Here is a 267,770-nt window from a genome sequence, read left to right on the forward strand (position 1 = left end):
CGAGGACATTTTTCCATTTTTTGTTCAGATAGAGTAGGAGGGAGAGAGAGGAAGAGAGAGAGAGAAACATTGACGTGAAAGGAACACATCGAGTGGCTGCCACCCGCACGACCAACCGGGGCCGGGGACAAACTGCAACCGAGTTACGTGCCCTTAGCGGAAACCGAACCCGGGTCTCTCTGGGCCGCAGGCTGATGCTCTAACCGCTGAGCCAAACCGGCCAGGGCTGATGCATTGTCTTTTAACCCTTTGAAAGCAAGCCCCTCCGAAAGGACTTGAGCCACCACCTCCGGCTCTGGTCAATGGTGACACCACATCGGCCCCGACACAAGTCAAGCTGAAGATAACGCACCCAGAGCCCCCTGCGGACGGGACCATGTCCCTCCTGCTCACCCGTGTCCAGGCCTGTGGCCGCCCAAAGGTGCTCCGTGAGTTTGCAGGTCCAGTGGCAACTTGCTCACGGAAGTGGGGCAGAGCGGACTGCCCTTCTGTCGGGCCTTAGGTGAGGCCACCCCTCGCGGAAGGCTGGTGGACGGTGGTGGACACCGTCAGAGATTTGTTCTCTTCTGACCGTTTGAATCCACCAACACAGGCTCTGCTTTCAACAAACGGTGTCTCAGCGACCGGCCCGGGGACTTCCCAGCAGCCTGGAGCCGAGCTGCCCAGCAGGTGCGGCCAGGACAGCCCTGCCGCGTGGGAGTGGGCAGCCAGGTGTGGGTCAGAGGGCAGCGTGCGGCAGAGGTGGCCCTGAGGCCTTCGAGCTTCATGTGAGGATGAGGTTGACCTTGCTCCTGAGCGAGTACTTTTATTTATTTATTTATTTATTTATTTATCCTCACTCAAGGACATTTTTTCCCCCTATTTATCTTCAGATAGAGTAGGAGGGAGGGGAAGAGAGAGAGAGGTAGAAACATCGATGTGAGTGAGACACATCGACTGGCTGCCCCCTGCACGACCCCAACCATGGCCGGGGACGAACTGCAACTGGGGTACATGCCCTTGACCGGAATCGAACCTGCAACTCATTGGTCTGTGGGCCAACACGCTAACCACTGAGCAAAACTGGCCAGGATGCAGCTGGAATATTTTAAAACATAGCATTGAAAGCAGGCCTATAAGAAAAATTTAAAAAAAAATTTTTTTTTTTAATTCTCACCCAAGCGTATTTTCTTTTCCATTTATCTTCCGGGGGGGGGGGGTGTGAGGCGGGGGGTGAGGCGGCGTAGAGAGAGAGAGAGAAACATAGATGTGAGAGGGACACATCGACTGGCCGCCTTCCGGAAGACCCTGACCAGGGCCAGGGATGGAACCTCAACCGAGGTACATGCCCTTGACTGGAATCGAACCCAAGACTCTGGTCCACGGGCCGATGCTCCAACCGCTGAGCCAAACCAGCCAGGGCGACGAATAAAACTTTACAGCTGGCTACAGTTTTTAAGAAAATCTTCTTTTAAGTGTGGTCTGCAAATGACATTTCTGCAGTGGTTTGGGCTGGTCTACTTCTAAAGCTGATCTGTGGCCTGACCTATCGACCTGTCCCCGCCTTTGTCCCTGTCAGGGCAGGCGCCCTAGTGAGTCACCCTGTCATCCACCCTCGGTTGTGGCTCTCGGGGCCCGTGGGCCTGGCTGTTGTTAACCAGCACCTGGGACCCCCTCAGCAGAGACAATGAGCTCAGCCCCCACAGACGCCAGGACACAACAGGAAGCGGGCGGTGCCCCCGGCGCTGGTGCTTTGCACCATGTGCGTTTTATTGCCTCCGCCAAGGAGGCCCAAAGTGCTGTCTGATAAGAACAATCTGAAGTCCTCTGACTCTCAGCGTCTTCGCTTCTCGGAGGAGCGGTGTCGTGTGGTTTCGGTTCAAATTCCAAAGAGCTGACTAGGGCTGGGCGGCGTCAGAAGCCAGCAGACTTTCCCGGCAGCCGGGCAGAGAGTGCTCTGGCCCCTCACCTGCCTGCACCTGTCCCCCGGGGCACTCAGTCACTCGGGGTCCCTCGTCCGCCTCTCTCTGACAGGGCCGCCAGGGCAGCGGTCGCTGAGACCCAGGCCCACAGGGCCAGGCAGGCGTCCAGGCCCTTCCGAATCTCCTCCGCCTCTCTGTTCTCCCCACGGCATGTGTTAAAATGCGACGATCACCCTGACTTGTGCTCGCATTGCTGTCTCCCTCCACAGCACGGGGCACGGCCTGGCACAGGGTCACCGCTCCACAAGCACTGGGGGGACCGGCTCGCAGTGAGTGACACAGAAGCCCAGGGAGGCCAACGCCCTCTGCATTCTTCCGCAGATCAGCACATTTCTCCCCGTGCGGAGGGAGTGCACCTGTTCTGCCGGGCTCGGTCCACGCCTCTGCAGGTACCCGCCATGCAGCCTCTTCAGAAACCTGTCCTGCAGGTGCAGAAACGCCCACGGTAACCTAGAAAACACCTGTGCATGGGTGAGGCCAGACCTCACCCCTGGCACACCGGGAGGCAGCCCACGTGGACACTTGACAGCCAAGCCACCCTGTGAGAGGGGAAGGGCCGGGACACCAGTTCCCCGTGGCTGGGGTCCCTCAGATCAGGGGTCCATCATATCACTTTTGTATGTCCTACCACACTCGGCAAACTGCGACTGTAGGGCTGGACAGGTGGACAACGGTCATTGCTGCGCACAGGGTTAAGGATTCCCAGCTTGAGTTAGGTAGGAAGCGGATGGATGGAGAGAGAGGGAGTCACATCGATAAATACAGAGAAATGACAGACATGACCGTAGAGAGACAGGGTGGTTTCTGGCTGCGGAGACACTTGTGATCATTGACGCGCGGCAGAGCCCCCAGCACCGGCAGGCTTGGGTGGTGGGGCTCACATCCACGCACTCGTGTCTCCGACGGGACGGAGAGGAAGCAGCGGGAGGGAGGAACGACGAGAGCCCGCGGGACAAAGACGCGGAGCGCGTTCGCCATTTCGGTGAACAGACGGGAAGGGGCAGCTGCAGCTGGACGTGTCCACGGCTTCTCCGCATCCAGGACGAAGTCTCCAGGCCCGGATTCAGAAATCGTTGTATCAGACGTTCCGAGGTCGAAAAGAAGAACCAGGATGGCGACCCCCCAGGGGTCTGCGGCAGGTGCGCAGACAGACCGCAGCTGCTCCCACGGTCAGTGGCCTCCTGCAGGGTCCCCCCGGGCAGGTGGGCCATCTCTTCGCCCACTGGGTCCCCGCCTGGAAGAGGGCTGTGGGTCTCCCCACGGCCTGCAGGTCTCCTGTGAGTGCCAGGCGGCAGTGTGCCCTTGGTTCTGCTAATGGGCCCAATGTGGGGGTCATTCAGACCAGGCCTCGGCACCAGGGCCCCGTGTGTCCGGCACTCCGGCTGCCATCTGGGGGCTCCCGTCTGCCAGGCCCATCTGGTCCAGGTCTGAGGCTGAGCCTGGATGGCTGGGCTGGCGGACGGAGCGGTCAGCTGGGCGCCCTCGGCAGCACAAACGACGCGTCCATCTCCACACACTGAGGGCCGAGGTGGGAGCCCAGCCACAGGGCACCGTGCAGTAGCTGGGCAGGTCCAGACCGGGGCAGGAGGGACATCAGGAGCCCAGACAGCAGGAGTCACACTCGGACGTCTGCTGTGTCCCCGCTCGGGACACAGACAGATGAGAGATCAGTGTGACGACCGGCCGGTGCTCCCAGGAAATGTCCGAGGGCCCGTAGGACTCTGCAGTCCTCGCCCACAGTCCCCACGGGTCAGAGACCATTTTTATCCACAAAGTGGAGGCTCAACTCCGGAAAACACGGGAGGTTCCCTTCCTTCCTGCCATCCCCTTCTTGGCTGGCTGTCTCCTCGACCCTCCCCCCTGCCTACGTCACCTGCCGCCACTTCCCCACTGGACAGGGCCTGGCAGAGCAGCCCGGCTCAGCTCTGGCCTGGCTCCCATCTCCGCACGGGCTTCGACTCCAAATGCTCTTTCCAGCTGTTTCAGAAGTAAACCGCGACGTCTGCAGTCACAGCGGCCACTGTCCTGCGGCGAGAGGGGCAGGAAGACGGAAACCCATGTGGGAAGCCCCGGTTCTGGGAAAACGGGGGGCAGGCGTGTGCCAGGCACCTCCTGCTCACCAGCTTCCTCGAGAATGCGGTGCCACTCAGTGCCCCATTACCAGAGCAGTGGTCCCCTGTCACACAGGGGTCACAGAAGTTGCCAGGGGCGGAGCTACTGAAGTCGGCCAGTGCGCAGCCTGGGCAGGCAGGAGCTGCCGTGCAGGGGGCTCTCCCAAAGCTGGTTCCCGTGGTGTGTTTCCCCGGGGCCTCAGGACAGGCCTTGCCATCCCCAGTGTCTCCGGCTGTGCGCTCAGGGCCCAGGACGCTCTGCTGGGGACACCAGCGTCCACAGCGCCCGCGCCTTGGGAGTCCTGAGCCGAGGGCAGGACTCTGCAGGCCCCAGCAGGAGCCGAGTGGAGACCCAGGGTCTAGACCAGCGGTTGTCATCTCCTAACACACACAAGCTAATCACTAAAATCCTGCGGCACTCCAAAATAATATTTTGTTGTTGACCTGATAAAAAAAAAAATAGGTATAATTTTGATTCATTCACACTGGATGGTGGTCATTTTTTTATTTGACAATCTAAGGGAAAGAAGTCAGTGTCCCTGGCCAAAGAGTCAGGTGTAGCTTGTTTTAAAAGTGCTTGCGGCTCACGGGCTGAAAATCGTGGTCTCGACGAGCCACGGCGGGAGGTCATGGCCGTGGGCAGTCCCAAGGCCTTCAGCCCAGAGAGAGGCCATTCCTCACAGACACCCCGAGTCCACGCACGCTTCCGTGACCCCGGGCAGCGTGAAATATGTCCTGTGAGAGAGAGCGGCGCTGTGTTATGTGGCACGAGAAAGAGCGATTTTTTTTTTTAAAGCAACAACCACAAATGTGAAGATTTGTCATTGATCCATTCCGGAAAATCCCAGAAATCACTGAGGAAGTGGACCTTGGCTAGGACGGTAGAAGCACCTGTTCACTTTCCAGGCGATGTCGCTATGGTGACGATACAGTCACGTGGGATGGTGTTAGGTGTCGGTTGACACGAGAAGAAGCCCCCTGGACCCCCACAAAGGGCGCCGGCTCTCAGAAGGGATGGGACACTGCGGTCCTCGGAAAACGCTGCCTCCCTGACGGAACTGCGTCCGCGTCACCGCTGAGTGGGCAGCAGGAGCGGGGGGGTGGGGGGGGGGCGGCTGGAAGGGGCCTGGGCTCTTCCTTGCTGCGTCGTCCTGTGACATTAAACTCGGTCACGTTCCCGAATGACAAGCCAGAGATGCCCGCATCTCACAAAGCAGAAAACACTTGGCCTGTGTGGTCAGAGATCGACGTCGCCGTCTTGTATTCTGACGTTCCCTGGGTGGGGCCCCGGCTGCAGGTGGTCTGGGTCCGGCTCCAAGGTGCTTGCTGAGCTCTGTGGCCTGGGCTCCCTGTGTCAGTACGCTGGGCCGGGGTCCCCCTTTCTAAGATGGAACCGGGCACAGCCGTCCCTGAGGGCACCCAGGGGGCCTGCAGCAGCACAGGGAATGCAAGGTGCTTTGTGAAGTACCAAGTGCCAACGCTGGGACCTCCCCGCGCTACAGAAAGCACGAAGGACCAACAAATAAAACGATCCTATTGCTTGATGAAGAGGGACAACTTTCTGCGATTCAACGACATTTCGAAAAGTAAGTGAATTTTAACATCGAAGTGAACGGAATTCAAAACCAGCATGTGTGGTTCCAGCAGTCACCTTCTGAGACATGGAGCTGTTGGTGTACGTCCAGCTCTGAGTGTGCATGCCGTCCCGTGGCCCCTCACCGGTCCCGGTGGCCGTGGTGTGCGTTGGCGTTGAGGAGGAGACTCGAGTTGACAGCAATGTCTCTTTTTCACCTTTGGAGTGTGCTGCGGCGAGTAGGCGCGCTTTCTGGTGGTTCCGATTCCACCGGTAACCTTCCGCCTTGGAAATGTCCTTGGAGGTGGGCGTGAGGGTCTCTGGGCCCCACGCAAGGAACAGGAGCGGCCTGAGTCAGACCTGCAATGCCAGCGCCACAGCCCGCTGTCTCCTGGCATGTCCCTCCCTGCGTGGCTGGTGCTCCTGATTTTGACGCCACAGATTGTGCGCAATCCGCTCCACCGGGGGCTCCAGTGAGGAGGGGTGACCGCCACTAGCTCTTAGGGTGGCTGGCCACGCAGCTGCCCCCACCTCGTCTCCTTCTCAGCACCACGCGAAGCCTTCCTCTGCTCCACGTGAGAATTCGTGCTCATCCAGTTGCAAGTGAAACGGGAGAAATAAGCCGCGTGCAGACCATCACAGAAACAGGACATGAGTGGATAGAAATGAACCGGTGTTCCTGGTTCTCAGGCCAGCATCCTACAGGTCGAGCGCCTCACATGTTCGAGCACTAACTAGACACCCTCAGCCCGCTCAGTGTCACCGGGGCGGGGGGGCATGAGGACCGAGGAGACGGGTAATGGGCATGGGCCTTGAAACAGATACATTGTAGACCAGGAAGTAAGCCCACCAGGAACGATTGTCAGCAAGTTCAGGGCAAGGAGAGAGAGACCCCTGGAGAAGGCAGGCTTCCGGCGGGTCGTCCTCACAGCTGCTGCACAGGGCATCGGGGGGCCCCAAGCTTCCGTCACTGCTCCACGTACGGCGGTCCCCCTTATCCTCAGGATGTGTTCCAAGACCCCCAGTGCAGCCTGAGACCGCGCAGAGTGGCGGGCTTCGTGTATCCTGCACGCACACCTTTTCACTTAAAGGAAAAACTTCACAGCTCCCCTGGGAAGGTTGGACTCTGGCTTCTCTGCGGCCACAGTTTCAGCCCCCCGACCCCCAACATCTGCTGGCTCCTCCCACTGGCTGCGACTGCACCTTCTCTGAACACCTATCACTTTAACAGCACAGTGGCTCTTCATTTGGTTGGCATAAATCTAAACAGGCATAGGGCTGATGGTTTAGATGGGGGACATTTGTCACACTAAAGGGAAACTCTGATCTCCTCCAACGAAATGAAGAGTATATCCAAGGACGTGTCTCCTGGGAGTGGGGTGGAAAGGAAAAATCTCCAGAAACACTTTCGTGAAGACATTTCTCAGTGAAACAAAGCATCAAGGAGAGGTTGGGGGCTTGGATGCTTTCCTTAAGCAGAAGTTACAATAAACTGTTTGGACAAAGAGGTGCTATTTTGTGTGGTTTAATATTTCATGGTTCCTCTGTGTCAATTTTACAAGAAGCTCCGGGTAAGGCTTTTTAAACACTGTAAACTGTGGCAGAGCCGTGCTGTTACCATGAATGACCAACCTCCAGTATCGACAGACGTCTAGCCGGCCAGGTGGAGAACATGACAGTCGGGAGGATTCTGCCTTTCCTTCAAATAGAAACCAGAAACGGGAGAATAAATGGTGCAGAGCCGGGGAGTCTCCAAACAGCTTTTACTACTGAAGAGCACACGTGAGCAGTAATACTGTAATACTGGGCATTGTTCTGTAACTTGGCAACCCGGGAAGCCAACTTCTCAGTGAGAATGAGTTTTCATTTTTCTCACCATTATCTATTCGGTGTCCTGTAAGTACAATGAGTCAGAATTAATGAGCAACGGACTTCTTTGGTAGTATCACTTTTCTCATAAAGGTGCCGTTCTGTACAATGTGTGCTTTTAATGAATAATGTGTGTTTTTTTTTTTGGTACGTGCCCCTAGCGGGAACTGAACCTGGGACTCTCTGGTCCGCAGGCCGACGCTCCAACCGCTGAGCCAAACCGGCCAGGGCTAATGAAGAACATTTTAAACATGCCAGATACGCTACCCACCGGAAGGTGAAGGTGTTAGTCTATCACGTGGGCCCGTCTGACGTGAGCTGAGAGAAAAATGCAAGAAGATGCATTAACTCTTTATCAGGTGGTTTGATTGTCTCGGAGATACAATTAGAATGTGGCTTTTGAATATAATTACAAGTGCCAACTGAAACCTGAAAAAAAAAGTAATGACTGGTTGACAGATATTTGCCATTTAAAAACATTCTTGGTGTTAGGAAGGAAGGGGGCGTATTTTGGAGGGCGTAGCAGTTGGCAAGGTGACCCCCGCTCCTCTGAGCCTCGGAAGAACACGAGGCTTCACCTAGCTGGGCACAGCCTCGTGCGTGCTGGCCGAAGACATGGGTTCCCTGGGTCAGAGTCTGAGCTCACTGCCCCCAGCCCTGCAGGCACCCACCTCTGTCCCCTGCTCTGCAAGTCCCATGGGGTGTTGCGGGATGTCCCCGGGTTTGTGTCATAGCTGAGAGCTCAAAACCTAGGAACCCCGATCTTGTGTACTGGGCTGCAAACAAGCCCTCTGCCCCAGGGAAAGACAATGCCCTGGTTATTGGGGAGCAAATCTGCCCCTTTGGGATTAGACAGAGGAAGGCACTCTGCCTTCTGTCCGCTCCGCCACCATCCTGGGAAGCAAGAGGCCCCCACGGAGACCCACTGTCCGCCAGCAATGGGCAGTGCTGCCCAGTTATTACATATTCGTAAACCAAACCCTTGAAACCAACATGCTCCTGCTGAAGCGGAAGCATCAGGCTTCAAATCTAGCAGGTCCGATTCCTGAGCTCAGCTCTCTCGGTCGCACCGCGGAAGGGCCGCCTTCCACAGAAGACACAAGTCATCAGTCGTGAAAGGGTGTCATCAGCACCAAGCACCTGGGACGTGGAGCATTTCAACGGCCGCCCTACCATCATCAGCCGTGGAACCATGCCTCCCAGTCCTGTGTTCTTCACACGTAGACAAGGCCACAAAAAATAAGCCAGCAGAGACTCAGAGTCCGAGAACCTGAAGGCGACATCCTCACTGTTGGTCTCAACTTCGGAAAACAAGGCAGCACAGGGATCCCTGTGTCCCCCGGTCCACCGCCTCTGCAGACCAGGCGACTTCTGACGCCACGGAGTGAGGCTCCTGAGTTTGGGCACACGGTGCAATTGTTTGTCTCGTAAAAGCCAACAATGTGCGGTATATTCATCCATTCTGAGAATTTGATAATATATTTTAAAGTTTGTTTCTGAAGAAATTCTCTAAGCCCCTGTTATGTATTTCTGCAGGGATTTCTTAGTGGGAAACACTTCTTTAAAAAAAAAATTATATTAAACTTAAAGATTACAGTTTATTTCCGGACACAGAGAAAGACCTTTTACCCACAAAATGTATGACTTTACTCCCAATGTTGATTACTGACTTACTGCGAAGATGTTTATGCTACATGTGCCCAGTAAGAAACCAAAGAAGCAAAATTGCTAAAATTAAATGTCTACAAAAGGATCAGAAAGAAAAGAAGAGTTGCCCAATTCTTGCCTAAGTTTAACCACCGCAGGAACTGAAAACCACAACAGGAAACCACCCGACCAAATGCACGACACTGAGCATATAGAACATGATCTGAGCTGCAGATAGGGTGTCATCTCTTCTCCGGCTCTTCTGAGGTATAATTAACATACAGTAAACTACACATGCTGAAAGGCTACTTAGTCAAAAGCTAACACACGCACACACCCATGCAAACGTCACCACAGTCAAGGTTTCTCCTCGGGGCCCACTCCATCACGCCTTCCCCCCCTCCTCAGACACGTGGTTTGCAAATAGTTCCTTCCAGACTTGAGCGGAATCTTGACATCTCATACAAACTCAAACATACGTATTTTCAAATGAAAGCTTCTGAGATTCGCTGTCCATATTTACATGTTTAATTTATATAAAATATCAAGATATGCTATACTCTACTTTTAACTAAAGCTTTTACACTGAATAATTATATCCTACAAGATACAGTGTCTGGTTTGTTAAACTACGTTTAATAGTTTAGAAACAATGTTTTCACTGGTTAAGAGTGTAATTAGAAATTATTAATTGTACAACCTGATCCTGCAACTCGATTTTTCCCCTTCAGCAAAATGAACAAACATTAGGATGTTCTAATCTATAAAATTCATTATAAATATTGACACCTTATGAAGCACACTGGGCAGGGACAACTAAGTCTAATATTGTCCTGTGTTGTGTAACAGCAGTGGTGTTGCTGTGACCACAATGTAGAATTTGTGTGCTAATATTGTTCATTTGAAAACATGGATGAGCCCCGAAAACGTTAAGTGAAAGAAACAGTCACAAAAGACCACGTATGGTATGATTCCTTTTATACAGAATGTCCAAAATGACATAAAAGTAGAATCCGGAAGATCATTGGTTAACCAGGGTGGTGAAGACTGGGCAGAATAGAACGTGTACTCGGTAGCAGTTCTCCTTGGGGTCAAGAGAATGTTCTTAAATTAGTGGTGGCGGCTGCACAATTGTGAACATACTAAAAACCACTGAACGGCGCACCTTCAAAGGTGGATTTTATGGCATGTGAATTATATCTCAATAAAGCTATTACTTTAAAAAGAAACTGTTGAATTTCCTTAAGAAATTCCATAAAGTCCACTTTCCGCTCTAGTAATTTGAGTCTCTTAATATTCTCAGCCAGATGCCCCATTTCCCGTGACTTCGTGGCCCCTTGGATGAACGATGCTAATAAGTAAAAGCAAGACTTGGCTCTTTTAAAAGATTAATGAAATGGATACATCTCAAGGCACAAATAATATCAAGAATGAAAAGAGATATCATTACAGATCCCACACACATCGTGACAACTTTAAGAAGATAGTATAAACAACTTCATGCAAATAAATTTGCAAATTTAGATGAACTGAACATAATTTTAGAAAAATTAAACTTAAAAAATGTTGACACAAGAAGAAATATAAACTTTGAATAATTCTATTAACTATCAAAGGAATTGTATCTATACTTAACACTACCCCCACCACTGCCCCATCCCCACCCCCAAAACAAAACAAAATTCCAGGCCCAAGTAAATAAAATGTTAGAGGAGTGGAGAAGGTCAGAGATAAGAAAAAGAGAGAAACTTTCCAATAACTTTTATGAGACCAGCCTAACTTTGGCATCTAACAAAAATGATAGGTTCATCATGTCATGCATATGGATGGAAAATTTATAAATAAAATATTAGCCAATCAATATAACACCGTATAGAACAGATAACATACGACAACATTACGGGCCTATTCCAGGGAGTTGTATATGAACATAAGAAAAAAGGAAAATTATATCATCATGCAATTGATAAAGAAAAGCGCATTTGAAAGAATGTAAATTCAATTATTATTTAAAAAGAAAAGCTCTCAGGAGAGAGGAGCAGAGTGGTACTTGATTATCATGAAGGATATTATTATTATTATTATTATTATTATTATTATTATTATTATTTTAATCCTCCCCTGAGAATATTTTTCTATTTATCTTCAGATAGAGTAGGAGAAGGGGGTGGGGAGAAACATCTATGCAAGAGGGACACACTGACTGGTTGCCTCCCACATGACCCTGACCAGGGCTGAGGACGAACTGCAACTGAGGTACAAGCCCTTGACCGAAATCAAACCTGTGACTCATTGGTCCACGGGCTGATGCTCTAACCGCTGAGCCAAACCGGCCAGGGCATGAAGGATATTATTTCAAAGCAAGGAATCGAGTGGAACATCACTAGTGTGGTAAAAGGACACTGAAAAGCGTATCTGACAGTGAAATGTTGAAACCTTCCCGTCGGGCTGCAAACCCGCAGGTTTGCTCCCACCACGTCTCCTGGGCACTGCCCTGCCGGTCCTGGACGGTGCAACGAAGACGATGAAGACAGAGGGTCAGAAAAGGGGTGACAAGGCTGCCATTATTTGCAGATAAAATGATCATGTCTGTAGAAAACAAAAACTATTTGAATGAACGCGTGAGTTTAGTCAAGTGATTGGCGCCGTGGAGAAGAGAGATGGTGGGGTTTCCGGAGCGTTGAGAATATTCCACGTGCTGATGTTTCTTCTGGGCCGTTGGTGTTGTGTTACCTGAGCTGTACCCTGACGTGTGTTAACGAGAGAAGTTTAACACAATCTGTGATCAGGGTCCCATGTCAGGGGTCAGGCTGGCATCGGCCACAGTGGTGGCCCGGCTTTGGGAAGGAAGAGATTCGGGAAACAGACGCAGGATCCCGTGCGGTTCTGCCTTCTCCCACGACGGCAGACGCCACCAGCACACGGAGGCTTCCGCCTCTTCAGCACTTCGCCGTGCTTTTCCCCAAAACACACTGAACTCAGTTCATAGTGATCGTCTATTTCAATCCGAGGAAATGCAGTTGTGGACGAAGAAATAATCATTCAGCTTTTGTCCCAAGAGCAGCTTCCTCGGCAACCTAATTAGGGCGAGTCCTTTGACCCCAATATAACCCCCGCCCCAAATGACTTCCGGGAACTTTCATGTAGTTGACAGTTGCTGGATCTGCGGAACGAGTTATCATCACAAACATCCATGATGTCGCATCTCTGGTTTGCCTGGAGAAAGCCTTGAGAACCCCGCTTTGGACTAAAACATGTTCCTTGGGGCTGATTATTACTGCCCTCCCGGACAAGCTGGGAAATGGATGTTTGGGGGCTTCCACGAGTTCAACCAAGTCTTGACTGATGAGAACGGGGTACTCCTCTTTGACTTCTGTAACTTCGTGGCTGTTACATTAGCTGATACCTTGTAGCTCGGCTTTAAAATCAGTATTTTCCCCTGTGTCACCTCTCAGTTTATTTTTTCCAACCATTCAGTAACGTAGAAAGCATTCTTCGTGGGCCATCCAAAAACAGGAGGCAGGCTGGAATAGGCCCACAGGAAGTAGATTACTGAGCCTGGCTTAAAATAGCAACGTCTGTTCAGTGGTCCGTAGTCTAAGTGCTGTCGGGACGGGGCTGCCGGTTAGAATGAAGACTTATGACGCAGACACTCCACAGGAGTGAACACATACAGAACACCCCTTTCAAAAGGTGGGATGTCCCCTGCTTTGCCTCTCCTTATAATGGCCTTGTAACAAATAAACCCCATTATCAAACTAGAAAATAATATTTTGGCCTTCGTCTTTGAACAAGCATTTCTTCGTGAATTGGCTGTATTTAAACAAAGAGTTTTTAGCTACCACATAATTCTTTTACTCATAATTGGGTATATATCTGTTGGATATTTTGTTGTATATACTCTTGGCTATAGCCTTTACTAAAATTTTACTTTTTAATCTATTACCAGTTTACGGTACTTCTCAACTGAAATTCGAACTATAATCTTGTCTTCTTTATTTAATAACTGTGTGAGAAATTAATTAGTTAAAAAACGCTCCTTGAAAAAAATTCTTAATATTGAACCAAAGGGTCAATTTCTGGAAGCCCGAATGGAAGTGTAGAATCATATAAAATTCTTTCATAACTAGCTGCTGAGATTAATGTTTGAAATGATGCTAATAAGGTCTTCAGTTTCTCATGGGATCACAACCACAAATTACTGAAACTACACAGTACCTAATACTGTTAGTTAATGATGTATTTCTGAGCACACTGCAGCTTTATGGTAGCCTACTGAAAAACCATGGGCTTAGTATTTTTAAAAATTTAGTATCTAATAACAAATTTCTTTCATCTAGTCTAAAATGTGACTTAATAATGAAGTTATGCACATTCATTGTGTCCTTAATACTTGGGTAAATCTGCATTAAACAAACAAACACTGAAATAAAAAATGTCATATATACCATAATAGATACTCAGGTTAAAGGTAACTGGAGACTTACTTGAATAATATTTTTCATTTTATGATTTTCAACTTTTCTGGTAATTGGTTGTTTTAAAATTGTTTTCTCTTGTGAAAATTCAATCTAAGTTTTATTTTTAAAAGACAAGAATGGTCGTGGCAGGTTTGGCTCCGCAGTTGGAGCGTCAGCCTGCGGACCAGAGAGTCCCGGGTTCGGTTCCCGCTAGGGACAAGTACCAAAATATATATATATATATTCCTATAGTTATGTTTTGTCTTGTTAACTGCCTTAAAATGAACATGTATCTGTGCCCGGCTTTAAAGAGATTGTACTTTGGTGAAAATATTAGGCAGAGAAATGTGTGTGTGGTAGTGGGATTTACCCCAAATCATAAAAACAAAATTTTACTCTTTGAAGCTGCTCTAAGGCCACTGCGCTTTCTAAGCCCAAGGGAAAGGCTGCGGGTAGCAGGGGCTCACCGTCTGGGGCGGGCGGGCGGCACGCATGCGTCATCGTCCTACTGCAGCTCATTCACGTCGCACGGCACTGGGGCGTCGTGGTCGTTATCTGGATAAGGAAACTGGGTTCCCGAAAGTCACTCGGCCATTAGTGGCCACTGGCAGTGGACGGTGGGACTCAGGCCTGTGTGCTCTAAGCCTGCAGTCGGTCGTCCACCACACGGGGGGTGACCGCAAACAGGCACAGCGCCCGGGGTCCCGCAGCAGGAGTGCCCTCCGTCTGGTCAGCAGGGTACGCCCTAAGGGGGAGGAGACCTGGGCCCGGAGGGTGACGTACTGAAGACAGGTCAAGTGGCTCCATGGCAACAGGCAACACCAGATCTCAGGGCTTAGCAGCCATGCTGTGACCCCTTGACCCTGCGGCCAGCTGTGGCCGAGACCCGCCGCCTGCACTCCGAGGTGCACCGCCCCAGTCACCCCGCCAGGGAAACGAGGCTCGGTCCAAAACGTGAACTGGGCTGAGCTGACTTTGGTGGGGTTCAGGAGGGTGGAGGCAGACATGACGTGCGCGGAACAGGTGCTAGGAAGAGGGGGCAGTCTGAATTGGGGAGAGGGGCAGCCAGAGCACAGCAGGGGAGCGTTGAGACAGCTACTAGGAGACCAAGGGGACATGGGCAGTGGAGAAGGACTTTCAGGGGAGGGTGGGCTGGAGAAAGAGGGGAAGGGAGGGGTTCGCAGCAAGGCACCCACGGATCCTGCAGGTGGGAAACCCGAGAGGACAGATTAGCACAGAGAGTACGGAGTCTAAACATTTACCACAGATAATAGACCACACTCATTACAGACGCTGTGTTGTAGTGGAAACAACTACAGTAACACAGCCCGACCAACAGCGTGGTGAGACACAAAGACGAACCCCAGCATGCGGCCTGAGGCTTATAACACCCAATGGTTAGAGACTCACTGTGATGCCGAACAGAGCGTCTCTCAGTAATTAAAAGTGTGCGTGAAATGTTAAAATGTACGATTTTTCTTTGTTCCTGCATATGTAACTCTGCATACGTTCTGCTGTGTCACTCATGCTCACGTCTATTAAAAACAACTTATCTGGACTTTCGTTCTCTGGCGCATTCGTAAGCCCTGCACTGCCGACGTCCAGATCTGGTGTGGAGACACTTCTGTAGCCACGGACACCTGGAGAGTGCCTTCCTGTGCCTTAAACCTGCACCTGGCACAGCTCCGTGAGACGGGCAGTCAGGTGACTGTCATCAAGATGCTTCCTTTTCACTTAAGGAAACTGAGTCTCAGAGCTGCAGGGTCCTGTCCTTGCTGTACAACGAGTAGGAGACGGACCTCGAACTGGGCACTGGACTCTGCTCCGTGCTGTTTTTATCCCAGCCCCTCCGCCACATGCACACAACAATTTCTGTGCTAGTTTGATATAACCACAGCAGCTTCACGTAGGAGAGGTGTGACGTTGGAAAAGGCATAGTCTCAAGGTCAAAGAGGATCTAGCAGGTGATCTGAGCCAGTGATGATCAGACTGTAAGGATCGCTAGCAGACGCGACCTACATTCTGACCCTCGGTCTGGGACTGGGTGGAGGGGGCAAGGAGGTTTAAAAAGTCCCCTGAAACTCAAACACTGACTTGTCAATGATTTTAAGGCATTATTGTTCATTTTCAAGATATGATAATGCTATTGGGGAAAGATAATTTTTTTTTTTAATCCTCACCTGAGGATACTTTCCCATTTACCTTCAGATAGAGTGGGAGGAGGGAGAGAGAAACATCGATATGAGAGAGACACATGGACTGGTCGCCTCCTGCACGACCCCGACCAGGGCCGGGGCCGAACCACCCTTGACCAGAATCGAACCCGAGATTCACTGGTTCACAGGTGGAAATTCTAACCACTGGGCCAAACCAGCCAGGGATTTTTTTAATTAAAAAAAAAAAAAAGCAAAATATATACAGTCGTCCCTCGCCACTTCACACTTCGACTTTCATGGCTTCACTGAATCGGGGTGTTTTCAAATATATTTATTAAAAAGTTGATGGAGACAGTGAAAATGATACAGCACGTGCTCGGTTGTCTGAGTCAATTATACACCCCTGTGTTACAATTATAATTAAAATTACTGCACGTATGGACTGTGGGCCTGTGGATTCGAGCACCCAGGGATCCTTCAACGCCAGGGGCAACCACTCGAGTCTGGAACGGATTCACCGTGATCAACAAGGACGACTGTACGTTTTAAGAGTCCTTAACTCCTGAAGATACATCTGAATGGCAGGAAGCGGCATTAAAGCAGTAAAAGCTTTAATTAATAATGAGATAATATAACATCTGATTTTTCTTTTAAAATAATCCAGGGATGCGGGAAGAGGTGCTTATTCTATTATTTTGCCTATGTATATCACTGAACATTTTCTATTATGAGAAAGTTACAAGACCAAAGCTCTCCCTTCCCCCAGGAAGTTCTGATGGCCAGCAGCGTTTGGAACCTCGGCTGGAACCCCAGCACACGGCCATCACCACAGAGGTTCCCTGCACGGCCCCCTCGGCACTCACTGCCTGGCCAAGGTGAGGCTGAAGAACACGCACCTGCCCGGCCGAGGTGAGGCCGAGGAACACGCACCTGCCCGGCCGAGGTGAGGCCGAGGAACACGCACCTGCCCGGCCGAGGTGAGGCCGAGGAACACGCACCTGCCCGGCCGAGGTGAGGCCGAGGAACACGCACCTGCCCGGCCGAGGTGAGGCCGAGGAACACGCACCTGCCCGGCCGAGGTGAGGCCGAGGAACACGCACCTGCCCGGCCGAGGTGAGGCCGAGGAACACGCACCTGCCCGGCCGAGGTGAGGCCGAGGAACACGCACCTGCCTGGCCGAGGTGAGGCCGAGGAACACGCACCTGCCTGGCCGAGGTGAGGCCGAGGAACACGCACCTGCCTGGCCGAGGTGAGGCCGAGGAACACGCACCTGCCTGGCCGAGGTGAGGCCGAGGAACACGCACCTGCCTGGCCGAGGTGAGGCCGAGGAACACGCACCTGCCTGGCCGAGGTGAGGCTGAGGAACACGCACCTGCCTGGCCGAGGTGAGGCTGAAGAACACTCACCTGCTCCGCTGGCTGCCCAAATCAGGACATGGTTTTACTGAAACAGGGCGTTCAGACTATGGTACTGGAAGGTGAGCTTCTCATCCATGGTTTGCCCCAAAGCTAGGGACATGTTTCCAGGTGCTCCTCTTCTCTCCTTTGCAAGTTCAGTCTCAGGAGACCTGTAAGGCTTCCTCCTGGACCTTCACCCTGGAGTGTCGCTGCTCCCATCCAGGTGTGCGGGGCCCTTCACTCGCCCTGCTTGCTGTTTGAAAGCACTTCTAATGTGAAGACTCATGTGTTTCTTACATTCCAGAAAATTCCCAGGTTTTACTGCTGTAATTACACTTCCTGCCATCCCTACGCCTCTGGAATTCTGATTAGATTAGATCAAGCTCTCACACTATTGTTCTTGTCTCTAAGGAATCTTGTTTTTAAAAATCTTTCTTTCCTACTTTCCAGATGTGTTCAGCACTTTCCTCTTTTTCTGTTGTGTTTTTATTTCAATTACTAAATTGATCATTTCCAGAATTTCTAGAGGGTTCTTTTTAAATATGGTCTTGTTTGGCCCGGCCAGTATGGCTCAGGGGTTGAGCGTCAACCGTGCACCCAGGGGTCGCCGATTCGATTCCCGGTCGGGGCACATGCCCAGGTTGTGGGCCTGATTCCCAGTGGGGGGCATGCAGGAGGCGGCCAGGGGATGTTCTCTCTTATCGATGTTTCTCTCTCTCCCTCTCCCTTCCTCTCTCTCTAAAATCAATAAAGAAAAAAAATAAAATAAAAATGGTCGTTTGATTTCAGTTTTTCATTTCATAACTTCTTACCCCTTTTTACGGATGCTAGTCCATCTATTTCTTTGTTTCCTAAACATTTACTTAAAGCTCTCTTCAGAATGCTCTTTCGTTTCTATGTTGTCTGGAGTGGATTCATCTTCAGGTTGCTGCTTTGGATGGCCCTTAGCACTTCGTTGATGCATGGGGATCGGAATCTGTGGCGAGGTGGGGACTCTCTCTCTGTGTTGGGTCGCTCTCCCCTCTGGCTGAGGCCTTGACCTGCAGCAGATCATGCTGCCTTGGCTGGAGGCACCCCAGATCCCGCTACTGCGCGCCCAGCCCAGCGCAGCTCCGTCAGAAGGCTGTTTCAGTATTTCCCCGGCTCTTTGGTCCCCACCATGCATGGGGGCCCAGCTCCTTGCAGGATCCACCTGCTCTGGGCCCCGAGTCCGGCAGGGCAGCTGCTGCGGCCCCTTCTCTCCACTGCACACCCCTGTGTAGATGTGGATCCCAGTGCTGTTCCTATTGCAAGTGTCCTCGCGTTTCACCTTTTCTCCTTCGATTCTTCACCTCTCCCCGGAGTATATGGCATTTGTGCGGTGCTGTGGCTCCGCGGACAGATCTCTCTGTCGCCATTCCAGCAGAAACCTATGCCGTGTCTCCCGCATCTCGGAAGGACTGTACGTGTCAACAGTACTTGTAACGACGTTCAAGTTCACTGCATTTCCTAAGGTGGACATCTGTACTGGGGCCTTTCTGATTTCCAGAGGTGTTAGCTGGTGAAGACAACGTTTGGCATGGGGGAGGTCCTGGGATATTTCACGCTGGATTTCCCAGGAGCAACGCGTTTCTCAACACTCACCCCTCTTGGTTTCTAGCTTTACTGCTGGTAAAACAGTAATAGTGCACGTTCCCTTCATTTGGTGTTCCATTTGTTTAAATAACGTTGAATGGGAGTTTGAATGAAAAATTATCAATTTTCCAGCAAAATTATATATATCCTGTATATCGCCATATTACGTATTATACAATTATATAATTTATGTTTTTCTGTAAGTAACATAATTACATGCATTCTATATTTGTAAATTACCTACATTATAAGATAGGTTTTTATATACATATATAATACATACTTCCTAGCAGAAAACGTCGTGAGATAGGGGAATAATAGTCGCTACACTTGTATCATGTGTCCTTCTTGAGTCTATTAAGTTCCTAATCTTTTTCCTGGTGCTTTGTTTTCCAGAGCCTGTGAAAACTGTGGCAGGAGTCAGGTTTATTACACTGAGTTCAGCTTAGAACCAGGTTTTCATGCCTCCTCTACCTTCTTTTGGCTTGTGTGTCAATGACAGCAGGTGACAGAGTTCTCTAAAGACAGCTGGGCAGATGGAGACCTGCGGGAACGAGGTGCGCCCATTGTTTGGGACTACACCTCTCTTATCAAGAGAAAAGGATGGAACTCGTCCAAGGCCTCCAGCTTTCGGAATCGCTGGCCTTGTGAAGGTCTCTCTGGAGTGATGGCTGCGGGAGGGGGCTAGCGGCTATGACCCCGGTGCTGCCCCCCGCTGCTGTCCTCACCGAGTCAGCGAAGATCAGACACCCGTCTTGTGCAAGGCACTGTGCTCGGTCCTGGGAATGGGAGACGGAAGCAGAAATCAGTCAGCTAGGTCCTGCACACCAAGGGGCCTTAGATAAAAACAAGGTAACAGAAAGCAATTCCCCAACTCAGTGAAAGGTGACTAATGTTCACAAGGTATAATTCTCCCCGTAACACATTACACACACACGTGCCCACACACACACACACACACACAGACTTTCACAGTCTATTTTCATGGCATTTGGTGTAAATATCTATTTAAGATTTGGATTTTTTTTCTTTTGCAGCATTAGTTGAGGTTATAAAATGCCAGAGAACACATTTAACCACAGATGTCTTTTCTAAGTGGGTAAGATTAAGTTTTTTTTTAAGTGTGTAAGTTTAAATTCTTACTTAAGGGCTTTTTATATCTCTGCTTCTTCTGTGAAAATCTGTTTCCTGAAAATTCCATTAGGTAACCTAACATTTAACTAAATATCGTGAACATGGGACTATACTGAAGAAAGAAGGGTTTGGAGACACATTTCTCCAAATTTCAAGTGAAGCAGCACAAACCCAACCTACTTTGGGAGACTTAATCCTTTGGAATTCTCTCTCTTTTTAAAAACGAAATGAACAACACTGACATTTCTAGCCATGGGTTAGGCCAAGGAAGAGTTTAGCTATTTAACTTTCTGGATTGACTCGATAACTTTCACGTGTATAGGCTACTGCGGCAGGTAGTCTCATGATGCGGCTACTTGTACCTTTATTATAGCCCTGTACTTTTTGTTTAAAGACCATCCTTTGAATTGATATGTCTAGTAATAGGGCTTATAAGATGCTCTGTACAATTATCAGATTGAACTACTTCAAAATTTGACTAATGTACTGAAATATGCAAGTTATTGGTGGTTAGAAAATGAAATGACCTATCCCTCATTAAACATAGTTGATTATAATTGTATCCTTTGTTCCTCCAAAGTGGGTTAAGCTCCTAATATTTTCCTTGGCATTTTCTGTTTTCTAGAGCCTGTGAAATCTGGGGCAGGAATAGGTTTATTACATTTGGTTGGCCTTAGAATCTGGTTTTCAAAATATTTCCCAAAACATTTTTTAATATTCAAAGCTTAACCAAAATTTTAAAAAGATCATGTATATATAAATATATGTATTCCCATGTCATGATACTTTAAGATTTTAAATAGATTTAAGTTTTAAAGATATTTAGAAATATTTGTAGATCAGTGCTGAATTCAGTGGAATGCTTACTTTTAAAAAATAGCATGTAACTAAAAATAAAGTTCTTTGAACAATAAAACTAAAAGTTAATTATAAAGTGGAAAATGAAAATTTAAAACAGACTCATATTTTAAAAATAATAATCTTTTTCAACCTCACCCAATGCAGTTTGTGGTCTTCTCATCCCCCACCTCAGCACCGCTGTCTGTACGGTGGGGTTGACAACAGATCCCCTGTGATTTTATTTTTATGCAGCATTTCTTGAGCACCTAAATACGATTTCTTAAATGTATCAGAACTCAGCAGTACACCGAGAATAGAAGGTGGATACTCATTATTCTTAAAATGTGGTATCAAAATTAACATACAGCTCCGCATGTCTTCTTGGGGTCCTGAACAATAACAACTAGTGGAAGAATTCATCAGCCTGTAATTTTTCATGGCCTAATATATGCCAAATGTTAGGGATCTTCACGACTTAAGAATCATAGGTATTTTATGGATTTCAGGCTGCATTTAAACCTTTATCAATAGACCATAGTTGGTTGGATTATAGTTTGAATTATATTTTGGATATGAATACACAACTCACACATAATATAAATGGTTTTTTTTTTTTGTTTCTTTTTAACCTTACTTGAGGAGGTTTTCTTTCCTTTTTTTTTTTTTTTTTGTTTTGTTCAGATAGAGTGGGAGAGAGGAAGAGAAAGAGAGGGAGAATCATCTACATGAAAGGGACACATTGAGTGGCTGCCTCCCACATGACCCAACCAGGGCTGGGGACAAACTGCAGCCGAGGTACGTGCCCTTAGCGGGAACCGAACCCAGGTCTCTCTGGACCGCGGGCCGAGGCTCTAACAGCTGAGCCAAACCGGCCAGGGCTTAATGAGTCAGAAAAACAATAATCATTAACACTGACTTATAGCCTTCTCTGTGTGGCGCCATTCACGTACACCATGTACCTTTTATTATAAAAACCCTCCGGGGAGCCCACACTTATTTTCTCCCAACACTGAATTTTCTCTTTAGCAACACTACATGCACTTACTTTCGACACCAACAATGTGACCACCAGCTTTACAAACTAATTCCTCGCTCTAAGAGCCAAGTCATTCCTGGTGATAGCATCACTGGGAATAAAGCTCTTCCTGTTAAAATTCAGCTGACACTGGTCTGCTGACCGGCGGCGTGGCATGGGTGAACCCTAGCTTACACGGTTCCAGCCGTATTGACATCGGGATGCTCACCACAGAACAAAACAACACAACCACTCCAGTCCATCACGAAGCAGGGAGGGAGATGCCAATGCCACACAACCGCTTTTGTGCAAGTCACCGGGCTTCGGTTCTGAGAAAGACTAGATAGAGGTCTATTGAAGAATTCGTCCCCATGGCTCTGGTTCAGCACCTCGGGCGTCCTGCTGAACAGCCTTCTTAGCAGCTGCTCTGCCCTGGGCAGTAGCAAAGCAGGCTGGGGACAAAGCCCAGCAGGACCACAGCATCCCAACTGCTGGAGAGGAAAATCATCCCCACACTGGAACAAAGTGACGACCAGAATAAAGAGGCTTTGGCACACGCAGCTCACTGTTGTCATGACTGAGCTTTGGCATTTCGAAGATGCAGGCTTTTTGCGACAACACGTCGTGGACAGTGTGAAGGGCCCACTTGACCTGGATGAGTGCTGCACGGGAATATCCTGTGGGAATGTGCTCTGTGGCCTATTTTCTGGGGGCTGGGGGGAGGGGACAAGTAAAAAACAGCCAAAGGCACAAACATCTCTAAGATGTGCAAAGCTTGCCATGAAAACGAATTGTGGGTGTGCACATGCCCTGGGACGCTGCGGGCGGTCATACTGTCACGCAGCATAATGACCCCCCCACCCCGTTATTTGTTCTTCTGGCTTTGCGGCCCGTGGGGTGTCGTGCAGCTCCGTGCAGCCGCTTCAGGGAGCTGTGTTTGGAGCAGACCCCGCACCGGGCACCGGAGGCCTGGAGAGACCTGGAGGATTGCCAACCGGGACCGCTGACCCCGAGCGCGGCGATCTGCCGTCCTCGGAGGAGGCCGCCGGGGAGGGCGGCTGCGGTCTGACCCCACCGCGAGGGAGCCGCCCCGGAGGGAGGGCCGCACAGACCATCTGGGGGCTCGGCGCGGCCGGACGGGGGCGGGGAGCGCGGGCCCCCCGCGGCGGTCGGCGCGGCCGGGCTCCCGACTCCGCACGCGCGGGCGCGGGTCTCGGCACCGCGTCCGCCGCGCCCGCCTGCGGAGCCCAGCCCGGGGCACGCCGGCACCTCGGGACCCAGCCCCGCGGGCCGAGCGTGCGGCGTGGGAACCCAGCAGCGCCCGCACCGGGCCGGGGCGGCCGCGGCTGCGCGGGCGGGAGGCCGGCGGTGCGACGCGGCGCGCGCAGCAGCACCTAGCGGAGGCCGCCCGAGGTGCGGCGCGGTGCGCGTGCGCGGGGCGGGCACGCGGCGCGGGGGCGCGCACGGCGGGCGGGGCGGGACGGCGCGGCGCGTGCGGGCGCTCGGGGCGCACACCGGCCGGCGGGGCTGGAGCGGGCGGCCGGCTGAGGCGGCGGAGTCGGCGGCGGCGGCTGGTCGGCGGAGGCGGCGCGGAGCGGGGAGCGGGCAGCGCGCGGCTGCCGGGGCGCCTGCGGAGACCCCGGAGCGCGGGGCGGCGGCGCGGAGGCGGCCGAGCGCGCGGGGCGCCGGGCCCGCGGAGCTGTGGGCGCGCGGTCCGGCCGGGCCCCACCCGCGTCCGCGGCGCCGGCCCGACCCCCGCGGCGCCCGGGCGGAGGAGCGCGGCCGCGAGGATGTCGGCGGGCGGCCGCGACGAGGAGCGGCGGAAGCTGGCCGACATCATCCACCACTGGAACGCCAACCGGCTGGACCTGTTCGAGATCAGCCAGCCCACCGAGGTGCGCGCGGGCCGGCGGCCTCCCCGCCCCGCGCCGCCCCCGCCGCGCCCCCCCGGGCCGCCCGCGCCCCCCGCGCCCCCCGCCCGGCCGGCTGGCGGGCGCCGCTGGCGCGCGGTCACCTGTGCCCGGCCGGCCGGGCGTGGGGGCCGGGGGCGGGGTCTCGGGCCCGGCGGGGATCTGGTCCGGAGGTGCGGTTGGGGCCGGGTGGGGGTCCCGGGCCCCGGGGGCTGGGGGCCGGGGACGCGGCTTGGCTCGGTGGGGATCTGCGTGCGGAGGGGGGGCCTGGGTCCGGAGGGGGGGTCTCGGCCGGTACGGGGCCGGGGCCGGGGGTCGCGGGCCGGTCAGCGCCGAGGCCGTCCGGGTCCGGGTCCGGGTCCGGGTCCGGGTCCGGGTCCGGCGGAGGGCGTGGTTGGACGTTATTCCGTCCCGCTGTGCGCGGACCGCAGCCCGGGCTTCGCGGGCCCCTGACGGCGGCCGCTCGGACCTTTGTCACCGGAGAGAGCATGTGACCGGCGCTGCTCTGCTTCAGTGGGCTTGGAAGTTGGGGGTTGCCGGCCGGGAGAGCCCAGCACATATCAGGAAAGTTGCTCTCATTGTGCGGCTTTGCTGATAGCGCGGCCGGGAAGTGAACCCCGGGCGAGGAGAGGGCCCCGGCCATTCGCTCCGGCGGCTCAGGTGGACGGGCGCCCCCCCCGCGGCGGGCGCGGGCCGGGGCGGGCGGGGCCGGGGACCGCGCGGGGCGCTCGGCCGGCCGGCGCTGCCTGGCGGCCAATCCCGGGCGGCCTGCGGCGGGAGGAAGTCGCACTTCTCTGGGTCGGGGACAATGGTCGTTGTTGGCCGCAGAGCTGCAGAGAGCGGTCCGCACAGTGTGTGGGGAGCTGCGTTGAGCCCAGTCTGTTGGGACAGAAAGACCCTGTCGCGCTGGCTGTGACCGTGAACGTGCGTGGTGTCTCCTCCTTACGCTGTGGTTGTCGCGTAAACTCGAGCAGCGTGAAGCCCCTCGCACGGGGTTTGTGCCCCCTTAGGGGGTCGCTTCTAACGGCTGCGTTCTTCATTCGTTTTCACGAGTCCTTCAAAGTTAGTCTTATTGGTGAAGATGCCAGCTCGTGGGCACCAGTCATAGTTGCGAATTTGAACATTCTCATGAAACTTAATTCCTTTTCTGTCATTAAACCCCAGTTTATATATGTTTTAAAAAAATGTTTTTTCTTTATTGATTTTAGAGAGGAAGGCCGAGGGAGAGATAGAAACATGGAACATTGATTGGCCAACACACATCGATTGGCCGCCTCCCGCACGCCTCCCACTGGGGATCTGGCCCACAACCTGGGCATGTGCCCTGGCCTGGAATCCAACCGGTGACCTCTTGGTGCAGGGTCGACGCTCAACCACGGAGCCACACCGGCAGGGCCCCAGTTCATACTTTTGAGTAAAGATGACTTTTACCTTTTTAAACTAATTGGCGTTTTCTGCAGTGGGGAGGATTCTGTTCCTCTGTCTTCCTGGGCAGAGCCGTTCACCCTAATCCTTAGTTGAATGCTAATAGAGTCTGGGTTAAGGAAGGTTCCACTTTCCACTCTTTGACTCGCGCTTTTTAGACATGATGGTGATGCTAAAGTGATATGAACTCAGTAGAAACTGTACTTCAAGTGTTGAACTTTTCCCCTGGTAGTGTGTGGGGTACTACACCCTCTGGTGATGCTGGCCAGCAGGCAGGCACTGCCCAGGGCAGCCTCACCAGGGCAAGGTCAGTGCCCGGGCTCTGCAGGTGCACTGTGATACCAGCATTGTTGTTGTTGTTTTTATTATTTTGTTCTGAGACCGTTTAAGGTAGGCTAGGCAAAGCTGTGGTGTTTGATAGGTTAGGCGTAGAAAATGTATTTTTTGACATTTTCACATAGGCTGGGCTTATCAGGCAGTAACCCCATTGTAAGGTGAGCATCTGTACATTTTTAGGTTCAGGTTGCCGATTTGAACGCTGATGTGTTGAGTTACTCTGGCTTGACAGCTCATCCTCTCTAATGACTTGATGAGTTAGATGCTAGTAAGCAAATTAACATGTAGTTAAGTGTTTACTCCTAGACTTACTAGCATATCTTTAAGAAGGCGACATGCAGTAATTTAGCTTTCAGGATTGTGTTGTCTTTTGGAATAATGAGTTCATTTTCCTTATCTCCGGTTAAAAAACATTTGTATGTAAAATATTATCTTGGTACATAGTTTTTCTGTTTGAATGGGTCTATTTATAATTGTTTGAGAGATTTCCCAAGTCAGGTTGAGAAAAGGAATCTTTTTTCAGTTTAGTAATAGATAATTCAGTTTACTCTTTGGGGTTTTAAATTGAATTGGTTTTTAAGAAATCCTAAATCACAAACAGATGACAGTTGATTGATCTCATTAAGTTCTGTTTTAAAGCACCCAACTGGGACTTGGTCTCTGTTTCCTTAGACATGGGTGGTGGGCACGTAGGGCTGGCCCGTCAGTTGGAGAGCCACTTCTTGCAGAGCTCCTGTGCAGGGAGAAGCTGCTGGTCCTCTGTCAGAGCAAGACAGACGCTGGGGAACTTTTTCATTTTCTAGTTTTTCTTCCCCACTTACACCTGAACATTTCTGTTTGTAGAGGTGATCTCCAGAATCCTACTAGAAAGCTTTTCTCATAATGAGGAATTGTTGTTTTTAAATGTCCATATGTTGTTTTTCTTAGCTTTTTCGTTATCTGTTATCTAGGTCACACTTTCTATTATGTTTTCTAGAGAACCTTCTCATACTATGAAGTTTATTCTGGTCTTGGAAGTTAAGCTTTGCATTTAATGTGTTGTTGCTCTCATTATGATGTAGGTAAGCTTACGTCAATTCTCTAAACCAATATTTCAAGGCCAACAGTGTCAAATTGCTTTATCTAAACTTGTTTGAAATTTTTTACCATCTTGGTGAATTTTTTTTTAATTCTATTGGGCCATCGCAAATTATATTTCTTAGTTTTCTACAAGAATGCTAGCGCTCTACTGGCCTTTCTGATGTTCAACAAAGGTTGAGCAAATTATTGCAGAATTCGATTTGTAGGAATAAGCTGTAAGCCTTATATTTATATATTTAGGTAATCTTTTCATGTATGTGTGTGATAATATAGTTGTGATTTGTTTTCTTTTGCTAGCTTTTTTTGGGAGGTACAATGATGAGTATCTATAATCACATTTTACCACTCCATTGATCACCTGTGATTGGTGGTTTCTGGTAGCCTTGATAACTGCTGATAATTCTGTGGTTCTGTTTAGGAAGATGATAAGTTTGGCTTTTGGATTATATTCACTTAAAAAAAAATTCAGATTATGTTTTAAAATCAACCTGGTTATGTTTGCTTTTTCCTTCATATTTACATGTGTGTGTAGAAGGAGGGCTTCCAAAGAAAGAGCAGGTAATAGATTTATCATTGCACATTTTACAGCCCTTCCTCACGTGGGTCCTGGTGTGTTTTTAGAATTTTCTAATGAGAGTTGATGCTCAAACTCAACGTTGACATTTTATCACCAGGAGATTGATTTTAAGCTGAATTAATGTCTTATTGTGGAAAATTAGAGCTCATAATACTAGCTTCCGAAAGCTATTTAGTCCTGTCCTTTTCTCTTTTTTTATGTTAAGGCATTATTTCTGTCAGGGTTTCTAATTACTCATTGTGGGACCTGCTTGCCAGCCTCCACTCCCTGCATCTGTGTGTTCTGTTGCCTGGCTTACCTGTCTCCGGCCCTGGTCGGCTGTTAGAGTCCTGCTTTTAAAAATATTGTCTGTCGTACGCTAGGTGCTCAATAAACATTTTGTGGAAAGTATATCGCTGTCTGTACTGACAGGAGGTTGGGCATGTGCTTTCATAAAACGTGAAGTTGTGTGTTAGGCCATTAAATATGAAAGACTTAGGTTTTCAGATCTCATTTTTTTGTATAAAAGTTACAACTAAATTCAAAAACTGTGCTAGGTAGTTGACTACTTTGCTTCATGAGATATATATATATTTTTTATCCTCACCTGAGGACATTTTTCCATTTTTTGTTCAGATAGAGTGGGAGGGAGAGAGAGGAAGAGACAGAGAGAGAGAAACATCGACGTGAAAGGGACACATCGAGTGGCTGCCACCCGCATGACCGACCAGGGCCGGGGACAAACTGCAACCGAGGTACGTGCCCTTAGCGGGAACCGAACCTGGGTCTCTCTGGACCACAGGCTGATGCTCTAACCGCTGAGCCAAACCGGCCAGGGCCATGAGATATTTCTTAAAGTCATTCTATTTATTGTTTCTTGAGTTTATTGCCTTCTTTTTGCACAGATGAAAAAAATAACCCACAATTTGTGTAGGTGGATAACCACAAACGCTTTATCAAAGGTGGCTATTTTCATAGTTTTTATTAATACTTTAAAAATATTTATTTTAATACTCTGATTGATCTTGAGAAGTAATGTGATGATTTCTGCCACCAGAGGAGTGTGCAAAGGTAGCTCCGGTGTGCCAGCAGCGGCGGAGTAGGAGGCCTGCAGGTGAAGTAGTAGTGATTCCGTACTTACAGCCGAGCCCGTGCTCTAGACTGCTGCTTAGGTCACAGCTCTTTGATCCTACAACCTATGTTTGAACCCATTTTAAAAACAACAGTTGCATTATTATACATTAGTACCTTGGAACGTCTTTTTTTCAGGTGACTAATGTATAATGAGAGAGTTGCCAGTGGTGTGTTTTCAGTATTTATAGGCCTATCTGTTCCCTTGTTTTGTTTTTACAACTTGAACCTCGGTGGTGGTTGTGAAGTTCATTTCCTGGAGTAATTGGCTAAGGGTTATATTTGTATGGGCGTGTGCTTGTGAGTCTGAGGTACAGGCCTGTTCTGCCATGGTTTAGTTATCGTAAATGGAAACTGTAGCTAGATGAGCTTTAATTTGCTATCTTCCTGCCAGTGAAGAATAATTTTACTTGATGCAATTTATAGACTTAATGGAATGTAAATGTTGTAAGTATAGGCTTTTCTAGAACCATTCAGTTTTGAACGTGGCAGGAGAAGTGGTTCTTCCTTGTTCTTTGAAAAACATGAATCATGGAGGCTCAGGCTGTGGTGTCAGATTGGTGGGAACCTTTAGGAAAAAGGATGTAAGGTTTTGTCCTTGAGGCTTTAATTGAGCAGTTGCAGTGTGTAGAACATTATTGCTCCGTGTTGGTTGTTGATTCTGGTGGCATAGGTTAATTTGTTTGTGAATGGTTTGACCAGACTTGAACTCTGGCATAATGTCAGAAAATGCTAATAAATAATATAGCAATTATGTTGATATAAACCTGTTTACTTTTATTATAAACAAAATGGGTGTGTGAGTAGTGTGTATGGAACATAAAACCAAACTGACCTTTTAATTGAAAGTTATTTTCAGGTTAGGTAGAGTGTTGGGTTTTGTTCAAAAGTTTGCTATTTCTATTAATGTCTTGATTGATAGGCTGTAGGCATTCATCTTGAAGAGACCCAGGACAGGGGTAGGAATTTGTTTGACCTACATTTACACTTGTAAGTTAGATAATAAGCAGTATGCCAAACCTGCAGACCCATTAACCAGTTCTGGGCTTGCCCCAGTCTGTGGGCTAATATTGACAGTCTGGCAAGGTCTGAAAATCCATGGGTGGCTTCTAGTCAGTGTCCCCACGGGTGTGAGGTGACAGCAGACAAGGGCATGTTGTCCAAGCTGGACCATCTTGATGCACGAGCAGAAGCTTTTTCTTAGCATTTCTAGTCATATACGGCGATTCAATAGAACAGGCTTGAGAGCTGGTGAGGGATGTTTGTTCACTAGATCAAGTCATCTGGTTGAGGCTTTGTTCTAGCATCAATAAAAGTAAAACTGTATTCGTGTTTTGGCATATGTGATTGACTAAGCCATCATACTGTAATTGAGAAGCTGGCACGTGCTATCAGGTGAAAGTAAGCACACGCAGAAGTAGGTTGTTTGTAAAGCGGGAGAGTGTCTTCCCAGGAAGGGAGAGTCCCACGGATGGGGCAGGCTGGGGTTTCATGCCCGCACGCTGCGTGTGTGTCGTGAATGAAAGTGTTTGGAGGAACTGAGGCTGAAGAGTAGCCAAGATTCCCCTACTTTTACTCAAAAGACATTTATGTTACGTGGAGTTAAAGAAAGTTAGAGTGTGTCGCTTACAGAAAATAAGATGAGCTTTTGTCGCACTCATTTGCAGGGTCACATGTGTGGGTTCAATACACACAGCATGCTGGGCTTTCTAAATGTTGTCATGATGTTAGGGTGACCCTATGGGACGTTTTTGTGAGGAGTACGTCTGCCAGGACAGTAGGCACACACTGGGATGGTCCCCGTTAGTTCTAGGTGCGGCCAGGGTGTCCTTGCTCCCACTGTTGTTTTCAGCCTCTGAAGCTCTGCACGCCCCCAGCGCAGCAGTGCCCCGTGCCCAGGGGTGTGTCAGACCCTCTCCTCTGGCAGGGCAGCAGCGGCTGGGAGAGGGCGTGTCGCCTCTGAAGCTCTGCACGCCCCCAGCGCAGCAGTGCCCCGTGCCCAGGGGTGTGTCAGACCCTCTCCTCTGGCAGGGCAGCAGCGGCTGGGAGAGGGCGTGTCGCCTCTGAAGCCCTGCAAGTCCCCGAGCGCAGCAGTGCCCCGTGCCCAGGGGTGTGTCAGACCCTCTCCTCTGGCAGGGCAGCAGCGCCTGGGAGAGGGCGTGTCGCCGTTGAGTCTCGCTCTGCCGCCATCTGTAGTGAAAACTGTGGCAGGTTGTTTCTGAGTGAGGTTTTGTCTTACTGCCCAAACACCTGAAGGTTTCATTGTTTTTCATGGTAAAAGAGAGTGTGACCCCAGAATTAGGGCCCATGATAAAAGGCTGTCTGTTACTGTTGTTTGGGTATTTTTATTGGCTAAGAGCAGTCTGGTTGGCTGGTTTTATTCAGAGTCATAACTTACAGCTTTCTGCTGCTTGCATTCATACATGTTCTGTTAAAGGAAAATCAGACTTTTGCTCTTTGCACATTTAAACCAGCTGTTCCTTCTCAAAATGTACTTTCTCTTCACCTTCTTTGCTAATAGTGGTACTCTCCATGGTGACCTACTTAATATTCTGTTTCCTGGTTTTGTGTAGGAGAACCAATAAAATTTCTGTTTATGCCACTGTTACCAGCTTTTGGTAATGAGACTTGAGATCGCAGGTTTCCCCTCTTGCTCTGAATCTGTTCCCTGTGTTTAGTGGAGAAAAGGAAGCGGAAGCAACACCATGACACACTCGGATATTAAAGCCATTGTCCTCTCAAAGTGTGTAAATGCCCTGGCCACTTTGGCTCAGCAGTGAGAACATTGGCCTGCGGACCAGAGAGACCCGGGTTTGGTTCTTGCTAAGGGCATGTACCTCGGTTGCAGTTTGTCCCCGGCCCTGGTTGGGGTTGTGTGGGTGGCAACCAGTCGATGTGTCTGTCTCACATCGATGTTTCTCTGTCCCTCTCCCTCCCTATCTCCCTCCCGCTCTATCTGAAGATTAATGCAAAAATTTCCTCAGGAGTGGATAAAAAAAAAAGCATAAATTCTGTATGCATGCTTCATGTAAGATTCATACATTGGGAAGTTGTCTGTAAAATATGTTATTTTTTAGCTGGATATTGATGTTATCTGAATAAATTTTTCAGTGCTGCAGACTTCTAGAAAGTTGCTTGTAAAATATACTATGATTTCACATGACCTCTTTAAATGGGTTCTTAGGTTACATTACATTACATTTTTCACAATAACGAGTTTTTGTGTTGGCAAAAACTTGAGGTGATTATTTTTAAGAAATATTGGTAATAAAATTAAGAATCAGCTTTATGAAGGTTTCCTGTTTGAGCCCAAGTACTTTATTTTCATTTCTGGTACTAATTCTATTTTAGAAGATTCTTTTAACTATTTCCATATTGTTATATTAAAATCTGTTTGTCTGTTTTGTGTGTTGAGTGGATCTCTTACCCATGCATGGTTTTGTGCCATCATGCATTGGCCATTTGGAAAATATTCGTTCACTGATTTATATGGATTTTCAAATGTTGATGATGTCTTTAAACAATATCAAAATTTCACATTTGTTAATATTCCCACTGAAAAATCTTAAATATTGGGAAGCTCTCAGTGGTGGATACAAGTTTTCAAAAATTTAATTTCCTATGAAAGCTCAGATTTTATTATTGGCAGCACTTCAAGGGACAGGCTTTCTTCATTCATTTTGAGGAAGTGCCCAGCAGGTATCCCAGCCTGGACGATGGCAGTTTGTCCTGTTCTTGGATAAACGTGGTGCCCGTGAAAGGAGAGCTCATTGGTCCACCGCTTGGGGCTGGTCGCACGACGGCTTTTCTCCAGGTTCATAGAACTGTGTGTGCAGCTCAGATAGAAGTTCTGTGTGCATAGTTCCACTCTGGCACTGAGCCGACGGACTCGAGTGATAGGTGAGAAATAGTCATTTATTTGTTTCACCCAAGATATTTGTGACTGAAGTGTGAGTGCACAGCACATCCCAGGACCGTCTGCTGCTGCGGCCTGATCTGTGCTGATGGACGTGCCGTCCGCTTTGCCCGTCATTCCCAGCTCGGACGCCCACACAGCCAAAGGCCCAGTGCTTCTGAATGTCAGTGTGACAGGTTCTGACTTCATGGTTAACCTGAAGGGATCCAGTGGAGCCCAAGGATTCATGGGCCACAGTTTGCGAGCTACTGCCCAGAATATTTAGCGATGGGTTCTAAGAATTTTGGTCTGGGCAGGTTGAAAAAAAAATTCTAGTGTAGATATTAAGGTCTGTACTTTATGTTATTTTCCATCTAGGGCTATAAAACTAACATGTAACACATGTAACATTATGAGGAAAGGTAGATTTCAATATATATTAATTTGTCACTTCACATATATATTTTATTATTTTCAATATGTATAAGTACCTATTTTAATTTTTACTGATCAATAATAAGATGCAAGCATTTGGCTTTTATTATTGAAGAATACCAGGCACAACCTACGTAAAGTGGTGACTGAAATTTTATTACTCTGATTGACTCTGGGTGTAACCTAAGCCATTCCTACTTGTGGGTCAATTTCTAGTTCGGAGAACAGTGGTGTCTGATGTACTCCAAGTAGGGTGGGGGGGGCAGCTGTCGGATGTGGGCTGTGTCTTTCAGCGCTTGTCTATCCTCAGTCTCCCCTCCGGACGGAGCGCTGGGCCAGGCCAGCTGAGGCTGCGCAAGGCTGTCTCTCACTGTTGGTGCTGGTGGTATTTTCCTGTAGCTTTATTGCACTTCCCGCGAGGAGGGCAGCCAGACAAGCACAGGCGCTCGCTGTGTTTTAGAGCCCGTCATACACAAGGCAGAATTTTAATACTTCAGAATGATACATGAATGTATTTTTAAAATGGGTGTAGTAAAAACAAAATAGAATACTGAGTTTAAGATCAGCAAATTTTAAGATTAATTTAGCTATTCAGTTGCAATTTGTTTTGCAAAATGTGTTTGTTAATTCATGGCTAGGTGTTTAAGTTCATTTCGAATTTTTGATGACCAGTTTTTATTTTATTTTTATAAATAGCATTACTAAATAATTTTGGTGATTTCAATCACTTAGTGAAATGTGTTTATTGATAAATACATTGTTTTAATTTATCAAGATAGTGAAATGCAGATAAGAAGTCTTAATTGCTGAATAAGTGAGTTTGTAAAGGATTTCTCTGTAGGTCAGCTAAGCTTTTGCTTCTTGGAGAGGAGAAGCCTGCCGGGGTACCATGGACAGTGTTTTCCCCACATTTAGTGTTCAGGACTGGACTATTTCACAGTATGTTTTTAATTCAAGTTTGGCAAAGGTGACCTTGTTGATCCTGTTACTGTTAATATGTTTTATGCCAGACTTGCTGATTTCAGTTTTTAAAAATTGTTTTCAGTGTTACCTTTATGAAATGTTACTTTGGGAGTGTCAAGGACAGTAGGACTAAGACTGTAAATTTGGGAAAGCGTGAACAACATATAATGTTACATTTGCTTCATTGTAGTAAGATTATATGTTTACAGTTTTATTTTCTTCCATTATGAAAATATTAGGCTTATTCTAGAATACTTGGAAAATGCTCCAAGTGTACGTGTATGTTTAGTTGTATCTGGTTATTAATTATCTGTGCTTTTAGCCACACGTCTGTCGGGATAGTTGCTAAAGGCTGCTTGGGGTCTGCTGACACCTGCCGCATTCAGCGCCCTGTGCGTGGGCACTGCCTGTGCCGGCGCCGCATGGACGCCTCGTGTGCTCCTCAGCTCTCGCAGGCCTGCGCGGGCCGCTGCTCGTGCGTCTCGTGTGGGAAGGAGGATCCGAGGCACCGGGGTAACCGGCGGACTGGGCGGTAGACCCCGGGGTCTGGCCACAGCTGTCCCCAAGCATGGTGTTTGCAGGAATTGAAAACTTAATCACTGCAACGAAAGCAGTTCTGGAAGTTTTATGGGAAAGTAATTTATAGAGTAACGCAGAGCTTGGTTTCCAGGAGGAAACAAGCGTGAGAAGAGCAGTGAAGCCTGTTCAGTTATATTTATATGGTGTGTTACGTGCACACGTGCAGATATTGTACATACATGTGTACATGAATGTATTGATTTTCATCTTGACTTTTGAAAGCCCTGCTATTATAACTTTATCTTTTATGTTTGAGAAGATGATTCTGTGTTTTGTATGAGCGCAGTGCATGTCATATTTTATTTTCCAACCAAGCAGACTGTGGCAACCAGAAGTTGGATTCGAGTGAAGGGTCTGTGGGCGCTAGGCGGCTGCACTGACAGCTTCCTGGTGCCCAAGGGAAGGCAGGTGGGCAGGGCCTGCCCACGGCTCTGCACTGCGGGGTCAGACCCTTCTGATGCACAGGTGCAATTTTTTTAATCCTCACCTGAGGATACTTTTTTCCATTTATTTTCAGATAGAGTGGGAGGGGGAGAGAGAGAGAGAGACATCGATGTGAGAGAGGCACTTTGACTGGTTGCCTCCTGCAGGACCCCTACCAGGGCTGGGGACCAAACCTCAACCGAAGTACGTGGCCTTGGCCGGAATTGAACCCAAGACTCTTTGGTCTGCGGGCCAGCGCTCTCACTGCTGAGCCAAACCAGCCAGGGCTAGTTGTGATTTTGAGTTTCCTAGTGCAAGTCTTAAGTCCACCCACATGCTGTGTCCCTCCTCCTTGATATGCGTCCTCTCGGCACCGCCCTCCATGATGCTGGGTGCTACCTCAGCTCCTCGAAATTCAGCAACTGAACTGGTTTGTTCTCATCGCTCTTAGAGCTCAATTTAATTTCATAAAGTTTTGTTTATGATTTCCCCCCAGGTAATGTTTGAATTTCAACAGATAATCCCTCGATTGGTACTAATAGTTCCTTACATCTGTTGAACAAACATTTGCTGTTCCCGAACTGAAAGGGAGATTTTCAGACAGAATGGCAGTTTTAGGGAACAGCCTAGTAGACCTTAGATCATACTCACACAGACTCACTTCTCTGGCTATGAGTTTCTGTTTTCTCCTGTAAGAAACAGTGAAGCAGAGAAGAGGTTTCTAGGTGGGAAGTTACGAGTAGGAACCCTGACTGTTTGGTGCCAGAGCCGCATGTCAGCAAAGCCATGTCTGTGACGCCGGGCCCTGAGCGTGCTCAGTAGGCAGACAGGGTGAAGGAGGCACGGCCTGCAGTCTCCCGTGCCCCCTTCACATGCAGCGGGCTGCAGCGTTGCTGTGTGTCCTCATGGCTCAGAGTCTGGGTAAACTGATTTCTCCTGAAAAGTTGTTATTGTTGCTTTTTCCAGGTTGCATCCAAACCACCTAATGTTAGTGTTTATGGCGGGCACAGCTGAGCATGTTTCTGATGCTTCCGGGTGCATTTTATTAGTGCAGCGACAGTTCTACACATTTATCTTGAGTATGTGATTGCAGATGCATGTGATTGGTATCTCCAGCTTGATTCTTGGGAAACATTGTTGATTTTATATTAAACACAATTTAATTATTGCTTGCTTCTAGGAACTTCTTTCTGTGAGCAAAAATTTCAAAAATAGTTTTGCACCTATATCATGGGCTCAGTATGAGAAATTGCTTCTGTTGCATATTTGGTTTTGTCTGTCTTTTAGTGGCTTAGCCCTGTTGAAACCATAGACATTTAAACATTTCTCGTGCCTTTATCTTAGGCTAATGCACTGTTCATTCATTCACTAATGTTGACTGAGTGTGCAGTGTGTGTTAGCTTTGTTAGGGACTGGTCCTGCAGAAGTGGGGGTGCAGTGGTCTGGGATCCCAAGGAAGGAAGTAAAACAGATTCACACTGTAATGGATCCATTGTGCCCTGAGAGAGAGCCTAGGAGGTGGTTGAGAGCACTGACTTCCTACAGGGGTGGGGGAGCGGAGGTGGCCTCCCGCCCTCCCTCTCTGTCTCCATTTGCGAGGTCACTCTTTGAGTGGTCACCTCCTGAGTGCCCTCCCTGTACGAGTGCTGAGCCTGCAAGACAATGCACACACGGTCCTTTTCTCAGACAGCTCCTGTTCTAGTACGTAAAATAGAATGAAGAATGGCGATACCGTCGAAAGTGCTGTGTGGATGCAGGGATCAGTATGTATTTTTGTAGACTGTTGAGATAACTCTGAAATCCAACGATAAGGAATTTTCATGAGGATACGAGGGAGGGCGTTCCTGGCAGAGAGCATTGCTTACTGAGCACATGCCCGTTGTCCTGGTACCTGCTGTGCGCACCTCTGCCGTGGGATGGTGCCGGGTGCTGGGAGAGGGAAGTGGGCAGCTTGCGCAGGATCCCTCCCCACAGCCAGGGCAGCAGTCTAACCGAGCCCATGAAAGGAAGTTGACTCTGAACTCTGAGGAGCTTGTGGGAAATAGCCGGAGAAGGGGTGGAGAACTTGGACACATCCCGTCGGCTGGGTCTGTGCGTGTGGCTGTGAACACGAGGGCACGTTTGTGACCGACAGGTGGTATTGTCTCGTTATTCCCTGCCCCTCCCTGTACCAGGAGCGTAGGGCCTGGCCTGTGGCCGCAGGCTTGCCCAGTGACATGCGCCTCTCTGAGCGGCAGCTTGAAGCCCTACGCCATGGGTCTTCTCTCTCCAGGCTGGGGCTAGTGTTCTCAACTTGGGCGCCAGAATTAAGAATGGAACGGAGCCCCAGCTACCCACAGAGTGCTGTGTCATCACGGGAAAGAAGTGAAGCTTTGTTGTTGTAAGCTGCTGAGGCCTCGGTTCATCTGCTCTGCAGTCTGACCTGGTGGCTAAAGCACTGTGTGTCTGTGCACGCAAGTGTGCGCGCTCAGCTGGCTGCGGCTGAGGGCCTGAGGCTGCCCTCGACCCTGGAGGTGTTGACCAGGGCCCATTTTGGGGGGCCTTGGAAGCCCAGTGTAGAATGTTCCAGGTGAGGAATCATGATGGGATTTGTCGTTCGGCAAGGCCTCCCTGGTGGCAGTCAGTGGAGCAGGGAGAGCAAGGTTGGAGGTAGGAGACTTGTGAGTGATGTGGCCACTGTCTCATCAAGATAAAGCCTGAACTAAGGGTGAAAGCTAAGGAGGTCAAGCTGGCACTTGGAGAGTGATGAAGAGTAGTCCAGGGTAGGCCCAGAATTTAAGGGAAAAGATATATATATGTGATAGACTGGATTTGAGTGGGGAAAATAAAAAGTTACCTTTCAGATATCTTGAACTTGAGGTGCTTGTGAGTTTCCAGGTAGACGTTTTCAGTAGAGATCGCCAAGAGGAGTGAGCTCAGGATGAGAGGGAGTGGGGGGAGGCCGCCAGGGCACAGAGCGGACTGCTGTCCAGGCTGGGCAGCAGGAGGACGGGGCTCGCATGCTGGCGAGAGCAGCACAGCTGTCCGAGTGCAGAGCATTGCTGCCGTCCACATCTGCAGGAAGGCGGAAGGGAGCGCACCCGCTGAACTCTGCTCTAACACCTTCTGACTCGGTTCAGCTTTGCCTTTCTTGCGTCCAGCCCTACTACCCCAGTACACCGTCTCCCGAGATAGCCTTGTTTCCATTGCCATGATCTTTGCCTCCCTCAGTTTCTTTGGAGCAGTAAACCTATTCTGGTCTTTCCTCGTGCCCCTTGGCTGACTCCAGTTTGCCCACCTGTCTTGGCGGTGTAAGAAAGTGTGCATTTCAACATTTGGTCGGTCCTCTACTTACATTTTTCAATACAAAAGGCCTTGTAATTGAGTATGGGACAGTCGTCCTGAGACCAAGGAGGCAGATTGCAGCGACTAGCTGACATACTTACTCAGCAGTTCCCGACTCTAAGCTCTGCGTGTCCCTCAGACGCTGAGGACACTGCTGCTCTTTCTGGCACCAGGCACGCTGCCAAAGGGGTAGTGAGGGCCGGGCTCCTGGAGCTCCTGGCTGTCCTCTTCTGTCCTCCCCTCTGTCGGGACGTCCACCCTGGGTTCACCTCCCTGTCTCCACAGGGCCACACCGTGTGTCTTCTAGCCCAGGTAACTTGGGTGATTTGCTGACACCAGGGCTCGTATTGCCTTTCCGGCTAGGCTGGCAGTCAGCTGATAAATACTCATCAGAAAACGCTGCTTTTCCTGGCTTTCAGTCCTCGCCTTGACATCCTCGGCCATCTCCGCGGAGTTTTCACACGCAGGGACACGTAGTCACCTTCCATGGTCTACAGATAAAGGCCTAGAAAGCAAAGCAAAAACCGCGTTTGACTTTGGGGGCCAATCTTGGAGGAGAGGAATTCAGGAAATGGAACGTACAGGGAGCGGTAGCAAAGGAGAGGCAGGAAGATAAAACGGGATCCGGTGGGGGCTCAGTGCACTCGGGTAGCGGGTCAGAGGTGAGGTTTGTCTGGAGCTCCGACATTCTCTCTCAGGTTCGCCTGTGGGAAGAGACTTGATTGCTCTCTGTTTCCAGTCTGTTCTGTGCTCAAAGGCCCTGTTAATTTTCCTCAGGCTTTGCTACCTCTAGGGCTCCCTACTGCCAAAATGTTGTTTTAGCAATTCCTGACCTCCCCTTCCGAAAGATGAAAAATAAGATACTCAATTTCTAAACAAATGTACACAAGCCAGCAGGGTAGGGCCAGACTTTGGAAACCTTAAACAAGAGGCTTGGGAATGTACATCTAGTTTGGGAACATACATCTGCATAAAGCCAAGGGCACAATGATGTTACTCTGGGAAATGCTTACTAAGTATTAGAGAACCGTTTTATTCCCCAGATGAAAAGAGTCACTAATTACCCAAGGATACTGTCAAACACTTGGGCTTGTGCGTGAAACTTGAACTCACTGAGGACAAGGAAGGGAGGGGATGGGGGGAGAGAGTGGGAGACCGGGGCCAGGGATTGAACCTGCAACCCAAGTACATGCCTTTGACCAGGAATTGAACCCAAGACCCTTCGGTGAGTGTGCTGATGCTCTAACCATTGAGCACACTGGCCAGGGCTATGTGTTATCTTTTTGCATTTTGAGTCCTCCAGAAGAGTATATAATGTGCACAGTAGATACTGGATGAATGTGTATATTAATAAACTAATAAATATTGATCAGTGAGTTCACGGCTATGCCCAGTGGGGTCCATTTGAGGTCTCTTGTTTAAGGCTTCCCAAGTCTGGCCCTACCCTGCTAGCTTGTGTACATTTGTTTAGAAATTGGATGTCTTTAAAAAAAATATATGTTTTTATTGATTTTAGAGAGAGGGGAGGGGAGAGGGAGATAGAGATAGAAATATCGATGAGAGAGAAACATTGATTGGTTGTCTCCTGCATGGCCCCCACTAGGGATCAAGCCTGCCACCTGGGCATGTGCCCTGACCACTAATCAACCGGGACCTCTTGGTGCAGGGATGATGCTCAACAACTGAGCCACACTGGCCGGGCTCAGTGTCTTTCGAAGCAAATTTTATTAAATATGTATAGCTCATTGCAGATAGAAATGACTCGATAATACATGGTAAAAGATACAGATTTGTTCTCAGTATGCTGCTGCTCTTCACCTGGTCCTTCGATCTGCTCCTGTGATTAGAGCCTTTGTATTGACATTTCGGTGTCTGACCAACTTCACTTCAGTGTCCGCCACTTGGGATAGTGGCTGCTCGATTGCACAGGAAAGTAACCTTTTTCAGATGCGCAGTAACTGACCTGTTTTTACTCAGAAGGAAACTAAAGATAAGTTTTAGAACAGGTGATATGGAGAAATCAGTATTTCACTAAGATTTATGTGGACTAAAACTTACTTAGTTCGTGTTTTCTGAATGGAGCCCACAGAGCGAATTTGAAGGTCTTCTCACCTTCCCCATTCCAGATACCAGAGGTAGCGACTGTTAAGAATTTTTAGAAAAGAGATTTTCCAATTTTATTTTGTACTCTTAGAAATAAATATGTGTATGTATTTGGATTTTATTTTACAAAAATGGGATCATATATGATGTATACTTTTTAAAATTTTTATCCTTACCCAAGGACATTTTTGCATTTATCTTCAGATAGAGCGGGAGGGAGAGAGGGAGGAAGAGAGAGAGAGAGAAACATCGATGTGAGAGAGACACATCAAGTGGTTGCCACCCACATGACCCCAACACGGCTGGGGGCAAACTGCTACCGAGGTACATGCCCTTAGCGGGAACCAAACCCAGGCCTCTCTGGTCCATAGGCCGACACTCTAACCGCTGCGCCAAACTGGCTAGGGGTGATGTATGCTTTTTGCAACATGTTTTCAAGAAATTTTTTCATATGTGTTTGTGCATATGTGTGTGTGTGTGTATATAAAATCCTGTCATATTTTTAATAGCTGTATGATATTCCATGTGCTAGTCATTTTCTTCACCATGATTCAGGAACACTTAAAAGTCATTGGTTTCGAAATTCACATTTCCTTGTTCATCCCTGAGGTGTGGAGCATCTTTCATGACTTTACTGACCATTCTTCGCATTTCCTTTTATGTGAAGTCTCTGCTTTTCTGTTGGAATGTTCGCTTTAATTTTATCGATACGTGTTTTATAAGACATTTTATCCTGTGTTTATAAATGTTTTTCCCTGGTTAGTCTTTGGTCTTCTAATTTTATGGTGTTTTTGTTATAAGCGGATATGTTTTATTGATTCATTTGTTTCTTTATTTTGGGGGCACTTGAAAAGTAATTAGAAGTCCGAGGGAGCTCTTCTAAACCCGAAATGTCTTGACTGCGCCACAGCTGCCAGCTGCGCCCTCCTGTGCCTTCCTGCGCCCTCCCGGTGCCCCCCTGTGCCCTCCGAGTCTGGGCAGTCTTTCCTTATGCCAGGCTCCGCCTACTCCGCTCGGCCATGCGACACGGGGTGCCGGAGAGGGGCTCGCTTCCAGGGCCTCCCACTGCTGCCTAGCCTGAATATGTTCTTTCACGTTCCTAATTTTCAATGTGACTATAAACATACTAAGTTTTACTTAAATGATTTTATTGAGAAGATTCTCAAAATGAACTATAGAAATGTGTTTGTGTGTGTACACATATAGCTATAAATGAACTTAAGAACTTCCCCCCAAAAAACTGAGCATGAACTTTTTAAAAAAACTCAAAATAAGCTGTGAGGTTGGTAGAAATTAGCCTGTTGATAGTTATAAACAGTTAAGGTTATCTGACCATTAAAACTTCCTTCCTAATTTATTTGATAGTTGTTGTAGTGATAGGATGTATATTTTCTTCAATTTGTTATTTCTATAAATATCATAGTAAAAATAAATTAGGTTAAAAAAGATGCTTAGTCTTAAAACAAAAACAAGACCTGGCTGGTGTGGCTCAGTGGTCGAGCATCAGCCTATGCACTGAGAGGTCACTGGTTCCATCCCCAGTCAGGGCACATGCCTGGGTTGCGGGCTTGATCCCTGGTGGGAGGTGTGCAGGAAGCGACCAGTCGATGTTGATACTTCTCTCTCTCATCAATGTTTCTCTCTCCCTGTCCCTTCCTCTCTCTCTAAAAAAAATCAATGAAAACATTTAAAAAACAAAAACAAGTTTTCTGGTGTATGTTATAGAATCTCCTTGTGATTTGGGGAAAGGCGGAGCATTGGAAGCCTAGTAAATGGCGTTTCAGGGGAGTTACTGATTGTAAACGTCGTAATTAGAATGGAGGTGTGCAGTGCAGACTACATACTGTTGAACACGCTCTGCCCACCGTGATTCTGCATTGTTAAGACAGTCAGCAATCACACGATTATTTTGTCTGTTATTTGGTTGATGTGAGCCTGTCACTTACAAAAGAAAGAACCAGCTATACTCTGCTCTTAGTTTAAGTTGTTTAATTTTAAAGACAAAGTTAAATGTTAGAACTTTTGCATTGCTTTTCCCTAAGGGGCCTAACCTTGCCGTCACCAGAAGCCCTCTTGTCCCTGTGGGCGGGGGGGGGGGGGGGGGGGGGGGGGGGGAGGTCTCCTGCTGCGGATCCAGCCGCCCCGCCTTCGCCTTCCCTCACACTCACGTGGCAGCACGTGGTCGCTGGCACCTCCAGCCCCTCCCCCCGGGCTGGCCTGTTCTCCTGTCCTCTCCACTCTCACTCCCCAGTGGACTCTCTCTCTCTGTGGGTTTAAGTGCTGATGTGTTCCAAATTTCTGCCTCTTGGCGTGATAATTGCCCTGAATTAACATGTCCAGACCTGGTTCCCTGTGGTCTTCTCTGCCTCAGTAAACACCCGGCAGGTCAGGTTGAGCTGCTTGTGCCCACAGCCTTGTGGTCAGCCATCCGTGGCTCATTTCTTTCTCTCAGGCCTCATATCTAATCTGTCAGCAGTCCCTGGCAGCTCTGCCTTCAGAATGTTCTCATAGTCTCAGCACTTGGTCCTGCCAGGCACTCACCTGGGCTTCCAGCGACCTCGTATCAGTCCCTTCCCCATCGCCCACCTTTGCCCTCCCGCAGAGAGACGCCGTCTAAACCTTCGCTGAAGCAATGCGATGCTCCTGCTCAAGCTCACATGCTTTGGCTTCTGCTTACTCAGCGCCCCTTGGCCTGCAGAGCCCAGTGTGACACCCTTTCCAGATGCCCGATGCCATTCCCTCTGCCCCAGCCATGGTGCTCTTGCTGCTGCTCACACAGCCAACCAGGCTCTACCTTGGGGTATCCACACTTGTTCCCCCTGCTTGGAGGGCTTTTTGTTCAAGTGTCCCTCCCACTTACATCCCTCAGGGACTTTTGGGACCTCCACAGTTCAGTTCCCCCTGTGTGTCACCTGTCATTGCTGGGATCCCCTCCTGCTAGAGCATACGTTCCATGAGAACAGATACTATTTTGTTCATTATTTTTCCCCATTGCCTGGAGTTAGGAGGAGGAGGAGGGATGATGGTGATGGTGGTGGTGATTTAATTGGGAATAAAAATGTTCTACCCCTGAGGCTTAATGTCTACTCTCAATCTTCTTTGGCTAATAAATTACAGTTTTAATTTCTCCTTAAAACATTTATTATAGATTGTTATTTCCATATTCCTAAATGTTTAAATTTTTTATGCAGTTCGAAAACATCATTATGAAGTGAACTTTATCTTTGAACTGATTTGTGTCCCAGCTTTGGAAATCTCATCTGTGGTGTTGGCTTTTTTGTTTGTTTGGTTTTTTTTTTAGTCCCTTAAAAATTCTCTCCCTTTCCTTCCTTTCCATTTCTTGAGAATTATCACTGGAATAATGTGAGGAACCTTTGTCCTAAAGAACTCCAAGTAGCTCCTAGCAGACTTGTGTCCTTTCACTGTGGGAGGATCACCTTTGGAGACGCGAGCTCTTCCCTGGCAGCAGGTCCACAGGGGCCTCCTTGAGTTTATGGGTAGCTCTCTTGGTCACATTTCTCTGCGACTCAAGTGCTACAACCAGTCTTATTTCACGTAGTTTCCAAGTCAGCAAGGGCTCGCTACTATCTATGTTTCCTTCAGTTGAATGAGGCCAGAAAGTTTAAGGAATTCATAGTTGCAGACATAGCCAAAGGGCTTCTCTGCCTTACTTTTCTTCTCCCTTTCTTTCTGCCGAGAAATAAACACTAACTTGAAGTTGGTAAATGATAGTTGATTTATTTTAACGGTTCTGTAGTATTCCATCATGCAAATGAACCAGAGCGTATTTATCTCGACTCTTATCTAGGGACGATCTGGTCGTTTATGTGTTCACAGTATTCCAGTGTGGATTCAATGGACACCTTTGTCCGAGGTTCCTTCTGCACTAGTGAAAAGTTTCAGGTGGATGCTCAGTGCAGTTTCTTGGTCCTGGGCCGTGCACAGATTCTGATTTACCAGCATCTGCCACGTTGGTCTTTGAGATGTTACACCAACATACATTCCCGGTTTCAGAGTTTGCCACACCCTCTCTGTATTCAGATTGTTTTATGAACTGGAAGATACGGAATAATAATCATTTGTATTACCCTGGTTTCAGTGAGTGAATACATTTTCTTATGATTATGGTCATTCTGATTTTTTCTCTTTGAATCGCCTGTTTATATATTTTGTCTGTCTTTTTTCCAGTGATAATGTTTGGAAAAATCATTGTCTTTTTCTAGTTCATTTGTAGGAATTATTATAAATACTGATTACTAATTTTTTATACATCATGTGTTTTGCGAATGTTTTTGTTTATGGATGTTCACTTTTTACAGTGTATTTTGAAATGTGGTTGGTTCATCAGGTTTTACTTTTTTTGATGAATATGTTCCATGTTTTATTTTAAAAGTTTAACACTTTGACTTTTTGCATTCAGTCCGCGTCCCCCGTGCAACCCGATGCCCAGTGCCAGGCCCTGAGAAGTCTGTCCTGGACGCTTGTTTTTCTGGTTTCCTCTTGGATTTTCCCTTTCCCACTTAAACTCAGCAGTGTATTTCAGCGAATGTTTGTTTCGTATTATCTGTTGTAGTAGAATGGTTTAGTCCACCATATTGCTGGCCCTGGCTGTGTTACGGCCTCATGTTCATGCACCAGGGTGAGAGGAGGGGTCGCTTAGTGGGTAAAAGACTGGCCTCTTGTTTCAAATGCCTGAGCAGGAATTCTAGCCCCAGGGTTAGCTGTGGGATCATGGTGCTGTGATCTTCCTCAGGCACTTCATCACCTGAAGGCCGGAAAGGAATAGTAGCTGCCTTACAGGGTCGGCAGAGTTGAAGCCCACGGTGCAGAAAAGCACTGAGCACAAGGGACGGGTTTGGGGGCACGTTAGGGGATGTTGCTGTTGTGTTGTGTTATCATCATCGTCTGTTTTTTCTCTCTTCCCCTTGTTCTGTTTGCTGTAGCAGAACACCTTACTTGTTCATCTCAGGACAGATTTATAACCATCTGCTTAACCTTGCACCAGTTGATGTCATTTGTGAGGGAGGGGCAGTTTCCAACAGGAGGAGGGGTCAGTGTTGTGTGTTTTAGGTTGATGGTGCCTTCCATGCCTTACACTGAAAAAATCTGACTGTGCTGTTTCTTATTTTGCGTGCAGTTATATCTATAAACGCTAATATCTTCAAAAGTATATTTAAATGAAATTTTATGAATAATAATAACTTAATATAAAAACAGAATCAATGACTTTGAGGTACATTTCCTGGAACCTAATACTTACCATATTTCTGTATCTTTGTCTTTACAAAGGTTCTTGCCTATGATGCATTTCATTAATTATCTAAAGAATCTATTCCAGAATGTACTTTTCTTTAGTTTATATATGTATGTGTTAGCTTGGGGCACTTATTTAATAGTTTGGAAGATTCTCGAATAGGGGTTGGAAGTGTTGGCTAGTGAATAGAATGTGTGAGTGACATTAGGTGACAGTGTCCTGCAGGGCTGCCTCTTTATGACAATTCTCCTGTGCAGTTATGTGAGAAAACTTCCCACTGCACAGCGAGCCTGTCTGGTCTGTGCCATTGGCTCTTGTCCCTTTTCTAAATCTGTGCCATTGAAAAGCCTCTGAGCAACAGGGCTCTGGTCCAAAGTCCCTGTGTTGATTTATGCAGCTTACCTTTTTGTTTTCCTCTTGCCTGGTACCAAGGGACATTCCAGGCTGCTCTGGTCATTTGATAATGCAGAAAGCGAAACAGGAAGTGTGGTCAGGAGGTACTGGTTGGCATCAAGTGTGCAGTTCAGGATCACTTGTGATGCTCAGGGGAGAATGTCGTCACCTGCACCACAACAATGTTTCTTAATTTTATAAATCCTCACCGAGGTATGTTCTTACTGATTTTTAGAGAGAGAGGAAGGGGGGAGAGAGAGAGAGAAAAACATTGGTATGAGAAACATGGATTGATTGCCTCCTGTACTCCCGACTGGGGATCAAATCCACAGCCTAGGTGCATGCCCTGACCAGCAGTCAAACCTGCAGCTTTTTGGTGTGCGGGACGACACTCCAACCAGTTGAACCCCCTGGCCAGGGCTGAACCATGTTTTGTTCAGTTTGTGAAATCCCAGTGAGGAGGCAGTGCTGCTTGTACCGCTGCTGTTGTGCCCTCTGTCCAAATCTTTGCTTCCGTTTCTTCTGTCCATCCTGTCCCAGCCCCCTCAAGTGTCTTGTGTAAGACATGAAAAGCCTTAGGATATAAGAGGACTGGAAAAACTGCTCGTCTTAAATCCACTTCTATTTGTTTGCTAATGTAGGCCTGTAGTAGAGATTTGAAGATATTTTTAATTTAGACAAGTTCCTAGAATCTTATTTTTTAAATCAAAATAGGTTTGAGTACTGTGAATTAAATTTTTGGTATGCTCAAAAATATAAATGAAAGCATTTTGAATGTAGGAAGCTTCTTTTAATCAGCTGACATGGTTTGAGTGTTTACTTTGACGGGAAAGTCTCTGTGAGCACAGTCACTAGGTAGCTATTAGTTTGTGCACACAGGGTGTGGTACATTATCCTTGTTCAACCTTAGAGACTTGTTCTGTTTTAGAAACTTCTTTTTAATATTTTATATATTTAAAGGAGAATCTCAGTGCAGATTTAAGAAGCAGGTTATAAAAGCGAGTTTTTCATTTTATTCCTTGGATTTGCTTTTGATTATTCTAAGATTGGGGCTAAATTCAGGAACATGGTTATTTCCTTTGAACAAGAAGGCATTTAGCATTTTTATATATCTTGATTTGGTCAGTCAGATCATTGGAATGCTTTGAACTTTTGGACATGGTTATATTTCAAAAATAAAGTTATAAATGTGCAGTGTCATTTTTTCTACAAAGCTTGATATTTTGCATTTTTCACATACATAAGTACCTGTACTTTTAGTATATGCTTGGTTGTTTTTTGCTTTTGTATTTTCTTTGCTAGAGATAGGGTTGTACCTTTCAAACAAGCCCTTCTGAAGTGTGAGCACTTGAGAACTTGCAGGCGGGAAGTGACCTTTGTCATCAAGTGCCTTAGTTGTGGTGAGGCTTTTATATAACAGGAACAACGTAGTAACCACAGACCCCGGGAAATAAATAGTAGCCTCTCGTTTTATAGACAGGAAATGAGAGAACTCTGATGTCTTGCTCACAGCCGCAGGAGATTGTAACGAATTGTGGCCATTTCCAAGGTCCCGCCTCCCTGTCTCTGCCCCTCACACCCTTGCTGCTTGCTCGTGCGAGCCAGAGCCTGGGCTTCTGTGCTCACTCCTTATCTGTCCACGGGCCAAGTTTCTGGAATTTTTTTCTGGAGCATCGGAATTATTATGAAAATAGGTTTATTTTATATTGAATAATACTTAGTTTGTAATTGTAATGTGATTATTTTCACTTCAAACATTTTTAATAAGAAAATTTTCAAACATAGATGAAACTCACTTATATAAACCATCCCCAGAAATAATTTTCAAAGTTTTTTATTCTTAATTTATTATTTTTTGTTGTTTTATTTATTTACTTATTATTTTTTTTTATCCTCACCTGAGGACATTTTTCCATTTTTTGTTCAGCTAGAGTGGGAGGGCGAGAGAGAGAGAAACATCGACGTGAAAGGGACACATCGAGTGGTTGCTACCTGCACAACCCAATGAGGGCCGGGGACAAACTGCAACCGAGGTACATGCCTTAGTGGGAACCGAACCCGGGTCTCTCTGGACTGCAGGCTGATCTAACCGCTGAGCCAAACCGGCCAGGGCTGTTTTTTGTTGTTTTAGCTAAACTGTTTTAAAGCAAAAGCTGAAAACTAACATGTTATTTCTCCTCTACCTTACTATGCATCTCAAAAAATCTAACAAGAATGCAGTAATTCTACAACAAATTAACCATAGTCCTGTTATTATGTAATATGTAGCCCTTACTCATATTTCCCTCTTTCTTTCAAAAATGTATTTTTACAGTTAATGTATTTGAATCAGGATCCAAACAAGGTTCACACGTTGTATTTTGTTCTCTTGTGTCATTTTTAATCTTGCCCCTCGCTCACCCTTTTTATTTCCTGTCATAGACTTGCCGGGAAAACCTGACTCGCTTTTCTTGTGCAGCGTCCCCGTTCTGGGCGCGCCTTCCCCCCAGAGGTGGTGGTGGTGATGTTTGACTTGTTTCGGTGGCTTCAAAGCCTTGTTTGGACTCAGGTCCAGCTGTTTGACCAGGATGCTTGCTAAGTGGTGCAGCGTGTGCCCTGTGGCGTGGGTAGGAGCCCAGTGGGAGGCGGAGCTGTGGCAGCCTGCACCGTTCGTGCGGCCTTCACTGCTTTAGCAGCAGGGCAGCCTGTCTGTGCTGACACTGCTGGCCGGTGAGCTTCGGGTTTCAAGGCAGGTTCTCGCTCTCTTTGCGGTGAGACTGGAAAGGGAACTGTTTTGGGGTGGATGCTGTGCAATTCCATTCATAGCACCGGCACAGCTCAGTGGATAGCAGTGACGTCATTGTGTGTGTTGGAAGGTTTCCAGGTTTGTAGATCAAGCAAGTGGATTAGCTATAACGTATGTGGACTTTATCAAGGAATTCAGCAATGTCTTGCATCATATTCTGTGTTTAAAGGCTGGATTGAAGCACAATTAGAATGATTAGGAAGCAGTCGATCAGTTAGTTGTACTCAGAGGCTGTTGTTTAAAGGGTAGTGCCCCGCTGACAAGTGGTGTTATTTGGTGGACTGATGTGCAAATAGCTCAAGAATTTCAATTTTACTGGAACCTAGTTTGAATCAACAATATTAAGTGGTCACCAAAAAGCGAATATAATTTTAAATTGCATTAATTACAGGTATAGTATTGGAATTAGCAGTAGACTCGAAGCTGGTCACTGGATTTTGTGATTAATTCTGAAAACTGTCTCAGGCTGGGAGGATAGAACAGGCATGTGTGCACGAGAGAAGAGAACAAAAAGCAGGCGGGTTTCGAATCATGTTGAAAGAACTAGCTAGAGTTAGGATGGTATTCTGAAGAGGTGCTAGACCTGGTTTGGACCCCTGGCCCTCCCCCAGGACAGTTGCGTCCAGAGGCACTTTTGGTTGTCACAACTGGGTGGATGCTACTGGCATCCAGTGTACAGAGGCAGGGGATGTTCCGGGCATCCCTCAGCTCTCACAACAAAGAATTCTCCAGTCCAGTTGTCCGAGTGCTGAGGATGAGAGATTGTACCAAGTCTGACCTGGTTTAACTGAGATCCACAGTAAGGAAAGAATCACCTTTTACCTTGTAGCCCAGGGTGTATACAGAAGTAACTTCCATGTGTACATGAAATTAAATTCCATGAGCCAGTTCTTGTCCTGTTTCCTTACCCAGGGTGTCCTGTACCTAGCAGAAATCCATATCTCTCTACTCCACTTCATTAATAACTTGGAATAAAATGATCATAAGCCACAGTTTGAATATAGGTCTAAATGATACCAATGAGTAAAATTAAGCCCAGTTGGTAAAGCTGTATGAAATGAATTTTGTTTTTGTGGGAGGCAGTACTTTCTAACTGCCGAGCTGCCTGGAGAAAGGATACATTGTTTGTTCAGTGGGATGGTGGGTTCAGCATCCCTGGAGGTTGTACGGGGTGGGGGTGGGGGGGCTTAACTCCAGGTCTGGTAACAGATTTTGTGGGGTCTTTGCACATGGATGAGAAAATTATTACACCTTTATTTTCAGTAAATAAACTTTTATTAACTTCTAGCTGAAATTTAGCATTTTTACCACTTACGAGTTCATACTCATATCTATTTCATTGTTAGAGTTGTGTGAACCAATTCTAGATCTTGTTTAATATGTTGATAAGAGCACTTATATTACTATATCAAGTTTTAATATTGTAATAATTATGCTTTAGTGGAATTGTTCCTTTTGTAATGCTTTGTATTTTTTTTTTAATATGTTTTTATTGATTTTTTTTAAGAGAGAGAGGAAGGGAAACAGAGATAGAAACTCCCAGGTGAGAAACATCCATTGGCTGCCTCCTGCACGCCCCCTACTGGGGATTGAGCCCACAACCTGGGCATGTGCCCTGGCTGGGAATCGAACTGGGACCTCTCAGTCCATGGGATGCTGCTCAGTCCACTGAGCCACACTGGCCGGGCGGAGCTCTGAATCTCTACACTAGTTATCTGATAAAGTATTCCATACAAAGCAAATTCACTTATTTTATTTTTTACAGAAAACTCTTTCATAGTTTGGAAATCAGATGTTTATAAGGTAATGTAATTAGTGCTGTTAGAACACGGTATATATAAATGTTGAGTCACTGTTGTACACTTAACTGAAACAATATTGTATGTCAACTATAAATTAAAATAAATAAATTTTAAGAAAAATAGTTTATAGGAACTCTCAACCTATAGAAATGGGGAGTAGGGGAAAGAGTTGGGAAAAGTCCCTTGGGAATGAACATTATGGGAAAAGTAAGCCTTAGCCTGGTGAAGATATTTGACAGTTGTTATTTTTTTTAAGCTTTCAGAAATACTATTTTTTTCTGTACACGTTTTAGATAATAAATTACATATAATTTTAAAGAGTATTCTTAAAGTACTTACTAGTGTTTAAAAAATAGTGTTTATACAAAGATTCCAAACACCCATATTTAGGTATTTCTTCTGCTACTCTATTAACACTCAGAAGTTATTTCTTTCTTTCTTTTTTTTTTTTTTTAAAGAGAGTCAAATGGCTGTTGTCTGGTCGGTGGTTTATGTACTAGTAACCTGTGTGTGCGCGTGTGCGTGTATGTGTGCGTGAGCGCACGTGTGTAAAGAAGAGGTCCGCCCTGTTGACAGCTGTCCTTTGGTGGAGTGGGAATGGCGGTTACCTGTCTGAAGTTCGCATCGGTGTGCTCCAGGCTAGGGAGTGGATTTCCAGGAAGTGCTGACCACGGTGAGAAGAACAGTGAATTGGACTCGGTGGCCTCTTTAGGCTCAGAACAGATGTTCCTGACCCGCTCGAGCTCAGGAGACGGATTGCCTTAGAGAGTTTCTCCTCGAGTGGGTGTGAAGGCCCATGGTGACCAGTTTCATTACTTCATGAGATACTGATGAAGCACAAAGAAAATCTCCATTTTTAATTTTTTGCTTCTTGCATTGGCTTTCTAGTAATTTCGTAATAGAGTCTTCTGTCCTGTGGGTTTTTTTCCTTTGGCCTGTTGTATTCTTTATGATAAACATTGAAAGTTGTCATTAAATCAACCCCAAGAAGTGTTCCATTTCTGTTGTAATAATCACTGGTGACTGTGTTTCTCAGGGAAAAGCTTATGCAAAGGTAAATATATAAGTTTAGGGAAAAAAGAAACTTGTTGTCCCGTGAGGAAAATAGACGGTAAAGAAAGGAAGCAGGTGATGTGGTATTGCCTGCTCCCTCCTTTGGTTGAGTCCCTGCTGTGAGCACCCGGAGCCCTGTTCTGATGGAGGGCAGGCAGCCGCCCTCCACCTGCCCCGCGGGCCTTCCTCAGGCTGTGCCGCAGCTGCGCTTCCTGGAGGTCTGCAGGGCCTGCGCCACGCTCCACCGCCACGCTCCACCGCGCACTGTCTGTGGGCAGTTTGTTACCGCACTGAGGAGGGACTGCTTGTTTTTAAGGAAACATTTGTCTTTGTGAAATTATAACTGTTGGCTACAACACTATCAAATATTAGCCCTGTCATCGAGACCTCATGGCTGTTTCTAGAAAAGTATAGCTTTGTTTTTAGAGTTCTTACCAGTTGCAATCAGACAGCCGGTTCTGGGAGACTCGGATTCTGTTCTGGACTGCTTTCTCTGCGCAGCCTGGCAGTGGGGACCGATGGGGAGACTCGGATTCTGTTCTGGACTGCTTTCTCTGCGCAGCCTGGCGGTGGGGACCGATGGGGAGACTCGGATTCTGTTCTGGACCGCTTTCTCTGCGCAGCCTGGCGGTGGGGACCGATGGGGAGACTCGGATTCTGTTCTGGACTGCTTTCTCTGCGCAGCCTGGCGGTGGGGACCGATGGGGAGACTCGGATTCTGTTCTGGACTGCTTTCTCTGCGCAGCCTCGTGGTGGGGACCGATGGGGAGACTCGGATTCTGTTCTGGACTGCTTTCTCTGCGTGCAGCCTCGCGGTGGGGACCGATGGGGAGACTCGGATTCTGTTCTGGACCGCTTTCTCTGCGCAGCCTGGCGGTGGGGACCGATGGGGAGACTCGGATTCTGTTCTGGACTGCTTTCTCTGCGCAGCCTCGTGGTGGGGAACGATGGGGAGACTCGGATTCTGTTCTGGACTGCTTTCTCTGCGCAGCCTCGCGGTGGGGACCGATGGGGAGACTCGGATTCTGTTCTGGACCGCTTTCTCTGCGCAGCCTGGCGGTGGGGACCGATGGGGAGACTCGGATTCTGTTCTGGACCGCTTTCTCTGCGCAGCCTCGTGGTGGGGACCGATGGGGAGACTCGGATTCTGTTCTGGACTGCTTTCTCTGCGCAGCCTGGCGGTGGGGACCGATGGGGAGACTCGGATTCTGTTCTGGACTGCTTTCTCTGCGCAGCCTCGTGGTGGGGAACGATGGGGAGACTCGGATTCTGTTCTGGACCGCTTTCTCTGCGCAGCCTCGTGGTGGGGACCGATGGGGAGACTCGGATTCTGTTCTGGACTGCTTTCTCTGCGCAGCCTCGTGGTGGGGAACGATGGGGAGACTCGGATTCTGTTCTGGACTGCTTTCTCTGCGCAGCCTCGTGGTGGGGACCGATGGGGAGACTCGGATTCTGTTCTGGACTGCTTTCTCTGCGTGCAGCCTCGCGGTGGGGACCGATGGGGAGACTCGGATTCTGTTCTGGACTGCTTTCTCTGCGCAGCCTCGTGGTGGGGAACGATGGGGAGACTCGGATTCTGTTCTGGACTGCTTTCTCTGCGCAGCCTCGTGGTGGGGAACGATGGGGAGACTCGGATTCTGTTCTGGACTGCTTTCTCTGCGCATCCTCGTGGTGGGGAACGATGGGGAGACTCGGATTCTGTTCTGGACTGCTTTCTCTGCGCAGCCTCGCGGTGGGGACCGATGGGGAGACTCGGATTCTGTTCTGGACTGCTTTCTCTGCGCATCCTCGTGGTGGGGAACGATGGGGAGACTCGGATTCTGTTCTGGACTGCTTTCTCTGCGCAGCCTCGCGGTGGGGACCGATGGGGAGACTCGGATTCTGTTCTGGACTGCTTTCTCTGCGTGCAGCCTCATGGTGGGGACCGATGGGGGAGACTCGGATTCTGTTCTGGACTGCTTTCTCTGCGCAGCCTCGTGGTGGGGACCGATGGGGAGACTCGGATTCTGTTCTGGACTGCTTTCTCTGCGTGCAGCCTCATGGTGGGGCCGATGGGGGAGACTCGGATTCTGTTCTGGACTGCTTTCTCTGCGCAGCCTCGTGGTGGGGACCAATGGGAGCGCACACCGTCGTGAGGAGCCCGGGGAGAGGCCTCTGCGTGTGAGCACCTGCTGGGTGCCAGGTGGTGGCTGGATGCTCTAATACAGGGTGTCTCGAAAATGTACACACAAAAGACGTGTAACTATAAAGCCAGTGTTTATTAATATATGTTCTATTTTCAAAATGTGATGGGATCTACGACACCCTGTGTACATGTTCTGAGGACACCCTGTATGTTTACTCTTCCAGACATGCTTATTGTTCGAGGACATTCCAGCTCCATCATGTTAAACTCAGGGACGAAGCTGTTAATTGAAATGCCAGCTTATTTTTGTCCTGCTGCCAACCCCAGGGAGTCCACTATGGTGTGGAGTGGACAAGCTCAGAGATGACCAGGCGCTGTGTGGAGTAGGGCCGAGCTCCCAACTCCAGCTTGAGCTTCCAGAACGCAGTATCTGAAGCCAGTTCTGGCCAAGTGGGCGGGCGTGACAGGTCATGGCTTCTCTGAATTTCAGACTTCTTTTTCTTACTCATCCTTCCACTTATTTCTTCTGGAACTCCTCTTGTCCCTATTCTAAAAAGAGAAAAACATTGTATCCAACGCCCTTCACACGATGAGTGGCTGTTGAGGAGGAGGCAGCAGAGTGTGGAGGTTGAACATCTGCGGTTCCGGGGCAGTGAAGGCGGTGCGTGTGCCCGTGTGTGCCTGCAGCGAGGACACCTACTGCTTGGACCTCTCTTCCTCCTTGCTCGGTAGGGATGCACTAGTGCCCGCCGCGTGTGGGAGTCGGAGGCCGACCTCAGTGTCTGGCGCCGGAAGGCTTCACTACGTTAGCTGCACTTACTGTGTCTGGGTTTGGCCACCGCACCCCCAGTGTTTAGGGTGAGGAACTTGATTTTATCAGTCTCCTCGGATTTGATCAAAGCACACCAGCCAAACTTACGATTGGCTGAATATTTGAACAGAATACTAATTTGTCAATATATTAAGGGAATAGTCTAGGGACAACTATATTCAGCTATTCCTGAGAGATGTTACAGTAATCAGGCAAACTAAACTGATAATTATTTATAAAAATAAACACTTATGTAGTCAAGTGAAATCGTACCAAAGATAGCTTTTATGGGCTGTCTTTAGGTTTACTGGAGGGGAGTAGAAATGTTCTCTGTTGACAAGAGAGCGGTTGCTTGTTGGACGCTATCCTTGGGTTACTCTTTTTCAGTTTGTCTCAGCTTGTATGTGAGCTGAAGCCCGTGAGCGGTGGCGACGCTGTTCGCGGGCTCCTTTTACCTGTGAAGGGAGTGTCCACACCTGGGGCCCCCTGAGGGCAGTGTCCACACCCGGGGGCCCCCTGAGGGCAGTGTCCACACCCGGGGGCCCCTGAGGGCAGTGTCCACACCCGGGGGCCCCCTGAGGGCAGTGTCCACACCCGGGGGCCCCCTGGGGGCAGTGTCCACACCCGGGGCCCCCTGAGGGCAGTGTCCACACCTGGGGGCTCCCTGAGGGCAGTGTCCGCACCCGGGGCCCCCTGAGGGCAGTGTCCACACCCGGGGGCCCCCTGAGGGCAGTGTCCACACCCGGGGCCCCCTGAGGGCAGTGTCCACACCCGGGGCTCCCTGAGGGCAGTGTCCACACCCGGGGGCCCCCTGGGGGCAGTGTCCACACCCGGGGGCCCCCTGGGGGCAGTGTCCACACCTGGGGGCCCCCCTGGGCAGTGTCCGTACCCGGGGGCCCTTTGAGGGCAGTGTCCACACCTGGGGGCCCCCCTGAGGGCAGTGTTCGTACCCGGGGGGCCCCCTGAGGGCAGTGTCCACACCCGGGGGCCCCCTGGGGGCAGTGTCCACACCCGGGGCCCCCTGAGGGCAGTGTCCACACCTGGGGGCTCCCTGAGGGCAGTGTCCGCACCCGGGGCCCCCTGAGGGCAGTGTCCACACCCGGGGGCCCCCTGAGGGCAGTGTCCACACCCGGGGCTCCCTGAGGGCAGTGTCCACACCCGGGGGCTCCCTGAGGGCAGTGTCCACACCCGGGGGCCCCCTGGGGGCAGTGTCCACACCCAGGGGCCCCCTGGGGGCAGTGTCCACACCTGGGGGCCCCCCTGAGGGCAGTGTCCGTACCCGGGGGCCCTTTGAGGGCAGTGTCCACACCCGGGGGCCCCCTGGGGGCAGTGTCCACACCCGGGGGCCCCTGAGGGCAGTGTCCACACCCGGGGGCCCCCTGGGGGCAGTGTCCACACCTGGGGGCCCCCCTGAGGGCAGTGTCCGTACCCGGGGGCCCTTTGAGGGCAGTGTCCACACCCGGGGGCCCCCTGAGGGCAGTGTCCACACCCGGGGGCCCCCTGGGGGCAGTGTCCACACCCGGGGGCCCCCTGAGGGCAGTGTCCGGGGAGTGTCCGCACCCGGGGGCCCCCTGAGGGCAGTGTCCGGGGAGTGTCCGCACCCGGGGGCCCCCTGAGGGCAGTGTCCGCACCCGGGGCCCCCCTGAGGGCAGTGTTTGTACCCGGGGCCCCCCTGAGGGCAGTGTTTGTACCCGGGGCCCCCCTGAGGGCAGTGTTCGTACCCGGGGGCCCTTTGAGGGCAGTGTCCGTACCCGGGGGCCCCCTGAGGGCAGTGTCCACACCCGGGGGCCCCCTGGGGGCAGTGTCCACACCCGGGGGCCCCCTGAGGGCAGTGTCCACACCTGGGGGCCCCCCTGAGGGCAGTGTCCGTACCCGGGGGCCCTTTGAGGGCAGTGTCCACACCCGGGGGCCCCCTGAGGGCAGTGTCCACACCTGGGGGCCCCCTGAGGGCAGTGTCCGGGGAGTGTCCGCACCCGGGGGCCCCCTGAGGGCAGTGTCCGCACCCGGGGCCCCCCTGAGGGCAGTGTTCGTACCCGGGGGGCCCCCTGAGGGCAGTGTTCGTACCCGGGGGGCCCCCTGAGGGCAGTGTTTGTACCCGGGGGGCCCCCTGAGGGCAGTGTTTGTACCCGGGGGCCCCCTGAGGGCAGTGTTTGTACCCGGGGCCCCCTGAGGGCAGTGTTCGTACCCGGGGGCCCCCTGAGGGCAGTGTTCGTACCCGGGGGCCCCCTGAGGGCAGTGTTCGTACCCGGGGGGCCCCCTGAGGGCAGTGTTTGTACCCGGGGGGCCCCCTGAGGGCAGTGTCCGCACCTGGGAACTCCGAGGGTGGTTGAGGACGTGGCCTCCGCTGCCCTGCCTGCCTCTGTCGATGCCTTATCACGTTGGGGTTCTCGCCGATCCTGCCATTGCCTCCCAGACACACGACGTGTCTATTGCTTTCAGATTGGGTAGTTTGGAATTGTCTTTTGATAATTCTCAGAGAAACTGGTGCTTTCGTGTCTTTGGGGACATGTCGATATATATAGCTATTTCATTCTCAACACAAATGATGTAAAACTAGTCTTTTGGCAAAACGATTGAGTTCCCTGGAGGCTAATTTGCCGTTTGGTTTAACTTACTCTATAAGGCTGAGCCTTGGGAGGAGCCAGGGTAGTTTTCCCAATTAACATTTGAGACTGTTACGTGTAATAAAAAGATGATTTCAGGGTGGTAGTGGTGAGAGTCTCAGAGTCTTGGGATACAAATATGACTCCCACAATAAAACGTAAATGTACATGAGTAAATTTGTGAGTAATTTTTGTTTTTGAAAGTGCTATTTCAGGGGCCTCTGGAGGAGGCAGTGAGTGGTGAGTAAAGCAGAAATGAGGACTTGACCGGCTGCAGGAGGTGGGCAGTGGCGGGGAGCATGGGGTGGAGAAGCGCTGGGCAGCGGTGCCAGAGCGGGCTCCGCAGGGCCTGGCACAGCGCACGGCTGTCCCTGCTGCTAGCTGGGGCTCGCACACCTCGCAGTGGAGGAGCCTCTTGCGGTGCTGCTGCGTGCAGGGTTTAGGCTGCCAGGGGACTCAGGTAGGAACACTGAACAGGGATCAGCTTCACTTTCCTTGCAGCTGACCCAGGCTGCACAGAGGCAGGTATATTACTGGGAGAGACCAGAGAAGGACTCCTGCTAATGGAGTTTCCGTTTTGCTGACTCATTAAGCTTTCTCTGATCTCACCCTGTGACCAGGGCCCTGTTTCAACCCAGAGTCTGGGATTCATGGCATTTTTCTAACACACATGCTCACTTTCCTTGTGTTTTTCCTGGGCCTGTGGGAAACGGGAGGGTTACCTGCCTAATGGTCGGACAGGGACTAGGCAAGCAGAACAAGCTCCGGACTGCAGTGTGCCTCTGTCTCATTTCTCATGTGATGTCCATGTTGTGTATGTAGTTAGCCCCGTTCTTATATCCCATTTTTCATATTTTTCTTCAAACAAACACTTGTTAGGTCATAATTATCAGCAGAGAACAAGCTAGTGGATGGGGGAAGCAGAGAAAAGCTTAACTGATAGGCTTGGGGCCCTGTGGGTGGACTGACATCCGAGAGCAGGGGCCACAGGAGAGAGTGAGGAGGGGCGGCTGTGCTGGGGAGAGTGGGGGGCTGGCTGCGTGGAAGGGATGGGGGAGGAGAGCAGCGAGTCTGTGCCCATGCTAGAGGCAGGGAGAGTGGGGGGCTGGCTGCGTGGAAGGGACCTCGTGGTGGACCGGTGTGATGGGGGAGGAGAGCAGCGAGTCTGTGCCCGTGCTAGAGGCAGGGAGAGTGGGGGGCTGGCTGCGTGGAAGGGGTGGGGGAGGAGAGCAGCGAGTCTGTGCCCATGCTAGAGGCAGGGAGAGTGGGGGGCTGGCTGCGTGGAAGGGGTGGGGGAGGAGAGCAGCGAGTCTGTGCCCATGCTAGAGGCAGGGAGAGTGGGGGGCTGGCTGCGTGGAAGGGACCTCGTGGTGGACCGGTGTGATGGGGGAGGAGAGCAGCGAGTCTGTGCCCGTGCTAGAGGCAGGGAGAGTGGGGGGCTGGCTGCGTGGAAGGGACCTCGTGGTGGACTGGTGTGATGGGGGAGGAGAGCAGCGAGTCTGTGCCCGTGCTAGAGGCAGGGAGAGTGGGGGGCTGGCTGCGTGGAAGGGACCTCGTGGTGGACTGGTGTGATGGGGGAGGAGAGCAGCGAGTCTGTGCCCGTGCTAGAGTGGCTCAGGAGTTAGAAATGGCCCTGCTAGAACTCGGGGCCCTTCCCTCTCATCCCCAGATGAGGGGTGACCCAGCAAACGAGAACAGATGCCCAGCCCGTGGGATACAGGCTCTTAGGGTCCTTGGTCATATAGCAAAGAACCTGAAACTCACGAGCTCCACCTAAATAAACTGCATTTTAATTGATTAAAAAGGAAAACAATCACAATGGGAAGAACATTGCATAATACATGGGCTGTAGCCTGCCTTAGAGTATATCCTTTTGACTGGAGTTCCATTGTTACTTTCTCTAGAAGTAAGGTATTGAGAATAGTCTAGATTGCGTTTGGTGATTTTGGAGCAAATCATTTATATTGAAAATTAGTTACAGTTATATTCTGCAAAAGTTGAGTTTCCATTTATTCACACACATGGCAGGAATGAGGCTGACATTCCCCCTCGCTGTCAGCTGGACATGTCAGCTGGATGGAGCTCAGGGCAGACAGCTGGGCTGAGTTCACGGGTCTGGGGCTTACAGCTGGGCTTGGCACAGACCTGCTTGAGCAGGACGCTGAGACTGAGTTTTAATGACACATCTTGGAAGCAGGGTTCACGGTAGAGCCTGCTCAGCTGGGCTGTTGTGAGGATGTGCTGAGACAGTGCACCTGCAGCGAACCTGGCACTTGCTGAGCAGTCAGTAAGGTTGGCTGTCACCAATGCCAGCTGCGCTGCCGCCACCTTCCCCGAGACGAGGGAGGTCGAGGGACCCACAGAACTTGTCCCATGTCACAGGACTCAGTTTGAAGACGAAAATCCCATGTCTCTTAGTTTCTGTCTCAGATGTTTCAGATAATGAAACATTTTTAATAAGTGGTGCATTGCCCTGGCCAGGTGGCTCAGTTGGTTGGGGCATCGTCTTGTACACCAGAGGTGGCGGGTTCGGTTCCCAGTCAGGGCACATTCCCAGGTCGAAGGTTTGATCCCCCATCGGGGCGCTTATGAGAGGAAACCAACCGATGTTTATCTCTCTCTCTAAAATCAAGAAAACATGTCCTCTGATAAGGATTTAAAAAAATGGTGAATTGCCTTTTTCATTTATTGGTGTTACAGAAAACGGAACTTTTCATAATGTTGTTTTTCCAAAAACGTATCATTTTGTTTTCTTTTAGGATTTGGAGTTCCATGGAGTGATGAGGTTTTATTTTCAAGATAAAGCTGCTGGAAACTTTGCAACAAAGTGTATCCGGGTGTCGAGCACTGCCACCACTCAGGACGTCATCGAGACACTGGCCGAGAAGTTCCGGCCCGACATGCGCATGCTGTCTGCTCCCAAGTACTCGCTGTACGAGGTGCACGTCAGTGGAGGTCGGTGAGCTCGGCTTCCTGCCCGTGGGCCCGCTTCTCCGGGAGGCCGAGGGCAGGGAGGGCGGCGGAGCCTCTGCGTGTCTGGGCCGGGCCTCTGCCCTGCCCATGTGCTATTGGAGGTGGGATGAGAGCACTTGTCCGTGTGCTGTTTCCCCAAAGGGAAGGTACATGGCCTTGCCCAAGTAAGGTCACCCCTCACCTCTGGGGCTGCAGATACTGAAGACCAGCGCCATTGCTTTCGGAGAAACAGTTTCTGTGGCTCGTGTGTGTAGAATATGATAACACAGCTAATTATAACCAGTTCAGTGTGCGCTGAGTCATCGGCCTCCCTGTCATGTCCTGTGACGTGGACAGCATATTTCCATCGCTGTTTGGGGAGACGGCGTCTTGAGGAAGCTCTCGCGTAGTGATTTCTCCTGTTTAGATATCCGAAGTATCTGAGAATGTTCTGTACATCTACCCAGTGACTGATTAGACACTTACAAATTTATGAGACTTAAGAATTTGTGTTTAATCACCTGTAAAAAAAAACTAATGAATGCAGCAAAGAAAGGATTACATGTAACACAAACCTAATTTGAATACTTGCTAAATTCTATCCACAAATCCTTCTGAATATATACACATACATATATATTTTTTTACTTCAAAAGTATAGCTTTCTTTGTAAATTTGAAATTGGGCAAACTTTTTTTGTAATTGTGGAATGCAAGTATGACCAAGCACTTTTCCCCAGTAGCATGCAATTTAGGACCTAATTGTTCATTACTTTCCTGCGATCATGTGGTATCACCTGCATAAAAACACCAGCACTGCACTTGGCAGGCCAGGGGAGCCTCCGTGCGGTCGGTGTCCGAGGCTGGGCGGAAGGCAGCCTCCCTGCCAGCCTGTCCTATTGGACGGGCTGTCATTTGAAGACACCCAGTGAAGTCTTTGCAAAAGTGATGCAAAATTGGGGTTTGAAATCTAAAAGCAGAATGATTTTGATTTTTTAAAATTAACTGTTTTTCTTTAGATTTTCTTTATTGCATTTGCTTTTAATAAAAAGGTAACATATGCTACTTGCATGGAGGTGAAAACCCTAGAGGTTAATAAAGAGAAAGGAAATGGTCTGTCCCCAGTGAGCGGCTAGGACAGCCTGGCCCTGTCTTGCCACACCTCGGCGCTCACAGCTGAGGGTCTCACCTGTGCTCAGACGTGAGGGCACACGTGTGGGTGACTCTTCGACCAGGAGCCCTTAGCGATCAGGGAGGTTTTTTGAATCCTCGCCTGAGGATATTTACTCCAATATCTTCAGATAGAGTGGCGGAGGGACATCGAAGTGAAAGGGACACATCAATTGGTTGCCTCCCACACGACCCTAATGACCAGGGCCGGGGATGAACCGCAACTGAGGTACGTGCCCTTGGCTGGAATCAAACCCACAATTCTTTGGTCTGCAGGCCAATGCTCTAACCTCTGAGCCAAATCGGCCAGGACCGGGTCTGGGAGTTTTTAATAGCACCCCTAGGCCAAAGGTATTCATATTTTTTTGGTCAATCCTCATTCGAAGATGTTTTCCATTGATTTTTACATAGAGTGGAAGAGAGAGAGAGAAACATTGATATGAAAGAGACACATCACTGATTACCTCCTGCATCACCCTGACCAGGGCTGAGGATCAAACCTGTAACCTAGGTATGGGCCCTTGACCAGTAATCGAACCTACAACCCTTCAGGCTCTATCAGCTGAGTCAAGCCAGCCAGGGCCCTAACACCTCATTTTGTTGAGGAGCTAGATTTGGACAAATTAGTATTTATGCTCCAGCAACTTTGTGGCTGTTTGGAAAAATAACGTGCATGAAATGGAGGGAAAACTGAACTCATTCCATTGTGAACCACAGTGACCCCCTTGGGGGCGCATGTGTCCATGGGTCCTGCCTTGCTCCTGGGCCCGGGCCATGCCCATTGCTGTGCGGCACCTCGGGAAGCCCACCGACACCCAGGGCACCCGCACAGGGGGGGCGCCTGGCAGACGGGGCTTTCCCTTGGGACTAGAGCTGCTCCTCAGTGAGCTCCAGGGGGCTGAGCTCCAGGGGGCTGAGCTCCTGGCACCCGCCTGTGCCTGGGCCCCGGAGACTCCACTGTGACCCTTTAGGGTGCCTTTGTGAAGGACTGCGATTTTTTTAAAAGTATGAAAACCACTAAGGCAGGAGATGCGGCCATGTGCACAGGTGTGTGGGACCCTGATGCATGGCACGTGGTGGCAGGGCATGTGTGTGTCTAAAAATGCAGTGTGAGGGTTTTTATCATACACATTTCATAACGAGAACATCTTGGTAATTTTGGTTTGTAGCAGGAATTTCAAACTTTTTGATTTATTGATCTATTTCTCTGATTTTCATTTCTTATGCTTTCAGTTGATAGAATAACTTAGAAATTGTTATGCTTGTAGGCTGATAATTAACATGACTGTTTGCATATGTTATTTACCAAATGCCTGTATCGGTCTGTCTTTTTTTTTTTATCCTCACCCGAGGACATTTTTTCGATATTTTGTTCAGATAGCGTGGGAGGGAGAGAGAGAGAGAGAGAAAAACATCGACGTGAAAGGGACACATCGAGTGGTCGCCACCCACACGACCCAACCAGGGCCAGGGACAAACTGCAACCAAGGTACGTGCCCTTAGCGGGAACCGAACCCGGGTCTCTCCAGACCGCAGACCAACGCTCTAACCGCTGAGCCAAACCGGCCAGGGCTCGGTCTGTCTTTTAAATGTCCCGTTAAGTCTTGCGTCCTCTGCCATGGAAATTCTGCCTCCTGTCTTTTCCGTCCTCACGTAGCACAGCCCACGCGTAGTCACCGCTGGTCTTTGCCATTGTGGGCTTCTCATGGCTGGTCAGGCTGTGTAGAAGTCTCCAGGCCCCTCTGGGCATCGTTGCCCCGATCAGTGATCAGTGTGCCCGGAGGCTTGTTAGGTTTCTAATGAGGGAGGAAGGAGTGCAGGAGACTGAGCAGTTGATCGTAACAGAGAAAAGGGGTGTAGCTTGGTGGTTGAAGCAGATGTGAAGGTTGAGGGCGGTGAGTTTGGAGACAGGGTCAGGTGTGCAGTTAGAAGAGCACTCACTGTTAATACTAGAGGTGCCACCTGGGCCGTCGCCACTTCTGGACAGCACATCACATAGCGCGAGAGGGAGGGTCTCATGGTGCGGACAGCACGTCACATAGCACGAGAGGGAGGGTCTCATGGTGCGGACAGCACGTCACATAGCACGAGAGGGAGGGTCTCATGGTGCGGACAGCACGTCACATAGCACGAGAGGGAGGGTCTCATGGTGCGGACAGCACGTCACATAGCACGAGAGGGAGGGTCTCATGGTGCGGACAGCACGTCACATAGCACGAGAGGGAGGGTCTCATGGTGCGGACAGCACGTCACATAGCACGAGAGGGAGGGTCTCATGGTGCGGACAGCACGTCACATAGCACGAGAGGGAGGGTCTCATGGTGCGGACAGCACGTCACATAGCACGAGAGGGAGAGTCTCATGGTGCGGACAGCACGTCACATAGCACGAGAGGGAGGGTCTCATGGTGCGGACAGCACGTCACAGCGCGAGAGGGAGGGTCTCATGGTGCGGACAGCACATCACATAGCACGAGAGGGAGGGTCCCATGGTGCGGACAGCACGTCACATAGCACAAGAGGGAGGGTCTCATGGTGCGGACAGCACGTCACATAGCACAAGAGGGAGGGTCTCATGGTGCGGACAGCACGTCACAGCGCGAGAGGGAGGGTCTCATGGTGCAGACAGCACATCACAGCGCGAGAGGGAGGGTCTCATGGTGCGGACAGCACGTCACATAGCATGAGAGGGAGGGTCCCATGGTGCGGACAGCACGTCACAGCGCGAGAGGGAGGGTCTCATGGTGCGGACAGCACATCACATAGCGCGACAGGGAGGGTCTCATGGTGCGGACAGCACGTCACAGCGCGAGAGGGAGGGTCTCATGGTGCGGACAGCACATCACATAGCGCGACAGGGAGGGTCTCATGGTGCGGACAGCACGCAACATAGCACGAGAGGGAGGGTCTCATGGTGCAGACAGCACGTCACAGCGCGAGAGGGAGGGTCTCATGGTGTGGACAGCACGCAACATAGCACGAGAGGGAGGGTCTCATGGTGCGGACAGCACACAACATAGCACGAGAGGGAGGGTCTCATGGCGCCTTGGGGCTTCTGAGATGTGTGAGCATTATTCCCTTATTTTCTGTTGCACGTGAGATCATTTTATTTACAGAAACAGGCTTCTGCCAAGGTGCTGTATGTAGACTGTGTTTTTCTCCCTGTTCGCATGTATGTCTCGTTTTCCCGGTTATATTAATGCTCTGAGGAAGTTGTCCCTGGTCCGTGTCAGCACGAGATACAGGAAGTGTACATACAGTGGCAACAAAATGCTGAATCAGTTTTTAAAACTCTCACTTAACATTTTTAACATATTTAAGTCTGAGCAAGTACTTGAGGTGGCAAGGTATTTTATGTCTATCAGTGAAATGCATATCGGGATGTTGTAGTAACGAGAGCCACTGAATAACCATAGCATACTTTTGTCCTTTTCATGTTTTGAAGAAGAAAGAAGATTGGATATAGACGAGAAGCCCCTAGTTGTGCAGCTGAATTGGAACAAAGACGACCGTGAGGGCAGATTTGTTCTGAAGAATGAGAACGACGCCATCCCTGCTAAGGTAGGGCCTGCCGTTCTGGGCTGGAGCCCTCGAGGTCCACAGGCAACTGTGGTCCGGTTACAGGGCTCCTCCTCTTTGTGGCTTCTCTTCCTAAAGTGCTCTTCTACCCCTTTTCCAGGAAACAGTTTAAAAGTAGCCCAGCTTCTCCCTGTTTCATCCTCTGATTCACAGAATAATCCCAAACACTGCTTGTAACTTTCCCAAAGAAACGCTGTGCAGACTTCAGATGCTGAGAGGTTCATGCTCAAGTGATAGCTCCAGTTTCTCCCCCATTATAAAGTCCTAATGTCTTCATGATCAGAAGGGAAAGTAACTTTGATAACCTGTTTATGTGTGAACTTTCAGATGCAACCCTTTTTCTATTCTGTGGTCAGGGCAGGACTGAGTGAACTTCCTGGGTTTCTGTGGCCAGTGCCAGACGTGACAGATGTAGCAGTGGCTCTGAAGTGCGCTCGGGCGGTAGGCAGGCTGCGCAGGGCTCCTGGGCTGCTGCTCCCGCACGGCCTCCTCTGGGGTGGGGGCTGCGGACACTGCGGCTCTCTGCTGGCAGGGTCACCTCACGTGGGGGTCAGCATTGGCGGGTGGCAGCAAGTGCCGAGGAGGAGATCTGCTCAGTGTCTCCCAGCAGGTTGGGGGACTGCTGTCACCGCGTGTGGCCACAGGAGTTCCCCGTGCGGGCTGCCAGCGCCGCAGGCCTCACCTGTTAGCTGCTCCAGCGACTGTTGGGAGTGTTACCAGAAGTAGGACTGGAGACTGCGTGTGTCTCCCCACCCATGTCTTATTTCATCTCTGCACCTCGGTCAGCCGGCGTGCCGTTCTGTGGCCACAGTGTCCTGGTGCGGTCAGGACGGCGCCGCAGCAGCTGGCGGTGGGGGCGGCAGGTCCAGCAGCAGAGCCGGGTTTCTCCCCAGTGTCGTGACCATTGCTTTTCATTTTTTTTGATGATCTACCAGCCAACCAATTAAATTATATTTAAAATAATTGTTTCTGTCATCTGCTGGTAGGCCATGTTATATATAAATTAAGAACAAACAAGCAAACAAACAAGATCTGAAAAAGAAATTAGACGTTTCTGTACAAGCTGTGCTTTCCTTTATTAAAAGCCAATTTATTACAGCTACTTTTAACATTTCTTTTGAAGTTAAAAAATCTATAAAGTAGATAATGATTTAAATGCTTAGTTACTTCCATATTTTCATTAGGTTTCTTTTATGCAAATTACTTTATGTAGCCCAGGCAGTGTGGCTCAGTGGATGGAGCGTGTCCCATGGACTGAGAGGTCCCAGTTCGATTCCCAGCCAGGGCACATGCCCGGGTTGCAGGCTCGATCCCCAGTAGGGGGCGTGCAGGAGGCAGCCGAGCAATGTTTCTCTCTCAGATCAATGTTTCTGTCTCTCTCTCCCTCTCTCTCCAAAAAAAATCAATTAAAATATATTTTAAAAAATTACTTTATGTAAATTATTTGGATTTTTATTTATTGAAAATCAGATTATATGATTCTCACCCTAGTTTTCTCACTAGGTTTGGGTTTTGTTTGCCTGCTTGCTTGTGTACAGTTTTGGATTGAGGTAAAATTCACACACAGTGGAATGCAGACAGTGAGTGTGTAATTCATTAAGACTGGATGACTGCACTCTTGTGACTGTCAGCCCAGCCAAGACAGAGCACCACCGCCCCCCTCCTGGCGGGAGCTCCGCTGGGCTGCAGCCTGAGACGGGCCGGCTCGCTGCAGATGAGCTTGATGTGATTCTGCGTAGTGACAGCGTGTGACTGTGTTCCTTTTATCAGAAGGCTCAAAGCAATGGACCTGAAAAGCAGGAGAGAGAAGGGGTTATCCAGAACTTCAAGAGAACTCTCTCGAAGAAAGAAAAGAAGGAGAAGAAAAAGAGAGAAAAAGAGGCAATGAGACAGGCACCGGACAAAGACGACAGACCTTTCCAAGGGGATGACGTGTAAGTTCATGTTGGCAATACTCATGTTTCTTGTGTGCTGAGCCAGATGTTCGAAGGCAGTCGCTCGGTCACGAGGCTGGTGTGGGCCAGTTCTGGCTCTGTGGAGATCGGCTCTGACAGCGCATGTCGTCTCGCTGTGCTCGCTAACCCAGGCAAGCGGAGTGGTTAACAGTGCTGTGTTTTCTGAGTGGGCCCTGGAGGCCCACGTTCTTCTCTTCGTCTTCCCCTGGCCTTCCTTTTCATTTCTGCTTGGCGCTGCTTGAGGCAGTGGCAGTTTCTTGCGCACCTCAGATACGCTTGCCACGTGGCCGGAGGTGGTCACGAGCAGCGAGAAGAGCACCTTTTCCCTTTATCGAACGCACACCTCCCATCCCTTACTCTGCCACGCCAGCCCGTCCCGATGTCCTTGCCTGCGCAGGACTCGGGGCTTCTGGCCCCAGAGCCGAGGGAATAGGGAACCGTTGTGTTTTCACTGTGGCAGAAAGAGACATTGGAAGGCACTGACCCCTCTGTGGGGTCTCCAGGTCTGAGTGCAGCCTCATCAGCACAGTTCAGTTGGCTCATTCCATCCCGCTCGGGCTCGGGCTCGGGCTCGGGCTCGCCGTGGCACTGACTGTGCGGGAGTCTGTACTGCGTTTCGGTGGCCGAGGTCAGAGGCGTTTGCTCTGAAAGTCGGAGGATGGAGACCTGCCAGAAGGGGAGAGGAGCACCTGTCACCGCCTGAGCCAGGAGACCCGTGTGTTCCTGCCACACTGGCCGGATGCAGACTCTTGTGTCCATGTGGAGAGTTTTAGGGATATAGTTGCAGTTTTTTATTTTTTTCTTTATTGATTTTTTTAGAGAGGAAGGGAGAGGGAGAGAGAGAAACATTGATGAGAGAGAACATGGATTGGCCGCCTCCTACATGTCCCCCACTGGGGATTTGGCCCACAACCTGGGCATGTGCCTGACCTGGAATCGAACCAGTGACCTCTTGGTGCAGGGTCAACTGACGCTCAACCACGGAGCCACACCGGCCGGGTTGTCACAGTTTTTTAAAACTGGAACATCCCACGAGACATTTTCCTGCTAATGTACGTCATTTATATTTTACATCAAAGTGCATTCACAAATCTCTACATATATATCCACAAAAATATATATTAAGTAACTTAAGTGATTGTACAGTATTCCCTCAGAATTTTTACAAAATTTATGAAACCAGCCTCTTTTGTGTACTTGTAGGTGTTCACAGTTTTTTTAGTATCATTAACAATACTTTAGTGACTAACCTTCTTCCAGAACTTTGGTGACTCATCTCATCATTTCCTTAGGGGTGCTTATCTGGCCAAATCTGCCCCCACTCTCCCAGTCTCTCATTTCCTCATGTCCTAGAACTATGGGTGTCACAGAACAGCGCCCTCTACAGCGTCTTCAGGAAACAACCCACGTTAACAAGGTGGATAGCTTTCTACATCTTCACTGACTACTTATATTCATTCTTCCCTTGCCATGACTTCTTCAGGTCTTTTTAAAAAGTGTTACTGATTCTGAGTGTTCTGTGTGTATTGAGGATAGTAACCACTTGTCAGGGGTGGTATTTACTTTGGAGTGCAATTTGAGCCCATTTCACACGGTGCCACAGTGGATTTAGACGTCCGTCTGTTAGGCAGACGCCGATAAGGCCCAGGAACTCTCGGGTATAATGTTGCAGAGTTAGGCTGTTTAGTGTAGTTATACAAGAGGAAGAACGTGTAACTATGTCGCTCCTGTGTGGACAGTACCAAAGAAAACAGTTTAAAACCCAGGCGATGGTTTGTTCATCAGTTTAGCTTATATGAGCTGATACATGATTTGTGTGAAGAGAATAGCTACTGAAAATGACTTAAGTCACCCGACTTGCTTGAATCCAAGCTTGGCTGGTTTTAATTAAACTATCTTCATGACTGAGGATGTCATCCTGGATGTAGTTATCAAGCTTTAGTGAAGTGTATTAGCGTTGCCTTGATGTCTAGTTCTCAGCGCGTCCTGTGCAGCGACTGCCCGTCGTCGGACCTCGTAGCAACTTCCTGTAGAAAGTTCAGCTTCGGGAAAGTGGATGTCGGCAACCCTTTCCGTCATCAAAGACCGAGAGTGTGGTCAGTCTCCCTTCCTGTGGTCGGGGCACTGTGTCGCTCACTCATTTGGTCTGTTTAGGATGACGACAGGCGGAGACTGCTGAACGCGTGACACATTTTTTTTGGAGTTTTGTTAGTGCACAATAATTAAGTTGTCGAACTCACTCTAAGATTTTAGTTGTAGGTTTCTGCTTAGCTCAGTGTGTTAGTTTGTACTGAGACACCGTGCTCTTTAGCCACAGTACTTGGGACTGTGTGGTGAGCAGTGCACGCCAGTCTGGCAGGCTGCGAACACGGGGCGACTTCCTCACACAGAATTTCAGAGGTGGGCTGGGGTCTCTGTTTTCTGGCAGTGAGAACTCTCGCCTGGCTGCAGAGGTCTACAAGGACATGCCTGAGACCAGCTTCACCCGCACGATTTCCAACCCTGAGGTGGTCATGAAGCGGCGGAGGCAGCAGAAGCTGGAGAGGCGCATGCAGGAGTTCCGGAGCTCAGACGGGCGGCCCGATTCAGGTGCGCGGTTCGGGTTGCTTCTCCGTTTGTTTGTTGCAAAGGGTTTGGTTTAATTGTACTTTTATAGATGTGTGAGGCCTTGCTGAAGCCGAGTGAGTGTGCCGTGGCCGGCTCACGTGTGTGTCACATGGCTGCGGGAATCAGCGTGGGCTGGAGCGGGAGTGTTCTGCTCACAGACGGCGTGGCTCGCACACAGCACTGCTTTCCTCGTCCTGAAACTCTGGCACATCTCACTGTGTGCAGAGAGGGGGACACCGAGCACCCCGTGCACACATCACCCGGCTTCCAGCATCAACAGCTCATATTTCATCTCTACCCCATGTGTATGGCTCCCTTTCCTGACCTCTACTATTTTGAAGCAAACCCCCAATTCCTCCATATTTCGTCTGTAAAGATGTCATTATATTTTTCTGTAAGGTATGGATTCCTCAAAACCAAAACCACAGTATCATTTTCACATACACAAGAATCAGCAGTAGTTCCTCATGTCACCAGACACCTGTTCGTTGTTCAGATTTCTTCATTGCTGGAGATAGTTCTTTTACTTGAGCCAGGAATCAAGTAAAACCTATATACCTCAGTTGGTTAATATTTCTTTCATTCTAAAATTCTTTTTTTAAAAATTTTTCTCTCAGTTTGCTTATTCATTAGTTTAAAAAAACACACGCAAACCTAGGTTGTTCTGTAGGTATTGCCGACTACATCCTGTGGCGCTTTTACTTTTTTTTTCTTCTCTTTCTCTATTTCCTCATTTAGATACAGGTACAGGGTTAGGTCTTTTGGGAGGAGAAGGAGGAGGAGGAGGTGGGACAGAAACACTTACCTTGGTACATCCACAGGTGAGCAGTGGTTTGGAAAAAATTTTAAAGAGTCATGGATTTAAAACTTCTTAGTGTTTGCCGTCTGTTACAGTTGCTGTCCTTGCTGCTGCTGGATTGTCCCTGTGAGCCACTGGGGCTGCTTCTGGCTGGCACCCCAGTGCTGGACATGGCCTGTGGTCATGAGAGCTTTCCTGGGGTGGGCGTCTGGTTCAGCTTGTGCATTTCCTGCTCCCGGCTAGGAGTCCCTGTCCCTTTGGTGGCATAAGTGTCTGGTTGCTAGGAGTGCTCCTTGTAACTGGTCAGCCTTCGCTTCTAGACCCATTGAACGGACAGCGGTACAGAGTACTTGTTTCTTTTTTACTTCTTTGGTTTTAGAGAATCTGGGCATCTTTTCTCCCAGGATAAGTTTCTTTTTCTTCTTAACATAATGATGTGTTATTGCCTTTAATATATAGTAATGACATCAAAAGAAACATAATGCTGTTATAGTGTTTAATAGTAGGATACTGAAAATATTTTAATGTTTGTTTGTTTGTGAATATGCCCTATAAAGATAAACTGTTAAATTTTATAGTTGATTTCTGTCTCTGTAGTTACATATCCACATTGATTTCTAGTCATGTTTGGTTTTTTTGCCTTTGATGTTAAGGTCTACTCCTTTAAAATTCAGTGCTGTTTAATAGTTTCTAGGTCAAATCTCCAAGACAAGGTATATTTAGAGAAGTGCAGCTCTTCCCCGGTCACCCCCTTACTTAAACGGCAGCTTACTGTGCAGGCTCCCCACCTGGCTTTTCTCACTCTGCAGCATGTCCTGGAGCCTCCGAGCTCCTGAGGGAAGAGGAGGTATGAAGGCCCTTGGGCACCTAGCTTCACTGTTGGAGCTATGAAATGGTTTTGTCTTGTTGTTTTAGCTATTTGACGTGAAGCTTTTATTTGCAATTAACCTATAATTGTGTTCAGCAAAGAAAAGACTTGTTATAAAGTTACTAGTTATAGAGTAGTTTTACTTGTTCAAAAATAGCATAGTCATTTGAGTTTCAAAAAAACCATTGTATAGAGGGTCCATGTCATTGATCCAGCCTTTCCTAAGGATGTCTGACCAGTGTGCCATCCACCCGATGGTGCTTGTGCATCGTCACATCCAGGGGCAAAGCCTTGGGCACCTCCGCTTGCTCTCTGTTCTAGGCTGAATGTTGGGATAGGCAGTGCGTCCCTAAGGCCTCATTTATCATGTTTCGGCTGGGAAGGATTGCGTAATTGTGGACCCATCTCCTGAGTCCAGCCCCGAGTTGCAGGGCTCAGCCCGTCGAGACCGAGGTGGATACATAACCCAGTGCACACACGTGGCAGCAGGTCCAGCTGCCAGAGGGAAGCTGCGTCCATACCCGTGTTGCGTCCCTGGGAGTGATGCTCTTCGGAAGTTTCTTAGCAGTCCCTTTTACCTGGTCTCCAGTGGTGAGGCGGCCTGTACACCTGGTTCTAAAGTGCATGGTCACGATTCGCCGCCGCGACAGAAGTTGCCAACGATTCCATGTCTTCGGAGTCTGCAGTGCGGTGCTGTGGACAGCCGGGCAGGATGGGAGCTGGCCCTGGGACTGCCTCCGCCCGCAGCCCCAGGCTGTTCTGCCCACTGCTCTACAGCTCAGTCTTGGTTATCTGTTTCTGGGAGTTGAGTATCAGCGACTCACAAACACTGGAGAGTGGGAGCCTTACTAGTCCCATAAACAATCCAATCGATTACGTCAGAGACTCGAGTCACCAGTTTCTGTATTTTCTACCTTGTTTAATCAAGCATTTGAATTGACTTCTAAATATATGCGCTAGAAAGATAATAAGGAGGAGGGTGAGAAGATACAAAGATAAAGAAAAAGAGCCCTGGCCGGTTTGGCTCAGCGGTTGGAGTGTCGGCCTGCGGTCCGGAGAGACCCGGGTTCGGTTCCCGCTAAGGGCATGTACCTCGGTTGCAGTTTGTCCCCGGCCCTGGTTGGTCGTGCGGGTGGCAGCCACTCGATGTGTCCCTTTCATGTCGATGTTTCTCTCTCTCTCTCTGTTCCTTTCTCTCCCTCCCACTCTATCTGAACAAAAAATGGAAAAATGTCCTCGGGTGAGGATAAAAAAAAAAAAGAAAAAAGAAAAAGAGAGGTAGTAAACACTTTTAAAAGGACAAAAGGAATGCTCATTGATACCTACCATGTGCTGCCGTGTACCAGGCTGAAGGGACTCCGCAGGTCGTAGGGACAACGGTAAGCTGCCGAAGAGTTAGACTGAGGTTCAGAAAGCGTTTAGTTCAGCCTGAGCTTCAGACCTGGAGCAGTCAGTGTGGACGCAGGGGACGAGGACATGTGGAAGCAGCCGTGGAGGGGTCTCTGCTGCAAGGCCTGACGTGGACAAGCCCGGCGTGGACATGGGCCATTGTCAGAGAACACTAGAGGGCTGGCTGAGGTGGCTTTACCAGGAACTGGTCACAAACTGGGATTTTCTGAGGAGGGGGCCATTCAGAATGATGCCCATCTTTGGTTGGGTAGATGTGGGCTGGGAAACGAAAGAACTTTTGGCAGAGGGGGAGGTAGGTTTCATTTGTGTGTCATGTGAGGTGTGCCTGTGGCGGGGTGTCCTCTGGTCTCGAGTGCTGGTCGGCAGTGTCAGATGGAGGTAGAGGTTTGAGGGCGATGTGTGGTTGGGAGGCATTGTCCTGGACGTGGCTGAGCTTTGAAGGGTAGAAAGTACACAGATAATACAAAAATCTAAGGGAGGGTGTCCTTGAGGACTAGGCAAAGAAAACGGGGAGAAAACCTCCCAAGAATTTGGTTGGAGAAACGGGGAGAAAACCTTCCAAGAATTTGGTTGGAGAAACAGCAGAACATCTGAGAAGTAGGTCTTATCTGGTAGGGGTGCCGGGCAGAAGGAAACCCCAGGAGATGAGGTTTTGTTAACAAAACATCTATTTATGGTTAATATTAAGGAGGTCAAATATACATATGTATATATTAAGTTCAAGTGTTTCGTTTGTCTTTAATAAATAACTTAGAAAATACATCTTTTTAACCTACTGTAGCTGTCAAACTAGCTTCTGGGTGGTCATGTGTGGGTCAGGCTCCTCTGAGAGGGACGGCTGGGTCTGTTATTTTTCTGTCTCATTAGCCCCAAGGTTGGATTCCCAAGTTCCAATAACATAACTTACATGCACCTGTCTTAACTCACTTCACAGCTGGTCAGACATCATAGCTTGTAACAGCTTTGGCCATGAACTTTGTACAGTTTTTTTTTTTTTTAATCCTCACCTGAGGACATTTTTCCATTTTTTGTTCAGATAGAGCAGGAGGGAGAGAGAGGAAGAGAGAGAGAGAGAGAAACATCGACATGAAAGGGACACATCGAGCGGCTACCACCCACACGACCAACCAGGGCCGGGGACAAACCGCAATCGAGGTACGTGCCCTTAGCGGGAACCGAACCCGGGTCTCTCCGGACCGCAGGTCGAAGCTCTAACCGCTGAGCCAGACCGGCCAGAGCCAGTTTTTTTTTAATACCCAGGGGACTTCCGGTCAAGATGGCAGTGTAGGTAATCGCGATGTTGCATCCTCCCACAACCACATCAGAATTACAACTAAACTACAGAGCAACCATCATTTAAAACTGCCTGACATCAAGCTGAATGGAAGTCCTACAACTACAGAATTAAAGAAGCAGCCACATTGAGACTGGTAGGAGGTGGGGAGGCAGATCATCTATTTGGAATATAAGGAAGCAAAAAAACACCCAATCAGAACAGCAAAAAGAAAAAAGAATCCAAAAAAATGAGGATAGTGTAAGGAGCCTCTGGGACAACTTCAAGTGTGCCAACATTCGCATCTTGGGGGTGCCAAAAGGAGAAGAGGGAGAACAAGAAATCAAAAACCTATTTGAAACAATAATGGCAATAATGACAGAAAATTTTCCTAACTTGGTGAAGGAAACAGACATGTAAGTCCAGGAAGCACAAAGAGTCTCAACCAAGATGAACCCCAAGAGGCCCACACCAAGACACATCATCATCAAAATGCAAAAGGTTCAAGACAAAGAGAGAATCTTAAAAGCAGCAAGAGAAAAGCAGTTAGTTACCTACAAGGGAGTTCCCATAAGACTGTCAGCTGATTTCTCAAAAGAAGCTTTGCAGGTCAGAAGGGAGTGGCAAGAAATATTCAGAGTGATGAAAAGCAAGAACCTACAACAAGATTACTCTATCCTGCAAAGCTGTCATTTGGAATCGATGGCCATATAGTTTCCCAGACAAGGAAAAACTAAAGGAGTTCATCACCACCAAACGATTATTATATGAAATGTTGAAGAGTCTTCTTGAAGAAAAAGATAAAGAATATAAACAAACAAAATGGCAATGAATATACATAGCTGTCAACAATTGAATCTACAAACAAAATGAACAAGCAGAACAGAAACATTCTTATAGATATAAAGAATATTTTGTTGGTTGCCAGATGGGAGGGGGTTTGGAGAATGGGTGAAAAAGGTGAAGGGCTTAAGAAGTACAAATTGGTTGCTAGACTGACAAACCTCAAAGAGAAGGGGGGTTAGGGGATGGGAAGAAATAAACCAAAGAACTTATATGTATATATGCATAACCAATGGACACAGACAAGAGTCTTATCTGGTAGGGGTGTCAGATGGAGGTGGGTGGGAGTGGGGAAGAGGGGGTCAGTGGGGGAAAAATGGGGAACATCTGTAATACATTGAACAATAAAGATATAATTTTTTAAAAAACTCACCCAAGGATATTTTCCATTGATTTTTTAATAGAGTGGAAGGTGGGGGGGAGAGCTAGGAACATCGATGTGAGAGAAACACATCAATTGATTGCCTCCTGCACGACCCCCACCAAGGTCGGGGATCAAACCTGTAACCCAGGTACGTGCCCTTGACTAGGAATCGAACTCACCACCCTTCAGTCCTTGGGCCAACACTCCCAACTGCTGAGCCGAACTGGCCAGGGCTGTACGGTATTTTTAATATTCAGGTATATTATATTCACTCTGTGATGTCTTTAAACTGTGATTGATCCAGAAATGTCCTAAACATCTCAGTTAATTGATTTGTGGCACAGATATTCTACCACCAACAATGGCCATGTATTTTTTTACCGAGTCTTTGGCTAACAGAATTTTGAGGCAGGCTCCTGCTTCTGCTGGAGTAAATCTGAACTTGGGATCCTGGTCTGCGAAGTCCTGCATGATCTGGTCCCTGCCTGTTTTCACCTCAGTCTGTCCCCATTGGCCGGCAGCCCAGCTGGGCTTGTCCCAGTCGTGGGCCTGAGCGCTTGCTGGCCCCTCTGCCCAGAGAGCGTTCTAGGGGCCACGCAGCTGCCGCTCGTCATCCGGGCCAGGACCAGCGGCCATCCCTGTAGCAGCCGACGGGCTTGGGCAGTCTCTCTCACTCTGTCTCACAGCCATGCCTGTGCTTCTCACAGCGCGGACCCTCTGCTAGTGCCCCCCCCCCCCCGCCCCGATAGCTGAACTGCTCTGCTTAGCTGGTCTCCTCCTCCCAGAGGACTTCACAGCTGAAGTGATCCCTGGTTTGCGTCCCTGGAAGTAAATGGAGCTTCCGTGGCAGGTGCCTCCTGAAACACCTGACATCTCCTGGTGTCTAGCTCAGTCTTTTACAATTGGTTTATTCAGTGGGGTTGATACTTAACTTTACCTGGGTTTTGATGTAGGTTTCAGACGGAGGGTTAGGAAGTGGGGAGCGTGGGGATGGGTGTGTGACGAGGTGTAGGTGAGGGCATGGGAGCGCTTGAAGAGCAGAATTGTCAGGCTCCATTTCTTCCTTTGCCCTCATGATCTTAGCGGAAATCAGTCCATCGATGTAGAACTCAGCTGGGCTTAAGGAGCTGTCAGACCGGAGGGCCTTTGTCTCACAGCGTGTTTGCTGCACAGCTGTGCTAGGTCAGCGCGTGCTGTCCGAGAGGAGGTGAGAGCGGAGCTGTGCCTCCCGTCTCCACTTCCGTTGCACCCAGAGCTCAGGTGCCGGCTGCAGTGACTGAGCGTCAGCCAGTGCACCTATTGGGGGCAAGTTGTGCTCAAAGACGTCTGATGTTTTCCAGGTGGGACGCTGAGAATTTATGCAGACAGTTTAAAACCAAATATCCCCTACAAGACAATCCTGCTGTCCACCACCGACCCTGCAGACTTTGCTGTAGCTGAAGCTCTAGAGAAGTACGGTCTGGAGAAGGAGAACCCCAAGGACTACTGCATCGCCCGGGTGAGTGGCCGTCCGGGGCAGAGCGCAGTGTCCACTGCGGAGCATCGGCTCGCGTGCAGTGGGTCTGGGCTCGTTTTCTTCCCATGGCGGCCTTTAGAGTCTGAGAACCGAGACCGTGTGTTAAATGCGTAGAAAACATTCTCTCCCATTATAAAGTAATACATGCTCCTGTTAGGAAGTAAGAGAAAGCGTAAAAAGGCCAGTTGGAAAGTAAAATCACCCACAGTTCTAATACCAGTGGATAATAGCTGTTAATATATATATATATATATATATATATATATATATATCCTTCCAATTGGTATTTTTTATAGGTAACTTTATTTTAGCAAAGTATGCTTTAATGATTTTTCTTGAGGCTTTTACTGTGAAGATTCAACTTGAAGTAAATTTCAGTTTGCTTTTCATAATTAACCAGCATATGGTTGATATGATTAGAGCCACTCATAGTATCTTAGCGATAAAGAATATATTTTGAGCCCTGGCCGGTTTGGCTCAGCGGTTAGAGCATCAGCCCACGGACCAGAGAGTCCCAGGTTCGGTTCCCACTAAGGGCACGTACCTCGGTTGCAGTTTGTCCCCGGCCCCAGTTGGGGTCGTGTGGGTGGCAACCTGTTAATGTGTCTCACTCATGTCTATATTTCTCTCTCTCTCTTTCCCCCCCTCTCACCCTCCCACTCTATCTGAAGATAAATGCAAAAATATCCTCAGGTGAGGATTAAAAAAAAAAAAAAAGAATATATTTTGAGCCCGGCCGATGTAGCTGAGTGGTTGAGCATCGACCCTGCACCAAGAGGTTGCTGGTTCAACTCCTGATCAGAGCACATGCCCAGGTTGTGGGCCCGATCCCCAGTGAGGGGCGTGCAGGAGGCAGCCATTCGATGTTCTCTCTCATCCATGTTTCTATCTCTCTCCCTTCCTCTCTAACATCAATAAAGAAAAAAAATCTATTTTAACCCTACTAGTGTGTGTAAATCTGTTAAATAATAGTTTCATAAAGTTGAATTTGAGATGATGTGTGACAGTGAACTTCATAACGTATTTTCCTCTTAATAATTTCTGCCTAAATTTTACATGTGGAAATCAGAAAGTTAATTGGAGTCATGAAGTCATAAAAGCCTACTTTTGATCATTTCTTTTGAGGCTCTCCCTTGTTTTGGTTTCCTGTTCTGTTATGTTCTTGCATACTTTCTTTTTCAAGCTTCTTAGGCAGTATAAATCAAGGGCTGATTATTATTTTAACTTCGCATTAGATTTCTTTGTTTTCTTAGCTTCATGACTTGGTGATGTGCATCTCTTCCATGCTCACTTCTTCGTGTGGTGTCTCACCTGTCTTAGTGAGTGCTGAGTTTCTCTCTCGTGTTAGGTTCTATGCTGGGACAGCAGAGTAAGAGCTGCCTTCAGAAGGCCTGTGATGTGGGAGACAGAGAGGCCAAGAACGAGAAATACAAACAAGGTGCTTTAAATCAGAATGAGGCAGAGACATTTTCCTGGAGGCCCTGATGTTAGCTGGAAGGTTGGCGAACGGCAGCATGCCAGTTGTGGCCTGGGCGGAGAGCTCTGCGGGGTCCCCGTGGCTGGATCTCCAGGACACCTGCCAGGCCGGGCCGAGGGAAGGCTGGTGCCAGAGCAGGGTGCCCGCTGAGCCCGGATAGCGCATTCAGTGGGGAGCACCGGGAGAGACGGTCGCTGCCCGTGGGTGCGCTGTGGTGAGCAGCTGGACACAACCTGAAGCGGTGTAGAGAGGCACGGAGCAGTGGAGGGAGGTGGCAGGGCTCTGCAGGAGAGTGTGGCCCTGTGGGCGTGCGCAGGATGCCCTCTGCGTGGGGAGGTCGCTCCAGGCAGCTCTGCCACATTGCCTGCAGGCTGTGAAGAGGCTCGGAGGCAGTGGCTTGGCTTCCTCGCAGGTTCTGCAACTGTGTTTGGTTCGGGTTAGTGCTGAGTGAGGATGAGCAAAAGCCCAGCAGGTGTGAGGTTAGTGGGCAGTCACCCAGCTGCCTTTGTCTAGACCACCGGGGCTTTCTCAGATGATGGAGAAAATTGTTTGGCTACTATTTTTTTTAAAAAGGTAGAGGAGTACAGTGTTATGAATATTTAAGAGTATAGTAAGTATCTTAAAAAGATGATGAAAAACATTTGTTGAATGAATAGCCCTATAACATATCTAAATAATCTGATTAAAATGAAATCATGAAGACGGTTACCTGCAAGAAAAACAAAGCTATTCTGTTGTGTTCTGTGATGGTTATCCTCAGAGATCTCACATTAGATGAAACCACCTTACAAAAACAATTGTTTGATTATGAAGGGTGGGTTAGGGACCAGAGAGATTTACAATAATGAAGTTATCTTAAGAAATTTCAACTTAACCATTAAACTATTCTTCCATATAAAAGTTTGTTATACAGAAAAAGCTCAGGGGCCAGAGAGGGGCAGGTGAATAGAAATGGCCCTGCCAAGCTGCGAGCTCGTTATTGAAACTGTTTTTCTTCACTTTGGTTGGTGGTTTAGTGAGAACGGTGTATAGTGTTTGATCAATTTGATTTCACAGTGATTTTTTATTTACTCCAAAGCAATGAATTCTTTTCTTTAAATATCGTCAGTTTACTTTTTAGGTACAGTCGCAGGTGATGATTTTTTTGTTTCAGGTCATGCTTCCTCCCGGAGCCCAGCATTCCGATGAAAAAGGTGCTAAAGAAATCGTCCTTGATGATGACGAATGTCCCTTACAGATCTTCAGGGAGTGGCCAGGTGACAGAGGTAAGGGAGAGCAGTTTTGTTTGTTAAAGAATCCTTCTGCAATGTGCACCTGACATCTCAGGTGCCTGGTTCTCAGAGGGCGCAGAGGCGAGTGCGGGCAGGACTTTCGACGGCTGTTTGCTGTGCGGTTTCTAGTCCTTCCTGGCCTCGCTCGATGGTTCCCGGGTGGTCCCCTTGTTCCGAGGTCCAGGTTCCTCGGGCTCTCGTGTGCACATCTGGGACAAACTGTCCCGCTGCAGCAGGTGCCATGCCTTGAGGAAGCTGGACTGGAGCACTGCTCAGCAAGTGGGAGGTCGTCATGAGGCCAGCAGGGGGGCCCTTACTGTGCTGACCAGGTGGCCTGAGTGGGTTGGTCAGATTTGCTGTAATAGGGAAAATAACCCTGCCACCCTGAAGACCGACCGTCCAGTAATTTTAGTTATTTCAGAAAATGAGTCCAGACTTTTCACTATTCAGACAGTTCCCTCTAATTATTTCAAAGCAGTGGAGGAGTGCACCTGTGTTCTGACGGAGCAGTTCCCTCCCTGATTCCCGGGGTGCTGGCTGCTGCTGTGTGGGCGCCGTGCTATGAGCACACACGGCTTGGCTGCAGGTGACTCCATCGCTGCTGAGTGTCGATTGGTAGTTTTAAAAGTACACTTGCTTAATACTTTTTCTAGACAGTAGAAAGTTAAACTTCATTAAAGTGAAATTCCTCTGAATTCTGAATTAATTTAAGTCAATTAAATGAAATAAAAATCAGATCAACTAAACATAAATTTGTGTATATGTATTTGTGTTATATATATGTTTATATTGACCACTCTTAGGTTGTTTACCAATATAAACATTCATTTATTCTTTAACATGTTATTTTTCAAGCATGTAATGTGCTTGGGTAGTTCATGTGAAATAACTTCTGCAAGTTGCCTTCACACATTCTTCCTTGGAAGATGTTACTGAATTACATTTTCTTGAGAAGTTCTTGCGTGGTTGCCTGCTTGCTCAGCGGGCTGCCTCCGCTCACTCCGTCTGGGTCATGACTGACAATGCACTGTTCCAGGGGTTTTAGTCTTTCAGTTGAAGAGGAGACCCCCGGACTACATCCCCAAGAAAACCAAGAAGCACATGGACGGAAGGCCAGCAAAGGGCAAGGAGAGAGCTGACGGGGCCGGCTACGGCTCCGCACTGCCGCCCGACAAGCTGCCCTACCTGGTGGAGTTGAGCCCAGGTGAGTAGCAGTGTAAATGCTCATCTTTGAAAGGGGTCTTTCTGTTGGCCGACAACCTGTTCTAGGCCATTTATTTTTTTTAAAAGTAACCCTCATAAGATGACATTTGCTTTTTTAAAATACCAAAACTTTAAGGTCATAAGATAGGTACTTTCATGTATAAAAATAAGGTCACGTAGACAGAAATTGATACTGGAAAGCAAAAGTTAAAATAGTGACTATAGAGAATGAAAGAGGGGTTCAATTGATCTACTCCTTTAAAAAAAAATTAATAACCTTGTGAAATACTTAACCCACTAACAGTGGCGAACTGAGATGCGCTCCCCTTGGGCAGGCCCAGTGGAGGCGGGCGTGAGTGCGTCCGTCTGTGTGGCTCCACGTGTGAGCAGTCTGAAAAGAATGTCTTCACGTGGAACAGTGTGGTTGAGAAATTTGTCTGTGAGCGAGGAGGGGTATTTGGTTTTACAGTGATAGCAGACTGAGTTACTGTCATGTTAGTCCTCAGATGTTTTGTCTGTAGGGCTCTCTTAAGCCAAAGCGTTGCTGTAGGTGAGCCATCAGGTGGAGAGATGCATCGACGTTCATCAAGGACTGTCATGTGCACACCCCAGTAGTGGATGTATTCGCGTACCTGCGATGCGCATAACGGGTTCAATCTTGAGATAAACAACCGGGTTCAATCTTGATAAACGACGGGGTTCAATCTTGAGATAAATGATGCCATTCCATATTTCTTTGGTTAAAATACTAATGTGACCACTATTATAATGAACGTGCTATGAGAAGGACTATTGCAGAACCGCTTTTAAATAAAGCTCTATTTGTGCTTACAGAAAAAGCTGGCTGAAAACCAAACCAGTTATGTAGGTAATCTACGGTTCTTTGGCAGGAATTACGTTATTCTCTCTTTTGGTTCTTGAGTGTGTGTGTTTACTTACAGGGTCATAACTGACGGTTCGATACGGTGCTGTGGTCCGTAGGCTCCCGGCACAGCTGGGCTGTCGCTACAGGAGAAGCGGTGTTGCTCTGTCGGCACGAGTGGCTCACACTCAGTGCCCTGTGCTGCAGGTGTGGTTTCACACTCCTCCTGTGTGAGGGTCTCTGCCTTGCCCAGCTGCTTGTGCAGAGTGTCAGTGTCGCCTTGTCCTCAGTCCTCTGGCAGAAAAGTTCCTTTAAACCTGGTTCCTTGCTGTGGTTTGGAGACAAGTCCCGATGTTCCCCAGTGTCTGGAGAGTGTGTGGCAGCCGTGCCTGCTTGTCTGAGGCGTGGTTACACCTGCGAGGTCACAGTTTGTTTTTGAACTTAAAATGTTTTAAGATCTTTGGGCATTGGGTCTGTTCTTTAAGATTTTGCAGTACATGCTAGAAATGAATGATTGTTTTCTGAGGATTTAGGAGTGTTACTAGTTCAGAGAGAATTGGTAAATAGCAGCCGACAGTAATTTTCAGATGAGTAATGGAGAGTTGACTTGGGTGGCAGCAGAGACAGGATGAGAATCTGTCTGTTCACCTGTTGGACTAGCAGTTACCGAATACGTGCTGTGTGTGAGACGGTTCCGGGCCGTGGGGATAGAGCACCGACGCGGGTGGCACCTGGTCCGGGAACTCGTGTCCCAGGGAGAGCTGCTGTGTGCCTGCTCGTTTCCTGCTCAGCTCCCGGGGGTGCAAACATATGAAGCTCTCTGTAGGTGTGGGAAGAGAATACAGGGCAGATAAATGTTGGTTCTACACTACTTTTCACCAGATACGGCTACAGCATACATCACATGCTCGTCGATAAATCCCCTCCGTCACGGCGTCCTGCATTGTCACCTCTCACCGAGCTTCTGCTTCAGGCTAAGCAGCGGTGTCTCAGGTGACCCAGGCTGCTCCTGCCTTCGTCGCAGAGTGATGAGTCCAGTGGCTGCGTGGAGGCCGACATCACCCCAGAGCACGCTCAGGGTGCAGCCACTGGGTCAGGGCGGGCAGGCGGCAGTGGCCTGAGTGCTGGGCCCAGGGCCTCCGCCAGAGGCGCGTCCTTTCCGGCAGTTCTGCTGGCTCCGAGTTTCCACCATGACAGTCAGCATGCTGGATGGAATGGGCTGAGTTCCATTTGCAAGCAAATGATCTGTCCATGTTGATTTATGAGTGGTTAAGGACTGTGTTTCCACCGGACATGTCATCAGGCAAGCGTCTGTCCTCAAGGAAGGTTAGGTTGAGGTCCTGTGGTTGTGGGTTGTAGGTTTTTTATTGTTCATCTCAGCCAAGGATATTTTCCCATTGATTTTTAGATAGAGTGGAGGGTAGGGAAGGAAAGAGAGAAAAACATTGATATGAGGGAGACACATTGACTGGTTGCCACCTGCACGACCCATCTGGGGCTAGCAACCCAGGCACATGCCCCCAACTAGGAATCAAACCTGCGACCCTTCAGTCCAAGACCGACACCCTACCATTGAGCCCAACTGGCCAGGGCTGGGCTGGGGGTTTTGAGATGGGGGTGTATGCTTGCACTGTCTTTTGGAGAAATGAGGCTAGAACAGTCATTTTAGCCCTGCTTTGGATCTGACTGTTCTTCCAACAGAAGAGTGAGCCAAGCGGGGCTAGTCTCCTGCAGGGTCACTGACTGCTGCTGTCCTGCCCCACGGCTCCCCTGGTGTCCTGTCCTCAGCTCTGAAGGGGGGCGGGGTGCACTTTCTCCTGCGCACGCGTCTCGCTGCAGCTCACCTCTCCTGTCTCTCCTCCCTCCCTCCCACATGCCTGCATGGCCTCTGTCCCGCCGACGCTGCCTTCACCTGGGTGCTCTGCATGTGCTCCTAACCCAGGGAGAAGGAGCCACTCTGCCTACTGCGGCTACTACACTCACGAAGGTAACGCTGTGCTTCCTGCCCGTTCGCCGCAGCGCTGTCAGCCTCACGGCACCGCAGCGCTGACTGGCCATGTGCGTCTGTGTTGGTTTGGAATTGGTATAAATGACTTATTTTAAGAAATTTAATGTGCTGTCATTTTATTCATATATGCTGAGTATTCCCTATCGAGGATTCATTTCATATAATGGAAGCTTATTTTGCAAAAATGTTCGATTCCTTTATTCAGGCTGTCTTACGTAAACCTTGGACTAAAGAAGGGAGAGAGCTGTTTTCCTATTCTCCTCCCACCCAACCCCGAGAGTAAGGGGAGGAGGTGGGGCCGGGAGGGGAGAATGAGAACGTGGAGGGCGAGCGGAAGAGAGACAGAGACGGAGAGGCAGGAGGAGGAGCCGTTCTGTCCACCACTGTGCGTGGCCCAGGGGTGACAGTTGGTGGGAGCACGTCCTACACCAGCGTCCACGTGCCCGAGACTCCCTGGGAGGCGGGAGGACAGAGCCAGCCGTGTGGCGCTTAGTCCCTTTGTGGGGACTAGCCCACACCACACCGGGTCTTAGGGGGTTCCTCAGGTTCCCCTTGTTCTCCTGGGTGAAATGCATTTCTTCTCGTTAGCAAAGCTGTACTTTCTTACTTGGAAAATGTTCCTGAAATTTTGTGTATCTCAGACTGTGTCATCCACATGGTGCAGCTTGGTTTTATGGAATACTTTTTTGTCTGTTTTTATATTTTAAATATTATTTTTTTACATGTTGAAGGTAATAATCAGATTCTTTCCTATGCTGTATTAAGTTTATTTACCTTTTAACATCTTATTTTAGTTGAATTTTCTCCAAACTGATCATACAGATTTTTATTGGATATTAACCAATATCCAATGGGTTAATACTTGGAGTTTGGATTTTTTTTCTTCTTTTGAAAAATATAAATAAGTGAGATTTTTTACCTATTGTGCTATTCATATATACATAAAGAAGAGTCTAAGGTATGTCTTTGTTATTTTATTCTTGAAGAGGACTCTTGAATGTTTCCATGTGCTTGTTAGTTTTGTAGTCGGAAGCAACGAGGGGCCGTGGGGAGCACAGTGCCTCTCCTTTCCACCTGGTGTGTCGCGGAGGGCATGCGCCAGTGCCACTGACTGGCCAGTCCTCTTGGTTTCTGTGCCAGCTCTGTTTGAGGAGAGGGAGTGAGATACGCCGCGAGGCTTGTTCGGTGAGCTTCAGATTCTCGTCGATGGCTCCTCGGCTGTGGCAGGGCTTACCGAAACGTGAGCCCTGGGAGCAGGGGCCTCTGCTCACGTCCTCACGGCCGGCGCCCCCCTAGTAGGCAACACAGTGCCTGGCACACCGGGGGCTCTCCGTGCTCCGTCAGTGCGCCAACCGCCCCTCTGCTTCCCAGCGCTCACTCTGGGGCCTTGGAGCAGAACCGAGCCGAGTGTGGGCTGCGTGGAGTCGAAGCTCATACCCAGGCAAATGTGCTCCACCTGCTCACGATGGGCTCCCCCTTCCTGACGAGAACATCACACAAGGTGCCGAGCAGTGTGGGAAGGAGCGTAGGGATGTCAGGTGGGCGAAGAAAACCCTGGACACCCAGATGCATTGGAATTTCAGATAAAACAGTTATTTAAAGTTGATCCCAAACGCTGCCCATGTGACTGGGTGTCATGTATTTTACCTGACAACCCTGAATAGTGCTCTGATGTCTGTGTGTCCTCCCAGAAAGGAGGGGGAGGGACCTTGTCTCCAGCTGTTTAATGGTGGGTGACGCGGGGGACAGACGAGAGCGGCTGGGCGGAGCGGGAGGACACTCACCATGGGCTCTCTTTGCCTGTGCGTCTAACCTCATGATCATGGGACTTATTTTTAAGACAAAATGATAGAAGTAAAGAACTTGTGAGCGTTCTGATAGAAGTGCTGCCGCTGTGGCAGGGTCTGCAGAGAGGGCGGCCTGCTTGAAGGGCTCCAGGTTTGCTGTGGACGGGGGGGGGCCTGGGCCAGAGTGGGCTAGTTGTGGGACAGCTGGGGAGGGCCGGGAGCACAGGGAGACCGGTGTTGGGGGCAGTTCTGTGTCTGGCTGCCTGCGCGGTGGGCGCACCCTTGGGCAAGGGTGCGGCAGTGGACTGGCACAGCTCGGAAGGGACCACTTGTTACAGCATCACTCGCCTTCATCTCCTCTTCTTCTCTCCTTTCCGAACTCAAACCAAACACCCTTCTATTCACTCCTCCGGGGCCACCCTTTAGGTTCCTTGGAGTCTGTCCAAGGTGTTGTTTGTGTCCTGTCCTGACTGTGCAGCAGTCAGAGAGGATGTCCATTCTCTCCCTTCCCTTCCTAGTTTCGAATCTGCCGCCGTTGGTGTGGATGTAGAGAAGCATGTGATGCGTATTTATTAGCCATGAGAGGCCTTTCAGGAGCAGGCAGAATGCAGAAGCACCTGAAGTGAATGTTCCTTTCACCTCTAAACAGACATCTTTTTCATGTTTTTGTATTGTTGAACTTTGTATTGAAATAGTTATTTTTGATCAGTTATTTGCTTCTTTTGTGTAATTTATAAATTCGTTTGTGTAAATTCTGTGTGACCATATTGCATTGTTCTGTTTTCTTCATTTTTATTAATAATTTCTGTTAACACATTAAATCTGTATTGAAATGGACCAGACCGTGCCAGGATAAAGAGATTTTTTTTCCAAAAAGCCACCAAGGAGATCTGAGCTGGGGAGGCAAGTACATAGGAAGCATGGTGAGGTGTGGTCAGCGGTGTGGACAGGAAGGGTGAGCAGGACCCCGCACTTCTCACCTAGGGGCCCCGGGCCCGCGTGGCATTCACAGGGAGCAGAGCTGTCAGTGCACTGAGGTCTGGGAGGGCGTGGCCGGGTCCAGGGAAAGCCCGGCAGCTGTGCCTTCTTTGACCCGGGCTTGGAGCTGGAGCTGCCAGCACACCCGATGGGCTAGCCCGGCGTGCTGGGACGCAGCGCCGACGGCCGTCCTTTTATCAGGGTGTGAGGCCTCAGGCTCCCAGATGCTGCTCGTGTCTCCTGCCTTCCCCAGGTTCAGACTCCTGATCCGTTTCAGAAGTAGGAAGTGTTGCTGGATTGTTACTTTGTATTCTCACAGCGCTTCTCACAGAGCTGACATGTCTACGGTCTGCGAGTTCAGACCACACTGCAGCCTAAACCCGTGACACTCGAGGTGCTGAGCTCCGTAGCCTCCTGGCGGCACCGGGAGCCCAGCTCAGCGAGTGGCTCCGCAGGCCCTCGGGCGGCAGTGCAGTAGGGACGCTGCAGAGCGGTGTGCGCAGACTGTGCTGACTGCACGGCTGAGACCGCTCGGGCCTCACAGACGGGGGCGTGCTTCCTTGTGTGCTAGCAGCTCCGAAGTCAGAGCAGGCCTGTGACGTCACTGCAGAGTGGACCGGCCATCGTGGGTGCAGAGTGCGTGAATGCTGGGTGCGCATGACAGTGTGGCTGGCACTGCTCTTGCCGAGCCGCCTGCATCTCAGGTGCGTGCACGGCCCGTGCGGAACCCAGCACTCCAGGGAGGGTGACGCGGCACAGGAGCCAGACAGCGCCTCCTCCTGTCCTCACGCAGCCCTGCTCCACAGAGCTGAGACTGCGCTCGATGTCCGTGGTGGGCATCAGAGCCCCTTGGGGACAGTATTCAAAAGACAGATTTGGACCTCATCCTCAAGGATTTGGGTGCAGGAGGTCTGGGTGAGCCCTGAGGCTGTACATTTGAAACCTCCGTCAGTGACCCACTGCGCCCACCAGCCCTGGGGCCCCATGTGCTGTGTGGACGGCAGGTTTGCTGCAGCAAGGATCTGGCCTGAAGGGAAGGTCCGTGTGTCTTCGGTGAATTTCATGGGCTAATAGGATCACTCCTCAGACTCATTCACAAAAATCCAGGGCTGTGTGGTAGAGAAATGTTTTTTTATGTGATGAGAAAATGTTGATATGAATGACAGTATTTAGCACCTTAAATTATATTAAACAGAAGCTGATGTGTTCATATATCTTCATTTGAACTTTCTGTATGCAGTTAGTTAAATTGCACATATAAACATGGAGAACTGTGGTGTCACTTCTGAGATAACCTCTTATTTGCTGCTCGCAGATGGTTCCGACTCCAGAGATAAGCCGAAGCTTTACCGCCTTCAGCTCAGTGTTACTGAGGTTGGGACAGAGAAGTTCGATGACAGCTCCATCCAGGTACGCAGCAGCCCTGCAGCTCTGAGCTTCCTCTGTAACTCACACCCCAGGAGGCCATGGCACATGGCTGCAGATGAATGGATAGCAATGAAAGACTCTGTCTTTTAATGTAAATAACTGGTTCACTCTGGGTCACTTTTCTTTGCTTCAGCGTGAAAAGAACGGAGTGCGAGCTTATGTCCCCCTCCCCCTCCAGAAGCGTGGAGTGCGGGCTTATGTCCCCCTCCCCCTCCAGAAGCGTGGAGTGCGGGCTTATGTCCCCCTCCCCCTCCAGAAGCGTGGAGTGCCGTGACACTCCTCTGAGATGGTGCTTTCCTCCAGAAGACGGCGATGCTTTCATAGGTCTGGTTCAGGGTTCAGGAGATGACCTCTGGGCACACCTGCTCCTGGGGCCACACATGGAGCGTGGGCTGTCAGTGCAAGTGTCAGCTGGGTGCAGTTCTCAAGTAGTTAACAAGACAGAGCTCAGCACGCTGGGGGTGAGGAGGGTCGTGTGGGACTGGTGGCGCCCCCTCCTGTGCTCTCATTTCTCGGTCAGAAATGACGGGTCAGGTTGTTAAGGTCACATTCAGTTCTGACATCCTTTCCTTCTCAGCACGTCAGTAATGCAGGCAAATAGGAATCCGAAATCATAACGATCTGTGTAGGTTTACCCATTGCTGGCCGGTGTGACTCATTGGTTGACGTTGACCCTGCACCAAGAGTTCAATTCCCGGTCGGGGCACATGCCCAGGTTGTGGGCCAAATACCCAGTGAGGGGCATGCAGGAGGCGGCCAGCCGATGTTCCTTCTCATCTATGTTTCTCTCTCTCCCTCTCCCTTCCTCTCTCTCTAAAATCAATAAAGAAAAAAAAATGTTTTTAAAGATTTACCCATTAAATTATCTTAATGTTTGAAATGACTATATGCTTTTTAATGTCGTTAACAATATGCCTTAAAGCACTGGATGCTAAGAATAAAATGTTTGACTTTGACAGTGTTTCATTATTTCTATACTGTTGGAAAATCTATTTTTAAAAGCACCAACAATTGAGAGTGTGTTAGATTATATTGAGAGTATCATAAAAGGGTTATTCATGCCCTGGCTGGTTTTACTTAGTGGTTAGAGCATTGGCCTGCGGACCATTGAGTCTCAGGTTTGATTCTGGTCCAGGGCAGGTACCTCCAATGCGGTTCATCCTGGCCCTGGTCGAGGTCGTGTGGGAGGCAACCAGTCAATGTGTCCCTCTCACGTCGATGGTTCTCTCTCCCTCCTTCCCACTCTATCTAAAGATAAATGGAAAAATATCCCTGGGTGAGAATTAAAAAAGGGGGTGAGAGGTATTCACAGTTTTAAGATTCTGTTTTAAATCCTCTGTACTTTAGGATAGCAGTTTCTCTGATTGTCTTTATTTTCAGTTGTTTGGCGCAGGAATTCAGCCCCATCACTGCGACCTCACGAACATGGATGGAGTTGTCACTGTCACACCGAGAAGCATGGATGCGGAGACTTACGTGGAGGGGCAGCGCATCTCAGAGACAACCATGCTGCAGAGTGGGATGAGCGTGCAGTTCGGGGCCTCACACGTGTTCAAGTTTGTGGACCCCAGCCAGGACCACGCCCTGGCGAAGAGGACCGTGGACGGGGGCCTGCCCACCAAGGGTCACAGACACAAAGCTGGGTAATGAACTATTGCAGATTACCTCTGGGAAGTGTACGTTGTTCTTTCGTTACGCTTAAAGCATTCCAAATCAGGCATAGGTCACGTTTCTCAATTTTTAGTTTTGTCTTAATTTTTAAAATTCAGAGTGTGTGGTTCCGGTTCTTGCTGATTTAGTTGATTTCAGAGGGAAGAAGATAGAAAGGTGTTGACTTCATCGTCACACTGGGAGTTGTGGCTGGTTTTTAAATTATTTTTAAATACTTTGTTTTTTGATTCTTTAAAACAATACTTGATTTGCTCTTTTGTGAAGAATTATGGTGTTCCATATAATGATCCCATATAATCAGATTTTTGTTGAGGTGTTCATTTTTCATTTGTATTTTTTAGTCCTCACCCAAGGATATTTTTCCATTTTACTTCAGAGCGGAAGGGACAGAAAGAGAGAGGGAGAGAGAGAGAATCTTCGATGTGAGAGAGAGACATCGATTGGCTGCCACCCACACGGTTGGGGTTGGGACAAAACGCAACCAAGGTACATGTTCTTGTCCGGAATTGAATCCAGGACTTTTTGGTCTGTAGACTGACGCTCTGACCGCTGAGCCAAACCGGCCAGGGTGTGTGCATTTTTTAATACCTGAGGAGGAAACGCATTAAGAGCTTGGAGTGCCATGTACTTTATACTTGAGCGCCACCTAGTGCCTTCCTGAGGACTTGCAGTGCTGGTCTGTTACTAGAAAACCCAAGTCCCGCCTGAGAGAGGCTCACTGTTCGGTGGTGTTTAGCCACGTGAGTGTCCATTTCACAGGCTGATACGATAGGGCATGGATCTCGTGCTGTTCAAAGCCACCGGAATGTCCCCTGAAGTGGAGTCTGTGCCGAGGAGCAGCCGTGGCTGTTTTTCTGCGCTGCCCTTGAATTTTGTCCCGCAACCTCCCTTTGCTTAACCACCCGGGCGTAGACTTCGGGCCAGCTGTGAACTTTCTGAGTTTCTTTGTGTTGGTCTTTGGACAGTTCATCGACATTATCCGCTCTACTCTGGTTGTGCCTGGAGGCATCGGTGAGCTCTGTGCCCCTTGTCCATTCTGTGTCCACATGGAGTCCTGGCAAAGGAAAGGAGTCAGGGCAGCAGGACAGTCAGGCTCCCTCTCTCCCTCCAGGAGGGACACTTCGTGGATCACCACACGTGCTCACGTAGGCATATTGGGCATTTCCCGGGCTGCTTGGGGTATGTTTCTGGACTCTCCCTTTGAGCTCCAGGCTTCAGCAAATGACCAGACCTCTTAGTTCCCAAGGACAACCAGCCCATGCCATTCCTGTCTCCTCGAGAAGTCTGACTTTGCTACAACTTTAAAATGAACGTATATCTAAACTCATCCCTCCATTCTGTGCCTGGGAGGACCAGGGTTTTCTCTTCCTTTCTTAATCTCTGTTTATTTCCACCCACTTCCCCCCTTTCCTGTGTCTTGTCTTGACCTTTACATGGCTCCTTATTTCAGCACATAGTCTGCTCAGGTGTCTTCCTTTTGTATTTCCACCGTCAGCTTCCCTTCAGCCTGCTTCCTGCTCCAGGACCGGACATCCTGGCAGGTAGCTCACCTGCTTGATACCCTTCCTTCCCACCTGTTCCCCGGACGTTTCACAGAGGAAGTGATCGCCTGCAAAGGTGTCTTCTGTGTGCCGCGTCCTGCCCTTCCAGGACCTGCGGTGTCGCCTCTCACAGTGAGTGAGCTTCTTTTCTGAGGGAAGTAATTTCTTTGAATGGCATCGAGCATGTCACTGTCTGTTTCTCTTTGCTACGTGCAAGCGCGATTCTGCACTGTCTGCCCCTTGTTATTCCTTCCGATTCGCCAGCAAACCTGAGCCAGCTTTTACTTACTGACGGCTCCTCTCAGACCACACACATTTCAAGAGCATGCTAGTTAATGTTTGTTTCTAAGGGTTTTAGAATGCCCGATCCTTACACGCACTTGCTTTATATTTATTTTCGCAATACCATCCAGAGGTAGAAAGTTCTCTCATGTTTGCACCGTGTGTCCATAGACGTACAGGCAGCAGACGGCACAGGCGGGTTCTGCTGTCTGGAGACTGCACAGCGGTGTCTGTCCCTGACCAAATTCATGTGCCTTCCCCTTTAAAGTAGGGACAGCGTTTGTAACAGCTCAGAGAACTGGGTTGACATCTGCATGGCATCGCAGCTTAGTCAGTCTCAGTCCTCTTTGAATCTTCTAAAGACCAATGAAATGTGTTCTATTCCTTCTGCCTAATTTTATAGCAGGCTTTTTCTAATGTGTGTGCAAAAATTAATTTAGAGGTGTTAAAGGACCATCCTCATCCCAGCCATCTTCAGATTAATGGAAGGCTGACTGTCATAGGGTTGCTGGCCTGGGAGGCACCGTTTCCATATGAATTTTGAGATCTGTAGAGTCGGAGCAAACTTGCAGGGAAGACCAGCCTTTGTGAGCAAGATTGCGAATGCTGAGCGTGCTCTCTGCTGCTCTCACGGTGGCCGTGCCCGTTCACGCTCCCCCCAGCACACACGCCCTTCTCCACTTCTCTCCAGCGGTCCCAGCTCTTCTGATGGTGGCCATCCTGACAGCTGCACGGTCAGAGCTCATCTGGCTTTGATTAGCACTTGCCTGATGCGTGATGCTGAGCACCTTCTCATGTTCCTGTCTGACCATCCACATGTCTATGTAGATCCTCTGCCCACTTTTAACTTGGATTGTTTGGTTTTTTGCTGTTGAGTTGTGTAAGTTCTTTATGAACAGAGTGGGGCAAAATAGGTTTATGATTGTTTGTATGGAAAATAACACAATAGCCCTGGCCGGTTTGGCTCAGTGGTTAGAGCGTCGGCCTGCGGTCCTGAGACCCGGATTCGGTTCCCGCTAAGGGCGCGTACCTCGGTTGCAGTTTGTCCCCGGCCCTGGTCGGTTGTGCGGGTGGCAGCCACTCGATGTGTCCCTTTCACGTCGATGTTTCTCTCTCTCTCTCTCTCTGTTCCTCTCTCTCTCCCTCCCACTCTACCTGAACAAAAAATGGAAAAGTGTCCTCGGGTGAGGATAAAAAAAAAAAAAAGAAAAAGAAAATAACACAATAATTAATAAATCATAACACAGAAGTAAATTCTGTGTTCCATGTACTCACAACTGTAAACCTAGTTTTGCCACACCCTGTAGTTTGGATACTACCCGTGCCAGGTGTTCTCTCCCACTCCGTAGTCATCTTTCCAGGTGGCTGATCTCCTCGGCGGCACTGAAGCTTTTCAGCGGGTGTGTCCCACTTGTTTATTTTGCTTTCATTGCCTTTGCTTTTGGTGTCAGACCCAAGGAGTCACCGTTAACACCAGTGTTGAGGAGCTTCCCCTAGGTGTTCTTCCAGGGATCATATGCTCTCGGATCTTACGTTCAAGACTTTAATCCACTTTGAGTTAATTTTCATGTATGGTGTCAATTAGTCCAGTTTTATTTATTTTTTTAATCTTCGCCTGAGGATATATTTTTATTGATTTTGTTTTTTTAAAGCGAGGAAGGGAGAGGGAGAGAGAGAAAAAAACAGATCATTTACCTCTCATATGTGCCCTTTGGGTTTGACTGACACTCAAACCTACAACCATGTGGTGTACAGGACGATGTTCCAACCAACTGAGCCACCTGGCCGGGACCAGTTTTATTTTTTTTGCACGTATCAGCTTAGTTTTCCCAGCACCTTTATTGAAGAGACTGTCCCTTCCCATCACGTATTCTTAAATTAATTGACCACATATGAATAGGTATTTTTCTGGGCTCTCTGTCTCCTGTTCCATTGATCTATGTGTGTGTTTTATGCTGGTACCATGTTGTTTTGATTATTATAGTCTTGTAGTATAATTTGACATCAGGAAGGGTGATACCTTCAGCTTTACTTCTAAGATTGCTTTTGTTATTTGGGGTCTTTTGTGGTTACTTACAAATTTTAGAATTGTTTGTTCTGTTTCTGTGAAAAATGTCATTGGAATTTTAATACAGATTGAATCTGTAACTTGCTTTGGGTAGTATGGAATTTTTAACAGTATTTTTCTAATTCATGAGCATGGACTATCTTTCCCCTTTTTGTATCTTCTATTTCTTTTATAAACGTCTTAACTTTTCACTGTACAGGTTTTTTATTTCCTTGGTTAAGTCTCTTCCTAGGTGTTTTATTCATTTCTGATTTTATTTGAGTCCTCTTTTTTTTTGGTCAATTTAGCTAAAGGTTTATTAGTTTTGTTTATGTTTTCAAATACAGGCTCTTAGTTTGTGGATCTTTTCTATTGTCTTTATAGTGTCTATTTTATTTCTGCTCTGTATTTGTTATTTCCTTCCATCTAGTAATGTTGGGCTGTGTTGTTTTTCTAGTTCCTGGAGGGATGTCGGCGGGCAGTGTAGGAGCGTTAGGGATTTCTGAATCCGTCCTGTCTGAGCCTGTGTCCTGTGACTTGCACTTTGAGTGCTGACATGGCCAAGACAAGGCTCTGGCACCGAGAGCCTGTGACAGTGTCGTCGGGGTCATGGAGGGTCAGCTTTGCATGGATGGTGTAAGTTTGTTATTCTAGGGTGATAATTGCAAGTGGAATCAGAACGGCTTTGGTTGTATTTCCGTCCACCCACAGAGGGAGTCGGGACGGGTAAGGTTGTGTTGCTTTGCTAGGTCGTGAGAGGGAGGTCAGCTTGCACACCAGCAGGGCGTTTCTGCTTTGTCAATGTCTTGGTGACAGAGGGAAGTATTTCATTCACAAAACTAATGTTGTGTAAAGTCATTTTCAGAAGTTGATATTTATCTTTCAGTAAAAAATTTTACTTTCTTGCTCGGCCGGTGTGGCTCAGTTCTTGAGCACCGACCCTGCACCAAGAATTCGCCAGTTTGATTCCCGGTCAGGGCACATGCCCAGGTTGTGGGTCCGATCCCCAGTGGGGGGCGTGCAGGAGGCGACCAGTTGGTGTTCTCTCTCATCGATGTTTCTCTCTCTCTCCCTCCCTCTCCCTTCCCCTCTCTCTAAAATCAATAAAGAAAAAAATTTTTGTTTTAATTTTCCTTTCTCAAAAGTTACTATTTTAAAGCATGATATTATTTTGCATTACAAGGTGATTTTATTTTTATAGTGAGGAGGTAGAGGAAGAATTTGTATCTGCTTTTCTTTCTTTTTTTAAATCCTCTCCCAAGGATATTTTTCTATTTATCTTCAGATAGAGGGGGGTGGAGGGGGGAGACATTGATGAATGAGATACACATCGACTGGTTGCCTCCCGTATGATCCTGACCAGGGCCAGGGACAGAACAGCAAGTGAGGTACATGCCCTTGGCCAGAATCAAACCCGTGACTCTCTGGTCCACGGGCCGATGATCTAACCCCTGAGCCAAACCAGCCAGGGCTGTACCTGCTTTTCTAATTTGAAAATTACTTTGAAGTTCTTCACCACTTTTTAGTTTTATTCTATAGATTGGGCTTAAGTAAAAGTTTCAAGTTAGCATAGTGCTTTGAAATTAGACCATATATTTTAAAAATATTATAAAGAGGGGAAATTTTGATTTTTGACTGTTGAGAAGCCCAGGAACGGAAGTGCTGGCTCGCGCTGGCGGTGTCCAGGCGCGGCCATGGCCCCGGGCGGCCTCCATCACAGCCGGGGACGCTCACCCTGCCCAGGTTATTCCTGTTGGGAATGAGTGTCCATATTCTGAATTCGTTTTCACAAGGGTGGTGTAAAAGTTTTGGTGTTTTGGACTAGTCTAAAAAATTGATTAAATGGGAATAACTCTTGATCTGATTATTAGTATCATCAAAAATTTCTCCATTTCTTTATTTGTAGCTTAAGTAGTGGGATCCATAAAAATCATCAGACTGACTTTCAGACAGGTGGCCAGCTCAGCCCCTGTGCCTTGTCCTGCCTGTGGGCACTGTCGCCTTCCCGTGGCCGCCGGTGGGCTCCTGGCACCTGAGACGTGCACACGTTATCTCTGTGCCCTTTGCAGCCTACAGAGGCTTCCGGGGTGAAACAGCTCGCTCTTGTCTTCATGGTTCCTTTCGGTTTACTGTTTCTGAATGTAATTTAAAGAAAACGATCCTGAGAACGTTTAGTTGTATTGGTAAGAGAAGTTCATAAAGTTACAGTCGTGGTTTGTTACAGTCGTGGTTTGTTCTGTAACTTTGTATGCTGACGAGAACATGATCTGCTGAAGATCTGTGGGCTGGGACATGGAGCGAGCTGCTCCTTTTGTGTCACCAGCGCCAGACTGCCTCATCACTCGAGAGTTCATTTTGTTTGTTTATCTTTTATTCCGACAGAATTGTTCAGGAGACAACTTTTGACGTAGGAGGAGACATTCACAGTGGAACAGCATTGCCAACAAGCAAGGTAGGGGTCGCGTGTTACCGGCAGTACCTGTCTGTCTGACGTGGCGACAGCAGGTGGCTCACTGCAGTGGACTCGTAAACCTGCTGTGGAGCTGCTCTGCTGCGGTCTTCACCGGGGCTGTGCGCTCGGGGCTCGTGGGACAGGGCAGGCCGTGCTTTCCCTGAGGAGAGGGCCGTGCTCTCTTCTGAGCCATGTGGGACCAGCCCTTCTCGGGCAGGTGATCCCTGAAGATAATGGACTCTTGTCTCCTTCCCCCTCAGCTTAGTCCCAGCTCCCACCTGTCAGTACCTCCCTGGGCATTTGCCTCCCCAGTTCTCCTTGTCTCTTATGTAATTAGTTATTTCTCTCGCGTTTTGGTTATCTGTTTCTCTTGCTGGGAAACAGACACCCCAGAACCCAGTGGATTGAAACAGCAGCAGCCTGTGTGTTTACAGCTGTGAGGGAGTTTGGACTCACTGGGCGGTGTGTTTGCTGGACTTGCTGATGGTCGTGTGTGTGGCCGTGTCCAGCTAGTGGGTTAACTGGAGGCCAGGCTGTGCTGGGACCCAGGGCCTGCTGGCCTCTCGCCCCATTGTGTCTCCATGGGGCAGCCCCATGGAGATGCCTCCCGGGAGCCACAGGACTTGCAGGTCTCCTTAAGGCTGAGGCTGGGAACGGTCAGAGCATTGCCGCCCCCTCCCCACCATGTTCCTGTGCGAAGGGAAGCACAGGATCTGCCCAGGCTAGAGCTCTGTGGAGGCCGGGGTGCAGCCAGCTCCTCGGGCCTGGAGCATTCTCACCAGCCTCCGAACAAGCCTGGTCATCCTGCTCCCGGCCCAGCTTTCTGCTCCTGTTCACAGCACGGTTTCTTGAAGAAGTCATTCTTAGTGGCTGTGTCCACTTCCTGTAACCCCATCTTTTGTCCTCGGCTCTCGTTTGGCTCCTGCTCCTTCATGGGGACTGTGTCATGGGCACTGATGTCCCCGTACTGACAAGTCTGAGGCTTGTTTTCCATTTGTCTGTCTGCACAGGGCCCACCTGGTGCACTTGCCTTCCAGCGTCCAGTGTGTCCCCTCTGTTCCCTCCCACCTGGTGCACTTTCCTTCCAGCCTCCAGGGTGTCCCCTCTGTGCACTCCCACCTGGTGCACTTTCTTCCAGCCTCCAGGGTGTCCCCTCTGTGCACTCCCACCTGGTGCACTTTCCTTCCTGCCTCCGGGTGTCCCCTCTGTGCACTCCACCTGGTGCACTTTCCTTCCAGCCTCCAGGGTGTCCCCTCTGTGCACTCCCACCTGGTGCACTTTCCTTCCAGCCTCCAGGGTGTCCCCTCTGTGCACTCCCACCTGGTGCACTTTCCTTCCAGCCTCCAGGGTGTCCCCTCTGTGCACTCCACCTGGTGCACTTTCCTTCCACCCTCCAGGGTGTCCCCTCTGTGCACTCCCACCTGGTGCACTTTCCTTCCAGCCTCCGGGTGTCCCCTCTGTGCACTCCACCTGGTGCACTTTCCTTCCAGCCTCCAGGGTGTCCCCTCTGTGCACGCCCACCTGGTGCACTTTCCTTCCACCTCCAGGGTGTCCCCTCTGTGCACGCCCACCTGGTGCACTTTCCTTCCACCTCCAGGGTGTCCCCTCTGTGCACGCCCACCTGGTGCACTTTCCTTCCAGCCTCCAGGGTGTCCCCTCTGTGCACGCCCACCTGGTGCACTTTCCTTCCACCTCCAGGGTGTCCCCTCTGTGCACTCCCACCTGGTGCACTTTCCTTCCACCTCCAGGGTGTCCCCTCTGTGCACTCCCACCTGGTGCACTTTCCTTCCACCTCCAGGGTGTCCCCTCTGTGCACGCCCACCTGGTGCACTTTCCTTCCACCTCCAGGGTGTCCCCTCTGTGCACGCCCACCTGGTGCACTTTCCTTCCACCTCCAGGGTGTCCCCTCTGTGCACGCCCACCTGGTGCACTTTCCTTCCACCTCCAGGGTGTCCCCTCTGTGCACTCCCACCTGGTGCACTTTCCTTCCACCTCCGGGGTGTCCCCTCTGTTCACTCCCACCTGGTGCACTTTCCTTCCAGCCTCCAGGGTGTCCCCTCTGTGCACTCCACCTGGTGCACTTTCCTTCCAGCCTCCAGGGTGTCCCCTCTGTGCACTCCACCTGGTGCACTTTCCTTCCACCTCCAGGGTGTCCCCTCTGTGCACTCCACCTGGTGCACTTTCCTTCCACCTCCAGGGTGTCCCCTCTGTGCACTCCACCTGGTGCACTTTCCTTCCAGCCTCCAGGGTGTCCCCTCTGTGCACTCCACCTGGTGCACTTTCCTTCCACCTCCAGGGTGTCCCCTCTGTGCACTCCCACCTGGTGCATTTTCCTTCCAGCCTCCAGGGTGTCCCCTCTGTGCACTCCACCTGGTGCACTTTCCTTCCACCTCCAGGGTGTCCCCTCTGTGCACTCCCACCTGGTGCACTTTCCTTCCTGCCTCCAGGGTGTCCCCTCTGTTCCCTCCCACCTGGTGCACTTTCCTTCCACCTCCAGGGTGTCCCCTCTGTTCCCTCCCACCTGGTGCACTTTCCTTCCTGCCTCCAGGGTGTCCCCTCTGTGCACTCCCACCTGGTGCACTTTCCTTCCAGCCTCCAGGGTGTCCCCTCTGTGCACTCCCACCTGGTGCACTTTCCTTCCAGCCTCCAGGGTGTCCCCTCTGTTCACTCCCACCTGGTGCACTTTCCTTCCAGCCTCCGGGGTGTCCCCTCTGTTCACTCCCACCTGGTGCACTTTCCTTCCACCTCCAGGGTGTCCCCTCTGTGCACTCCCACCTGGTGCACTTTCCTTCCACCTCCAGGGTGTCCCCTCTGTGCACTCCCACCTGGTGCACTTTCCTTCCAGCCTCCAGGGTGTCCCCTCTGTTCCCTCCCACCTGGTGCACTTTCCTTCCTGCCTCCAGGGTGTCCCCTCTGTGCACTCCCACCTGGTGCACTTTCCTTCCTGCCTCCAGGGTGTCCCCTCTGTGCACTCCCACCTGGTGCACTTTCCTTTCAGCCTCCGGGGTGTCCCCTCTGTTCCCTCCCACCTGGTGCACTTTCCTTCCACCTCCAGGGTGTCCCCTCTGTGCAGTCCCACCTGGTGCACTTTCCTTCCAGCCTCCAGGGTGTCCCCTCTGTGCACTCCCACCTGGTGCTTGTTCCTCCTACTCTGATTTGTTGGTTCCTCCTCTGCTTCACTTCTCAAATTGGAGGTCCAAGGCATCAGACCGGAACCCCGCCCTCCGTTGCTCTGTGTCCGTGAGGCGGTCTGCAGTTGCGGGAGTTAGTGCTGTCTGTGCCGATGACTCCTGCCTCCGTCTTCGGCCCTGATCTCCCTGCTCCAAAGCCTTGCTTGACATGCCCATGGGCATGGCTAACACCCGTCTCAGGTTTAACAGCTAAAACAGCTGGATGTTCTCTGTCCACATCGTTCTTTCCCTGACCCTTCCCCGTCTCAGCACCCGACACCCTGCATCCAGGGAAATAAGTCCCAGCTTCTCCTCGGTGCCTTTCCTTCTCTTGGCCTCTGCATCCAGCCATGGCAGGTCCTCTTCGCTCCACCCTGAAGCAGCCCGCAGTGTCCACTTCCTGCATCATCACTGGGCTCTCGCAGGGTCGGAGCCCTGCAGGCTCCTGTGGAAGCAGCCCCTCCTCTGTGCGGCGTGGTCCTCCCACTGCCGGACCGATGCCTCCCAGGTGTGATTAGCTTCTGTGACTGCCCACCTTCAGAGGCCTGGGATGCTGCGGAGTCCTCACCCGGGTGTACACAGCGCCCCCTAGGACCTGCCCACTTTCCTCCCCGCTGAGCATGTGCTGGCCACGGCCCTTACTGCACCCAGGCCTCCTGGCCGCTGCTCCCTGGTGCCCGCGGCCTTCCCAGCCGCTGTTTGCTCTGGCTGCCCTTCTGCCCTCAGGCCTCAGGGGGTCCCTCCCTGGAGTCGTGCCCTCAGGCCCCCAGGCACCGCAGCAGCTTAGCAGTGCAGTCAGCACCGGGAGCTGTGAGCTGCAAACAGTCAACAACACGAAAATCGTTCACTCACCGTTTATAGTTGACTATTGATGACATTTTGACGGATCCCTTTCTGAATTCTCAACGCTGCTTGTGCATTTATACATTTTAACGTGATTAAATCTCCACACACACATACTGCTTTCTGTCCTTCCTTTGGCTGTTACTTTGTGAGCATTTCCTTTGAAAATCATTTAAAAACAAACTCAATTGTATTGTAATATGGTAGCATATGAACAGACCATAATTTATCTATTTCCTGATTATTCATTTAAAATAATTTTTGCAGTCTTAAGTGTTGCCATCCAGTGACCAAGCAGTTTTATTTCTATAAATGTATTTTATGGAAGTAGTTACCGTGTATGAACATAGTATTTACGAGCTCAGTTGTCATGACTCCCTGTATATGCCAATCAGCATCTCAACATAAATGATTGGTTTGATGGGTTTTGATGGCTGGACAACAAAACGCTATATAGCCACACGACTTTGTGACCAAAATGGTTTTGCAGATGTTTACGACATATGAAAGAGTAAATTTTTGCAAAGTAGTATTATCTCATTTATGGAGAATGTGAAAAATTGCAAAGTACATATAGCACCATGTTACTCTAGTTGGTAAGACAGGGTGATTTTTAGTTATATAGGTTCAATTTCTGCAGTAAACAGATGTAATGAGAACTCTTACATGACACATTGCTACAGTGGGTTTCTTTCTGTACATCTTGAATCTGTTCTGATTGTTTTTCTTAACGTAGGAAGCTGTCCTGCCTGTGTGTTGTCGGCTGGGTGGGAGTGTGCCGTGTGGGGCACATGCACTGCGTCCCTGTACGTGTGTCTTTCCCTGTGTGTTGTTGGCTGGGTGGGAGTGTGCTGTGTGGGGCACATGCACTGCGTCCCTGTACGTGTGTCTTTCCCTGTGTGTTGTCGGCTGGGTGGGAGTGTGCTGTGTGGGGCACATGCACTGCGTCCCTGTACGTGTGTCTGTTCCCTGTGTGTTGTCGGCTGGGTGGGAGTGTGCCGTGTGGGGCACATGCACTGCGTCACTGTACGTGTGTCTGTTCCCTGTGTGTTGTCGGCTGGATGGGAGTGTGCTGTGTGGGGCACCTGCACTGCGTCACTGTACGTGTGTCTGTTCCCTGTGTGTTGTCGGCTGGGTGGGAGTGTGCCGTGTGGGGCACATGCACTGCGTCCCTGTACGTGTGTCTGTTCCCTGTGTGTTGTCGGCTGGGTGGGAGTGTGCCGTGTGGGGCACATGCACTGCGTCACTGTACGTGTGTCTGTTCCCTGTGTGTTGTCGGCTGGATGGGAGTGTGCTGTGTGGGGCACCTGCACTGCGTCACTGTACGTGTGTCTGTTCCCTGTGTGTTGTCGGCTGGGTGGGAGTGTGCCGTGTGGGGCACATGCACTGCGTCCCTGTACGTGTGTCTGTTCCCTGTGTGTTGTCGGCTGGGTGGGAGTGTGCTGTGTGGGGCACATGCACTGCGTCACTGTACGTGTGTCTGTTCCCTGTGTGTTGTCGGCTGGATGGGAGTGTGCTGTGTGGGGCACCTGCACTGCGTCACTGTACGTGTGTCTGTTCCCTGTGTGTTGTCGGCTGGGTGGGAGTGTGCTGTGTGGGGCACATGCACTGCGTCACTGTACGTGTGTCTGTTCCCTGTGTGTTGTCGGCTGGGTGGGAGTGTGCTGTGTGGGGCACATGCACTGCGTCACTGTACGTGTGTCTGTTCCCTGTGTGTTGTCGGCTGGATGGGAGTGTGCTGTGTGGGGCACCTGCACTGCGTCACTGTACGTGTGTCTTTCCCTGTGTGTTGTCGGCTGGGTGGGAGTGTGCCGTGTGGGGCACCTGCACTGCGTCACTGTACGTGTGTCTTTCCCTGTGTGTTGTCGGCTGGGTGGGAGTGTGCCGTGTGGGGCACCTGCACTGCGTCACTGTACGTGTGTCTTTCCCTGTGTGTTGTCGGCTGGGTGGGAGTGTGCTGTGTGGGGCACATGCACTGCGTCCCTGTACGTGTGTCTGTTCCCTGTGTGTTGTCGGCTGGATGGGAATGTGCTGTGTGGGGCACCTGCACTGCGTCACTGTACGTGTGTCTGTTCCCTGTGTGTTGTCGGCTGGATGGGAGTGTGCTGTGTGGGGCACCTGCACTGCGTCACTGTACGTGTGTCTGTTCCCTGTGTGTTGTCGGCTGGATGGGAGTGTGCTGTGTGGGGCACCTGCACTGCGTCACTGTACGTGTGTCTGTTCCCTGTGTGTTGTCGGCTGGATGGGAGTGTGCTGTGTGGGGCACCTGCACTGCGTCACTGTACGTGTGTCTGTTCCCTGTGTGTTGTCGGCTGGATGGGAATGTGCTGTGTGGGGCACATGCACTGCGTCCCTGTACGTGTGTCTGTTCCCTGTGTGTTGTCGGCTGGGTGGGAGTGTGCCGTGTGGGGCACCTGCACTGCGTCACTGTACGTGTGTCTGTTCCCTGTGTGTTGTCGGCTGGATGGGAGTGTGCTGTGTGGGGCACCTGCACTGCGTCACTGTACGTGTGTCTGTTCCCTGTGTGTTGTCGGCTGGATGGGAGTGTGCTGTGTGGGGCACCTGCACTGCGTCACTGTACGTGTGTCTGTTCCCTGTGTGTTGTCGGCTGGATGGGAGTGTGCTGTGTGGGGCACCTGCACTGCGTCACTGTACGTGTGTCTGTTCCCTGTGTGTTGTCGGCTGGGTGGGAGTGTGCCGTGTGGGGCACATGCACTGCGTCACTGTACGTGTGTCTTTCCCTGTGTGTTGTCGGCTGGGTGGGAGTGTGCCGTGTGGGGCACATGCACTGCGTCCCTGTACGTGTGTCTTTCCCTGTGTGTTGTCGGCTGGGTGGGAGTGTGCTGTGTGGGGCACCTGCACTGCGTCACTGTACGTGTGTCTGTTCCCTGTGTGTTGTCGGCTGGGTGGGAGTGTGCTGTGTGGGGCACATGCACTGCGTCCCTGTACGTGTGTCTTTCCCTGTGTGTTGTCGGCTGGGTGGGAGTGTGCCGTGTGGGGCACCTGCACTGCGTCACTGTACGTGTGTCTGTTCCCTGTGTGTTGTCGGCTGGGTGGGAGTGTGCTGTGTGGGGCACATGCACTGCGTCCCTGTACGTGTGTCTTTCCCTGTGTGTTGTCGGCTGGGTGGGAGTGTGCTGTGTGGGGCACCTGCACTGCGTCACTGTACGTGTGTCTGTTCCCTGTGTGTTGTCGGCTGGTTGGGAGTGTGCCGTGTGGGGCACATGCACTGCGTCACTGTACGTGTGTCTTTCCCTGTGTGTTGTCGGCTGGGTGGGAGTGTGCTGTGTGGGGCACATGCACTGCGTCACTGTACGTGTGTCTTTCCCTGTGTGTTGTCGGCTGGGTGGGAGTGTGCTGTGTGGGGCACCTGCACTGCGTCACTGTACGTGTGTCTGTTCCCTGTGTGTTGTCGGCTGGGTGGGAGTGTGCCGTGTGGGGCACCTGCACTGCGTCCCTGTACGTGTGTCTGTTCCCTGTGTGTTGTCGGCTGGGTGGGAGTGTGCTGTGTGGGGCACATGCACTGCGTCCCTGTACGTGTGTCTGTTCCCTGTGTGTTGTCGGCTGGGTGGGAGTGTGCCGTGTGGGGCACATGCACTCCCTGTACGTGTCTGTTCCCTGTGTGTTGTCGGCTGGGTGGGAGTGTGCTGTGTGGGGCACATGCACTGCGTCACTGTACGTGTGTCTGTTCCCTGTTACTGAGGGCAAGAAACACACCAGTTTCTGTACTCAGTTCTTCATTAGGGATTGATCTATACTGAGCAGATCTTTAAATCTTTTCCTAAAACTAACCAAAAGAACCTAACTCTTTATATTGTACATATTACCAATATATGCTCTGTCCTGATTTAAGAGAACTTTTTGGAATAAAGACACGATTATTACTGTGCTTTTGAAGAGCCCTTGTGGGTGCATCACGTTTGCATGCCTGTGTTGTAAAGCGAGCTTCTAGCCTTTGGAAAGGAAGCAGCTGTGTGTTTTATTCTTTAATGATGGTGTGTTCCTGGGCGTGCGCTGTGGACAGGCTGTCCTCAGCGTGCAGGGTCCCTGCCTGTGCTCGCTCCTGCATCCCTGTCTTGCTCACGTCTTCACCTGCAGTGCTAATGTTCTTAAGCGCCTCGTGTTTCCCCTTGACCAGAGCTCCACTAGACTGGACAGCGACAGGGCGTCGTCTGCCTGCAGCACTGCCGAGCGGGGGATGGTGAAGCCGACGGTCAGAGTGGAGCAGCAGCCAGAGTACCGCAGGCAAGAGAGCAGGTAGGACCTGTTCACCCCTCCCTGTAAGAAGGGGGCGCTCGCCCAGAGAGGGCCGGGTTGAAGCCACTGGTCCACAGAGGTCAGCTGACAGTTCTGAAGGTTGGCAGTGACTCTCCGAGTGTTTCCTCTTCACGTTGTTGACTTGGGGGGAACATGCTTCATCCACAACTGCACCCCTAACAGTGTTACCCAGTTCAGATAGGCCTGTTGAATTAAAATGTTTGTTTTAAATGTGCTACTCTGTAAGACAGGGAGGGTTTTTACAGGATTCTAATATTTAGTAATTTATCTAAAACCCACCATTTTTCCCATTTTTATTTATTATTTTATTTTATTTTATTTTTATCCTCACCCAAGGACATTTTTTTTCCATTTTTTGTTCAGATACAGTGGGGGGGGGAGGGAACATCAACGTGAAGGGACACATCGAGTGGCTGCCACCCGCATGACCAACCAGGGCGGGGACAAACTGCAACCGAGGTTCGTGCCCTCAGTGGGAACCTAACCCGGGTCTCTCCGGACCACAGTCAACGCTCCAACCGCTGACCCAAACCGGCCAGGGCCATTTTCCCATTTTTAGAAGAAATTCTCACATGTTAAAAATACACAGAGCCAAAGTGATTGTGCAGGAGTTTTTAGGCACTGGAGTGCCGTGCTGCTCGGCCACACAGTCTTCCTTTCGAGACAGATGGGGTGGATTGCTTTTCTTCTCGCATGTTCTCCAGTGTTCTCATTTTCTTGTGGTTTTTAAATGACATGTCACCTTAACAAAGCAGAATTTTACTTCCTTGTGATCTCTAAGACTGTTTAAGTGTTAAAAATTACTGTCAGGGTCTAATAACAGGTGGTGCGTTCCAGTGGCTGGTTGGTTTAAACTGCAGCGTTGGTGGTGCTCAGTATGGTGCTGAGGGCTCTCAGTGCCCAGGCGGAATGAGGGATGCCCAGGACAGACAGTCACCGTGCTCTCGCAGCCACAGTGACATCTTTGGGTGCTGTGCAGATCTTCAGTGCACCATCTCTCTGTCCCCTTCACAGACCCAGGCCCCTCCCTCCATGACAGGCCCTGGGACAGCGCTTTCCTTTCCAGCCTCCAGCAGAGGGCGCTGTATGTCCTAAGAGTTTAGTGTTCCTCACAGTGATTAAATTTGTAGATTCACGTGGGTATCTCAGGTTTCTTTCTTGGTTTTATTGTGGGCTTTTGGTTATTAAGATATTTGTTGGCTTTGTGAGCTTTTTTAGATGTAATATAATCAACTTTCTGTGTACTTGTTTTTGATGGCGTATATTCTGGAAGATGTTTAGAATGGTGAATTAGTGTTGTAAGGAGCACCTCTGTTTATTCATAAGGTGGTAGAGAGGTGTGCGTCATAGTTCTGAGCCCGCGAATACTGAGTGAGTGAATCGAGATGGGAGGAGAGATCGATGAGGACAGTGCTTTCAGGGTATGAAGATTAGTGAGTGTGCACAGCTAAGAAGGGAAGACAATGTGATAACAGTGTTAAACAGCCACATGATGATTAATTGTATGTCAAAAATTATTTTATCCTGTGAACATGTATATTCGTTACATTTTTTCCAAGGTCAGATTATTTTACTTTGTAAAGACTTATTAAAGGTTTTATTTGAACTATATGTGTGTTGGACAGTGATGGAAATAGATGATTTTCCCATTTTCAGTCTTTGTGTTTTTCACATGCAGCATTGGTCTAAGCAGTGCTTAATTTAACTTATATTTATTAAAAAATCTAAGTTGCTTTAATAGGCATGTTTGAATAGTCAAGGAAAAAAATATTTCAAATGATAGGAGTGATTTTAAATGATCATTGTTTTTACCAGATTTGTTAAACTGATGAAACACATCATTTGTAAAGTTTATCCAGGATTATTTCATGGATGTTACAGTGAAAAAGTACTACTAACCTGCAATTTTAGATGTCTGTGAATAGGGCAGTATAAGAAAACATTAAAATAACAAAGCATTTAAATTATACTGTGTTTATAAGAGCATTTTTACACATAAATTGTTGAGTTAAATCTAAATTATTGTCATAGGCTGCATAACTTTGAAGCATATCGTTTGATGAAAATATTTTTGTTTTACTTGTAATGAGCATCCTAGTTCAGTTGGCTCCCGTTTCATTTCCCCTCCTCCATCCTGAGCGTGGAGCAGAGGCAGAGGAGGGCGTGGCTGCGGGACAGGGGCCGTAGTCTAGTTGCCAGACTAGACCTGCACAGACCTGTGGTCATCATGGGACTCGTTTACATTCCGGAAGAAATTGTTTATTATTTGGACTAATTTAATTTAATGAGTGGACATGCCAGTGACTCTGAATACTTCCTTCTGGCCAGTCCATCACCCTCTGTCTGAGAGGGACGGGCTGGGGCACGTCGTTGTGCTGTGGTCGTCCCAGGGCAGTGGAGGCTGACTCCCGGGCACTGTGCTGTGCCCTTGTCACCAGAGGATGCCCGTCTGGTCAGCACTGACCTCAATTGGTTTGAGCCAGTGTTTAACTCAATAGATACTGTCATTGCGATATAAGTCACTTTAATCCCACCGCTCACTTTTCAGTTAACTTTGCAGAAAGACAAAACATATCGTACACATTTTTCAAAAGTCTTTGCTTACTAATGGCTTTCAAATGTTTCTTATCAAATCACGCAGTACAATGCCATACACCTACCTTTTGCCCGGGTGGACACATGCCTACATAGGTACATATTTATATTTGTAACTGAAAGAAGAATTTCATGGGACAGTGTTCTACCTTGTGGTCTTCCCGTTGGGGCAGGATGACCCACAATTTGAAGAATTCTTTAATACAAATTACCTAATCTTTGAATTAGTTTGATCTTGAATACCTAGAAATAAACAAACACTAGTACAGTGCTAGTTCTTAAAAATGTTCCAAAGTATAGTTTCTCTTTGTTTGTAATTTTGGCTGTTCCTTAGTTTTATAGTGTCAGGCTACATGGGGAAAAGTGCCTCAGATTTATGTGACTTTAAGAAGTGTAAGTGCGTAGGTTGTCTTCTGTAAGGCACGTGTCACTGTGAGCGTTGAAAGTGCCAACCCCGTGGCTGAGGGGGTCTCCAGGGAGTGTCTGGTCTCACCTTTGTCAGGGGGAGACAGTGCCTACTTCTTGGGGAGTGTTTCTCTTTCCTGGGACAGAGGACTTTCGGGCTGAGGTGGTTTAAAGATTGTCTTTGTGCCCAGCAGTGTCTTGTCATTGTTATTTGAGCCGGGGCTCAGCAGGTGCACAGCAGCCTGGGCCTGCGCTGCGGGGATCTTCGTTAATAATGGAGTCGCGGGACACCTGCTCTCCCCACGGGGCAGACTTGGAGGCGCTGAGTTCTGAGGAGTCGGGAGAGATGCCTGCTCCCCTGATGTTGCATGTGTTAGTATGAAGGGCACTGGCAGGTTCTCATTGCGAGAAAACGGTAGAGAGTTTCTAGGTTTCAGAAATCTGCACAGGTTGTCAGGCTGCTGGGAGCTTGGTGACCTGATCTTAAGAGATGGCAACATTCTTCTTTCAGAATGCAGGATGCTCCTGGGCCCGAGCTGATGCTGCCTGCCAGCATTGAATTCAGGGAGACTTGTGAGTAATTCCAGATCCCGCTGCTGGCGACCTATTTCTTGTCCCATTTTCCTCCTTCTGATTTTCATGTTGGTTTTTTCTTTTGTTCTTTTCTGAAATATTTTCACAGCTGAAGACTCGTTTCTCTCTGCCATCATAAACTACGCCAACAGCTCCACGGTGCACTTTAAGCTGTCCCCCACCTACGCCCTCTACATGGCCTGTCGGCACGTGCTGTCAGGCCAGGGCAGGCCCGAGGCCAGCCCCGCCGAGCGCGCGCACAGGGTGGTCGCCGTGGTCAGCAAGATGGTGAGCATGATGGAAGGGGTGATCCAGGTGAGCTGCAGCCCTGCCGTCGTCGTTGTGGTCGGTGGCAGAGCCCTCAAGTCCTTTGTTTAATGTTTCAGATTGGGCTTTGTCTTGAGAACTTTCCCTAAAGTAACCGTTGTATACATTGTATTGAAACTGTATAGCTTCGAAAGTTGAAAAGAAATGTAAACTACTTCTTCCCACAAACTTGAGAATAAGAGAAGATAAATTGTAGGTGGTAACATAATTATGAAAAAGACCCTTAGAATCACAACAGTTGTGAGAAAGTATTGAGACTTGATGTGGGTTTTCTTAGAATTAAAAAAAAAACGTATTGAGATAACATTCACATAAAATAAAAGTGCCATATCAAAGAGAGTGACTCAGGAGCACTCAGCCACATCCACAGCGTTCGCAGACGCCAGCTCTGCCTGGTCCCTGGCCTCCATCACTGCAGGCCTCACGCCCTCGAGCAGTCCCGCCCCTCCCCCAGTCGGGCTTGCACCCGCTGCGCCTCAGAACTCTGGTGGCCCTAGGAGCATGTGCTCCTCTCCAGTGCCTCCCGATGCGGGGGGAGCCGGGCATTCCGCTCGCGCTCACGGGCACGGTGGCATCACGACATCGCTTGCGGGAACGCAGGTTCAGATGTTGTCATAAATCGGCTTTGGAGATCACAGGAAGTGAGGGCGTTCTCCTGGTGGGGTGCTCGGGGTCTTCCGGGTGCTCTCTGCAGTGATGACATCAGCACCTTTCCCACCGCAGACCCTTCGAGATCTGAGCATAAAGTACATCCATAGATTTTGAAAAAGTTTTTCTGAATCACATGCCAGTGATATTCTTCAACTATAGAACTCCAGTGATGTGTGATGTTAAGTGACATGAGTAGATGGTTAGGTTGTTTTTCTCCTCTCAGAATAGTTTGAGGCAAACTAATTCTTTAATTCTCTCAGAACTGTTTTAAAAGGCCGGAACTTTTTTGTGTGTGTGGTACTTGCCCCTAGTGGGAACTGAACCCAGGACTCTGGTCCGCAGGCCGACGCTCAGCTGCTGAGCCAAACTGGCCAGGGCAAAATGCCGAAACTTTTAAAAATATGTTTCTTTTTTATTGAGTGACTGGCACATGAATTTGATGTTTGTTTTTTTTTTACCCAAGTGAAGATAGAGATTAAAAAGGAAAGTCATTTTATTTGGGTACCATTTTGTTGTTCTTATTATTTTATAAACAAAAGTGACTTCCTTTTCAGTTGTCATTCAAAACCATCCTCTGTCTTCCGTCATGTGTGGGTCTGTGAGGCCTGTTTCAGTCCCGAGACTCCAGTCATTGCCTGCTTTGATGGGCTGGTCCTTATTGAATTCGACCTTCATTGACATCATCAGAACAAGTGTTTTAATTTCAGATTTAGGTCTAGTACGTGATTGGAGGAGTTTTAATGTTTTAGAAACAAACTATGGTAGTGAATAATTAAAAAATTTTAATTTGTAAAAACCCACTTTCAAAAAGCAATTTACTTTTTAGTATAGGTTTGTGTTTTTTCAATATAAGAGTCTCAACTTTTATTTTTATTGTTTCTGTTGGTCTTTCCTGTCTCTTTTATTATTCCTGATTAATCCAGGGGAAGAGATTCATGTGTCAGACTCACAGTGTCACTAAGACATTCAGAAGTCCTTCCTTCGTAAATCTCTCAAGGAGAGCAGTATGTGTGTTCATGTGTTTATTGTAGCATCATTGATAAACTCTAGGAATTTACTTAATTATTATACCAGTGTGCAGAACACAAAACTAATCCTTTATGTCGTACAACCCCTGCGCTGCTCCAGGACAGTGAGTGAATTGTAATTTGGGAAGAACCCAGCTAAATGTTGTGCCTTCATGTACCTTCATATGAGTGTTTTGATTTTTTGAACTGTCATGATTGTTTACGAGTTTCTTTCTCTCGTTCTGCTTGATTTCCCCTCGTCTGTTTTCCTCCAGGAAGTAGACCAGGTTGACCAGGTAGGACCCGCTGCTGGGGGCTGACCCAGCCATGTTGGCTGAGCTGAGTCTCGTGCTGCTTCCATGTCAAGCACAGCACTCCAGGCACGGGACTGAGCCGCGCATAACACTCATTCCGCAGCTGACACGCAGTACTAAACCCTTTGACTTGCAACCTTTACCAGCATTTCATAACTTCTGCTTAATGCACCTCAGTGTGGACATGAAATGACAGCCGTTCTGTTTCTTCTCCTTATCGTTTGTCCTTGGTTCCTATTCTTTGGATCTCATCTGAGGTTGCCTGGCCTGCACACGTGGTCGGGAGAGGATGCGATAGATCAGTACTTGATACCGAGTTGCTTGGTGTCTAAGCCGGTGACTGCGAGTATCAGGGTGGCTGTGGGTAACCATGGATACATGTGTGTATGTGCGCAGATTACCAGATAATGCACAACCTCTGATTCGGTGCTGTATTGTTTGATATCCCCATTTCTCCTTTGATTCCATACATGGCAGCCAATTAGATTCGTGTGTCTCTGCGTGAAACCTTGGAAGTTGCAGTGGTTATTTGTTTCCCACTGCTATGTGTATATCCAAATTTCTTTGCAAATATCTGGTATCTGTGGTAAATACCTTGGTGAATACGGGAAGGTACTGGTCTATCTTCAGCAGCTTTCCAAGAGTATTCCTTTTTGGTGGTTATTGCTGCTTGTCCTGCAGTTGCTTATAGGAATGTGTTCTGCCAACAGAAACAGAAGAACATCGCAGGGGCGCTTGCTTTCTGGATGGCAAACGCGTCTGAGCTCCTCAACTTCATCAAGCAGGACCGTGACCTCAGCCGGGTCACCTTGGATGCCCAGGACGTGTTAGCGCACCTGGTTCAAATGGCATTTAAGTAAGGAGCACGTTTTGAGAGATGACACTGTTCTAGAAAGACTTAAAAATATGTTTTATTTTTATTTTTTAGAGAGAGAGGAAGCGAGAGGTAGAAAGATCCATGTGAGAAACACTGATCGGTTCCCTCCTGCACGCCCCCTACTGGGAACTGAGCCTGCAGCCCTGGGCGTGTGCCATGATTGGGAATCGAACTGGGACCTTTGAGTCCATGGGACAATAGCCACACCGGCTGGACTCTATAAAAATTTAAGTCGTATGTTCTCTTGTTAAATTTTCAAAAGTAATTTTAAAGGTTTTTATTTACTCTCATTGAATAATACCAAGAAGCATGGTCTGGCCGGTGTGGTTTAGTGGTTGAGAACGAGAGGTCACTGGTTCGATTCCCAGTCAGGGCACATGCCCAGGTTGTGGCCCCATCCCCGGGGTGGGGGAGGCATGCAGGAGGCGGCCAATCGATGTTCTCTCTCATCAATGTTTTTCTCTCCCTCCTTCCCTCTCCCTTCCTCTCTTTCTCAAAAATCAATAAGGGAAAAAAAAGCATAAATAACTATGAAGATGTGCCTACTTAATAAATTGATCCAGTCTCATGGATCCTGAGGGTGAAACTACTACACGTGTTGTAATGAAAGTAGTTCTGAGCAGTCTGATGGTGTCTCGTGCACGGCGTCTGGCAGCGGCCCAGTGCGCGGAGATCCTCAGACTGTGTATGTTTGCAGACACCTGGTGCACTGTCTTCAGTCAGAGCTGAACAATTACATGCCAGCCTTTCTGGATGACCCTGAAGAGAGCAGTCTGCACAGACCGAAAATAGGTAGGGCACCCCCCGCCCCCCCGTCTGGTTTGCCTTCATTTCAGTATTTAACATATGTATAAGAGGGAGATACTTTAAAAATAAACCAGCTATCCTATTGCAGTTAGCATTCTTATTAAAATAGTACGTTTTAACTACCATCTGTTTTGTTTAAGAATTGTTCTTATTTTGGTATTTCATGCTGGCTGTACCTTTTCAGAAAGTGTCAGTGAGCTGCAGTGCTGAATAAGGATAGTTAGTGCCCACACGTGGTTCACAGCCACAGCGCCCTCCCGTATGAGTGAGGCGGTGTTCTCAGTGCTGTTATCTAAATTGCTGCTAACTGGAGCCTCCCGGCGGGTGCCCTGGGTGCCCGGCCTCCTGTCCCACAGACGACGTTCTGCACACGCTCACGGGGGCCATGTCGCTGCTGCGCCGCTGCCGAGTCAACGCGGCCCTGACCATCCAGCTCTTCTCTCAGCTCTTCCACTTCATCAACATGTGGCTGTTCAACAGGCTGGTGACGGACCCCGAGTCGGGGCTGTGCTCCCACTACTGGGGGGCCATCATCCGCCAGCAGCTGGGCCATGTGGAGGCGTGGGCAGAGAAGCAAGGGCTGGAGCTGGCTGCCGACTGTCACCTCAGCCGGATCGTGCAGGTGGGTGGTCACGGCTCCGCGGCCCTGCTGGGCTTGTCCTTGTGCAGACCCTGGAACCAAGCTGTGTTCACTTGCCTGGGTCACTCGCAAAATGGCTGGGGGCTTACACCCCAGAAACGTACATCTTTCGGTTCTGAGGCCGGGAGGCCGCGATCAGGGGAGACGGGGCTGGAGCCTCCGGGGCTGTGAGGGGGGATCTGCTCTGGGGTTTGCTGGCATCTTTGGGGTCCTGAGCTTTAGATGCATCCCCCGACCTGCCCTCATCCCACAGGGCCTTCTCCCTGTGCCCATGTCTGTCCACATGTCCACCGTTTGTAAGGATAGCCTCATTGTAACTTGATTTCTCTGTCAAGACCCTGTCTCCAAATGAGGTCACTTCCTGAGGTGCACAGGTGAGGACCTCAACACGTGAACTCGGGGGATGCACTTCAGCCCATAACAGATTATAACCAGTAGAATAAATATCTTTAAAGGGTCTTTTTTTATTGAGACTAGTAAGCTATATTTATTTTATTTCATGGAGCTCCATACTGAAAGGGAAATTTTTTGTTAATGTTTTTGTTGATTTTTTTTGTTTGTTTTTGAGAGAGAGAAACGTCGATGTGAAAGGGAAACATCGATCGGGGATTGAACCTGCAACCCCACATGTGCCCTCACCAGGAACGCACTGGAGCCTCCCTGGGACAATGCTCAGTCCACTGAGCCACAGCGGCCAGGCTGAAAGGGAAATTCTCATTTAACAATGATCATTAATGCCTACGAATACAGACCAGGAAACCACCAGGCAGAAGCCTGTATAGGAGTGGCGCCCGGGGCAGAAGCCGGGGCAAGAGTGGCGCCCAGGGCAGAGGCCGGGGGCAGGAGTGGCGCCCGGGGCAGAGTGGCGCCCGGGGCAGAGGCCGGGGCAGAGTGGCGGCCAGAGGTGGAGAGGAAAGGCTTGAAGTAGCATCTGGAAAGTCATCAGCACACAGGAGAGCCTGGGAGCAGGGACAGGACAGCATGGCGTGTCCCGCGGCATGGGGCGCAGGGCTCTCGCGTGTCCCGCGGCATGGGGCGCGGGGCTCTCGCGTGTCCCGCGGCATGGGGCGCGGGGCTCTCGCGTGTCCCGCGGCATGGGGCGCGGGGCTCTCGCGTGTCCTGCGGCATGGGGCGCGGGGCTCTCGCGTGTCCAGGACGAGGAACTGCTGTCTGACAGCTAAGGGAATGAGCACAGCCTCAGGACCTAGGGCAGCATCTCTGTGCTATTACAGTTCTCAATTTCTTTTTTTGTTTTATCCTCACCCAAGGACATTTTTCCATTTTTTTGTTCATATAGAAGGGGAGGGAGAGAGAAGAATATCGACGTGAGGGGGACACGACTGGTTGCCTCCCGCACGACCCCCACCAGGGCCGGGGACAAACCACAACTGAGGTACATGCCCTTGACTGGAATCAAACCCACGGCTCATTGGTCTGGGCCAAGGCTTCAACCACGGAGCCAGACCGGCCAGGGCCAAGTTTCTCAGTTTCCTAATCTGTTGTGCGATTAGCCTAGAAAGAGACTGGCACCCTCCTGCTCCGAGTCAGCTGGTGATGGGAGAGGTCATCGTAGGGAAGCTGCATCCAGACCCCGGGCACTGTTCATCTGAACAGCCATGGACGTGCTTGAAGTGTCTAAGAGACTTTTAGATGCTTTATGAGCACAGACAATTGAGTGTCATTTGTCGCTCTCAGTAAACTAAAGAGGCCATCTAAAGCCTTTGCGAGTCAGCCGTTTCATTTCAGTTTAATGTGGATGGCCAGCGTTAACGGAGCTGACCCCTTAGAAGTACCTGCATTTTAGAATCAGTGAGCAAGGCATTCAGCTGTGCACGTTATATGCAGGGGACTGTCTGAAGTCTGTGTAAATCATGTCATGTCGTTCATCCCTTTAAATAGGCCACCACTTTGCTCACAATGGACAAGTATGCCCCCGATGACATTCCAAACATCAACAGCACCTGCTTCAAGTTGAATTCACTGCAGCTTCAGGCCTTATTACAGAACTATCACTGTGCACCTGATGAGCCTTTCATCCCGACGGTAAGGGCGGCACCGTGGGCACAGTGTGGGACCTGTTTGCACGGGGAGTGGGGATGGGAAACTTATTTAATGTTGTCTAATTACTTTAACAATAAGCTTATTTACTTGGTCATCTTACAAGATTGTTCTTGCTCTTGATCTGTGGGTTTGGCTCAGTGCAGAAGCCACACAAGCATTTTAAGTGGAAAGAGCTTTAACTCAGGGGACTCGGCTCTTGGGAAATCACTGGGGGCTGATGGGGAGGGAGTTAGGAAGTTGCCCTGGAGTCTTCAGTGTCTGGGCGCAGCCACAGGTGTCCTCACATCACAGAGGCTGCGGGCTTGCCCACGCAGCTGCCTCTCAGCCTGTGCAGTCTTGACTGTGCATCCAGGCTCCTGCAGGAAACAGTCTGGAGTGGGGCCTCCTGCGCCTCAGCCAGCCCACAGCGTGGCCTGTAGCTGGCTGCTCGCAAAGTGGGCGGTGCTGCAAACACCCGCATCACAGTTAAGTAGAGCAATCCCTGTGCAGGGCTGAGCGTCAGACAGAGGTGAGTTCACTTGGTGGGCACAGTGCTCTGCTGACCTCCAGCACTGAGTTTGTGCCGCCAGGACCTCCTCACTGACAGCCCCGCCCCGGTGTCACATGCCGGCAGCAGTCATGCTCTAGTCATGAGGGTGTGGCCCTGAGTGAGGAGGAAGGATTCGCAGCACGCGGCACCTTGGGTGAATGTTACGACCTACCTTGCCCAGAAGTCGTCAGATCCGAGGGATACACATGTGCTCCCGTGGGGTCTGCATGTGGGACGCCTGGGCAGCGGTGATAGGAAGGAGGGAGGCTCGAGAGGCCGCTGGTGGTTGAGCTGCTATGTGCGTCATCACCCTGTGACAGACATCAGGGTGTGCGGACTTCCCGGGTGTGCATTGGGGGTTGGTGAAAACTTCCTAAACAAAATCACTTATGGACCCGTAATTCAGAACTCTGTAGAAGCTGGAAAATAGGTATTTTATTCTGGTTTTTTACATTTAACATCGTGTGAGCTTTTTCCTATGTCATTAAATTTTCTGTGAAAATAGGGTTGTTAATATTGGATGTTGAAAAATTGTGCAAGGGAAAAATGATTACTTTTGGAAAGAGAAAACCCATTTTCTTGTGATTGAAAAATTTCTTTTTATTTAAAACTACACATTATTTGAAATTATTATTTAATATCTTGGTTCATACACTCAAGTGTGCACTTGGCTGGTGTTTTGCTGCTTCACAGACTGAACCTGCTGACGCACTGGCCTCCCTCACGGCCAGCGTGAGTGGAGATAGCCACGCTGCAGAGAGCGGACTCTAGGACAATTACTGGTCAACTGCACCAGTCATGTAGCATCTCTTTTTAATTCTGCATTTTTTTGTAACCAGGATCTGATAGAAAGCGTCGTGGCTGTGGCTGAAAACACAGCCGACGAGCTGGCCCGCAGCGATGGGAGGGAGGTGCAGCTGGAGGAGGACCCCGACCTGCAGCTGCCGTTCCTTCTGCCCGAAGACGGTTACTCCTGCGATGTCGTCAGAAACATTCCAAATGGCTTGCAAGAGTTTTTGGACCCTTTGTGCCAGAGGGGTAAGTATTGGTTATGGTGTCTGGAGTCTGAACTGTGACCCCGATTCTGTGTTCTTATGTGGCAGTCCACTCACGTGGAGCGTCCCTTGTGCTTCTGAAGTCACTGTTCCAGGGACTCTGAAGGAAGTGTTTCTGGTGACACAGGGTCACGGTTGTCCACACAGAGTTCTTGTGGGTGCACTGTGCCTGCCTGTGAACATAGGCTCTGCCCCCTGGCGTCATCCGTGCGCGGGCCTGGGCTGGCTGGTGTCATCCGTGCGCGGGCCTGGGCTGGCTGGTGTCATCCGTGCGCGGGCCTGGGCTGGCTGGTGTCATCCGTGCGCGGGCCTGGGCTGGCTGGTGTCATCCGTGCGCGGGCCTGGGCTGGCTGGTGTCATCCGTGCGCGGGCCTGGGCTGGCTGGTGTCATCCGTGCGCGGGCCTGGGCTGGCTGGTGTCATCCGTGCGCGGGCCTGGGCTGGCTGGTGTCATCCGTGCGCGGGCCTGGGCTGGCTGGCAGCACCTTTTGCGGCTTCTCCCTGCTTGGTGTTCACAGGCCTGGTAGCTGGATGCAGCCTCTGCAGCCAAAGTGTCTCCACTGGTGCAGGGCAGCACAGGCTTCGGAACCAGATGGCCCGAATTCTGACTGCAGCGCTTCTCCGGTTTCTCGCTGTGGAGTGGGTGTGCTGATAGGACCCCCTGGGGGCTGCTGCTGCTTCCAGGGTCTTGCTGGCACTTGGTTTGCGCGGGGAGCCCCACCCCGGCGTGTGGTGCCGCCAGCAGCTCAGCTCCTGCCGCACTGCACGTCTGTCTCGTCCCCGGCACACGGAGGACACACAGGACGACGCCTGCAGCAGGGGCTCGTGGGCGGCCAGGCTGCAGTCCCGGCTGCTGGTGATGCAGGGAGTCAGACCCAGACGTTAGGGTTTTAAGCAAAAGTAATAGAGAAGTTCAGGTTACGTGTCCATAGGAATATAAATGTAGTGAGTGTGGCGTTTAAGTTCAGTGACTACTTTGCTCACCACAATCGATTTGTGTCTTCAACGATTTTGACAGTTTGAAAGTTTACAAAGGCTGCTTGTGATAAGGAGATAGGAATGTTCGGTGGCCCTGCGGGAACGCAGGGGTGGGGAGAGGGGTGTTCTAGGTGACCTGGGGTGGGAGAGGAAAGAGGAGCAGGCTGCGGGCACTTCTGAGAAAGGTGGGCATTGGGAGTCCCCAAGCCGGTGCCTGTCAGAGGACCCCGCGCTGGGCCCTGGCACTGGACCTGTCAGAGGTGGACACCCGGTGCCCTCCATGCCACACCCCGCCCCATGTCAGAACCTTGCCACCTTTGCTCGCCACACACTGCACACATAGGTGTGGGTCATGGCAGCGGTCCTGGGCCAGGCCTCTCGTCCAGCCCTCCATTCTGCCCCACCTCACACACTGCACACACAGGTGTTGTCATGGAAGCGGTCCTGGGCCAGGCCTCTCGTCCAGCCCTCCATTCTGCCCCACCTCACACACTGCACACATAGGTGGTGTCATGGAAGCGGTCCTGGGCCAGGCCTCTCGTCCAGCCCTCCATTCTGCCCCACCCCACACACTGCACACACAGGTGTTGTCATGGCAGCGGTCCTGGGCCAGGCCTCTCGTCCAGCCCTCCATTCTGCCCACCCCACACACTGCCGTCAGACCTCACAGCGGGCGTGTTTCTGGCTCTCCTTGGCTCCTGTAAGACTGAAGTCACCAGATCACCAGCATCTCCCTGCAGCCTGCCTCCCCTCCCTGAAGGCCGTGCTGTGTGGCCAGTGCTGTGTGCTGTGTCGGCGCCCGGGCCTGGGGCCTCGGTACTGCTCTCCTGACTTTCCTACGTCTGCAGAGCCTCAGCGTCATCCTGACGCCACCTTCCCCACCAGTGGTTCCAGGTTCCTCTGTGGTTCTTTGTGGCAGCATTTGAAACATGTTTGTGAACATCCCGTCTTCTGTGTTTGTGTGCAAGCCCCAGGGGACAGGACTGTCCTCACTTTCCCCTCCCCCCAGCAGTGCCAGGCCTGCTGCTTCCATTCCTGCTGCAAATAGCATGCAGGGGCCTGTTTGTCAGTGTTTGCGTGTGCGGTACTGGTGTGCGCACAGCTGCTGTGGCTGCAAGTCGGAGGTCTCGCCTCGAGGATGCTCCTTCCTGACCCCCTTAGGCGCTCTTGAATGGTGAGCGCAGGGCCTGAGGCCGTTCTGCACAGCCCGGCTCACACCTGCTCGCTGTGCGGTGGCAGTGCGGCCAGCACACCGGTGCCTCTGAGGGCTGGCGGAGGGGCTGCGCGTGTTCTGTGCCTGTGTGCTTTCGTTTATATTTCATTTCATTTATTTATTTTGTACTGCGATAAAAATAGCCATATTACAAAGCCTTTTAAAAAAGCAGATTTGTCAAAACATCACATTAGAAGGACTATGCTCTGAAGTATATTAGAAACAATATACTATCCAGAGCTGTGAGGTAGACAAAAGGAAAAATGGAGTCAACTACCACCCTATAAAAATGAGTTGGACTAGAGTGAAAGTGAGGTCACACAAGAGATCCTTGCTCACCTTGAAATCAGCTATGAGCTCTTTCCCCAGAAGTCCCCAAAGTATACCACTGTGACAGGCAGATGCCTCCCCGTATCAATAAAATAGACAGGTATCATGTTTCAAAAGAATGAGTTTTCCTTTAAACAGCGTTCCCTCCCACCTCCACCCCAAAATATTCCATGATGTCTATCAGTGAGCAGTTGTACGTATTTTCTACAATCGCACCTTCAGAGACTAGAGTGAGCAGTCTGCTCACCTGCACACACACTGAGCTAGAAGCAGGCAAGAGATGTGTGCGTGTCAGTAGTGGGACGATCCACCCTTTTTACTTACAAAGGGTGAACAGAAAGCTGCTGTATTTCTCTAGGACATTTACAAAGAGCTTTCTTCACCTTAAGAGGAAACCAAATAAAAAAGTAAATGTCCAGGCCTCCGTGTTTTTAACTTTCACACTGTCCTTTGCAAGCCAAACACCAGCTTTGCGCTCCCAGCTCCCATTTCTTTTGCTTCTGTGTGATACTGTGAAGGCTGTCAGGTCAGCTCGGGCTCACACCTGATCTGAGACACGCTCCTTCCACAAAGAAAAGTAGAACGTGTCTGCTTGCAGTGTGGGCAGACTTGTTGTGGAAACCCGACATTTGAAAAAATAAAATTACAATTGTTGAAATTTCAAAACTATGATAATTATGATTCTCTAAAAGGGGAAAGAGAAGTAAGTTGTAGGTTATATTTTAAAGAAACTTGATTGAAACCGTGATTTAAAAAGAAAGGACTAACGCTAAGTAAAATCAATCCATATTCTTATGTTAACCGAGTATTTGTGACGTCTCCTTTTCCCTCTACCACAAACATCCTGTAAGTGTCCATTGTAAGCGCCGGGATGGTCCTTGCTAGTGGGTGCTGGAGGAGATGACCAGGGTGCTCGGGTGCCCACCAGGGCCTGACCGGGACTGTTGCTGACATCTGCGGTGCGGGCCTGGCCCTGGGCACCCACAGTGGCTGCGATCTGCTGAGGACAGTGAGGCTGCTTGGGGAGACGTCACAAGAATTATGCAAGACTGTGTGATGTGACTTGGTCAAAACATCTCTGAGAAGCTCAGAATCTGATCTGACTAAGTGAAGAATATATTTTAAACATTTCATCCTTTGTCCCTGATGAAAATGTCAAAGATAATCTTTAAAACATTATAAAATGATTCTAAAATTTATCGGTAAGAAATTCAAGTAAGACTTGTAAGAAAATGAGAACGAGCCCATCCTACCCAGGTCACTACACAAGACAGCCGCCGTCTTGTCTGGGTCCTGTCACCCAGCGCCCGGCAGCACAGGCCTCCACCGCGAGGCCGCGGTCCCTGCGCCGCGCCCTCCTCTGCTGTGGCGCTCGGCGGTGCCGGGAGCCTCGGGCAGTGGAGCAGGGGGACCTGCGAGGAGGGGTCAGGTGGGGCCCACGGAGTCCAACGGAACAGGCACGCTCTTCAGAGCAGAGAGGAAGCCGAACCGCTTCCACTTTTCTACTTGGTGTTGACCTTCCATTGGACCAAAACAAGGACGTGGTTTTAACTGTCCGGTAGTTCAGTGTCGGAGGATGTAGAGGTGGAGTAAGACAAGCAAACGTGTCTTCAGACGTTGACGACTGTAGTGTGTGAGACGGGGTACGCTTTTCCGTGGTAACTTGCTTCCTTTCTCCTCAGGGTTCTGCAGGTTGATTCCTCACGCACGCTCACCGGGCACTTGGACGATATATTTCGAGGGTGCGGACTATGAAAATCATCTCCTGCGTGAGAACACAGAACTGGCAAGTACCGTGAGGATGAGAGCTGGGCTGGCAGAGAAATATGTTCTCGCGTGAGAACTGCTTGCAGATTTGTTCCTTGCTTTCCTGTTGTGATAGGAAAAAATTAAAATCATCTTTAAACACTAACTTTATTTAAAATTCTTCAACACACGACTTATATGTAAAGTGTGTATTTTCAGGCCATGTTTATATAGTTTAGTCTGTAAAGAAATGGTGCTTTAGGAAATAAATAGTATTTATACCCACAGCTATACCAACGTAAATGTTAAATACGTATTTTAAAAATATGTTAATATGGTAGCCTTAATAGATTTTATTCGAAAATGTTTTTCTTTTATAGTCAGTTCTATCTTGTCTTACATGTGTGTCAGATAATTTACTAATATTTTTATATTTTTGAAAGAGTGGTCAGTTCCAGTATTTATGGCTTTATACATTCTGGGGGTTCTGCTTTGCGTGACGCAGAGGTTCGGACAGGAAGGCAGGCTCCCGGCCGCGCTGCTGCTCCCAGGCCTGGTCCTCCTCGCGCACCTTCGCTTCAGCTCCAGTCCGGAGCAGCTCACTGACCTTAGTTCCCTGTAATTGCCATTTTCCTCTCTTAAGCCACTTACAGAACAAGCAGATGTGACCACACAGTTGTCGAGGTGACTGGAGAGGGGTCATGTCCTGGTGTGATTGGTTACTGCTATTTAGTCACCTGTCCTGCAACCCCAGGCAGCGTGGCAGCGTGGTTCTGTCTGCAGCTTCTGAGCAGGCCTGTGCTGTCCTGCGTGGTCAGAGCCCAGGGCTGTCCCAGCCAGGCCCGGGCAGCGAGCAGGAAGCGTGTGCTCTGTGGGCTGACTGGAGGGGTGCGTGTGCCCCGTGCCGACCTTGGGTCAGGGCGTATCCAGCTCCGACTGAGGGGTGATGTTGTCTTTCCCTCCAGAGGTGGGCACGTGGGACTGCGGACAGCACAGGTGCCTCCCTGCAGCCGCTCCCACCTCCCTGCTGCCCTCAGGCCTGAGTACTGACCACTCCCCCCTCCCTGCGGCCCTCACGCCTGAGTACTGACCACTCCCCCCTCCCTGCGGCCCTCAGACCTGAGTACTGACCGCTCCCCCCTCCCTGCTGCCCTCACGCCTGAGTACTGACCACTCCCCCCTCCCTGCGGCCCTCAGACCTGAGTACTGACCGCTCCCCCCTCCCTGCTGCCCTCAGGCCTGAGTACTGACCACTCCCCCCTCCCTGCGGCCCTCAGGCCTGAGTACTGACCGCTCCCCCCTCCCTGCGGCCCTCAGGCCTGAGTACTGACCGCTCCGCCCTACCTGCTGCCCTCAGGCCTGAGTACTGACCGCTCCGCCCCCCTGCTGCCTTCAGGCCTGAGTACTGACCGCTCCGCCCCCCTGCTGCCTTCAGGCCTGAGTACTGACCGCTCCGCCCCCCTGCTGCCTTCAGGCCTGAGTACTGCCCCCTGCCCCCTCCCTGCTGCCCTCAGGCCTGAGTACTGCCCCCTGCCCCCTCCCTGCTGCCCTCAGGCCTGAGTACTGACCGCTCCCCCCTCCCTGCTGCCTTCAGGCCTGAGTACTGCCCCCTGCCCCCTCCCTGCTGCCCTCAGGCCTGAGTACTGCCCCCTGCCCGCTCCCTGCTGCCTTCAGGCCTGAGTACTGCCCCCTGCCCCCTGCCCCCTCCCTGCTGCCCTCAGGCCTGAGTACTGCCCCCTGCCCCCTCCCTGCTGCCCTCAGGCCTGAGTACTGCCCCCTGCCCCCTCCCTGCTGCCTTCAGGCCTGAGTACTGACCGCTCCGCCCTCCCTGCTGCCCTCAGGCCTGAGTACTGCCCCCTGCCCCCTCCCTGCTGCCCTCAGGCCTGAGTACTGCCCCCTGCCCCCTCCCTGCTGCCCTCAGGCCTGAGTACTGCCCCCTGCCCCCTCCCTGCTGCCTTCAGGCCTGAGTACTGCCCCCTGCCCCCTCCCTGCTGCCTTCAGGCCTGAGTACTGACCGCTCCCCCCTCCCTGCAGCCCTCAGGCCTGAGTACTGACCGCTCCCCCCTCCCTGCAGCCCTCAGACTTGAGTACTGACCGCTCCGCCCCCCTGCTGTCCCTGAGGCCTGAGTACTGCCCCCTGCCCCCTCCCTGCTGCCTTCAGGCCTGAGTACTGACCGCTCCCCCCTCCCTGCAGCCCTCAGGCCTGAGTACTGACCGCTCCCCCCTCCCTGCAGCCCTCAGACTTGAGTACTGACCGCTCCGCCCCCCTGCTGTCCCTGAGGCCTGAGTACTGCCCCCTGCCCCCTCCCTGCTGCCTTCAGGCCTGAGTACTGACCGCTCCCCCCTCCCTGCAGCCCTCAGGCCTGAGTACTGACCGCTCCCCCCTCCCTGCAGCCCTCAGACTTGAGTACTGACCGCTCCGCCCCCCTGCTGTCCCTGAGGCCTGAGTGATCGTATAGAAAAACAAGGCTCTTTCAGATGGCGTACTGATTCTTGATCTTTCTAGTTTATTCACAGGTCCCTCAGGAGACTTCAGGTCTTGATTTTTTTTTTAAAGTTTTCATGTCACCTAATCTTATTTCCTTTAAAATATTCTCTCAGACTTTGGTTCTAAATTAACAAGCCACGTGTACAGTGATCGCTTCCTGCAATGTACCTTTACACTTGGGCACCTGAGTTAATCTAACATCTCCCTGGAGTGTGGTCACCAGTGATTTTCTTGTGTACTCTTTTGAGGGAGCTGTGACGTGTGTCATTTCATGTTCTCGTTTGTCTGTGGATTCGTTGTAGCTGGCCTGTCCTCTGGGGATGGGGTTTTACATTGTAGTCGGGGACCGAGCCTGTGCCTGACCCTGTGGCTGCTTCAGTTGCTACTTAGGATGAAACGGCTGTTGCATTTTCCCAGAAGACAAAGGTGTTAGGTCATCTTTCTTAGAACTGTTTTCCTCTCCTCCCCATAGATAGTGTACAGTGAGTTTAGATTCCTTCTTAAAAAACACCTAACAGTTTCTTCTGAAAGGTGACACAGTGAAAACTTAGTTAGGGCGTCACGACCAGATCTCTGTAAGCCGGGAGCGGTGGAAGTTTAGCTTTGTCGTACACACTCTGTCCTTGCAAGAACGTTTACGTAGATTCAGACTAGATGCATCTTTAAGACTCTGGGCACAGTGTCGTGTCCCTTTCCCTGAGGGACAGGTGGAGGGTCCCTGCCCTGAGGGACTGCCGTCTGCGTGTCAGGCTCCCCACGTGTGTGCTCTTCCCTCCAGCTGCCCAGTAAGCCTTTGTTTTCGTCCTTAGGCTCAGCCTCTGAGGAAGGAGCCCGAAATCATCACTGTCACCCTGAAAAAGCAGAATGGAATGGGCCTCAGCATTGTTGCGGCAAAGGTAGGACAGGCTGCTGGCTGAGGGTGGAGGGGTGGAGTGGAGTGGTGTGGGGGTGCTTCTTCACCCGTGTCTCTCAGGGCACAGCACTGTGGTCTGAACGGAGCCCTGTGCTCGAGCCAGTTAACTGAGGGGTAGTCTCTACGGGGAGAGCGGCCAGAGCAGGGGCACCTCGAGGCCGAGCAGGTGGTGCTCATACGGAGACAGTGTCAGGACAGGAGAACACGTGGTCACCTGACCCAGGAGAGTGCTGCGCTCAGTGCATGGCAGGAAGGTCTGCCACTCATCACCATGGCGTCAGGCAGCATCGGCACACGCAGGATCGCTGGGCACCTGTCGCCTGAGTGGTTTCTGGCTCCGATCCCCAGAGGCGTGCAGGGCTAGGAGACCACTGCTAACCTGGCTGTGAGGCTGTGCCGGGCGCTGGCCAGCCCTGCCCTGCGGAGGGCATCGTGGGAGGGGAGCTTCAGCAGCCTTGGAGTCTTACATCAGTGGACAACACAGGATGGGGGGGCACAGGCAAGGACCGAGGAAGCCTTGTGCAGGCCATGTCTGGACCCTGAGACCCACGCAGCAGGGAGAGCGGACTGAGGAGGGGGACTGGCAGGTTGAGGAGTGTGCGCTCTGTCGCGTGGGCAACGCGGGAAGGGGGCTTGGAGAGGAGCACGAAGCACGTGCTAGGTGGCTGTGTCGGGTGGGGGGGGTGTGCGTGCGTTGGAAGGGCCTGGACTAAAGCTGGCATGCGGTTGGAGTCAGCTGGAAGGGTCTCTTGGGGTGTGGGTGGAAGCTGTCATCTAGGCGAAGAGATCTGGTTCTAAAGCACCAAGTCACAGGTCGCCTACAGTGGGTAGGAAGGTGGGCCCCAGCCTGTCACCCCGCTTAGTCCGGAACCCCTGCTTCCTCCCCTGATGGGGTCGTGCTCACGGCCACACTTCAGACCCTTAGGATTCAGTGGGCCCACGGCTCTGAACGGGGAAGTCTCAGCTATAGGCTGGTTTGATCTTTGCTTGATAGCTGAATTAAATGCCCATTTTAAAGGAAAAAAAGTATGAGGGTGAAACATTACTCCTCCACACTCAGATATACAAGAAAAACAACCTATTTTCTTTTTTTATCCTCACCTGAGGACATTTTTCCATTTTTTGTTCAGATAGAGCGGGAGGGAGAGAGAGAGGAAAAAAAAAACATCGACGTGAAAGGGACACATCGAGTGGCTGCCACCCGCACGACCAGCCAGGGCCGGGGACAAACTGCAACCGAGGTACGTGCCCTTAGCGGGAACCGAACCCGGGTCTCTCTGGTCTGCAGGCCGACGCTCTAACCGCTGAGCCAGATCGGCCAGGGCGTTAACCTCCTATTTTCTGATATCTATACGTGTAAACTTTTATTTCAAATACTCGTCTTGACATTCGAAATTCTCACTGAAGTGATTTGGGGGCTCTCATTTGCCAGCGTCTCTTGTGTCCAGGCTAAAAAACAGTTTTTCAGTAGGAAACTCAGCTCTTTGCACATGCCAGTTGGAGGTAGGTGAGCGGCTCCGGATCTCTTCCTGAGCTCCGTGTCCTGTGCAGGGAGGATGGCATCCCCATCCAGCAAGGCCCGTTTGGCCACTCCTGGCCTTGCCTCTCGCCGGCCTCTGGCCCTGTTGGGCTGGCGGCCCAGTGTCAGCGGGCAGTTAGGCCAAGGCCGCCCCGAAGGCCGTCGGCGAGCTTCACTCACTTCCCTGCACCAGCAGGCGACACGCCAAGGAAAGGGCCCTGCAAGGGTCAGGGAGAGGCCTGCCCACCAGCGGCTTCCTTCACCTTGTATGGATGGGGCGGGGGAAGGAGGGACCAGTGCGAGTCAGTGGGACACATCACCTCCGCTGAGGCCCCAGAGGCCCTCTGTGAGTGAGGCGCTGGGCCAGGAACCGAGGCAGCTCCCCCAGGACCACAGGTGCCAGCTGTGCCCAGTCTGCACTGGGAGGGCAGCTTCCCCCAGGGGCCTGCCAGGCAGCACCTTGGGATTGCCCGTGGTCGCCAAACCCAGGCAGATCAAGCTGCTCCCACCTGCCCTTTGCCCACCTGCCTGGCTGCTGGCCACACACCTGTCCTTCCACATGTTTGCAGTTCCTGTACATGGTCACCTCTCCACCCAACCTCTGCCACTGGCTCCTCTTCTGTGTGCCTGGAGCTCCCTGAGCTCTGCCCGCTGCCTTTCGTTCCATCCGTGCCGGAGGCGTGGGAGGAAGGGCCTCCCCATGTGGTCAAGAGAAAGTCGTTCTGTCGTGAGACGTGGATGCCGCTGCGGCCCTTGCTGCTGCAGAGTAGCTGGTGATTGGAGTCGGAGCACAGGTGCTGCTCTGCAGTGGCTGCACGTGGCTCAGGAGCGCAGGGTGAGCTTCGGCTGCGGCAGTCTGACTCCTTTCCTACTTTCCCAGCGTCAGAGGGAGTCCTCTGGGCGCAGCCGGCGGCTGAAGCGGAATCGTCCCAGTAGAGAGGACTGGCTGTCTGCTGTGTGGGAATGGCTGTAGCTGTTACTTTTTAATCTTTAAACACCTCGTTTTGCCCTGGCTGCTTTGGCTCAGCATCAGCCCACACATGGACCAGAGTCCTGGTTCAGTTCCCACTGAGGGCACGTACCTCGGTTGCAGTTTGTCCCCGGCCCCGGTTGGGATCGTGTGAGTGGCAGCCACTCGATGTCTCTCTCTCACGTTGATGTTTCTCTCTCTTCCTCCTGCTCTATCTGAAGATAAATGCGAAAGTGTCCTCGAGTGAGGATAAAAAAAAAAAATCTAGTCTTCCCCCCTTGTTTTCTATATTAATACATTTAAAAGAGATTTGTAGAAAATAACAGTATTGACAGTATTACTGATTAGGCTACAGCATTGTAGAATTGGGGCTTAATGGGGAATAGCAACAACACAGGAAGTTGGATGGATATAAAACAAAAGATGAACTTTTTACCAACCACAGCTCAACTGGGGAGTGTGACTGACCTGCACATCCACCCTGGACATGTGACTGAATGACATATGCTCTCCTCTGCCCCCTCCTTGTCAGCCACAGGTCTCCCTCAGGAGGGAGCACTTCCTCCCCTGCAGCAGGGCTCCTTCCTGTCCTGGGGGAGGGGAGGGGCATCCTCTCGCACAAGTCAGAGATAGTCACGGGTTTTTTTCCTGGTTTTTCAGATGTTTTCCACAGTAAATGGCATATATAGATTTAGAGCTGGAAGAAAAATAATAGTAAAAGAGTTGTTTTAAAAGAGATTGCAGATTCAATCCTAAGATGGTTAACTCATCAGCTTATAAAATACATTTAATGAGACTAAGTATGCATTTGGCTCATGAAACTTTCTCCTCCCGCCAAGAATATCTGTAATGCAGGCAGCCTCTCCATCAGCACATACCCTGGTCCCTCAGGGGACAGGGCAGAGAGCCGTGCTGGGCGCATGGCGTCAGGTGTCGTCCTTGAGGGTGAGGGTCAGGGAGGCTCTGGAGGAGACGCCTTGTGAACTGAGACCTGGAGGAGGGAAGCAGGTGCCAGCCAGGCAGGGGCAGTGGGAAGGCTCAGCACAGGGACCTGTGTGGGGCCTGCAGCCAGGCTCCGTGAGTGCAGCCGCCTGCGGTGTGACCCAGCCGGGCCCCCTGAGTGCGGTCGCCCTGCGGTGTGACCCAGCCGGGCCCCCTGAGTGCGGTCGCCCTGCGGTGTGACCCAGCCGGGCCCCCTGAGTGCGGTCGCCCTGCGGTGTGACCCAGCCGGGCCCCCTGAGTGCGGTCGCCCTGCGGTGTGACCCAGCCGGGCCCCCTGAGTGCGGTCGCCCTGCGGTGTGACCCAGCCGGGCCCCCTGAGTGCGGTCGCCCTGCGGTGTGACCCAGCCGGGCCCCCTGAGTGCGGTCGCCCTGCGGTGTGACCCAGCCGGGCCCCCTGAGTGCGGTCGCCCTGCGGTGTGACCCAGCCGGGCCCCATAAGTGCGGTCGCCCTGCGGTGTGACCCAGCCGGGCCCCCTGAGTGCGGTCGCCCTGCGGTGTGACCCAGCCGGGCCCCATAAGTGCGGTCGCCCTGCGGTGTGACCCAGCCGGGCCCCCTGAGTGCAGTCGCCCTGCGGTGTGACCCAGCCGGGCCCCCTGAGTGAGACGCCTGTGATGTGCTGACCAGAGAGCACTGTCACGGGCCATGCGCGTCTGGCCTGCAGTCTCACTGTCCCAGCAGGAAGGCCCAGAGGGCAGTGGTCAGTGAGGGTGTGCGATCTTAGCTACTTGCCAGCCCCTGAGGTCCTGACAGGGCTGTGAAACAAATAGCCAGACGGGTTCACACAGAGCGGTGATGTGATGGGAGCACAGTTCTGAAAGTTAACTCTCATGGCTTCCTGGAGCGTGGGGTGGAGGGTCTGAGGCTCGAGCTGGGGGACTGGCAGGTAAGCTGCGGCAGGTTCCAGTGGAGGGTGCAGTGCAGGTGGGAGAGGCCGCAGCGGAGGCCGTGCAGCATGATGCACGGTTCCCGGCTGGCCGCTGCCGCAGGGCTGGCAGGGCTGGTCCATCGCACGTGCTTGTTGGGCGACAGCTCTCAGGTCGGGGGGTGAATTGGGTCTCGTGTGGAAGAGAGAAGGGTCACACCCCGGTTCTGTTCAGCAGGCGTGTGGCTGTGTTTCTTCCGGAGGGGGGGGGGGGCGTTGGAGCTCAGTGTGAACATGCCCGAGACGTGGGGTGCCTGCGAGGCTAGACAAGGAGGGCATCATCTAGCAGAGTCGGATGTGATCGGAGCTTGGGAGGTGAAGGCCAGAGGTGCAGTGTGGGGGTGGCTCCCGGTGCTGCAGAGGAAGGAAGTCGGTGCCGTCTGGGGACGGAGACTGTCTCCCTCAGCAGGACTGCAGGTGGTCCTCCCTCCCTTGGAGGCACAGCCCTGTTCTGTGTCATCTGAGCTCCAGGCAGATCCTGGCCCTGCCCCGGGAGGCTGGAGCCCTGAGCAGACCCGCAGGCCTCAGTGCAGTGGTGGCCTCAGGTAGGGGAGGAGCCTTGGGAAGCATTCTGAGCGGTCAGTGCCCAGCACACTGCCCCGCCCGGTGCCATCATGTTCTCCGTGCTCACTGCTGCCGTCGTCCCTGCACAGCAGCTGGCGGCCCTGCTCGCCGCGTCTGCTCTTCTCTGCGAGCTGTGGTGTCCCTGTGTCTTTGGCTCAGGCCTCCTTGATCTCCCTAGCCGGCGTGTGGCCTGCTGCTGCCAGCTGGACCTGGCTGCTGTGCGGCTCCCTGTCGCCCCTTCCACGTTGTGGCTCTGAGTATGAGATCCAGATGATTCGGGACGGCTGTGTGCCGTGTGCTCTTTAAGACGTTGCTTCGGAAAGTGGAGGGCGCTACTTCTTACTCATCTGTGGGCCGGCGCAGTGCTTCCTGTTTGGATTTTTAAAATACAAACAATTCCATCCTTTTTATTTTTCTGGCTCTTTTTAAAGTCTAATAATGTACAAAGTGAATAAAAATCTGAGCTGGCTGGTTACGTAAGAGTCTGAATGTCCATGTTGGTGAGTGCCATAGTGTCCCTGCACCCGGCTCGGGACCGTGGGGCTCCGTCTCCCCAGCCAGCTGTGCCTGCTGTCGGAGTGAGGGGCACGCGTCCGCCTGGAGAAGGTGTAGTCTCGAGGTCAGAATGTGGTTCTCTGTTGTCGGGAGAGCGGGCCCGCTGGTGAGTGTCCTCAGGGTGCTGAGTGGGAGGGTGTCCTGCGCGCTGGGGCTGCGCTCTCGCTCTCGAGAGAACGTTTTCTTCCATTGTAGCTTGTTGAAACCTGTCACTAATTAATGCTCCTGAGGCAGCCATTTAATGTAGCTTGTCATTACACACCCAGATGTTTGCTGCTCTTTTATTTTAATGCTGCCGGTTCTTAAGCTTTATTAAAATAGAAAGCTCCTATATGCTTTTTATACAAGAAAAAAATTTAATCCTGCTGGTCATATAATATGGTGAAAATTGCTTGAAATAATTGTAGCTGCAGCCATATAATTGGCTGACGGGCATGTACAAGAATATCCACGACAGAACTTTGTTTTGGCTACGTGTGGTTTTTTGCTGCCGGCTCTCTAAAACATTTTTCTTAAAGTAAACATAAAATGACAATTTTTTAAGTACTTAGAATATTTTACTATTTTATTTAAAAGGAGAGGGTTAGTTCAATAGTGCCTTAAAGATAGTTTTAGTTTGTGCTTTTAGACTATAGACTGATTGTAAATTTCTGAGTCTCATTTAATTAGCTTAGAACACAAAGGTAGGTGCCTGCCCTCAGAGAGGGGGTGAGACTGCTGCGCACCCCTTCTCCCCGGTGAGAGGGGCTCCCACAGACCCGCAGCTGAGCGTCTGGGACCTGAGACCCTCACGTGTGCTCTTCAGTGTCCTCATTGGGACCACGTGGGCAACCTCGCCAGAGAAACGAAGTCATGAGATTTTAGTTCCTTTTAAAATCAGTTCCAAAGTACTGAGTGTCACTGCAGAATTTCTCCATGGAAATGTCAGAGTAACTTCCCCCTGAGTTGTGTACAATGACCTGGTGCCCTTGCATGACTACTGCTTATGAATTTGAAAACAGCGTTTTATATTTTAGTTCTAAAAACAAAATAGTAAATTACATAAAAGAATAATTTTTTACCTATTTTATAATAATGGTCTAAATGCTAATGTGTACAATTGACTGAAATACAGAATTAAGTTACAGTAAAAATAGAACATTGAGTGTTAATAACCTAAAGCAGAGCCATCATTTCACATTCCAGAGAAAACGATATTTGCAGGGTCCATCCCATGAAGGGAGTCTTCAGACTGCCCTGGCCTGGCCCAGTCACCCTTGGCCAAGGCTTGGGGGAAACAGGGGCTCTCTGTGGGTCTCTAGCCCCTTTGGTTCACAGAGCACTTTAGAATCTCAGGAGGCTGTGCCTTCGTCCCGTGATGCCCACTCGCACGTCTTGCGTGGTTTTCAGGGACCAGTGAACCTGCAGCCCGTCTGTGGGACTGAGCTGAAAATCTGTCTAGTTCATTTCCTGTGTGTCGTGGAGAAGGGAAAGGCTGCTGTTACCATGTCTTTTGTTTCATAATCAATGCACAGAGTAAACAGCTGAACAGAGCTGGGCTTGGCGCCCGGTTCACAGAAACCAAGCTTCAAGCTTCGGCTTGTTCCCAGCACCACACCCATCGGGAGCACCTCCCACATGCCTTCACGATGCTGAGCTTGGAATGTACCAAGAATGAGTTTTAAAACCGATCATTTCGGAATTAAAGTTATTCCTACCAAAAGAGAGAGCCTTGCAATGTTTTTAAACTCTAGTCTGAAGTTCAATAGTTAACTGATCAGAACTGTGTATCTGGCTGGAAATCCTGTCCTGGACACTGAGGGAGGGGCGAGCGCAGAGCCTGTGCTGAGCATGCCTGAGCGCTCAGTCCTCCGCGCTTGGCCTCCCCGCCGCTGGCTCGGACCCTCATCCCAGCGTTTCCGCACCTGAGAGCAGTGGGGCTGAGTTAGCTGCTCAGGCTGCATATCTTTCTTCCTCCTGCTGCTGCTTTTGGTTTTTTTCCCGGGGGTGGGGTGGGGTGTTTTAATGATGTTTATGTGCTGTTAATCATCTCATACTCCCACACTCACTTGGCGTTCCGTTCTCTGGGATCCCAGGGTGTGGAGTCTCACGGGGGGGGGGGGGGGGGGGGGGGGGGGAGGCTGCCTAGGCCAACGCCCCCAGAGGTGCGGTAGGGGGAGGAGCAAACAAGGTACCTGGAGCAGCCTTTCCCTTGTAGCCCTTTCTCATCGACACGCAGAGCACGCAGAGCAGCTAGCTGACGGCTGACGGGTGCGTGTGTCCTTCTCAGCTCCGGGGGTGGGATGCGCAGCAGCGAGTAGTCATTCGGGCCTTTCGTCGTCCTCCCTGGGACCATTTCTTGTTAACTTACCACCATCCTCTTTCGTACCTTTCTGCTTCCCTTCTCCTCCCTCTGCCTGCCCTCCCTCTCACAGTCCTTCTGAGCCCTCCCCCCACTCGGAGGGCAGGAAGAGCAGCGGCAGCACTGGGGGCGCCATGCTCACACACTAGCCCTGACTCCCTGCTCGGCTTTCCTAGGATGGGCCTGGGTCCTCACTCCCTCACTGCTCGGCTGACGTGCTTGGTGCTCGCGCTCTGGCCACCTGACATGGTGAGGGCAGAGGCCACACGACAGAGTGGTGCTGGCTGCCCCGGTTCTCAGCCATGTTGGGTGCAGGTGCAGGGCTGCAGGCAGGACCTCCGTAGGTCCCACGCCTCTGGACACCACGCTGCTTTCCAGGCCCTTTCTCAGACGAGAGCCCGAGCGGCCGCACCTGTCTTCTCCTTTCACAGATGATACGCTGGAAATACAGTATGCTTTTCAGATCCCACTTTAGGTGCCTTTAGGCAAGTAATTCTTGAAGTTATTTAGCTTTTGTATATTTATTATGTTGTGCACTTAGTTTTGATGACGGTGGTTACTCTTCCTGGGTTTGGAAATCAGGGTGTGTTGAGCTGGCGTATGCTCTAGTATGGTGACGTCTTGTTCTTGCCCCGTTGTCTGCTGGGTTACCGTGCAGTGCCAGGACCTGATCTCAGTAACTTACGGTGCGAAGTGCCGTGTTAGAGCAGCGTGTCCTGTAGAGGTGGAGTGTGCGAGCCACACGTCTGACATCTTCCACTGGCCGTCTTTAGGAAAGACACAGTGAAGTTAGCCTTGATGATGTTTTCTCTCAACCCATGTGAGCCGCAGCGTCCTGTCACCTCTGGACCCTGCTGCATTTCTTAGTTAGAAAAGGCTAGAATTACCATGAAGTGAATTTTAATTGCATGTATATAAATAGGAAGTAATAGAATTATTTCATTAAATTTTCTTTAAGTTATGTCTAGATTAGTGTGTGTATTGTTAAAAATTTGACAAGTGTTTGCTGTTTCTGGTGTTGTACATGATTTCTTTAGCCTAGCTCACGGCACTCTCACTCACATTCCGATGCACTGGGCGGGCGGGCGACAGTCCGCCAGCACCTTCCAAGAGCTGGTCTGCCGCATGGAGGGGCGGTTCTGGCCAGGCCGGGGCACTGGGCGCCTCGGAGCTGGTCAGAGTTTGCAGCAGTAATTACCATGTTGATTTGAGACATACACGCGCGCTCGAGTTAGAACTTCCTAGGAGTTCTTTCATCTCCGGGGATTCGCCTCTAGTTTTGTTTTTCTAAAATAAGCGCTAGTGAATGGAAGCTCTCTGACAGCTCATCTTCACAGCTTGTCATGGCCCCTCCACAATCTCAGCTGCACCTGAAGTGGGATGGGATTCCAATAACGGGGGGGGGGGGCATTCAGTCCCCTGGAGCAGCCAGTCTGCAGAGGGGTCTTGTGCTTGCGGGAAGGAAAGTGGTCCTGGGACGGCAGCACGCTTCTGAGAACGTGAGCAGTGTGAGCTGCGACACGGAGACGTGTACAGCCAAGTCCTGCAGGCTGAGACCACATTTGCAGATTCTGTACCAGCCAAAGTTTGGACGCCTCTTAGAATCCTCCAGGTGCAGATGCTTTATTTTGCATCACCCCACCACTGCCGCCAAGAGTATTTTTAAAAATGTGTTTCATGCCTTGGCCATGGCTCAGTTGGCTGGAGTGTCTTTCTGTGCATCAAAAGGCTCCGGGTTCTATTCCCCATCGGGGCATTTACCCAGGTTGTGGTTCGGTCCCCAGTCGGGGCACTTACGGGCAGCAACTGATCGATATTTGTCTCTCATATCAATGTTTCTCTCTCTCCCCCTTCTTCTCTAAATATATGATGCATTGTCAATAACTTTTAATCAAAGTCAGTTTTTATGACTAGCCTTAAATAGACCTCTTAGGCGCAATGGAAGGTGCTTGGAATGGAGAGAAATGCCTATAACTTAGAATTTAGATAAATTCCCATCATGGAAGAAAAGAGTATCTATTGCTTCTTCAGTACTATGCCTTTCTCATCATGCATTACCAAACAGTGTGGGTTTGAGTGTCCCTTCTGAAAACACATTTAGTGCCAAAATTATAAATGCTTCGAGTTTGTCACTTTCAAAATAACAGTGTGCTTCCAGGGTTGTCAGTGTTGTCACCAGCTCATAGTGAGCCCAGCAGCTGCTTCCTGACGCACTGATTGTCCCTTTGGACTCGACTTCCTCAGAATAAGGAATTGTATTCAAATAAGGGGCTGACCACTTCCGGGTGTTTGGGGAAGGGTTCGGGGAGGAGCCTCTGTAGAAGCAGCTGGCATACAGGACAGACTGACCGACTGTTCCGAGGGAGCAGAGGAAACCGGGTCTAACGCTGGGAACGGCAAGTGAGTCGGCGAGTAGTGGCAGGTGAGCCTAGGGATCCAGGGGTCAAAGGATGTGGGTGGACACACGACATCAGAAGGAGGTTTGTATGAGGACAAAGTGGAAACAGGATGGAACTGGGACATGCAGCCTGGTCTGGACCAAGCGTAAAGTGTTGGGAGACTGTACCCCTGCACGTAGGTCAGGGAGCGCGACTCCAGGGCCGAGGCTGCTGGTGAGGTCGTGGGAAGTAGAGCCCAGTGGGAGGCACGCTTCCAGAGGGCATCTCCTGAGGCCCTTGGCACCCAGGGAGGCTGGCAGGGTTTCTGAGATGTGTGCTGTCATCTTCTGCCTGTTTAAAGACCTGGTGGTGGTGATGCTGTCAGTTATCTGTGTTACATAGTCGGTTTTGCTTGAATATTTAATTTAGGCTCATTATATTTCACGTTGCTCGTAGTTTAATAGATTACCTGTTTAAACATGTTACAGGATTTCAGGTTATGTAAATATGGAGTCTGCTAAGTTTAAATATTAAGTTGTCTAAAATGTAGAGTGGTTACGAAATAATCGAGCCTAATAGTTGCCCTCAGGTATGAGATGACTGATCTGAAAGAGGAAGTTGGCAACAGAGTAGTGATCCAAGGAGGCGGCAACGAACAGTGAGCCTGGGGCGCAGATGCCCCGGGGTGGGCGTTGTGAGCCTGGAGCACAGACACCCCGGGGTGGGCGTTGTGAGTGTGGAGCACAGACGTCCCCAGGGTGGGCGTTGTGAGCCTGGAGCACAGACGTCCCCAGGGTGGGCATTGTGAGCCTGGAGCACAGACACCCCGGGGTGGGCGTTGTGAGCCTGGAGCACAGACGTCCCCAGGGTGGGCGTTGTGAGCCTGGAGCACAGACACCCCGGGGTGGGCGTTGTGAGCCTGGAGCACAGACACCCCGGGGTGGGCGTTGTGAGCCTGGAGCACAGACGTCCCCAGGGTGGGCGTTGTGAGCCTGGAGCACAGACACCCCGGGGTGGGCGTTGTGAGCCTGGAGCACAGACACCCCGGGGTGGGCGTTGTGAGCCTGGAGCACAGACGTCCCCAGGGTGGGCGTTGTGAGCCTGGAGCACAGACACCCCGGGGTGGGCGTTGTGAGCCTGGAGCACAGACACCCCGGGGTGGGCGTGTGAGCCTGGAGCACAGACACCCCGGGGTGGGCGTTGTGAGCCTGGAGCACAGACGTCCCCAGGGTGGGCGTTGTGAGCCTGGAGCACAGACACCCCGGGGTGGGCGTTGTGAGCCTGGAGCACAGACACCCCGGGGTGGGGCGTTGTGAGCCTGGAGCACAGACACCCCGGGGTGGGCGTTGTGAGCGTGGAGCACAGACGTCCCCAGGGTGGGCGTTGTGAGCCTGGAGCACAGACACCCCGGGGTGGGCGTTGTGAGCCTGGAGCACAGACGTCCCCAGGGTGGGCGTTGTGAGCCTGGAGCACAGACGTCCCCAGGGTGGGCGTTGTGAGCCTGGAGCACAGACACCCCGGGGTGGGCGTTGTGAGCGTGGAGCACAGACGTCCCCAGAGTGGGCATTGTGAGCCTGGAGCACAGACACCCCGGGGTGGGCGTTGTGAGCCTGGAGCACAGACACCCCGGGGTGGGCATTGTGAGCCTGGAGCACAGACGTCCCCAGAGTGGGCATTGTGAGCCTGGAGCACAGACGTCCCCAGAGTGGGCATTGTGAGCCTGGAGCACAGACACCCCGGGGTGGGCGTTGTGAGCCTGGAGCACAGACACCCCGGGGTGGGCGTTGTGAGCCTGGAGCACAGACGTCCCCAGGGTGGGCGTTGTGAGCCTGGAGCACAGACACCCCGGGGTGGGCGTTGTGAGCCTGGAGCACAGACACCCCGGGGTGGGCGTTGTGAGCCTGGAGCACAGACGTCCCCAGGGTGGGCGTTGTGAGCCTGGAGCACAGACGTCCCCAGAGTGGGCATTGTGAGCGTTGTGAGCCTGGAGCACAGACGTCCCCAGGGTGGGTGGGTGGGCTTTGTGAGGAGGAGAAAAGCTAACTGATACCCCACAGAAGTGAGTGTGCAATTTTCGGTATACTAGGGAGAAGAAAAGAGTGTTTTTCTCGTTTTCCTGCATCATTCTATTATGTGATTTTTAAAAAAGAGTTCTGTTATTATAATTTGTCCAAATAAATGAGGTTTTATTCCTTATTAGTAGTAACTTTGTGAAGCTTACCGGGTATGAGGAGTGAAGGAGGGCTTGCTCTGTTGCTTTATTACCTGCACGACAAGGACGTGTCACATCCCTGAGAAGTGCTGTGGGGTGTGGTAGGCGCCTCTCTCACTGAGACGTTGGTCGTTCCTGCTTGTTCACGGGGACGCGTTCCAAGGCCGCAGTGGGTGCCTGACACCGAGGACAGTGCAGACTGTGGACGTATTTCCTGGACCCGCACCCTGTGGGAAAGGTAGATTTATGAGTTGGGCCCAGGAGATGAAAGCCACCGCCAGTGATAAATAGAACAAGATGCTGTACGAACAGTTGTGTGACTGGTCTCTCTCACACCACTGATGTGGTGACAGCAGCCGCTGCAGAATGTCCGATGGCGGACAGCATGTGTGGTGTGGGGATGCTGGACACAGGGTGGTTCCCGGCTCAGGTGGCCAGAGCCGCACAGCTCCAGAGTCCATGTGCTGCTCAGAACGGTGCACATTTAACGTGGGCATGGTTGACCTCTGGTTTTTCCACGTGGTGTTTTCCGATCTGAGTAGACATGGAGACTGGACCCACGGAAAGGGAAGCTGCGGACTGAGGGTAGACGGCTGCATTCTCAAGCTCAGCAAGCATCGCCCTCTCTCGGTCGAGTAGGGAGCAGAAGAGAAAAGGGTGCTTGCAGAGCCTTTTTAAAAGCGTGTCCTGGGTACTAGCTGCAAATAGTAGTAATCGCAGAAGAAGAAGAGCGGGATTTCAGTGCCCCGCTCAGAATTACTGTTTGACAGCCGTGGAGAAAACTCTCTGGAAGATGAGACTCCATGAGGCAGGGCGCTCCGTCTCCTCCAGCGGTGCACGGTCGTGGAAGATGGAACTGTCATTCAAACAGCTGAGTTGTTGCATCAAGCAGTTGATTACAAGTTACAAGAAAGTGTAGAATACGTGTTTAACAATCATTTAATTAGATCGTGTACGCAGAAATACGCTCTTCAACAAATGGGAGCTGTGAGGGGTGTCTTAGAAGTGATTTTCTGCCGTGTGTCTCAGGCCCCAAAATTCAAGGGAGCCAGTGTTGGCATCAGTGAAGTCGGGGAAAGGTGTGTTCATTGCTCTTGCTTAGTGACATGGTAAATTCAGAAAGTTGCCATTTATTAAATGTCTGCTATATACTTTTATGGTGAAATTTCGTATTTTTAAAAAAGCACGAGCTTTGCCAACAATCCAAATGAATTTTTTGTGTTTTGCTTTTTGTTTTTAATTGTATGGCAAAAGGAGCCAGGTGGGGACTACAGGCCGCACTTGGTGCCGTGTTGAGAGTGCAGAGGCCTGCTAGGGCACGGAGCGAGCGAGCAGCTGCGTCGGCTCTGCAGGTCTGCGGCGAGGCATCAGTGGCTGTCCGCGTACAGACGGGCAGAAGGGCATTGTGGGGAGCAGACCGGAAAACTGGGGGTCGGGAGCCGCAAAGGCGAATGCTGGATCTCAGCTCATAGAACTGTTGTGACCAGTCGCCGTCCGCGTGACCACGTGAGCTCGAGCACGGTGCTTCCGCAAAGGGGCCTGTTCTGCTGAACGGAGACGGTGCACTGTTTTCCAAAGGAGGTGCATACTAGATGGTTTTAGGTTCACAGAACAAGCACGTGTGTGCTGGACTCTCCCTGAGGGGGAGCAGGACACACCTACCCTCAGCATGTCGCTGGACAGACTCCTCTGCAGACCCAGTTACCCAGCGGGAAAAAGCAGGTGTTTTCAAGTGGAAATTACGTAGTTTGAGCATTGAAAAAATTTGTTTCACTGTCTTTATAACTCCCTATGATACCTTCTTATATTTTTGCTTTTGTGTTAAGGCGATTAGTAGCATGTATGTCATAAGAGTGGGCTTTAGTTCACGTACCCTGTGGCTGTTCACAGCCGACCCAGTTACGGTGGGGTTCAGTCTAGTTTAGTCTCCTCTTAATAGATTTCTTAATAAATGACTTATTTTTCAGGAGTAATTTTTCTTAATTTGGAAACAAAAAATAGTACACTTCCTGTTTTTTTTTTATAGTTACCAAATAGAATGTCAATTTTATTAATATGGTTTTAAAGTTCTAATTTTCATGTAAAATGTGTACGTTTTGTTCTTGTTCACTTCACTGAGTGGTCCCTGCTGTGCTCAGTGTGCTGTCTCGCCTTGCTCTTGCTTAGGGTGCCGGTCAGGATAAACTCGGGATCTACGTGAAGTCCGTCGTGAAGGGAGGCGCTGCGGATGTGGTCAGTATAGTTCTCACCCCGTAAATTTCCATGATCCTGTGTAACAAGCGGTGAGCACTGCTCGCCGAAAACCCACATGTGGGAAGTGTACTTACCCTGACTGCCCCCCCCCCCCCTCCCCGCCCACTGCTCCACCTCCGGACCTGCCTCTGCCTCGGGCACACAGGACGGGCGGCTGGCTGCCGGGGACCAGCTCCTCAGTGTGGACGGGCGCAGTCTGGTCGGACTCTCTCAAGAAAGGTATCATTTATTTGTTTGCTTTAGGCGTAATATTCACTTCCATAGGGATATTTCACATTAGCTTTTGGAATGGGAGGACGAAAAATAAGTCTAGAAAGCTGTGCCACACCCTTTACCTGTTTAAGTGTGAACTTTTAGTGTACGTGACATTCCGTTTGTTAGCAAAATATAAATGGGTGCTTTAGTCAGAGCACTTCCTGAAATTCCTACACTCTCACACCCCCTGACAAGAGGAGGGTGCAGTTTCATCGCTGAGCGGAGGGGCGGAGTGGGCAGTGACCCGGCAGTGTGTCGAGGTCAGAGCTCAGCAGAGCGTGGGCCAGGCTGATCACACCCTGGGACAGAGCGGCCGTGTGTTTCACTCCTCGCCTTTGCGACCCTCTCCCCAGGGCAGCAGAGCTCATGACCAGGACGAGTTCCGTGGTGACTCTGGAAGTTGCGAAGCGAGGAGCCATCTATCACGGCCTGGCCACCCTTCTCAGCCAGCCGTCCCCGATGGTGCAGAGATGTAAGGCTGCTCGGGAGGGTGTGCCTCTCCGCCAACCGCTTCCCGCGGGCCAGGCATTGCTCGATCAGGGCTCTGTTCATAGTGACAGCCCTGTGGAGTAGGTCCATTACCTTCAGTGTCCAGTTTTGAAGATAAGGAAGCAGGATGGGGCTTATGGGAGCCAGGGTTCAAGTGTGGACCTTCAAGCCACAGTGGTGTCTCATTAGGCTCCCACCTCGAGTCCCCTCCCCGGGCCTGGCCCAGAGCAGACTCTGAAGGGATGGGGGTGCCTCAGTTCTGATAGGCAGACATAGGACGTGGTAGCCCTCTCTCCCCAAAGAGCGCTGACAGATAGGAACAGTTACTTTGATCCTGCTGATGCTGAATGGAGGCGTCATCTTCTCAGGTATATGTCGGTGGGAACTGTGGTTTTGTAGCTGCATCAGAAATCTCAGAATAAAAATCTATATAAATTTAGGACTTCTAAAAAGAAACTAGTTCAGAAACCAGAGGGAAAAACGATGGACTCACATTATGTTTTAAGTCATCACATACTTTACATCTCGGACTTCGTAATCCACTTTGCTAACTGCATGGCTGTGCATCCGGCCTGAGTAGGGAACTTCAGAGCCTAGAACCCGGAGTCCAGACCTCAGAGTAACAAACCGCAACAAAGGTACCGAGAACCTGGACTGCTGTTTATTACAACCACAGAAAGACAATCTTTATAAAACCATGTTCTGAACTATGTGCCTGGACTCAGCATAATTTCTACTTTTCTCACAACATAATAGTTAGCATTTTGGTTTGATTTAAATGTTCAGATTTCTCGGTTTGCCGGCATTTCAGAGAAGCAGACTAGACAGGGGAAGTCACAGAGGGGACAGGGAACAGAGCACAGTCAGGGCCACCGGGCAGGAAGCCGAGGGCCTGGGAGCAAAGCGGAGCAGTTCTGCTGGAGGTCTGAGGACGGCCGCCGTGCGTGCTGGGGGACTGAGGTGGGGGGTAGATTTATTTTGTTTTTTAAAAAGTTACTTTAAAACAAGTTTTGTTACTTTTGTTACTTTGGTTTTTACTTAAAACAGGTAAATTTATGAGACATGCGCTTTGAAAGAGTGCATTTCTCCATTGATGCCAGTTACACAGTCTTTGTTTAAAAACCCTTTAAAGATTCTCTGGACAGATTTACCCATACATAAAAATCATCTTATTTCTTTCTGTAAAAACAAGTTTTACTTAGGGAGTTTCAAATATTTGTAGATTCGTCTTTCAAAGATAAACAGGATGCCCATCGGGCGTGTTCCCATTGCAGTGTCGGATCGCCGCGGCTCAGGGAAGCCCCGTCCGAAGAGCGAAGGGTTCGAGCTCTACAACAGCTCCGCTCAGAATGGGTCCCCCGAGAGCCCTCAGCTGCCTTGGGCCGAGTGCAGTGAGCCAAAGAGGCCACCTGGCGACGACAGGCTGCTGAAGAACAGAGCTGACCACCGGTCCAGCCCCAACGTGGCAAGTAAGAGAGTCCGTAGGGCCCTTCCCTGTCTTGCCTCGAGCCCTCGTCCCAGCCCGCGTGGTCGGTCAGAGGAGGAGAGGTGCTCTCGTTTTGCAGTAGAATGAAATCATGGCTCCACGTACCCACTGACTGGGACATGTTTTCACAAGGGGTATGAAAATGAAGGTTCTTGTAACAGGAAATAGAAACTAAGTTGGAAAACTTCTGATCCAGGTGCTGCTGTGGGCAGGGGCCCTGACTGTCCCTGGCGGGGCCGGCAAAGTGCCAGCAGGGCACATGCTCTGCACTCCTGAAGGCTGTTGACAGGACGCAGCAGCACACGTGACTGCGCAGCACAGCCCTGGAAGCAGGAGACAGCCTGCCCGTCCCTGGTCCGCAGGGCCTACGGCTCCCTCCCCTGCCTGGTGCCCATCCCTGGGCCAGACACCCCACGGCAGAACACAGACTCATGCCCTCGGGACTCTTGTTCTGTAACATCTGGTTTGTATGACATTACATTCTGTCCCTAACTCTTCCACCAGATCAGCCTCCAAGTCCTGGCGGGAAAAGCGCATACGCCCCCGGAACCGGCGTGAAGATAACGTCCGTCTCTACCGGGAACCTGTGTGCAGAGGTCCGAGCCAGCCGTTGTCACCTAAGTCCTAGCCTCCCTTAGAGGCCTCACTGACTGATAACTCCACAGATCAGTGTTGTTGATAACTCCTGAGGATTTAATTTTTTGTTTTGTTTAACATAATAGGTAAAAGAACTTGAAATTAGTAAGTCTGGGCAAGATGAAGTGTTTTTCATTATTCTCCATATAGGATCAAACCCTTTTAATTTTTAACTTGGTTTTCAAATGTATATACTATATTACAAAAGAGATAATTGGAAATTAACTAAGCCCACCGTACAAATCGCAAAGAACTCACTTTTTTCCTTGTTCACGTTTTGCAGGAGCAGACCCCCCCACCTCGACCTGAGGCCTACCCCATTCCCACGCAAACGTACACCAGGGAGTATTTCACATTCCCTGCCTCCAAGTCCCAGGACCGGGCAGCTCCTCCTCCTCACAGCCAGTGGCCCACTTACGAGGAAGAGCCGCACCTGCACATGGACAGCAGTCATCCCGGTGTTGGGGTGCAGGTGAGGGGAGGGGTTCCACACTCATGCTTCCCCACGTCAGCCCTCACACAGATCTGAGACACGGGGCGTTTCCTGTCCCACAGCCCCACTGACGGCATTGCTTCCTTCCCTGTCTTGTGGTCAGCTGGGGGAAAGTGGCCAGGTAGGGCAGGGTGCTGAGCATGGACAAGGGCACTGTGTTCTCTTAGCGTCTGGCGAGTGACGGTGAGTCGTGCTGAGCGTGACTGACAGTGGTGAGGCCAGGTGTCCTGCCTCTGGGGTGAGACGGGAACCCGAGGGCCAGGCGGTGCTGTGGCTGCCAGCAGCTGCCCGAGCCTGGGCGTGTGCAGGTTATGGCCCGCCTGGGAGCTGATGGCGCGGCCAGGGGGTGAGACGTAAGCTGAGTCCAGGTGGCGAGTGTTGCTGGAAGCTGGACCCTGAGGGACGGGCTGTGTCTCTCGCCAGTGCAACTAGAACGGCGCTTCCAGGAGACAGTGCAGCAAGGGGAGGCCTGCAGCCGCCCTGGGCAGGGGCGCCCGTGCTCGGGAGGAGCCCAGGGGCGGGTAGGTGGCGGCATCCAGGCGTCAAGGCGGCCAGAACCACAGCGGAGAGCTCCGTGCGACCAGCTAAGGAACTTGGGTTCGTCCCAGTGAGTGGAGAGCGGTCAGTCTCGGGAGTCAGGTCAGGGGTATGGTCAGGTGTGTTCCTGTTCAGAGAGAGAACTTGTGTGTGCGATGCTGGGGGACACAGTTGAACACTGCTTCAGAAAGGTACCATCGAGGCCCGCGGTTTCCCACTGGAGCGCCCAAAGACTTTGAAGCTGCAAGACTGACTATTGGGTCAGGGTCACTGACCTCTTTTTCCTTAGATTGTCAAACTTAAAAATGACAACAGCCAAAGCAATAGCTGTCCAGTGTGAGTGAATCAAAATTATACACACTTTTTGGTGTGCTGTAGAATGTTAGTGATCAGTGTACGTGCCCAGGGATGGAGGAGGGACTCCGCTGGCCGAGGCTGCGCAGCAGTGCCGCCCTGGGTGGTGACTCCCAGGTGGGCTCTTGGTCTGGCGGTCGAGGTACTTCAGGATTAAGATGGGATTTGAGCTGGACCTAGAAGGATGAGGAAATGGGAAAGGGGGTTATTCACAGGAGACAATGTGAGAAAGGTGAGGAAGACCCCTTCTGATGGTGAGGGGCTCGCACGGGTGGGGGCTCATGAGTGCGCACCTCGTCCGGGCGCCCCGGTCCACCCTGCCCCTTCCTAGGTGGGCGGTGGCCTCCAGAAGCCCGTCCTCCGCCCGCCCCTCCAGCCCTGGTAGCAGGTGGGGATTGGCTGTAAGAAGAGATCTTCTCCAAATTTCTCTTCAAGAATGAAGTAGTTTTCTGGCATTCTCTTTTAAATCCTCACCCAAGGACATTCTTTTGCATTGATCTTTAGACAGAGCAAGGAGGAGAGCGGGGGAAGAGAGAGAGAGAAACATCCATGTGAGAGAGACATGACTGGCTGCCACTCAAACGACCCCAACCAGGGCCGGGGACAAACTGCAACCGAGGTACATGCCCTTAGTGGGAACTGAACCCAGGTCTCTCTGGACCGCAGGCCACGCTCCAACCGCTGAGCCAAACCGGCCCGGGCAAAAATATGTATTTCCCAGGTTTGAATCTTCAATTTCTACTCATTAACAAGACAGGAAAAAAATGTTTGACTCGGACATCCTACTGAGTCATTTTGATTGGATTAAACTAATGTAGACACAATGTTTTTCGGACATCAGACTAGGTCTGTGACAAGTGTTGCCTCTGCCTTCCCGGGCCCGGGGGGCGTCCTGGCGCAGGTGGCCACTCTGCAGGGCTCGTCCGGGCTCCGGAAGTCCACTGTCAGCAGTGCGGCTGAGAATGACATGGTGGGTCCTGTGGTTGAGATCGGATAACCACTTTATCATCGTTATGATTTTACTGTGGAGAAGTGATTTTTGTTGCTGTTCATTTTTCCGACGTCAGTTATGTTGTTGCTGGTTCTGCAGCAGAGGGTGCGCCGGGAGCTGAGAAGGACGAGGAGCCTGGCTGAAGCGCCCAGGTCTCTGTGTGCATTTCTTTGCGGTGACGCAGACACATCAGGTGTAGAGCTCCCCGCACGCAACGTCGCATCCGCTGGCCCCGTCCCAGCTGTTCTGGGCGCTCACTTCTCTAGTGACTTTTCTCCCCAAGATAAAGTGTTTGTAAATTTTTAGTAATTTCTTCTGATAAATGGCTGAAATCTGACAGCTTTCCTTTCTCTGTTTTCAGCGTGTCACCCGTTCCCAAGAGGAGCTTCGGGAAGACCCAGCCTCTCACCTGGAGCACCGCCGAGCGGAAGCAGCGGTGGATCGCAAGTCTGACAGTGACATGTGGATGAACCAGAGCTCCTCGGTGGGCTCCAGTGCGTCCAGCCAAGAGCACCTGGACCATGCATCCAAATCGGGCACTCCTGCGTCCACCCTGACCAAAAGCGGTCCTGGGCGCTGGAAGACGCCAGCCGCTGGGCAGCCCATGCCTACAGCGGTTCCCCAGCCTGGCCGCACGGACCTGCCTCCACCCCCTCCACCACCTCCCACGCACTATGCCAGCGAGTTTGATGGAGTCCCAATGGATCTGCCTCTCCCACCCCCTCCTGCCAGCCAGACGGGGCCTCAGCCTGCACAGGCGGCCGCCGCCGAGCGGAGGAAGCGGGAAGAGCACCAGCGCTGGTACGAGAAGGAGAAGGCCCGGCTGGAGGAGGAGCGGGACAGGAAGCGCCGGGAGCAGGAGAGGAAGCTGGGCCAGATGCGCGCACAGCCGCTGAGCACTGCTGCCTTCTCCCCTGCGACCGTGCAGCCGCTGAAGCCGGAGAAACCGTCCACGCTTCAGAGACCCCAAGAGACGGTCATTCGGGAGCTGCAGCCCCAGCAGCAGCCCCGCACGATCGAGCGCAGAGACTTGCAGTACGTCACCATCAGCAAGGAGGAGCTGTCCTCCGGGGACAGCCTGTCTCCAGACCCCTGGAAGCGGGACGCCAAGGAGAAGCTGGAGAAGCAGCAGCAGCTGCACATCGTGGACATGCTGAGCAGGGAGATCCAGGAGCTGCAGAGCAAGCCGGAGCGCAGCGCCGAGGACAGCGACCGCCTGCGCAAGCTCTTGCTGGAGTGGCAGTTCCAGAAGCGGCTGCAGGAGTCCAAGCAGAAGGACGAGGACGAGGACGAGGAGGACGACGACGTGGACACCATGCTGCTCATGCAGCGGCTGGAGGCCGAGCGGAGAGCCAGGGTAAAGGGCGTGCGGTGGCCTGGTCTGCTCTCCTGCAGGGGTGGGGCTGAGGCTGCTGCAGAGGGACTTAGCTGAGGCCCCTAGAAGTGAACTGGGTGACAAGGCTGAGCATTTCGCAGACATGTACTTGGAATAGTGTTAGAAAGAGTCCAGATAGAGCTTTACGTCTATTTAGTAAACTTACACTTATCCTCCTCAAACACCTCCATTAAAAAAATAAGTTAATAACCAGTAATAATCTTGATCAGGGGTTGGCAAAATTTTTTCTTGAACAGACAGGTAGTGAATATCTCAGGCCTTGTGGGCCGTGCGTACTCTGTCTTCACTGCCCAGCTCTGCTGCCGGAGCAGGACCGTGCGTGGAGGGACAGGCAGCTGGGCAGCTCAGTGCCCTGACGACAGGACAAGGACCCTGTCCAGACCTCGGAGTTAAGGTTTTATCCCACTGCCAGAAGGAGGCTCTGCATAGAGTTACAAGGTTGACGAGCAAGTGTTTACTAAACAGTGACATTTCAGTGGTAATAAAAAGATACTGAGAACTTATAATTTTACTCATTTCTTCAGATTATATAAATAACTTGTGGTTCTTTTGTATCATAGAAAAGAAGAAAAGGCATATTAGTTTGATAGATTGTTAAAATGTCAAATTTAAGATTTTTATTAGCCTCTCAAGAGACTTGTTGACAGAGAGGCATTTATCAGTATTAACTTGCAGAGAGTCCATTGACCATTTCAGGTTAATGAACTTTAGTGATTTTTCTTAATACAGTGCAGTATTCTGAGCAGAGACAGCCGAGAGCACGTCCAGTTTGTCTTTGGATTGTTTCTACCCAGCTGTGTTGGAGGCTGTCGTGCTAGGTGCTCGGAACCAGTAGCTCAGTCAGACCTTCCGGCCCCCGTGAGCCGGCAGCGGTCCTTCCAGCGTGCTCCGTTAGTTGTTCCCGTCAGCCCCGCACACACCTCTTACGTTACAGGCACATCCTCTGCCAAGTGTGTGGGCACCTTTGCCCAAAGTGCAGGTGGAGTCCTGCTCACGACACTTAGTTTCTAGAATGAAGGCCTACTTGTTAACGATTACAGTGTTTTACTAGCATTTTCCAACTCATCAGGAGTCAGCTTCCTTCAGAATGACTATATTTGCCATCAGTACCATCTGATCGGAAAAAACAGCTGTTTGATGAGAACTAATGACATTCAGCCTGAGAACAGTGGCCTCCGTGGTGGAAATGGTCGGCCGCGTGCTTCTCCTCGCACAGTGTGCGTCCCGCGGCTGGCCTGTCCCCGTGCACACGTGGCAGGCGGGGTCATCATAGTGGCTGAACATGTCTGTGGCCTGTGTCTCTCAACGCAAACACACAGAAAGAATGCTCCCCCTTACGCAGCTCAGCTCGAGCGTGGGCCACATCGATGGCGGAGCATCTGTGCACTTGGTGTTGGTGTATACTGAGGTTAGCATCTCAGTCTCCAAGGAAGAGAGCCGAGGGAAAGCTTACCTTTCTTAGTTTCCGTGTATCTTAATCATGAAACTCAGTGTTTAATTTCTGAATACAGACACTAGCCTGCAGCCCTCCCCTCGGGTCCCTCGGAGACAGGCAGCGGAGAGCGCAGGCAGGCTGGAGGCGGATCGTGGACCTAACTTCTCACACTTCCTCTTTCTTTTTTCCTTCTCTGTCACCTGCAGCAGACTGCTGTGCCAGCAATCTCTGTTCTAGATTTGGTATGTTCTTGTTTCTTTCCCTTTGGTACTTTTTCCTGTCTTGATTTTCTTTTCGTTAGTGGTGTTTGTGTTTTCAGTAGCCACAGCTCCTAGGCGTCTTAGATCAGCGTCAGTGATCCGTGACTAGAGCATGCCTTTGATTGTGTTTACGTTTTGTTTTTCTTTGCTTTTCTCTTAATTTTAAGTGTACTGTTTATGGTTTTGACCTTTTCTCAGTTTTAGTCATAAAATTGATTTTGTATTTTCTTATTAGTCATAAATACATGAGCAAACGAAAGAAATTTTGCAAAGAGTAATAATCCATTTTATTCCTGTCCCATTAGAAATAGATTTTAGGTATTCAACTATCAGATACTTGGTTGAATGACGTTGACATTGTTTGCCAGTTAAGAGGTCCCTGTCTAGGGTGCACCTGTCGCTTGGTGGCGTGAGAGATTCCCGGTGCACTCTGTTCTCCCAGCACTGTCCCGTGGACACGTGGCTCTCAGGCCACATTCTGTGTGGGCTCCGTGTGTGTGGCGTTGGTGGTGGTGGCTCAGTGCCCGCCATGTGCAGCTGCTGCCTGGGCCATCTGCAGAGAGGGTCCTGCTAGCTTTAAGCCAGCATTTGTCAGTAGGCTTCTGAAGGCCAGGCCAGCTCAGGCAGTACTTAAAACACCTCCATTCAAGTTTGACCTGATGGCCTTTCACTGAGTAACAGCTGCCTTTTCAAATGTAAATAGATAGTGTGGTGGCAATACCAGCCACAGAGGACCCCTCCTTGATGACTGAGAGGCAGGTTTTCTTTACAAGACACATGAAACATACACGTCTCCCTCCCTGTGTGCTGAGGTGTGTGCAGAGTGGACCGCTGGAACGCTGCGTCCGGGGCTCCCTTGTGGGAGGCCGGGGCTTCTGTGCCCTGGAGATGATATGGGAAGGGCTACACGAAGGTTTTTATTTCGAAGAAATAATTTTTTTTCTTTCTTTAAAAGGTAATTATTTCTAATATTAATATCGCCTTTGATCATCATTTCTGAACATCTGTAGCCTAATTCCCCAGTAAGTAGCAGTGTCATCAATCACGTTGTCGCCCATGGAGCCCTCACTGCGTCAGAACGGGCGGGTCCTCTGGACACCGCCTCTGTCGGGCTCCGTCCCCCTTAGGTCATTGAGGGCAGCGGCAGACGCTGCCCTGAGCGGTGTTAAGGCACATATTCCTTAGGGTTATTACAGGGTTTTTATGGTGAGTGGGATAAAGGAGGCAGGTGGTCCCTCCGGGGAGCAGCAGAGGTCACAGGTTGGAGGAGGCTGCCTGGTTGGATTCTGCTTTTCCCTCTGGTCTCCGTTCTCTGCCTGTGGCTGCTGCCTCCAGACCCATGGCTCACACTGGTGCCGGGGACCCTCGCTCACATTTTCAGTGCTGCCTCCTCCCACCACGGCACAGGGCCACTCCGATCTCAGCGTGCTCGAAGGCGGGTCCCTCTCGCCGCCCCGCCAGCTCCAGCTCCCGCCTGCCCCGCTGCAGTCCTCTGGGCGCTGCGTCCGAAGCCTCAGCGGCCGTAGCCGGGCGGCTCCTCCTCTGAGACGTCCTGCTTCTGCTTTCTCAGAACTGACCGTCTCCAACCCGCCCTGGCCTGAGCTGCTGCCGTCCGCCTGAGTGACCACTCGAGGCTTCTTCCTGACCCCTTGCTTCGACCTCAGTTCCCTCCACAGGCCATTCTCCACCAGGCAGCCAGTGGGACCGTGGAAACCCGTCCCCCCCAAAGTCCTCAGAGCCCCACAGTGACTCCCCCGCCACTGAGAGAAACGTTCCGAGTCTTCCCGAGGCCTCCAGGGTGCTGTGTTCTGTCCACGCACCCATGCCCAGGTCGTTCCCTCCTGTGTCGCCCCTCTCTGGGGCGGAAGGTGACCATCGCTGCAGTGTGACCTGGTTCACGTCTGACGGGCAGCTGGCCCTGCCCCTGAGCACAGGTGTGAGTCAGGGTCGCCGCAGAATCGCACAGATGCCTCCTCCCTCCCAGAGCAGCCTGTGGCGTGGGAGGAGAGCGGCCGAGCCGTGTCTCGTGTCTCAGAGATGCTCCCAACTCAGAGTCCAGATCCGGCCAGACCTTCCCGCGTCCGTGTTCAGTACTGTTTCCGCTGCACAGGCTCCTGCTCGTAAACGCAACGCTGGGACCGTCTGTGGACGGAATGTGCGTGGCCTGGCAGCCTGTACACTGTCTGAGGCGCCTGACGCCTGCCCCGCCATGGTCGCCCTGCGCAGCGTGTGCTTCCCAAGGTGCCAGGGCTCTTTCGTTCCCTGGGAAGGCCCGGGCGAGACCCCTCGGCTGCCCAGGGGAGGGCTGTGTGTGGAACTAGAAGTGGGCGTGCTCCTCCTGGGCTCGGCGTGGAGGGCGGAGCTAGACCACCGCACCCGCTAGAGGAGCTGGCAGGGGCCCCCTTGAGAGCTGCCCCAGAGGGGAGTGCGGACGGACTTGCTGTTGAGCTGGAAGGACCTGGGACGTGGGAGTGGCCTGAGAGAGCATCACAGCCTTGGGCAGACGCCCTCCTTTAGGAAGGGCTGCGCGCTCTCCCGTTCTCCAGGGATCGAGAGGAGCATGTTCACGTGAAACCCAGCGTGTATGTGCTTTGGAGGCAGAGCACAGACTGAATGTGATTGTGCAACATGGAGCAGTCACCCTGAGAGAACTTGCGTGGCCTTTTAGTCACTCCCGGACTTGGTTCCTCTGGTCTGTCTCTGCCACTAGAGTATTTCAGCAGCTAAGCTTTGGATCTTAACAGCTCCTCATAAAAACACCCATTTTCTTGCATTTTGAATAGCAGGGTGTGGTCTCTGCCACAGAAGGGAGCTCTGGGTCCCTGGGCCAGCCCTGTGGAAGGAAGGGCTCCCCCGCACCCCTGCACACTGCTCACGGGGCTCTTTCCTCGTGTGTGGCTGGTCAGCTGCCGCTGGCTGCACCCGGCTCTAGGTAGGGGGCCGGAGACACTGTCCTAGGGTTCTTCACTTGGGGTCTTAGAGTGTTTTTAGGGGGAGTGCTTTCGATGGGCGATACACAGCAGAAAAAGCCTGCAGAGAGAAGTTTCGTAGGGATCATGTGCTTAGTCAGACTCACTTGTCTTTTTTAGCAAAAACATCCAAAAGTGAAGTATAAGTTCAAGATGCAAGTTGATGTATTTTTCTGTTGTCAATGTTGCTTTGTGGTACAAAATTATAAACACAGATCTCAACATAGTTTTTTCTAACCTGAACCCTTTGTGAGAAGCGTGGCCTGCCCGTGGGACAGGACCGAGGGTCAGGCTGCACTCTGGCTCCGGCGTCCAGTGCAGTTCCTGGTTCCGAATAGTTCTGGGCTGGCTGTCTCGGCTCATTCCAGGGGCCGTTGTCACAGCTCGTTAGGCCTGTCCCTCCAAATAGCACTTCCTTCGAGATTGCTCTGATCACACGGTTCCTTCTTGAGCTGTTATTTAAAGTAAATGGAGAGACCAGATGGTCTTTTCTTTCGTTCGTGGGTTTGTTTGGGGCGGGTGTTGGAAAGCAGCATATCTTTGAGGAAATAAACAATCTGTGCTTTGGAAACAAAACACTATGTAAAGCATCCTCCCGGACTACGGGAAGCTGGCCCTTCATTATGATGGCGACAGTCTTCACTTTAAAATGGTGCCCAGTGACCCAGACACAGGGAGGCCCCACTGCGCCACCCCCCAGATGCCCAGAGGGAGAAGGAGGAGGGTTTCTAAGAGAAAATGCCCCTTGTTACAAGAACTTGTTCTGATTTCTTAACGTCATAGTCCTGTTTTAAAGAACTGATTGGCCGTTTCAGTGTAGACTGGCTTCTTGCTCAGAATTTGTTTTCCACTAGGTCCAGAAGTGGGACATAAATTAGCTTGTGCTGTAATCGAGTAGCAAGACCCTCTCTGCATCTGTCGATTTGACCTTCTTCCGTCACTTTCCCGGGGAGTGCTGGGTCTCCTCTGCAGCGGTTTGACGCTGTCGCTTTTGTTTGGGAGCTGGGAGCTGTTTCTCCTCGCTTGTGCTGACAACTGTAGATGCCCACTGTTAGCCTTGCGTCCCTGCTGCCGGGAGCTGTCGTCGACACCCACACCCCCGCATCGCCTGGGGAGCAGGCGCCCCTGCCTCTTCCTCGCGGCCCTTTCAGCTCCCCAGAGCACTTCCCTGCACCGCTCCGGGCTCGTTGCCCCAGCGGCGCTGCAGAGGCTGCGGAGCCATCTGCCTCCTCGAGCGAGGCCTCTCGTTTCTTCCTGAGATGTTTCGTTACTGTGCTCCCTGGAGGGGGTCCGGGGCCCGTCTCGTGGTCCTTCCCCCCAGAATACGTCGGTCCCACAGAAATCACCAAGAGCCAAGGCGTTCGGTTTTTATTTAAGTAAAAATACACACACAATTCAAATGAACAGTTAATAGAATTAGTAGTAGTTTCGTAGGTACCAACCACACCCTGAAGACTTGATGTGAGGGTCCCTGCAGTAGTCAGAGGCTGAGCTAGGTGGCTTCCTGTTCCATTTAGTTTGTTTTTAGTATGTTTTTATTGATTTTAGAGAGAGAGATAGAAACATCCATGTGAGAGAGAAACATCGATGGCTGCCTCCTGCACGCCCCCTACTGGGGGTCGAGCCCAAAACCCAGGCATGTGCCCTGACCGGGAATTGAACCAGGACTCTCAGTCCACTGAGCCACACCGGCCGGGCTCCATTTCAGGTTTAAGACTTTGAGTCAACTCACTGATGTAGGAGAGTGCAGAGCCAAGGGGGCCAAGCCGAGGGGTGCAGAGCCAAGCGGGGGGTACAGAGCCGAGGGGGCCGAGCCGAGGGGCTCCTCCAGCCCAGGCTGCTGGCGAGAAGTGGACAGAAGGCATCGTTGGCAGAGTTGCTTTCCCAGCAGAAGCAGCTGTTACATTGAGAGGGAAAAAGAGAGTCTTGCTCTGTTCTTTACTGGCCAAGTGAATGTGCATTTAATTCAGGGTCCCTTTCAGGAAAGGTGTTTCTACCTGCAGTGAGTGCACAGGAAATGTGACCAGCAGGGCAAAGGAGCTGGAACCCAAGCAGGAGAGTTGTCGGAGATTTTTAAGGCACCCTTAAGTATCGCAGCGGCTGAGTGGCCTGAGGGAAGGTGTTAGACGGCATGCGGGTGATGGACGGTCGAGCCACAGAAGAATCTTGTGACGAGTGGTTACCTAAGAATAAGATGCACTACCTCGGGAGGTGGGCAGTGGTCCTCGCCAGACGTGTCCCAGCACACAGAGTTCCTTGGCAGAATGTGGCAGGAGGTTCTCCCACAGTCCCAGTTCCGACTCTGTGACACGGTGTGATCGTGTCCCTGAGCAGGAGAGGGATTCTTGGACGCACGGCCAACAGTGGGCTTCTACAGCCATTAGGGCTTTTACAGGGATTCTCAGATGGGTCCAGAGGGAGCTGGTGGCAACGGGCCAGGCTGGGCGAATGCTACAGACTCTGTCCCCAAGACCAGGTGACATCTGTAGCCCCTGGAGTCCTGTGCTGCCCCCAGAGGCTAGTGTTATTGTGCCCTCGACCACAGGGGGGCAGGCTTCTCTGAAATGGGGTGGAGACTGAAATGAACCTGGGAGAGGCTGGTTGAGGGTATTCCATGGGTCCATGACTTGGGGTGTCTGCTGTTTGCATCTCTTAATTCACATGAGCTGGTTACCTTAAACATATTCTCATAGAAGAGTCGTGCTTGTCTGCGTGCATGTGAGTGGGGCCCACTGTCCGCACCACGGTGGGCGGCAGTGCTGGGGGAGCTGCAGGGTCTGCTTCACGGTCAGGTCGTGGAGCTTGGAGTGTGAGTCCTGCCGTCCTCGGCCGCGCGTTGAACCTGGCCTGTCACTGAGCTCTGTGTGCGTCTGCTCGTCTGTGTGCTGCGGCGTCGGCGGTGCCGTCCGCAGGCGGAAGCTAAGACTGATGTGCTGTTAGTTGCAGGATGAGGAGCGCAGGCGGCAGCAGCAGCTGGAGGAGACGCGGCAGCGGGAGGCGGAGGAGCGCGCCCGGCAGGAGGACCACCGGCTGCGGCAGGAGGAGGAGCGGGCCAAGCGGGACGCTGAAGAAAAGGTTATGGTCCTCTAGGGGCACAGGGGCTAGCGCTGGCACGTCTCTGAGTGCAGCAGACAGGGCCGCACCCGCTCTGCCCTGGAGCGCAGCGAGCAGGGCTGGCCGCCGCCTCTCTTCCGAACTGTCTCCAGACCCCTTCTCTGCGCGTGTCTCTGACTTCCGAGCTCTTAGGCCTGGTCGGCCACGAGCCTCTGCTCCAGGGCTGCTGACCTGGGCTGTGTCCTGGCTGGCGCAGCCCCTGGTTCCCACGGAGGTGCGTGCTCACTGGTGTTCAGCTCGAGCCTGAGCTGTGGGAAGCAGCAGGACGCAGCGGACACCTGCTGACACGGCCCCGTAGCTGTTCCTGGAGCCGCTCCTTCTGGCTGGTGCAGAGCACGTGGCTTGTGAAGGACGTGAGACGAGGGATGTGATGCGTGTGTGACCTGGTAGATGCTCTCATGTTCCCGTATGTGGGCTTTTTAACCCAAGTAACCTTTCAATTGAATTCTAAGAGGACGACCCAGGGGCCTGTTCTCAGAACGGGGCTGTTGCTGTCCCTCCCCAGCCCTGTGCAGGGGCTCCGGCCGGCCCGCTGCTGTGACAGGCGTCCCCACACCTCCCTTCTGTGAAGGCGGAAGCTCAAGTGCCACAACCTCTGATGGGAAAAGCTTAGTTTGTATTAGAAATTCCTTCTTTGATAGTCCAGTGACCTCTGTGGACAGAGCGCCCTCCCATTCAGCCCGAGGAAGGACTTGGAGGGAGCCCTCTGTGGTGCGCAGTCGTGAGGTGTAGCGAGAGTGAGCCAGGGACGCCGGGCCCGTCCAGGTGAAAGCCAGCCTGTGCGCGCAGCTGTGCTGAGTGCTGTCCGGGCTCTGCAGGCCTCCCCTGCCCCTGTGCCGGCGCCTGCGCCTGCGGCCTCTGTGTGCCCAGGGGCGTCTCAGAGCCCGAGCTTCCGGCCCCCGTCACTCACGGGTGTGGTGAAGGCACATTGTCTTTCTGAGGAGCTCAGGTTTCGGGTTCAAGCCTCTGGGTGTCGTGTGTGTGCTGTTCTATGTCGGGGGCATGCCCCCCGGCTCCCTGCCTCCCAGTCGCGCCCCTGCCGTGTGCCATGCACCCCTGGGACACTGCAGGTGTCCAGAGGGCAGGTCTACGCCAGCACCTGTTCTTGCCACTGGCAGTCATGTCAGAGACAGTTTCCAGTAACTGCTCCCATAATTGAGTGGTCAGTGTAAAAAGAAGCTGAATAATCTACTTTTTTATACAAACATCCAAAATTGGTGGGTGCGCCTTGTTATAGAAAGTGCTGGTGCAACCAAGGCTTCTCGGGTCCTGGAATCAACCTGCCCTTGGTACCAGAAGGGTGCGCTGGCTCCCCAGCCTGGCACCCAGCCTGGCAGAGTCATGGGAATGCCCTGGGCTCACCTGGATTTGATTCCACATCCCAGGAGGACACCTGTTTTGTGTAAAAATAAGAAAGAAGGTTTTCCTTCAGGACGTCTCCACGTAGAGTCAGAAGGTAGTGAGGCTGGTCCGGGCCCTGGCGGGGCTGAGCTCCCTCTCGTCTCCTCCCCAGAAGGCCTTGCGTGTGTGCGTGCGTGTCTGTCTGTCTGTCTGTGCAGGGCAGCGGGAGAGAGCAGGCAACTTCCAATAGGGGCTGAAAACTGACCCTGATGCCAGCAAGGTCCCTGGGACTGGTTCTCTGGTTGATGGATCCAAACTGCATTGTAAACATTATTCTCATTAAGGCCGATGATTCTGTTTGATTTCTCATCTCTTCTCGTTTACTTTTTCCTTGTGTTCTAAAACTCTGTCAATCTTTTAACAAAATTGCGCTGTTACCCTTTTTAATGTTAAAATAATTTTAACACTGTCAACTGGAGTTTACACAGATGTATGTCAGAAAAATGTATAGTACATGTCGAAATATATTTGATCTTGTTGCTGTTGCTCTCATTTCTGTCTGTCAGGGAGTGACGATGTAAACGTCATTTGAGAACTGTGGGGAGAGATGGTTAGTGTTGCTCTGGGAACGCGAGTCGGTTCGCGCTGAGGCGCCCCTTAGTTTCCGTCCGGATGACGGGGACAAAGCAGGTGGCGGGAGGACTGCTCTTCTGAAGCCGCTGGGCGCAGGGGGCGCCGGGCGCCGCTGGGAGCACAGCTGTGGGAGGCCAGGTAGGGCCTGTGTCTGGCTTTGTTTTGCCTTTGAACTCGGCAGTCACAGGTAAGTTGCTGTCCTCGCGGAGCAGGAGACAGAGCCAGAGAGAAGCTGGGGCAAGTGGAAGCTGCTGGGACCGCTGGACGGGACACTGAGGCAGAGGGTGGGAATGGGGAGCCCGGAAGCACCTGAGATGAGAGTGTGTTCATTCTGTGCTTTTCTGAGCAGCCATGTCAGACGGTTCCAGAGCAGTGAGTGTGCTTCTCAGAAGAAGCCCTCCAGGCTGCCCTGTCTGCTTCTGTGCAGTGTCCCCACATCCAGGCCTCTGCGCTCCTCAGGTGGTCAGGGCACTGGCCAGGGGCCTGAGGCAGATCCACCCTTCCTGCTCTGAGAGGCCTAGTGGGTGGGCTGTGGTCCCCTCCGGCCTTACCTGACCTCTGTGCTTTTGTCTGTTCCCGCCGGCAGAGGCGACAGGAAGAAGGGTATTACAGCCGCCTGGAGGCCGAGAGGCGCAGACTGCACGAGGAGGCTGGACGCAGGCTGCTGGAGCCCGAGGAGCCTGGTCTGTGCAGGCCTCCGCTTCCCCGGGGCTATGAGCCCCCGGCCCCGCCCCCTCCGGCTGCCGCCCCTCCCCCCCCACCTCAGCGCACCGCCTCCTACCTGCAGGCCCAGGTCCTCTCCCCTGACTCCCTGTACACCGCCAAGTTCGTTGCCTACAGCGAGGAGGAGGAGGAGGAGGAGGAGGAGGACCGCAGTCCAGCAGGTCAGGATAAGTGCTCCCGCACAAGGCCGTCTCACGGGCACCTTCCTCCTGCCGCCCTTAAGCCGCGCCCGGCCTCCGATGGCATCTTTCTCTCCAGCTCATTCCAGCCACCCTCGGCCAGTGCCAACAGTACTGCCCGCAAAGCAGGCCAGCCCCCGCCCCCTCCAAAAACAGCAAGCTTCTCCCATCTCGGCCACTCCAGAGGTAGAGGTAAAAAGTAGAGCTGCCAGTCAGCCTCCTGCCTTCCTGGTCGGATCTGGGCATCTCTCTGCACACTGCCCACTGGGGTGCGGTCCGTCTCGGCCCACTCACTTGGGAGTCCGAATCAAGCTTGATCATGGGCTCAGCGTGGTGATCTCCCTCTGCCTGGCTGCAGGTCTCTGCTTGTGCGCCAGTGATTGGCACCTGAGAGCCCTCCTCCCCACCCCACAATCAGTCCTTCCGTGCTCGTGCCTGACGTACTGTTGGTCTTGGCCTTCATTCTCTGCCTCTTCAAGTAACTCCTGCGTTTGGGTGAACGTGTGCCCTCTCCCCACGTTCTGGTGTCTAAAGATAAGTTCCTCCTTACTTAACAGTGTCCTAGCACACGTTAAGTTTTGTTACTTAACGCAAGCAGGACTTTCTGTCCCAGACCATGTGCCATGTAGTGGTGGTGCAGCAGGGGCCCGAGTCCTGGCAGCACCTGCTAAGCTGGGCTGGGGACTGCTGAGCGTCAGCTGCCCCGCCAGGGCCAGAGACCGGGTCGTGAGTCACCCCAGCCACCTTCTTCCTCCCAGTCGCCTTTCCTCCTCCGAGCTCCGCAGCGCTGGCGGCCAGGCCTCTATAGGCACACGCTTGCCTCGGGTTCTGGTCAGCACCCGGGTTCTCCCTGCGCCAGGCCCAGAGGCCGGTGCATCCTCGGTATCGTTTCTGAGCCGCACTGAGTTAGACGCACAGCAGAACTGTGCTGTGTGGATTCCGGTTCCAGGCTCAGGTCTTCTGAGTTCTCCCGGGCAGCACCGGGCACGCACCGCCGCCCTGCGGGGACTGTGCCGTGACGCACGTCACAGGTGGCTCTGCCGGGCCTCTCTCCACCTGAGGCAGAGCTTTGAGCCACTCCGGAGCCGACACTTTACCTTTTCATCGAGTTTCTGTTGTAAATATCCAGAATGTGCTATCCTTACGACTTTTAAGTAAAAAAATCATAGTGATTTTTTAAAAAAATTCTCACCTGAGGATATGTTTTTAGAGAAAGGAAGGGAGAGAGAAAAGCATTGATCAGCTGCCTCCCGCACAACCCTGCCCAGGGATCGAATCCACAGCCTTTTGGTGTACAGGATGAGGTTCCCCCCGCTGAGCCACCAGCCAGGGCAGGAGTAACAGTAACTTTTGAAGTGAGGTGCCATCAACGTCCTCACAGCAGAGGACAAGCTGAATTTGAGCTATTTTGTAAACGTGGGACAGAAATAAATAGGCTTGGTGACGTTGCAGCTGAGCGTCACGCCAGCTGCCTTGGCCGTCAGTCACACCACGGCCCTCGCCTGTCTCACTCCTGAGGGCGTAGGAGCAGGTTGCACCTGCATCCGCCTCTTTAAAGACCCCTTCCTATCCGGCTGGGCAGCTCTGGCTGAGCGCGACCCTGCACCAAGAGGTCACCGGTTTGATTCCCTGTCAGGGCACATGCCAGGTTATGGGCCAGATCTCCAGCAGGGGGGGTGCAGGAGGCAGCCAATCGATGTTCTTTCTCATTGATGTTTCTGTCTGTCTCTCCCTCTCAATTCCTCTCTCTGTAAAATCAATAAAGGGAAAACGAAATTTTTAAAAAAAAGACCCCTTCCTTCAAGGACAGAGCTGGTGCACCAAGTGCAGAATGTGTCCTGCGCCCCCCCTGGCGTCCTGCACCTGTGCTCAGCTCTGTCCTGCTGGGAGCTCTCTGGAGCGTCTGGCTCTGCAGCCGGGACCGTTCCTTCCACTGGGCGCTGTGCCGACAAGGCCGGGGGCGGGGTCAGCACCGCGGCCTGTTCAGAACATTCTCTGCCAAGGCTGTCTGGAAATTATTTGACATGTGGTCTTGATTCATACATAGTCAGCTGGAAGTGTTTGATACTCTGATTGACTGGATATTTTGAAAAATTCACTTATACCAGTGGAAGAAACAACTATTCTTAAAACAAAGCTCAAAAGATACAACATTTTTTAAAAAACAAAGTGAATAAATATTGAGAATAAAAACTGAAAAAATTCTATACGAATAGCGTATCTAAAGGCTGCTGTGGAGCTCCCTGGAGCCGAGACGGGTTCTGTCGGGTCTGCTGAGTCTCTCTGAGGCCTTCCTGTGTGACTGGGACCCGGCCCCGGGCGAGGGCGGGCGCTGCCCGGGCTGCCCCACAGCACTGTCCGCCGCGCTGGCCTCCGGGCCTGCCCGCCCACCGCCCGGGGCTGCCCTGTGCTGGCGCCGAGTGCTCGGGCACCTGCGCTTCTCAGCGAGATTGCTGAAGTGTGGAAATGTTTTCCTTGAGCTACAGTTACTAGAAATAGATTAGCAGGGTTTCGATGTATTGATTTTAATAGTGTATCATTGGGGAAGATGAGCCTGTTTGGATGCATTTGAATTATCGTCTGCATCATGTCTTTGGCTCTCCCACCACCCTGGGGCAGAGACGGCAGGCGGGGCCCTCAGGCCGCTGCCCACTGCGGCTCCTCCCGGCGGTCACCTGTGCCTGTGGCACCAGGGTCCATGCAGGGCTTTGCACGGCTCATTTGTTAGAAGAGTCTCGTTTGTTTTGAAAAGAAAAAATGTAGTAGCTGCCCTAAAAAGAGGGACTTCAGTCACATGACTACTTAATCTGCGGATCACGCTTACTCGGTGATTTTGCAGGAAAATTCCCAGTGTTGGGAGCGTCTGGGGCGCTCTGCCGTCTCCCCCTGTGAGGCAGTCTCCTGTGGGTTTTCTCTGCCTGAGGCCTGTGCAGTCCTCTCTGGTCCTGCAGCCGGAGGCCAGCGATCAGCGCCTTGTGGGGCCGCATCGGACTGTGTGGCTGCTGGGAGGTGGGGGCACCCCCCGCTGGGCTGTTGTCTGACCTGAAGAGCCTGCTCTGCTTACTCAAAGTGTCTTGCTCTTCTATTAGTACTGCGTCCTTTTCATGAGTAAAGTTTTGGAAATAATGCAAGTCCTTTAACTTTAACTTTTTTTTTTTTTTTTTGAAAAAGGACCAAACTCTTTTACGGGATCATCCGGGACACTATTTGGTGCCCAAGATGCTTATCAGGACCCGAGAGAGAAAGTGTCTAAAAGGTATTTGCGTTAGTGCTGGACGGGCACCTCCCTGGGGGCTGGCTTGTTCCTTCCTCTCACCCTGTTTGCACGAGGCCCCACTGCCCTTCAGGGACTTGCCAGTCCCGGTGTCGACCACACACAGGACTCGAGCACTAAGCGTCTCCCCATGTGTCGCTCATGGAGCTGTTCAGACAGAGGGTGGGCCCAGGCTCGTGGGGCTGTTCAGACAGGGGGTGAGCCCGGGCCCCTGGGGCTGTTCAGATGGGGTGGGCACGGGCCCCTGGGGCTGTTCAGACGCAGGGTGGGCACAGGCCCCTGGGGCTGTTCAGACAGGGGGTGGGCGCAGGTCATGCTGTGTTTTGAAACTGGACGTCTCTGCGTAGACTTCATTGTTGAGAATCACCTGCTTGCTAAAATCTAGTTTACTGAAGAGTTTTGAGACATGGATATGACTGGAGAAGGTTAACGTTCTTAGGAAGAAAATAGTTTTGCCCTTTTTTCTACATGGGTTTAAATACAGCTCAGTGATTTTAATTATAGGAAAGGTGATGGCAGGGTCACCAAAGAACGAGTCTCTCATAAAACTGTCGCTGAACTCGCTCCTTGTTGACGAGGGGCCCGTGTGACCAGATGTCTTGTCTTTCCTTCTCCTGCAGCCACGAAGCAGATCTCGCTGGAAGTTCGGGGGCCCCTGAGAACCTGACGTTCCGAGAGCGCCAGCGTCTGTTTTCACAGGGTCAGGACGTGTCTGATAAAGTGAAAGCCTCTCGTAAGCTGATGGAACTGGAACACGAGCTGAACACCAAGTGAAGAGGAGACGGCACCTGGTGTCGCCCGGGTCCTCCCACGCAGCCGCGTAGGCACGAGCGTGGGGGAGAGCGAGGGGCACTGTGCTCTCTGTTTCTGCAGTGCGGGGATCACAGATGCTCCAGTTCCGAGAAACTCCTCCTGCTGACCAGGAGGCCCTCTGCGCGGGCCGCGCTCTGTCCGGCTCTCCTCACCCCACTCACTGCAGACCTTTCCTTTTCTGTTTTAGACGAGTCTGGGGACAGAGCGAAGGGTAGAAACACTGAGGTGTCTCCCCTGCCTTTCCCAAGGAGCACAAAGAAGTCCTATTTCTCTTCTTTTTTAAAGACCTGACTTCAGCTCTCAGAGAATAGCGTGCCCCGCCCCGCCCCGCCCCGAGTCTTGTTTGCACTGTCAGTGGCCACGCGCTGCCGACGGAGAGTCGGTCCTCTGCCCGCAGCCCGGTGAGGCCACTGGCCTTCCTCCCAGGCCCGAGCGGCGGGCGGGCGCCGTCCGCGCCCCTTACAGGTGAGGCCTCCCGGCCAGTTCCACAGAGCTGACGGGAAAGAATTCCCAACAGACAGTTTTGAGACTTTAAGTTTAGGAAATTTTATTTTTATAAATGCCAGATTATTATGATAAATGGTTGGTGATTTTGAAGGTGGCAGCAGCATTAGAAAGCTAACTACATATTCAGACATTCAGGGGCCCCGGGAGGATGTCGATGTGAACGGAGCATCTGGGGCTCCGAGGCATCAGGTGCCATGTGCACCACCTGCTCAGGGATTCCGTCCCACACGTGGACCTGGGTGCGGGGCGGGGCGCGCACGGCAGCGCCTGACGTCTGAGAGGGACTGTGCCCTTCACGCTTTTCCACATCTGATGGGCTGTTTGATTTCCGTTTGTTGGATTATTAATCGCCACATTCCTTCAGCTATGAACATGTGGCTGATGCTGGGGAGACGGACCTCACTGTTTTATATTGTTGATGTTAAAGTGGTAAATTACTTAGTGACTATAAGGAAATTTTCTATTGACAAAGCCCTGACGTGGGTCCTAGAAGATTCTTCTGCACCATGTTCTCTTACAGATGTGTGTGTTAGAGAGATGTGCACACTTCCAAATGGGGGGGGGGGGCTTCCCGGCCTGGGAAACAGGGCAGTACGATGTCCTTAAAGTGCAAGTAAATGATCTTGTCTATCAGGGCTCCAACTTGGGAGTGTGCCTTTACCATTCTCGCTTAAGTCGGAGAGGGAAGTGGGCCTGCATGTTATGAAGGATTTGCACACTTGCTCAAAGTGCTAGGAAAAGCAGGCTCCTCCCCCGCACCCTGGGAGCACTGGCAGCCTTCCCGGGCGGAACCCCCTTCTTAGAGAATATGATGCAGATGGACTACTATTCTGTTAATATATAGAAGAAATCAGTGCACATGAGTACATGCAAATACATGTAAATACCTGCACACAGGGTGCTTGTACGTGTGGTTGTCAAACTCCGGAACGGGGTTTGGCCGTCCTTGACGGTGTTCGGGTGTGAGTGGGTGTGGGAGGGCTTTTCATAACTGCACTACTTGGACGACATCAAACTGCTGTAGTTCCATTTCTACTGTACCCCATTCACAGCCTGTTTTTAATAAACTTGGTATGTATTTAAGTGTACTTGCTGCCACCTGTTTCCATGGCGCTGACAGAGATGGTGGCCGCCACAGCAGCCTTCCCCGTCCGGCTGCGCCCTGTCGTTTCTGCCGGGCGGTGCTCCTGGTTTACCCCACTGGTGCGGACTGACAGACGAGACTGCGTCACGTGGACGGTGGTCTCAGACACGGCCCGGCTTTCACGGCGTTTGCTCTGCACCAGCAGCCACATGGTCACGCACACTGCTCTGTTACACCCCCCAGTGCCACGGGAACCAGCACACTGCAAACAGGATGTCCCCCCGGGCGGGTTGGAGTGCAGGGGCCCAGCCGAGCTTGCTCAGTGGGGGGTCTGGTGGCAGGTGGGTATGAGGACAGATGGGAGGTGGGCACTCAGGGCCGCCAGAGCCAGGAGCTGCACCTGGAGGGGCCTCGCCCTGCAGGCCCTGGGTTTCCGCCTCCCTTCACCATTCCTTCCCAGCCTCTGAGCGGGCGCCGGGCCAGGGCAGCGCCACGGATTCCCAGGCCTTGCGAGGGCAGGAGTGAAAGGCTGTAGGGACCCTGGAGATCTCTCTGGCAGGACCAGGTATTCTATCAGAACTCACTTTTAGTCTAGCTGAGGAAGACAAAGCCTAGAGACTTAATGTTGACTTGGTTTCATCTCCAGGCCCGTGGTTCTGTGGCTTTGCATGGAAGGAATGCTTATTACCGGCAGAGCCCTGGCCCCGCCTCCCGCCGCAGCAGCCGTGGGCGGCGGAGTTCTGCACCTAAGTATACATTGGGAGTGGGTTAGGCCACAGCAGTTTCCGTGGGAAACCCCAGAAGAGAAATACATGCAGAAAGTGATGATTTTCATTCCAGAATCGTCCGGTGTGTTCTAAGGAGCCATGCAACCCTGAAATCTACACGTGCAACTTCAAAGGGGATAGGAAAGGCCATCTCTTGCACAATTTATTCAAGAAACAATTTGTCAGTCACTGGTGACACGGTGGCTCCCGTCTCCAGAGCAAGTCCAGGAGACAGTTTGTCTGTACAAACATAGAGTTAGTGGCCGAATTTGTATAAGGAAAATGTACGGGGTACTTTGGGGGTCTAACAGGACGACCCCATTGGAGTTGAGATGACAGTCTTTTTGTGAAAATGATACTCTTCCCTTTTGAGAGAAGAGCTGTAGTGGCGGAAGGCAGACCCTGAGGCAGAGCGGCGGCCCAGGGCAGGGCAGCGAAGGCGGTGGGGTCAGGGACGCGGCGCAGGAGGCTGAACTCCCACAGGACTGAGGGGGGTGCCGTGGCACCGGCAGGTGACAAGAGACGGGTGGGCAGGGCGAGGGGAAGGTGGCCAGGTGTTGGTGGAAACAGCTCTCCTTTCAGGGGCCCCTCACAATGTCAGATGGCAGCCATGTGTCCACGAGTCTCCGTGGGTGAAGCCTATTTTTCTGCTCTTGTAAAGCTTGTACAGAGGCTGCAGGTGCAAATGGCCTCAATCTAAGTTGGTGACAATGGTTCCAACTTCAACTTGGAATATTAAGAAATAAAGTAAAACGTTAAGTAATCTAACAACAACAACAAAAGGAGAAACCTGGAGAACATCAAGGTTAATTGTGTAGCTTTAAAAATGGCCTCCTGCCTCCTGCCTCCTGCCTCCTGCCTCCTGCCCAGCGGGTGTGGCTCAGTGGTTGAGTATCAACCCTGCACCAAGAGGTCACCGGTTCGATTCCCGGTCAGGGCACATGCCCAGGTTGTGGGCCCGATCCCCAGTAGGGGGTGTGCAGGAGGTGGCTAATGCTCTCTCTCATTGATGTTTCTCTCCCTCTCCCTTCCTCTCTCTAAAATCAATAAAGAAGAAAAAATTAAAAATGTCCTGCCTCCGAGTTTTTTTTGGGGGGAGCAGGCCCAAAAATGTAAGAGCAGCTTGAGTTGAGCAAAATGTATCACATGCTCTGAACAGCATATCAAAAAAAAAAGAGGGAAGCATAATAGGGATTTGGGGAGCTTTTGTTGGTTCGTCTCTATTAAGTATCATAACCTGAATGCAGTCGGCCATCATTTATCGCGGTTAATCGGTTCCAGATTCTACGGCGATAAATGAATTTCCGCGAAGTAGGATTCCTTATTTGTACAAGTCGTCCCTCTCCACTGCAACATAGTGTTTTGAAAAGTCCTCGTCCCCCTCCGCTGCAACATAGTGTTTTGAAAAGACCTCGTCCCCCTCCGCTGCAACATAGTGTTTTGAAAAGACCTCGTCCCCCTCCGCTGCAACATAGTGTTTTGAAAAGACCTCGTCCCCCTCCGCTGCAACATAGTGTTTTGAAAAGACCTCGTCCCCCTCCGCTGCAACATAGTGTTTTGAAAAGACCTCGTCCCCCTCCGCTGCAACATAGTGTTTTGAAAAGACCTCGTCCCCCTCCGCTGCAACATAGTGTTTTGAAAAGTCCTCGTCCCCCTCCGCTGCAACATAGTGTTTGAAAAGTCCTCGTCCCCCTCCGCTGCAACATAGTGTTTTGAAAAGTCCTCGTCCCCCTCCGCTGCAACATAGTGTTTTGAAAAGACCTCGTCCCCCTCCGCTGCAACATAGTGTTTTGAAAAGTCCTCGTCCCCCTCCGCTGCAACATAGTGTTTTGAAAAGACCTCGTCCCCCTCCGCTGCAACATAGTGTTTTGAAAAGACCTCGTCCCCCTCCGCTGCAACATAGTGTTTTGAAAAGACCTCGTCCCCCTCCGCTGCAACATAGTGTTTTGAAAAGACCTCGTCCCCCTCCGCTGCAACATAGTGTTTTGAAAAGACCTCGTCCCCCTCCGCTGCAACATAGTGTTTTGAAAAGTCCTCGTCCCCCTCCGCTGCAACATAGTGTTTTGAAAAGTCCTCGTCCCCCTCCGCTGCAACATAGTGTTTTGAAAAGACCTCGTCCCCCTCCGCTGCAACATAGTGTTTTGAAAAGACCTCGTCCCCCTCCGCTGCAACATAGTGTTTTGAAAAGACCTCGTCCCCCTCCGCTGCAACATAGTGTTTTGAAAAGACCTCGTCCCCCTCCGCTGCAACATAGTGTTTTGAAAAGACCTCGTCCCCCTCCGCTGCAACATAGTGTTTTGAAAAGACCTCGTCCCCCTCCGCTGCAACATAGTGTTTGAAAAGACCTCGTCCCCCTCCGCTGCAACATAGTGTTTGAAAAGTCCTCGTCCCCCTCCGCTGCAACATAGTGTTTTGAAAAGTCCTCGTCCCCCTCCGCTGCAACATAGTGTTTTGAAAAGACCTCGTCCCCCTCCGCTGCAACATAGTGTTTTGAAAAAGTCCTCGTCCCCCTCCGCTGCAACATAGTGGTTTTGAAAAGACCTCGTCCCCTCCGCTGCAACATAGTGTTTTGAAAAGACCTCGTCCCCCTCCGCTGCAACATAGTGTTTTGAAAAGACCTCGTCCCCCTCCGCTGCAACATAGTGTTTTGAAAAGAACTCGTCCCCCTCCGCTGCAACATAGTGTTTTGAAAAGACCTCGTCCCCCTCCGCTGCAACATAGTGTTTTGAAAAGACCTCGTCCCCCTCCGCTGCAACATAGTGTTTTGAAAAGTCCTCGTCCCCCTCCGCTGCAACATAGTGTTTTGAAAAGTCCTCGTCCCCTCCGCTGCAACATAGTGTTTTGAAAAGTCCTCGTCCCCCTCCGCTGCAACATAGTGTTTTGAAAAGACCTCGTCCCCCTCCGCTGCAACATAGTGTTTTGAAAAGACCTCGTCCCCCTCCGCTGCAACATAGTGTTTTGAAAAGACCTCGTCCCCCTCCGCTGCAACATAGTGTTTTGAAAAGACCTCGTCCCCCTCCGCTGCAACATAGTGTTTGAAAAGACCTCGTCCCCCTCCGCTGCAACATAGTGTTTTGAAAAGTCCTCGTCCCCCTCCGCTGCAACATAGTGTTTTGAAAAGTCCTCGTCCCCCTCCGCTGCAACATAGTGTTTTGAAAAGTACCTCGTCCCCCTCCGCTGCAACATAGTGTTTTGAAAAGACCTCGTCCCCCTCCGCTGCAACATAGTGTTTTGAAAAGACCTCGTCCCCCTCCGCTGCAACATAGTGTTTTGAAAAGACCTCGTCCCCCTCCGCTGCAACATAGTGTTTTGAAAAGACCTCGTCCCCCTCCGCTGCAACATAGTGTTTTGAAAAGACCTCGTCCCTCTTCGCTGCAACATAGTGTTTTGAAAAGACCTCGTCCCCCTCCGCTGCAACATAGTGTTTTGAAAAGACCTCGTCCCCCTCCGCTGCAACATAGTGTTTTGAAAAGACCTCGTCCCCCTCCGCTGCAACATAGTGTTTTGAAAAGACCTCCATAGAGTGACCGGGAGTCGAAGCGCGGAGCGGCAGGGGCGGCCGTACTTGAGGATCGCTGACATGGAAGTAGACACGGAAACCGCCCCAAATCCTCCAAATCGTTGTGGGTACAGAATTTGACCAATTCAAAGGAACCTGCCCCTCCTGGTGACGTGTGACGTGTCTCGCTCGTTCTTTCAAGTTGCTTCCTTAGTCTCCAATAAAGCCGAGTGAGGGCGCAGAGTGGGTTCTGTCGCTCATCTCCCTCCAGGCGGTTCCTTCAGCGCGACCCCTGTGGCAGGAGACGTCGGGGTACCCGGGATGGGGAGGGGGGCAGAGGCCCCGCTGGCGGCCAGGCTCCACGCAACGGGACCAGTCCCTCCGAGTGGCCGGGCCCTAGGCCCGGAGCAGGATGCAAGGCCCGAGGGAGGGCGGTGCTGCCCTGGGCTGGGCTCTGCCGCGCCGGGAGGTGGTCATCCGGGGGGAGCCCTCCGGCCGGTCGGGACTAGAGCTGGACAGTGGTGAAAGCGGAAGAAGCTTTCCCTGGGAACCCCGGCGGAGGGGCTGGGAATGCGGAGGTCAGAAAGGGGGGTGAGGGTCCCCCAGAGGGCTTGTCGGAGCCCCTGGGTCCCCCAGTCTGCTGCGCTGGCCAGCGGCCCTCTCGCAGCACATCCTGGCCCTGCTCGCGCGTGGTCGCCACTGCACGTCCTGCGCCCACGCGGCTGCGGCTGCGCCTGCTCGGTCCTCCCGCGGCGGGGCGTGTGGGGGTGCGCGGGGGGAGCGCGGGGTGGGCAGCCGGCCCCGCCGGCGCCTCACCTGCGGCCGCCGCATCCACGCCGCGCGTGCACCGAACCTGGCGGACCGCTCACGTGTCCGTGTCCCAGCGGCCCCTTCGGGAGCGGAAAGGGATCAGGGGCGTCCGTCCCCTCGAGTGGCTACACCGTGTACCCAACGGGGCCGCGCGTCAGGGGCGGGAGGTGAGGGCGGGGCGGCGGGGCGGGAGGTGAGGGCGGGGCTGCGGGGCGGGAGGTGAGGGCGGGGCTGCGGGGCGGGAGGTGAGGGCGGGGCTGCGGGGCGGGAGGTGAGGGCGGGGCAGGGGGCGGGGCGGGCGTGGGGGGACTTCCCAGAGCGGGAGCCAGGCAGCTGCAGCTTCCAGCGCAGGTGAGGTGAGGGGGTGGGCTGCGACCCGGACCACTGCCCCTCCCCCCCGCGCCCTCTGACCCGAGCCTTGAGCACAGGGGCCTCGGAGGCGGAGCCTTGTGGGGGGGACTTGGGGGTCCTACCGAGGTAAACAGTGCGCAAGCCTGCACATGAGCTCCACATTGTCCACCCGAGCCCATCGGGCTCCCACCTGTTGTCCTGGGTGAGGTGGTGGGCCCCCCGGGGCCTATCCCTGCTCCCACCACTGCCCCTCTGCTGCCCCCCCGCCCACCTGGGCCGCCCCTCCTCAGCTCGCCCCTGCCCATCGCCCTCACCTGCCCCTGTGCCTCGCCCTGGCCGCCCCAGGCTCCTGTCCTCTCACCTGGGCTCCCCCCCTCACTGAATGTCCTGCGTGTAGGTGCTAAGTGCCGGGAAGTGATGTCCAGGGCATATGGGGATGAATTCAGAGGCGACCGCAGGTGAGTGTGAGCTGTGCCAGTGGGCCGTGTGCCCCTGTGGCCCCTGTGCTGCAGCCAGTGGCCGGGCCTGAGCGGAGGGACGTTCCGGGAGTGGTGGGCCGGAGCTGGGGAGGCGGAGAAGCTGGGCCCCGGCAGTGAGGGCCCGAGGGCCACTCGCCAGAAGACAAACCCCAGCGCGGGCTGTGGCCACAGGGCTGGACCGGAAGCGGAGGCCACTGCGGAGGTGAGCCGCGGAGGCCAGGCGGTCAGTCCCCACCGGTCAAGCAGGACTGTGAGAGACGTCTTTCTCGTCGCGAGGGCAAGGAGGGGCGACTGAAGAGGCGTTAAGAAGAGAAGGAAGACACGATCCGATCTGTATTTTGAAAATACCACTTTGTCACGAGCGGTGGGACAAGGGTCAGGGTGACTGACGGCCAGTCGGAAGGCAGGACCTCCGGGAAGACAGGATGAGGACCTTTGTGGACCTGCTCCCAACAAAACAAGCAGCTCAGGTGAAAACTGTTTTAAAGTGTTTGAAGCCTCTGGAGATTGCCAAAGGGCACATATCAAATGAAGAAACATTTATTCAGGAAAATCTACTGCCCCTGTACAGACACCGACTGTTTGTGCTCCCTCCGGCCCACCACCCAAGCTCAGCTGGACAGAAAGTCCGCTCCAGCCTGGCCAGTGTGGCTCAGTGGACTGAGCGTCGTCCATGGACTGAGAGGTCCGGGTTTGATTCCCAGTCAGGGCACATGCCCAGCTTGCGGGCTCGATCCCCAGTAGGGGGCGTGCAGGAGGCAGCCGATCGATGTTTCTCTCTCCCATGGATGTTTCTCTCTCTCTCTCACCCTTCCTCTCTCTCTAAAAAATCAATAAAAACATATTAAAAGATAAATAAGTAAAGGCCACTCCAGGCATATGTATGGCCAAGAAGACTGGGTTCTCTCTCCCTTCAGCTTCTAAGGGTCACCGTATCGCACCAGGGGACAGACCGCAGCATGGAGGTGGAGACCCTGCGCTCCTGGTGAGTGCCTCACCCGCCTCCACTCAGCCCTAAACAGCGGCTGAGAACACGGGTCCCGACCGCTGCTGCCCAGCTCGATCCTTATTGCAGACAAGAGGGCAAGCCAGTGGGCCAGGGGCCACAGCCTGGCGGCGCCCAGGGTGCTGGCGGGGAGATGCGGCCCAGGGGCGAGGCGGCCTAGAGGAGCAGACCTCTGCAGCCCTCCTCAGAAGAACTGACTTCATTTCTGCGCAGCGTGGGGAAGTTCAGAAACAATAGCTCTTCACGGAGAGCAATTATGAGTCTGCTGGGCCACCCTAGGAAGCACTGCAGACTGGGGGCCAAAGGAAGAGACACTTACTCCTCAGTCCAGAGCCGGGAAGCCCAAGGCCAAGGTGTCGGCAGGGTTGGTGTCTCCTTGGGACTCGTCCCGGGGCTTGCGACGGCCACCCTCTCCTGGGCGATGGCCTGTCCTCTGGGCGACCACCACGGGATCTCCTCTGCGTCCGAACTCCAGACGGGCAGTTTGGAGTGGAACTCACCCTCACAGCCTTCTTTTAGTTTAATCATCTCTAAAAGCCCTGTCTCCACCAACGGTCACATTCTGAGGTTTGGGGTTCAGGATTCAACATGTAAATTTGGGGGGTGCGGTGCCCCCCATAACAAGAACCCGGAGGCAGCTGCAAGGTGCCTTCCAGGGGTTAGAACGAAGCTCAGCCCGGCCAATAGAAGTACCTGCGCCCCGTGTCATTGGCCCAGACGCTGGAGAAATAAATGCCGCTGGAGAGACGTCTTTTAGGAATTAGTGGGTTAACCGAGGGGTTGGGAAGACAGTCAACAAAAGCCCCCCTGAAACCGCGGCCCCCAGGTGCCTGTGTGCGCCAAGCCCAAGGCTGGGTCCTGGAGCCACGCCGAAGACCAGGGGCGGTGACCAACGCCCCTAGAGAGTCCTGCAGTCACTCGGCACAGCCGGCCAGCGGCCACAGGGCCTCCGGAGGGGATCTGTATCCAGTTGCTACAGTGTATCACCCAAAATGTCCAGTGTTCAACGAAAATTACAAGACACGAAACGGGAGAAAGCTTGCACGCGAGAGAGCATCAGCTGACTGCGGAGAGGCCCAGGTGCTGACCAGGCAAAGACCAGAGCGGCCGCCAGAACTGTGTTCGGAGCAGTAAACAAAGGCGCACCTACCGGAGCAAGGAGAGCAGGGCCGCGTCTCGTCAGACCTGTCCCAGCGTCAGCCTGGCCCCTGCCTCCCAGCTCAGTCACCGTCGCTGGCGCTGCGGTTGCCCCAGCTGACCCGAGCGCCGTCCCTGCTCTGCCCACCGCTGTGCCCACGGTGCCCCGATAGGTGCCCAGCACCTGACAGTTCTCACGGAAACGTTTTGAATACACGAGTTCATGAGAGGAACAGTGATTCTTGTGATCAGGGCCCTCCGAGAGTGCCTTTCAAAATTCAGTGCACAGCCCTGGCCGGTTTGGCTCAGCGGTTAGAGCGTCGGCCTGCGGTCCAGAGAGACCCGGGTTCGGTTCCCGCTAAGGGCATGTACCTCGGTGGCAGTTTGTCCCCAGCCCTGGTTGGTCATGCGGGTGGCAGCCACTCGATGTGTCCCTTTCATGTCAATGTTTCTCTCTCTCTCGCTCTCTTCCTCTCTCTCCCTCCCACTCTATCTGAACAAAAAACGAAAGAATGTCCTTGGGTGAGGATAAAAAGAAAAAAACAAGAACAAAATTCAGTGTACACGTAGGTCACCTGGACTCTGAGTGACTTGGGGTGGGGGCACCCAGGTGCTGCTGGTTGGGGCTGTGCGTGGGGTAGGGTCACAGACACGGGGCTGGGGGCCTGGTGGCGCCACCCCTCCCGATGACCCCGTCCCACAGCTGTGTCCTTGCACCTGGACTTGGTCCTGAGGCTGGACACGACGACCAATGTGGGTCACCGACGTTGGCCATTTCCCCTCTCCAGTCCTTGGCTTTAGGCCAAAGAAGAGCGGATGGTTGAACTGCAGATGGGGAACCCCGATCTTCACCTGACACTGGCAGAGGTAACGTTCCACGTCCCGTGGACTGAGCTGGGGGAGGCCCGGGGTGCTGACTTCCGTGGTCGATCTCCGACACCGCCCACTCCGCCCTGAGCCCCCACAGCCCCTGGTCCTCTGACTGAGCGTGGTGCTGCCGAGTTCCTCCTCCTCCCGCCGGCTGCCAGGCTGTCTCTGTTCATGACTTGTTTCAGGACGAAAAATCAGTGACGAAGCTTCAGGTGCCAATGAGATGGTGTTTGGCGGTGGGGGGAGCTGGATGAGTCCGAGCAAACAGACCTTAGCAGGCTGACAGTCGGGCAGGGCTGGGCGGGCTGTTCAGTGTTTCCGTCAGGACGGGTTGTCCAGACACCGTGGGACAGTCTGCACAGGCAGCTCCCGGTGCCGCAGGGAGCCTGGAGCGGGCTGCCCACGGCCGAACGGCTCCAGCCCATAACCTCGGCCACCCCTCCCCCACTTCCTTGCTGTCTGTTCATCGTCTCACGTGGATCCGTTGTCTCATGCTGCCAAGGTGGCTGCTGGGGCTCCAGGCAGCATGCCCACGTGCCAGGGCGAGGGGAAGGTCAAGGAGACAAGGGAACACGCCTGCCAAGTCTGCCCTCTTTCAGTCATTTGCTCAGAAATCCTGCCCCAGGACTTCGCCAACACCTCACTGGCCAGAACGGGGGCGTGTGACCACCCACCTATAGGAGAGCCTGGAAATCCAGGAGCCAGTGGGGACATTGGAAACGGGTCCCGCCGGGCCGGTGCGGTCAGCCAGTCTCTGCACAGACACCTCAGCGCTGGGGTCTGCGTTCCACCAGAGAAGCAGGTGCGCCCACCCTGGCGGGACCAGGGTGAAGCCGCGTGGTGGGGGCGGGCCCCGGGGGCTCCTCGGGCAGCGGGGTTTCCGGTATCGGGAGGGGTGGTGAGGGCGGCTCCCACGTTTCTGTAATGGATCTGGTTTCTCAGAAATTCAAACACCGGAGCTTCGGAAAAACGTCCGCCCACCATTTCATAGCCTCTTCTCCGGAAAACGCTGTCCTTGGCTTTTTTTTTAATCCTCACCCGAGGATATTTTCTCATTTACTTTCAAACAGGGGTTGGGGTTGGGGTGGGGGGGAGACATTGATGTGAGAGGGACACATTGACTGGTTGCCTCTCGCACAACCCTGACCAGGGCCGAGGACCGAACCGCAGCCGAGGTACGTGCCCTTGACCGGAATCGAACCTACGACTCAGGTCTTGGGGCCAATGCTCTAACTGCTGAGCCAAGCCGGCCAAGGCAGATTCTTGACTTTTTTATGATCTTTTCTTTTAAAAAACGGTCACGTTGCTACATTGAACGTGCAGAGATGTCATTTCCTTCCTGATACGCCGTAGCCGGACCTCAGCCTGCAGCCCACGCGGCCTCCCTCCATCCCGCGGTCTCCGGCCACCACCTGCTTCCAGGTGTTCTTCCTCCGTCCCGCCCACCCGGTGTCGCCCGCCGGCTGGCCCTCTGACACACAGACGCAGACACACCTCCGTCCACACGGCGAAGGTGGCTTTCAGGTTGTGGGGCCTGCAGGCCTGGGGGGCAGCGCCCCGTCCACCGCTGGAGAGGGCGGTGCGAGAGCAGGGGCAGCTGAGCCAGGGCCGCGAGAAGCACACGGGACGGCGCAAAGCCGCGCTCCTGATCTGTGCTCAGACGGGTGACGGCACTGGGAGCTCGGGGCCATCCCCGCCCCGCGCCGGCCTCCCGGTCCTGGCCACAGTGCCTCACCCTCGTGCCCTCTGTCCCCTCTGCGTGAGGCAGAGTCCAAACCGCTTCCGACCAGTCTGTCCCCTCCATCCATCCTTCTGCATAGAGGGCCCGGGGCGACCTCTGTACACTGGGGCCTGCTGTAGACTCCCTCCCCTGGCCTCGCACGGTCCCCGAAAATGCCCAGCATGTCCCCTCGTCCCCCAGGCCTGCGGGAGCCTCTGTCCCCCTGTTCTTTCGGATGCTGGAGTGGACCCCCCTCCTGGGCCTATACCGCCACCTCCACCAGCTTCCTGGCCCCTCACCGCACCAATGGGGTCACCCCTCGGGACGCCACCCCGAGTTCCACCTGTGCTGTGTGCCCCTCATGCGGGCCCTTCGTGGCTGGTCCCGCCGCAGGGGCGCGGCACAGGGCTGGCCCGTGTCCTCACAAGGACAACATCCTCCCCGGATGAACACACCCACTTGGGGCCAGGGCGGGAAGGCTCAGCCATCTTCCGCTTTTCTCTGCGACCACAGAGCCACAGGACGCGGGGACGAGGAGGCGGGGGGCCCTCTGCAGGGGGCGTGCTCCCCCTGCTCCAGCTCCCGCAGGCGGCTCAGGTAGGGCCCAGGGCAGACCCCCACCCCCGCGGGCGTCCGCGTGCAGTGACTCGGTTCTCATTTCCTGGCCGACTGTGATCCGGTCTCGGGGGCAGGGGGCACTTAATTTGGGAAGCAGAGCTGATCGCGGGTACCAGACAGCCTTCCCAGTGCAGCCGACTGACCTGCTCCCTTAGACTGCGGGGTCGGGATTTTATCATCGGTTGTGGGTGGCGTTGACCTTGGGAACGCTGCCTCCTCACAGGACAAACAGAAGACCATCCTCAGAAAGCACCTGTGATGGGGGCTGGAGCAGAGATGGGGGGAAACGTTCCGGCCCCAGGGGGTGGTCCAAGTCGCCGTGGCCCCCGTCCACCTGGAGGCGCTCTCATTCCTTGTTAACGCCCGCGGTGGAAGCCCGGTGTGGACTCCGATGAAATGAGCCGCCGCCGTGGCCTCAGGGCGGGGCCGCTCCTCTGGAGGCTGAAGTCCCCAGAGACAAAGTCGGAGACTTGTTCCAGGTAGAGGCTTGGCCGTCGCGACAAGGTGGGTGTTACTCTCCGGCTGGTGTGGCTCAGTGGCTGAGTGTCGGCCCTGCACCAAGAGGTCGCTGGTTTGATTCCCGGTGAGGGCACATGCCCAGGTTGTGGGCCCATCCCCAGTGGGGGGCGTGCAGGAGGCGGCCAGTCGATGTTCTCTCTCATCCATGTTTCTATCTCTCTCTCCCTTCCTCTCTCTCTCAAATCAGTAAAGGAAAAAAAAATTTAAATAAAAATAAATAATTATAAGATACTTTGTATCTTCATCTTTGACGGAGAACCTGCTCACCTACAAATCAGCAGGAAAAGAAAGGACTTGTTGCAGCAGCAAAGACGCCGCCTGCCCGCCGCCATCACCTCCCTCAGGGGGCGCTTCTCCCCGCAAACCGCTGGAGTGTACTTGGGGTGGATTCATACAGAATTAATTGTTTTTTAAGTATGTTTTATTGATTTCAGAGAGAGGAAGGGAGAGGGAGACAGAGAGAGAAACATTGGTGGATCGGCTACCTCCTGCATGCCCCCCACTGGGGATCGCGCCCACAACCTGGGCACATGCCCTGACCGGAAATTGAACCCGTGACCTCTTGGTGCCTGGGTCAGTGCTCAACCACTGAGCCACACCGGCCCGGCCAGAATTAATTCTTTATTCTCTTCCAACTGAGTGAAATTAATCTGGCTTTGAATAAATTGCATGATTGTCCGCATTCCATGTAATAAAGATACTGGAGCTCAACCTAGTTTTGATATTTTATTAACATGTGGAACTAATCCCCATTTCATAGGAAAACAAGACCTAGCAAACATCTGCTGAGTTCGGGTACGAGCCCGCGATGTGATGTCCATAGTGCCCCTCACAGTGCCCCGCGACCCCGCGCGTGCCCGGGAGGAGCTCGGCAGCAGGGTCTGCGGCCGGGGCACTGCCCCCAGGCTGGGACCCTCCGGCGGCTGCAGGACCTCATCCCACGAAGGTGGACTCCCTGGGGGTGGCGTTGTTTCCGATGTGCCTGCTGACCGTCCTGCTTCCGTAGGTGGTCTGGATGGCGGCCCGAGCTCCCTTCCCAGGTCCCCAGGTCCCCAGGTCCCCAGGTCTGGGGGTGACCCTGCAGCACCTCAAGGCCGTCAGCAGGGCATGGAAACTAGCTTTTCTCGGCCGTGCCGCCGGGTCTGCTTCCCAGGGAAGCTGGGGAAACACTTGTTTTGTAAATGCCTCAGATACACAGACGTGTGCGACCACACGAGCTGCTCCGTGCGAATCCCAGACCCACGGAATCGGAAGGTCGGGGCGGGGCCTGGGCAGCGTTCCACGTACACACCCCTGGGGGGGAGGGGCCAGATCTCACCCATGGTACATGGACGTGCGGGTGTCCACGGTGGGCGGAGTCTCACTCAGGTGCTGTGAAGGGCACATGGTGTCGCCGTGACAGCCGCCGCCGTGCTGGCCACTCTGATTTCCCAGAAACGGACACAGGATGTGAGGGGACTTTGGTCCTCTTCCTGGGAGCTTCTCGGAAGTTGCCGGAACCAGCATCGGGACTGTCCTTTGAAACCGTGATGACCGTGCAGAGGGCACAGCTGCCCCACGAGGCTCTGCCTTGTAAGGGGTCACCCCCCCCCTGCTCCTGTTGCCCTGGGACCCAGCGGGAAGTGGGGGTCTGCAGACCATCGATGCACCTGGTCACTGCAGCTCATGCCATTGTCCTTGCTGGCAGCTAAGGCTGTGGCTGCCCAGAAGCCAGCGCAGGGTTGTCCCTGCGGCCCAGGCTCCTCCCGCACTGGGGTCTCGGTGGAAACCTCCGGGTGTTGGGGTGGTGGTCGTGGTGGCCGCTGTGTATCTGTTTCCTCACCCAGCCGTGCTGAGCATGCTGTACCAGCGGTGGTCATGGGGTCAGGGCCCAGCACCCCTGAGTGGCCCTAACACACCCCCAGCTGCCCGTGGTTTCTGAAATGCCCTGAACTCGAAGGAGGGGATCAGCGTGGCTCCCTCCTGTCAACCGCGCTGTGACTTGCCGTGACGGGTTCCAGCGTGGCGGGCCAGGGCCCTGGTCTGGGGCAGACCCTGCGGGAGGTGAGCGAGTGCTATCGCCGCGAGAGGCAGAGGCGGGGCAGCTGCACAACCGGCTGGTGGTGAGCAGGCTCCTGGGCCCGTCGTCCGGTCAAGGACCACAGGGAGGAGTGGCCAGAGAGGGCAGTGAGGGGCCGGGACAGGGAGAGCCACACGGGCCGGGGACTTCACTCCCAAAGAGGGTGCAAGAGTCACTGGCGGGATCTGACTGGTCAGAGGCGCGGTCCTGGGCCGGCGGGCAGGTTGGGCGGGTGCGATCACAGCAGTAGTCCTGGGACACCCCCCCCCCCAGGATGCTCGGAGCTGTGGCCCTCAGGTGGCGGGGTGGTGACCGGCATGGGGCACACAGAGGGGCAGACCCTCGAGCCAGCGGGCAGGACGGGGGTTCTGTGCTGCCCACCCCCATTCTTCACCTGCCAGGCTTCTCTTCCCGCCTGGGAACGCGACAGTGTCGGTGAGAGCCGAGCGCGGCTGTCAGACACGCTGCTCACCTGGGCCTCGTGTGGATGGGGGAGACGCGAGGGGGCCCTGTCCATGAGGGAGCAGCGGGGTCAGGCAGGTCCCGGGGCATCCTCTGGGCTCTGACTCCTCGGGTCCTAATTCGTCTGAGAGACTTGACCCAGACACAAGGCACGCGGGTCGTGTTTGAGGACACCATTGAGAGGGACTCGTGGTGAACACCTTCGAAGGCAGGGCACCCCAGAACGTGCGAACGGGCTGGAGCCAGAGCCCGCCCCGCCCTGGGCACAGGAAGCCCAGCGCAGTGTAGGAGGAGTGGGTGACTCGGCCCGGGGGCGCAGACACGTGCTGAGGATCAGGTGACCGCCAGCAACGGGTCACCCCACGCCGCTTACGTGGCCAAACCCAACCCCACTATTCTGACGTGTGTTCGCAAAGTGATACAATCTTGCCTTTGTGCCCCTGGGGGTACCCAGCGCCCCGCGCGGAGGGCCAGCGGGCACCTCGCTCTCGCCTCCGCACGGTCACACGGCCACTGTGTCCGAGGACCTTCCGGAGGGTCCGGGCCACGGCAACCGGTTTCAGAGTCTCTTCCAGGCGCCATCGGAAAGTGTCCTCTTGATACTTGTTACCGAGTGACAATCATTTGCCGTTTTTTAAACAAATCTAAGTATGCATTTTTAAAAATTTAAAAATAACGTTGATGACTCAGTCGTCCATGGGGATTGTTTCAAAAGTCAGGCTGTGGGCCGGACTGCCCCCCGCACCCCCCACCCAGCACCTGCGGAGGAGGGGCAGTTCCTCAGCGGCCGCTGCGCTGGGCTCACCCCACGCTCTCTGTTGTCCCAGGAGCTGAGGGGGAAACTGAGTCCACCGCCGGGTCCGCCCCCTGCTGCCGTCGACCAGGAATCGATGACCCAGTTTCACACAACAGGTGATTCGCTCTGCACTGGGTGTGTGCGTGCACGTGTGTGCGTGGGCGTGCACGTGTGTGCGTGGGTGTGCATGTGTGTGTGGGTGGTGTGCATACGTGTTTTAAGGGAAAAACATGAACATGTCCATGAAACCGCCGCCTGTTTTCCTCGCCGTGGTCCCAGAGCAGGGGTTCCCGTGCCCTGGGTGAGGGTCCCTGTTCGCGGTGGAGCAGCCTTGGCCACAGCAAACGGCCAGCCGACCGGAGCCAGCGAGACGCGAGCTGTGGGCCTGCTGCCCCAGGGTCCGGCCCCCTCCAGCCAGGGCAGGGGGTTTGCGCCCGTCCCTGCCGCCCCTCTTCATCCCTCCAGAGACCCTCAGGCCCTCGGCCGCATTTCCGACTGGGAGGAAGTGTGGTGGTGGTAGTGAATCCACAGGCTTCTCTGAGATGCGTTCACGCGAATGTTTACTTGAAAACTGTATCGAAATGGCCTTGCCCTACAGGAGTGTCCCGTGTGGTCTGCCACAGCCACCCCACATCTGGGCGCCCCGCCCCCTTGCTCGGGGTCAGGCCCACCCTGGGCTTGCGGTGAGACCTCGCCACTCATTTCTGCCCCCGTGACTGCTCCGTGGGGTCTCCCTCACCCTGCCCAGGTCACTCTGGGTCACCGCCTGAACGTCATGCAGGTCAGCACTGGGCTCCGGGAGGTCTTTGCAGTGCCCTTGGCCTGTCCTTCGGTGGAGCAAACAATTCGCATCTTTTTGATGGTGATTGAAAATCTTTTTCTTCAAGACTTCTGTTTTGTCTGCTTAGTACTTAATGCACGTTGTTGGCTGGTAGGACATGAAGGTAGGGTCCCTGAGCCCAAAGGGAGGTGCAACCGTGAGTCCTGTGGGCGGTCCTTTAAAAATATACATATATGTGTGTGTGTATGTGTGTTTGATTTTAGAGAGAGAGGAAAGGAGAGAGAGAGAGAAACAGTGACGTGAGAAACATCGATAGGCTGCCTCCTGCATGCCCCCTGCTGGGGATCGAGCCTGCAACCCAGACACGTGCCCTGACGGGGATCGAACCAGGGCCTCTCAGCGAGACCTCGATGGGCGAGGTTCCCAGGCAGGTGCTCGTCCGGTCGTGTGTGCGCATCGCTTCTGCCACACCGTTAATCTCCTTCGCTGTCGCATGTGGTCATGTAACTTTAAATGAATGAGCGTCAAACACAATTAGAAACAGTTTCCCAGTGACATTGCACATCCCGCGGGGACAGGGCGGCTCTGATCAGCGTTTCCATCATTACAGAGCGCTGCTGGCCTCTCAGAGGGTCAGGAGAGGCTCTGTGGACTCTTGTTTGGGCTCTTACATCATTTGCGCACATTCGATTTTGTGTGGAAACACGTTGCTTTAAAAAATGTATTTGTGATTGATTTTCCTTGCGTTGGTCACCCTGGGCCGCTAACCCAGGGCTGCAGTGCAGGAAACACATAAACGTACACTTAGATACTACTCCCAACGCAAACAGGGATGGAAATGGGCAACAGAGCAGGACGACAAAGGGGGGAAGTTCAAGAGGAAGAAGGAGGGAGGGGCAGCGATGGAAGTAAGAAAAGGGTAGAAACAGACATGGGCACACAAAGGCCAGGGCACCGGGCGGGGCTGGGAGGTGGGCTGTGGGGGTGCAGGAATGAGGCAGCATGAGCATCAGTAACACAGGAAGGAACTGCCTTGTGACATGTTTGAAATGCTGTGTCTCCCCTCGGCCCTGCGTCTGGAGAAGGGGTCCTCCCCGTGGACGACGTGAGTGACGTTTCCTGACCGATGGTGTTGGGAGAAGTTATCTGTGATGTACAGGCATTCCCCAGACATCCCCACCTCTGAGGGTGCCCCCGAGGCTGAGTGAACATGAGGTCATTCCCTTCCTTATTCCATGCTTTCTCAGTTAAGGGCAGTTGTTTTGTTTGTTTCTTTAAAAATTATATATTTTTATTGATTTTTAGAGAGAAAGGGGGAGGGAGAGAGAGAAAGAGAGAAACACTGATGTGAGAGTGAAATGTCAATCAGCTGCCTCCTGCACACCCCCTACTGGGGATGAGTCCCATGTGCCCTGACCAGGAATTTAACCAGCAACCTTTTGGTGCAGAGGATGACGCCTGACCAACTGAGCCACGCCGGCCAGGACCATCCATTATTCTAAAGAGAAGGACAAAGAATTAAGCACTGCAGTGCTCTCCTGAATGAACTGTCTCAGGGTAAATGAAGAGTTGATAGGGGAAGTTTTTGTTTATAGAAGAGTCTAGCTAATCAATTCAGAGTGAATGATAGAATTACAAGATCACCATGTGGAACCCCTGTAACAGTCATCAGGGTGCCAGACCATCAGGGGTGGTGGGACAGGTCACAGGGCAGGTCACATGACTTTTCTAACAAGTTGGTAACATTAACACAGGGAGCAGGGATCACGCAGGACACAGACAAGGCAGGACCGCAGAGCCGGCCTGGTGATAAACCTGACGTGAATGAGACACTGCAGAGATGTTTTGGGGACAGCAGGGAAACGAGAAATGTGTAACTGAAATTCAGGTTCAGCTGTCTGCTGCCACGAAAGCCAAACGCATGCAACAGGTGCTGGTGAAAAAGGAAAGCGGTTTATTCAGGTGTCAGCTGCCTGAGAAGATGAGGGGGCCTCTTGTCGCAAAGCCCATCTCCACATCTCAGAGGGTTTTACAAGGAGGGAGAGACAAAGCAGAACAGAAAAATCAAGGGGAGAGGGTTGAACATTTATCTATGTGCAGCCAGCACAGTCCATTCCAATAAGGACCTCGACACTGGTCAAGTGATGTCTGGTGCACATCATCCTGGCCTTTTTCATCCTGGTTTTTGTCATCCTGGTTTTATGGCTGAAGGTCAGCAGTTCTCCTAGAGCTGAGATGAGTGAAGGTCAGAGTTTGCATCTCCTGAAGTTAGTTCCTGAGGTTCTCACACAAATGTGCTGTTTCTCTAGAAAACACATACTAGTCAGAGTGAGCATTTACACAAACAGTGTCAGAAGAATGGCCGGGTGGGTTACAATTCCCCACTGTTACATATGCATTGGGTGATACTAACTTCACAAAGTGAGGACAATGGCATGGTGTTTATGTCTAAAAAAACAGCCCTTATCAGTTAAATATACAGACTGAAATCAGATATGTTGTCTGGTATTTAATTTAAAATATGCCAGAGAAATGGGAGGTGTGTTGGGCAGGAGTATTTATAAGATAATTTTGGCCAAATGTTAAAAATGCCGGGTGAGGGTTCATTATACAATCCTCCAATTTCGCACTTGTTTGGAAGTCTCCACAGGTAAATGTTTTCTATATGTTGGCTTATATTTCACTCTATGTGGTGACCACCACAAAATGAACTCAGCACCCGGAATGCTAAACTTTTAGCTAATACCGATCATTTTGAATTTCACATGGAAGTCCCAGGCCATCTCGGTGACGGTGACTGTGTTGATGCTGTTTGGGTTCAGTCCCATTCTCTTTCCCACAACTATCGTCCGAGTCCATCTGATAATGATTACGTATCCTAAACATTAGCAATTTCTTTTAAAGTAGTTTCACTTAGCCGGGCCGGTGTGGCTCAGGGGCTGAGCGTCGACCCTGCACCAAGAGGTCGCCGGTTTGATTCCCGGTCAGGGCACATGTCCAGGTTGTGGGCCCATCCCCAGTGGGGGGCGTGCAGGAGGCGGCCAGTTTCAGTTAATGGGTTGATGGCTTTATCATTATTTTTTTTACCAAGAAGCCATGGAAACTGTTATAGCTATATTTTAAAATGCCTTTGACAAAGTCTCTGACAAAGTCTGAAAATGAGCACTTGAAAAATTCCTTGTTTTTTTTTTTTTAATCCTCATCCGAGGACATTTTTCCATTTTTTGTACAGACAGAGTGGGAGGGAGAGAGAGGAAGAGAGAGAGGGAAACATCGATGTGAAAGGGACACATCGAGTGGCTGCCACCCGCACGACCAACCAGGGCCGGGGACAAACCGAGGTACGTGCCCTTAGCGGGAACCGAACCCAGGTCTCTCCGGACTGCAGGCCGACGCTCTAACCGCTGAGCCAAACCGGCCAGGGCGAAAAATTCTTTGTTTTTGAACATTTTTCTTCTGTTGTCTGAGGCATTGTACCCTGTCTTAAGCACCAGCATTCCTGAGTCGAGCAAAGGGAGACCAATTAAATCCTCACTGTTATGAATGTGAGTTAAAAGGAGCCCTTCCTGACCACCTTAGCAAGCCCTCATTTTGTGGGTCGAGACCTTAGCGTATTTCTTAGTGGCTGCCTTTTCTGCCCTGACCCAGATCTGCGGACACACTGGGCACCATTCAGGGTTTTCAGTGGGAAAATTATCTGAGGCCGAGCCCGGCCCAGCCCCGCGAAGGTTATCTGTACCGTTCCTGTGCTGTGTCTATGGGCAGGTCTCCCGCCGTCCGCCAAATTCCACTGACTCGTCAGATTCAGAAGTTTGAGAGTTTTAAACATTTTACTCATCAAGATAAGAGAACATTCTTTTGATTGGGACATTTTGGCTATGTTTTTGAAAATCAGCAGAATTCGAGGGCGTATGTTTTTGAAAATCAGCAGAATTCGAGTTGTGGCTTCATGGACTAGACGTGGTTGTGATGGGGCCTCCTGTCAGTGAGTCTGCTGAGAAAGCAAAGGATCGGGGGGCGACAGCGTCACTCTTGGCTCCGCATCTGATTTCACTCCCAGAAGCCTGAAGCGAGTCCGCGTCTGCACTGGACGCGACCTCGGCATTCCACCCGGTCCGCCGTCCGCGGCGCCTGGATCGCTTTCGGATTCAGCCTGTAAATAAAGCCGGACTTGGAGCTCTGGCTGCGCCCCTCATTCTGCGTCCAGGGTTGTGTTTCCCTCGAGCTCACATCGGCCTGTTCGATAACAGACTGCGGGCTGTGCTGGCCTGGCCGTCCCTGAGTTCAGCGACTTTTCCTTCCGATGAAACCATCCGTCCTGACGGTCACTGCCCCGAGGTTCTGAATGTAGCTCACAGAGGGTCGGACGATTCTTACACCAGTAAAATCAAGCCGACACTATTTTTAGGAAGGTGCTTGACAAAGATTGAGAGATTTGGCACACCTGAGAAAATGTTCAGTGATCCAGTCTTGTAAGATCCTTAACAAATAGTTTGTACTTCAACTCACGTTCACGGGGCCTCAAGCATGGTCAGGACTGCTGGTGTCCACGGTGAGCACGTGGCTCCCACGGTGAGCACGTGGCTCCCCCAGGAGGCAGCTGTCATACAGACCAGGAATGGAGATCTCAACACCCAGCCACCCGCTGGGCATTGGGGTGGCTCGTGGGGATCTCACACCTGAACTTCAAAACCTGGGCTCTTGATTTCCCTCAGAACCCCTCATCTCCCCGTCTCAACTGGGGGTGACTCCACCCACCTCTTTCCAAGGCCAGGGACCTGGGCAGCTCCCTCCCCTCCTCAGCTTAACGCTTCCTCGAGGCCTGTCCGTTCTGCAGCGGGATCTTTCTTGAGTCCGATTTCCTCCATCTCCACCGCACGTGGTCCCTGGACGATGCGTGGCCCCCTAACTGACCTTGTTCGTCCCGGACGTGCCTGGGCCTCATCCCCTCTGCGGGCCCAGCGAGCGTGAAAGTGCCCAGTGGTCAGACCACCTCCTAGATGGAAGCTCTTCAGAGAATCCAGACGGGGCTCAGGGACGTGAGCCCTGCTCCGACCTCCAGCTCTGCGTCTGCACCGCCGGCCCCTCGAGGACGCCGTGTCATCACCTGGGGGACAGGCCCTTGGCTGCCTCCGGGACTCAGCACGTGCTCCCCGCGTCAGCTGGCCCGCACTCACCGTCCACGCTCCCCGCAGACACGGTGGCCTCCGCGAGGCTGGCTGGCTGTCCGCCCTCCGCCAGGCTGCTGTCCGGTGCCGTCTCCTCGCACCTGGGTTTCTCCTGCGGGTGCTTCCATACCCACAGCACTCTGTCCGCTGGCTTGTGAAACGTGCCTGCGTCACAGTCTGGAGGGGTCGTCCGGGCCGCTCACGGCCCTCGTGTTTGTTCATCACGAGACCCAGGTCAGGACTGACACGGCCGTCTGTCCACACACGCCTGCCACGAGAGTGGGCACATACGTAAAACACACACCCCTCTTCCCTCCACACATCGGCACCTCTTCCCGGGCTGGACAGACAGAGGATGGGAACCAGGACCCCTGGCTCAGCTCCGCAGCCCCGCAGGTCACCCCTTCTCAGCCTGAAGAATTGCTCTCTCCTCTCCTGGGTCCAGAGGGGCTTTTCTAGAGTCGAGATTTTGTGACTCAGATACGAGCTGGTTTTGAAGAATTAAAAGGTATTTTAATTCTTCGACTGTGGGCAGAGGATGACGCTTGGATTTTCTTGAGCAGCTAGAAGGACCTCAGGAAGAAAGTGTTTCGGGGGCCATCGGTTTGTCCCCAACTGACCCTGTGTGTCTTTGGTTCCCTTCTCCTACTAATTGGCTGCTTCGAATATTCAAATCCGATTAACAGAAAGAATCTGTCCCTCATCCCAGGTCTGCAAAGTGCACACACCTCCGGGACAGGACATCGCTGTCCCTTCCGGAGACGGGTTCGTTGTGGCCGAGTGTCCTGTCCAGGGCCCTGGGCTCACAGGCCGGGTTTCTGTGAATTCGCTTTGGAAAGTGACCCCCTTTTACAAAGTGCCTGTGGGGGCTTGTGCTCCTTCACGGTGGGGACAGCGCTGAGACCGGCGTCCGAGGGTTACCGCCTGTTTCCTCCAGCAGTTGGGTGGTTTCGGGTCTGACGTGTAAGTCGTGGACCTGTTTCGGGTTTATTCTTGTGTGTGGTGTGAGATAGTGGTAGGTTCTTTTTTTCCTCTTTTTTTCTTTTTCTTTTTTTTGCATATCTGTCTGGTTTCCCAGCACCGTTTACTGAGAAGACGGGGTTGACCCCAGTTGTCTCTGCCTCCTTTGTCACTGATTCAGCTCGTGAGTGAGGTTACTGCCGGCCATGCGGTTCTGTTTCATCGGTTTGTGTCTGTTTCATGCCAATATCGTCTTGGCCACTTTTAATCCGGTGTTTCCCCTCCTCTGCCCCTTCCTGCCCTACCCATCCCGCGGCCTGGGGAGTCTCGCACAGCCCACTGAACGGTCGGCACATCCCTGCGGCTGCTCATCGTGCCCTCTGCCCTCTGCCCTCTGCCCTCTGCGATGGCGGGGGACCGGGTGGGACCCTGAGGCAGGGCTGGCGGGCTCTTCACGGGGAGCTGCTTCTCCGTGACCTGAGCGGGTGGCGTCTGGTGATTTCGTTGGGTTGCAAAGTCGTGGCGGCCCAGCTGGCTGGTCGTCTCTTGTTCCTTTACGACCCCTCGCGCTTAGAGAGACGCTCTCCTGTCCCCTGCTGGCCAGCGGCACCGGCCACGGGAGCTTGGGGCACGTGTCCCAAGCTTCCCCTTCGTCCATCGCTCATGCACGAGGCAGCACCCTGGCGTCCGGCAGAGGCGACCTGGGAAGGCTGTGTTGGGCGGCACAGAGCGCACTATGGCTTCAGCCCACCGGGGGGTGTCCTGACCGAAGCGCCGGTCACCCCATCTCTGACCCACGGGCGAGTCCTCCAGTCCTGCGTGCCGGTCTCAGCTGCTCGTCGGAGTTCGGTGGGGACCCTGGGTGCCTCCTGATGTCAGGTCCAGGACACTTCCCAGGGCCTCGTACCTGGGTGCCTCCTGATGTCAGGTCCAGGACACTTCCCAGGGCCTCGTACTTGGCGGTTCACGGGGGAGCCGGTCTCCTGATTCCATGGTAAGTAGCATGGTCTTTGCTCTCTGGCCGCTCTGGTTTGTCACGTGGAGACTTACGGAGATGTGGAGCGTGTGCCAGGTGTTTATTACAGCAGCGTCCAGTCCTCTGCTCTGTCACCGGCGAGGAGCTGATGCCTCGGCCACACTTCCTCCCGCCGCGTGGCCCGCCACGTGTCCGGCCTCCCGTCTGCGGGAGTCACTGTGCCCACTCTTGTCCTGGACGAGTCTTACGTTAAATACAGACCGACGTAGCTGGACAGGCATAACCCTTGGAGATGACATAGTGTTTATAAATACTCATATGAATTACATTCACAGATGATTTTGTATCAACTGTAGAGACTGTATCTATATATCTATCTGCCCCTAAAAGGCCGTGACTTAGTTTTAGTTGTATGTTGGTGGGTGGGTTTTCACACTCACGTGATTTTGCCAAGATGTACCCATGTCAGTGCGGCAGCTCCTGGAGGTCACCGCGTCATCAGGTGAGTCCGTGGTGCCAGTCCGTGTCCTCAGGCAGGGCTCCTTGCTCCTGGGTCTCGGGGCCCAACCCCTCCCAGGGGGCTGGGGCTGCTCTGAAACCTGGGCAGGACGTCGGGCCCACATCAGGCTCCTCAGGATGAGGAGGTGACACCCACGGAAGCCAGTGCGGGGTGGCTGCCCCTGCCCCAGGGGGACACCGCCGCAACCTCCCCCGTCCGCTCCCCCCAGGACGGGTGACCGACCCTCCCCTGTGACGTGGATGAGGACAAACTGCTGATCTTGGCGAGAAAGGGCTTGAGGCTCAGGAACACCCAGACAGCTTGGAGAGGCAAGGAGGGGGCCGGGGGAGCCGGCGGAGGGGCGGGGACCCCTCCTGGATGCGGACAGTGCCTGGCTCCCCTCTGCTTGGCCTCGGCTTCCCTCCTGGGAGACCTGGGAGCTGCGTTGATATTTGCTTTCAGCTCTGAAACGCGGCGACCGGGTGGATGGCACAGAGTTTCACGCCCCGCATGTTCGGAAAGCTGTGAAGCATCGGACGCGAGTAAGACACGGACGACGCAGCAGCGGTGGCAGGAACACACCCCAACGGGTTGCTGCGCCCGAGCCAAGCACGCGTCACCCGTGGTCTCTGGGTCTTGAAGCCCTGAGGCCGGGCCATCCCGCCGTCCCCCAGGGGAGCCCACGGGCCCAGGGCCTCAGCGCCAGGTCCGTTCAAGGGAGCGTCTCAGCCTGGGCCGTCCCTGCCCCAAAGGGAGGGTGTCGCCGGGCCCCTGCCTGAGGCTTAGATCGAAGGACATCGTCTGGAAGACCCAGGAGATGACTCTTCCCGGGAGAAGGGCCGGCTGGTGCGCGGACGAGGGGTCCGTGTGGGTTGGCAGGCGGAGCGTCTGAGCTGTGTCTGGAACAATGAACCCGGCCCTTGGAATCATTTCAGAGGCGGTGCTGGGCGGTGCTGGGCGGCGGGCCGTGTCCTGAGTGGCCGCGGGGCTCTGGGTCCGGGCTGGTTTTTACGGCTCCTTGTGCTTCTGAGAGGCCGTCCCCTGAGCTTTGGGGGAGACGCTGTGAACCTCAGCATTTCTCGTGTGTTTGTCTTTCTGGCTGAAACGTAGGCGTTTGAAGACATCAGTGAGACACTGGGGTGTGCGGGCTTCTGTGCTGCTCAGCCTGGGGCACTGGGACCGCATTTCGGCAGAACTCTGGAGGAATGCCACCAAAGCCAGGCACCGCGAAAGGGAGCCAAGCCACAGGGAGGGCAAGGCCCCTGGGCTGGTGGCCAGACTCGGGCTTGGAGCCAGGAGACTGGGGTTCCGCCCTCGTCCTGGGAGCGCTGGGCCTCTGCCCGCATCTTCTCAGAGTTTGGGGGTGAGGAGCATTTGAGGTCCCTCCTGCCGGAGAGCTCATAGGACGCCCTGTCGTGATGCCGCGTACACGTCTCCGGAAGCAGAGTCCGGCCGCAGGAGGGGCTCGGGCGTCCTCATGAGAGACACGCGCCCCGAGGAGGCCCCCTGAGAAAAGCCTCTTCCCTGAAGGGGAGCGGGGGCTGGGCACAGGGGCGTCATGGCCTCGCAGCCCCGGGACTGGACAGAGGCCGGCTCGCCGCGCCACCCCTTCCCCCGCAGGTCCCTGCACTGCCCACCCGGCCGGTCTGCGGACGCTGCCATCACGGACGGATGTGGCGTCTTTGTCTCCCAAGTCCAGCCGACCACCTGCAACACGGACCTCAGTGACCACTGTCGCCGGCTGGCGGCCTCTGGTTCCAGCGGCCTCCTGCGCCCTTTCGTCTGTGGAGCATTTGGAGGTGCAGCCCGTGCAGCGATGTGAAGGGCAGGGCGGGCGGGCCGGCCTTCTCCCTCCACTGGGCGGCAGAGGCTCCTCAGGAGAAGTCAGGCTGAGCCCACGACCCCGTGCGGCCCAGGCGGGTACTTGACAGCCTTTCCCGAGCCGGTGATTCCTGCGGCGTCTCCCCCGATGGACGGACGAGGAAGGCAGCGGGCTGGCCTTGGGGGACCTCGGCACTGAGCACCAGCGAGGCCTCGCCCAGCCCGAGTGCAGCCCGTGACCCGCCCCGGCCGAGCTCTCAGCCGTAAACAGGAAGGAGCAGCGGCCACCTCGGGACAGGCTGTCCGCTCCGGGACCCCTGTGGCCGCTCCGACCTGTGTGTGTGTTCGCAGGTGTAGAGATGGGGATGACCGGGCATCTGTCCCCCCCCCAGCCACTGTGGAAAAGCCCATGTCCGTGGTTGTCACCATCCCAGTTGTTCGTTTCTGTTGTTTTATTTTTTCTTTAAGGTAATTTCCCGTTTTTTTGTGTGTTTTTTTTTTAGAGCTAGAAGAATGGAGAGAGACAGAAAAACATCAATTGGTCGCCTCCTGCCCCAACTGGGGATCGAACCCACAACCTGGGCCTGGGCCCTGACCAGGAATCGAACCCGCCACCTTTTGGCGCACAGGACACCTCTCCACCAGCTGAGCCACAGTGACGGGGCTGTTTCCAATGCTTCCTTTTCCTCTGTTTTCCCACGAACTTGCATTTTGCTTTAGAATTGGAGCCAATTCAAAGGATTTGTTTTCTTCTCTGCGTGAGAGAGACTGAGCTCACGCTGCGTGTTTTCGCGGGAAACGGCCGTGGCTTCCCTCCGCCCGGCTGCCCTGAGGAACACGGTCACACACAGACCTCGCGTTGTTCCAGTGACAGCCAGTTCTCACAGTGTCCGGGCTCGTTTCTGCAGCCGGAGGGAGGTCTCACGTTCAGAAGGTGTCAGGCGCCCTGGGCGCCAGGGCCCCGTGCAGGCGGGGGTCTCTGGGGGCCCCTGGATCAGACCTTCTCCTCTACCCGGGGCTGGGCGACTTCTCCGCAGGGCCAGAGTCAGTGTAGCCGCCGCTGGGGGCCGCACAGGGGTCTCGGTCTCAGCTCCCCAAGTGCAGCCGGCTGCAAAGCAGGCTGTGCCCATGAGGCTGTCCCCTGGGTGGGGCACAGGCGGACGGGCCAGGCTCTGCCAGCGTCCACTCGGTGCACCGCTGTGGCCTGGCCCAGGGTCCCCACCTTGTCTTTTCCATTAGGAGACCGTCCTGGTGAGATGCGGCCGGCCCGGCCTACCTGCCGTTAACACGACATTTAACTTTGAAAGGTAAGTGCTTTTTCAAGATGACGTTTAAAGCAGAGTGACACAGATGTACGTTTCGCATTAGGGTTTGATTTAAAAAGTGCAGAGATGATCTCATCACTTCCACTAATTGCGAAGGAGCCAAGGATTCTCTTTCAGCACATGGGGCGGACACGGGTGGGCACCCACGTGCACAGTGAATGAGCTGTGATCTGCACACCGCACCCCGTGCAGAGGGTAACGGAAGTGGAGTCTGGGCCTGAATGTAAAGCATGAAACTGGCCCCGGCCGGTTTGGCTCAGCGGTTAGAGTGTCGGCCTGCAGTCCAGAGAGACCCGGGTTCGGTTCCCGCTAAGGGCATGTACCTTGGTTGAAGTTTGTCCCCGGCCCTGGTTGGGTTGTGCGGGTGGCAACCACTCGATGTGTCCCTTTCACATCGATGTTTCTCTCTCTCCCCCACTCTATCTGAACAAAATATGGAAAAAATGTCCTCGGGTGAGGATAAAAAAAAAACAAAAAACGCATGAAACTGTAACGCTTTTAGCAGAAAACCCAGGGGAGAGTCCTGGGACCTGGGTTAGGCAGAGGGTTCTTAGAAACACCTCCACAAGCGTGGCCCATAATGAATGAGGATATGTTGGATTTTATCAAAATTTAAAACTCGAGCCCAGCCAGTGTGGCTCAGTGGATAAAGCATCGTCCCATGGACTGAGAGGCCCCTGTTTGATTTCCGGTCAGGGCACATGCCCGGTTGTGGGCTTGATCCCCAGCAGGGGGCGTGCAGGCGGCCATTGATGTTTCTCTCCCATGTTGATGTTTCTCTCTCTCTCTCCCTTCCTCTCTCTCTAAAAATCAGTAAAAACATATACACAGACCCAACCCTTGGCTTTTTGCATTAAACCTGGGTTCCATGTGGAATGCATGCTGGTTATTGCAGAAGGAACAGGTCCAATTTCACGTTTCACGTCCATTCCGTTACCTGCACCACACGGACCCGAGATGCCTGTGTCCCGGCGGGCACCGTGCAAGGGCACCTGCTTCTCGGTGCTCCCTCCGGTCCCGGGCTGTCTTTATCTGTCCACGGGACCCGGTCACACTGTCTCAAGTCCAGAGTCTTCAGTGTGTTTACCGTCCGAGACCCCGCCCCACACTGTTCTCCAAGGTTTTCTTTTATCCTTGCTCATTCCTTGTGTCCAATACGTCTTGTAATCAAACTGTCTTGCTCCAGAAAAAGCCTAAAGGTCTATGTGGCCTTTTGGGGGGATTCAGGTGAGTTTATAAACTAACTCTGGAGAAGCTATCATCCTGATGGTGCTGAGCCTTCACACCCCAAAACCAGTTTTGTCCCATGTATTGGGGTGCAGTTATGTGCTCTCGGGGGTGTGTTATGGCTTCTTCCTAAGGATGAGGCGTTTCTTAAGTTTATGCCTCGGTTCTTTATTGCCTTTTATTTTTTTTCCCTAGCCCGTCCAGGCCCTTTCTCCCATTATATGGTCCAGCTCATTCTGCATGAATGTCACGGATCTCTGCACGTGAGTTTTATTAGCTGCCGCTCTGCTGAGCGCTGTGAATGAGTCAGTGGCTTTGTCCGTCCCTGGTGTTGGAGGACCAGCCCTGCGGCCCTGGACACAGCTGCTTTCTCCATCCCGACCGAGCGAACAATGAGCGGACGCCTGGGGACCCTCAGGCAGCTGGCAGGACCTCCGCCCCTTCCTCACACCGGCCGGAAGGACCCCGCGGTTGTTTGCGAGATGTTTACAGAGTCTGAAGTACTCGCTGTTCAGAAACGTTTGCCACCCCTGCCCTCGATTAGGGGCCTTGGACGACATCCCAGCAGCTCACTGTGTGGGCCTGGTTTGCATCAGGATTTTGAAAGAAGCGACAGGGAAGATAAACCTACCAGAGGACAGGAGAAACGCGAACTTTGGGGGGACGATATTAAGGAATCACTGCTAATTTCAGGAGTGAGAGAGCAGTGGTAACGTTATGATTTTTTAAGAGTTGTCATTGTTAGAGATCCAAACCGAACCTCGAAGTGAAAATCGTGAGTCCGGCTTCCACGGCCGTGGCCACCAAGGCAGGTGTGGGCTGTGACGGGGGCCTGTGGGGCACATCCCGGGACCTTGCGCTGTCCTTTCTGCTTTCGTACTTTGAGGGGTGAGCAGTTAAGCAGACAGCTAAGAGCTTGCCCTTGTCGCTCTGAGTGGCCGCCCCGTGGCGCAGACACGCAGCCTTCCGTGAGCAGTGCCCTGGGGTCACCTGCTGCTGCAGACCAGGGACCTGCTTGGATACCACTGAAGAAAAACCGGTGTTTCTGGAAACTAAGCCTAAAATCGGATCACATTCGGTTTCCGTACAAGTAGCTGCGAGTGTGTATTCTGTCCGCTTGGTCGTCTTCCCGAGCCCTGCTCCCCGCCAAACCCCAGTTGTGCGGCAGGTCGTGTGGCGAGCGCATCTGTGGAAGCTCCTTCTTCCCCGGTGTTGTCCACGGAGTCAGCCCCTCCCAGGCCCTCGTTAGGAGCGGGGCCCCGCTGACCGACCCTGGGCTCAGGCAGACAGCAGTGAGGAGCTGGGACACAGACGGTGTCGCGCACCGAGCGCAGCCCGGACCACGGGGTCCACACTGCTGTCGGAGGCACGGGCGTCGGGGAGCTGATTCGGTCAGGCGGTGACTACGTGGCACCTTCCTTTCTTCCCTTTGCTTTTTCTCTCTGCTTCGCAAACATGAGTAATTCTGCTTCTGCTTCTTCCATTTGTTTTGTTTGTTCGTTTATTTAAATATGTTTTTATTAATTTTTAAAGAGAGAGGAAGGGAGAGAGAGATAGTAACATCGATCGGCTGCCTCCTGCACGCCCACTACTGGGGATCGAGCCCGCAGCCCGGGCCTGTGCCCTGACCGGGAATCTCACTGGGACCTCTCAGTCCACGGGACACGCTCCGTCCACTGAGCCACGCCGGCCCGGCTGCTTCTTCCGTTCGTATAACAGAGGAATCGAATCTTCACTCTTTCTTAACCTCTGCTAACTGGACAAGTAACAAAATCAATCTTTTCTTGATGAAAACTATAACCTTGACTGTGCTGGGTTCCCGTGGGACGAACAGAGGGCGTTTTCCCAGGCTGAGGTACTTGGGTGCTGGCGTCGACCGCTCTTCCTTCTGGTGACGCCTCGTTTCGCTGCCCCTCGGAGTCTGGGGCCCAGTGGGGGGTCAGGTGGTGGTGTCGGCCGGATCCCGTCTCTCCTGGATGGCGAGCGCCGGGCGTTTGCGGCCCGTCATCACGGTTCCCAGCGACCGTGCTGGTTTCGCTCACGCGTTAGAGTGAGAGGTGTTTCTCCGAGCGCATCCTGCCAGGGGCGGGAGAGGCCACCGTGCTTGGAGAGCGGTCAGGGAGGGGGCCGTGCCGGGCCTGAGACGAGGGGGGCGTTCTTCTCCCCGGACCCTTCAGGTCCCAGGCTGTCTGAGCGCCGGTCAGGGTCGGCCTGCGAGGGCCTGTCTGCAGCCGTAGCTGGACCTGGCTGGTTTGCTCTGAGCACAGCGAACCGGCTGGCAGATGCCCAGCTCCCTGCTGGGGGGTTTGGTGGACGAGGACAGATTTGTCCGCCCACTGCCTCCTGCCCGGCCAAGGTCAACACAGCGGCCGGGCAGCCACAGCGCCGTCTCCAGCCGCAGTGCCCGGTGAGGAGGCCATCCCGGCGCCGACCAGCCGTGCTGTGGTCAGGCTGGGGGGCCGCCTGTCGGCCGTCACCCGCCCGTGACCTGTCACCACTGCGCGGCTCTGGTCGGCCCTGCCTTCTGGGACCTGTCGTCCGTGGGCACGTCCTCCATGGAGACGGCTGTTTAAGTGGCATCTTTTCAGGGGCAGCGTCTGGATGAGGGGCACAGGGGCCTCCGCCGGACAGGCCTTTCCCGCTGTGAGGCAGAGGCCGTCGCCCGGCCCCCCTGTTCCCCGCGGTCCCAGCGGTTTGAGACCTTTGCAGAGCTCCCTGCGGCCGCCACTGGAGGCTGCCCCCCAGACACAATCCCGGGGTGTGGGGCGCATGACGGTGGTGCAGCCTCTTCACTGTCCCCGTGATGCCAAGGTGGGCGGGCTGAGCCGCTCAGCTCCGGGGCCGGTTCACCTGTGCCTTCGCGGCCGAGAACATTCCAAATATTCTGCCAAATGTCTGGACCTCCAGTGGCCGCTGGGGCTAGTGACCCAACCGGAAGGAAGGGTCGGTCCACTGAGTCCTTGTCTTCTGTGAAGTCAGTCACAGGGACACAGCCCCACCCCCTGGGGCTGACAATCCTGGGGCTGGCTGAGCACAGAAGGGGGTGTGATCCTACATGACTCTTGTCAGCAGCAGAGCCGGATCTGCAGTGGGGAAATGATTTCAGAGCATCAGAAAGAAATGTGCAGCCCAACCGGTGTGGCTCAGTGGCTGAGCGTCGACCCTGCACCAAGAGGTCGCTGGTTTGATTCCCGGTCAGGGCACATGCCCAGGTTGTGGGCCCCAATCCCCAGTGGGGGGCATGCAGGCGGGGCCAATCGATGTTCTTTCTCATCGATGTTTCCATCTCTCTCCTTCCCCTTTCATTCTCTCTAAAATCAATAAGAAAAAATTTAAAAAGAAAACGTGTGAACTTTTGTATCCTTCCACGTAGGCCTGCTTTTAGGACGACGGGCTCACACCTGCACTGCCCGAAGGCTGGAGACAGTGGACCTCAGGAAGGCCTCTCCAGGTTGGACTGTGGGGGGCTGTGAGGGGGGCCCGGGGACCAGCCCTGGTTCCCACCAGGAAATGCCGACTCACCACAGAGACACGGGAGCCGATGAGACACGTGTGAGACACGGAGCCGGGTCTGCGCGGGGCCAGCCAACAGCCCAGGGAGGCCCAGCACACTGTGGCCGTGGTCCCTTGGACGCCTGTTCACAGGAGGGTGTCGGGGACGTGTGGGGACGTGTGTTTGAGCCCATCTGCCGGGCTGAGCCCTGCGCTGAGTTCCAGGCACCACGTCTGCATCGCGGCTCACGGACAGACCGGGGGAGGGAAGACGCCCACCATGCTGGGCCCACAGCCCCGGGGGCATCTCCGGGCGTCCTGGGCCTTGTCCCCAGAGCCGCGGGGAGCTCTTCAGGTACGCGGGGTGCTGTGCGGGGTGGGGGAGCGACCTGCCACGTGACGGGTCACTGTCCTTCGTGTCCTCTCGGGGGCCTGCCCTGCCGCCCAGCACGGCGTCCTCGGGGAGGCCGGGGCTTGTTCCCACCCTGGGGTCTCCCGGTGCAGGAGGCGCGGTGGGCGCTGGTTGGCTCGCTCGGTGTCCACTTTCAGCCGGTCGCGTCCCTGGGGTGCCCCAGCAAACCCCAACGATGAGAACCCTGAAATGCCGACCTGTTTCCACTGCGTGTCATCAGAGGACGCTCACCGCTCATTCTGGCCACAGCTCGCCGACTCGGCTGTGCTTCGCTCCAGGGCGGACGGCGTCCCAGCCCGGGCCTTCCCACCAGCGCTGGGAACGTCTGGGGGCCCACGAACGCACACGGGCTGAAACAGACTGGTCACGGGACGGAGCCAGTCGCGGAGGAGGGAGGAGGCCGGGCTGCGGCTGCTCCGCTGGGGGCTGGGTTTCCCTCCAAGTGCTCAGGGTGTCTGTTTACACCCCGACAGCCAGCACCTTGCAGGACGAACCAAACAGGGGACCTGGGGAGTGGAGGTGCGGCCATCCCTGTCGGAGCAGCTCGCGTGGGCTCTGCTCCCGGAACGGGGTGGGGGGGCACGGCTGTCCTCTACACTCTGCTGTTCCTGGGCTCCGAGCTCCTGGTGGCTCAGCCGGTCGATGTAGCTCTAAGGCAGGTGCATTGCTTTGTTCCCAAGCCAGTGACTTACCCACAATCTGAAGCTGACTTTCTCTTCCTCCGGCGTGAGTTTGACACGGCTACAGTCCCGTGCTCTCAGGGGTGAGGTCTCCGGGAGTGTGGTCACCCCACGTGGAAGCCACCCCCCTCCCACTTCCCTGCTTTCTAAGTTCCTTGGGTGGTTCAGTCTCAGGCGCCCCGCCCTTCCCCCACCAGGCTTATTTCAGAAAATCCGCCAGCGAGCCCGAAGGTCGACGTTCCCGTCACAGGAGTTTATAACGACGACGTTTGTGACCTCTTGGTCAAAGGCAACTGCTCGGCGATCCGGGGTCAGGCGCCAGGTGCTGACCACCAAGGAGGGGAAGAAGGCGGTGTCCCTGCTGACCTGCGTGTGAGCACCTCCCTGCTCCGGGACAGCGCCCTCCACGACGACCCCGTCGCTGAGCCAGCCCTTGTATCAGAGAAACGGCTCCGTGCTCAGTTCCTGCTGCGAACCTGTCCACCTGCTTCCGATCTTCCCCGATCACAATTCAAACACACGCGCGAACGGATGGGTCTGTCGTTAGGGCGTGACGGCACCAGCTGGTCCCCGAGTCACAGACGAGAGCCAGGCTCAGCGAGGTTAAGGGACCCTCCCGAGGCCGCTCAGCTTGCCCTGTGGCCTGGGCTCGCACAGAGCCCAGCGGTGCGTCCTCCGTGGGACGGCGGCTCCTCGTGTGAGGTGACCACGCTCCCCGAGCCACAGGCCTGTAGGTTCGCTCCCGTGTCCGTGGCTGATGGCGGGAGTCCCCTGGACGGAGGGTGATGCCGCCACCCCCCCTCACCCTCACGCCCGGGGCAGGGCGGCCGGTCCTGGGGACTGAGCTGCTGAGGGGGGGTGAACGTCAGCAGCTGAACGTCTGAAAAAGCCCAGAGGAGACCGTGCCCTTGACTGTGGTCCCTTCGGCCAGGTGACCAGTGTTCAGCTCTCGTTACCGACTTGGACAACACAGACCTGGCTACTGCAAGCTCTGCCCAGCTGCCCAGTTTCATTCAAGTGTGGAAATAAATTAAACTGTATGTGGTAGACTTGGTCGGACAGACAAATAGTTCGGGGTCCGGATCCTGCACAAATAAGAGGACGCTCGGGGTGGGCAGGGGCCCGGCTGGCGTCGGGCCTGGGCCGTTTCGGGGCTCCGCGGCGGGGCAGGCGGTAGGGTGAACACGGCTCTCAGTCTGGTGTGAGGTTGGCACCTGTTGCACCTGCAGGTCTGTCCAGAGCGGGGGGCGCTGATGGGCTTGTGGGCACCGGTCTGCAGCTCCGAGTGGCCGATTCTTCTCACTGTCACAGTGACGCTGATGCAGCCGCCCCCGGGGACAGCGCACGTATGTGGCCCTTGGCCCTGGTCAGCTGCACACATCAGAGGTCCCGCAGGGAGGGGGTCAGCGCCCCAGGGTCTGAGGCCTCGCAGCACCCGGGGCGGGAACAGCAGCCACGCCTCGGAGGATCTGGAACCCAGCCCAGAGGCCACTGTCCCGAGGCGGAGAAGAAAGGGACGTGGGGGGCGGGGGGGGGGGAGGAACACGCTTTGTTAAGCAGGACGCCACACAGGAAGGAAGTAGGGCCTGTCGGTTCCCGGGCTCCTGGTGCGTTCACCTCGAGGGGAACCACAGCATGACTTCAGCTTAGAGAGCGCAGGACACCGCCCGCCCTCGGGCCGCGGCTGGGCCGGTTCCCGTGCAGTAACGCCGCGATCTGAGGGCTAACACTCGAAAGGGGGTTTCTCGCCAGGTTGCAGGCCCCTGAGGGATGGAGACTCCTGAAGCGTCTTGTCACGAGGCCTCCGAGGGGGCCCAGCAAGGAAGGGAGGGGGTGAGGCAGGACTGCTACCCCCGCCTGCCCAGAGCTGCCCTAAGTAGCCACAGGCAGCCTCGCCCGCAGGGGCTGGGCAGCGGGGTGCGGACACCCACGGCGTCCGGAGCCCTGACCGTTGTGCCCACAGTCAGAACTGACACCAAGAGCACTGGCCACTTACGGACAGCGGGGACCAGTACCTTCCAGGGCCACGATGCTCTGTTTGGGTTGCTAAGCAGCCTGCTCAGAAACAGCAGGTGACGAAACACCCACCTCAGCCGAGGGCTTTGTCGGGACCTGTGGTCCCCCAGCAGACCCTGTGCAGCCGAGCAGACTTTCCGGGCGGGACTGCACCGCGAGTCGGTGCACAGCCTCCTGGGAAGCCTTGCTCAGGCCCTTGGGACCCAGCGGGCAGTGGCCAGTGAAGGTGCTTTTCCCTTCCTGGGAGCCCGCTGTGCTTGGCCCCGCCCCTGCCGAGAGGCGCTGGAGCGGCCGGCCTGTCCGTCTCTGTGTGTGAGGTGCCCCTTCAGGGAGAAGTTCAGAGCACGCAGCACAGACAGGTGAGGGAAACTTCCGGAACACCTGTTGTCATTGTCCCTGCAGCAGCCATGGTCACCACCATCACTGCTCTCGGAGCCCGAGACGGGGAGGAGGCCGAGTGCCTCCGCAGAGCCTCGCGGGGTCCCCGGGGCCGTGCCTCAGAGTCCGGGGCAGGCGGGCCGGGTGCTGGCCAAGCTGCAGCCGGTGGACCTGGTGGGCAGCGGGTGCGCAGGTGAGGGGCGGGCTGCGCCCAGCGCGGGGACCTTCCCCGGCTCAGCTGGGTGGGTCGCAGGCAGGCTGCAGGTCCCGCACACGAGTCCCCTCTGCGGTGACTCAAACCCATCACCACGGCAGTGTCCCAGTCAGTCCAGACACGAAGGTCCGCGGTTCCCCGTAAGAGGGGCTCCTGCCGGTGGCCAAGTAGTGGTCAGGACAGTATGACGAGGGAGGCCTCCCAGGCCCGTGCGCTGCCCCGGGGGTCCGAGTGCCCACTTCCTGGCGGTGCCGGTTTGCTTTCCCGGTTCATGTCCTCCTATCTCCCGAGTTTGGTCCACCCCGCACTGCAGGGCCGGCTCTGACTGCCCAGGGGTCAGGAGTGACGGGACCAGCGCCGAGGGAGATGTCCTTCATCAGCCGGAGCCCGACGGCCCTCGCAGACGCCCTGGGGCCCTGGCCGTGCAGAGGCCTGGTCCCCTCCCGGACAGCACTCACCCACCTGCTGCAGGACACTCTGGGTAGCTAGTCCCTCAGCACGGCTCCAAGGGAACCGCTGCCCTGCTCCCAGGGCAAGCCCTCCACCAGCTCCTTGGGGACCTCGGCTCTCAGGTCGTTGTCCCTGCTCAGTGTCCGAACACTGTGTCCACCACCGGTCTGAGCTCCTGCGTCCTGCTCCAGCGGGTCTGAGGCCGGTGCAGGACCAGCTCCTTCCAGGGCACTGCGGGGGTGGGGACAGGGCCCAGGCATGGTGGGGTGCTCTGTGCTGCACTGCAGCTCTTCCTGGGGTCTGAGGGGAGCAGGTCCTCGATTTCACGTTATGGCTTCGGCCCCTACGAGAACCCCCGGCTGCTCTGCTCCCCAGGGCAGTGCCCTCCCCCACCCCATTGAGGAGTGTGAACATCTGGAACCTTCCTGGCTCATGGCTGTAGAGCTTCCCTCCTGGTCCCTCGGCTCCTCCCTTCCCTGCGTCCCCTCTGCCCCCACTGCCCACCCTCCTGTCGGTCCTGGAGGCAGAGGAGGAGGCTGGTGCCCCTCCCCCGGGCACCCCACCGCTGTGCCCTGTCTGCTGACCCCGGGCTGGTGTGGGGAGACAACCCCTGGGCCCTGCAACCCCCCTTCGGCCGCCCCCAGGCCGCCTGGCCCGCAGCCACCTGGGCCCACAGATTCCAGAGATGCCCTATTGCTTGGAGCTCCTTCCTGGGGCCCCCCGTCACTTCTCTCTTTAAAGGGGGTGACTCGAAGCTGCTGGTGGTCCTGTGTGTCCCCCGCCGGCAGCACGCAGCCAGATGCTGCAGAGCCTGGGCTTCGGGGCCCACACCCACCAGGTGGAGCGCCACCCAGCCCCCCGGGGGCCCCGGTGAGGGGCAGCGGCCTTGGGGGCTCCTGGCTTTTCCTCCCTCAGAAGTGTCTCCTACACGACTGTATACGTAGCGTTCATACCCTGAAAATAAACTCACTCACTTTGGACTTGACGCACCTCGTTTTCCCAAGGTGACGGCCATAAGCACTGCGGGGGCCCCAGGCCAGCCAGGCCCTGTCGGGGAGCCCCGGGCAGGTGGGGTCCTCGGGGAGCCCCGGGCAGGCGGGGTCCCCGGGGAGCCGCGGAGCTGTGCTGTTCCAGGTGGGGGAGGGCCACGCGGAGCCCAGGATGCCAGCTCTCCTGGCACAGACCAGCCGAGGGCCCGGGTTTGAGCTCAGGGTCCGGAGCCAGACTTGAGCCCTCGTGGTGGATCCGTGTCCCCCGACACATCCCGCCGCCCTCGGCCCTGTGCCCCTCTCTGCGCCATGTGGTGCCAGCAGGACGGGTGAGCTGGCGGCCACAGAGGTCCTCCTGGAGGCCACTGCTGGCCTTGCCCGGGAACCTGTAGACACCTCCCACCTGCCCCACCTAGATGCACCCTCACTGCACCCCCTGGGTTGGACCCAGCGACCCGAGACCAGCAGGACGGGGAGACAGGCTGCCGGACAGCGGTCTCCACCGCGCGTGGTTAAAAACCGCTTCATTTTGCAAATTTCAGGAAACCTGGGAGGCAGGGAGCGCACCTGGGGGCTCGGAGCTTGGTCTCTGGTGGGACGAGGAGCCTCTCCGGGGAGGCCCCGGGCACTGTGGGGCGCCCTGGGCCGGGGGCGGCCTGCCCCTGGGGGTTCTGGGTGAGGCCCGGCCTCCATCGGCGGCGGGTGGGGTGGCCGCAGGCAGAGCCAGCTGTTCTGGAGAAAGACGGCCTGGTCCCCGAGTGTCTCTCAAGATGGCCGTTAGGCTGGGTGACCCACGGGGCTTGGGAGACGAGTTCACAACGGGGGTGACTGGTCCCAAGTGGACTCTGGACCCTGGGCCGTGACTTACACTGAGAGTCCTGAGGGCGGATCCCTAGGCCGCAGCAAGCTGGCTCCTCGGGGTCAGCGGGGCCCGGGCGGCCTTCCTTCCGGCCACACTGACGGTGTGGGGAGACGTGTGGGCCTTGCCTTGTGCACCACAGCCCGGGGCCACCGCCCTGGTCACCGAGCGGTCACCCACACTGCGGGCTGCAGGGAGCGGCCTGATCTGCCCCTCACAACCCGCCTGCCCCGCTGGGTTAGCCTGTTGCCAGGGAAGCACGTTTGTACAGGTCCTTCGGGCTCAGCCACACAGCCTGAGGGGGTCTTCCCACCCCCAGAGGAGCCTCTGCCCTCCGGAGGGAGGGGCGGCGTTCCTGTGCCTGGGCCCTCACGGAGCGTGCATTTCCTCGGTGGGCGGGATGGCAGGGGGCCCACGTGGGAGGGGTCAGGGACCCCGCCAGGCCCCTCTCGCCTCTGATGGTCTTCCCACTCACCCTGACAACCCCGTGGCGAACGGACACTTGGATAACGTCCCACGTCCTTCCGCAGGCCCAGAGGAAGGACAGAAATAGGAGCCCGGCAGGCAGTGGTTTCTCAGGTCAGCCAGCGGTCCCTGGCCCTCACATGTGCCGGGGACAAGGGGCGCTGGTCCCTCGGCTCTGGCCACCTTCGGTTGGGGGTGGGCTTGATGGGAATAACGGGGGAGAGCTGGGCCTGCAGGGGCAGAGGGGCAGAAACCACACAACCCTGAGCCGCCAGGCCCGCCCCGCAGCAGGACAGGCTCCTGGCCCAGCCCCGTGCTGCCGGCGCCCTCTAGTGGGGGCGAGTGTCAGGGGGCTGGGACAAGCACTCTCCAGCCCTGCAACGGACTCCGCGTGGGCGTGCGTGCAGGCTCCCCTCCGCGGCTCTGCGTGGGCTCCCCGCGCCTGCCCACGTCCGTGTGCGCGTGGGCTTGCGTGTGCACCTGTGGGTGTACACGGGTCCTGGCTCCGCCTGCTCCTTTCTGCCCCACCCGCGGCCACCCTCATGCAGAGTAAACCGACAAGTTGGCTCCTATGAGAAGTGTCCTTACAAGGAGAGGAGAGTCACAGACCTCAGACCAGGCCCCACTGTTTATTTCGGGCCTGGTCTTTGTGTGATGAGGAGTCATGGAGAGCGGGCCCCACCCAGCTGCGGACGCCCCCACCCACCCCCAGGGCCCCGACCTGATAGCCGAGCTCCCTGTCCCCTGGGCTCTGTACCGCAGGCCAGGTGTCCTCGGGTGGCCCTGGACCCGGGGCAGCCACACTGGGCACCTGGGTACCTCCTTTATCAGATATTGCCGTGCAGCCCAGAAAGCCCTTGCGGCCCTGGCCCTCACCATGTCCTGTGCCACCCAGGATCTGCCCAGAGCAAGACTGTGCAGACGAGGCACCTCCAGCCCAGGCCCTCCCTGCCGGGCCCCTCCAGGACACAGGTGAAAGTCTCTTTCTTTCCTTTTCAAAATATGTTTTTATTGATCTTAGAGAAGAAGGGACAGCCAGAGCCAGAGGGGGGCGGGGGAGAGGGAGAGAGAGAGAAACATCGATATGAGAAGCATCGATCGGCCGTCTCCTGCACCCTCCCCGCTGGGGATCAAGCCCGAAACGTGGGCATGTGCCCTGACCGGGAATGAAACCGGCGACCCCCTGGTGCATGGGAGGGATGATGCCCAACTAACTGAGCCACATGTGCCAAGACAAAGGTGGTTTCTTGGCGAAACCTAGATAAATATGAGCTGCGCCGGGAGGGCTGGTCTTCCCTCTGCCCTCTGTCCCTGCGGCGCTCCGACAAGGTGGCTGCTCACCGCGTGCAGCCTGAGCCGATGCATTTGCGATGGTGTGGCCGTGCTGCCCAGCCCCCACCCGCCCAGTGCAGGCTGCCAGGTGCACCCACGGGCGTGTTCGGGTCTTCATTACATGTGCCTGGTATGTACTCACGGTGCCTTTCACGAGGGGCCGAGGGGCCGAGGGGCCGGCCCTAGAACCTGACCTGGGAGCAGCTCGCAGTGACCGTGAGCACTCAGGACTGGGATGGCGGAGTACAGGTCAGTGCTCGGACAGGACAGCCCTGTGAGTGCAGGTGAGCTCCAGGGAGAGTCCGCAGGTAAACGAGGCCACACTGCACCCTGGAGCCGGGGGAGCCTCAGGCTGAGGGGTGGCCACCCGTCAAGTCCCACCTGTCCCAGGGCAGCCCCGCTCGGGGCCTCTGGAAGGCGGGGGGTCCACAGGGGCCAGGAGGCAGGTGAGATGAGGCTCCAGTCCCTCCTTCCCTCTGGGGACACAGACGCGTCTGCCGGTGCCAGCTCCCTGCACCGGGCTCCGCAGTGCGGGTGGCGTGGCTTCCAGGAAGGGCCTCCGACCAGCGCCACCCGGACTTTGAAGAGAAACAGCCACTTCCGACAGCCGACCCTCCTGTCTGTGGACATGGTCCCGGCGCCCTGACTGTGATGCTGGGCCCAGAGCCCTGGAGCCTCACTCCTGCCGGCATGCGGTCTGCCCACCAGGCTCTCAACCACGGCCCCCCGAGGGCACGGCCTGCGGAGGCCAGCACCCCTCAGAGACCCTCTCAGGAAGCCCATCTGCACGAGCTGAGACGGCACCCCAACACCCGGACATGGAGGGTCCGGCAGGTGTGCCCGCCCCACCTCCCGTCCGGCCTGCTGGCCACAGCTCATAGCCCCGGGGACTGGATGGGTGTCTAGGGTTGGGGGGCGCTGCACCCTGTCTCTGCAGAGAGCCAGGCATATCTAGGGCACTGCCATGTGTGAGCTTCGTGCTGGGGTTTCACGAGCTCTGTGGGAACCAGGGGTCTACACAGCGGTGTGGAGGGGGCACCTGTGCAGAGTGGACAGGGGGCACCGCCTGCGAGGGCCGGGGTGACCGAGGGCCACACCTCGGAGGGCCTCGGTGCGTGGGTCCCGGGCTCTGCGCAGCGGTCTAAGGGGTCTAAGGAAGCCTGGGGCGCAGTGACGTGACCCCGCGCCAAGGACTCCCAGAGGGCGCTGCGCTCGCTGACCTCGTGGCTGGGGGCAGAGGGAACCGCGGGGCCTCTCCCCGGCTCGAAGCCCAGCTCCCCACTCGCCCGAGGCAGGGACACCGGGCTAAGTGGGCGCCTTCAGCACAGAAGGGGGATCGGAAACTGCCAGGACCCAGGAGGCCCGCAAGACCCGAGGGGGACGCGCTGCGTGGGTGGGGCTCGCGTCGTGGGCGGAGCCACGTGCTGCGGGTGGGGCCCGTGTGGGCGGAGCCGGCGTCGTGGGCGGAGCCACGTGCTGCCGGTGGGGCCCGTGTGGGCGGAGCCGGCGTCGTGGGCGGAGCCACGTGCTGCCGGTGGGGCCCGTGTGGGCGGAGCCGGCGTCGTGGGCGGAGCCACGTGCTGCCGGTGGGGCCCGCGAGGGCGGAGCTGGCGTCGTGGGCGGAGCCACGTGCTGTGGGTGGGGCCCGCGTGGGCGGAGCCGTCCAGTGCGCGCTGACCCTGCACCTTGGCCTGAGCCCCTCTGGGCAGAGCCCGCGATGTGGACGAAGCCCACGCGGATGGAGCCGTGCGGAGTGGACGAGCCCCCGAGGGCCTAGACCACGAACTCCTGCGGGAGCCGGTCCTCGCGGCCAAGGTCCAGGGAGAGGCAGTTCGTGGACCTACTTTCGCGGAGGGTGGCGGACCCGGGGTCCAGCGCAACGCTGCGGGGCCGACGGCGTGGGGCGGGCACGGGGCGCGGGGCGGGCACGGGGCGCGGGCGCATGTCGTCCAGGCTGTGGCTGTGGCTGTGCCGGTCCTGGTGGCCCGCGGGCGCCTCCGGGATCTGCAGAGACCAGAGGCGCGTCCGGCTGTGTCTTCCTCTCCTGCTCGGTGCTGCGGTCACGAAGCTCCACCAGGCTGCCCTGGGCGGACCCCTCCAGCTCTGTCCCCCACCAGGCTGCCCTGGGCTGACCCCTCCAGCTCTGTCCCCCACCGGGCCTAATGCTGACCCCTCCAGCTCTGTCCCCCACCGGGCCTAATGCTGACCCCTCCAGCTCTGTCCCCCACCGGGCCTAATGCTGACCCCTCCAGCTCTGTCCCCCACCGGGCCTAATGCTGACCCCTCCAGCTCTGTCCCCCACCGGGCCTAATGCTGACCCCTCCAGCTCTGTCCCCCACCGGGCCTAATGCTGACCCCTCCCTCTGTCCCCACCGGGCCTAATGCTGACCCCTCCAGCTCTGTCCCCCACCGGGCCTAATGCTGACCCCTCCAGCTCTGTCCCCCACCGGGCCTAATGCTGACCCCTCCAGCTCTGTCCCCCACCAGGCTGCCCTGGGCTGACCCCTCCAGCTCTGTCCCCCACCAGGCTGCCCTGGGCTGACCCCTCCAGCTCTGTCCCCCACCAGGCTGCCCTGGGCTGACCCCTCCAGCTCTGTCCCCCACCAGGCCTAATGCTGACCCCTCCAGCTCTGTCCCCCACCAGGCCTAATGCTGACCCCTCCAGCTCTGTCCCCCACCAGGCCTAATGCTGACCCCTCCAGCTCTGTCCCCCACCGGGCCTAATGCTGCCCCCTGCTGGGTATGCCCACCCGCCACCCCCCTGTCCCACTGCCCCCTCGACCTGCAGGCTCACGGCCCTCCCAGCCCGCGCCCCTTGTGTCCCTGGGGACACTGTTGAGCCCACCCTACCGTCCCATCCTTGCCGGGCGAAGCCAGCTCCTGGGTACGGGGCACAGGCCCAGGGCAGCTGGCGAGTGAGCAGCCTGGGGATGGACCCTCCCCCTCCTCTCGGGCAGGGAGGGACCACAGGGGACAGAGGGCGCTGGTGGCCCCATGGGGAACCCAACACCGCCCTCTCCAAGGGCTGGGCCCAGGGCCTGTTCAGAAGGCCTGGGGCCCTGGTGTCGTTTTGAACTCCTCGGACCTGGACCATCTAGAGCTAGCTGACAGGTTCTAGGAACAAGGTCTGGGAGGTCCGAGTCAACAACAGCCCTTCATGTACGAGGAAGCACGTCCTGGCCGGCGCTGAGGGGCCGCGGTCAGTTCAGGTTGGGTCCTGCTGGGCCCTCAGCTGTACTGTTCTCAGCCGTGGGCCCTGGATGGGGGACCACCACAGGGGCCACCCGCCTAACAGAGACCCCGGGCCAGGAGCCCCCAGCGCCAGGGGCTGACCCCGCCCCAGGCCTTGGTGGGCTTCGCTCCCTCCTCTGGACCTGGCTTGGTCGTCTTCTTCCTGGGGCATCACCCCCAGGTCAGCGTCCCCCCAGCCTGGACCCCAGCCCACCTGTCCTCTGCTTTGGCTCCTTCTCCTGTGGGTGGAGTTGTCCCCCCCCCCAGCCCTGCATCTGAGTGTTGGGGACGGCGGATGGTGGAGGGAGACACGGCCACACTGTGAGCGCTCGGCTGGAACGACCTCCGTGCCGCAGCTGGGTGCTCATTCCCGTGCTGAGGCCAAGGGACCAGCCCTGGCCAGCCTTGTTCCAGAGAAGCCTGTCTCCCCGACTGCCCAGCTCTGGTTCTGGGGTCTCTGCCCAGGGGCCCTCCTGGGGCCGAGGAGGATGCTCGGTCCCCTGGGTGGGCTGGGAGAGGGGTCGCAGAAGCTGGGCCAGAGGGACATACCTTGTGCAGGGCCTCAGCGCTCCAGCCCCTCATCCTGACCAGGGTCACCCGCACCACCGCCGAGGGCTCCCGGGGGCGAGAGGCTGTGGGGAAGGGAGGAGTCACGGGGGCAGGGGACAACTTCAGCACCCTGAGGGCGGCTGCCCACCCCATGTTGTGACTGCTCCCCCGGGCACCCCGAGGTGGGGCTGGAGCAGAGCACTCTGCAGAATTGCAGAGCGGTCGGACCGTGACCTTGGCAGCGACCCTGGCCTACCACTCGCAGGGTGGTGGGCTCTAGGTCACCTGCAGTCACAGACAGGATCACGTGTGTTCCCGGGTGAGGTGTCTGAGTCCCCTTTGACACGCATGGGTTTCCGTGGGGCACACTCTGGGCACCCGGGCTCCTCGCTCTGGGGGTCCTACCCTTGGAAGCAAGGCCCAAGCCCAGGCCGCACCCCCAGGGCCCCTCTTCAAGGCTGCCTTGGCCCCGGGCACCCAGCTCTCCATCTGCGGGAAACCAGGCAGGGTCCCAGCCCTTCCCTGCCGGGTGCACACTGCCCGTCTCTCCGAGGTTGACCACGCGTTCTGACCCCACGCGTTCTGATCGAAACAGGCGCTCACTGGGCGCATGTGGGATTCATTGTTCATACCGACTGCCGGCCCCGTGCTTGGACAGAGACACAGACACGGCGGCCAGTCCGTCCTCTACCGGTGGACGTAAAGGTGGACACGGCAGGACAGAGACAAAAACCTCCGGACCCCGGGTGGCCTTGGGTAACCCTGGGTGACCCTGGGTGGCCCTGGGTGGCCCTAGATGGCTCTGGGTGGTCCTGCCTGGCCCTAGATAGCCCTTGGTGATGCTGAGTGACTTTGGTGGCCTTAAATGACACTGGGTGACCCTGGGTGGTCCTAGATGACTTGGCCAAGCACTAAGGCTGGTCCCCACAGTTCACTGTCAGGGGCAGTGCAGGCACTCAGGGAACAGGGGTGACAAGGAGGCCACTTCAGGACCCGAAGCCCCAGACCACCCGCGGAGGGTCCCTGAGCACAAGGAGCGCATGCTAAGCTGTTGGTCCAACGGTGCCGCGGCCACCACGACTGGCCGCTCCTGGGGAGATTTCTACCGCAAGTCCGACCGAGGGATGGGCTGAGCGCTTCAGCCACACACTCACCGTGCCCCAGGTCCTGGGTGCTCCCCTCGGGCCCGCTGCCCCGGCTGGGGCTGGAGCTGCAGGAGGCCACCTCTCCGTGCAGAGCCTGGGCCCCGAAGGGCTCGTCCACTGACATCTCCCCGGACTCCACGCCGGACGTGTGGGAGCTGCTGCGGCTGTCGGCCGAGAGGAGTGAGAGTCGGCGGCGGGGTCGCCAGCTGCTGCCCCCGCTGCTCCCCCGGCCGGCTGGGGGCAGGTCCGGCTGCAGCGTGTCGCTGATGTAGGTCTCCCGGTAGCGCTTCTTCTCTGTGCAGGGACAGGCGGGGGGCCAACGTGAGCGCTGGAGGCAGAAGGTGCTGCCACCTTCCTGGAGCCGCCGTGGTCAGTGGCGGCCCTGGTGTCCTGAGCTGGCGAGAGGCCCCGGAGATGCAGTGTGTGCGGGGAAAGTATTGCCCGGCGCTCAGGGCTCTGTCCGCACTGACAGCCTGGGCCACCCAGGTGGGGTTGTCACCGCGGCTGGTGCTCCCTCGCGGGCCCTGTGACAACCCCGAGGGCCTGTCAGCAGCCACACACACGAACAGGCATGTACATGCGTGCACAGACTCTCATGCACACCTCGGCCCTCCTGTGGGCACCTGAGAATTCTCCCCAGCACCCACAGTCCTCCCTTCAGAACGGGGCTCCGGGGGGGCTGGAGGGCTGGGTCGCTGAAGGGACCCAGGAGCCGGGGGCCACACCCCACGGTGGGCCCACCTTGCGCCTCCTCCAGCTGCCGCAGCCGCTCCCGCACGGGCTGCAGGCTCAGGTGCAGCTGGTGGCTGGAGCGCAGCAGGTGCAGCAGGTGGCGGGAGCGGGAGGCGCAGCCCGTGTAGCACACCAGCTTCTGCGCCGAGGGCAGCCCGTCCGGCCAGATCTCCAACTTTTTTCCCTGGAGGAAGAAAGAGGCGATTTTGCAGGACCCCCGGACGGCAGGGAGCCGTGTTTCAGCCGTCGGCCGGAACCCGCGCCGGGCAGCGACCACTGTTTCTGTTGGCAAATCTAATTCCCCATGCAGGTGGGTTTGGGGGTACAGTCAAGCGGGGTGCACACCACTCAGTTACGAGAAGACACTTCCTCTCAGCTGTGGAGGGGAGGGGTGTGCACAGTTCCCAGATGGACCCAGGACCCAGGCACCTCCACTGTCCCTCCTTCTGCCAGAGGGCCACGCCTGGCCCAGGGTGACTGTGGGGCAGGGACTGCAAGACAGGCGCGTCCGGGAGCCTCCGCACCACCCCCCCCAGTTCCCTTTCCTTTGTCGGCACAACAGGCAGAAAGCGGTGGGCCGGCGGGACAGCTCTGCCCAGGGTGGGGTCGCCTCTACCCTCCGCTGCAGAGCGCCGAGCCTGGGACCCCAGGGCAGGGTCTGGCGGAGGCGGAGTGCCCCTCAGTGCTCTGAAGGACAAGGTCTGCCGGGCTCTCCGGGCCCCGGGGGCTGAGACCCTGTCCGTCCGGCCTGCAGCCCTCAGACACGCACCAGGAACGCCAGCTTCCCGATGCGGGACCAGGGAAAGTCGTAGAGCAGCTGTGGGGAGTGGTTCACGTCCTGGAAGACAGCAGGATGAGGGAGGAGGGTGTCCGCCAGGGTCAGCCCAGGGTCGGCGCCAGCCCTCCGAGGAGGGGGTGGTGGGGTGTCCACCCATCACCTGATAGATGTGCATTCCTTTGAGGGTCAGTCCCAGGACAACGGTAGGTCTGTCTTCCTTCTTGTCCTAAAGGGACACCTGTGTCAGAGGTCAGAGCCCTGTGCCGGGTGGGGGGCTCCCCAGGGACAGCAGGTCCTGGCCCCCTCATTCCCCTCTGGTGCTGGGGACCTTCCAGTCCCCGCCCCGCTCTTGTCTGACTCGCACTCCCCACTTGGGGCCTCATCCCAGGTCCCTGAGAACAGGTGGAGCTGCCCTGCAGTGGACAGGACTGCGGACACCGGCTCCCACACCCCTGTGCCAGCGTTAGGTGGGCAGCTGCCCTGGCAGCGGGGCCCTTGGGCCGGGCTCCAGGACACTCCCTGCGGGGGACCTGTGCCCACTGGGGCCACAGCCGAGCGACCGGACAGCAGCATGGCTGTGAGGGACCCCGCGGGCTGTGTGGGCGTGTCCCTCCGTCCGGGCTCAGTTCCTGGCCACCCCGCGGCCGCGCGTCTGGGCCGTCCTCTGGGCATCTCGGGACAGCCCGAACTCCCACCCCGTGGTGCCGGGCGTGACCTTGTACAGCCTGAAGAAGTGGACGGGCACGTCCTCCAGCCGGCAGGCCTCCCTGATGAAGCGCAGCTCGGCCTCCTTGGGGCTCAGCCCCCGCTGCTCCTGGTGCGCGGCCGGCACGTGCCGGAGGAGGTAGGCGCTGCCCCTCTTGGCGATGATCTGCGGACGGAGCAGAGACCAGTCAGGCCCTCCGGTTCCCGCTGCCCGCCACCCCCCCGGGGCCCCTCCCCCCCTCCCCGGCCCCTCCCCCCCACGGTCTTACCCACTGCGGGAAGTAGGCCTGCGGCTCGAAGTACCGGCCCGCGTGGGCCCAGGCCCGGTGGTTGCCCAGCTCGGCCTGCAGCCCATAGGCGGCCAGCAGGAAGTAGGCCTCCTCCCGGTGGGCACACTGGGACCTCAGCACCCGGTCCTTCAGGTGGTGGTAGTACAGGTGCCTGGCCCTCCGGTTGCTGGAGGGGGCGGCGGTCTGGTGAGGGCGGGCTCTGCTGACCCTGGACGTGGCCTCCCTGTCCCTGGTGAGGGCGGGCGCTGCTGACCCTGGACGCGGCCTCCCTGTCCCTGGTCAGGACGGGCGCTGCTGACCCTGGACGTGGCCTCCCTGTCCCTGGTCAGGACGGGCGCTGCTGACCCTGGACGCGGCCTCCCTGTCCCTGGTCAGGACGGGCTCTGGCTGACCCTGGACGCGGCCTCCCTGTCCCTGGTCAGGACGGGCTCTGGCTGACCCTGGACGCGGCCTCCCTGTCCCTGGTGAGGACGGGCTCTGCTGACCCTGGACGCGGCCTCCCTGTCCCTGGTGAGGACGGGCGCTGCTGACCCTGGACGCGGCCTCCCTGTCCCTGGTGAGGACGGGCTCTGCTGACCCTGGACGCGGCCTCCCTGTCCTGGTGAGGACGGGCGCTGCTGACCCTGGACGCGGCCTCCCTGTCCCTGGTGAGGACGGGCGCTGCTGACCCTGGACGCGGCCTCCCTGTCCTGGTGAGACTGGCGCTGCTGACCCTGGACGCGGCCTCCCTGTCCCTGGTGAGGACGGGCTCTGCTGACCCTGGACGCGGCCTCCCTGTCCTGGTGAGGACGGGCTCTGCTGACCCTGGACGCGGCCTCCCTGTCCTGGTGAGGACGGGCGCTGCTGACCCTGGACGCGGCCTCCCTGTCCTGGTGAGGACGGGCTCTGCTGACCCTGGACGCGGCCTCCCTGTCCCTGGTGAGGACGGGCTCTGGCTGACCCTGGACGTGGCCTCCCTGTCCCTGGTGAAGACGGGCTCTGGCTGACCCTGGACGCGGCCTCCCTGTCCTGGTGAGGACGGGCTCTGCTGACCCTGGACGCGGCCTCCCTGTCCCTGGTGAGGACGGGCTCTGCTGACCCTGGACGCGGCCTCCCTGTCCTGGTGAGGACGGGCTCTGCTGACCCTGGACGCGGCCTCCCTGTCCTCCAGCCATTCATGGCCCAGACTCGCCATGTCATAGGCCTGACGTCCCTCCGCTGTGGGCATAGCACCTGCCACTTCCTGGGGTGGCCCAGGTGAGCTGCTGGGCAACGGAGTCTCAGCTCTCCTCAGGCCAGCTCAGGGCACCGCCCCAACCCCGCACCCGGGCAGGGCACACTCAGCAGGGCCTGGAACCCCGCTGGTCCAGACACGGAGCACATCCCCAAAGCGGGGTCCTTCTCCGCTAATTTTCTGACATGACAGGGGCAGGGGCTCAGCTCTGAGGGGAGTAAGATCTTTTAACACTGCTGACCGTGGGGGCCCCCAGCACGGGGAGGCCACACTCCATGGCCCACCCCCCATGTCTTCTCCAGGACCTTCCACGTAATCACCCTCACTCCCCAGAACCTTCCACGTAATCACCCTCACTCTCCAGAACCTTCCACGTAATCACCCTCACTCCCCAGAACCTTCCACGTAATCACCCTCACTCCCCAGAACCTTCCACGTAATCACCCTCACTCCCCAGAACCTTCCACGTAATCACCCTCACTCCCCAGAACCTTCCACGTAATCACCCTCACTCTCCAGAACCTTCCACGTAATCACCCTCACTCTCCAGAACCTTCCACGTAATCACCCTCACTCTCCAGAACCTTCCACGTAATCACCCTCACTCTCCAGAACCTTCCACGTAATCACACACCCCTTCCTCGCCACCTCTCCGTCTCAGATGGCTTGTCGGGACCACAGCCCATCTGCCCCTGGGGCCAACTGCCCTGATCTGGGGGTACCTCGGGCTCCTGGTTTGCCCTGGCAGCTGCGGTCACCCTACTGGCCCCAGGGTGGTCTCCCGTGACGTGGAAGGAAGCCCAGGTGGACTGGGCCCCTCGCCCTCCCGGGCCCACACCCGCAGCTGCACAGCTGAGTGAGCCAGCCCGTGTGGAGGGACGGCCCGATCTCAGCTGAACCTTCAAACCCACGGGTTCCTGCCCCAAACCGCCACCTAGAGACCAAATACACCCGCAGTGGGACACGCGTGTTCCTACACAGGCTCCGTGCTCCCACTGAGAGCTGCGGTACCCGCAAAGGGACAGCAGTGCCACGGTGCCGCACCGCTGCGTCCTCACGGGTCAGTGCTAGGCCTTCCCTGCTCCGGGGACAGTCCAGCCACCACACCTGATCAGCCTGCCGTCTTCCACGTAGTACTGCACTCGCAGGAAGGTCACGAAGGGCGCCCTGGGTCTCCCGCGGCCCTGTGGGGAGGTGCGAGAGGAGCCCCATGCCCGGCTCAGGTCAGCAGCCGGCCGTGGGCTCAGCTCAGCTTTCAAAGGAAACACTGCAGGCGTGGTGTCCGGGGTGTCCGGGAGCCCTGGCCGAGGCCCGTGGGCTGGCTTCCCTGGCGGCTGCACCGGGACCCCTGGGAAGGCCCCTCGTGCAGAACGGGACCCGCCCGGCCCGCCCAGCCTGCGCTCCCCGCACTCACCCTCTGCGGGCCTCTGCTCCAGTCCTTGGAGAAGTACTTGCTGAGCTTCCGCTCCAAGTCCATGAACGTGTACTCGTTGTCTGCAAAGGGAGCAGGGCCTGCCTCAGAGCCGGCCACGTCCCGTGCCGCCGCCCATCACACCTGCGCGGACGTGGGCAGAGATGCGGTCCGGCGGCTGCGGCTTCCGGGGCCGGGCCCGGACGTCGAGGGTCGGCTGCAGCGTCACCAGATGGCTCCCGACGTGGAGACCGACGGACACTGACCCCCGCGACTGGTCACCACTGTCGGGGAGCCATTCGACACAGCCGTCCCCACGGTCGCACCCTCAGCCGGGCCCCTCCCAGCTTCCCACACGTCGGAAACAGAACTGTCTGAGCACCTGGGGCCCAGGCCACCGTGTCAGAGGGCTGCACGCAGGGGTCTGTGCTGACCCCTGGCCCCCACCCCGCCACACTGTCTCGGACCCAGCTTTCCTGGGTGGGGGTGTGGACACCGAGGGTCACTCTGGAGGACACCCAGGCCCCGGGAGGAGGCCGTGCTTCTTTGCAGACCGTCTCTTCACGCCAGGTGGACGCGGGAACACGCTGTGTCCTTCGGGTCCCACAACTTTAACTAGTTGGTTAAAAAAGGTTATACGCCGTGTCCACGTCGAGTGAGGGGCGATTCCAACAGGCAGGGAAGGGCCGGAGAAGCAGGAGTGGACACGGAGGGGAAGGAGGAGCTGAGGGCAGGGGGGCCGCCCCGGCCCCGGCCTCCGAGACCTGACCCTGCTCAGGTTCTAACACTCTGATACTAACTTCTTACAAACGCAAACAGACGTGCGATAGGGTTCTGGTCTGGCCCGTGGAACCCCGCGCCGACGGCGCCCCCACGCCATGTGGGCGCAAACCCCACGGCGGACACTCGCCAACGTGAACCGCGTCTGGACTGGCGAGCCCACTTCTGACACTGTAACCTGAAGTCAGAGTTCCAGGGGCGAGAAAGTGTGTTCTGCACGGGACGCTCATCTCAGCTCTGACCCTGGGGAAGGTGGCCCTCGGCGTCCGGTGGGGGGAGGGGACGCCTGAGCCCGCGGGGGCAGGGGCCTCCTGCACGCAGGGCAGAGGTGGCCGCCGGACTGGGGCCAGTGGGCAGGACACAGCCAGGATTTGGGGAGACGGAGGCGGAGCAGACAGCTCCCAGGGAGAGCGTCCTTCAGACTCAGCCCTTGGTGAGGCTCCCTCGGGGGTAGGGGGGGCCTGAGGGCAGGGTCTGCGGGCCGAGCTGACTTACTTCTGACCACGCTGAGGCCGAAGAAGTGGGCGTCCTTGATGCTGGCTCTGTCGCACACCTGCTGGAACAGCTCGCGCCCGGTGGCCTGCACCTGCAGAAGGGGGGGGGGGGCTCGAGGTGCAGCCCAGCCTGGCCCCCAGAGGGCACGGTGCAGGGGGGTGGGACCCCGGAGCTGGGCTGGGAGGAAGAGGCCGGGCTCAGGTGGTCCCCCGGAGTCAGTGCTCAGGATCCTGGGTGACGGCCGTGCTGAGGACCAGATGCCCCACCCGCAGGGCAGAGCCTAGTCGGCCAGCCCGGGACTGACTCGGGGTGGCCTCTGGATGGGGGCAGGAGACGTGAAGCCCCCCAGGGCATCCCCGCTGGGCTGTCATCCTGACCCCACACCCACCAGGCCATCTTGAAAGCGGGGCTGGGGTGGGCACCCTGAAGGGGACCCAGAGGGGTCTCAGAAGCCCTGCCCTTGGGTCGGAGCTGCCCCCAACCTGACGCCCAGTTCCCACCACAGCTCTCCTGCCTCGGCCCCGCGGGGCTGGCTTCTCCTCCGGCCCCTCCGGCAGGGCTCAGGGCCCAGGCTGAGCCCCACCTGTCACCTCACCGCCCCCCCAGCCCCTGCAGCCCCCACCGGTGCTGTTTTCACAGAATCTGTATCCAGCCTAGTTTACATCATCCCGCCGACGTTTCATTACGACTGAGCACTGAACCGTCTCTTAGTATCAGACACCCCAGAAGGTCACATTCACAGGGGTCGGACTGTCTCACACTTGGCTGCTTCCGGTCAAGGCGGGAAGGGCCTCCCAGATGGGCACCACGTTGGTCCTCGGTCTGCGTCGCCCTTGCTGTTCATTTGTTGGACACGCAGGTCGTCCATCCCTCAGAGGATGCGTTCCCCCAGCTCTGTGCCGGCACACCCCCCTTTCCTCTGCGTGCCCGGGTCCCACGGCCCTGGTGTGCGTGTGCACACGGATGGCGGGGGGCCTCCCCTCGCGTGCGCTCAGAAAGCCACTGCCCGGGGACAGGGGTCTCTGCAGCTCGGGGGGCCCTGGTCCCAGTGCATCTCTACGGCCTCAAGTTGGACATCCTCCCTCTTCAGAGGTGACTTCCGTGAGACTGGTTTGTTACGACCCACCCCACGGGGACGGTGCGTTCGCAGCAGGGTCTTCACCGTCTGATGTGCAGGCTGGGGGCCCCCTAACTGCTCACATGAGGCCGCACACCCGGAAAGCGAGCTGCCTCGGTGGCCCAGCCGTGGACAGCTGAGACTCATGAGGTCACACACACGATGAACTTTACCCAGGAAACAGGTCAAAGCCTCGGCACCCCCACCCCACATTCTCTTCCACCCTCTCCAGGCCCAGGACACCCAGGGAACCCCTGGGGAACCTGCCCATCAGCCCGGCGTCTGAGGGCCAGGTGGGGACGCCCCGGCTTGACGAGAGTCTGCTGCTAATGTGTGTCCCCGAGTGGACAGGAGGCCCCGGGGACCTGCGCATCACCAGGAGCAGCCGCACGGCGTTTTGGACCATGGCCAGTTCTGGCCGACGCGTTTCATGAACCACACGTGTCCCCAAAATGAAACCCTCGGTGGGGCCAGCCGGGTTCCTGGGAGTGTCCCCGTCCTCCCCAGAAGCCAAACAGGGACCTTGGAATGAAAGGGAAGGGGACCGAGGGGACGTGGACAAACTCGACCCGAGGCCACGGCAGCTGAGCACCTGTGCTGAAGGTCAGAGCTCGGGTGTCTGGGGGGAGAAGCTGCACCCCTAACTCCCGCCCCCCTAACGGGTCATCTGGGAGAGCAGGTCTGTGGGTCTCCCCAGGCAGGAGGCACAGTGGCCTATAGACAGGCTGATGCTCCAGCCCACCAGCCTGGGACATGGCCACAGCCAGGCCAGATCACAGCAAGGTCCAGATGGGTGCGTCCCTTGGAACCAAATTATCCCAGGAAGATGCTGGACACAGGGGACGGGGGGAGCCCGGCCCCGGGACCCTGGACATGGAGGGCATTGAGTGAACCCAGCCCTGGGACCCTGGACATGGAGGGGACCGGGGGAGCTCAACCCCAGGACCCTGGACACGGAGGGCACTGAGTGAACCCAGCCCTGGGACCCTGGACACGGAGGGGACCAGGTGAGCCCAGCCCCGGGACACTGGACACAGAGGGGACTGGGTGAGCCCAGCCCCGGGACACTGGACATTGGTCACTGAGGGGACCAGGTGAGCTTCGTTTGGCCGCAGAGCAAGGGGTAGATATGGTAAGGTGGCCAGGGGGTCAAAAGGTGACATCTTGCCGGAGAGGGAAGGCAGCAAGCACCGTGGCCCACATGGCCCCCTGCTCCCCCGCACAGTCCCCCCGTCAGCCAAGGCCACCCCGTCACCCGTGCTCCCCTCAGCGCTCACCCCGATGACCAGCCGCAGCTGTTCCCGAGTGGGCAGCAGCACCAGGACATCTCTGCCCTCCACGGGCATCTCGCCGGTCATCTCGCCGGTCATCTCGCTGGTCATCTCGCTGGCCCTCGGGCTGCTCTCAGGACGGGGCAGCCTTCATGGCTCCTGCGGGAGGGAGCGGGTCAGGGGACGGCCAGGGTGGGGCCGAGCAGCCACCGTCTGCGTGTCACGGAGAGACGGGCCACGTGAGTCACCACGTGCCAGCCCCGCCCCTGTCAAGTCACAGCTAGGGCACAGAGCACCCCATACTCACGGGGCGCCTTGGGGACCTCCTGGCTGGGGAGGATCGAAGGAGCAGCAGGGCCGGGTGGCAGCCTGCCGGGGGCCAGGACAAGGTCCGGGCTGTGACGGGACAGCGCAGGTGATTGGAATGCAAATAAACAGCTCGGCCGGCCCCACCTCCCGGGCTGCAGCTGGGCGACTCCCCCACGGGCCACCTCCTCCTTCCCGGGCCAGCAGACAGGGCCACTCAGGAGTCCAGGACGCAGATGCCGGGACCAAGGACACTTCTGAGGTCCCCAGAGAAGCTGGCGGAGGGCAGTAGAGCCCCCCCCTCACCCCATTCAGCCTCCTATGTGTGTTCACTGAGCAAAATGAATCGAAGCCGTTGTCACACGGGTCCCCACACACAGGTCCCCCCGAGGGCCTGCGGAGTCCCTTCAGCAGCAGACACTGCTGTCGCTTCCTGTAGGGCCCCGGTCACTTCCCACCTGCCTGGCGCGGAGAGCCCAGATGCAGGCGCAGGCTGGGCACAGGGCATGATTCTGGGGTCACACAGCTGTGCTCCCGCTGCCCACGGCCGCCCTGTGGTCAGAGGGAGCGGCAACCTCATCTGTCTGTCCGCCTCAGCGCCTGCCCCAGCTGAGCTCAGGTTTGGGGCCCCCAGGCTGCCTGCGGACACACGACCTGAGGCCGAGGCTGGTCCTCTGCTCCTGGGTGAATGCAAAGCCATTCACTTCGGACACGCGTGTCCGTTCAGTCAACTTAACGCTTCGGGAAAAGGCCAAACAGCCCGAGGGCTGAGCCGGCTCCCCTGACGTTCCCAGCTCACCGTTCCCAGTCGCTCAGACCACTGGCTCGGGGGCCTGTGACCCACAGACGAAAGGTCACCCACACGCCTGCAAGGGTGACAGTAGCCACTCCCTGCCCGGCTGTCTGAGCACACGGCCAGGATTGAGGAGCAGCTGCCCTGCCGCGCACACGCCGGGACACACCGGACACTGAGGCCCAGCGCAGGCCCCTGGGCTGGGGGAGACACAGTGGACGGGACCCCCAAGGACCGAGCCGAGAACTGATGGTAGCTCCCTGCCGGCGGTTGATCCAAAGCCAGGAAGCACTTGGCCTGTCTCCTGCTCTGTCCAGGGGGTGATGGAGTCCTCGCCTGTTTGTGGGGGTGTCTGTGTTGTAGGTGACACCAAAGACCTCCGAACACCGCTCGCGAGGACAAAGGAGAGAGCCCTGTGTGCCCAGTGCTGAGGGCAGTCACGAGACTCCCAGCCCTCCCCACCTGTCTCGTGGCCCCACAATTCGGGGCCATTCAGGGCCAGTGAAGTGACCCCACTAGGTCACGGGCAGTGAGCTCACTTCCTGGAAGTCGGCAGAGGCTTCCGGTCACCGGGCCCCTCCGGCCAGCACCCCTTCCCACAGCCAAGCACACTGCCCTCTGGCTTGTCAAGGAGATGAGAGCTCCCCTCCTCTGAGGACACTGAGACGTGGCCAGGCCCCCGAATTCCTGAGCACCGATTGTCTTCCGAACCGGGCGGCTGCGCGTGTGACTTCGGGTCTGGGAGGAGCCAGGCCAGGCAGGTCCCTGAGCCTGTCCTGACCGGCCTCCTCCTCCGGGACAACTGTGCCTCAGCCATGACGTGGGCTCCTGGGAGAGGCTGGGGACCGCGTCTCGAACAGCCCAGGAGTCCAGGTTCCGAAGGCAGCACAGGAGACCACGCAGCGTGCAGGGAACACGTCAGAACCACCGCGCCACGGGGAGAAGCCACCCAACACACGCCGCACTTCGTACGAGCCTCGAAGCGTCCCGAAAAGGCCGGGCCCAGAGACAGGAGGTGGCCACACGTGGCAGGTGCCAGGGCCATGTGTCGGGGCCACAGGGACGTTCCACAAGCAGAGGGTGCCGGCCACACAGCTCATAAATTTATTAAAATGCATTCCGCCGTTGATTTAAGACAGATGCAGCTCATACCATGCAGGTCAGACCTCAGGAAAGCTGCTAAAATACAGAAGTTATAAAACAGTAGAAAAACTCAGTCATTCGATAGATGGCATGAAATGCAGCATTTGCCAGAGCAGTAGCCCTTCCTGGCAGGGGTGTGTGAGCACGAGTGTGTGCTATGAGTATATGTACGGGTGTGCATGTGTGTGTATATGCATGTGAGTGTGTGTACATGAGTGTGTGCATACATGCGAGTGTGATGTGTGCATGTATATGTGTGCACACGTGTGTGCACGCATGTGAGTGTGTGCACATGTTCGTGCTATGTGCATGCATATGAGTGTGAGCACGTGTGTGCGGTGTGTGCGTGCATGTGTGCATGCTGTGTGTGCATGCACGTGTAAGTGTGCGTGCTGTGTGTGCATGTATGTGTGTGCATGCATGCGTGTGGGTGACAGCCTCGATGACTGACGCTAGGCTGTGTCTGTCACTGTGTCCAGTCCTGCACATTTGCTCGCACACTGCCCCTTTCAGGTGCCTCACTGGCCCTTTACGGAGTTGGTTGTTAGAGTCACAAGGACCATGTCCGGAGTTATGCCTCTGAGTTTGGAGGCTGAGCAGCTGAGTTGGTGCCGCGAGCCCTGGAGCTATGGAGCGCTGTGCGGGCAGAGGGCTGCTGCTCCCACTGCTCAGCTGCACCCCAGATCCGGGCCTCCAGAGCAGAGGGAGGTGCTGGGCCCTCCTCAGCCTCCACCCGGTGCCTGCACCCTCCCTCACAGGGGTGTGGAGTGTGGCCCCCAGACTTGGGGAACCCAGAACCGGGGGTGCGTGGGCTGGAAGGAAGACGTGTCAGCGGTGGACAGGAGCCCGCAACTGCCCCTGCCGGACAGCAGGGCTCCCACGCTCTGGGGGCGGGGCGGGGTGCTGGGCCCCTCCTCCGCGAGCAGGGGGGGCATTCCCACCAGGGTAGTGACACTGAGGCTCAAGGGGCTGGGCCCTTCCTGGGGCCGCAGCTGTTCACGGTGGAGTGAAGTGGGGTGCACTGTGCCTGGGGACCCGCTCCAGCGGGGGGCACGGGGGTGCTGCTGCCTGAGCCCCACCCGTTGTCACAGTCACAGCTCCAGTAACTGGGGCAGCGCAGACCCCTGGTCACTCCGTGTCCGGCTCTCCGGGCGCCCGGGGACCGGCTTCCTTGTTGCTGGTCGGCGGGGGAGTCGGGGGAGTCGGGGGAGTCGCTGGTTAATTACAGCAGGTGGCCGGGCTCTGGGCTCCTCTCTCCCTCCCTCCCGGGACAGCAGATTCTTAGGATTCTCTCCCCGCGCCCCGGGACCGAGTCCGCTGCACAAACACCACCCCTGCCACCGCACGATTAACTTCGGATTGAAAGGTCCCGCCCAGAAGGAAGCACTTCGCATGGACAGGCCGCTGCAGGCGTGATGCATGTTTGCCATGGGCCGGCCGTGTGCATGGACAGACAGACCTCCTCCCCGCGCCTCAGCTGTCGGAGCGCCTCCCGTCCTCAGTCCGTTGGTAAGCAGTTTGAATCTGCCAGAGTCCTCACACGGGGGCCTGTGACTTGTCTAGGTCGGTGCACACTGACCACACGCACCTGTGCTGGGACCCGTCCCAGTGCCCACAGGGCCCGTAGCTGAGGACGAGGACACGCTCTGGAAAGCAAAACGGGTGTTGGCGAAAGGTTGACCCAGCTGTGGGGGCCACACGCTGGAGCCGCAGGTTAAAACCCAGTGGCCACCCGCAGCTGGGCATCTGGGAGCCCCTGGGGTGTGAGGGGGGCATCTGGGAGCCCCCGGGATCTGAGAGGAGCACCTGGGAGCCCCCGGGGTGTGAGGGGGGCACCTGGGAGCCCCCAGGATGTGAGGGGGGCACCTGGGAGCCCCGGGATGTGAGGGGGGCACCTGGGAGCCCCGGGATGTGAGGGGGGCACCTGGGAGCCACGGGATATGAGGGGGGCACCTGGGAGCCCCGGGATGTGAGGGGAGTGCAATGGTCGCCTGGGGGGAGTGTGTCGTACCCCCGGGGTGGCCGAGCCCAGAGGTGTCACATTGCTGTCTCCATCCAGGGACAGGCCTCAGGAATGAGGCTGAGACTGGGTCTCTATTGGGGAGAGGCAGCAGCGTGGCCCCTCCCTGGGACACTGAAGAGGAAGGAGGGGGCGGGGCCGCCACCCCGGGAGTTGGGATGGGATGTTTTATCATCACCAGGGTTACAATCGCTATGGCGACAGGACAAGCACATGGCTTTCAGCACATTTTATTGTTGCTTTTACGTTCTCTACACATAGGCAGACGCCACCGCCCCGGGCCCCCCAGAGGCCCCGCAGGCAGAGCGAGACCCCACTACAGCCGTGGCCACAGCAAGGCTGTTTCAGACAGAAGTGCGCTGGGTCCCGTCTGACAGGGGCTCGGCCACTGCGTGAGGTGGGGACCTGGCACAGACGGACCACAGAGCGAGGAGCGGCCGGGAGCCCAGGCGAGGGTCCCTGCACCCCCAGGCGGCCCTGGGCCCCACTGGGAAGCAAAGCAGCCCCTCACCAGGCCCCTCCTTTCTCTTCCACTCGGCCAGTCCAGGTGGTGTCAGATCCCAAGGACTCACCTTCAAAACACGCCAGCCCGAGTCTGCCCACGTGCCCTCCACCTGGTCCCCTCCTGTCCAGCCCGCACACTGCCGCAGGCGCCCCGCGTCCACCCCGACCCCTCAGCCCCCACCAGCCTGCTAAACGGCGGGCAGATCCCCTCACTCCTGCTCCAGGTCTGCACTGGCTCCCCCCCCCCCCCCAGAGAAGCCACAGGCAGCCCTGAAACCCAGCCCTGCACCTCCGCCCTGTGGGCTGGCTGCTGTCGGGCTTCCAGCCCCCGGACCTTTGCACGTGCTGCTGGGCATGGAGCCTCCCTCCGGCACGTCCACCCGGCTTGCCCCTTGCTGCTTGCGGAGTCGGGCCCCCGACCCCGGTCTCACTGCCTGTCTCTCCCCTGCTGCACCCCGCGGCGCACGGCAGGTCTGGGCCCACTGACTGTGCCCGGCCTCGGTGCGCTGGGTTCGGAACGTCATCATGTGCCCGGAGTCCTGGGCAGCGTGATTCTCAGCCCTGAGGTGGGCTAGTACGTCCATTTTACAGATTTGCACACTGAGGCTCGGAGCTGGCCCTGGAACCCGGTGTCCAGCTTCCAGCCAGTGCTTTTCTCCCAAGTGCACGTGCATTTGTTGGAACCGGGTCCGCATGACGCCCTCGCCTGCCTGTCCGGGGCCAGGTCCCTGCAGGCCCGCCGGGGCCTCAGCTGTGCCGGCGTCTGCGCTCCCGCTCCGTGCCCTCTGCCTCGGGCTCCGTGGGAAAAGGGTCCTGCGAACCCCGAGGGGCTACTGCCTTGGCCGTGCTGCTCACTCCTCAGGGGCTCAGTGCGGAGGCAGGGCGCCCCGACTTCTCTTCCTGGTGGTGGACACCACCTCTCGGTGATGAGAATGCTGCTGCGCAGGCAGGTGCCCTCGGAGCTGTGAGGCCGGGAGAGCAGCCTGCCGGACCTTCCCGACCCTCGGGGGCCAGGCTGCAGCCCTCACCTGACCCTGCTCCCTGCACCCGGGAACTTGGCTCGGCCTGCCCCCCGAAACGTGCTTCCTCCTCCTCCTGCCCACGGCCTCCGCTGTCCGGGAGGGCGCCCTGGGAGCCCAGCCCCCATGCGTCCCCCCCTGCTCTGCCTCCAGGGCCTCTCAGCGCCTCGTGTCCTCATTCGGGGGAGAAGGGAGCAGGGCCCACATCTCGCCTCTTTAGCGGCTGGTCCCCCAGAGCGGTGTCCCCTACACTGCAGGTGTACGTCACCTGGAGGTCACACGGTGGTACAGAAACATGGGCCAGCGAGGGGCAGAAACTGCGTGTGCCGCTGCTGACCAGCGACCCGGGGCCGTAACTGCAGGACCAGTGCCGCCGCGGGGCTCCCGGACCCAGCAGGCTCCCGCAGGACGGAAGTGCTGCGGGGTCACGCCCATCGGCAGTGCACAGCTGACCACCAGCCCAAGGCTCAGACTGTCCATCAGGCCCCACCGATGGCCCGGCCCTGTCCTCACTCTGGAGCAGGTGCGCCTGCAGCGGGGGTCCCAGCAGCTGCCCCCACCGCGGCCTCCCCTGCAGGCCATCACCGGCCACGCCGTCCTGCCTCTGCACCCGGCTGGTGCCCGCCGCCCAGGCTGCCGCTGGCCCTTCTCAGTGTGGCCAGCCTTTCACTCTCGCCTCAGCTCCAATGCGTCTGCGGCTCTCTCTCCAGCGATGCAGGCTCATCACCGCGGTTCTGCCTCCTCCGCCCTCGATGGACCGATGCGGGCTGATCACCGCGGTTCTGTCTCCTCCGCCCTCGATGGACCGAGGTGACCTCTCCACTCTCCTGCTGGCTACCTGCCTTGTTCACTGGTGGAAACGCCCCCCAGCCAACTTGTCCATCCAGCTCCCGTGTGCCCCAGGAAAGGCCCCCTGAGTGGATGGGGACCTGGCCCAGTTAGAGGCCACCACTAGGGTCCGCAGCAGCTCTCCAGTGAGGCAGACCTGGACAGAGGAGATGGACGTGGCAGCCATGACTTGTACAGATGACCAGAGTCCAGCCAGGGAATATGGTTCCGACGACCCACAGCTGTCAGAACCCAGGTCCTCGTCACCGCACGAGCTCCCTTCCTTCAGACTCGCCATGGTCACCACATTGCCCTGCAGGGGGCCAGCACGTTTGGTCACTGTCAGTCACGGCCCACTCCATACAGTGATGTCCCTGTGGCGCAGAGAAGGGTCCTTCCAAGTGTATTCATTTGTTTAACTTTACAAGGTGACTCAGATGTCTTGAACCAACCCCAACATGTTTACTTGCTCAAGGTCCTAGTGGTGTCCTAGAAACATAAACCAAGAGAAACTCAATTTTGTTATCGAAACTCGAGCGAGGGTCTTTGATATTTGCAGCACGAACCTCACGGGATGTGAGACCCGACGTCTGTGGGACGCTCGGAAGACTGTCAACTGTGCGTTTGCTCAGAGTGAACCAAGGTGAGCTCGACCTTCGTGAGGACAGCCACCTGGAGAGTGCTCTCCGCCACGGTGCAGACCTTCTGCTTCTGCGCCGAGGAAGCTGGGTTCCGGGGCAGGTGGGCTCCGAGGGCTGAACCCCTTTCGTGAGGGTGCGGAACAGAAACGAGCCTTCCTGTTTCACGGAGCCACGTCGTCTGCCTCCGTGTCGTGGCTTCAAACAGCGGCGCCCAGTGCTTGGTGTTCAGTGTGGGACACTCTTAAGAGATGTCAGCATTCGACAGGTGACCTGTGTCCCCACTGGCCACTCACGAGCAGATGACCTTGGGCAAGTTACCGTCTCCGGGTCCTAGGTCAGCAGGGGCCCCCAAAGCTCCAGGCCGGACGTGTCTGGGTGCAGCCCTCCGCGGGCAGGGGCTGCCAGGCCCTCCGCAGCCGTCCGCTCCCGCGGCTCCTGAGAGCTCAGGGACGCGTGTCCAGTAAAGGCTGTGGGGACTGGCTTTTCCAGACTTGACGCGATGAACGTACCAACCGGGGTGAAGCTGTACCGAAGTGGGTGCTGGGTCAGAGCAGCCAGAGTGTGTGCCCTTCAGCCAGCAGGAGACAAAGGTTCATGCACACGGCAGGGCCCTGGGCACCTGGCAGCCCTCACTGCTGATGCCCGGAAGGGGCCCCTCCTGTGGTGGCAGCAATGTCTCCCGCCCGGACTGTGGGGCCACCTGTTACCTGCTCCCTGGCTCAGTGAAGGGAAACTGGGATCTGGGCTTCCTAGAACCCAAAAGCACAGAACCGGGAAAGGTCGGGGTGGGGGTCAGACTGGCCCCAGTGGGACCCATTTCTACCTCTTTGAGCTCAAACAAAGCAAGTGGTCCCCACCCACCCCACACTCCTGCTCGGACACCAGGGCCCTGGTCTCCCTCCTGCGGCTGAGCAGGTGGGCGCCACACTCAGCCAGCCGGATGCTGGCGCTGCACCCGGAGCCCCCCAGCGGCCGGAGCCCTGCGGGAGCCTCTGCCTTCCCAGCCCTTCGGGGAGACGGCTGACCCCGCTGTGGTTCGTGGCAAAGACTCAAGAACGACCTAAAATGTAGACAAGCTTCAGACCCACAGTTCCAGGCTCACGTTACACACACACACACACACACACACACGCGCGTGCGCACACGCCATCCATGACATTGCACTAGTTCAGGTGACATCGAAGTCGATTGTGGGGTAGAGGTAGCAGGGTGGGGACCAGCTACCTGACCCCCAGGCCTGGTCCTGCCCAGGTGCAGCTCTGGCACAGGTCCTGGGATGCACGACGCCCGTCTCAGGCCCAGCCTCCTCTTTCTAGAAGCTCCTGCCGGGCGAGGGGCAGCAGACTCTCAGGAAGAAGGGACCTAGCCTCCGGGGCAGGCAGCAGGGAGGCCCCGAGGCCGGAGGGGGGAGAAGAGAGGCCCAAGGGGGCAGGAGGAGCAGCTCCTCTAGGGACGGTGTATCTGCCTAACGAGGGGCCCGGCAAGCCCTCGGGAGTGGTGCAGACAGGGAGGGTCAAAGGTCACAGGCCAGGTGGAAAAGGGCTGTGGGCTGACCTGGGGGGGGTGCTCCTGGGAAGAAGGGTGCAGCCCGTGAGCTGTCCCAAGTTTAGGGACCTCAGCCGGGTCCCACAAAGGCCGTGGTCACCATCACAGTGACCCCCCAGGGCTCCCAGAAGGAGCTGTCGGCAGGGCAGAGAGAGGCCGGGACCACTGTTTGCGGGTCCTGCGAGCCGTACAGGGCTGCGGCCCCCAGAGCGCTTCCCCCCGGGCCCGCGGACATCTGCTCTCACGGTGACAGTCACTGTCCACCGGCTCACAGGTGCCTCCTGTCTCAGACGGCCCGCTCGCACCAGGCTGCCTCCGGCCAGCACGGGCTGGTGCAGGTTCTTCTGGGCGCTGAGCTGTGAAGCCAGGGAGGGGAGTGGGGAGCGGGGAGGGGCCCACCTTGCTCCCCTCGCCCTGCCTCCGCTGCTTCCCAGGGTCCTGTCACCCCTTCACCAGGATGGGAGAAGCGCTGAGCTCTGGGGCCAGGCCTGTGGTCCTGCCCTGAGCCCCTCCAACCCCAGCTGTTTGAGAGCAGCATGTGAGCCTGCCCAGCACAGTGCACCGGGCTGCGCCTTAGGATGAGACCGCAAACCACATTAAGGAAGCCATTCGGGGCGGGAAACCACCATTCCGAGAACACTGGGCTTCAAAACCAACGTGACACCTTGTGACGATAAAGAAAGAGATCTGCTCACCTCTAACAAAGAGGGCGTTTGTGTAACAGCAGACAGAATCTGCATTGTAACCCCCCCCCCCCAGGGCTTCCGCCCGATGACTCATTGTGGGGGTGGGGGGTTGGTAGATGGACAACTTGTAACCTTGTGATATGCATTCTCGCGACCTGGCCAGCCTAGGATCAAAGTATGTGTGTGTGCAGATACGGAGCGCCACCCTGTCTGAACTGTGTGCTGTGTACATGTGCGTAGATAAGGTTTGCATGACAATGGCTGGACCACGGCCTCGAGGGGACACATGGGTCATAGGACTCAGGAATGTCTGGGTTTGTTATTTTTTAGCTTCCAAGTCTCTTTCTGTCGTAAAAAGCGAGAGACAAGCTGGGCTGTATGGTTTGCAGAGACACCATCTCAAGGAAATAATTTACATAAATCCACTTGTAACCCGGGAGAACCAATCTGCAAACAAATGGGCTGAGTCCAGAGGTCTGAAGCACTGGCTCCCTTGCAAAGCTCCCTCTCACTCCAATCAGCGTGTGCTTGTGGTTCATTGCTTTGCTCCGATCCCGGGGCTGAGACGGCAACTCAGGCCCCACCCATTCGCAGGAAAACACCCCCAGACCTCTCCACGACCTCCAGTGAGGGTTAAACAGACACGTGTGAAAATGTGCTGGAACGCTGCATGCATTTCCCAGCCTGTGTCCTTCGAGCTGACCCAGCGGTGGGAGCAACATGACTGTGCCCGGGGCTGCTGCTCTGAGCTCCACAGACCAGGGGCAAGTGTTCTGGGCACTGTGGCTCCAGACCCTCTCCAGGGCCCTATTGGGGGCGGAGCACACAGCTGAGGACATGACACCACAGACAGTCGGTGCTAAAGTGGGGAGGCCCTGCTCTGACCTAGCAGGCAGGTGGGCCACCCAGGTCTCTGGGGGCCTTGGATCTCCTGATGTTCAAGTTCAGTTCCCTCTTTCATGGCAGAGTCAGAGCAGCTGCCAGACCAGAATCCGGGCGGGTTGGGCTTCTCTGAAAAGTCTCTCTTCATCCGGCACTGACAGGCCTCGGAGCCCAGACAGAGGACCTTCCGACCCAAAGCCCGGCCTCTGGGGTCCCAGACTGTGGACCTCACACCTGCCCAGCAGCCTCCCAGCCTACGTCCTACAAGACGCCCACCTGGAGCCCAAGAGGCCTGTACTTTGCTTAGCCAAGCCCGGCCCTGCAGGCAGCTGGGGCCTCCGGTACTCTCCCTGACCCTGGCCTCCAGCAAACCCCTGGAAGTCCAAGAGGAAGGAACTGAACCAGCAGGGAGGGGGAGGGGGTGTGCCTGCTTTTGTCCCCGCGCAGCTGGAGGGCACACACCTGCCCCTCAGGTGAGGAGAGCCACAGGGCTGGGCTCCCTTCTGCCTGGCTCCTTGGCCTAGACAGACGGGGTCTGTGCCTCTTTCCCCTCTGGATCTGGAGGGGGGTGTGGGGCCAGTTCACATGTTGTCTCTTGCTGCCTTATTGTCCAGGTTCCGCAGAAAGGGGTCAGGTGTGTCTCTAGGGCTCCCAGCCCAAAGCTCCCGGACCTCGGAGCGCTGGACAGGCCCAGCTCCCAGCGCTGGTGCGGCAGGTGGAAACAGGCACGCCCTCCCCCACCCAAACAGCACCCTCCCACCCACCGGGCAGGGACCCCCTGCGCTGGAGCTGCAGCCTTGCTTTCCGAAAGGAAGAAAGGGGTTTCACCCGCCTCGCAAGCGAAGAAAAGACCCCAGACTTGGTGACTGAATGCTAAGGTCGTTCTGTTACCTTATGTCAACATTCCCCACAAACAGCCCCCACACAAACCACCCCAATAGTGGCGGGGGTCCAGTCGTCCTGGGAATTGCCACCCTGCAGGGGGCAGCCCCTCCCCCATGCTCAAAGCTTTCGCGGGAGCAACCAGCTGGAACAGGGCAGGAAACAGGAAGCCTCCCGGGACATGCGAACCCGGAGAGAAGACCCTGCTCCAGGCTCCCAGGTCTGTCTCCGGGACCAGAACCCCAAATGTCAGGCCAGCTCTGGATGGAGGGGCGTGCGGCGGGGCAGGCGGCGGGGCGGACCGCCGGGAGGGAGGGGCCGGGACAGGGGCGCACGGGAGCGGGGAGCCGGCAGGTTCTCCCAGGAGGGCTGGCGGGGGCTCCGCGGCGGGTCCTGAACCCTCTGTTCGGGACCTGCGGGCGCAAACCCAGAAAAGAGACGCGCCTCGGGGACAGCGCGTCCCCCCAGCGCCCGCGTCCCCGGCCCCCGGATGTGCGAGGGGCGCAGGTACCGACGCGCTTACCTGCGGGGTCCCCGCTGGGGTCCGGGTCGGGCTCACTGTTCCGGGTCCGGGTCGCGGTTTGGGGGCGGGTCTGGATCCGGATCGGGGTCGGGGTCGGGCTCTGGGTCCGGGTCCGGGTCAGGATCAGGGTCGGGGTCGGGGTCGGGCTCTGGGTCCGGGTCCGGGTCCGGATCCGGGTCGGGGTCGGGGTCAGGGTCCAGGTTCGGGTCCTGGTCCGGGTCCGGATCCGGGTCGGGGTCGGGGTCAGGGTCCAGGTTCGGGTCCTGGTCCGGGGGCGACGGGGTGAACGCGACCCCAGCAGTTTCGGTCTGGGGGAACCCTGCGGGGCCGCAGCTGTTGGGGGCGCTCCCGGGGCGGGGGTGGGGTGGGAGGCGCCCGGGCTCGGGATTGGCCGACGCGCCCGCCCCGCCCCCGCCCCGCCCCGCCCCTCGGACTGGCCAGGCGGCGCGGCCCACGCGGCTGGCAGCGTCCTGCAGGCCCCAGGTCGCCCGTCGGGGGTCGCACTGCCCCAGGGTCTCCTGTCCGCGGGTCGCGCCGTCCAGTTGTCGCCCCAGCCTTGGAGGTGCTCCAGGGCCGAGCCTCCCGCAGACGCGCTCTGGGCCCGACCCCGAAGCCGATCGTGGCCTGTGGGCGGGAGTGAGCGAACCCCACGGGCTGGGCTCTGAGTTTCTCCCCGACGACCTCACCCCTGACTCGTCCACCCGCCCCCCGCAGCCCACTGGCCTTGGAGGCGCTGGGTGCGCAGAGGTGGAGGGGTGAGCCGATGTCCTGCCAGCAGGGCTCTGGCCAGAGGACTGGGTGAGCCGCCGGTGTGCCTGGTGCGCTGATGGGCGCAGGCTCAAGTCCTGTGCGACCCGAGCTTCTGCAACCTAGAGGGTCCGAGGAGGGGCTGGGATGTGTCAGGAAGACAGGAGTGGATCCAGGGCCTTGGGAGCGGCTGGGAGGGGGTCCTTCTGAATCTCAAACATTTGTGGGGTCAGCACCTCCTGGGGAGATGTGATGAACTTGTGGAGAAACCTTTAGGGGTGAGGGAGAAATGTGGTGGGGATGGTGCAGACCTCAGGCCCACAGCAGCTGAGAGCCGCCCACTGCGTGTCTCATTGCTCGCCCACCTTCAACCTGCGCAGCCCCAGCGCCCCTGCACTGATGGTCCTGGGCTCCAGCACTGCTCAGTGAGGTTGTCACACTGTCCTTTTTAAAATGTTGGCTTCTGCCCACGTGCCTGCCCACGTGCCTGCCCATTCTCAGCTGTTTTTCTTCCTAGCCTGTGTCATCTAGTATCCTCACCCGAGGACATTTTTCCATTTTTTGTTCAGGTAGAGTGGGAGGGAGAGAGAGGAACAGAGAGAGAGAGAGAAACATCAATGTGAAAGGGACACATCGAGTGGCTGCCACCTGCACAACCGACCAGGGCCGGGGACAAACTGCAGCCAAGGTATGCACCCTTAGCGGGAACCGAACCCGGGTCTCTCAGGCCCGCAGGCCACTGTGTCATCTAGTATATGACCTTGTTTACTCTTTAGCCCCAACTAGAGTGTAAGCCCGTCCTGACACATGCTTTCTCTGTTGTGTTTACTGCTGGTGGCACCGCAGCTGTTGGCCAGTGAATCTATTCCTAGGTCAGCGCCACGCTCTCCCAGCGCCACGCTCTCCCAGCGCCACGCTCTTCCACAGCCACACTCTTCCACAGCCACACTCTCCCAGCGCCACGCTCTCCCACAGCCACGCTCTCCCAGCACCACGCTCTCCCACCGCCACGCTCACCCAGCGCCACGCTCTCCCACGCCACGCTCTCCCAGCGCCACGCTCTCCCACCGCCACGCTCTCCCAGCGCCACGCTCTCCCAGTGCCATGCTCTTCCAGCGCCACGCTCTCCCAGTGCCACGCTCTCCAGGTGCCACATTCTCCCAGCACCACACTCTCCTGGCGCCACGCAGTCATATCTCCCTCTAGATGCTCCGTGCTCAGTTCAAACCTCAACACATCACAGACACTTGCAGTGCCATTTTTTCTGCCTCCCCTCCATTCAGCCAAGAGAGCCTCCTGGGGGGTACAAGCTATTTTTAAAGAATGACAACCATCTACTGAATATTCGCTATTATATTGAAGTCAGCAAGGCAGGAGGCAACATTCCATTGTACAGAGGAGGACACTGAGGGTCAGGGAGGATCACAACCCTGTCAGGGCAGGGCTACCAAAGCCCGAGCGCGTCCAGCACAGCCACCGTCTGCACACACTGCTCAGCGTTCTGCTCCGCGCTCGTCACCAGTGTCGCCAGGCGCAGCAGAGCCTGCAGAATACTTGAGTTTGTCACCAGGCCACGAGTTATGCCCCTCAAACAGTCCACCCATTGCCTCATGTGATCAGTTCAAAGTAAGAGTCAATAGGGGAATTATGCACAGCCCGACGAGGGGGAGGGGCTCCCCAACCTGGCTCTGTTACTTACTTGTCTGTGATCTCAGGTTCCTTAACCTCTGTCTGCCTTAGTTTCTCTACCTGTCAACCAGGGTTCATATTTCTCATAGGGGTGTCTGAGGGCTCGTGGAGTCACGATTTGTATAACATTCAGAAAGTGCCTGGCGCACAGGGCCACGAGAGATTAGCCCTCCCGCTCCTCTGTGCAAGGAGACAACCTGCAGGGCAGACTGACCGAGCGCGAGGGACGGGGCTGCGCCCACAGAACGGAGCCCCGTGGGTCGCGACCCCTGCTCCTTCATCACCCCGTTCACTCCAGCTCCGACAGAGAAGTGACCCATTTAAATGAAGACAGCCAGGCCACCCGTGAGCTTGCTCGGGGACGACAAAACAGACAGGAAGGCCTGGGTGCTGGGGACGGGACGTCAGGGCCCAGCAGGTTCCAGCCATCTCAAGAAGGGCTTGGGGTCCCAGGCGTCGTCATGCCGGACGGTGTGTGTTGTCCGGTCCTGGGGGTTTTAGTTGTGTGTTTGTTTACCAGCTGCTGGGAAAGCCGTGCCAACTCCCCGTTTTCCGAGCCCCCCAGTTGGGCACCCCCAGCTGGTGCTCTGAGCCTGCCTCGTCACAGGCCACCGCGACTTCCAGGCGGCCTCGGCCTGGTCACTGCCTCTGCCCGTCCCCAGCAGAGATGGCCTTCCTCACGCCCCGCAGGTCTTTGGAGCTGTCTGGGGGGCTTCCCCCGGGTACCCTCCCAGCTCTCGCTCCTGAAGCATCCCCCCGGGTGTGGTGTTCGCGTGGGTTCTGTTTGAAAGGCGGTGTCTGTCCCAAGCACTGACGTCGTCTGCGTGGACAGACAGAGCGACACACAGAGCGACAATTCATTGGCACAGTTAGACGGTCATTGAAAACTTCGTGTGTGATGTGCTCTGTGTTACAGTAACGGGGCACGTGAGCCGATGTGGTCTGACGTGTGAATGCAGCTTCGGCCTCCGGGGCCACAGAAGGGCTGTCAGGAGCCAGCCTGGCCCCAGGCCACCATCCTGGACATGCAGGTCTTTGTCTCAGTATCTTCTGTGACAAGTGTCCGGCACGGGGTGACATCTCATGAGGCGTCTCTATGAAAGCACAGCACGAGGTCCTTAACCTCTTCAGCTGGGACGTCGATGGTTCGCCTGTTTCTAGGCTCAAAGCAGGAGTCGGCAGCAGGAGCCAGGAGCTGGGTGCCGGTGTCCCCAAGGCCGGTCGAGCTCTGGGCAGTGTCTTCTAGGGACGGACCTGGCCTCTGGCCCAGCTGAGGCGGGAGAGGAGCCGAGGCGGTGTCCTTGCAGCCGATGCTGGGCTGGCCGTGGCTGCCTCTCGGCAGGGTGCGCCACCCACCCCCCCACACCCCCGCCGGAGCACAGGTGCCGCTTCTGGCTCCGAAACAATGTGACCCTATCGCCGCCATCGGACACCGCAAGTGCTCGCGGTCGGGTGGGAAGACTTCAGAGTGAAATTTAAGCGCTGCCTTGGGGAGCCGCAGCCAAGCCTCTCAGCGTCGAGTGGGGGGCGGCGGGGGGAAGGATGGGGAGCCCTGTTATTGTCTTCTCACTAACAAGGAGTAGCGTTACGTCTGAAGTTTCACTGGACTCAGAAGACACGCCAGGTGGAACCCACCGGCATCCGCCCACCTAGGGTTTAGAGGTCACGGTGCGGCCTCCCGGGAACTAGGGAGCCAACGCCCCCACGGACACGGTCAGCACAGCCGGTCGGGGGCGCCGCGCCGTCCTGCCTGCTGCAGTGTGCTGACCGCGTCCGAACGTCTTGTGATCGGTCGGGCGGACTCGGCTCATGCTGACGGGTCACACTGTCCTCTGAGAGCAGTGGCCGCCGGGCCCCTCTTTAGAGAAATGCCCTTCGACCTTTAACTTCTGGTCACCACCAGCCTGTCCGTGTTGCCCCTCTCACCCCTCACTCTCCTTTTGCTGATCCGTGTGGGAGTCCGCATTGGGCCGTCGGTAAAAGTGAGTGTGAGTGACCCTGCACCTGGACTTTGAGGCTTTCGTAACAATTATCCAGAGACCTTTGTGCCCATCTCTAAGTTCACGGCCGCGCCCCGGAGAGCCCTCTGCTCCAACAGTGGCTGTCAGAGAAGACGTGGTCCCACAGGGTAGGACGGGGTGCGCGTTGTCACCGCCAGCAGGGAGGGAGAGAGAGCAGCTCCGGGTGATCACGGCTCCTCTCACTCGACTCCCCTGTCAGCCAGGGTTCATGGATTCCACCCTCGGCTGCCTGCCCGGCACTCAGCTGCCCTGGCCTCCGGAGGGGGCGCACCCTGACCCGGAGCGTCCGTGTGCCTGCAGGAAGGTTGGGGACAGGTGATGGACCAAGCGTGTTCGAGATGATCCCAGCGAGCACACAAACCGTGATCTGTGAGGGAGGCAGCTGGCGGCACCTGTGGGTTTGCTGCGGAAAACGGGACTCACCCTGGTCCGTAAGCAGATTCTCCGCCTGGGCTCATCCGCACCCAAGTCCCAGACGCCCCGTTAGAACCTCGGCGCTGGGCCCGCTTCCTCACTGCAGGACACGCTGAAGCCAGCAGTGAGGAAAGACATTAGACGTTGTGTCTCAGCCAAACACGACACATTTTTATAACAAAACATATACCTAATGACCCAGAGTTTCTCGTTACTGTGAAAAAAATTACAATGTTCTATTATTTCATGTTCAGTGAGTGTACACTTTACACAGGATGAGTTTACTGTTACAGGGGTTGAGGAATAAATCGTATACTGATATAAGCAGGGTTTGCTTAAGGAAGGGTTTTGCCTTCTTAAAAATCACCTAGAGCGATGGGCTCCGCCCTGCCCTGAAATGAACAACGTGATCATCTGAATTAGAATTGTTAAAATGGATTGGCCAGGAATTTAGATTAATCATGCTAACGCCAGCTGAGCAGATGAAGGAGGTGTTATCAGTCTGAGACACAAGCAGAACCAGAACAAAAACAGGCAGCGATGCTGGGTCTGGAAACCGAGCGGCTGAAATGAGAACCCACCTCGAGGCGGACGCCGCCCAGCGGGAGCCTGTGGCACGGGGTCCAGGGTCGCAGGCTCAGCAGGGTCTCGGGGAGACCCAGTCCCAGGACCCAGCCTCAAATCCAGGTCCTCACCTGTGCTGCTGACCCACAGACGGCGGGTGGGAGGTTCCCGCGTCCCCTCCTAGAGTGTGGGTCCCAGGACGCAGGAAACCAGTTAGACTGGTTCAGCCACGTAGACTTGGGAACCTCTCTGGGTTACTGGGTGTTAGAAAGGGCACAGCTCCGGAGGTGAGGGAGGGATTCTGGGGTGAGTGGGAAGGGCTTGGAGCCCCTGTGTCCTCTCCAGGGTCACCTCTCTCCCCGCGACTCCGAGTGCTCGCCAACCCGCAAGCTCTCCGAACCCGGCCCTTTTGTATTTTTGTTGTTTTTTTTGGTACATGCCCTTAGCGGGAACCGATCCCGGGATCGGGGACCAGGGACTCTCTGGTCCTCAGGCCGATGCTCCAACAGCTGAGCCAAACCGGCCAGGGCCTTTTTGGGTTTTGAAGGAGGCTTCATATAAGGGCGCGGTGGGTTCGATCGCTGTTGGTGACTGAACGTAACCTCCACCCTCTCCCCTCCTGGAGGTCAGGGGTGGGTGGAAGGCCCCCCTTCAATCACCTGGCTGTTTCCCTGGGCAACCAGACCAGCCTCAGACACTTTGCAGAGTCACCATTCCCGTCACAAGGACCACCCTGGGGTCACTCTTGGCAGTCAGGGAAGTCCAGGGGTCTTAGGAGCTCGAACAGGACGAGGACCAAATACAGTAGTTATCACTGCCAACATGGTAAGACAGCCAAACTGGTAAGAACTTTCATGAGTTTATTTGAGCCAAACTGACGATACTTGCAGGGAAGCAAAATCTCATGGATTGAGGAAATGTACCAGAGAAGGAACAAGGGGGTTCCCGGAATTCACTGGTGATGACAGATTGGGGGTGGGGTGGAGGAAGCAAAGCGGGGAGACCTCTGGGATTGGACAAGAGTTCAGTGGGGAGACAAACACTTCTTTCACGTTGGTGGGTACGGGGTGTTAATCATTAACGGTTACAGCACGTGGAGACGGTTTGTGGGGAATAAAATAACAACAAGGGGTTCTGTGGTCTGTTCTGGGGGAGGTGGTGCCCTGAGGGGTCTGCAGAAGGAGATCACTCTACATTCCAGACGAATGTCACCTTGTCAGTCGCAAAAAGACAGTTAGACAGGCTCCCGTGAAGGCAAAGACTGACCTTTGTCGGGGAGACGCTGGCCTAGGGCAGGAACTCACTTTAGGGGGAACATTTTCATTTCAGGTCCCTGAGTTTGTGAGGCCGGCACACAGGCCTCCCCAGAGCTGGTCAGATTCAGTATGTGGCCCCTTTTTTGTCCATATGACAGATCACAAACATGTTATTGCCATGATTAGCTAGTTATTCATATTAATAATGGAAAAGGCGCAAAGGGGAGGCCCGATATTCCAAGATCTGGCAGCTTCACCAGGAAGCTACAGCTTCATGCTTCCGGGAACCACCGCCCACGCCCTGCAGATCACTGGGGGAAGGGACCCAACACAGGGGGCGATGGGCATCGGTCTAGCCTGGGGAGCGGTGGATTGGCTGGAGGGCTGAGTCGCCGCGAGCACGCAGACTCGGGAGGTGACATCCTCAGACCGAGCGCTTGCTCCCGCTCCCGCTGCGAGCTCGCCTGTGTCCCCTCCGTACCACGGGGCCGTCAGCAGCCGCGCGGACCCCACGCACTCCCGATGCTGGACGGAGCTGGACTTTGATGTGGAACAGAGTCTGGGCCCTGGCTTCCTCCTGGCCCCGCTGAAGACAAGATCGGATTTCTCCCCTGGCGGCACAGACAGAGACGGGACCTTTATTTTACGTCAGTAAAGCTCCTCACGAAACCCCATCCTCCCGTGGGGGCCTCAGGAAGTTCTTTCCTTCGTGGTACCCCAAGAACTCCACTCCCACTGATAACAGAAGCGCAGGTGGATGTGTACAGGATGGACCGACAACGTGGAGAATCAGAGGGAGTCTGCAAGAAGGAGTAAAGAAAGGAAACGTGCAAAACCGTTAGAGAGACAGCAAGGGTGGAATCCGTGCGAGTCCAGCTGTTTATCAGTGCAGGTTACAGGAACCCCCAAGGCCAGACAGAGGGGCTGAAGCAAGCCTCGTTCCGGGCGGGGTGAGCGGGGCAGGGCCCGGAGGGCCTTCCACGCTCAGGGGAGCTCCCAGGATGCAAGGCTCCTGGGGTCCCTTGGCGTATAGGAGATGCCTGTGGGGAGGAGAGGGGCAGGGAAGGCACAGGTGTGCTCCCCAGACGGAGAGCTGCTCAGGGTCTTTGTCCTGAGGGTTTTTATTTCTCTCCAGTGGGCAGGATCTTTGGGGAGGGTCTCGGCAGAACAGTCACCAGGGTTCCAGGTGCGCCCTTTTGGGGTCCTGGCCTCCACTGACGGGTCAGCACCAGGGCGGGGGCCCTGGTCACTGCAGCGGGCGCTGAGGCAGCCGGGCCTGGAACAGCTTGTCTGGACCGGGAGCCGAAACACCGCCGAGGGCTAGACGTGGTCTCTAGGGAGGACAGGTCAGGGGCCCAAAGCCAACGACCAGTGATATGCTAGGGGGGAAGGTTACGGGGGGCTGGGGGGGGTCTTTGTCTTCCCAGTGTTGCCTGTTGCCGAGCACTCTGGGCTTTCTGCCCGGGTGAATTTTTGTACCTGGCCCACTGCCCTTGCTCTGCTCAGCTCTGTCTAACCGCCCACCGCCTTCCAACGGCAAAGCTGACACTACGATATATTTTGTTGCTGATGTTGAATAGGGTCAACTGTAAATGGCAGCAAAGGCAGATTGAGAGTCTGAGAGAGACTGAAAGTAAAATGCCGATCACAACTGGCTAAAAATCGGACTAACGTGGTAAGGTCGATCTCGATCTAGGGTGATACACGCATTTTCTTTTCCAAAGGCTCAGCACTGCCCTGTGGAACGCTGGGCCTGGAAAGCAAGGCCGAGCCACAGTGTGTGTGATCGACTGCGTTGTTGTAAATGCCCTGCCCGCCGCTCGGAAGAATTGTGCTTCAATTCTGCCGCTTAGAGGAACAACGGGTGGGCTCATGGCGCCCCCTGGTGGAGGCGAGGAGCTACTGGATGCGTTTTTTCCCAACTTGCTTCTCTCTGGGGTTCAGGCCACTTGCTAAGAGACCTCGCCCCAGAGATAAACCACAGAACCTACATGCATGTATGCGTGACCAATGGACATAGACAACAAAGCTGGGGACGGGGCGGGGGGAAGGGGAGAAGGGGGTCAATGGGGGAAAAATGAGAAACATCTGTAACAAAAACAAATTAATAAATAAAAAATGAAAGGAAAAAGAGAGAGAGACCTCGTCCTAAGTTAGCCTGGGACTGAAGCCACATCTCCAGGGAGTTTTATGTTCCAAAGCGTCTCATCTCTGCGCCCGAGGACCGCCTGCCCCTGGACTCCCGAGGCAGCCCGTCTTCGCTCCTCCCGCCCGCAGAAGCCCACCCAGGAAGGGCCAGGTGTGTGGTGCTCAATCTACATTATTTAAAGTCAAGAGAATTGTCCTCCCCAATTAGAGCGGCTCTTCAGAGGCGCCCGCCCGCTGGCACCGACTTGAGATGGCAGGATAAAGGCCTGGGAGCCACCTGTCTGCCCAGACTGCTGCTCACCGCAACGCCAGGTGCGCAGGGATTTCACAAGGTGCCTTCGGACTGGTTCTTTGTTTTGTTTATCGTGCGTATCACTGTGCAGGTAACTTTACTTCCAGGATGAGAGAGAGCTCTGCTTCTTGGTCCAGATATTTTCCTCTCCTAATATTTAATATCTGTTTGAAAACTCTCAGTCATGTTCTTGCCTCTGTGGGCAGTCAGTCTACTAAGTGGCACAGAACTACCAGCTTTCAGTACAAAACTTTCACCATCACCATCACCATCATCACCACCATCACCACCACCACCATCACCACCATCATCACCATCATCACCACCACCATCACCACCATCATCACCACCATCACCATCACCATCATCACCACCACCATCATCACCACCATCATCATCACCAGCATCACCACTACCACCATCACCACCATCATTACCACCATCATCATCATCATCACCACCATCACTGTCCGATGGCCTGGGGAACTGGCACCAGGCAAAGTGCTCGACCATTGTCTCCTTGCTCAGCCTTGTCTCCCACCCTGAACGGCCTGCCTGGAGCCTATAGATTAACTCCCATCTTATCGATTCACATTCCAGAGGCTCCATGCATAACCCCCGCAGGGCCAAACCCTAAGGGACAAATTCCAGCTGCAACAGGCAGATATAAAAGACACGAGCCCCTACATTGGGGGCGGCTTCTAGGACTCGACCCCCGGAGTCTGTGAACCCGCCCGAGTGCACCCAATAAAGCCTGATCCCTGTTCATTCGGCTGATTGGCTCTCCAGTCTCTTCTCTGTTTTATTCGGCGGCGCCCCCGATTCCTTACAATCACCACCACCACCATCACCACCATCATCACCACCATCATCACCACCATCACCACCATCATCACCATCATTACCACCATCATCACCATTATCACCTCCACCACCACCATCGTCATCACCATCACCATCATCACCATCACCACCACCACTGTCATCACCATTACCATCACCATCATCACCATCACTACTATCACTATCACCATCATCTTCACCATCATCACCATCACCATCATCACCATCACCACCACCATCACCACCATCATCACCATCACCGTCATCACCACCATCACCACCATCATCACCATCACCATCATCACCATCATCACCATCATCATCACCATCACCATTGTCATCATTCTCAATACAAAAAAGGTCAACTCAGTGGCAGACTCCTGTCTAATCTACCATCTAAACATGATTGAAAGTTCATGCTCTGGAGATGGGAAGAGAGGCAACTTTCCCACGATGCGGCTGCCCTGGGGGCAGGCACGTCACCTTTCCTTTGCTGATTGAATAGCTCAGCTCACAGCGGTCCCCGTAAACTAGCCCGAACCCTTCAATTAATCAGACTGCTTGGATTAAATACAACAGCCAAGCAGTGGTCTTGAAAACCATCTAGTAAAGTTGTTGCTTTGAAGATTAAGTGAAATATCAGAGGCGGTTAACCTAATCTCTTTCCTACCCAAAACAAACACACAGGATTTGACACCCACTGAGAACTGTGGTCAGCCTTTTTGCAATCTTTTGGGGGCAGCTTGCTGGGAATTTTGTAAATTACGGGTTTTGGAACCTCCCTCCAAGGATATTTAAAATACCCCGGTCTTCCCAGTAGTTAGAAAAGGCCTCCATTTAATGCTCGTGATGATATTTCCCGACGTGACCAGGCTGACTCAGCACCGATTTCCTCATCGATATTTATTTCCACGTTGAAACAGGGTCCCTGGGTCCTTGGACGTGGTGGTACGTGCGGACGTGCAGGGTTGTGTGGTGTTGGGAACACACCGAGCAGTCTGGGGCCGGGGCTCCCATCTACCCCGCCTCACGGCTGTGGTGATGGAGAGTGTTGACCATGCACCTGGGACACCCTGGGTTTCCAAACACAAAGGGCATTATTGTTTCTGTCTACAGTGCGAGGCTCGCCAGGAAAAACCTGGTTGTTGTTTTTGTTTTTTCCTGTGTATCCAGCAGGTGGCAGTCCAAGCCTACAAATCGCTGGGCTAACGAGGCGACATCTTGAGGGGCGGTTGTGTTGGGGGCGTCCCTGTCTGTAGGGCATGGCTGAGTCCTGGGGCTGTACATGGCTTGCAGGGGTTTTCTCTCACCAGGAGGGTAGCGTTGTTTGCTGAGTTTCCTGAGTTAGTTGCCAGGAAAAATCCCTCACGATAAGAAAGCTGCAGTTTCTTTGGTTTTCCAGAAATTCACATCCCTCTCGGCGACCTGGAAGCTACAGAGAGAGACTGCTGCAGGTTTGCAAAGACCTCAGCACTTCAAGGAATGGAAATTCTTCATCACTTGCGCTGGGACGAAGTCCGGCTGGCTCACAGGTTAACTCGGAACAATGAAACCACAGGACAGCACGAAGGGAAGGGAAACATGAGGCCTGTGGGAGGAGGAAGCATGGCCTACGCCCCAGAAGACATAAAGGAAAAAATGACAGCAATGATTGTATAAAAATGCAAACGTCCTGGGCAGCAGGAGGTGCAGAGGGAAAGTCAGGCAGAATTGTCCCACCTGAAAAGATTTCCGACACCTGGTGAGCAGGTCTCACGATTCCAGTGCAGACGTGTCAGGAGGCGACAGAACACCCGTGAGCGTGCAGAACCCACGAAGAGGTCTTTCCCCAGAGAAGAGTTCCGACGGCCGTGGGCAGAGAAGACGCTCAGCCTCGTGTGACTGAGGCTTGTTCCCTGACACAGACTGAGAACCTGGCCGTGCCGTGGGGGTGTGTGCAAAGGGGCACTCTCATGGGGCTTGGTGGGGGATGGGCCCACTTTTTGGAGGTCAGTTGGCAATATCTGTTAACATTACCAATGCTTTGCTTGCCGGCCTAGCAATTCAGCCTCGTTGTGCGAAGATGTTTATTGCAACATTGGTGTGAAACACCAACAAAAAACATTAGAAATGCAAAGGTTCTAAATGAAATAAAATTTAACTTATTCAATTAAGGTAGAAACGGACAAATGAAATATAGAACAGAAAAAGTCTGTATGTCATTAAACATAGTGGAAAAGCTATATGTGTCTAGGTGTCCAGATTTATTTAAGTGAAAAGCTGCCAAACTGCTTGTGTGTGAGGTGATATATGTAGGTATCTGGGTGTGCATCGGTGTTTATAGTAATATATACAGATATACATTTCTTTTTTCAGAGAGAGAGGAAGGGAGAGGGAGAGAGATAGAAACATCGATGAGCGAGAACATCGACTGGCCGCCTCCTGCACGCCCCCCACTGGGGATCGGGCCCACAACCTGGGCATGTGTCCTGACCGGGAATCGAACCAGAGACCTCTTGGTGCAGGGTCGACGCTCAGCCGCGGAGCCACACTGAGCGGCCAGGTTCACATTCATGTGTAGCACGTGCAGGAGGAGAATCGGTATCTGGAAGGTTGCACAGATACCAGCTCTAAACTGCAGTGAAAAGTGACCAAACCCCCCGCAGCCCCCGGAGCGCCCCCCGCAACGAGCCGCAGTTCTGCCCTGCTGCCCAGACTGTCCATCCGAGCAGCGGGAAGAGCTACGGCCGTGATGGCAGGGTGGCACCCGAGAGAGAGCCGTTCGGGGCGTGTGGCCGTGGGCGCTGGCCGGCATCGGGCTGGCTGACTGCTCCGGGAGCTAGGCCACGGACCAGAACACTGGGTGACTTCCTGTCACCCTGGCCGGGCCCTCGCCTCTCTTTGGGCTCCAGCAGGCCTGTGTGGCCACGTGTGGTCTCAGCGGGACAGAGCTCACCTGTCCTGACCCTTGGACCGGGCGAGGTCCTGAGCGTTATTCGCCTGGCTGCAGAGGCCCTGGCTCGGGGCTGGATGCGGAAGAAACCAACGGCAGGCCCAGACCCGGCCCGCTGGGAATGAGCACTTTGCCCTCCGGAAAAATAAGCCGCTGTCCGCACGTGACAAGTTCTCCCTGCAAGATGCAGAGCGGGTTAGTCATCCCGTTTTTCTCTTCTGATGAACCAGACAGTTCTCACAAAGGTGGCGGGTCCTGTCTTGTCACTGCGGGAGAGTCCGCAGGAGGAACAGTGGGCGTGGCCGTCTGTGCCCGATCGCCCTGCCCAGGAGCCTGGCCACCCAGAGGCTGAGCCCCACACGACTCTCAGCCCACCTGGGGCACCTGCGGACCCTCAGCCCACCCGGGACTCCCGCCGTCCGCCTGGCTCTCAGCCTTGAGCCCTGGGAGAACCTGAGAACGGCCTGTGTGGAGCAGAGCTCCCTGTAGGGGGCGAGCTTTGCGCTGGGAAAACGTCTGTCAGCCGTCAAGGCTCCAATCAGAGAAGTTTCATCTGCATAACCAGCAATTTAAACAATTACCAGTGAAATGAAAACACACAGTCACTCACACTCAGTCACTCACACTGCCGGTACACACTCACTGATACACACATTCTCTCTCCCTCTCACTGATACATACACACATGCACACACATGCTCACACATGCACACACATGCGCACGCACACTCTGCTCACAGTTATGGCTCTGCTCTTCCTCCTCCGAGGACACGACCCCTCACCTGGGGTGAGGGTCGCAGGTGGGAGCAGAAGTCTGTGCTGTGCTCTGGCATCTGAACCCATTAGATTCGACACGTCAGTCCATCACCAGGCAAGACGCAAACTAGAGCTGGTTGGGGAGCGTGTCAGTTGCTCGACCTAAAAGCTCCCCTGGAAGAGAGAACGAGGTTGCTGACCACAGCAGGTGCGCTCCTTGTCCTGCTGTCACGACCCTAGTCTCTGCCTCTTTTGTTGGCTGAACATAGAGACACTCACTGTCCCTCCGAGGGATCCTGGTTGACCGCCAGTCCATGCTCTCGAGAGTCCAGCAGGCTTGGTCAGGCGCCCGGCTCCCGCGGTGTGAACTGTCCCCGGCAGGGGCAGGTGGACATGACCGAGCCCGGGAGCTCACGTGCGACCAGAGGGGCGTCCGGCCGATGCGGCGTGCTGCCCAGCCTCTGGCTCAGACCGCAGACCTGGGGGGAGAGCCCAGCCCGCGCCTTCATCTTCTAGGTTTGCAAGTGCTGGTGGCCGAGGCCCACGCAGCGGAACTTGCGACGGAGACACCGAGTTGTCTCCCCTGCAGACCGGACACGAACCCCACGAGGTGGGCCCGACCCTGAGTTCCTCCCCCAGCGCCAGGCGGGCTCAAGAGGGCAGGTGACCACCCAGGTCCTCCTGGGCCTCACCACGTGCATGTCCCCCACAGCCCCCTGTGACCAGCCGGCGGCCGCGGCCCCTGCGCCCGACTGTGTTCTCAGGGTGGTTCTGGGGCCGGGCACAGGGGGCATTCATGGGAAGAATGATGATTTTGCCGGAGGGGATGGTTCACGGGACACGCAGTAGGAGGTCCTCTGGCGTTGGGAATGTCACGTGTACAACTGTGACCGGGACAATGAACAGAAGCCGCGTTTGGGTGGCCGAGGCCGCGGTTCTGCGTGGTGTTCGTGGTGCTGACTAGGACTCGGCACCATGAGGACTCGGTCCGTCCTCTGTCCCGAGGGAGGGTGACCCTGCGCTGGGGCTGTCTCCTGTGGTCAGCTGGCCCATGACCTGGTCCTCCGATGGCAGGCAATGCAGGCTCCCAGACCGGTTCGCGTGGAAGCATTAACTTTCTAGGACTCTTGCTTGGGCGCCCTGACAGCGGCGTCGCCCACCCACGACCCGGAAGGTCGCATCCGCTTCGGTCCGTCGGTGTCCCGGGCACTTCGGCCTCCTCACAGCTGCTGCACCTGAGCTTCCTCCCGGCGCCCGAGTCTTCCCGGGACACCTGTCGGCTGGCGGAGCCCTGCCTTCCTGCTCTGGTCCCCACTTCTCGCCTTGTGGCTGCGCCAGCCTCGTCTGGAGGTGGGTCTCAGGAGGTGGGCGTGGCCGGTGACCCCAGGTGAGTCCGGGAGGTGTTTGCAAGGTGGCTGCTCTCCTGCGGCACGGGGAGCGGATCCCATTGTTCCTCTCGCTCTTCACGGAGGAGATCTTCTGTCATCATGGGACCAAAGTCCTCCGCCACCCCGCCGAAAGGGCCCGACTGACCTCACTGCCGCACCCGCCCTGGGTGGGGTGCACCCTCCCGCTCCCGCCATTTCTGGAAGGGAACACGGAAACGCTGACCCCTGACACGGGGACCCACCGCGTGCCCGCGAGGGCGTCCGCGTGGTCGGAGGTGTGCGGCCCTGTTGGGGGGATTCCCCATAGAGGGGCCCACGGGTGCGGTCCTCCTGACTGATGACACGTCCCTGAGCTCCCCTGGTGCCGATGGAGATCGAGTGTTGGATGGAAACCAGGCTGTGCCACTGAAGTGACATCGTCTTGCCCGGATTTGGTCTCGCCTGTGACGCCGGCTGCTTCCGAGAGGCTGCCTTCGCTCTGCCTCCACAACAATGATGAAGAACAAATCAGCCACGAAACGTCTCCTGAGGACTGTTGGGCGGACGGGTCCCTGAAACCCGCTCTCCCCTTCCTGTCACCCGGGGCTGGGCTGACGGACGGGTGGCCGAAGGGCAGGGTCACGTGGGCGCAGCCAGGAGCCCCCCAGGCTCACTCAGCGGGGTGACCACGGGCCAGTGCTTTAGCCTCTGAGCAGAGCGAGCGTGTGGGGTCTAGGTTCCCAGGCCGAGTGTCTCAACGCCCCAGGACGACTCGGGCCGGCAGACGGGTGCAGCCAACCGAGAGCTGTCGGCTCCCTGCAAGGTGACCGCGGCACCGCGCACGACTCTGTGTCCCCCCTGCGGGAGGGTGGGCCAGCCCTGTGGTGCAGAGCAGGACGGGGACGGGGACAGTGACGGGGGTGACACCAGGCCCTGCTTCGTGTCACCGCGTAAGGGCTGACCCCTGCCCCCCAAGCTCAGGTCGGAACCCTAACCTCAGAGTGACCTTATTTGAAGAGAGGGTTTAAAAGAGGTCATCAAATTAGTGAGGTCGTTAGGGTGGCCCTCACTTTCGGGGTGCCCCGACGAAAAGGGGGATCTGGACAGAGACACACGGAGGCAGGAGGGCCGTCTATGCGCCAAGGACAGAGCCTCAGAAGGAGCCGGCCCTGCCCCACCACAGCCCAAGTGTCCACTCGTAGGTGAGCTTGGACCCGCCTCCCCTTTGCCTCGTGCCCAGTTGGTCCCCAGGTGACGGAGCTCCCCCTGCGATGCGTCCCTGGTTCGGCCCGTCTCCCCTTCCCTCCGCAGGTGCTTGTCACCTGAGCCGGCTCCGTCCGGTCAGGGACAGGGTCCTCTCGGTGTGGAGACTGCTCCCCGCTGAGAGTGTCTTAGAGTTCTCCTGCCGAATTATTGACTGTGCCCCCGGGTTTTGTTTCTCAGCCCAGGGACCACATCCTGGGGGTGGGATGGCGCCTCCGAGCCCGAGGGTCTCCGTCACCAGCTTTGCAAGTTCACGGCCTGGAAGGGCACCGGTGTCTGGGGCCTGACGGTCACACCGGGAGCAGACGGAGACAGACAGGTCCGTGCCGGAGATAGGGGTTCCCCCAAAGTGGACCTCAAGTCCTCACTAGGAATATGGCTTTTTCCAGTAGGATTTTTTTTCTTTTAAAACAGTTTATTATTGGTCCAAGTGTCCAAGACATTTTAAATGGGAAGCAAACATACGGCGTTGGGCCGACCTTCTCTGGGCACTTTGGTCCTTTTCCCGTGCGGGGTGTGGACAGGGACCTGCGGGTGGTCAGGGCTGAGCTGGACTCCTGTCCTTAGGTGCAGCCTCCGGAAAAGACAGCAGTGACCCACGTCCTCCGTGAACTCAGGCCTGTCGCTGTCCTCACTCTGAGGGCGCTCACCTTCCCCGGCCCCCAGCAAGGGCTCGCGGCCTCGGGTGATGTCCTGGAGCACCCGCTCTGTCGGAACGGTGCCTCCTGGGCACAGCCGACGCCGCTCTGCACACTGTTCTCATCACGCTTTCTGCTCCAAGACGCTGATGTTCCCAGTATTTGTGCCCCTGCCCGGGGCATCGTCCCGGGTCCATCTGGCCGGAGGGGTTTACCTGGAGAACAGACAGGGTGCTGCCCACCTGCTCTCTCACCAACACGCTCACGCGAGGGGCCGCCCAGCTCCAGGCTCATTGCACCGCCCTCAGCCCCGTGGACAGAAAGGGGGTGCGCCTCTCCGGAAATGCGCCAACATGTCCTCCTTGGTACCAACAGGAGCCCCTCCACCTGCTCCCATCCCCGCGGGCTCCCAGGTCCAGGTGAGGGACTTTGCACGTTGTTCCCCCTCTTGTTAGGGGGGGGTCCCATCGTCACGAACGCCAGGGCGCGTCTGCAAGTCCACCGAGGAGAAAACCGGGTCTGCCACCAGGCCGTCGGGGCACGGCCACAGGTCCCTGCATTGCAGTCACCCCCACTTGTCCTTCAGCTGGGATGTTTCTATCTCAAGTCGACAGCTGACCAAGGAGACATTTCTGCCGGCTCCTGACGTCCCCTCAGGGTACATGTCACCAGTACAGGGGTGTGGGGTGACGGGAACACGGCCCCTAGAAGACCTGAGATACAGGACCTGTTGGTCGAGGGCTAAGCTCCCAGATGGACACCACTGGACCCGATGTGGGGAGTCGTGTGCTCCCCCATAAGGGCAGCTCAGCTCCAGCGCGTGTGGGCTTCGACCCCCACCTGAGCGAGCAAAGCAGGAGAATGACAGCCAGACTCAGGCATGGACACACAGAAACGAGGCGCACGAGGCAGGGGGCGGCGGCTGGGTCCCACGCCCGTCCCGGGGACACCGCCCCGGGCTGCCCGAGGGCCTTGCAGCTGGGAAGTGGCTGCCTCGGGCTGGCCCAGCCCCCGGTCCCTGTGGAAGCTTCTTGAACAAGTTCACTGCCAAAACTTCGTTTGCAATGTGCTGATGAAAATCTTAAAAAACAAAGAATTTTTGGAAGAGAGTTCTTTTCGGGGGGTGTGCCTGGGTGACACTGTGAACTCATCATCAGAGAAGCATTTCTGGTGAACTCATCAGGGCGGCCCCGGGAGAGCCGGGCCGTCGGGAGGCTGCTGGACCTCGTGGTGGGAGACGCCAGGGCCTCGCGGAGGGTGCGTGGATTCCAGCGGCAAGTCCCTTGGCCGGGCCGGGGCCCGCAGCCACGTTTTCTTAGTTCTGGAGGTTGGACTCACGCTTTGCCCCTGGCTGTGAGCCCTGGCGCCCCGGCCCCTCAGTGCAGCCGCTGTGCCTTTGAGGACGTGAATGGATGGGGCGGGGCCGTCCCCTCCCGCCTGGAGCGACAGGTCACCGGTGTCTGTGTGAGGAAATGACCCGGTGGGGTGCTGCCCACTTCACCTGGTGCTGACCGGTCGTTTCTAGGGTCAGCCCGCATTTCCTAGTTAGGACCAGGGCTTCTCAGTGAGCGTGGAGAGGGGACAGGGCATCTTACTGCCGTCTACAAAATACCCAGCGGGTTGGGGGGCCAGTGTTTCATGAGAAATGTTTGCCTTTCTTGGGGCAAAGACACGGTCCCTGCTTCCGGCGTGTCCCTCACTGCCTCACTCCGTCTTGCCTTTCTTCCCCGAATGACAGTCTTTGGAAGATTCTCTTCTGCTTCTTGCCCAACTCCCTGTAAAGATTCATGGGTATCACTAGATTGTATGTGCAGAGGATACGAACCATGTGCATTTGTACACGCGTGTTAGTTTATAAGAATTAAGCAACCTGCAGAATGAGCACCCCGGCAGTGAGTTGGTGACCTTCTTGGTTATTTTAAAGTATTTGTCTTCAAGATTTATGTTAAAAGTCATCTGACACAAATTTTATTTATTTATTTTAAATGTTTTTATTGACTTTTTTTTTTTAGAGAGAGAGGAAGGGAGAGAGAGAAGTGGAAACATTGATGTGAGAGAGAAACATCCATCGGCTGCCTCCTGCACGCCCCCTACTGGGGATCGAGCCCACAACCCCGGCATGTGCCCTGACCAGGAATGAACTGGGACCTCTCAGTCCATGGGGTGACGCTCCATCCACTGAGCAACACCGGCCGGGCTATGACACACATTTTAAAATTAGTTCCCTCAACAACTCTTGTGGCACATGGGGTGCTGTGCTGGTTACTGAGCTGGGTGCTGGGCTGGGTGCCGAGCTGGGTGCTGAGCCGGATGCTGGGCTGGGTGCCGAGCCGGATGCTGGGCTGGGTGCCGAGCCGGGTGCTGGGCTGGGTGCTGAGCCGGGTGCCGGGCTGGGTGCCGAGCTGGGTGCTGAGCCGGGTGCCGGGCTGGGTGCCGAGCCGGGTGCCGAGCTGGGTGCCGAGCTGGGTGCCGAGCCGGGTGCCGAGCTGGGTGCCGAGCCGGGTGCTGGGCTGGGTGCTGAGCCGGATGCTGGGCTGGGTGCTGAGCCGGGTGCCGAGCTGGGTGCCGAGCCGGATGCTGGGCTGGGTGCCGAGCCGGATGCTGGGCTGGGTGCCGAGCCGGGTGCTGGGCTGGGTGCCGAGCCGGATGCTGGGCTGGGTGCCGAGCCGGGTGCTGGGCTGGGTGCCGAGCCGGGTGCTGGGCTGGGTGCTGAGCCGGGTGCCGGGCTGGGTGCCAGGCTGGGTGCTGAGCTGGGTGCTGAGCCGGGTGCCGAGCCGGGTGCCGGGCTGGATGCTGAGCTGGGTGTTGTGCTGGGTGCTGAGCTGGGTGCTGAGCCGGGTGCCGAGCCGGGTGCCGGGCTGAGTGGGGGCTGGGTGCCCTGGAGGCAGAACCGGCCTCTGAGAAGCCTCCCTCTGTCCCACTGGGCAGCAGTCTGTGAGCTTCGGGAGTGCCGAGGGTTCTGGGGCCAGGGCTGGGTCAGGAGCACGTGTGGCTGGTTGGAGGGTGGAGGTCAGTGGGTAGTGCCCTGGGTGGGCGGAGAAGGGATGGGAGCAGGGGGGCGTCCTGGGGGGAGGGGGATAATACAGTGCTAGAAAGTATGGGGATATTGGGACACACAACTCCGACTGCGCAGCTGAGAGACTGTCCTCGAATTTGGGGACAGTCTCTGTCGGCCCAGCCTGCGACGTGGTCAGCAGGGCGTGCAGGGGAAGCCCTGACTCTGAGGTCATTTAGAAAATGCTAAGAACGGGACCAGTCCCAACACCCACAGGCTTCCCCACCTGGACCAGCCCTCGTCTTCAGGCCGGGAGCAGGCCGGGAGCCGCGTGCGCGCAGGGGGCGGGAGCGTGTTGTCACTGGCCGGGGTGGACCCGCCCAGAGCTGACCCCTCCACACCGGGCTGTTGCTGGTCTGGAGGAGAGAAGCGATACCCTGGACAGACAGTGGCGGGTCCTCGTCCACAGCGTATCTGTCTCTGCCCCAGAACACAGCCCACAGGGCCAGGAGCTGTGTCCGAGCTGCTCACGCCCGGTCCCTGGGCCAGGACAGTGCCGGGTGCCCGCTGAACTGGACAGCTGAGCGAGCGGGCTCCGGGCAGCTCTGCATGGGTGTCCCCACCCTGGGCCACGATGAAGCCCACCTGTCAGAGGGTGGCCCAGCCGTCTGGACGCTTCCTCTGCGCCTCCGCAGGGCGCAGGCACCGAAGCCCTGGTGGCCAGGCCTCTGGACCCCAGGTCTGCGCACGGAACATCGCCGCCTCGTTTTCTGGATCCTCACACAGTCCGGGTCCCGAAGGCGAGGTCTGCCTCTCGTGGGCCCCTGCACGGCGCCGACGCAGGCGTGGACGTCCTCATGCCCCAGTGTCTGTCCCCCGGGTCACGGCCCGAGGCCCACAGCTGCCCGGGAGGGGCCCCTTCCCTGGCTCACAGCCCCGAGGTCCAGGCCCAGACAATCAGCCCGTGGCTCAGACTGAGACCCACGACTGCCCCCCTCGATCCGACAGACAGAACAGTGATGCGGCCGGAGCACCCTCAGAAGAGCGGTATGAGGCATCCGTTTAAAAGTGGTTTATTTACTTAAATCCTTCAACCTGCTCTCTAAGTGGAGGTTTTCTTGACGTCGCTCAATGGCGCTAGCCTTCCGCTCACCTGTCAAGTTGACTCAGCTTTTCACCGAGACAGGTGGCCTCTCGTCACCTTCCAGCCCTGGAGACCCAGAGGGCTCCTGTGACGCCGGAGTCGGCGCAGGTGAGGTCGCGGTGCCCACGCGGACAGTGGTGACTCTACCCGGGGAAGCGCCGAGCTGGGCTGAGGGTCCTGCGAAGCCACCGCAGGGGAGGCCAGGGCACAGCGGAGAGAACAGCGCACACAGGCCGGTGCTGAGGTTGTTGGAAAAGCGTCAGACTTCCCCTGCGTCAGAGAACAGGCGCTGACTTCCAGCCGAGGGGTCTGCGGATCTGCGTTGGCGTCACCCAGGGGTCCCTGTGACAACACAGCTGAGCATCGCTCAGGCCATGACCCCTGACGAGAACAAGCAGAGGCCTCAGCCGTTGCGCTGGGGATTGATCTGAGAGCTGGCTCCCCCGCAGGCCAGCGGGGCTCTGCCTTCTGACCGAGGGTCACACTGTGCCCCTCCTGCAGGCTGCCTGCCAGCCTGGGCTAGTCCCGCCTCCGTGGCGCGGAGGTGTGAGTGACCGTCCCTCCTGTGACCCCGGCCCCAGCACCTCCTGACCTGCGCTCTCACGTGGCCACCTGCTCACCTTCGCCTGTCCGCCGGGCCGGGCTCCCCTTTGCCCAGTCACGAGCATCCTGGGGAGAGGCGGTGGGCGGGGGTGGGGCAGCAGGGCTGTGCGGTGGGTGGAGTCCTCGGTTTATTTGGCCCGGCTGCAGGAGGGGCACAGTGTGACCCTTGGTCAGAAGGCAGAGCCCCACTGGCCTGCGGGGAGCCAGCTCTGAGGTCAATGCCGAGCGCGGCGGCTGAGGCCTCTGCTTGTTCTCGTCAGGGGTCATGGCCCGAGCGATGCTCAGCTGTGTTGTCACAGGGACCCCTGGGTGATGCCAACGCAGATCCACAGACCCCTCGGCTGGCTGTGTGGGCGCGTCGGGGGGATGAGCCTCGGCCAGCCAGGCGCGCTCTGGGAGGAAGGGCTGACGGGCCCACGTGCACAGCCACGGGGAGTTCGTGCGCTGGGGGGACCCCGGGACGCGAGGCGGGCGCGTGTGCGCCGTGTGAAGACGTGTGCCTGTGGGCACCCTTACCGGATGGCTGGGGCTCCGCGGAGCTGCGGTCAGTTCGCGGCACCGTGACTTTCCTGTCCATTGCCTTTGTCCTCTGGGAACTGGAGACACGAAGCTGAGGGGACGCGGGGAGACACGCTGTCGAGGTGCAGAGCCGGCGGTGGTTTCCATCACGCGTGATGGCGCCGGCCGACCCGCTCAGGTGTGTGCCCGGAGAAGCTGCGGCCGCCCGGGGAACCTGGCCTCGGAGGACCCCTCCCTCCCGGCCCTCCGGGTTTGGGGCCCGAGGCTCCATCTGGGGGAATAGTTCTACTTTTGAAAGTGGGGTTTCTGCCCGACTACAGGCGTGGGCCAGGCAGGTCTGCAGTGGTTTGCCGGACAATAACACAGTAATTCATGACCACGAATGCAGAGCAAACTCTCACACTCACAACCATAAACCTGCTTTGGCCCACTCTGTGCACTGGTTTCCTGGGTCAGGATTGTTGAGAAGGCAAGGGGGTTTGCATCCCTGAATCTTCGGGGGGTGGGAGCATTTTCTCCCTTTGACCTGAGGGCCGGGCTGCTTGTCTACTTGGGAGGAAAATCGCACCAGCAGCTGATTTGACCAAAACCCAGAAAAGCACACTCTCTGCAATGCTGAGTGTATTTACTAGAACAAGGAAACGGTATATCCCCTGGTTCATGACGCTGATGTGGTCGGGCTCACCGCTGATTTCCAGTAGCCGGGCGCACCCTTAGCTCTCGCTGTGATACGGGGACCGCAGTGGCTTCTCACCCCGCGGGGTCATCTGACGTCAGATGAGCCCAGAAACAGTGTGTTTTTATCACGTGTCTATGGCTGGACTGGACTGCAACCTCCTCACCACGAACATGCGTATGTTGCAACCTTCTAAAAAATTGTATTGATTTTGTAGAGAGAGAGGAAGAAACAGAGAGAGAAACATCGACGAGAGAGAACACTGGTCAGCTGCCTCCTGCACGCCCCCGACTGGGGATCAAGCCCACAACCCGGGCGTGTGCCCTGACCGGGAATTGAACTGGGACCTCTCAGTCCATGAGACACGCTCCATCCATCGACGCTCCATCCATTGAATCACACTGGAATGGTATTTCAAGAAAACTGACTTTTTTCCTCCCAAAGCTAGTAGCAGATTTCAGTTCTGTAATCTCACAATCTTGCCTGTTTTTCTACAACATGGTGTTTTATTGAACGAGGGTGAGCTGTGTAGACTTAGTCACCTACGCCACTGTCTAATGAGCCACCAACTACACAGCTGAGTCTCGATCTGAGCTCCGCGTGGTTCAAATCCAGCACGGACCTTCGACGTACACACCGACACTTGAAAATCAATCATCTCTCACGCACTCGAAACACAAACAACAAAAAATAAAAAAGCTAGACCACGTTCTTGAACTTTTGATGCAATCCCTTGAGTTTCACGTTACTGGGGATCAAGTGACCACGTCCATCCACTGTGAGGACCACATTCTGAAGAGGCTTCTTTGGACGGACTCTCCGGCCCTCCAGCCCCCACCCGGCAGGCCAGCCTCTGTCCTTCCTGGTCATTATTTTCTGTAGGTGGTCCCTAGTCTTCTCTCCCCAGATGTCCCCCTCGCAACCCAGAGCAGCCTCGGTCCCTAATCCCTGGACCTGAGCCACAGAGTCTCCTTGGCTTGGGGCGGCCAAGCCCTCAGCTCTTAGAAAGAGACCCCCTGCCGAGCGGTGGTAGTGAAATGTAAACAAGACTATGGACACCCCTTTACGTGGGGCCGGAGCTGCCCTCCCAGGGGGACCGCCCTGCATTCAGAGCCCAGGCCTGGACGTTAAGACCGGACGAAATGCCCTTTGCACGGGGCCTGAGCAGCCCCGTGTCCAACAGCCGTTTTGAGGAAAAGCAGACGTGATGACCACCGGACCGACGGCCACCGGACTGAACAGTGAAAGGCAGTGTAGAATCCGGTCACTGGGTCCTGTTATCTGTACCCATAGCAACGCCTTCCTGCTGGGGGTGTCCCCGCGCCGTCCCCTCCTCGCCGATACCCCTCGCCCTGCCTCCTCGCCTCACTGTTTGGGCTTCTGCCTGAAGCGATGATTCCCCAACAGCTGTTCTGACTGATCTCAGACAAACGCTTGTCGTCACTCAGGTTGAAAGACGGTCATTCTTAGCTCAACAGAAACACTGCTGGGTGAATAACGGGCTCCCGTGGCCATCAAGCGTGGAGCTGGTCAAGTTCCCGGGGCAGCCGGGGGGTGCTGTCCTGGTGCCCACCGTCTGCCCCTGGCCCGTGGGTCCCCCGCCTGAGCTTTGAGCCCCGTCACACTTGGTGGAGACACAGCTGTGCCTGTGGCTTCTCCGCAGATGAGCGGGCAGCCCCACCACCGCCCTCAGCACACCAGAGGGAGTGGGTCCCGCCACACGACACGTGTCCCTTCTTGTCACTGCTCCGCGGTCCTTACCCCACAGCATCACGAATCTCTCACGAGCTGGTTGGCCTTTCCCCGACCGGCGGTGCGGCTGTTCCTGACCCGGGACTCAGGGGTCTGCTGCTGGACTGTCCCTCAGCTCGAGGCCAAAGCTGCCCGTTTGCCGCACACCGACCCCGCTGACGTGGCTCCTGAGCGCGGGCCCGCAGAGGCGCCGGGCTCCGAGCGCCAGCCTGTGGCTCAGAAGGACGGACACCCGTGAGATGGGAATCCGTCCACACAGGGGCCCCCCCAGAGGCGCTGGCTGGGCCGACTTCTCAGGAGCCTCTGGACGGAGCAGCTTTCTTTGGGACATGGGGCAGCTCGCTGGAACCCCAGTCCCCATGAACACCCTGATGCAGCTAGCACAGAGCACACTGAACAAATGCACGGGTGGGAGTGGACCGAGCTTCTCTGACCCCTCCGTGGACTGCATCGGATCTGCAGGAGACTGTTGCTCTGAAGTAAACCACCCCTGAGAGGCAGGAAGACACACTGCCTGTGTGATCCAACACGCACACAAGCCGCCGAGTGACCGGCCAGGACTGTCCTGCGACCAGCACAGTGGGGACAGGAGGGCACATACTTTGAACCCAAGGGGCTGTGAGCACTGAGGAACCAGCTCTCACAGCACAGAGCCCCAGGGACACCCCTGCGGCCTCGTCCACTGCTCCCACCTGCGACTGCTCGGAAAGAGCGCACAGCGCTTGGTGGTCGCCTCTCAGCCCCAAAGCAACGCTGCGGCCACGTACAGCGGAGCCCACACTCCAGCTCCCCTGTGACCAGCACGACCTGATCAGTCTTCACAGAAAACGTGTCAGTGCAGAGGATTCGCCCCATTTCACGGAGGGGAAGACCGAGGCCCAGCAAGGGCCTGGTGACCGAGGACTGAGCCCACCACTGGGTCCCCAGAGCCTGGGTCCGTTTCCAGTTTACAAATTACACCTTGGCAGCCGATCTTCCTCACACGCAGACATCACAGTCTCCCCCACAATCATGTGAGCCTGCACACATCATATATGTAACGTGTGGGAATCCACGCTTGCTGTCCACATGGGAAATGGGCGTGGTCTGTGCGTGGCTGTGTCGTGAGCCCCGAGCAGAGTCGTGGGTCAGAATGGATGCTGTGAAATTTGAGTGGATGTGTCTAGGGTGAGACAGGCGTGTGGTACGGTCTGTCTACACACATCACAATGTCATAACTCATGCCCGGGAGAGAGTTAGCTTCGTGGGAAGTTGGACAGATTCCCGGGAAAAGGATGAATCTGTGGATCGCCGGTGCCAACCTGAGAAGAAAAGACCCAAGTTCTAGCTCATCTATGAAGACGGTCGGCATCACCAAGACATGGGTGACTTTCCCTGGGGTGGCAGAGCCATGCCTTGTCCAGAGGTAAGGGCCACGTGGCAGGAAGCGTGGGCTCCGTTCCCACGTCACTGGCTCGAGAGCGTCTCAGCGTCTCACTTGCTCAGTGGGGATTTCCTGCCCTGTGCACTTGGCATTTAGGGTTTACAGGGAGCTCTGCATTATTTTTATCCACCTGAATGGCCGTGGCGGGCAGACCCTGGTCTCGCAGGGGCGCACGGAGGGATTGAGGACAGGAGGCTAAACAGCTGCCACACAGCACGCTCTGGGCGAGGGCAGACGCCGGACGCCGGGTGGCGTCGCTCAGTGATGTGCCCGGCGCTGGAATTACCTGCCCAGGGAGGCCTTGGGGCATCTAATCTCGCCGACTAGCTGGGACCATTGCTACGAATGAAGCCGAAAATGAGGTCGCTGTTACCTGCCTGACATCTGAAGGTGTCGTTCTGACCTCCCCTGTCCGCTTGGGCATGAGCTCCGGGCCGTCCTGGGCGGCGCCTTCAGATCCCCAGAGGCAGGGCCGCTGACCCTGAACCCCGCACACCCGGCCCAGAAAGGGCCCTCCTCCCGCGTTGGTGTGTTCACATGTCCAGGAAGTGCTAGGCAGCGCCCAGTACGTCCCCAGACGTGCGAATCCATGTCGCACATGGAGATGCTGGAGCATCTTCTGTGTTAAAAATGTAAAGTTTGGAAATGTTTCGCTGTTTGGGAGAGGATAGACGGACCAAGCAGAAGTCTCGGACTGACCCGCTGTGGGCTGAGCAGCTCAGCTGCGTTCCCTCGACCAGCTGGTGCAGGGGTGGGAGCCACGCCCCCGTCTCAGCCCACAGACAGGCCTGCGCAGAATCCGCCAGCCCAGACCGAAGCGGGTCCTTGAGTGGCTGCGACCTGACTGGTTTGCTGACCCTCGCGGGGTGGGGGGGGGGGGCAGGCACTGAACTTGCCACCTGGAGTCTGTCTGTGGACGAGGCGACTGGTTCCACGGTCCCCCAGCCTCGCTGGCTCAGGAAACATGTTCTCAACTCAGCGACATAGGGGCCAAGCTGTGTCCCAGTGAGGTGGTTGTCTCACCTCTCAGGGAAGGGGTCGGGGGGGTCAGGGAGGGGGTCAGGGAGCAAAGGTAGGGAGCGGGGGTAGGGAGTGGGATCAGAGAGGGGATCAGGAGTTGGGTCAGGGAGTGGGGTCAGGGGTCATGGAGGGGGATCAGAGAGTGGGGAGGAAGGTAGGGAACGGGGTCAGGGAGGGGTCAGGGAGTGGGGTCAGGAGGGGGTCAGGGAGTGGGGTCAGGGAGGGGTCAGGGAGCGGGGTCAGGAGGGGGTCAGGGAGCCGGGTCAGGGAGGGGTCAGGGAGCGGGGTCAGGGAGATGTCATGGAGGGGTCATGGAGGGGTCAGGGAGTGGGGTCAGGAGGGGGTCAGGGAGCCGGGTCAGGGAGGGGTCAGGGAGATGTCAGGGAGGGGTCAGGGAGGGGTCAGGGAGTGGCTCCCTTGGAGATCGCTGGGCTAAGGTTATTGTGAGAAGGGACGGGCAGTGCGGCTCCATCTGTGACCTCACGCAGGGGGAAAGCCCTCTCCTCACCCCGTCTCTGAGGGACACTTGCTCGGAGCCCCAGGAGCCAGGCGTCTGCTCGGGTGGTGGGGGAGCCCCGTACTGTCCGCTGGCTGAGGTGGTGGACTCTTCCCTCCGGCACTGCCTTCTGACCTGACAGGACCGCAAAGACCCTTTGAGGCTCCGGAACAGTCTCAGCAGAGCACAGAGCTGGGGCCAGGAACGTCCAGGGACAGAGACCAGGGAGGACTTGGGGTTGGCTCTCAGTCTCGGGGTTGAGGGGAACAAGGCAAAGATGGAACTGGCTGCTCGAATCCTCTGGGGGGCGGGGTTCACCCAAAAATCACTCTCTGAACACTTCCTCCCACCCCACGGGGGCAGGGAAACAGAACAGCAGGGCGACAAGAACCTGCCCGTACCCTCAGAGGGAGGAGACCCAGACCCTGGGACAGAGGGGCCCAGACCCTGGGACAGAGGGGCCCACACCCTCGGACGGGGGAGGCCCAGACCCTGGGACGGGGGAGGCCCACACCCTCGGACGGAGGGGGCCCAGGCCCTGGGAAGAGGGAGGCCCAGACCCTGGGACGGGGGAGGCCCACACCCTCGGACGGAGGGGGCCCAGGCCCTGGGACGGAGGGGGCCGTGGTCTGCGGGTCAGAGCCACTTTGCGTCCCCGACTGAAACGGGCCCGGTTTCGGAAGCAGGGGACACGTGAGCAAGTCCCTCTCTAGTTTCAGGGCCAGAACCTGAGGACACGCAGCCCTTTGGGGTTTGAGTTCAGAGGAAGGAGCAAGAGAAGGGTTCACTTGCCCAACACAGTAGATGACAAGGTCGAGGTGGGTCACGGAGCACGGACGGTCCAAACGCAGAGGACACTGACCATCCCGTCTCTCAGAGTCCAGGGCACAGAGCAAGGCAGGTCTCCCTGCAAGAGCCCGGTCAGATGCCTCGCTCCTGCCCGGGCACAGGGGGCCCTTCAGGAATTCCCGACACCTGAGCCGCCACTAAAGTCCCCCCAAAGCTGCAGGCCGTTAAGTTGAAAGGAAGGCCTGTCCCTTCTGGGTGTCCAGGACCCCTGACTGCTCTAAATGACCTACGTGAGGCTAATTGCCACCAATAAATACTTCTGCGCGAGGTTCCTGGAATGGCCGTCTGAGAAGCACCCAAGAAAAATGAGTGTCCACCTTTCCTGACCCTGACCCTCTCCCTCCCCTATTAGCTTACAATGTGTTACTGCTTTATTCCCAGGACACCATCAGCTCTGTCTTCAAACGATCCGACCCAAAGTCAGGGTTCTGGGGGAGACACTCTGTATGGACTTCATTAGTGGGCATCTCGTCTTAGAACAGCCTCATTATCTGCGCCTCTTTGTAACGACGTGCCGGCTCCGGGATCTGAGCACCAGCCACACAACACGCCCTCTGCGTGTTGTCCCTGGAAGGGCCCCCCGACACCCGCGCCTCCCGTGCCCCGCCGCCTGTCTCCTCCTCCTCCTCCGCTCCACTACTTTCTCAGCCGCAGGCCGCGGTCACGTATTCCTGCGAAAACGTGTCCACTCTGAATGGAGAGGGGAGAGGATTAAAACGAGGGACTGTCTGCCTCTCACGGGAGAACGGCACTCCAGTTTTTCACCCCGTGCTTCTCTCGGCGTTTCCGTCGCTCGCGTTCGTGTCGCGCAGCTATAACTGCTCCGTGTCCCCGCCTCACGCGACATCGAGCCGCAGAACCAGCTCGAACCCCGAGCTGCCTTGATCCTCCTTGGACGAGGGTGACCCAAGTTCTCAGGACTGTCTTCTCGGTTTTGGTCGACAGTGGAGAGAGCGAGTCGGAAGAGGCAGGGGTGTTCCGAGTTCGTTTCTCTGGCGATCCGTGACATCCCCGACGTGTCCCGCAGACCGAGGGGGCGCAGGGAGGCCTCTCTTGGATGCCTGGCCTTTTCAGAGCCTGTGTGTGTGAGGGAAGTGGGGGGACCCCACTCCTTGTCCCCCGTAGTGAACCACAAGCAAGTGTCTACTAGCTGCCTATTCCCGGGCTCTGCCGGAGCGAGGAGCGACTCCACCAGGAGACACAGGGACCCCAGGGGCAGGAGGGAGCCTGGTGCAGGCTGGGGGTGGGGGTGGGGGTGGGGGTGGGGCTTCATCGGTCACCAGGGGCGAGGAGCATGGAGCAGGGAAGTGGAGAGACGCCCTCAGAGGGGGAGACCCCACAGCTGGTCAGAGGAGCAGCCTCGGGCGAGCGTCCACTGCTCCCGGTTCCCTGCCCAGGCCGGGCGGCCGGCTCCAGCCCTCCCTCCCCTGTGGGTCCCTCCCTGTCTCCACAGAGCCACCCCTTCCCTTCCCTTCAGCAGGTCAGACAGCTCCAAGCAGGACAGATGTTGGAACCTGCCTGTCAGGCCCCACAGAGCGGGCCCAGCCACCCTGGCGGTCTGTCCTCGAAGCTCTGGGCACCCACACACCTCAGACCTCCCGCCAGTCAGGTGTGGCCAATGCCTGTGCAGGGAGGACGCGAGGGACATGGGGGGAGCAGGACCCTAGGTGCTGGATGTGCTGGGGGTCCCATTGCTCCGTGCCCGGTGTTCCTGCCCTGTGCCCGGTGCTCCTGCCCTGTGCCCGGTTACCCTGCCCTGTGCCCGGTTACCCTCCCCTGTGCCCGGTGCTCCTGCCCTGTGCCCGGTTACCCTCCCCTGTGCCCGGTTACCCTGCCTGGTGCCCGGTTACCCTGCCCTGTGCCCGGTGCTCCTGCCCTGTGCCCGGTTACCCTCCCCTGTGCCCGGTTACCCTGCCCTGTGCCCGGTTACCCTCCCCTGTGCCCGGTGCTCCTGCCCTGTGCCCGGTTACCCTGCCCTGTGCCCGGTTACCCTGCCCTGTGCCCGGTTACCCTCCCCTGTGCCCGGTGCTCCTGCCCTGTGCCCGGTTACCCTCCCCTGTGCCCGGTTACCCTGCCCCGTGCCCGGTTTCCGTGCCCAGTTACCCTTCCCTGTGCCCGGTTACCCTTCCCTGTGCCCGGTTACCCTTCCTTGTGCCCGGTTACCCTGCCCTGTGCCCGGTTACCCTGCCCTGTGCCCCGTGACCCTGCCCCGTGCCCAGGGCTTCTGCCCACGTCAGGACGAGCTGAGCGGGCCCACGGTTTCCCCTCACAGGTGACTCCGCATCGCGGCAGCTTCCTCGATCTGATTCCTTCTTCATCCGTCTCGTCATCACTCACCTCCTTCACCGCATCCACTGTGAACCCCCATAAATTCGGTCCATTTCATCTCCCAAGGGTGTCACCGTGCTAAGTGAAACCGAGTGGATGTCCTTCATTAGAAACATCATCTCAGTGTTTCTACTTGTCACAGAAAATACTTCCACAACCTCACGTTCTTTGGGACATGTATATAAATGTATCTGATCTGTACAGGGAAGGGCCTGCTCCTCACAACAGTGACACCCCAAAAGCGTGAAGGGGGAGTGTTTGCGTCCAGCCGCTGCCCTGTGCATGCAGGTCCCGTGAGCCCTGTGGAGGGGACACCTCCGCCGGCCGGTCGCACCGCCAGGGGAAGGTCTCCTGTGTGGGTGGGAGTGGCCATGTTTTGGCCGGGACGGGTGGGCAGGTGGTGCCCCAGGGTGCAGGTGAGGGGGCGCACTTCCTGGCCCAGGGCAGGAAAGGACACAGCAGGAAGTGCCGCATGTTGAGTGGCCCTCCACACTCCCTGTGTCCAGTAGGTTATGGAGGCAGCGGCGGACAAGTCGCCTGAGGAGGTGACAGTGTCTGGCCTGCGCGGCCCCCTGGTGGTCTGACGGGCCAGGCTCAGGCTACAGGGCACAGCCCCGTGGGGAGAGTGAGTGAGGAATGAGTACACTCTGTCCCCTTTACAAACAGACAAGCTCGCTGGGCCGGCGTGGCTCAGGGGCTGAGCATCAACCCTGCACCAAGAGGTCGCCGGGCGATTCCCGGTCAGACAGGTTATGGGCCTGATCCCCAGTGGGGGGCCTGCAGGAGGCGGCCAGTCGATGTTCTCTCTCATCGATGTTTCTGTCTCGCTCTCCCTCTCCCTCTCGCTCTCAAATCAATAAAGAAAAAAAAAGAGACGAGCTCTCAAAATGCAGAGCATTTTCAAACACAAAATTAACGAACTCTAAGGTGAAAAGACATTTAAATAAAAATTCTCCTACAATTGTGAGTCTTTGGGCTCAACAATTTCTCAACTTAAAAGAAAGAAATCCAAGTTCCTCTCTAAGCGCCTCCCTGTCTGGGTCCCCCAGAGAACACGCTCACAGAAGCACTCGCTTGGCCCCCGAGTCTGTTTCTAACGGCGGCGGCTGTCGCGGGGCCTCACAGAAGGTCGGATGCAAAGGACTCATCGGTCCCCACACGGGGCCCCGTCTGCTTTCAGGATCTTGACTTCTAAAATATTTATTTCACGCAAACACTTGCAGGCCCATCAGAAGCTCCTCCCTCCTCTCGACCTGCAGTGACCCCCTCCAGGCAGGCTGCTTCCTCCGGCCCGATCACACCTGGAGAGGCTCTTGTTTACCCTTCAGGAGTCCCTGGGAGTTCAGGAGGTTTTAAACATTAACCCGCACGGTCCGCCTTGCAGCTGGGTGCAGGGACGGGCACCGCGGGCCTGGGGTCTGGGCACCAGCTGAGAGCAGACTGCCTTCCGTTCCCAGGACTCGCTCACACCTCACAGCCCTGGACGGCGCGTCCTCTTCGTAGTAGAAGTTACCGTCTCTGCCCAGAGCCTGCGCAGGACAGACAGACAGAGCACCAGGCAGTCAGTGTACTGCGGGGCGTCCCGTCCAGAGGGCGGGGCTCGGGCAGGGGCGGGGCCTGACCCCAGGGGCCTCTCTCCCAGCGGATACATTGTGTAGGGACGTGTCCATGTGGGCAAGACACACAGAGTGGCCCCGGGCCAGCCTCACGACCAAACACCCACCTTCTCACAAGTAGGAGGAGATGGGGTGTCTTGGGTAAATCTCCCTAAAACAAACGAAACACAAACCTGGGCACCTGGGTCATCACCTGCGGCCCCACAGGACTCAGGGCTTTGAGCCTGCGCCCCTCGTGTGCTCGGTGGCTGCCATTCCCTGGGGCAGCCCCAGGGTCGCAGGCTGCTGGGCTCTCGCTGGACAAGGGCCTGACCGCCCCCAGGGCAGCCCCCGGCAGGCGGGCTCTTCTCGGGCAGAGCAGCCGTTTCTTTGCTTTTCGGCCGCCTGCGGACCTCGCCCACTGCCCAGGCCAGTGTGACAGGCTGCCTTGTCCTGTCCTGCTCCTCACCCTCCGACCCTCTGGCTGAACAGACTCCTGTTGCTCTGCCACGTAATCGGAGCAGGTGGCCAGATCCAGACGAGACAAGACAGAGAATCGTGTGACCCTGGGGCCCCTGCTGGGCAGGGCACGGGCAGCGAGGCAGCCCCCGGGCGGCCCAGGTAGGAGAGGCGTGAGCCCCGCGACCCTCCGCTGACATCACGTTGGGACCACAGTCCAGTTCACACCGCAGAGCTCAGCACGGCCCTTCCCTGGCCGGGACGGGAATCCCAGTGGCCCAGGAGAAAGTCACCTGCAGCCCAGCCCAGCCCCACAGCACCTGACACCCTGCAGCGTCGGCCTTGGACACCGGCAGGTGGGAAGAGATGGGAACAGCCCGAGCCCAGGTAACGCGACACCCGTGAGTGAGGGCGGCACAGGCGGGCGGCAGGCCTTTCATCTCTGTCCCTGTTCCAGGGGACCCGCGGACTCCCCGGCCTCACTGGGCTGAGCGGGGGCCACAGGCGGGGACATCCCCGCAGGTGGGCGAGCCCACGTCCACTTCCCATTGCGCCTGCTCTGCACACCCCCAGGCGTCCTCAGAGGTACACATGCCTCCCACTAAAGCAGACGAGCCTGGCACAGACCCCGGGGACGGGTGAGAGGGCTTTCCTGTGGGCAAGCTGCCCGGCGTCTGCTGGGAGGCCACACCTGGGTCCAATGAGGGGCGGCGGCAGGGACCGAGCAGTAGGAGCTGCACCTTTCAGTCGCCCACAAAGGCCCTATTCTGGGCACCGAAACTGGTCTCTGCCTCCCGGGAGCTGGAAACCCCCAGAGGTCCAGCCGGTCACCTCCGCAGGGATTGCTAGGCCGCGGGGGTGGGGCGGGCGGTCCGCACGTCGGCTCAGTTCAAAGCCACAGAAACCAGCGTATTCATGTCTGCCCCCCGAGACGTGAGATGAGATGGAGCACAAAGCACCGTGGTGCCCGTGGCTGAGCACAGCCTCTCCTGTCTGTGGGCACAGCACAGGCTGGCGGGGGGATGGGCACAGCTGCACCTTCTTATTGCCCACGTTTAGATAAAAGCGAAGTGTGGACACTCCTGGGCACGCGGCCCAATGTATCTAGACACGTCATGTGAGGTTTACGTGGCAGATTCATTCATACCACCTGAGATTTATGGATTTAAGTGGCAGGCTTATACCACATGGATTTAAGTGGCAGGTTCACGCCACGTGGGTTTAAGTGGCAGGTTCACACCACGTGGGTTTAAGTGGCAGGTTCACTCCACGTGGGTTTAAGTGGCAGGTTCACTCCACGTGGGTTTAAGTGGCAGGTTCACACCACGTGGGTTTAAGTGGCAGGTTCACTCCACGTGGGTTTAAGTGGCAGGTTCACACCACGTGGGTTTAAGTGGCAGGTTCACACCACGTGGGTTTAAGTGGCAGGTTCACGCCACGTGGGTTTAAGTGGCAGATTCACGCCATGTGGACCATGGTGCCGAGGCATCTGACGTTGGATTCCCATAAAAGCTGTGACTACAGAGAGCAGCCCGCCTGTCTCCACGCGGCTTTCCCGGAAAGAGCAGGTCTGAGAAAGGGGTGAAGAGGAGGGAGCACCTCCTGTGGTCGCGATCCTGACCCTCCTGCAGCCGCGTCCTCCTCCTTCGGGGCCTTTCCCCAAACCAGGAGCTGCACCCACTCTCGTGTGTCCTCACGTCTGCCCGCACTGTTTCACCAAGACCCCATTTCTTCCCTGTGAACGAACACTGGCCCGGGCCCGGTCAGCGCCGCCCTGCAGAGCTGCTCTCGGGGATCCCGGGGCTGTGGGGGGGCCCATGGAGGCTCCCCCCGGGGCCTCAGTCCGAGGCTGCTTTGTCCTCCATCCGGGGAGGAGGGAGGAGAGCCTGCTTCTCTGATGCACAGTGGGAGGGGCAGCCGGGCAGGCGTGCAGGTCCCTGCCCGTCACTCCCCTGCACTGACCCTGTCCCCAGGCCTCAGCCAGGCTGGGTGGGGCTCAGGACCCAGTGGAGGTCACGACCTCGGAAGCAGCTGTGCACCTGGGCTCCAGCCCTGCCGCTGCTGGCTCTGCCCCTCCCTAGGGGTCCCTGGGCAGGGCACTCGCTCGCTGTGTTGTTTCCAACTCGCTGTCTCTGTGACCCGGAAGGGAAGGGACACGGCTACCAGGACCCGGGTGGTGCTCGCTCCCCTGACCCTGGCGCCGTGGAGGCACCGGGCGGCACCCACAGGCACAGCCAGCACTTTGGGGTGGCGGTCCCCCTCGCGGCACACAAATGTCACTGGTGTCTGGCCCTTTGGGAGTGTTCGTGGCACCTGTGTGATCCGGCACCCCATGGGCGTCCAGAGCTCAGTGTCCAGCACAGGAGCAGGTCACCGGGCCTCACCTGTGCTTCCCCAGCTCCGGCGGCTGAGTGACCCTCAGGGCAGAGGACAGTGACATCCTCCCGTCCGAGGCTCTCCTGACAGGCTGTCCTCAGCGTGCTGACATCCAGCACTGTCCCCTCCCTCCTCAGAGTGGACAGGATGGCCGCCAGCATGTGGCACCTGCCGGGGACAGCGTGGCCTCCACTGTCCTCTCTCCTCCCTCTGGGTCTGGTTTAATCTTTAACATGCAGGACGGGCTGAACCAAACCCTGTCCAATCGACTGTGTAACTTCAGGAAGATCTGTGGCGTCTGCACAGACGGGGTCTGCAGACAGCGGCCGCCGCGGGACTCGGGTCACGCTGGCCTCTTGTGCGGTGGCAGGTTCTCCATCGTCCCTCTGCTGTCTCCATGGCCACAGGCACCTCAGCCCCAGCTGTCAATCCCACTGGAAGCCAGAGGTGATGCCCAGCGGGGGGCGCTGGCGCTGGAGGCAGTGGGGAGGGCAGCTCAGGAGTGCGGTGGGGACGGAGGGAGCTCACGGAAAACCATGGCCCACAGACTCCTTTCCCAAAGCACCACGCATTCGGCGTAACAAAATGTTTCTGTAACTGCCGAGGGTCCCTGGCGTGGCTCGGGGCCATCACACAGCTGACCCTGTGGTCCACTCACCAAGGGCTTCATGCCCGGTCCCTCCCTCGCCCATGGCCACCCTGCGGCAGGCACATTTATTCTGGAGGATGGAATATTCTGTGGCTTCATCTCCGGCCCCACGTCAGCAGCTGACCTGAGCACAGACAGTATCCACGACGCCCGCCCTTCCCACAGGGCACGTCTGTGAGGGAGCCCGGGACAGGGTGCCAAGAGGTGACGAGACATGGGCGGTGGGGAAGGCACCAGGGCGGGTCCTCGAAGGAGGGACCTTACCAAATGCCTTTTGCAGCTGTGACCCCCGCCCCGCTGGGGCAGGGAGGGTTCTGCCGGTGCCGGTGCTGTAAACACATCGGCCGGCCATGCCTCCTCCCCGACCCTCGTCCAGCTCTCCAAACACTGGCTCCACCCTTCTGTGTTTGCCTTAAACATAGTCTCCTTGGAAACAGCAGGGGTGTGGGACCAGGCAGCTCCCTGTGGTGCCCTTTGCACTGGGGGCTGCTGATGGGCTGAGTGACCCGTGCCGTGGCTCCACTTCATGGCTCCGCTTCGTGGCTGGGCAGAGGCCCATCCGTTCTCGGGCCCTCAGCGCCTGTCCGTGCGGGCCGGCGGCAGGACTGGGCCTCTCTGAGTCCTGGTCTCAGCGTGTGACCCACGGTCATGATGCAGCCCGGTGGGAGCACGGATGGAGCCGGACAGCACACAGGACAGTCCTGGTCAGCGGGAGAAGACTCCCTCAGAGGAGCCGGTTTGGATGTATCCCCTGAAAAGCTTGTCACTTATGTTTGTCCCTCCCTGGTTGGGGACACGTGAAACTGGTCACAAGCAGAAGGGAGGCGTGTTCAAAGCTAAAGAAAGTCACAGGCGGGAAACTGCCCTCCTGAGGGTGGGGTCCTGTGCACAGGGACCGCCAGGCACTGGAGAGCGTGTGCTCAGCTCGCAACAGAGCCACTGCCTGCGAGGGGGCCCCGGAGTGCCAGGCGCCGCGCTGGTCGGCTTGCAGAATGCGGTGACCTCTGCGGGGTGACTTCCTGCCGCAGGTACATGTCGGGAAACATTCAGGTGTCACACCCGTTTGGGGGGAGTAGCGGCCTCTAGTGGGTGGAGGCCAGAGATGCGTGGCCCTCGGCAGCCTGGAATCATCCAAATTTCAGCAGCGTCAAGGTTGGGAAACCGAGTCACAGTCTTGCAAAAAGGCACCATGAGCTGAGGGGCCCTCTGCTGAAAACACACAGACTTCCTGGGGGAGGTAGTTCTAACCCTTAAACGTACAGTAGAGATCTTAAGAAACTAGGAATGCCTGGGGAGAACCGGAAGGGAGAAAGGAAGGGAGACAGGAGAGAGAGAGACACACAGAGACAGAGAAGAGAGGGGGAGGGTGTCCTACTAGGAAGGACAGACTATCACAGACCGTCCGCCAGCGAAGCCGTACTTCTTACTCGGAAGCTCTCGCCCGCGGGCATCTCTGACTTTATACAGGTGCGAGAGCTTTAACTGAGGGCGCATTCTCCTGTCGTGTCCCAACGGGAAGACCCTGAGGCAGTGGTAGGAGCTGAGGGACTGTCACCGCCACTGTCTGGACGCCCACCCCAGTGACATCATCACTGAAGAGCCAGACCCAAGTGAACGCGGTTCAGCGAACAAGGATGAGTCACGAGCCTTTGCTGAAACAGCGTCCCACGTGCTCGTCATGAAGGGAAAGATGGAACCTGGGGGGACGGTGACACAGAGCCAGGCAGGAGAGGTGACGGCGACACCTGGGGAGGCAGGTGAGCCCGGTCCCTGGAGGGACCCAAACCTGTGAGCAGGGACAAGTGCGGGGCGGAGGTGGCGCACCAGACGAGGGGAAGCAGCCGCTGTTACATGTGTCAAAGACATGCATGTGTGTCGAACACGCATGACCACTGAACGAGAGAAAAGAGCCTTTCCAACTGGTAGAGGGATAAAAGCAGATAGAAATCGTATTAAAATAATGTGGGACGGACAAACGGGTAGCGCAGCCATTAGCAAACACAATGTACGACTCTGGAAACCAATTCAAAAACCAATCGAAGGCGCTCAGTGCTTGGGTGTGAAGCAAGCAGCCACGGCGGTGAGGGAGAGGACACCCTGCCGCCGTCACAGAGGGCAGCCGCGGGCAGGTGACGAGACCCGCGGGAAATGCACGGAGGTGGCAAGTTTGAGACAAAGGCGTGGCCCGGTGCAGTGACTGAGAGAACAGCCACCGGGGGACAAGCGGCCCGGAGCGCACACCCGCCGGACAGCCTCCTCTGCAACAGCAGGAAGTTCCGCATCAATGGGGGACCCGCAAACCCGCAGTCCCAGGGAGGCACCGTCACGCCTCCTGCAGAGACCAGCAGGTGACCAGTGGGCGCAGTTTTTCCGGGGCCCGGAGACACCCTGCCCACCAGCCCGAAGGAGACACACGGAGTCTCCAAAATGCGCCACAGGAGCATCAGAACCCGCGAGTCCTCAGCGGGCGGCCGGACTCCCTGACCCGGCGGGCGGTCAGCTAGAGATGAAAACCAAAGGGCAACCTGCGTACCCCCTGTTCGGAGAATTTAAAAGAACTTCTAAGCCAATCACAAGTCGCAAAAGGCAGGACAGTGGAGATCGGAAGCCTGTGCCCACCAGCACCTGCAGAAACACCCCTGTGCCTGTTGGCGGTAACTGGCCCTTCGACCAAGCACCGGGCAGCTGAGCACCGACCCCGGCGGCCAGGGCCCAGCAGCCACGGACACGAGCGCAGAGAACTAATAACCAAGAGTGGAGCCCGGCCGGTGTGGCTCAGTGGTGGAGCCTCAACCCTGCACCAAGAGGTCGCGGGTTCGATTCCTGGTGTTTTCCACGCCTGGCACCCGGGACTTCAAAGCGGCTTCAAAGGGGCCGAGTGTCCCTTCCTGCTCCCGGTGACCAGGCCACACCAGACCTCTCTGGGCGAGGGCGGAAACCCTGGCCTGGCGGCTGAGGGTCAGCCCGCGTGCTCGCTGCTACCAGAGCTGAGCATCACTCGGGTCAGAACCGACGTGGTCTGCACGGACGGCCTGGTGGCTTCTCCCAGAGGGATCAGGACAACCTGCTTTCCCGATCACCGCGGGCATCGTGGGCATTGCGGGCGGTGCCCCCTGGGCTCTGCCGCTCCGCCAGCCCTCGAACTCCACGCCCTCCTCTCCGCCGCGTCCGTCCGTGTGGACATGAGCCTGGCGTGCAGCCGCGGTGAGCCTGGCTGTGGGAAGCTGCAGGAGAGAGGGCCAGACCGCACCGCTGTCCCCTCCACGGGGCAGCCCAGGGGGCCTGTGTCCCAGGACCCGATGGGTGTCCCAACGCCCACCCCAAAGTGGGGTGACAGAGCCCCGTCAGTGCCTGTTTGCCATTGGCGAGGAGACCGTGACGGAACGAGATGGTGAACGTGGAAACAAAATGAATGAAAAGGAACAGAACAAACATAAAAATGGAACGCAAACGGAAATATGGAAATGAAGACCGTGACGAGGACGGTCTCATCTCTGCAAGGACGTCCTTCCTGCGAACGAGGACATGTTCTTCCTGCAAGGAGAGCGGCCGCTCCTTAGTGGGGCGCACGAGCGAGACCGCGGGGCTCCAGGGGTCCTCCGTTCTCTCACAGCTGCTCGGGGACCTTCTGGAGACTGCGGCCACAGGACCACCCTGGGCGTGCGGGGCCAGTGTCTGTCCCCCACAGCCCCTCACCTTGAAACAGCCGCCTGCCAGGCCCTGCCTGCTTCTCAGTCCCGTCTCGGGACCCTGGGTGACAGCGTCTCCACCCAAGGCTGACCGGACACACGGTGATGGCCTGGACCTGCCCAGGACACCACTTCGCATCCACAGTCAGCACCCCAGGAGGCCAGCTGCCCTGAGTGACCGTCCTGGAGGTGCAGGAACTTCCTGACTCTGAGCCCCACCAGCCAGGACCTGATCACATATTTTCTGTCCCTGCTGTCAACTCAGAACCAGCTGGAGACACCCCAGTGCTCCCCTCACCACCCACAACAGAGCCCACTGCAGGGACCGCACCCCATCCCCAGGCCTCCTCGGGGACCGCACTCCTTCTCCAGTCGGAAGCCCCCCGCCTGCCCACCTGGGCCTCTGAATGACCCCCTAGTACAAAGCCGGGAGTGAGCCCTGAGCCTGTCCTCGTGGTGGCCTTTGTTTGTTTCCACACCTGGCTGTCTTCTCCACATCTCGGGGACGTGGCTTCACCCAGGGCCTGTCAGCCCCTGGCCCCTGCTGTGTCCCTCCACAGTCCCTGCCAGGGGCCTCCTCTCCCCCACCCTCTCGCCCCCTCCCTGCCCCCGCTACACTCAGTGCCCGTCCACCCGTTGGGTTCCCTCCTCCGCGGTCCCCTCGCCTGCCTCCGCCGTCCGCACCCAGCCCGCTGCCGGGGACCCAGCCTCCTCAGGGCGGTCGGGGTCCTGGCTTGTTGCGTTTTCTCCAGCCGGGGAAGCTCCCTGACGCGGACACCCCGGCTTCCCCTCCGCCCCTGTAAAGAGGAGGTGCCCAGTGCGGGGCTGAGTGCGTGGACGGGGCCATGTCTCCCACACCCTGAGCGTTACTCCCCACTTCCCACTCTGTGCAGAGCCCACAGACGCGCTTGGACACACGCCGGCCGATTTCCATGGCTCTGCAGCCGGAGCGGGGCTCACGGGGCCTCAGGGGGCTTCACGCTGAGGCCTCCCCTCCGGCTTCTAGGGCTGCCCGGGTTCTGCGGTCACAGGGCCCCACCCCCCCTCACGACCTCACCTCACCCCTTCTCCTCCCAAGGCCCCACCCGCAAACATAATCATGGCGGGGTGCGGGGGCCCAGCATATGGATTTGGGGGGGACACAAACATTCAGGAAGATAAACACTTTGTTTTCTTAAGTGATACGATATCATTTGCTAAAATACACTGGGTTGTTTTTTCTGACATGATAATCAAACTTTTCCCCCTTTCTTATTAGAAGTTCTCATACGTTTGATCTCTACCCTGGCTTGACTCTGGAACTTGAAAACAACTAACTCATCATTCTCGTGTTCTTTTTATTCCCTAAAGTATTCGTGTTTCGATCATGCTGGAAATTACGAATGATTTCTAAAGATCCAGAGAGTCCACCTGTAAGCTGTCCTCCGTGCAGGCTTCGGGAATGAGGCAGGTTCGTCTGACTCGGGGGCGCTCGGTGGCCGTCACCCGCCAACGCCCCCGGGTTCCAGGCCACCTCCAGCCCGGGGAGCTCCCTGCTGTACCCTCACTCTCAGCGGTGACCACGTCTGTTCAGGGAAAGAATGTGCTGAGAACGTGGAACCCTCAGGCAAATACACGGTTTGATTCGGACTGTCCAGTTAGCCCTAATTTCTGCACCCGGCTGCGGATGAAACCTGCCGAGAGTCACTGGTCCAGGGGACCCCAACGCAGCCTCATCCACGCCCCACTCATGGACTCTGAACTTCTGAATCAACCACGAAACAACCTTCTGAACGGTACCTCCTCCTTCTCATGGCAGCGGGCCACCGTGTCCGTGATTCCTACAGGGGACCTGCTGACAGCAGCCGGGTCCCTTCCAGCGGACCGGTCCCCGTCCACCTAGACAGAGTCCTTGGTCCGCACGGAGGACCTACGAGAGCCACGTGCCGAGATCCGACCGGATGCTGCGGCCCAGACTTCAACTTGGTCAATTTGATCCTCATGCCGAAGCCTGAGGTTTTACAAGAGTGAGGATGTTAGCCTGAGGCCTGGAATTGCGGACGGCCCAGTGAGCCTGGACCGGGGCCGTGTCCCCTGATGGATTACTGGGGAAGCGAAGGCCCCAGGCCCCAGGCGGATGGAAGGAGTGGGGTGGAGGGTTAGCCTATGATGTACCCCAAACCTGCCGGGGGAGCAAAAGCAAGGCAGAGCTAGCCAGCAGGTGGTTGGGCCTCCAGAGGGGCTTGGGGGTGGGCAGAGACAGAGAATAGGGGGAGGAAGGGAGAGAGGGAAGCTGATGACGGACCAGATGTCATCTCACTGAGGCACTTGTTTTGAGACGACTCTGCTGCACTGTGGGGAGTGTGCGTGGTTTATGGGCTGCTTGGCTCGGTCAGTTTTCTCGGTTAGTTGTCTCGGTCAGTTTTCTGGGTTAGTTGGCTCGGTCAGTTCTCGGTTAGTTGTCTTAGTCCGTTTTCTCGGTTGGTTTGCTTGGTCAGTTTTCTCGGTCAGTTTGCTTGGTGGTCTGCTGTTGCACAGGGTTCCCGGGGCTGGGCCGCGTTCCCCCCTGGCTGCACTTCGGAACCCGAATCATCAGGAAATGGAGCCTGGCTTCCGAGAAAGACGCAGAGTCAGAAACCCCGGGGCCCAGCCCACTGCATCCCCTCGCTCGGGGACACCACGGGATCGCGCGAGCGGCACAGCCTGGGCTCCGTCCTGCCGCACGAGCACTTGCCCACTGCGTCCAAGCCCCTGCCGGGTGAGCACCCAGGGCAGGACGCCCGACCACGGAGGGAGATGGGTCTCAGGCCATTTCTCCAGAAGGGCTGCTGAGGGACCCAGCTGAGGGCCCTGCTCCGCAGCCTGTCTCAGGAGCCTCACCTGCCCAGCAGCCCTGGCGCGTCAGGTTCCATCACCTGCCACGCGACATGGTCAGAACTAGACCGTCCCTATCAAGTATGCTGCGTAACATCTTCACAATAAAACCCCGTCGAGGTGGGTTCCAGTTTTCTTTAAATAGCAACGAGCCTTGAAAAAGCTTAGGAGACCCCTTCCCTCTGCCGTGAGCACAGGG

The 267,770-nt window shown here is 55.3% G+C and overlaps 3 protein-coding genes and 1 non-coding gene across 16 annotated transcripts; 1 reads left to right on the forward strand and 3 right to left on the reverse strand.

Moving 5' to 3' along the window:
• The first annotated feature begins 23,567 nt into the window (after positions 1-23,567).
• Positions 23,568-160,571, forward strand: AFDN (afadin, adherens junction formation factor). 13 transcript variants are annotated; one of them, XM_036248287.1, is made up of 35 exons: positions 23,578-23,672; positions 59,523-59,718; positions 64,329-64,444; positions 66,233-66,396; positions 68,846-69,006; positions 75,922-76,079; positions 78,728-78,839; positions 79,882-80,049; positions 82,853-82,897; positions 86,999-87,093; positions 88,492-88,754; positions 95,035-95,104; positions 103,256-103,374; positions 106,907-106,968; positions 107,078-107,283; positions 109,229-109,249; positions 109,978-110,123; positions 110,842-110,936; positions 111,308-111,573; positions 113,491-113,634; positions 115,021-115,219; positions 119,439-119,542; positions 122,800-122,886; positions 137,534-137,599; positions 137,766-137,839; positions 138,229-138,347; positions 139,639-139,833; positions 140,355-140,446; positions 140,770-140,958; positions 143,223-144,218; positions 145,899-145,934; positions 151,862-151,996; positions 154,596-155,103; positions 158,083-158,167; positions 158,806-160,571. In XM_036248287.1, the coding sequence occupies exons 2-35, from the start codon at positions 59,544-59,546 to the stop codon at positions 158,957-158,959; spliced, it is 5,625 nt and encodes a 1,874-aa protein (XP_036104180.1). In that variant the 5' UTR covers positions 23,578-23,672; positions 59,523-59,543; the 3' UTR covers positions 158,960-160,571. The 13 variants fall into 13 exon arrangements, with proteins under 13 accessions (XP_036104184.1, XP_036104176.1, XP_036104177.1 ...); XM_036248288.1 differs by having other exon boundaries at positions 79,891-80,049; XM_036248291.1 differs by lacking the exon at positions 145,899-145,934 and having other exon boundaries at positions 23,568-23,672; positions 64,332-64,444; positions 154,596-154,893.
• On the reverse strand, positions 118,043-118,174 carry LOC118622124. The gene has a single exon (XR_004957943.1).
• A 40,928-nt stretch (positions 160,572-201,499) lies between the features above and the next one.
• FRMD1 (FERM domain containing 1) lies at positions 201,500-213,554 on the reverse strand. Its single transcript, XM_036247795.1, has 11 exons — positions 213,450-213,554; positions 211,056-211,146; positions 209,784-209,863; positions 209,477-209,553; positions 207,136-207,322; positions 206,877-207,032; positions 206,322-206,387; positions 205,393-205,567; positions 204,661-204,945; positions 203,507-203,589; positions 201,500-201,730 (listed from the first exon to the last, which is right to left on the reverse strand). Exons 1-11 carry the CDS (start codon positions 213,552-213,554, stop codon positions 201,500-201,502), a joined length of 1,536 nt encoding a protein of 511 aa, XP_036103688.1.
• Positions 213,555-225,247: 11,693 nt separating this feature from the next.
• Positions 225,248-227,574, reverse strand: LOC118620810 (nucleolar protein 3-like). Its single transcript, XM_036247796.1, has 2 exons — positions 227,411-227,574; positions 225,248-225,839 (listed from the first exon to the last, which is right to left on the reverse strand). The coding sequence occupies exons 1-2, from the start codon at positions 227,572-227,574 to the stop codon at positions 225,248-225,250; spliced, it is 756 nt and encodes a 251-aa protein (XP_036103689.1).
• Between the last annotated feature and the right edge of the window lie 40,196 nt (positions 227,575-267,770).

This window comes from Molossus molossus, unplaced genomic scaffold (genome assembly GCF_014108415.1).
Source record: "Molossus molossus isolate mMolMol1 unplaced genomic scaffold, mMolMol1.p scaffold_m16_p_8, whole genome shotgun sequence".
Classification (NCBI taxonomy): domain Eukaryota; kingdom Metazoa; phylum Chordata; class Mammalia; order Chiroptera; family Molossidae; genus Molossus; species Molossus molossus.

What these genes read in the sequence shown, in the direction of transcription:
- AFDN (XM_036248283.1), top strand. Translation starts at nt 23,568, where the DNA reads ATGTCGGCGGGCGGCCGCGACGAGGAGCGGCGGAAGCTGGCCGACATC. An exon ending in GGAGTGGCCAGGTGACAGAG is followed by an intron (nt 78,840 to 79,881) that starts GTAAGGGAGAGC and finishes GCACTGTTCCAG; the next exon opens with GGGTTTTAGTCTTTCAGTTG. An exon ending in CCGGGAACCTGTGTGCAGAG is followed by an intron (nt 140,447 to 140,769) that starts GTCCGAGCCAGC and finishes CACGTTTTGCAG; the next exon opens with GAGCAGACCCCCCCACCTCG.
- FRMD1 (XM_036247795.1), bottom strand. Translation starts at nt 213,554, where the DNA reads ATGACCAGCGAGATGACCGGCGAGATGACCGGCGAGATGCCCGTGGAG. An exon ending in GAAGACGGCAGGCTGATCAG is followed by an intron (nt 207,323 to 209,476) that starts GTGTGGTGGCTG and finishes CGCCCCCTCCAG; the next exon opens with CAACCGGAGGGCCAGGCACC. An exon ending in ACTTCTTCAGGCTGTACAAG is followed by an intron (nt 206,388 to 206,876) that starts GTCACGCCCGGC and finishes GTGTCCCTTTAG; the next exon opens with GACAAGAAGGAAGACAGACC.
- LOC118620810 (XM_036247796.1), bottom strand. Translation starts at nt 227,574, where the DNA reads ATGAGGCAATGGGTGGACTGTTTGAGGGGCATAACTCGTGGCCTGGTG. An exon ending in CTGGACGCGCTCGGGCTTTG is followed by an intron (nt 225,840 to 227,410) that starts GTAGCCCTGCCC and finishes TCCCGCCCACAG; the next exon opens with GCCACGATCGGCTTCGGGGT.